The sequence below is a fragment of the Copidosoma floridanum genome, unplaced genomic scaffold (genome assembly GCF_036245765.1).
Source record: "Copidosoma floridanum isolate Cflo_tuat_1 unplaced genomic scaffold, Cflo_Japanese_pri ptg000004l, whole genome shotgun sequence".
Lineage (NCBI taxonomy): Eukaryota > Metazoa > Arthropoda > Insecta > Hymenoptera > Encyrtidae > Copidosoma > Copidosoma floridanum.
Window position 1 is genome coordinate 13297678 of NW_028321881.1, and position 288358 is coordinate 13586035.

The 288358-nt window shown below is 33.4% G+C and overlaps 3 protein-coding genes, 1 long non-coding RNA gene and 1 pseudogene across 9 annotated transcripts in view; 3 read left to right on the forward strand and 2 right to left on the reverse strand.

Annotated features, from left to right (window-relative positions):
* Positions 1 to 3830: 3830 nt before the first annotated feature.
* Positions 3831 to 181007, reverse strand: Tbc1d22 (TBC1 domain family member 22). 2 transcript variants are annotated; one of them, XM_089595840.1, is made up of 10 exons: positions 180776 to 181007; positions 180388 to 180682; positions 116492 to 116994; positions 103085 to 103187; positions 102276 to 102805; positions 100524 to 100654; positions 100203 to 100457; positions 4503 to 4752; positions 4196 to 4419; positions 3831 to 4104 (listed from the first exon to the last, which is right to left on the reverse strand). In XM_089595840.1, exons 4-10 carry the CDS (start codon positions 103165 to 103167, stop codon positions 3964 to 3966), a joined length of 1614 nt encoding a protein of 537 aa, XP_089451966.1. In that variant the 5' UTR covers positions 103168 to 103187; positions 116492 to 116994; positions 180388 to 180682; positions 180776 to 181007; the 3' UTR covers positions 3831 to 3963. The 2 variants fall into 2 exon arrangements, with proteins under 2 accessions (XP_089451966.1, XP_089451972.1); XM_089595846.1 differs by lacking the exon at positions 180388 to 180682 and having other exon boundaries at positions 180683 to 181007.
* Positions 181008 to 200790: 19783 nt separating this feature from the next.
* Positions 200791 to 201525, reverse strand: LOC149375738 (uncharacterized). The gene is made up of 3 exons (XR_016293665.1): positions 201426 to 201525; positions 201204 to 201319; positions 200791 to 200851 (listed from the first exon to the last, which is right to left on the reverse strand). It is a non-coding gene; the product is annotated as an uncharacterized LOC149375738 (long non-coding RNA).
* Positions 201526 to 237756: 36231 nt separating this feature from the next.
* Positions 237757 to 239718, forward strand: LOC149375739 (uncharacterized; annotated as a pseudogene).
* Positions 239719 to 243325: 3607 nt separating this feature from the next.
* On the forward strand, positions 243326 to 246547 carry LOC149375740 (uncharacterized). Its single transcript, XM_089596151.1, has 9 exons — positions 243326 to 243421; positions 243506 to 243761; positions 243838 to 244039; positions 244865 to 245034; positions 245077 to 245392; positions 245480 to 245645; positions 245716 to 245948; positions 246024 to 246377; positions 246454 to 246547. The coding sequence occupies exons 1-9, from the start codon at positions 243326 to 243328 to the stop codon at positions 246545 to 246547; spliced, it is 1887 nt and encodes a 628-aa protein (XP_089452277.1).
* Positions 246548 to 255245: 8698 nt separating this feature from the next.
* LOC106645306 (serine/threonine-protein kinase DCLK1) overlaps positions 255246 to 288358 on the forward strand; it is a 491248-nt gene continuing 458135 nt past the window's right edge. For 2 of the 5 annotated variants that reach the window (XM_089598005.1, XM_089598014.1), the window contains exon 1: positions 255247 to 255333. In XM_089598005.1, coding sequence (XP_089454131.1) covers positions 255316 to 255333 — 18 coding nt within the window. In that variant the 5' untranslated portion in view covers positions 255247 to 255315. Of the gene's footprint in view, positions 256068 to 288358 lie in introns of all 5 variants that reach the window. The other 3 variants (XM_089598004.1, XM_089598008.1, XM_089598017.1) reach the window with 3 other exon arrangements.

Genomic DNA, 288358 nt, shown 5'->3' on the forward strand with positions numbered 1-288358 from the left:
CTGTGGGACGTCTTATCGGCCACAACTGTGCGACCACGGCCAAGTGTCATCTGCTCAGACAGTAGTTCTTATCTTTATAATTAGCCACATGTACATACAAAAATATATGTATAACGACATCAGTTAATCATGATGCCTAGATGTCGTATTTTTACTCGAAGTCTTGGGTGAGGTTAAATTATATTTAGTCAACGCATTATTGGCTCCGTGCATACCCCGTGCTTCCCTCCTTGCATACCCCTAACCCATGTCATGTGTTATCGAAGCAAATAGTACCCGTGGCAGCCACTATCGACACCATACCCCCGATTCCATAAAAATTCGTGTTAAAGTGACAGCCAGCGCCAGTCCTCCCCTCCAACTTTATACATGAAGACGATAAGATTGAATTGCAGCATAGCTAAATGGATTTTTTATTTAGCATACCACAGTGATGAATTACTGCAATCGCCAATGTCAAGTTCTTGTGCCAAGTACGTGATCACAAATTACTACATCAAGCCTGCAGTAAAGATAAAATTGTATTTGTATGGCTTATAACTGTCATTGTGCATGCAAAACTTTAGTTGTAAATATTTAACAAGAGACGGTCACCCGTATTTATTCAGTGTGTCACTAACAAAGATTGCTCGGTAAGATGGTAATTCCATGGTACAAATGAAAATGCAACATATATTAACTTGAATGAATGCTTCGATTACATATGAGATGGTGGCACACTATGCAGGTGACGATCCCGAAAGTTGAGGCTTGCTGTCACAAATACATTTTTTCATCAACTAGATACGCGCTACTCAACAGCTCACGATAAGGGAACTTAGGAATACTTTATGTTCTTCAGATAAGGCGAATAGGAAAGACTATTTTAACTACACCAAGGTCTTTCTAGTGTTGTTCTCGACGGTGTTATCGACTGCATGGGTGCTCTTGTGTTCGTATAGCATGGAGGCTCGACCTCAGCAACCCTCAGTATTCCGTCACTCGAGAGTCTGCCAATACCATGCTATGCTGCTTCAGTATCGAGCTCGCAACGAGCTCAAGTGTCTGTATGTGCCCTGGCGCGAAGGCGCACTGTCTTCTTTACGTAGTGTTAGTTTTACGATGGCAAAAAGGGTTTTCCCACCTCTCTGCTATATCTTAAAAGAGTGATAGGGAGACGTCTTGTCAACGGCAACTGCGCAACCGTGGCCAAGTGTCGTCTACTCAGACAGTACTCCTTATCTTTATAATAAGCCGTATGTACGTTCAAAAATATATGTATACTGACATCAGCTCATTATGCTTATCCGTATTTTTTTATTTAAATGTATTATTTACTCAGGAAACCACAGTAATGAGTTCCATTAATTGCCAATGTCAATTTCTTGTGCCAAGCACGTAGTCACGCATCTTTAGATCAAGCCTGTAGAAAGGATGAAATTTTATGTGAATAGTTTATAACTGTTATTGTGCATGCAAAACCTTATTTGCAAGGCTCACCTGCAGTTATTCAGTGTGTCACTAACAAAGTTTGCAGAATTATTAGGTACTTTAATAGTTCTTTTGTATATCTCAAGGCTATGTATTAAGGCTAGCGCTCCGTTCATGTCATTTTACTTCTCTGACAATACAAATACAGACAACAAGTATTTATTTTATTACAAGGAATATTATTAAAGAAAAACAAAGATATTCAAACTGAGGACAGCCATTAAGCAAAAAAATTTGTGTTTGACGAACGTACGAATAAGGGCCTAGAATTTCAACAGCAGTGGCTTTAAATCTCGGTAAAATTGTATATCTTTATTTTTACTTTAACACAACTTTGGTTCGGAGTACGAAGCTTTTTCCAGAATATTTAGCAAATTATCACTAAGAATATTGAGAAATTTTCTCTTGAACTGAGAGTTGTTGATGCGATTGTACCGAGACGTAAAGCCACTGCTGTTGATAGCCACTGCTGCTCATAAAACAAGAAAAATCGTAATATCTCGACGGAGAAGCAAGATAGGCCAAAAATACCGATTTTTTACGGGCATCCTAAAGGGGAAATAACATATCGAGACGCACAAATAGAGGTGTCATTTGTTGTGATTACATAACCTCAAATTCGTATTTGAGGTCTATCTTTATGAAATTGGAGTTATCAATTACGAAAAAAATTGCAGTATACTTTAAACATTAATGCAGATGTGCGCGAAGAAATTTAAAGTGTTTTCATGACAATATAACCTCAGAAAATTAGAAAAAATACCGTATCTCGAAAGAGAAGCAACATAAGTCGGAAATACCAATTTTCATCGGTTTACTAAAGGGGAAAAAACAATAGAAGCGTACAATTTGGTTTGATGAAAACATGATTTTCAGCCATTTAAAATACGAAATTTTTTTAACTTGTTTAATGTTATTGAAAGAAATTTATTTATTCAACTCGTAGCCATAACACATATGATTGCTTCTCATATAATTTTCTGTATAAAATGAGTTCAATATTTGATACTTGAAGTTTCACTTCTATCGTGGGTCCCACGACCCATTTTTTTTTTTTTTATTTCATGCCGTCAATTACAAATAATTTTTCCTTATCAATAAGTTAAAAAGTTACAGTACGCGTCCTCAGATTGTGTCATAATGGCTGAAATATCAAAAAAATAAGATTTTGACCAACAAGTCAAAATGTATTTTTTTGTCAAAGCCACTGAGAGAACTGTTATTAGCCTGATTAAAAGTGTTCAAGAAAACTTTATAAAAATAGTCGTTTTTTGCGCTCGTAAAATTACATAAAATACAATAACGTGTTCAAGTGGACGTTTCTCATGTCTATTTTTTAACAGCACAAGATTAATTATAAGTAGAGCCATTTTTTTGCTATTAATTAAAAAATTTATATATTATCTTATCTTCATTATTTAACCCGACAAATTTTTAGTAAGCAAGGGAAATGAAAATAACACATGTGCATGCAGGATAACCGAACAAAAAATAATTTTGTCTGAAAAAAATCAAAAACTGCTAACCATACTAGAAAGTAGACAGACTGCAAATCTAAAGAAATATCTAAATAAGACGAAAAAAGAGATATTATCAGTAAATGCATTTTGATAAATCTACGTTTGTCTATATTTGATTTTTTTAATGCACGTTTGCATCATACATGCGACAAGAGACTGACTTAACTGTTACTAGTATCAAAATATGAAATGCAGATGCACTCTTCACGTATTTCACACAAACATCTAGCGCTTTTGATCACTTTACAAATAGTTACAGATTTACAACTATTTTTAATTAAAGCTTTAATAAGTTAATTTTATTAACATATTATGTGGATTGTTGGCTCATGATTGTTATACTGTTTAGTACTTAGTTACAATAATCCTTAATGTTTAAAACTAGTAATGTACTTGAAAATGGACAGTCTTGTTCATTTCTTATTGCCTGACTATTTTTGTACAGGATCCAAAATCGTTCTCAATAGTATTGCTAAAGTGAACTTTTTTTTCTACTTACAATATTCAAAAAACATGAGAAAGATGGAGCTTCGCAGGAATAACGACGTAAAAGTTTTTTTTTCCTATTGTATACCTCCTCTTTTTATCTACTATCATTACTCTTGTCATATATTCATGTCGGACGCAAACGGTGTTACACCGTCACAGCGATGAGTCGTATGAGTTATGAGATTTCTTTCTGTTTTTTATTAGTTGTTTTTCGAAGTATTTCTTAATATCTTACACGTATCAAATTTTAAATAATAGAATAAACAGTTCTTCGAAATGTTAATCATTTCTTTTTTTTTTTTTTTGTTTTTTTTTTTTCTAAACAGAATCTGAAACAGTTTATAATTAAGTTATTTAAACAGAGTTTTATTCTTGTCATCTTTCATTTTAAAATGGTTTCATAACTATGTTATATATTTGGCAACTTTAAAAAAAGACACATAGAGAGTTTTTAACAATATAGTCAGTCGTTAAATAATCACGGTCACCTAGCATCATGTGCCTGTAAATGGTTTGGTGCATCGGCATACGTAAACTTCAGCTTATAAGCTTCAGCAACTAAAATATTGATATCTGAGTCCGACCAGTTTTGGGTAGGAAGGTTTTGCAGCATCAACATCAAACCCTAATAGAAGGTTTTTTGTTAATTAGAAATTTTTTAATATTATACGATGGATAGATTTCTATCTTATAAATAAACAATTTTGTAAATTTACTTGAAAATCAGGTTGAAGAATTAAATGTCTTCGCCATCGCAGGAGAAAGGCTGCACAAACGTACAATTGAAAGGATGCAAAATGATCTGATTCCGCTAAATATGTATCCCATAGTCGTATAGTACAGTGTAATGGAATTTCTCTCGTAAGTAAATTATTCATCCAACGAAATGAAAATTGCAGGTAGTCAATACCGTGTTGTTGTAAGTGTTGGTGAAGAGGTGCTATCAGGTAAAAAATTAATATTTTTATTTGGTACAATAAACGTTTTTGTAGTAATTGCTTGGCCTTTTATTAACAATCCTACCATCGATTCGTTGAATGAGTTCTTTTAACTGGTTCACTTTGTGCTGAATACCTAGTTGAGCAAAAATATAATTATCTTGAATTCCGTCAAGAAATTTTGATAAACACCAAAAACTATCCGCTTCTATAATATTACGCTGTCGTTTTGACAAAGACGCAACATCATAATTTTCGATATCCTGCCATTCTGAAACTGGAATTGCTTCTTGGAGAAATACCAAAAAAAATGGTGTAACCAAATCATTCATGCCCTGAAACAGTTAGAAATTATTTAATTATATAGTATTATTAATTATAGAGGTTCTAGCGTGATTTCTAAAGCAATAAAGACGACCTCAAAAAGGGTTCTTAACAAATAGCATTAACTATGTGTTTAGTAGTTTAGAAAATGTATAAAAGTAAACAATTTATTTTATCTGCTAATCTGGCAGATAACTATTACAAAAAAGCGTATGAAAATAAATTTTGATATAACGTATTAGGGTAAGTTTTTTAAAGCTTAGTGAAATAGTTAACGAATTAATCATATCACATCTACTATTAGGAAGTTCAGGTTCTGTAAGGACCTACATTAGAAGCTTATCAAGCCTCATTTTTTTAAAAATTGTTCTTTCTAACCTTATCTTAACAGCTGTACAAATCAATATTGTTAACAGCTCTTAAAAGGCTTGTGAAATTCGTAAATATTTGGATTGGTACAAGGGTCTCCTTAATTTATGTGAAACTTTTAGTAAAGACTCAAAAATAAAGAAAAAATTTCATGTACGTTTTTTACGCAACAGTAGTCATCAGGAAGAAAGTAGCATCATCAAGCTCTGATTTGGGCTGCACTATGTCTATGTTATAACAAAAGGTAACGATTTAATTGCAATTACCATTATTATTCTAATTTTTAAGCATGGTTCTTAATTGTTGAATTACTTTGTTTCTAAACAGTTTATAAGACTAAAATGTACATACTTATGAAACATTTTATCTTTTGTAACATAATTATGTTCTTATTTATGAAACTTTTCTAAAAACATAAATATAGCATAATATTTTACAATCTAAGTTTTTCGACGTTTGTACAACACTATTGTGCTCAATAGAAATAATTTTAAAGTTCATTTGTTCATTATAATATTATAAATTACTCATTAAAGTTTGGCACCATAACATGTACAGTTCTCAAGATAGGTTATGTTCAACTTTGTCTCTATTTACGGAATTATCATTAAAATTGGTTATTCATCGTACGTATACTGAGACTTTTCTTGTGAATTCATAAAAATAAATGAAATATACAACTACCACAATTTATTTATCAAATATGTTGTATAAAAAATACATGAATTTTCATGTTCCATAAACAGGAACACGCTCCACGATTACAGGTTTTACGGATAAATTTGCATGTGATTGTCCATGCATGCACGCATTTGACGACACATCAGGATATTTTATTTCGATATTTACCTAATTTTGCTATGCATTATTCTCTGTGTAGATATAGAGTTGTTACCAGTAATGATAAGCTGCAGTAACTATTACTGTATTCATATGCATACATGCATGAATGCGTCGGCTGAATAATGAGTTACTGTATTATATGTATTGTATAAAGGCCAGCTTGGCGAGCTGCTCACCAGCTAGCCAGCAGCCGCACTGTACTGTACATGTATGAGCATAATTTACAGCCACTGAAGGTGGGAGAAAGAGAGTACGTGAGAATGTCACAGAATCATATTACTTTTCAGAAAGTCACTCCCTAAGCCGAGATCCCAAACTTCCCATAAAGCTTCGCTTTAATGATAAGAAATGGTGGAATTACTGTTTTGTTTTGTGCCAATTGCCAATTAAATTCATAAAGTCACATTTAAATAAGAAATAAAATTTATTTTATATGTAAAAGTTTTCATTAATTTATTTGTTCATTTACTCCCATACTAAAAGTGTATTGTGAAAAGTTTGAATAAGTCACTCGATTTGCGTCATTTCGTAGTATTATTCAAAATCGGAGTTTTTTTTGTTATGATCTAAGTTTACTTAAGTGATGTTTATTGAATAATATACTACAATTGTTGGTATAAAATAGCTGTTGCTTATCAGAGTAATGGTGATAGCCACTTAAAAAAGACTGCTTGGTTATGTAGTAATTTATTTTTTTGTAAAAATTATTTATTTGATATATATTTACAGTACTTTCATACATTTCTAAATCGATAATTGCTTTAAAGAAGTTGATTCAGACATCACCATCTGTGGAGTAGACTATGTGGGATACCACTTGTCTAACTATCCACTTGGATAAATTGTAGTAATAATTAATGTTTATCAATTAGTCCAGTTTATTCAATGTATTTAATTTTTTTCGTATAATCAGTTTATTAAAAAAAAAAGGGCTTATTAATTAACAAATCTGCCTTAGCAATAATAATATAATAACTCTTAAGTTATTCAATGTTTTCAACGTATTTTGGTCATAGTCGTAGCTTAATCACTTCTTCCTTATTATTTAAATTATTTATTGAATTTTTCTTTAAAAAAAGAAACAACGCGCTCTGACACTTACCGCAAGGTGGTGAGAAAAGAGTATCTTCTTTTTTTTAGTATTTTTATTGTACAGTTCATTACATTTTCGACGATTCATCTTGATACTGATAAAAAAAAAGAAAAAAAGTGCTGTGGACAGGAATCGAAGAGTACCCGGCTGTGAGTTATGCACTAGCAAGTAAGTCCACTGAACCATCGCTGATACGACCAGTATTAGTCATAAGCTGTATTTAAGTTGTCAAAAATGGGTAGAGCTTAAATTCAAGACTAGGTAGGAGGCTTTTTTCGGAATTATAGAAAAAAATGAGGCAATCGTGAATATTTATTAATGTGTAGAAAAGCAGCTACTGAAAATATTTTTTTCTGAGTTTTAGAAAAGTAATTTAATCATGTAAAAAACAAAGTTACCAAATAAAAAATTTATAATTAATAATGTATTATCGAACCTAAGTATTTAACAAACAGTAAAAAATATCAAAATTATGGATAAGTTACGAATCATACCATAACAAGAAGAAGTTTATCTATATTTAAAATCGCTTGTAGCTGAGTGTATAAAATACGTGGCTAGTGTTCAAAAGATCGCTGGTTCCATTCTTGAAAAACGTGTTTTTTTTTTGTTTTTTCAGGATAATTACGTGTAGAATGAAGAATCAAAAAAAAATAAAAAAAATGGGTCGTGGGACCCACGATAGAAGTGAAACTTCAAGTATCAAATATTGAACTCATTTTATACAGAAAATTATATGAGAAGCAATCATATGTGTTATGGCTACGAGTTGAATAAATAAATTTCTTTTAATAAAATTAAACAAGTTAAAAAAATTTCGTATTTTAAATGGCTGAAAATCATGTTTTCATCAAACCAAATTGTACGCTTCTATTGTTTTTTCCCCTTTAGTAAACCGATGAAAATTGGTATTTCCGACTTATGTTGCTTCTCTTTCGAGATACGGTATTTTTTCTAATTTTCTGAGGTTATATTGTCATGAAAACACTTTAAATTTCTTCGCGCACATCTGCATTAATGTTTAAAGTATACTGCAATTTTTTTCGTAATTGATAACTCCAATTTCATAAAGATAGACCTCAAATACGAATTTGAGGTTATGTAATCACAACAAATGACACCTCTATTTGTGCGTCTCGATATGTTATTTCCCCTTTAGGATGCCCGTAAAAAATCGGTATTTTTGGCCTATCTTGCTTCTCCGTCGAGATATCACGATTTTTCTTGTTTTATGAGCAGCAGTGGCTATCAACAGCAGTGGCTTTACGTCTCGGTACAATCGCATCAACAACTCTCAGTTCAAGAGAAAATTTCTCAATATTCTTAGTGATAATTTGCTAAATATTCTGGAAAAAGCTTCGTACTCCGAACCAAAGTTGTGTTAAAGTAAAAATAAAGATATACAATTGTACCGAGATTTAAAGCCACTGCTGTTGAAATTCTAGGCCCTTATTCGTACGTTCGTCAAACACAAAATTGCTTCTCCGTCAAGATATGACGACTTTTTTTATTTCATGAGGTTATATTGTTATAAAAACACTTTAAATTAATTTGTGGACATTTCTATTAATTTTCAAGGTATACGATAAGTTTTTTGCAATTTATAACTCATGTGTCAGAAAAGTACAACTAAAATACGAATTTAAGGTTATTTAATAACAAATAATACCTCATTACACACACACACACACACACACACACACATATATATATATATATATATATATACGTAAAAATTTGAGCATGTAGTAGCAAGGGGAGCGAGGCAGAGAGAAAGGCCGTCCCACGTCCCACTCTACGCGTATATGCACTGCTCTGGTGGCAAAGGGGACGAGGCAGAGAGAGAGAGAGCGGCTGGAGTGGTGGGGGGCTCAGAAATTTCGTGTCGCTCGAAAAAATTCACAACGTGCCATAAGAAGTTTTACTTAAAAATGTTATTTCTTTGTTTATGCACTTTGGTGGTGTGGTTTATTGCGGTAGGGTTGGCAAGGTAAAATAAAAAATAAACTTTCGTAACACATTTTCTTAAGGTCTCTTATCTGAAATCTTCAGTTTTAAGAATCTCAAACTAAAATTTTACGTATGTTTTTACAATATTAATATAAAAGACTCTTCTTTTAAGTAAGAGTAAGGGGAGTTGGTGCACGGATCGCGCAGGGGGCGAAGCTCCACTAGTGTTTATACATATCAATATACGCTAATGTATATATACCCTCAATAACAAGAGAAAAATCATGTACATGAACTTTAGGCTTTGTGACACGGTTTTTCATGGTACAGAAGATTATAGTATTCATTTTTTGGAAAATTCTGTGCGAGCAAGAACTTTTACTGCCTTTTTAAACCAGCTTCTCGTTTTAATTATGTACAGCATTAAGTGTCTTTTTTGTAAGAAATCTGTCTTGATAATTAAACTAGACTTTATTCAACAACAAAATCCAATTATAAAAAAGTGACGCTAATAATGTAGTTTTCCACTGAAAAATATGTAAATAGATTCCCTTGTATTCGAGTTAAAATAAAACATAACTATGAAATTTTATGGTCATAGTTTTTCATCTTGTATTAAATATTATACATAACATTAAAAATATAATACATCACTATACATTATAAATAATCCATTAATCAGACATCAGTCATTTTTTTATAGTCCGGTAGTGAAAATTAATCGAACTTTTTAAATATTTTAGCTCATAACTTCTTTTCTGTTGGTCTGATTGAAACAAACATTACAGCAAAATTGTGTGTGATAAAATTTTTTATCGATTAAGATTTTTTCGATTATTTAAAAATTTGTTTTTTGTACTGTCTGGTTGCAAAAAAGCGTGAAATTTTCTGTTTTGAAAATTAATTTTAATGAATTTATAGTCTTTTTATTTATTGATAAAAATGATTGAAAATTTGGTATTAGGTACCTATTATAACCATATTTAACCATGCACAAGATTTTTGTTTATTTTAAAATATGACATCACAACTAAATTCTTAATTTAAAAATTCATTAGCTCGCTCAAAGTGTAAAAATAAGTTAGACCCAAAATTTCTACGGCATTTTATTAAGAATATAAAAAACATCAGTGCTATAGAAATTTTTTTTTTTTAACTTTAACTTCTTTTTCTAACAATAATTTTTGCAATTAAATAAATGCTTACAACTTCGTTAATTTTAGGTACAGTAAAACGCAATTAATTTCTTACAAAAATAAATAGTTTTCTACGTTTAAAAAAAAAAATGATTTCAATACCATGCTCTTGGAAAATGTTATAAACAAATAAGCGTTTTTTACGACTGTTCAATAATTTTTGAATTTATCAATTAGAAAAAGTTTTCATAAAAAAATGATTTGTAAATCAATATTGTATTAAATATATCATAAAATCGATATTTTTTCATTTTACTCTTTCCAGGCATGACCGTTGGTGCATTAATGCATGTCATTTATTACTTACCTACCACTCACAGACGTTAAAGTTTAAGTACTTATTGATTATTGAATTATATATTCAGCCGTATGTGTAAAAACAATTTGTAAATAATAGCAGTAGACTACCTGTAAAACAAAAGAAGATATTTTCTTGTCTTAAAATTTAATAATTATTGAACAATCGTAAAAAACGCTAATTTGATTATAACATTTGTTGAATCACAATTAAAGCCAACGCTTTTGTTAGATAAAAATATTTTTTCCAATAATTAGACTATATTTGTAAGCGATTAAAACGATTTCCTTCCAGGTGGCAGAAATTTTCTTATTCACCATTTTTTTCGTGCTTTAACTACCGCGCTACAAGGAAATGACTGTGATGTCTGATGAACAAATTATTTATGATATTCTTAATGTTATGTATAATATTAATCGTAAGATGATAAACTATCAACATAAAATTTCATACTAACGTTTTTTTTAACTCGAATACAATAGAAGCTTTTTGCATATTTTTCAGTTGAAAACTACATTATTAGCGTCACTTTCTGAATAATTGAGTTATGTTGTGGAATAAAGTCTAGTTTAATTATCAAGACCAATTTCTTACAAAAAAGACACTTCCATCCAGAGGATTTCGTTTATTTTTAATTCGTTTCGGTTTAGTTAAATTAAAACATTTACATGATTTATTCTTCAATTAAAAATTCGTTTATAAAAGAGCTTAATCATCTTTATTGTAAAAAAATATTTTGCAGTATTTTTTAATAGTTATTTTGTATCTTATTACCTTGAATATTTATCGTGATTGAAAAACCACGCAAAAAATTGTCTACATCAACTAAAAACCTAAAAGTAGTTGCTTCTTTAAAAGTATTATAGATTTGAGAATCAAGATTGATTTCACCCTTTGCGGTTGCAGTATCTTTAAACGTTTGGTATTGAGTTTTTTTTTTTTTTTCAATCACTTCAGCTAATCAACAAATTACAAAGTATGACAAACATCAGCTGTTATTTTGAGTTAAATGAAAATGAAGCCACACATCCCACCAGCAATTGGTGCCTTCCTCGCTCCTGTACTATCACTGTATACAACAAAAATTGGGAAACAGCCTTTCTTGCTTCTTTTCTTCCATTGTCAATAATTATAACAGTACGTTAAAAACGTGATTATTTATAAATATAAATAAGCAAATAGATGTAATATGAAATTAATCGTTGGTAACATTTATTTATATTGAGATAATAAAGTCAGTTACTATCTAAAAGGAGGTAATAACTAATATGAAGGTAAATAACAACATAATTTTTATAGTTTTCATTTTTTTTTTTTTTTTTTTTTTTTTTTTTTTTTTTTTTTTTTTTTTTTTCACTTTAATCACAAATTTCCTAATATTATTAACAAAGATCACATATTGCTTATTACTACAATTCATGTATTAATGTACCTGATTTTGAAACGAACTCTGTATCATTATTATAAAGATTGCTGCATTTATAATTATGTTGCTACCACCACTATTACTGTTACAGCTATTATTATTACTTCTAAAACTATTATCATTACATATTTTTGCTACTAAAGCTGCTACTACTACTACTACTACTAAAAAAAAGAAAAAAAAAAAAAAAAAAAAACTACTACTACTACTGCTACTGCTACTGCTACTGCTACTGCTACTGTTACTGCTACTGCTACTGTTACTGCTACTGCTACTGCTACTGCTACTGCTACTGCTACTGCTACTGCTACTGCTACTATTACTACTACTGCTAATACTACTACTACTACTACTACTACTACTACTACTACTACTACTACTACTACTACTACTACTACTACTACTACTACGATTACTACTACTACTACTACTACTACTACTACTACTTCTACTACTACTACTACTACTAATACTACTACTACTACAACTACTACTACTACTACTACTACTACTACTACTACTACTACTACTACTACTACTACTACTACTACTACTACTACTACTACTCCCGGGTGGGGTTTTCGCTAGTTTCTCCATACCAGGCGCTTCCCCGGGTGGCGGATAGGGGCATCCTCTTGAAATAAGAGGTGACGATGGGCAGCTGGGGTGGCTCTCTGTGGTGTTCTTTCCGAATACTTATTTCTAGAAAAAAGGGTAGTGCTGGCCTTCGCGGGTCAGTACGACACTAAAAAGATGCCACAATGAAAAACGTCAATGCAAAACAAGTACCCCAGGCGGTAACCTCTCTGAGGGAATCCGCCGGCAGTTCCGATCCGGTGAAAGCCCGGGTGACTGACGCAGGCCCCACGGATTCTGGGGGGGGGGGGCACAAAGACTTGTCTCATGGCCAACAGGGACTGCTAAATGTTCTATGGCCTTTTCTTACAGACAAAAGACGAAGAGGAAGCCTGTTGAGCATAGGCACTAACGACATCGAAGACAGCAACGTGTCGTTATTTAGCCACCAGACCCAGGAAGAGCTTGCCTATCTAGAAGAAGATGGTGCTAAGCTCAGAGTTAAGCGACAGCAATTGGCTGATAAAGTCCAATCAGCAACATAAGATATTACGGAGACGCTACAATTAATCAACGATAAGTACGGCAACACAGCGAACGCTGTTAAGAATGGGCTAAAAGCCGCGCTTAAACACCTTTAAGAGGCAGAGGTGCTAAGAAAAGGCTTTTTTTATGAAGAAGAAGTGTATGCAAACGCTTGGAAGTCGTCATTTAAATCCATGCAGTGTAGGGAACAAGGGCGAGATAAGTTCCAACGGCAGGTACAGAAAAGAACCCTGAACACTGCCCTAAAGGAAATAAAACGAAGGAAAAGAAACAGGAGCCCATGGGACAGCCCTGAAAAACGCCAGCAAACCATGCTTCCAAAGAAGAAGAAAACAGGCAGTGGCAAACAAGAAGAAATTCTCCCGAACTAAAAAATAAGCCAAAAGAAAAAAGTGGATGCGACAACAACAGTAGTAGTTAAGATGGCCAAAGGGCAGACCTTTGCAAAGGTGCTGAGGACGATGAAGGCAAACTTTGACCCTGATAAGGCTTAAGTGGCAGTCCAAAGTGTTGTCACTACAAAAAAAGGAGACATACTTAATAAGGCCAAAGGTGTAGAGAATGCTTCTGCATTCTCACAGCAAATTTAAAAGTCGGTAGCCGGACAGGGTAATGTCAAAATGAGTAACAAAAAAGTGACATTAGAGGTCCGAGACCTGGATGCCATTGTAGAGAAAGATGAGGTCAAAGAGGCTTTCGTTAGGACTTTTGGACTTAAGAGCCAGGAGCCAGAAGTAGCTTTCTTGAAGCCAAATGCCAGAGGACAGAGGCTGGTGTTAATAAAGGTGGACAAAGCAACTGCCAGACAAGTAGAAAAGGAAGGCAGGTTACGAGTTGGCTTTGTAAGCTGCCGAATTCGAAGAAGAATCGAAGTAACAAGATGTTACAAATGCCTGGGATATGGACACGTCTCAGGCAACTGTAGAGAAGAAAACAGATCCAAGCTTTGCTTCCGGTGTGGAAGCTCAAACCACCGAAAGAAAGAGTGTCCAGGCCCAGCACGGTGCTTTCTTTGCCCAACAACGGACAACACGCACGAAGCAGGCAGCGAGAGCTGCCCTTTATTTAGAAGAGCCTCAAAAGAGACCAGGGATAAGGCCAAAGCAGGATCAAAATGAGGCAAAAAAGCCTTGAGTTGAAAGACAGGCTTGTGTAGACCTACGCTGTGCTGGGTACTTTTTACCTATCAGCAAGGGAAAGCATTAAGCTTACAGTGGTACTGGCTAGGTAGGCGGCCTACTATGAAGTGCTAGACAAAGTGCTGGTCCTCAGGGACACCGAGTCCTTTTCAGGACTCGAGAGCATCAGCACCTCTAGCAAACGGTGGCGAGTTAACTCGTTAATGCTGTGAGACGCGATGGTCTCTCTGGTGGCTCCACACTGAAGTAATGCCAACGCGGTTCCGGGATGGATCAAAAGCCATGTTGCAGGGGGGGGTCTTAGTGGGTATGGGTGGTCTAATAAAAAAAAATCCATTGAGTCCCACACTACCACTGTCCCTGCGGTGTACCTCAATGCATTTCCCCTCCCTCCACAGAAAGAAAAAAAAAAAAAAAAAAAAAAAAAAAAAAAAAACTATTACCACGGCTATTGTTATTTTTATAATTATTTTTGTTGTTATTATCATCATTATTATTAATAATTTGATTATTATTATGATTATTGTTATTATTATTATTAGTATTATTACTATCATTAGTGTTACTTTTATTATTATTTTTGTTATCACTGTTATTATAACTACCACTACCACCACTACTAGATGATTGTTACCTTCAATATTATTAATATTTTTTTTTTACTACAACTACCGGTATGGCTATTAATACAACAATCATAATTTATTTATTTCTACATTTAAATTATTTTTACTATAATGATTATTGTTATTATTATTATTATTATTATCATAATTATTTTTGTTATTATTATTATTATCACCATCTTCATTGCTACAGTTATTATCATTATTGCTGTCGTTACTGGTAATATACTGCTCGCTCTTTTTCAACCTCATCCTTTATCCCCTCAGTCAAGGCCCTCTTACTTTTTTTGCCTTTCATACGTTACCCAACTTCCAATAACACGTTAATTTAGGTACTTATTGTACTAAGTAACGAATAAAAAGAAAGTGAAATCTGTATCGAAATCTTTGATATTTTCTGCTGTCGTACTCAAGACCAGTATTTTCGAAATACTTGAGCTGCTTGTCTTTGTGAAAAGGAGGGAGTGATTTTATCTGCTTACATGTTTTTTTCCACTGTCTGGCGAGAGTGAGTGGCGTTGGGTTCTATTACCCTCACGTACCTCACCGACTCGCATCGCGGCCTAGTTGCATCCATCCAAACACTACCCGAGAGAAATAAGTAAAGATTTTGAGCAATAAGCAAAAGCTTAGTCAAAACCTTACGGATTACGCTGACGTAACACTTCGTTTTATCTACCCATTGCAATATTTTTCTTCGCCCTTTTTTTCCAAAATTTTTTAGTTTGTTATTGGAAATGTAATATACTCTGGAATAATTACATACTTAGTTATTTTTTCAAAATAATCATATTAGTTAAGTTTCAACCAAGCTACTAGTTGCAGATGATAGTCTCACAAATTTTTCGAAAATTTTTTTGTTGTACATAAGTTTCTTTTATTTTCCAAGGTCGGCAGCTCAATGAGCAACTGTACGACTTCTAGCCCAAACTGAAAATTCTTGTATTTCCTAAGCTAATTTTATTAAACTCATGTATCAAGCATCAATATAACTTCTTATTTTATTAGATATTTCTGTTCCTTCGTCTTTCAATGTTTCAATTTTAATGTATGCTATGTCACTACGTCTATAAATGGAGTCGTAAATATATTTGATGCATTGAATTAATGCACAAAGTTCAACATTAATATACAGATATAATATTTATATTTCATGATTTAAATTTAATCATGGAGTCTAACCATTTAGTTCTCTACTTAAATTTTATTTTTTGTCAAAATTTTGTAAATATGTTCATCAGATATGTTGTTCTTTCTTTTATATTGCGGGTGATCGTTTGTTCGGAAAGTAGTTTGCAATGAAGTATGTTTGTAAAAGATTTTGGAAAATTTTTGGTACACTTCCGATTGAAATAAAACATGAGAAGACTGCGTTGTGTAGAGGACCGTGAAGCATGTATTTAATAACTAATTTTGTAAGTTTCGCATTACTCAACAAAATTTTCGCAGAAATAAGTGTATCAATTTGTTCAGGTGTAATTTTTTTTTTCAACAAGATATAGAGTTACTTAATAGTGTGTATGAGGTAGACCACGTTTCTGTCACTCAATTGTATAAACGTACGCCAATGCTTTACAAAAAAAATGAGTTTTAACATCATCTATAAAAGATAGTAATTTAAAATAAAATAATCTAAATGTAATTTTTGGAATATTATTCGGTGTCGTGTTTTTTGGGAATGCGGATTAAACTTTCTTTAATTTTTTTTATGCATGATAATATGTTACTACTATAAATAATTCTGGTCCACCACATTTTCTCACAACAGCTATTGTATCCTGTTAGCGCTTCGGCAGATATCTTGGACTTTCGATACATTTAGATGGCAACTGAAAGGGATTTCTAATTTTTTCTTTTGTTTCACAATTTTTAGAAATATAAGATGCTTTATTAGTGGTTGCATCTAAAACCCTTAATAAATTTTTTTTAAACTTGGCCGATTATAATTTAAATGATTAAATTGAATGTATTCATACAAGATATAAAAGGTATAAAAAGTTGTTGAGTCAATTTCTCTACATATCATAATGGACTAAAATCTTCGTTATCTGATCTGTAAGATAGTCTGTATCTATAATATTAAAACTGAATTAAGTTATCACTTTTTGTCAAGTAACTTTTAGTGCAACCAGTACTTTAGTTTAAATCTTCTAGAGCAACAAAAAATGAACTTACCATGCGATTAATAAAATAATATTGTTTACTTGAAAATGTTTTTTTAGGATAGGTATCTTAGGGTGTACACGAAAATCAAAGTTTCTCGGAAGTCCCGAGTTTGAAACTGTATCAGCAACACATCCTGCTGTTAATGGCTTAGTGTACGTATGTTTTTGTTACCTTTGCTTCGTAAAAAAAATCATTTTATATTTTGGTAAATTTGTCTACGTATAGAATTGGATGTCAATGTTAGTACTTTTTGGATATTGGATTTTTCTTGATAATTATTGTTAAAGTTTCGATATGTTCTTTGATAACATTGCTACAACTCCACACTGCCCCCCCCCCTCTACCGAAATCTCCCACAAACCCTCGTTGGCCCCTAATGCCTGACCACAAAATAAGGTAAAATTCCGTTGTTTTTCTCTGAAAGACCATTTTAATTTTATGATATTCTACGTAACATACATACATCTAACAGCACAATAAATATTAATCGAATAACTCGACTGGCTCTGTAATGTTAAATCATAAAAATGGCCCTTCCTAATGGGGCAGTACGTCCACGGTTTGCATTATTGTATAATTCAGTGTTATTTATTTCATGCATGCACTAGTATTATACAATACAAAAACAAATAAAAAATTGAAATTTCTTACATAGTTCATTACCAATGTTATCAAAAAAAAGCTTAGCGCACCAAAATCTATGTTCTTGTATGAATTAAAATCAAATCATTATAAATCAATGTATGATTTTACTCCTAGTTATATAAATAAATACATTATAAATTACCAGTAGGGTATCTGGGTAAAAACAATACAAGTAATAAAAAGAAAAACGGTATATGCATACACTCACAAGGTTATTAGTATACACACATATGTTACCAGTAAATTGTATTCACTAACACTTATAAATGCATTATTTAGTTTATTTTTTAAGTTAACATCTGATTGTAGTTGTTAATAAAATAATATGCGCACAAGTATGTGTATGACTAGGTGTCAGAGTCTACGAAAGTTAGTAGAGTATCAGTATGATTTCACAAAAAATGGTGTGGTGGAATGTAGAAGTTACCGTTGAGGGTTTATAAGAAATTTTGCATGAGGCAAGAAGGAGCATGTGGGAGGTACTGAAGGGCTGTGAAATTGATGGCGTAGTAGAGGATCTGAACATAAAGTAAGCTAAGTATAAAGAAGGAGGAAATGACAGAATTTTACGTTTCTTGTACGGGGGGGGGGGCGTTGGGCGCCAATAGGGATATGTTGAAAGGGTTACAAAGGATTTGTGGAAGGCTTTGTCGAGTTTTGAGGGGTTTGTGTAGATAGTGCCTTACACAAACAACTATGTAATATAGGTGAGTATGTATATATACATAAATGTATGCACTATACGTTACTTTTTGAAGTATAACATCATACAGAGCTGTATAATATGGTTCCCAAGAGTGAGTTATATTTATAAGGTGGAATTTCAACAGTTTCAGCCATTTTTTAACCATGAAAAATTAAAGCACTTCGTTATATGATGTTATTAACAAAAAAAAAAAAAAAAAAAATTGACGCACCAAGACCTTAATACTTACCAATAAAAATTTTTAACATTGTTTCATAAGACGTTTTCATTTAATTAAATTTTAAAGGTTATTAATTATGTAATGTTACATATATTATTGGTAAGTATAAAGTTTATGTATTTGCAGCCTGGGTGATACAGACAATAGATAAACCAATTTTCAATTCTAAAAGAACTTTCCCTCCATAATAAAAAATTTATTTTGAAGAGCAAATTTTTATTTAAAAAATACGAACAAATGTTTCCAAAATAAAGTAGTATTTTTGAATATTAACATAGCAAGTCTTGTAAAAAATTTTGGCAAAGTAAAAGACAACAATTAAATTGTGGCAAGCGTGAAAAAATTTTTTGTACCCGATCTAAGTCTGGATAATGATAAATTAAAGCAACTATTAGAAGGATAATGATTTTAGATATCAAATTCAATATTAGAATAATCTTTTCTTTCTTGCATTATTTGGTGTCAATGTCGTAAGTAAAAAAAAAAGGCTATTTATAATTTTAAAATTCAAGGTCAAGCTTGTCCCATGTTACCTCAATTTTTTATAACAATTCTTATAATCTTTTTTACAGTATTTTATATTCATATACAGTAACTTTACTTTATAGAGCAAAACGTTCGCCAAAATAGCTTGTTTTTATAAATTTTTGTGTTTTGTGTATAACATTTTTATTAGGATCTGTTTTATTTGTAGACACTTTTTTTTCTTGAACTATCATGTTTTACTCTCATTTTACTATTTGTGACACTGCAAACTTTTTGTTTTTTATTAAAAATGTATGTATTATCTTTCAACTTTTTTTAAGATTATAATAATTTTTTCCCATAATTTTCTTTGGTTTTTTCTTAATTCTGACATTATAACGTTGTAATAAAACATAATGCCCACTGTTATTATTCACAAAAAAAAGTGTTAAATCCAAATTATTTGAAATATTCCTAGTACAATAAGTGAAATTTACATTTTCATATTTTGTTGTTACAAAATTATCATAAATTTTAACAAAACTTTTTAATTTAACTTCTGTTTCAAAAATTCTATTTCTAGTTGTAAAAATATTTTTTTGCAATATACGTTGCTATTTGAAGTATGAAATCACTTGTTGAAGCACCCCTACTGACCTCTCACTTCCTTTCCACTGCCCCTCTACGATTTATCTTGTCCCAAACTGCCACCCACCACATGTTATTTTTGTGTGTCAGTCCACTTCCATTGTCAGTCTGGATTTTTTTTTTTTATCAATTTACTATACAATACGACCTTAAGTCCTTCTTCTTGGTTTAGAAAACATTTGTTCATACTTTTTTAAATAAAAATCATCACCATAACATCACTAATAATCCAAAACTCAGCAGAGCCTTCCACAAATCCTTTGTAACCCTTTCTACATACCCCTGATGCCACCCAACGCCCCCCCCCCTACAAGAAACGTAAAATTCTGATGTCTCCTCCTTTTTTTTATTTAGCTTACTTTTCGTTCAGATCCCCTACTACACCATCAATTTTACAGCCCTTCAGTGCCTCCCACATACTTCTTAGCGCCTCATTCAAAATCTTTCTTAACCCTCAACAGTCACTTCTACATCCCACTACACCATTTTTGTGAAATCATACTGATACTCTACTTACTTTCGTGGACTTTGACACCTACTCATACACATACATGTATGCATGTACGAAGACCATGCTGGAGTGAGGTACGCGCTGACCAGAAAATATATCGTCTTCGGGTCATTCCCCGGATAATCAACCGCTCATTGTTAGTCGAGAATGTGGGCCTAAAGAATACCTTCTCTGTGGGTATGCCGTTAGGACGACCATTGAGAAGAAGGCTGTTGTGGCTGCCCGTACTCCTCAGGACTGCAGCACCAGGCCAGATGGTTGAATGGCCAAAAAACTTTAAAGTGTTGGAGCAGGTTGTGCTTTGGCTAGACATGTTTCCTAATTCTCTACCAGAGACGTTATCTATTAGAACATTTTTTTCTTGGTGGCACTCGTCAATCCTGGTGGTTCAAGGTTGAATTGGACGTAGGTCGCTTGCCCACTGAAGAAGAGTGTCGTCGGTAACCGGGATACCCAGCTGCACGACTAACAACTCTATTTTTGATGTACTGCCAGTGAACGACTATAGAAATCATTGAGTCGCTCGGGTCTATTATAATCATACTTATTTTATTCTATTGAAGTTGGCTTCGATGTTACGCCTACGACACCTAGCAGATCCTGCTGAGCTAACGTGCAAAGGTTGCGTATTTTTGTAGAACTTTGAGCTTGTTTATTACTATTGTTATTAATTTTTTTTAGATAAAAACTATACTAAAACTATTTAGGAAGTGTCGATAATCAGTATGCAAAATTTCAGACAGATCGGTTGAGTAGTTTTCGCGGTTATCGATTACAACGGTTTTAGCAACTTTGCTTTATATATTAAAAAGAGAACTTCCTACTGCCTACGCTAACTACAATTCTAACGTTACACTAACACACTAATTTATAGTCTATATTGAATATTAAAAATATATTGTACCTAAAAAATTAAGAAAAACCATCCTGCAGTACTGCTTTTTTCCATAGCATAGTAGTACATACCAGTATGTCCTTTCAGGAGTATAAGGTCCCCACACATAAGTTTTTTTGGACAGGTATTACTTACATCAAATATTTATTCGAAATAGCATGAAAAATATTGGCAAAAAAATTGCTGATCTTTTAAATGCACCCTTTTTTCTATGTTTAATTTAAAAAAATTGCAATTAACATGTAACCTTATACAAAAATCTCGTAAAAATACATTTATACGATCTGTAGAAATCTTCCAATTTTTTTTGTATAAAAGATTACTTTTAGATAAATCTATCCAGTTTTCAAATACATCTACAAGTTGGGAATAAATTTAGAAAGAGGGGATAAAGGATGCGTAAAAGCATGTATCTGAGTACATCCACATAACACGACGACACTGCGAGCCAAGACGACAGCGACACCGATGAATACAGCAAAGGCCGTAAATGCAAAGAAAATAACCAATGGACTAGAAGGGTAACAAAAAATACAGATAGGCACCCAAAATCCAAAAGCAACATAAGCCATACATTCTATAGCAAAAGTAGGATGGTTAAATGTAAAATAATGTTGGAGTTAGAGTTAAAAACGAGCTAAAAAGAGAAAAACTATGAAAAGATTAGTCCGAGAAAGTACAAATCTAAAAATGAAATTTAACAAATAGACAGACAGCTAGAGATGATAGATAGTCACAGGAAAGAGTTATTAAAAAAAGTAAGAAATCAGATGAATGTCCAACAAAATTTTACAAGGAAAATAACATTTATTCAAGGAATTGTGTAAATACCATGGCAGAGGCAGGGCTAGGGCCAGCAACTAGAGTTATTAACAGCACGTCGCAACCTGAAATAGTTATTGTAACAACGAGCAAAAAAAACCAAAGCGAAGGGAAAAATTGTTATCATACAAAAGAATCTGGAGGGAGCAAAAATGTTGTAAATAGTGTGAATGCGCCTTGACAGCTGGAAAATATGAATAAACGGAAACTAAAATTTAAGGAAAGAGAAATAAGGAAAAGTTCTATTGGAATTTTTGTGAGGAAGTAAACACGAAGAGAAAGAGAAGGAATAAGGTGCGGAAGGAATATCTTAAAACGAAAACTAATGAGAAATAGTGGGCATGGGACGAATTATAGGGATTTCCTCCAGAAAAAAGAAAGAACAAAAGATAGGCAATTTTAAAAGTTGGAGGACAAATTTCAATAAGGAAGAAGAGATCGTATGAATCATTTCATGGAATATAGCAGGTATCAAAAATACTAAAAAAGCCAAAAATGACCTAAATAAATTTGATGTGATAATATTACAGGAAACATGGGTGGATAAGTGTAACGTGAGTGATTGAAAGAATGAACTGGATAACAATTAAAATTGGTACTCGAAAGCGGCTTAAGGAGGGAGAACTAAAAGAAGAGTTTTGATAAGCATTACAAATTATATTACAAAATACAAGGTAGACGAATGGGATTACGAGTCAACCAGAAGAGGTCCGAAAATGTAAAAGGAAAAAGCTAGCATAATAAGGGTGTACAATAACACAAAAATAGAATTCATGCTTAAGTAACTACAGGATAAAGTATATTACTGTATTAATAAAGGAGAGTTAGACTTGATAATTTAAGATTTCAACGCGAGAATAGAGTAGTGACAGGATTGTAGCAAAGGTTAATGAGAAACGAGCAGAAATTCCGCAGACAAAACTGTAAGTAGAGAGCAGGAAAAACCTCTGGACTTCTATGTCATCCTCTGATCGGAAAAATACATATTGCGCATAGAAAAAATTGGAGATAAGAGATCGACAAAAATTTGCTTAAAGGAGGAAATAGGATGTGCAATGAATAAGTTTCAAGTAAGTGATTTAGATTAGTTCCAAGTGAGTGGACGCCACCTTTGAGAGGCTTGGAGATGAAATGAGGATCGAAGGCCTGTTTGGTAATGAGGGAGCAAGTAAGCTTGCAGAGAAGCTAAAAAAGATACTATGAATAAAAGGAGACTATGAAACTTCAAAGTATTAGATAAAAATTAAAAAATTTAGCTACTGCGATTACAATAGGGGAATAAAAAAGTAACACGAGATTAAAAAATGCTGGAAAGATAGACAGACAAAGGGAGAGATTAAATAACAATGGGCAAAGTTGAAAAGTGGAAATGTCGGAAGGGCAGAAAATAAGGAGACCCTCACTGCCCCCATAGATCACCCCGAAAAATTGAATAGCCAAAAAGTACCAACATTTTCATTTAATTACATACGTTGACGAAACTAGCGAGTCATGAAATAAATTTTTTACCCAAAAATGGTCACAAAAACATACATACAACAAACTGTTAACAGTGGAATGTGCTGTTACTACAGTATCAGACTCGGGACTTTCAGAAAATATCAATTTATGTGTATACCGTAAGAAATTACCAGATAACTATCCTAAGGAAATATTTTTAAGTTAATTTTTTCATGTTATTGATGAAATGGTAAGTTTATTATCTTTTTCTCTAGGAGAACTAACTAAAGTAATGGTTACGTTAAAAATTACTTAGCAAAAAATAAATAACTTACTAGGTTTTAATACTATGGATACAGACTATCTGACAGACCAGATTAGGAGAATGTTAGTCCATAATGATGAGGGAGGAGATTGGGTCAACAATTTTTTATAATTTCTTAAATCGCAATTAAATACATCCGTTTGAATTATTTGAGATGTAATCGGAAAAATTTTAAGACTGAATTTTGTTAAGGGTTATTAGATGCAATTACTAATGAAGCATCTGATATTTCTAAAGACCTAAGGAAAACAATGGGAAAATAATGCTATCTGAATCCATCATAAGTCCAAAATACATGCAGAAGTGCTATCAGGATGCAATAGCTACAGTGAGACAGAAGCAGAACGTCCTCTGTCCTCGCACGGTTGGATAGAGTACTAATGTTACGTATGCTTACCGACCCAGGCAGTGGGACAACTGGCGATTTATCTTGAACGCAAGGCAACACACCGTAGTACAGCAGCAGTACTATATATACAGTGCATAGTCCGTTTTTGGTTGTGGTACACTATATGTCCACGATATACGTTATGCATAATATCTATTAGATAACTTGCTAGTGTTGAAAGTATTATTTTTTTTTTCTGGTGAATGTTATTCTCAATGTATACAAAGCGGTGATGTATGAGTGTAATCCGCGTATGAGTCATTACAGATATGTGTTGCTCCTTGCTACAGCTCACGAACTATCTATTTGAGTTGATTGTTGAGCTTTTGTCTCTTGATTCACGAGCCGAGAGCATATATGTTGCGTATCTCACGAAGCCCAATGTATTTACCAATCGAAAACTGTATCAATAATCTTTTCTGTGTTAAATAAACTTTTTATCAAAATAAGTACAAAAAAAAGTCTTGATTTCAGTTAATAATAATAACACACGCGCACGCACACATACACACATACATATTTATAATTGTGTTAGTGACTTTTCGTTAACATTTCAAAAGTGGGATACCAAAAATTTTAAAATTGTGACTAAAATGAGTTTAAGTAAATATTGTGAACTGTGAAACTAAGTTTTTGTGTAATTAAGAACTTGTAAACTGTGAAAATACATAAAATTGAATGGTACCATTAGGAGTTTAAACGGTACTGATTCAGGACTGGCATCTAACTTTGATCCACTAAGCGAAGTACAGTTTGATCGCTTTCAGCGGAAAATAGAAAGATTACCTGGTAATTCACATTCGGCACAAAATCACATGACAAATATCCCTATAGGAAGCTATAGTTCCACTGGTTGTGGTTATAAACTTTTAAACAAAGTAGATCAAACAGGAAGACCAGGTATTTTAAACGAAGATTTCGATCGCAATAGGAGTGAAATGAGCCTTGAGGAGACGGGGGCTAAATAAATTTTTAACAAAGATACTAAGAAAATATACCGAGAAAACGCCAAGAAATATATCTATTCAAAATTAAAATAACGGTATGCCTGCAGGTACCGTAAACAACGACTCGAGCGGATTAAGTGTAATATCGAATATGATGATGTTAATGATCGAAGAAGATAGAAGGCGAGATGCGACTATAGAACGATTTATAAATAGACTCGAAATCAACGCAAGAGAGAATTTACGTGTGAATAATAATAACACTAACAATATCGCCTGAGTATCACACGATTTTAACATATTGCTTGATTTGAGCAAAAGAATCGAAAATTACAACTAAAAAAGTACTTTCTTGGTAAAGTAAAATTATGTAGAGAACTAAATTTAGACTGTACAAATATCAAGGAACAAATTCTAGTCGGCTTGTGGTCAAGAGATTTGTTTAATGCGATGTCTGCTCGAATTCATAAAAATCTCGATAGTTTGCTACATGATATGTTAGATTACGAATTGATTGCAAAGTAAAAAGTAGAACATTTACGTTCCAGTGATACTAAAAATTTGAGCGTTTCCACACGTTGGTTGCAACCATCAACTGTACAGCAAATACCCCTTGCTGTTTCTACAACGCCTTACAAGCCCAAGATGCCGACAAATGCTGATTTGGTACCGCATCAAGTAAATTATAAACAGCGTTTCAACGTGGGTCAAGAGGTACGCTGTTTCAACTGCCAGTTTTTGGGTCACTATTCGCGTAATTGTCCTCTTCCACGACGAGAGCCATACTGTACTTTATACAAGACCTCGGGTCATATACGCAGCAAGTGTAACAATATTTCTGTATCAGCGAATGTAAATCTTGTCACGCATTCACAAGCCTCGACAGCTGCAAAGTATTGAAAACCAGTTTATGTGAATAATATTAAGTTGAACGGTTTTGTTGATACGGGAAGTTCCGATTGTTTGATAAAAGCAAGTGGTGTCTTGCTAAATTAATTTTCCATAATCCATCAACCATATGAATTACGCAGTTTTGGCCCCGAAAATTACAAAACGCTATCACCAGGTTTACGTATTGGCTAAAATAAGTGTTGATGACGCTACTGTACACAGCATCTCAGTACGCGTGGTGCCAGATGATGCACAGTAAACATATATTATTATCGGACGCACGTTTACCGATGCATCGCACGTTTATTTTCGTAAAAAAGGTTCTATGTTGATCTTCACGAAAACAGAGATCGAGGACTTGTCATCACAAGAAAATAATTTCATTTTATAAATTGCCGATTCAACTTTGATTCCATCAAGAAGCGTAAACTAACAAGATCCCGTTTCCTTTACCTGATATAGACGAGCATTTAATGGAAATTAAGGATAATAAATTGTTTGTCACGCTTGATCTTGCACATAGTTACTTGCAAGTACCGATAACGGAGGACTCGCGTAAATATACTGAATTTATAACACTGGATGAAATGGTGGAATAAAATGCGTTTATGTTTTGGTTAATGAATGCGCCAACGTGTTTTTAAAAAATCTTTGTACCAACTCCTGCAGGCGGAACAGGCTTTCATGTGGGGGGATAAAGAGAGAGCTGCACTCGAAAAATTAAAATCAACGCTGATAAATAAACCGATTCTCCAACCTTTTGCTTGTGATCGGCATACAGAACTACATATGGATGCAAGCTCTCGGGTACTCGAGGGAATCATGCTTCAACTTTATCTTGATGGTAATATGCATTCAATTTATGCTGTAAGTATTCGTGCTAGTCACGTTGAGGCGAGATACCATTCGAACAAACTCAAGTTATTAGTCATTGTCTGGAGTGTGACAAGATTACGCAAAATAAAAATCAACATACCTTTTGTTATTGTCACCGATTGCCAGACACTTGTTTACATAAATACACAGAAAACACGCAATGCGCAGATAGTTCGTTGGCATTACGCTCTGTCCAAAATTTAAATTCAGATCACGTAAGGACTCATTGCTTGTGCCTGTGACCAGGGCACCTCCACGTGGTGACGGTAAGCAACGGGTCCATGCGGCAGAGTCCCTGGGTTAACAGCGTTCATGCCGTCATAGAGTGTAATGCCGCAAGAAATGTCTCACACGTGTGTGACAAAAGTTTTGATGTGTTTTGCTACGTAAGTGGCGAGTTTGAAGTTTCCAAATACCGGAGGCCTCTTTCTGATAAATTTAAGTTGCTCTACAAAGAGTGCTACGATTTGGAAATTTTTTTATCAGAATGAGAACTGGATGCCACATGCAGTTTGCGGTTCATGTTATACAATGTTAACACGATGGGGAAAGACTAGAAGAAAAGAGATTTTGAGATTCACGAAGCCAATGTTATGGTCTGCCCCATTATACCGTGAAAACTGTTATTCCTGTATGACAAATACTACAGGTCTTACCACAGATACAAAGACTTAAGTTTCGTATGCTAATGTTTCTTCAATTGTGAGATCCGAAAAAATAGTAGCCTCAAACAAAACAACAGCTCCAGAAACCATGGATGTCGACCAATTTTGCGAAGAGAAAGTAATGAAAACTGATGAGTTTTTCGAAGAAGAACGTGAGGAAGATGACGAGGAAGACGATTACTCACCAGTCTCTAAGAGGAGTGCTCCTCAAACATTCACCTAAGAAGAATTGAATGATTTGATATGAGATCTTGGTTTACCCAAAGATGGAGCTGAATACCTGGCAGCAGCACTGAAGAAGAAGAATTTGCTATCAAAAGGAACTAGTGCTTACGTTTATTGTGATAGAGATAAGAAGTTTCGAAAATTCTTTACCAAAGATGGGGAAAACTCACTGGTATTCTGCTCTGACGTGAAAGGAATAATTGATAAGTTAAAACCAAATATTAACAAGGACAAAGAGTGGAGACTTTTTATTGATTCATCAAAACGAAATCTCAAAGCATTTCTGCTTTGCAAAGGAAATTCGTACGCTCCTATTCCAGTAGCTCATTCCACGAAACTAAAAGATACCAATGAGAATTTACAGATAATATTGGAGGAAATAGACTACGCGAAACATCAATGGAAAGTTTGCAGTGATCTCAAAGTTTTAACTCTAATACTACGTCAACAATCCGGATTCACAAAAAATGCCTGCTTCTTATGTTTATGGGACAGCAGAGACAAGAAAAATCATTATATTCAGAAAGACTGGCCAAAGAGAACTGAATTTTATCCAGGATTGAGGAACATCGTACGTGAACCATTGACTGAACCTTTCAAATTTTTGCCACCACCTCTTCATATCAAGCTGGGTCTCATGAAGCAATTCGTCAAAGCTCTGAACAAAGATGGTGATTGCTTTCAATATTAAGGTGAGAAGTTTCCCGCGATAAGTGATGCAAAATTGAAGGAGGGTATTTTCGATGGTCCTCAAATTCGGGCTCTATTTCATGATGACAATTTTATTACAAAGATGAATAATATAGAAAAAGCAGCATGGCAAAGTTCTAAGAGCATATCTCAGAACTTTGTAGGCAATGAGAAGAGTGAGAATTACCAGAATATAGTTAAAGAGTTGTTAGACAATTTTAAACAACTGGATTGTTTGATAAGTTTCAAATTACATTTTTTACATTCTCACCTTAACTATTTACCAGAAAACCTTGGAGATTACAGCGAAGAGCAAAGAGAAAGATTCCATCAAAATATAAGTGAAATGGAAAATCGATATCAAGAAAGATGGGATTTCAACATGATGGCTGATTTATGTTGGACATTGAAGAGAGAAGCAACTCAAGAGAGGAATAAGGGAAAGAGAAACCCGCTTTATAAGTCGTTCGAAGAGAAAAAAGTTCGCTACAAGAGGAAGAAAGTGTGAGAGCAATATAAACGAACATATGATTCATATGTGTAGATCTATTTTGCCTTATTTTATACCCATGACATTCATACTTGACACTTGTTACTCCTTATATTGGCCGTTTTTTCACATCATTTTCCGACGTACAAGAAGAACATATTTCGAAAAGATTGGAAAAAACTTTTTTAGTTTTTTAACGCTCACAAACGCAATTTTCTAATGTTTATACGATTTCCTCGGAATTTTTAAAGTTTTGGAGCTAAACGAATCTCTAATCTCAACTCAGTGAAAAATGAAACATGAGTATTGGACAAAATCTGCACGATTTTTTGTTTTATACTCAGCTAGAGTATAGAAATTTGATTTTTTACGATTTACTGTGATTATCTGCTACTTTTTGTGGTTTTTCTGCTGTTTTTTGCAAATTTATTGAAATTTTTAGTAGTAGTAGTACTGGAAAGTTTGCCGGGAGACACTTATCGTGTAGTATTTTTAAATGCTAACAAAAATAAAAGTCGATTTATAACCACGGCACATATTACTCAATTGCATTCACGGCGACCGTCGAGGGACCATTTTGAGGAGTCTCAATGTATGCAAGGTGGTAATGTGATGTATGGGTGTAATCCGCGCATGAGTCATTATAGATGTGTGTTGCTCCTTGCCACAGCTCACGAACTATCTGTTTAAGTTGATTTTTGAGCTTTTGTGTCTTGATTCGTGACTTGTGAGCACATACGAAGCCCAATGCATTTACCGATTAATAACTGTATCAATAATCTACTGTGTGTTAAATAAACCTTCTGTCAAAATAAGTACAAAAAAAATAGTCTTAATTTCAGTTAATAATAACACACACACTCACACACACACATAAAATTGTGCGAGTGACTTTTCATTAACACTTGTATTTTATAGACAATAATATATGTATATAATATATAGTACGTCAGCACTAGAAATATCTATAAATACTTTTTTTTTTATTAAAAAACTTACTAAATATATTGTAACGCGTTGTGCACTATGATACTTTCAGTAATTACGTATTTATAACAATTCTGAATAGTTCATCTTTTTTCTAATACGTTTTTTTTGTACTAAATTTTTTAGTTTCAGAAATCGAAATCGTTATTGAAAAAAAGCTTAAACGGTGTCAATTATAAAAAACAAATTTTAAAAACTTATTTAATATTTTTTCTTAGAACTTTTATACACATTAATTTGATAACTATATTTTTTGAAAAAAATCATTTTTTTAGTCTGCGAAATAAAAATTTTTATTCAAATTATTTATTGTGTAAAAAAAATTATACATTTATTTTCAATCATATTCAGTTTATGTAAGACTAGATTGTAAATAATTATGATGTATAAGTTACCCATGCCATTTACAATAATGTAATGAGCGGCAAATTATAATATAGAATATGTATGTACCCCCCGAATAAATTGATCAACCCTAAAAAACCCCGTATAATTATAAATATATTTCAAAGTGACACAATACATAAGCATTAACACATACAAATGCATACAATAGTGTACATGTATACATTTATATACGTATGCACATATTTGCGTTATATATGCACATGCTCATAGAGTATGCGTTATAATATATTTTATTCGGCACTTGGCACACGAGCTACTATGGGTACGTCAAATTTGCTTGTCAATAGCACGTAAATAGCACCATTTTTGTCAAACTTCGCTTGTGTTGCAAGAAAGAAGCGTCTGGTATCCTACTCTGGGTCGTCTATCGTCCTAATGTAAGTGGTAGCTCAGCCGCACTAGCTTAAGGACAGGGGGCGTCCAACTTTACTCTTAGAGTATAATGAGAAAATGTGGTGGACCAGAATTATTTATAATAGTAACACGTTATCGAAGGAGAAAAAAAAATGAGAGTAAGTTTTACTCAAATTTCTAAAAATAGAACACCAAATGATATTCTAAATGTTACAAATATATTATTTTATCTAAAATCAGCATCGAGTTTGAATGATATTAAATAATATATTTTTGGTAAAGTGTTGGCAAACGTCTATTAAAAGAAGTTTTAGAAAAATATTTTAGCTTAAGCACAAATTTCAATAACTTTACATTCTGTTAGAAAAATATTAGGCTCGAACAAATTGATACACTTATTTTTGTTAAAATTTATTCGGATGATGCGGAACTTGAAAAATCAGTCATTAACTACATGCTTCATGGTCCTCGCAAAAAAATACAGTCCTTGTTTGTTTTCTTCCTATCAAAAAAATACGAGAAATTTTCTAAAACTTTTAACAAATGTACAACAATTCAAAATATTTTACAAACAAAGGGTTACTCACAATATAAAAAAAAAACAAATAACAAATGTGATAATTATATTTACAAAACGTAGACAAAAATTAAAGTTTTAGTAGATACTTGAATAGTTGTATCTTATAATGAACATTTATTAACAAAATGTAGCTGTTATATTAACGTAGAATGATGTGCATGAATCCAAAGCATAAACTACATTTATGACAACATTCATAGAGCTAGTGACACAGCATACATTAAAATTCAAAAATCAAAAGACGATCGAACAAAAAAACTTAATTGTATAAGTAGTTATATTGCTGCTGAATACGTAAATCGAAAGAAAGCAGCTTGTGGACTGCAAAAGTTTTTAATTTGTGCTAGAAGTCATACAATTGTCAATTTAGCGGTGCCCCTTGGAAACAAGCAAAAACTTATATTCGATAAAAATAATTTAAAAAATAGTATAAACCCATCAAACGCAACTAACAGCTTGAACGTAATTAAACAAACATGGTTATTTTACTAGATTAATAAAGTATGTTAACTTTTTAGGATATCACATTTTCAAAATCAAACTAACTACATGGAAAAAATAGAAAATGTAATGAAAATTATTGAAATAGGTGTATTATACAAAATGTCCCCAAAAAATCATGAACAGTTTTCAAAAACTTATATTAAATGAGAAATTGCTACCACAAGCTCCTTTTTATTAGAAACTTGCTCTACTACTTTAGCTACCGAGGAGCCGCAAATTCACTTGCACCGCAGGTTTAAATTTCTCATTTTTTATTTTTGACCTGTTTTTTACTCAAGCTTAATTTATAGGTGTATTGGAAATTCACTGTAGTACTTGCAGATAAATTAGAAAAAAATATGTTTGTATGTCGAAGATTAGTTTTCTTCTATAAATTTTTTCTTCTCTAATCTCTAATAATATATTAGAAAGTTTTATATCCATCGAATAGTTACAGTTAATTACAAAAATTAATAAAAAATGTCCTTACAACGATTATTTAATAGTCGCAGTTATTATCACACTTCTATAACTGTTTTATAACAGGTACATTTTGACTGAATTTCCCTCCCAATACAATAAATTGGTTTTTAAATTGTACATTCGGATTACATAAATTACGCAAAGTCTTGTCTACTATTATTAAGGCTTCTTTTGAAATCATGGACACCTTATCCTAAATTATTAAATCAACCTTTCGTAATTTTGTTTTTTGAATTCCAACTTGAAAAGTACGATTTCTATATAGTCTCTGTTCAAACGTCAATAAAAGGTATTATAACTGGTTATTCCTTTCAGGAGCGACACCGATGCAATGCCAGTCCAAGACATTGATAAAATTTTTGTACCTTGACAAATTAAGTAATAAGTTAGTGTTTTGTACAAAAAGGTTGTTCCCGATCGTCCAGAATCACGAATAAAGAAATTTATATCAACTTTGCTCATATATAATTTTAAAAATATTTTTTCAATTATCATTCATCTGAAGATACATTGAATTAATCTTTTGTTTACGAAGTGCAATTTCTTCAGTGCTTTCCTGCAATCTCCATGTTGCTTTTATTGGACTTAAATACCTACCATCAATATAGTTTTTAATTTCGTCTAGATTTTTATTTTCAGATTTATTTACTTCATAAATTTCTACAAAGTTCTGCTGGTAAATATGTGTATGCTGCCTCAGGCTAGTCGACTGGTGTGTCTAGGAGCGACTGAGTTTAGCATCGTTGGCCGTAATAATCAAATGTTCAATGCCAAACTCTACCTTTAGGCCGTATGTTGGTGAAATCTAGTAGAGCTCAGTGTAACTACCTAACTTTCTATATAATAGTGGGGCTTTGCCCTCTTCACTATGCCCACCCCCTAAAAAATATTTAATACTTAACATTTCAATAACTTTATATAATTTAAATTTAATATCTACAAAATAATGGACTTGTTAGATGAATAATCAATTGTTACTCAGTTTGTTTACTTTTCTCAATGATGTTTTTAATATTCCAATATACTTAAAATATACATACAACTTTAAGTTTCGTATCGGATACTTAATTATATGATAAATACAACTTATATTTAGAATTGAAGTATTCAGAGACGGAAATTTTATTATAAAGGTTTTTTTGTATAAGAAAATGTACATATCTGTATTTTTTTATACCGGGTTACCACGACAGCCTACTGGCCTAGTCGCGGGAGCTACCGACTTACCACCTATGTATGAGGGTGTATTGCCACACCCATTTCCAAATCTTTTTCCTCATATCCTACCTTAATCCATGGGCACAGTGCGAGTATCCCTGGTGGAACACGCATTGCCAGTTAAGCTGGCACTCTCTGCGACAATGGTGCATCGGGTCCACTCGCCACTGTGTAGCCTATCCCAGGAGAAGACTTCATTATTCCAGGACCTCCACTCCTCACCAGTAGAGACAGCGCTCTCTGCCAAAGTATCGGATCCAGGCTAATTAGCATCCCCGGAGAAGCCCCGAGTTTCAGGGACCACTCCTCGCCGGTAAGGCCGGCGATCCCTGCTTGGCGCATCGGGTCTGCTATTCCCTACCTCCTAACACTGTTTCGCATTTACCAAGGCCCAAAAACCTGTGGGGCAAGGAAAAAATCCTGGAACTACTCTGAGGGAAAATTTCACGGAAAAACCGGCCCCAAAACAGCCGGGGTTACATAGAAACTTTTCCCGATGAAAACAGTTTTTGAAAAAATGGCATTCACGGGGAATCGAACCCCCGACCCCTAGAACTGCGTTGTATCAGTAACAAGCACGCTCATTACTAAGCCAACGCCACTTCGTACATATCTGTATTATCGTATAAATTTAAATGTTAAGTAATTAATATGTAATATTATTATCACATAGCAGCGATATGGTTTTTGGCACAAAAATGAAAGTATGAAATTTTTACGATTATGAAACGGGCGTTTGACTTATACAACGATTTCTGTAATTATATGATTTTTAGTACGAAATTAAAGGTGGTCCTGTTCTTCAATTATGCAAAATTAATTTTTTACCAAAATTGAAAATTCTTAAGATGAATGTCAAAGTTAAAATATGTATACTAGTTAGGCTTCACCCTACTGCGTACGCCAACCCCCTAAGAAATATTTAAAACTTAACAATTTCATAATTTCATATGAATTACATTTAATATCTACAAAATAATGGACTTGTCAGATGAATAATCAACTGTTACTCAGTTCGTTTACTTTTCTCAATAAAGTCCCTAATATTCCAATAAACTTAAAATATACATACAACATATAGTTTCGTATCAAAATATTCTATTATATGATAAATACAACTTATATTTCAAACTCAAGTATTCAGAGATGGAAATTTTATTACAAAAGCTTTTTCTTTAAAAAAAAGTTGACATATCTGTATCATCGTATAAATGGAAATATTTATTTATCAATATTTAATATTATTATTGCATAGCAGCGATATGGTGTTGGGCACAAAAAATAAAAGTATGAAATTTTTAGAACCATGAAATTGGCGTTTCAAAATATACGACGAGTTTTGTAATTATAAAATTTTTTAGTACGAAATTAAAGGCTGTCCTGTTCTTTAATTTTATAAAATTAGTTCTTTACCAAAATTCAAGATTTTCAAGATGAATGTCAAAGTTATAATATGCATGAATAATTTTGTAATGCGAGCATTTCTATTCTTTTTAATGCAAGAATTGGGAAATACAATGTCTTGAAACATAAGTCTTTATTGTTTTCACTAGTTAAAAGTCTAATTTTCAAGATCCATTCAATATATTTGAAACACTAAATTTCTTAGAGAAAAATAAAAATTATAAGGAATACGCTGTGACAAATAAATAATAAAATTGTCAAACAATCAAAAATTTCTTGCTATTCAATGTTTTTAGAGTTTACTTGGTTCTTCAAATCATTTTGTACAAATACATTCTCAGGATTTTCACATCTTGATACCAATACGTATAGTTGACCATGAGAAAACAAAGGTCTTATGTAGTAAAATCCTAATTCATTAGAACTTCAATCTTGCAAATTATTGACTGTCATAAAAAAGCTAAAACTATTAGAAACTGTTTTCTGTATGTTATAAACGCTAAAGATGAATTATTACTGGTATTTAACGTGATTCTTGAAATAAAAACTTTCTTACCAGATTTCTCACTAGCTATTATTTTTGCTTCTAAATTAAATTTAAATAATTTTGTTATACGTTGTCTAGTGCCATTGCACAATTCATCGAATATACTTAAGATTCCTAATCACGTAACAATAGCATCTACTTTTAAATTTATAACATGTGTCAGTAACCCTTCATGTATATTTTTTAGAGTTTCTGTATACAAATTTATGTTTATATTTTCATCAGTGCGATCACTACTTTTATATTTTGCATAATCTATGCTGTATTAAACATGTTCTTTACCTTCAATATAATTCCAAATTTTATAATTTAAAATGTACGAAAGTTCGTTATGAGTTGTTAGAATTACTTCGTTTAGGTAGTGATGTATACCATCTCCATAGATTTGTTTATAAACATCATTAGTTTTCCATCCCTGTGGAATTTCGAAAGACTTTGTTGTTCTATTTCTAATGTCCATTAACAATAATAAAAATTTCGAATCTGTACACTGCATATTACTTTTCAATTTCATAATTTTAAGGTGTTTCCATAGAAATAATAATTTTATAGTTTCACTAATTATAGAACTTTTACACTCATGTCTTATCACTGAAGGTATTTGTCTAAAATCGCCTTCTAGAATAAATTATTTTTTACCAAATGGAATACTATTATCAGAGACATCTTTTAAAGTTTTATCCGTTATTTCCAAATCTTTTTTAGAGATCATTGAAGCTTCATCCTAAATAATTACGTTTACTTTTAGTATTTTTTTTTTATTATCTTCGTATTCTTAAAAAAAACGTTTAATGTTATTTAGGTCTAATAATCATCAAATGTTCTATGACTTGTCATTCCTGTAGGTAATAAAATTGAAGCAATTTTGGTCCAAGCCATAGGTATGATCTTTTTCTTTTCAAACAAAAAAATGAATAATTATTAACAATATAAGACGTCCAATGACGGTTGATTATTAATTAAAATAACGTCCAATCGTGGTACTGTCAAATTTTGTATTTATTAAAAAACAAAATGACGTTTCGGCCGTTTGGACAATGTCCCGGCCCTCATTAGGTAATTTATTAGTAATAAAAAATTCTTTACAAAACAATTTTTGATAAATACAATAACCGCAAATTAAGTAAAATGTATAATATACCTCTGACTCTTACGAAGGGGATGTAAAATCATAATGTAGTCAGAGTTTCAAGTTTTGTTGCTTTTATACCCTGCACATATACAAATGACACAAAATACGCACACAATACAGTCAAATAAGAACCGCAAGCAGTTCCTTGTGAGACATACGTAAACAGATCATGTTTTCCTAATACCATAAATGAAAGGGGCCCTCAAATTATGTACATAGAGTTAGCTTTCTTTCTTGATTGACTTAACGAGAGACTTGTAACAATCTTTAAATTTTTCTGTATCTTATTGTCTATTATTATTATTATTGAAATAATGTATATTTAACATTTCGGAAAACAGGCGCTATTTATAATTTTTTTTCGTGTCTGAAATTTTTATTTTATCAAAATTAAAGTTGTGTGTAAATTCAATGCTATGTTGTGATAGTACAGATGTATCCTTATTTTCCACTATGTCTCTTCTATGTTCTGCCATTCTTAATTTTAAAGCTCTCGATGTTTGACCGACATAATAGCAGTTGAAATTTGCACATGGTATGTGGTAAACGACATTACTTTTATCGAGTGGCTCTGTTACATCTTTTTCTAGTAAAGAGATCGAATTTAATTTATTGTTTAACTTGTATACAAGACCAATGTGAAGCTTCTTACAAAAACATTTAATAGGAAAATATGATCTGTTTACGTATGTATTACAAGGAACTGCTTGCGATTCTTATTTGATTGTATTGTGTGCGTATTTTGTGTCATTTGTATATGTGCAGGGTATAAAAGCAACAAAACTTGAAACTCTGACTACATTACGGTTTTACATCCCCTTAGTAAGAGTCAGAGGTATATTATACACTTTACTTAATTTGCGTTTATTGTATTTATCAAAATTTGTATTGTAAAGAATTTTTTTTTTTTTTATTACTCACAGATTTTTGTACCTGATGAGGGCCGGGACATTGTCCAAACGGCCGAAACGTCATTTTGTTTTTCAATAAATACAAAATTTGACAGTACCACCATTGGACGTTATTTAAATTAATAAATAATTAATGTTTTGTATAAAAATGTTTTTACATAGCCTTCTGGACCATCAATAAAATATAATTTTGTATTACAGTTAATAATTTTTATAAAAATTATACTTTTTTAAACTGTTTAAGTTAACAAATAAATCCTTAAAATTTGTTTCTAAATTTATTACAGTTTCATTCTTCTTCATATATTTAGATTTTACTGTTTTATTCGGTTTTGGTATTCCATAATCTTTACATGATTTTTCTTCAAATTTAAATATTTTACTAAAATGTAATAAAGCAGTGTTTTGTTTATCGTCTTTTCAATCTCCAATAACAATTTTTCGGAGTGATTCCCAAATGGACTTATCACGAACAACTTAAGATATTAAAAACCATGCCAAAAATTTTCGGTTGATATGGCAGCACAACGTTACAAGATTTTTTTAATATTTTATATATTTGAGAGTCGTGTTTAACTTTACCTAAAACAGGAGCAGAATCTTTAAACATACTGTTAAATATATAAGCAAATTTTTTTAAGCTTACGAAAGATTTAGCTTGACTCACCCGATTTAAAATTAATTTAAAAAAAAAAAAAAAAACGCTCAGAGCTCTTAGGTGACACTATATTAGGTCGCCTTATTGTTAAATCACGTCTAACTCTTCTTCTTCTAACCCAAGTTCTTACCGTCGAATTGAAACAGTCATATTCTAAAATATTTACGTAGCTAATTTTTTTGCAAAACTATCTATTTTATTTAATTCAAACCAAGCCGTTGATGCTGTTTCGGAGTTTTCTATAGCTATCAACATATTATATTCTTGAAAAACTATTTTTTTCAATAATATTACGGGTATATTAAATACAGAATGACTTCGTCTACACAGAAGGAACTTGCAATAGCCATGGGGCTTAAAAAGTGGTCATCTACATACTCTGATATTTCATCCAAAATTTCTACATCGTTTTTTGTATCACTCGTATCTATTTTCGTTTTTTTACATGATGCTTAATCTCCTCCTATATAAATACAATTAAAAATATACTTTGTACTTTAAATAGATGCACAATACTCAACATTTCAGTGGCAATTGAATTTGGTTAACAAAAATGGATTGTGTAGTACTACCATAAAATTTTCAACTAAAATTTTTTCATTAATATTTTTTATCATACGTGATTATCACATCTATTGGCACTTTTTTTGTAATTTAGGTATCCATTTTTATAGAAACAGTATCATTAGTAAACTTTTTTGTACAAATTTGTTGATGATTGGTAAGACATGGACTATCTTCACCATGAGGTCCATGAAGCATGTGTTTAGTAACTAATTTTTGTATTTGTGAATTAAGTGGAATTTCCGCTGAAATATAATTATCTATGTCTGTAGTAGTAAATAGTTTTTTGTTCATATGCAATGTTACAATAATATGAGAATGAGATAATCTTTTTTTTTTAATTTAATGGTATAAACGTAAGCAAAAAATTTTCTGGAAATGATGTGTTTAGTTGTATCGTCTAAAATTAATTTCAATTTTGTATGAAATAATCTAACAGTTATATTCAGTATATTATTCGGAATGGTACCTTTAGGAAAGTTTTTTAAAATTTGCTTTATTCCTAACCATTTAGGGGTATATGTAACAGTAATAAAAACATCAGGTCCTCCAAACCTTCAAATTATTACCGTTGCATCTTGATGATGTTATTCTACTGCTTGCTATCGCAATTTATGCATGCAAAAAGAATTTTTGTGTTCATCTTCTAGTATAGCTTATGGGACTAAAAATGTTACTATTTGGTCGATAGGAAGTTGGATATCAGTAATATTGAAGCAACGTAAGATTTTCTGCTATTGTTAAAATTTTTTGTCCATCACATGTACTCCATCCTATATCTCATACTAGAAAAATTACGGGGGGGGGGGGGGGCTGTGAAGGTTTTTGGAAAAAACTGCAATGTGTTAAAATAACGGAGAAAATTACGGGTTTTTACCTTATTTCTAATAGGGAGGGGGTGAATGGAGGTCTGTGGGGGGAATGTGTGGAATGCCCCACTGAGATAACTATATAGTATAGGAATATATATATATATATATACACATATATATGTGTGTGTCAGTTTACAGCTTGATCATTGGCTGCACTGAGCTCCACTGGAGTTAAATTGTTAAGAACAAGGGGCGCTGCTGGTAGATAAACGTACACTGCTTTGAGGACGTCGACTGACCTGTCCAGAAGTAATCCAATTCAGAAACAGGGCAATACTGATAAAGGGGGAAATAACTTTGAATCCGTTGGCAAAAATATTTATACTCAGTTTTTTGCATTAACATATGCAAAATGATCCCTAAAAATCGAGTTTGCATGTTGCAAAGCTTAAAAGTTGGTCAATAATTTTTTAAATTATTTTTTTAAAACAAATTAGAAAAATTGTTTACATACTTCAATTAATTTTTAGAACGAAGTTCTTTATGTCACGTGCTTAGGGGGCTGGAATTTTAAAAACGACAGATATACATGAAACGGAAGCAGCTTACAGGAAGTCTCCTCCTCCTAATTTTTTATTTCCTCCCCCCCCTTACCTCGCCGCTCTTACCAACAGTCCCCTACACACGTCCCCTCACCATGTCTCTTCCAACCGTGCTGCGCTTTTCTCCTGCACACACTTCTCATCACTCCCCGTTTTGCCTGGCCCCCCATTCCCCTTCACACTACACCATCAACACACACACCAAGCTATTAATGTTTCGTTGCGTTGTAATTTTTTTTCCCTGCAATAATTTTTATTAACTTTAAATTTTTTTCTTCTACAATTCTTAAAAAAAAAACAAAAACAGTTTTCAAAAACATTCGAACCCCCGCTCTTCTGCACAGTGGTCATGGCCCTTAACCACTCTGCTATGAACGAACCCGACTTCAGAAAATCTGATTACTTCATTTTGTCGTACATCTCGTTGCTTATTTTTAATGCAAATTTTTATTTACTGTGTATTTATTCGTTTGGTTTGATTGTACATTACACAAATAGATAATTTATTTAATGAAATTTATTTTTTTGGTAGATGTTTCGGAAATTTCGAAATTAGTATATATTAGCAGAGAAGCTTTGATATTATATTATAATAAACATTAATTTGTTACTTTTAAAATAAAAAAATAATTGTTTACACAATTTTTCATCAAAATTTTCAAAAATTAAAAAACAATTTTTTTGTACTATACAAATACAATAATTAATTTTGATTGTGTTTTATTCTTTTACAATTTTTCCATTCGTGATTAATGTAATTATATGATTTAAAGACGTTCTTCACATAGTTACCGGGGGAAAAGTTCAGAGAAGTGAGAGGAACGCTAATGTGTGTAGTAAAGGTAGCAATTGTTTTTCTCATGTGAATGTACTCACATACATGCTTTTACGCACACTTCATCCCCTCTTTCTAAATTCATTTGAAAAGCAACTTGTGGGTCTATTTAAAAATTCGATAGGTTTATGTGAAAGACAAATCAGTCAAACGAGCTGCAATTATTGTAGGTATTCTTTATGTTTTTGCAATATACGTTTGCCGTTTGAATAATATCTGTCAAAAAAACTAATGTGTGATAAACGTCCTGAAGGGACATTCACTGGTATGTATTACTACTCCATTTAAGAAAGCTATACTACAGGATGATTTTTCTTAATTTTCTGTAGACAATTATTTTTTGGGTAATAAATATAGTCGAGGAATAAGTGTTGGATCGTATGTGATACATGTGAGCGTGACTTTACAGATGTAATCAGCGTAGACGGTAGGAAGTTGTTCTGAAATTCCTGGAAGATTTAAAGAAAGCGCACAGTCTTGTACTGGCCAGCCTTTATATAATTTTTATTGCATTGTTCCGTAGTATATTGTTTGTAATCGTTAACTCATTAAATATTAAAATATTTATTGAAACCACACTTAACTGACGTAGGTATACTCTTCCCAAAGGTAATTGCACCATTTTCGTACGCAATATTGTTTTACAGAAGGTAAATTTATATTTATAATAATATTATCTGCCATACAATTTTACGGAAGTATATCTTCTTACTTGTTTTTATATGGATATACCTATGTATGCGCTTTTCCGAATACTTGACCCATTCTTTCTTATTGTATTAAAAAAATTAAATGAAAAAATTTTTAACAAAATGCAATGATAAACAATTAAAAATAAAATAAAAAGTAAGGTACAAAATCGAAATAAAAAAATTAAATGAAAGAAAAAAAGAAATAAATAGATGTGAAATGATAAGAAAAATAAAATGGAAAATAATATGAAAAATAATAAAAAAATTAAATTAAAAAAATAGAAATGAATTTAAAAAAGACATTAAAAAAATGAAATGATATCATGAAAAAAAATAAATAAAAAAGAAATGAAAAAAAAAAGAAAATTAAAAAAAAAAAAAATGTCAAAACGGAAATGAATTTTTTAAAAATTAAAGCAAAAAAAGTAATGAAATGGAAAAAAAAGAAAAAAAAAATTAAATTAAATCAGAAAAGACATGGAACAGATATGAAAAATACAATGGAATGAAAAAAATGAAAAGAAACAAACCAGGGGGTATAATAAATGGGTCATGGAACCCAGGGTAAGAACGAAGTTCTTTAATTATGAGATAAGTATAAAGAAACACAATTTCTCAGGTAACAAGGGGGTTGCGAGACCTATAGGAAGAACGAAGGTCTATAAGAATAAGTACTGCATTCTTGTAGTTCATTAATACAAAAATTCGAAAAACGAACAAAAAAAATAAATAAAAAAATTAGTTTAGTACGTATGATGGTTAAACTTCGTGAGACAGTACTCATGAATAATAAATAAATGCAGTTATTTATGCACGAAATGTTAGCGTTGCCAAAGTTTTTAAATTTTCCTTGAACATTCATTAACAAAATCCAAAAAGATTTTAGGCTTGTATTTTACAGCAATCTTTTGTTTTTACTGATAATTCAGTGTAGACATAATTATGATCGGCTGCTGCAGGCCACGGCTTCTGTGCTCCGTCTCTTTCATACATGCACAGTACACGTACTGTGCTGGCGCTCATATTTTAAATGGAATGTATCTTATTGTCAGATGGTGATTTTATAAATGATATGAATTATGTGATTTTTTTTATTGCTGTAAATGTGAGGCTTACCTCATTATTGCTAAATCAATTAATGTACATATCTTTTTTATGCATTGCTTGAAGTTAATATAATTTTTTTTTTAACTGTAGCAAGTAAGTGAAGGATCGAGGTAGGTTTGAAAATAATCCGTAAGTCAAGGATGTTTTTTCATCAATCACATAATAATTTATTTTAAAAAACTACAAATTGATAATAAAAATAATAAATTTTAAGAATAAGAATCTTCTTTTGCTATGTTAAATACGTATTTTCGCAGACATCTAAATCCGAACCACCCAGAGCGATACAATTTACATGATTTTTTTTGCATTGGCATGCTTTAGTTTTACACGTTTTCTTATAGTTACATGGAAGTATAATATTGTCGGGCAAAGAATTTTTTGACATAAATTTCGGCAATAATTTATTCTCCTTTGACTTGTCAGATCCCCATTGCGTGAAGTCAAGGGGGGTTTGAAAGAATTTAAAGAATTTTTCTAAGCATATGATTCAGATTTGGGAAGCTCTTCAAGTATGTTGAAAAAGTGCGTCGGAGGTACAAATTGTATAAGCCATATGTATACCCATACCACAGCCATGATTCAATATTGTTCTTCGTGCATCATCTGCCATTTCACTGATTTTTCCTAATAACTTTAGGTAAAAAATTTTCTAGTATTCGAAATTGTTTATTATCTAATTTATGGGTTCCTAAGGTAGATAATGCATCAACGTATTTCCGATCTACAGTAACAAGATTTAATGCTTTTTTTCTTTGTTCCTTTTCTTGTTGCATGTCGTGTCACACCTTGTGTAAGCGTGTAATGCTGGTAAAATATTACAAATGTCTGTTGAAAGATTCTCAGCTGCTAAGTGACATGCTAGGGTTTTAAATTTTTGACTATGTATTCTAGAAAATATTCCATTACAATCAATAGACTTAAAAAAGTGCCAGAAATGTATACCTAAAATAAAAATATCTGTATCTGTACTACAAATAATTATCTGAAAATCTGGATTAAAATCGTATTCATCATGACAACAACTTCGCGTGTCAGCTTCCAAATGATTACTTTGCAGTTCGGGTACTTCAAACATCGTCGAACCATGGATTTTGTAATATTTTTTGATTACCGAAATCATTTCATAAAACGTAATGATAAGCTCCCTGACGTAAAAATTTAACCAGCTCGAGTTTATTTTTTGCATTTGCTAAAAAAACTGTTAACCTTTGATGGTATTATAGTGTCAGCATTTTTAATTTTTATCTCTACAGTTTTCACATCTTAGTTTTCAGTAAATATTCAGAATTTTTTATACTGAGATTATCATACCTATTAAAAATGACATGTAACCGTGAAATATTTTTATCATCAAAAAAAGTAGCAACGTATTTCTAGAATTCTGAAGCAGGTTAAGCATTTTTGCAATTGCAGTAAATGAACGATCGCCAAACGATTAAATAAATGCACTTTTGGAGATAATAGTTGTAATATCTTCAAAGGATCTACACTACAATTACTACAATTTTCAATTTCATCTATCAAGCTGGATTTTACTGATTTCTTAAAAAATCCGTTAGAATCGGCAAGAAAATTTAGACAGTATAGGAATTTAAAATGAGAAAAAGTTTTAACGGTAAAACCTTTCTGAATCAGTAACTTGATTTTTTGTTGAATATTGAGGACTTCTTAGACATTTTCCAAATCCTTATCTTTTTTTTCATCGATTTTGGTGCGTAATCAAAATTATTTACCACGATTCGAGGAATGGGATCAAAGATACTTTTTTATCTTCCTTAAACGCTCTTCTATCAAATTATGTAAAAGTTGTTCACCGTGTTCTTGTACATTCAACAAATAAGAAGCTACTCCATCAGTTGCACATTTTCCATTAGAAATATTGCGTAAGTCTGTAGATCCGTTGTTACACTCAAAAATATTTTTGGATAATAATTAATTAATAATGTTTTCTACGTTCTCGTTATTTTTGTTCATTCTACTTTGACTCCATTCTTTGTGACACAATGCAATTGTGTCTGAATCAAACTGATCATCGTCTAATTTACAGAAATATAGTAATGATTCGTGAATAGAACTTTTTACCGGATACAGTAACATCCATTTTTGCAAGGTAATTTTATTTTGCGAAAAACCTTGCCAGCCACCATAAATTTCTGACGACCTGGGCTGTGTTGGCTCTAAACCTAAATCACCACCAACTGCATTAAACGTACCAGGTTTTCTTTTTACTGACACCATTTCTCGTTTCCAATCTCTTTTCACAGTTTCGGTCAAGTTCACCATATCTTCTTCGTATAATAAGAGACCACGTACGTACAGAGAATGATTAAAATAAAATGTATAAGACAACATTTGCACAGTCGAAGATAGGTGTAAATCATTATTACCAGTTCTCTTAGCTCTGATGGAATTTAAAAGTATTTTAACTATCTCACAGTATATATTAAAATACAAACAAACTTGGTTATCTTTACATTGTACTTTTAAAAAATTATGAAAACTGTTTGAAAATTCATTGATTTCTTTGCTTTTGTAGATTTCTTGAATGATTGCACGAATTTTGCCTCTATCACGGGAATCAATTGTTGATACAGAGAAGAATCGCATAAAAACAAATTTATCACTGGAATGAATGTACTCAAAAATTTGAGTTATTCTTATGATTCTATGTATAAGTTTGTGCAGCCTTACACCTCTGTTATGCTGTATATCATTCAAAATTGACTTTAAAGTACTTTTGCCATAAAGTTCTAGATCAAATAACATATCTTCTATACCACAGCCATCTATAAACTTTTCCAAAATACTAATCCATACTTTTTGTAATAGGAACGACCCGATTCTTATTATTAGCTTGGAAAAAGGGTCAAAAAATTGCATCTGTATAACTTTACTCATTAAATAAATAGCTATATCAGCTGTCAAAATACTATACTGCTTTTCACATAACTCAGATAACGCAAAGAAATTTTTCATTGCAGAACAAACAGTATCGTATTATGCAGGAGGATAAGGTATAATGAAACAGTGACCAACAGTAGACAGTGGTAAACTGTTCACACTAATGATTTCATTAAATCGAGACCAATTTGGAATTACAACTTCTCTATCGTGGCATATTATATCATTATTATCAGCATTACTTACCTTAAATTTACTGAGAATCCAAATTAATTCAAGATAATGATTACAATCATGCTTCAATTGGTTTATACCATGAAATAAGTTTTCAAATTTTTATTCAATATTTGTAATAACAAAATGATCAAGAGACGAAAAAGATAAAGAATCAAATGTTACACTTTTTACACTTTCTTTTGTAGCAATATTTAAATCGTTCCACATAGTAGAGCAGTATTCTTAATGGAGAACTATTAAGGTAACATAGGTGACATTTTTACCACTCAAAGTCTTCCAAATTCGTTGTTATCAACTGCTCCATGCAAGAATAAATTCCGGTTTTTAAGACAATATTAGTAGAACATCTTAGTTTATTACAGTCCTGATCTGATAATTGTTTTTTTTTTTTTTTTTATGAAACTGTCTCATTCAAGTAACTTGTAATAACTTATGCTATGCCCAAGTTTACACAAATAATTTATTAAATGCTTCGATCAAAACAAATGATGTACAGTTTAAGCTAAATCAATGTGCTTGGACGACTGTCGTCGCTGCGCTGTATAACATAGATCCATAAAAATCGATTTGGCTTTAATTTATTTATTTTTATCCAAAGACTTTTTATTAAAAAAAAAAAAAAAAATTGTAAAAAACACGCTAAAGTTGGAGGTAACCCATGTGCCCAAATATTTCTAAATCACGGCATCATCACTGACGTACGAATCGATAGCTTTTATATCAACGTGAAGTATTTTTTTCTTCAAAATGTCGGTCAAATATTCGATTTTATTTTTTATATTATCTAGCTGCCTGACACGCTCAGCCAGTTGCGTCAAAGATAGATGAATGACAAATACAATACTCAACTTATTTTTACGGTGTGGTTCAATAAATAAAATTTTCTCTCCATACTCTTAAATTAGAAATTCTTTTGTTTGTTTGTTATCGACATCGGCATCATCATTAACTTCGATAAACTTATTAATTTCTTTTTTAAAGTAGACTCATTGAAATATTTGGTTTTTAAAATCAATTATTTGTAGCACCTTTATAAAAGCTTTTTTAATGTCTTCGTGAGAGAGTTTATAAAAAAAATCTTCCTTCCTTTCTCATGCGATTTTGATCCGATGCAACATAAGTTAACATCATTCCATATTTTATGGTTTGACTACAAATTACAAACTGACTTTCTCCGTCGTTATTAATATATAATGACTTTTCTTAAAGATCGCAGAAAAAGATATGTCAAAGTACTATCTGAACTTTATCTCTCAAGAGGAACTGTAGTATAAGACATTCTGACCAGGAATACAACACATTTGGCAAACAAAAAACGCACTGTCAAAAAAAAACTAAGTATGAAAAGCAACTGAGTGCACAAGAGTTCCTAGCACCACAAGTTGAACAAACGTAATAGGTAGAATCTTGCACGAGATCTTGCACATACGTGCGTAAGTTGTTACTGTCAATCGTCTTGTCGTTATATTAAAGCGTCAATCAATTTTTCTAACAAAGAATGATGGAATAATAACAAAAAAGTTATCATACGTTAACAAAACGGTCGAAATAAAGGTAAGGCTTTTTTTAAAAATTTGAAACACAGTATATTAATGAACACGCATAAAAAGGTACGTGAATTAATTGATTTATCGATAATGAGGCAAGCCTCACACTTCCAGTAATATGAAAAATCACATAATTTATATTATCCCATATTACCTCACTTTTGAAATTAGGCATCAATTCAACCTGTAAAATGTGTAAAAATTGTAGATAAAGATATAAAAAAACCATATAACTGTAGTTGATATAGATATTTGCAATGATAATAATCTTATAAGTTATATCAATATATATGGGGCATTCTTTTTAATATTTACCCCCTTGCTGTCCAAAAATGGAAGCAGCTAAAAAATTATAATAAATCACTATTTTGTAGCTTGAAGCCTGTAGTTTACGATAACGAGTGGCTCTTTCCAAAAATAAAAAATGGTGGCTGATGGCATGACTCTGACTATCAATGAAGACTGCAAAAATTGTTAAAATAAGCCAATATCTTGAAATCTTATCATATTGCAAGCCAAAAAAATGTGTAAATATGTTTCTTTATGTTTCTTTCCAGCTTTTCACTTTAGTTCAGTAGGATTCGCTGGGTGGCATCGACATAAAATCGAAGCTACCTGCAATAGAATGAAATAAGTGTGGTTATAATAGGCCGGAGCGTCGCACATTTTTCTGCCATCGTTGTCTGGCAGTTCATCGAGCTGCATTGACAATATAGCTGGAGTCGTGCAGCTTCATATCCCGGTTACCAATGACGCTCTTCTCCAAAGGGGAAGTGATCTAGGTCTTCACTTTAACCTGGAACCTTCAGAATTGATGAGTGCCACTAATGAAAAAGTAATTTTAACCGATAACGTCTGCGGCGGAATACCAGGTGACATGTCTAGCCAGATCACATCCTGCTCCGACACTTTAGAGTTATGTGGCCGTACCACAATCTGGCCTGGTGCCGTCAGAGAATTTTAACTACAAATGTAAGCCAGGGAAGACAGCCCTAAAGAGTACAGGCAGTCACAACTGCCAACTTCTTAGTGGTCGTTCCAACGGCATACCTACAGAGAGGTATTCTCCAGACCCACTTTCCCGACTAACGACGAGCAGTGGTTATCCGGGCAACGACCTGAAGACGAGATATATTTTGATCAGTGGCGTATATATCTCCCTCATGTACGGTCTCCGTACACAGAGACTCCGAGGGTAAGAGTCAAGCTACCCACAGCTGGCTCTCCATCATCAGGCATAATAATAAGGAATAAGTAGAAATTTCACCACTGGCCTTTTTCAGGGCCAATATAAGTATTAACGTTCATTACTAAACCTTTAACCTCATCGGTTGTTTTAAGGGCCCCCTAAGTGTCAACTACCGTGCCAACAAATACATTCTTACTACCATTTCCGGAAACATTATTCATCGACTAAAAGACTACGTAAAGCCGGCCACTATGAAACCAAGTTAGTCATTCACTGGAAGTTGTCACAAGGGGAGTTATTCGTCGCAAGGCTGGGAACCCCGGTGACCGACGACCCTATATTACCGTCTCGACTCTAAGTATTCAACCAGGTATCACCGATCCTCTCCAAGGTCTGCGCTGGGCGTACCTAACAGCTATGAAGGAAAAAAGAACTTGAGCCAACGAGAGTCTCCAACGGGCAAGCATCACGAACCAATCTCTACTAATCTCTCCACCTTAGACCATCAAAACAACTGAGTCTGCCAACAAAAGGTGCTTTAGACACCAACGTCTTCAACGTTATGCCAGGAGACGTTGGGAAAGAGCACTGCAACTAGCCCCAATGCTTCGGACTTTGTAATTTTTCTTTCGATCAGTCTAGGGTTTTAGTAGCAGGCCAGAGAGAATCACCCTGAAGTATCCAGACAGTCACAATTGATGTAAACTTTAGTCAAGAAAGAGTTTACTTAAAAAACTCACCGGTCTTTTTTAGGGCAATCGGACGTCGAAATAACTTGCCAACAAATATATTAGAACTTAACAAAGTGGACAGAAAACAGCCTTTAGGGGTCACAAAAATTTTAAGCATGCCAAAAGTCGCAAGAGGGTGATTGGAAGAAAAACTTCAAATGTATCTAATGAATACAATTTTAGGCGTCAAGAAACTGACGCAGAAAATTTATCGAGATTGGAACAGCAGCCTCAAAATCGACAAATAAAGAATCCATTACGTGAGAGATCAGCTTTTCATTTTACCCTCACAGTAATCTCTTAAATCTTTAAAGATCTAAATTCAGGTTTTTAAATAAGAAGAAAATATATTTGTATTTTTGTGACAATAAAAAATGTAGAGATTAAGCTCTAGGACTTTGTTGCTGTGGTAATAAAGTTGTGAGATAAGAGAAAAAAAATTTTTTTTTCAATATATATTCTTGGGAGTTTAAAATCTTAACATCTTTAAAAAATAGCCCATTTCGAAAATTACACAGGAGAAACTGATAATCAACCGCTCCTTATGTCCAACGATTATTTTATGGCATAAGGAACGCACGATACTTTTTAGCATAATTATATTTTTTTTAATTTTTACAGCTTATTATTTGACCAAGTAAACTGTATGAATTGCGAACAAATATGTTTTCAAAAAAAGATTTTTATTCTGAAAAGTGTCAGGAATAAATGTAAAATTTCAACTGAAAACGTTTCACATTACATGTCAACACACTACGGTGTTCCATTTAGTAAGTCTCGGGCGAAGCCGAGACGGGGGGCTGCTAGTATATATGTATTTTAATAATGTTACAACACATATGTTAATAAGTTATTTAATATGTACATATATATTTATAGTAAAACGGGTGAAATAACACGTTGTATTCTCTTTGTCATCTGCTACGCTAGCGGAGTGCGTGTCAGGGTAAAGTCCTGCAGACACTTACATAGTTATGTAAATTATTAAAGAGTCCAGGTGAGAGTCAAAGTAATGTAGCTTCAGATTCATGAGACATCCTAATTCTCGGTAACTCTTTAGCATATTCTTCACAATTTTTTCGTATTCTTCATTCTTATCGTTGCCAAGAAAATTTTCAATTACATCTTACACGGACTAGAAATAAATAAAAATAATTCCAACACAAAAAAAGTCTCTGATGGCACTAGCCTTTTTAAAAATATTATTAAACCACGAAATCGTTTAACTGAAACCCACAGTGATAGCATTAAAGAAAAAAAATTTATTAAGAGCATAGCAATTTTTAACGTAAGCTTTAGCGACATTATTTGAAATAAGCAGTCTATTATTCATACCTCCCAAAAAGCATTTTCGTAAATTTCACCAAGCCCTCGTCGCAGAAAACTTTTGAACTGAAAACTTCTTTAGGCGCGTTGGACGATTTTAGATAGGGAAAAACTCTTGGTTTCGCGTCAGATCGCTTTCATTTAAAAGCAAGGCGATCCCTGCAAAGAGTCGTGTGTGAGCGCGAGAGAATGAAGTATAGGCTAGGGGGCAGGAGGAGAGGGAAAGTCCGCTCTGTATTGGCTGGCGGTACAGAAGGTGAGAGTAGCTTGGTGGCGCGGCGAAGTGCAGTGGGGTACGGTAATATGGGTATGTATAAGGCTTAAGTACTCTTTCCTTGTCTAACGGCAGCCACTGCGCAGTGCGCATAGTGCGCAAAGTCTGCATTTTAATTTCGAATTACACCGCATATGTGTGGGCTAATGGTGTACGTAACTATCAAGTCAGGTACTCAGGTACCGAGCTACCGAGGTAACTTTAAACTATGTGTAACTATGTACTATATTGGTACATAGCTTTTTGCCATGTGTCAATGTGTGTACTGTAAACTGTATACAGTACATGTTACTATAGTATCACTGTATAAGTGTATGGTATTTATCCAATAGTATCAATTACCCATGCAAGTTCAAATGCGTTTTGTTACGAACGTGCGGGGCGATTTGTGATGTATATACGTGACTAGTGAGTCACTATGAGCTGTATTACGGTACACATACGTACACACATATATATTTGCAATTAACTGTCGTCACGTCGTCACTCTTTGTTATTAATTAAATTATGCTTTATAATATCTTACATTGTACTAAAATTATTTTAACTTATAAGGGTATAATTTAATATTTAATTGCGAGTATTACCTTACTCTCTTCATTAAGCAAATTTATTAGTAGTGATTAACAATTATTCTATAAGGTCCTCAATAGCCTTCTCAGAAAAGTCGATTATCCTATCTGTAAAAAATGATGGGTCACGTGATGAAGCCTGTTTATTCGTCGTGTGATTGGCTAAGATTAATTAAGTACCGGTAAATTTGAAAATGAAATTTTGAAAAATCAGTAAAAAGTCACTTAAATTTGTAAGTTTATAAAGATTACAATATTGCGTGTTACAACGAAGATTTAACTATGGTATTTTTTGTTCAAAATATGGACAGTAAATATTTGATTAAATTTCAGGGGTTAGCGCGTGGAGCACGCAGGGAGTGCAGCTCCCTAGTTTAAAAAAAAAAATTGAAATAACATCTTCTTTTACGTAAGTATTTAGGGCTCTTGCTGTAAAATTAATTTGATTATTTACAAATCGCATGTCGAGAACTTCAAATGAATTAGTTACTAAAAAATGATAATAAGCCCACATCAGACGTAAATTGTCTAAGTTTCTTAATGAATTATTACTTAATTCTCAGTATCTGTTGTAGTAAAATTTAAAACGAATACTTTCATGATGAATCACATAGTTTTCAGAATTTTCATTTTTTATGTATATTTTTAATACCTGTATTATCGTGTAATAAACTTTATAATTTATTATCCAAAATATGTACAATGAAGATATATGCATGTTAATAAATATATTATCACGACCCACATAATTTATATAAATTCCATAACTTTAGATTACTTATTTCAAAAACAGTTAATAATTTGGATAGCTGCTAATTCATTTCAGAACTTAGTAAAAATATAATTCGTTGCTTTAAGTTTTCACTTCTGTCGGCAGTCTCATGACTGCTCACTAGTTTTTCAAGTATTTCCAAAAAATGTCATAATATTTAAAATCTAAGAAAATACAATGTAACATTGTTTGATCATTTATCATATCACAAAGAATAGACTAAATCGTTTTTTAAGGCTTAGTAAAACAAAAATGCAAGACATTTTCAAAAAAATTATACTGATAGCAAAGTCTGTTAGTGGGAGATTTATGCACAGAGCACACAGGGGAGAGAAGCCTTACTAATTTGTACGCTCGTGCGTGTGTGTTAGTGCGTGTGTGTGCACGCGCAAGTGTGTGCGTGTGTACAAGTAAGGCTTTATCTTCTTGTGTGCTCTACGAGCCAACCCCTTAACATGAGGTAAGCGTCAATTGTATGCAAATGGTAATTTTAATTTTATTTTATTAAATGTTGTTTAATATACAAAATTACGTGTATTTTCACGTAGAAAAGTCGAATTAATGATTTTCAACGTTGTCTTGGGTAAGAAGATCTCAATTGCCTTGTTCTTTATTTAAACCGTCTATTAACTTTATGCCTGTCATTTTTATCAGCGTTTTGATTATAAGACTCCGTCTTTTCATTCTGCACCACACACACGCACTGTCCTCAGGTTAGAGGTGCCAGCACAGTGAATTATTGTCTGAGTGATTAATTTTGTCTGTCTCACGTCGTGATTGTGTACCGGGATGGAGACAAAGAATATCAATTCGAAATCTTTATCTATTAACAAAGAAGAACAGTAGCCTGGAAACGCCGGATGGTCCAATACCGGAGAGCTCGACAGCGTCATTCACGGAGTTTTTTATTGCAGCAACGTCAGAGGCTGCATTTGGCATTGGCAGTATGGTAAATACCATGTTGACACCGGAGAAGTCAACTGAGGTTTTCAAGGAAAGCAACGGTAAGTCGATCATGTTTTTTTTCGTAGGACCCTAGAGTCGGCATAAGTGGTGATGAGCTACATAGCAAAACTTGCCGATGGTTTTCGATAGGAGCATCAGCAGGGGCGCGCAAATGCCCGTATGCTGCTCTCCCACATGGTGCCAAGAGGTGAGAGAAAGAAACGGTAGTCGACGGTAAGATGGAGAGAGTTCAGCTTTCTCTATCTTTTTTTTGTTTTTTTCATAATGGGATTGTGTTGCGGGTCGAGAATTCATCAATAATCTTTTTCTGTTTTGCATCTGTGTTGTTTCTATATTATATTTTTATCAAGATGAACGAAAAATACATTGTTGCATGCATTAGGTATAATAAAATAAATGTCACAGGTGCGTAGACGAAATTTTTTTCAGCCACTGTGGTTCACGCAGTTACACAGTGCTGGTGTTCAGTCCCGTGTGGCTACGCTGGTGTCCAACATACAATCGTGCTGTGTGTTTAAGTACGAGTGTATGCTTCAGACCACGTCAACAGGACTCAGCTTGTGTTCGATTGGTCTTACATCGATTCCCTGATAAATGTTAATGATTTCTCGATTTCCTAATAGGAAGCAATGCACTCTATTTTTTCAAATTTCTTAAAATTAGGGGAAGAAGTGTCACATTGCCAGAAAACATGATCATGGAAGGCAGTGAAGTCATAGAATCTGCTCGTCATGAACCCGGGTCAAATGAAAAGTTGGTTAACAAGAATAAATATGTTGATGAGGAAAAAATAGTTTCAAAAAAGTAAGAAATATTCAGTCAGCAAAAAAAAAAATAAAAAAAATAAAAGTTATGTCGGAACAAATAATTTTGACAGAGGATCAGATGACGAAAACAAGTCAGAAAATGAAGCAGATCCCGATCTTCCATTGTGCATATCAAAAACTCTCTAATCAAAACTAGAAATGTTGAATCTTTATAAACAAATATAAATACTTAAAATCTAAGAAAGTAAGAGCATTACTTCAGTTGAAGACAAAAACTTTAATGTTTTAGTAAAACGTAAAGTAACGGCAATTAAGAAAATAATAAAAAAGCAGGTCAAAGAAAATAAAAATATAGCAGAGAAAAGACGGAAGACAGACGTAGAAAGACAGAAGGCAGAAAGGAAAAGAAAGGGTATGCTCATCATGCTGAGAAATTTTAATCAAAGGCTGAGTAAAGTACAAGACAGGCTCAGCAAACTAAAAGCTTCTGAGATTCAGTCATCTCAGTCCGGAATCAGTGGTTACTCCACTTGTTGAGATGCAATTTAAGGTGATAAATTGAAAGTCAGAGACATTTTACTAAACTAGTTACGTTCAGCAGGCTTTGTGCGTTCTCTGTCATTGACCTTTGTAATCACAAATAAATATTTAAAAGAATTATAAAAATAAAAACAAATCATGTGACACGAGCAAGTCAACCACATTCAACTTACCTTACTTACGTGTAGTACTGGTGGTGGGCTGAGACACGTTTTTCAACTTATGTGAAAAAAACATTGAAATTGATCTCGTCCACGAGGGTGATCCTAGACTTACGTCATAGGCAAACCAGTCTGCACATATATCTATCGATAGCCAACACATTCGTCTATATGTACTAAACAGACACTTTTTTGACACTTGCGTGTGCTAACCCTTAAAGTAGTTCATGCAAAAACACGTTGTCTTAGGATCCTTTTGAAAATTTGTATGTGCATTATATTTATTGTCATGAATATGTACACAAAATTTCAGATTATACTCACGTACCGATTTTGAGATATTAGATTTTACAAATGCAGTATTTAAAATGTAATTACTATGCAACTTCCTAATAAAATGTATTTACCAATCGAATGCAATAAGACGGCTCTTAAGATTTGGCTAAAATATAGATATATTTTACAAAAAAGCACACAGAATTTTAATACATGAAAATATAATCGAATTTGCGTGTCGTTGACAAGAAATCTTATTTTAAAGATTGATAATTTTACATTGAATGACTGCAGAAACGATGCAAGCGAAGAAGCAAAACAAATAACTGGCAACGGTGCACTGATTTCGACAAGAATAGTATCTACTTTAACGACCAATGATAATCCATTTTTAAAAAATTTGTCTGGAACATAGTCGACGGCTCTTATGAAAAACAGTACAACTCATATTTTTCTATTTAAAATAACATTGGAATTTCTGAGTTGTACTATTATTCGTAAGAGCCGTCGTTACATAGTAAGTTAGTAATTTTTTTTTTTAACAACTGTTATAAAATTGCTATTATTACTTATACTACGTCATATTTTACATGATCAAATAAAATTTTTTAAATAAAAAACGCCAGTCTACTTAATATTTCTTTATTTTTTGAAAATATGTACACTTTAAATTAAATTATGTATTCATGGTACGAAACAACATAAACTTTCTTTTACATTAAAACTTGAAATTTGTGTCATAAAGAAATTCTTGAGACAAGCAAATTCATTTTTGTTCAACATTGTTTTTTAAAAAATTAATAATACTTTCGAGTATTCTCTTATTGTTAGTAAAACGCGGTTTTCCCTTTTCCGTTACTTCACTTAACATCTTTTTTACAGCATAATCACCTCCTATAAGAAAAGCTTTTGAAATCTTCTCAAAGTTTGGATTCATTTTTGCCAATCTTTTTATCATTTCTTTTGAAATAATATTTTTTAATAAAAACAGATTTATAATATTTAAATTTATATTGTGAGACTTAATTTCTTCGCTCAAATAATCTTTATAGCTTTTTTTATACTTCATCAGTTTATTTTCTTGCCCTAGTTTAATTATTAGTTCTTGTAAAATATATACATCAAAATCAGCATTGTTAAAATTATCTTTTTTTTGAGGCCCTAAAATATCTTGAGCTAAATTGCAAATTTTTAACGCACCAGAATCTTTTCTTTCAGGTGAATGTTTTTTAAATAATTTCGATGTATCTGAAAAGCCAGTTACAATATCAAAATTATTTTGTAACTCACATTTGACGACTTTTTCAACTAATCGGGGAGCGTCAAATGTCACATTTTGAGCAACAAGTAAGATGGATTTTTTTTCCAGGTGTAAAAATTCTTGAAAAGCAAGTAAAGCTTCTGATAACTCTACAGTTAGTAACTCTGTTTTGTTAATGAAACAAATTGCTGTTTTTTACACTCAAACCCTAGTTGCCTTAAACTGTACTAAGTGTACAAGTTACTTATTTTTCCTTAAAAATGAAAAGTAGAGAATAAGGAATGTTTTATAAAAACTTGGTGTCATGTATATCAAAGGAGCAATCTAAAGGTTTGGCAGGTCATTATTCAAGGGCAGTATTTTTGACGTCTCGATGTCAGCTACTTGGCTGTTGTAAGTGCGATGACTGGTATTACATGGCTGAAAACTGTTTAACGGCTGATAGAGGTCTTCGGAAATACTAAACCTGTGACATCTTTGCCAGAAATAAAGACCAGCATACAAGAGAAACAGTCCAAGATGCGGTAAGGAAAATAAGTCTGATACATGGGATTTTAAGAGGTGGGATCGTAGAAATCGAGGAAACCGGGGCGGTCGTGGTCATGGCTGTGGCCATGGCCATAATCACTTAGATTTTTAAGACTTAAAGTAGGAAAGAGACTCCAGCAGAGTCAGAGATGACAAAGTTTTGAAAAGGCAGAAATTATTTGACCAAGATGGAAATACTAAGAAAAGACAAAATACGTTGGGGCCTTACAAAGGTGAGTCTCTGACGTTGATGGAGTCTCTCAAAACTTTGTTCTCGAAATCTGAAGACGGGAAAAATTCTTTTTAAATGAATAACTTGATGCAATCAAATTTATTTTTGACTCGGGGGCAACTGATCATTTTACAAAGTCAGTAAACCTTGTCAAAAATCGTGATGGGAGGTAAAATTAGAAAAATCAAATGTGTAAATTCTGTCATATCTGCAGATTCGAGAAGAGAGTAAGTAGAGAGTCTGAAACTTCGAAGTAGTACCAATAAAACTGGGTTAAACAAAGTGGTTTGTGCTTTTAATTGGGTCAGAGCTCGACATGAGCCTGTTTATGTACTTAGACGATGTAGTTTTCCCGAAGCAGTGTGTGCACATTAACCAGCAGCGCCGCAGTGTCGCCCTATTACTGAACTTGGTTACGCCTACAATGGTCAGTCAACGTCCTCAGAGCAGTGTACTTTCATTTACCAGCAGCGCTCCTTGTGATGCTTAACAACTTAACTCCAGTAAAGCTCAGCGCAGCCAGAGATCAAGCTGTGAACTGACATATATATATATATATATATATATGCAGAAGACCATAGAAGTTCGAAATGCAGGATCGCCAATGTAGATCGGAAGGTCATCTACAAGAGAGAGAAAAAGGTGTTTCATCCCGAGAGCATGCCAGGACTCATCAATAAGGCTGATGACGTGCTCCCTGCCTTAGACGCAAGAGAGGTGTGGGCTTAGACCGACTCGATCGCGCTTATATAGTAATCGTGCGAATATTTCGCCGCTTGACGAGAGAGAATTATGAGGGGTTTGGCCACTTAGCGAGTAGAGCCTCAAGCGCGAGAGATGTGAGACACCATATATATATATACATACTAGCGGTCCTCCGTTTTGGCTTCGCCTGAGACTTACTAATTTGAACACCGTCGTGTATTGACATGTAATGTGAAACGTTTTCAGATAGAAATTTTACATCTATTCCTGACTTCTTATTAAAAACATATTTGTTCGGAATCCATACAGTTTGTTTGGTCAAATAATAAGCTGTAAAAATTAAAAAAAAAATAAGTTTCCTGGTATTCCATCAGAGACGTTCTCGGTTTAAATAATGTTTTATTGGTGGCACTCGTCAATCCTGGAGGTTCAGGGTGCAAATAGATCTAGGTCACTTGCCCATTAGAGAAGAGCGTCGTCGGTAACCGGGATACCCAGCTGCACGACCATTATCTCATTCTTGACGCAGCTCGATAAACTGCCGGTGGACGACTGCACAAATTTTCGAGACGCTTCGGCCTATTATAACCACACTAATTTTTTTTTATTATAGGTAGCTTCGATCTTATGTGGATGCCACCTACCGGATCCTCCTGAACTAAAGTAAAAAGCTGAAGTACTTTTGCAAAACTTAGATCTTATTCAATACTATTGTTATTAAATTTTTAAGATAAAAACTGTAATAAGACCATCTAGGAAGTTTAAAAAATTGATTTGCAAAATTTCAGGAAAATCGGTTCAGTAGTTTTCGGGGTTAGCGATTACAACGGTCTTAGCGACTTTGCTTTATATATTAGTAAGATAAGATATATATATATATATAGTTATACTGAGCTCTACTGGATTTCACCATTATACGGTCTAAAGGTAGAGTTTGGCATTGAACTTCTGATCATCACAGCCAACGATGCTAAACTCAGTTGCTCCTACATGCACCAGTCAACTTTCCTGAGGCAGCGTACGAATATTTACCAGCAGCGCTTCGTAGCAACTGACGGAGTAAATAAATCTAAAAATAAAATTCTAGACGAAACTAAAAACTATGTTGAAGGTAGAAATTTAAGTCTAATGAAAACAACACGGAAATTGCATAAAAGTACTTAAGAAATAGCACTTTGTAAACACAAAATGAACTTCATGTACTTTCAGTCGAATAAAAATTGAAAAAAAAATTTTTTTCAATTACATATCAGCAAAGATCATAGAAGTTTCTTTTATTGGTGGTCCTAGAGGATCAGGAACAATTGTTTCGTACAAAACACTGGTGTATTTCTTAATTTCTTAAGGTAAAAAATTTTTATCAATGGCTTGGACTGGCATCGCATCGGTGTTGCTCCCAAAAGGAATAATTAGTCACAGAACCTTTCATTTACCTTTGGACATGGACAATATCCACTATGTGTAACCATCTGTGCTGCCGCCCTTGCGGCCACCTGTGGAAATAACCTAATGTATGTAAACAGCCAATTCATATTGCAGAGGTAGAAAAAAAATCATTTTAATCAAATTAATTACTGTTTATCAATATTAGAACGATGAAATTTGATATTTCTATAAAGGAAAATGTATGTTAAATGAAATAAAAGTATAATTTTGCTCAATCGTGTCTTATCATTAAGATAAAAATAAAATTATCTCTCTTTTTTTGAGCTTGTGTGCATGCACATGCAGGGTGTCATTTCTTGATATTTCTTACTTCATTAAGGTAATCTACATCTTATTCGGCTTAGCTCTGAAAGCATACAAGCTCAAAAAAAGAGAGATAATTTTATTTTTATCTTAATGATAAGACACGATGGAGCAAAATTATACTTCTTTTTCATTTAACATACATTTTTCTTCATAGAAATATCAATTTCATCGTTCTAATATTGATAAATAATAATTAATTTGATTTAAATGATTTTGCTCCTACCTCTGCAAAACAAATTGGCTATGTTTACATACATTAGGTCATTTCCACAGGTGGCCGCGAGGGCGGCAGCACAGGTGGTCACACATAGCGGATAGGAAACGTATTTTTAGAGCTGGAATCTGATTAAAAAAAAATTACAAGAAGTTGATTCAATAATTTGGTGTAAGATCTCCGTGATTTAAAAACCACTTAGTAATACTAGACAAGACTTTGCGTCATTTATGTAATAGAAACATACAATTTAATAATAAATTAATTGGGTTAGGAGGGAAATTCCGTAAAAATCTTTCTGTTGTTAAACAGTAACAGAAGTATGGTAATAGCTAAGACTATTAAATAATCGCTTTTACAGACATTTTTTCTTATTTTAAGACTAACTATCAACATTTGTTCAATAGATATAAAACTTTCCAAATTATTGTTAGAGATAAGAGAAAAAAAAATTAAATTCTTAAAAATTTCCAGACATTGGAAAAGTAATTGTATACGTTTAAATATATTTGATGACCGTAATAAATATTCGATTAATAAAATCAAACTGACTTCTCATAAGGAATACATTCATTTCCTGAATGAAAAATTTTTTAATTAACTGAAAGTGAATATACACACTTAAAAATTACGAAATTATTCACGTATAATATTAAAACAGAAATAATAAGTTTTAAAAAATTGGGAAATACAATTTTTATTTGCTGTGAGAGGGAAGACAGCCAGTGCTCTAATCGGCGATTTTTTGCAACGCTGGCTGGATAACGGACGACTACTGCGATGCCAAATCTAGAGAAGATAATTATTACAATTCATATAATTGCTGTACGGTTAAGGAAGTGTTATCAAATATGTTGTAAGGTCATTTTGCTCGCAACCTCCCCCCACCCCAACATACTATTTAGCAATAGTTTCTATTTTCATTTCATTTATGTTTTCTCACTTCCAAAGAGACAAACCTTATACATATTATTAAAATATAAAATTAATATCTATGAAAATAAAAATATTGATAAATAACATGATTAAAATCGTTATTTTCTGATTCTCCAATTGTTTTAGTTCCTTAATAAGTATAAAATTCTCAATGCATTCAATTTTTTTTATTAACCGTGAAAATATCGCCTAATTCAAGGAGGTTCAGTAGCGGACCTGTTAAATCTAGCTACATCATAACCCGAAAGAGACAGAGCTCCCCATTCCCAATTTTCAATAATAATAAATGTATATACTTCTCTTATATTTAATGATTCATAAACACACACACACACACACACACACACACACACACGACCTCAGTTTATTGTACTATAAAATTATAATAATATTGAACGTACAAATTAACGCAAAAGCATAGGTAGCCAAGGCTATTATATAAATTCGATAAAGTAGCTTTTTGTAACTTTGATTAAACAACAATAAGTTTTTCTCCTACTTTTAAGTTAAAATTAATTTATTCGTCAAAGATGACACAGATATTTTTGATACTAGATGATCAAACAAAAATTATCATAACGTATCATGAAATTAATATTTCTTCATATTTTTCTAACTTTAAAAAAAAAATTGGTGAATAAATTACATTATTTACTACCCTAATTTTACAAGCCCATCTGTCTCTTACTTATTCTCTCAACATATAATATATTATGTGGTGTAAAGAAATTATTGATGGATGTTAATTTTATAAATCAATAAATATAAATTTGATTCTACGACTGCAATTGAAAATATTATTGATAATAAATCAATGGCTTACAACATGTACACTAAGCTGCTGTATTACAATAAATTTTGTTGAATAAATTAAAAATTTCTTATACTAAAAGATTTAAGATCTAACTTTTTTAACAAAAAAAGTAATACAAACAAAACCAATAAACAGTGGGTACTTAAGTATCCAAGTATGAAGTTATACTTCTATGAAATTTCATATAATTTTACGGCAGACAATATAATTATCATAATAAATGTACCTTCTATAAAATGATATTGCGTACAAAGGTAGTGCAAATATCGTTGGAATAAGCATATTTATGTCATTTGGGTGTAGTTTCAATCAATATTTTTATATTTAATAAATGAATTAATCATAAGCAATTGTTACAGCACAATAAAATATCAACAATACGTAGGCTGACCTACATCTCTAACGTCACGTGTACATCTGTCAAATGTACTCAATTTCTACTTCACACGTTTTCTTAGTCCATATTTAATACCCGAAATATATTGAAATTAGGGTAGTATTACATGCCAGCGAATAACCATATTTGGGCAAAGTCGTATTTATTATTTCAAAAAAAGATATTATTTTGTTTGGAAAAAATTACTGTTTGGTTAAATAAATTTTTTTTTAAATACAGTAAAAATTAATTGAAATTTCCATTTCAATATTTGAAATGATTTTAACGAATATTGTTGGTGTTTTAATTAAAATATTTTATATACATTTAACAAAATTTTTAAAATCTAAATACTTTATTTTAAGTACAACATTTCTAATAAAATGTTTTAAATACAAAAAACTAGAAATACAATTATAGTTGGTCAATGGATTTGAAATAATGTATTTGAAATAAAAATGTATTTGATAAAAGTATTTTAATTTATTTGTTAAAATATATATGTATTTTGAATAATTCACTACAAATACCATCGTGTTTAAAATTTTTTATTTAAAGCACTCCACCAATGAAAGGTTTTTTAAATATTTAAATTAAATACTTGACTAAATACTTTTGATAAAGTAGTTGAAATAACTGAGTCAAATACAAGTATAATTTTTGAACGTGTTTGAATTAAAAACAAAATTTTCCACGACAAAGTGCGTTACTATAAAATTCAGAATTTAAATTTTCCATCTTATTCTATGGCCATACCTAACCGTTATAAATAATGTTTCGAAGCAAAATCAGCATTATCATATCATAGGTATCTTTTAGTATTACCCAAACTCTACTGTATGAAATTTTTGTAAAAGAACTTAAGGTGAATTCCTCGATCAGGAAGCAGCTGTAACAAGATGTATGTTGTATGTGGGTGTCGTGTGTGATTTTTCTGTACTCGTCATACTTACAATCCTTGCATCTAAGATTAGCTCTTGTAAAATATTAAAACACTTACATGCAAATATCTACACATTAATTATGTGCCTAAAGTCATGAGGATGAATATTTAGAATTTTTATTTTTACATTTAATTTTAGTATTGACACCATTTGAGGTCGTTTTAAAGCCCAAATCGCTGGGGAACAACAAATAATGAAGCGATCCTAAAATGCTTTAATTGTATGTATTTGTATTTGAAATACAATATTAAAATACATTTTGTAATACGATCGTATTTCATTAAGGTATTTTAAATGATAAGGTAAAATACAACTGTATTTTCGTTAATTATTTTAAATACTTCATCAAATACAATTGTATCTGAAACAATGTATTTTAAATAAAAATGTATTTCGTACAATTTATTTGAAATAAAGTATTTAAAATACTGTCTATTCAAATGTTGTATTTAATGTTAATCATGTTTAAATGCAAATGCATTAAAATGTAAGCGTATTTGACGTTTTTGTTTAAAATAAAATACCTTATATACTGTATTTTAAATAAAATAATAAATTCATTTTTTAATTAATTTATAATAATTTAATGTTTTATTTTAAACGAAATATTTCTCTAAGTATTTGCTTGAACTACTATTTTAAATATAATGATAAATACAGTTTTGAGTTCAGATATTTAATTTAAGTAAAGCAATGAAGTATTCGAGTAATATCAATTAAATCTGAAATAAAGTAGTTCAGAGTATTCCAACTCTGTCAAATACTGCCCATCTCTGAGAACAACTCTTCATGACGTTCATCACACATAGGTTCTTTTGACAGATATTATTCAAACGTTAAACGTATACTTGAAATTGCATGAAAAATACACACAAAATGTGGCATTGTTTAACTGTACCCCTGTTTTATATGTTTAGTATAAAAAAATCGCAATTATAAATGTAACCTTATGGAAAAATCCTATTCAACTAAATGTATATGATCTGTAGAAATCATGTAATTTCTGTTGGTATAAAAGATTGCTCTTGGATAAACCTATGAAGTTTTCATACAGATCCACAATTTTTTTTTATAATACAAGAGGTCAAGAACATTATTATAATACAAGTGGTCAAGAACAAGAGGAATATTAATATAAAAAAGGGTTAAAGTATGTGGACAAGCGTGTATGTCAGGAAACGCAAATGAAAAAAATAATTGCCAGAAAGTAAAATACCAATACAACCGAACCAAATTAATTAATAATCAGTAAATGAAAATTTACATTAAAAGAAAGTTGTGAACCGCACCATAACAAGAAGTAATCGAATTTATAAAATCAGGACCAATATTAGGTAAGTAGGTAAGAGTTTTAGCTAGTTACAGGAGATCATAGGTTCAATTCCATCAAGAAACGAATTTTTTCTTCTTTTTTGTAAGATTCAAAATCTGTACTGTGGCAGAGTGGCGTGGCGTCGTGTGGTGTGAAGGAGAAAAAAGTGCAGGGCGACACAGCAAGGGGAATGGGGCGAAGGGAAAGTAAAATGCAAGATCCACTTCCGTTACATTTTTTCTTAAGGTCACTAATCTGAAATAGTTAATTTACTCTCACGCATAATGCGCCTATATTAATAGAAAAAATCAAGTCAAGTTAAACTATTGTGGAAAATCTTTCCAAACAATAACTTTATGTCTGTATTTTCTTTTTTTTTTAATTGAATAAATAAATTATTTATATTTTTGTATCTTGATAAAGCCACATACAACTGACCATGAGAGACTAACAGTTTCAAAAATAAACGACATTACTGGTTTTCTGAAATATAAACCTACGTTATCGAAACTTTAATGTTGAGATTTGTTTATTGTCATAGCAAATACCACAACAATCGGAAATCGCTTACGATATAAAATGAAAGGTGATGTTGAGGTGTTTTCTGTATGAAAGTTTATTCTTTGAATGAAGACTCTTTTTACAATTTTTTCTCCAATTATTGTTTCTTCTTTTATATTATGTTTCAATAGTTTCTCGAGTCTTAGTCGTTTTTTTTTACATCTGCTATCTGATAAACACTAACTCTTAAGTAACATTTCAATTGTACTCATTTTAAGGTTTAGTTTATGAGGTGGGAATCCTTCACGAGTATTCTTTAACAGTTCTACCAAAAAATTTACATAAAAATTACTGTCCGATTTACTAACTCCTTCATAGGTTGCGTTATCTATACTATAATAAGTTTTATTTTTTCCAGTTAATTTTTTAAGAATTTTATCATTTAAATAACAGGAGTTCTCGTTATGCGATGTTGGTATAATACTATTCATCGAACAATTAGTGGTGTTAGAAAATATTTGAGAATATAAATCATTTTACACTCAATTTTCAGAAATATTCAAAGATTCTATTTTCCTTTACCTAATTTTCAATAATATATTTGAAAATCCTTTATCGTTAGAAAAATTATAGACTCCTAATTTTATTATTTAGAATGAGTTCCTAAAAAAAAAAAAGAAATTAGTATTTTGTTCGATCATAATTCTTCTGTTACTGTTTTTATCACTAGAAAAATTTAACGAAAATCACGTCCTAAAATAATTAGTTTATTTCCAAAATATTTTTTGATATCACATCAATCTCTTAATGTTTTGTTTACTGTTTTTCATGTTTTTAAAGTTATACTTCTATAGGGGCGTTCTGCTTTACCGAGTAAATTAACGATTTCAGAAAGGTGACCTTGAGAAAAAGTGTAACTGAAATGGATTTTGCTTGATTCTCTTCCCTTTGCCCCACTCCCCTTGACGTACCTCCGGTACCCTATACACCATACAATGCCACACGCAAAATAATTTCGAGCATAAGGAGATCAAGTACATGTGCTTATAGAGTTCAAATCACTTTGAATTCCTACTACACAAGTATTTGGATTACCTAAGATCAAAGATCGTGTCACACTAGTTCAAATGTGCATTGAACTTGAGAAGCACAAGCATGAGAGCCACTCTGCCTGTTGTTCGTGCGCGCACAGTACGGCGCAGCATTGAACTGTAGAAGCTTGTAGAGGGGAGCCCCTGGAGCTCAGCGATCGTGCTCTCACAGCACAAAGTCTGGGCTCCGTGCGTTCAAAGCTTCTTTAAGATCTGTAAGGCCGTATTTTGGGCTGAGAAAGCCTATTCGTACGCACCTCCTCGGCCCTTATTGTCGTCAAACTGCATGAGCCTAATAATTGGGCTTAACTATATACTCAAGGCTTATGGCTAATGACCTTAGTGAGTATATGTATATGTAAAACTGAAATAATTTTTTAACGAAGATATAAAAACTGTTTTATTTCAAAAAAATAATTATTCATTTAAATAACATCTAGTAAGATTGTACAATATTTGAACATACTTGAGTGCAGCAATAATAGATTTTAGATATATTTTATTAAAATCATCAAAAGATTGACTACATTTAGATTTTAAAGCGCTCTTTCAATTTAAACCATTTGAACTATAATTTTAATAAATTTTATCAAAAAACTTTCGTGGAATTCCGTTTTACAAACGGAATTTGTAGATAAAAAGATAAAAATTAATATACAACATAAGAAGTATTCGAAATTTAAGTACTTTTGTATGTACAAACGGTTTTACAATTCTATTTGATAAACTTTTTCAAAAAACTACTGAAATAAATTTTAATTCTGTTGTATTCATTTATACAAAATAAACCCTAAGCCACAATTCATGTAAGTTGAGAGAGCTGTTTTAGGCAAAACAAGATCTAAGGAGTTTAACCAAAGTTGCTCGAATCACACAACTACCATTATGAATTTTGTAACACAATACATTAGTATAGTAAATGAATCTAATAGATATTATTAGCTTTACAGTTTTTGATCCTTTTAATCATCTAGTTACTTAAATAATTTATAAACATAATATTTTATTAAATTGTGATGCGAACAAAAAAGAGGGAGGGAGAACTAATGTTTTATTGTGAAATTAATAATTTATTTGAAACATACAGTTTTAATCGCTATTTTTCAAATTCAAACATCATATCTGGTCGTACAAAAAATAAAGATTGTGTAAGAAAAAAAAAATAATTGTGATGGGGAAAAAAACGTATTACAAGAGTGAAAAACAATATATACTTCTTTGAAAGTGTTAATACTACGGATTACTGCACATAAAATGTCAGCAGTCACATTGGTTTACTCAGTAAAAATAACTGTCAATAAATTTTTGTCAAATAAGTTTCGTTATCCAAGAACAAAAGCGATACAATGGTTTTCTACCTCTTAAATATGAGCAGTCATCTAAAGATATTTTCATCATACAAATATGTATACACGAAATATTTACGAGCATAAAACTTATGAATTCTTTACAGTTATTTATTTATAATATAAAATTAAATTGTAACGTCGCGTTGCTGCTGACATGAATGTAAAGTCGTCGTTATAAATGTGAGGTTAAGCCAATGTAAATAAAAATGTCAAAACCTCAACTTGCATGGTAATGATGATACCACTAATTTTATAGACAACCTAACAATAATTATGACAAATTACTTACACTTTTTATCATGAACCGTAGTGGAATGTATTACTACATTACATATTAATGCAGATGCACAAAAGTGGCAAAAGGCTTGCACTGCAAAGATTGTAAACACGTACTTTAGTATACCTATACTGTCCACATATGATGAGCTCAGACTTCGTGCTGTGAGAGCACGATCGCTGAGCTCCAGGGGCTCCCCTCTACAAGCTTCTACAGTTCAATGCTGCGCCGTACTGTGCGCGCACGAACAACAGGCAGAGTGGCTCTCATGCTTGTGCTTCTCAAGTTCAATGCACATTTGAACTAGTGTGACACGATCTTTGATCTTAAGTAGTCAAATACTTGTGTAGTAGGAATTCAAAGTGATTTGAACTCTATAAGCACATGTAATAGATCTCCTTATGCTCGAAATTATTTTGCGTGCACCACACCACACAACTTCATGATACTACACTGCAGCACTCATTTAAAACTTTATTTTTTTTCTTTTGGAAAATTTATATATATATATATATATATATATATATATATATATATATATTCACAGCTTAAACAATATAGCAGCTGTATAGAAAATAGAAGGTTGCGTGTTAAATCCACACCTGAGGAAAGATTTCTTCAAGTATTGCGAATAGTTTAAAATTCTTTTAACTTATAGTTTTTGATTTTTGGAAATTGAATTGGAAAATTATTTGTCATTGTGAAAAAACATGAATGGACTAATATGAGAGTAAAACTTTAATAATACGTATGTATTGCAAATATTGCTTGTTATACCAGTGATGAAGTCACACATAAACTTTAATTTATCTATAAACGATGAATCATTTTCCAATCAAAAGCTCATAAAGATATACATTTAAATGTTCCTTCGGAAGGTTTAAATAATATGAATAAAGGCTTTTTATCACATAAACTACATTTAGAAACCAATTTAATTGTAATACTAATAAGAAATTTTAAAATTGAAGCAGAAACTATTGAAGGTAAAAATGTCGAAAACTAAGTATTGATTCCACGAATTACTTGAAATACAAGAAATTCCTTATTATTATTTTTTATTCTCTGTAAAAACAATTTTTATTCGAACCAGTCTTTGCAATTACAATAAAGAAAATTTTAAGGACTAAGTTTTAATAAGGTTGGACCGTACTTTAAAATGAAATTCTTTTTTCATGACCGATTGTACGTTTTCCTTTTAAGAAGTAAAAATACAAAAAAAGTATGGATACAAAATAAGTCAAACATTGAAGACAAAGACTGCTGTTTAGTGGAAATATTTGATCAATAATCATTTGAATAAAATAAATAAAATAAAACTCCTATGTTCAAGATATCAAAAATATAGGAGGGCTAGAGGCGAATAAGGGTCTTAGCTACCATTTAAATCCTTTCAACCATATGTATTAGAAAGAAATTATTAGTTAACAAAGAAACTTTTTTTGGGTGATTCTAAGAACTTCATTATTATAAAAATATCTGGTTTTTAAATTAATGATGTTTACATTACTCTATGGATAATTTTTCAATTTTTTATTGTAATACTATACTTTAATTACATTGCGATGAGTTCCATAATTTTATTATAATTTCTTAAAAAGCCAATGCATTATGGCAGTACCTCAAAAGTAAATAGAATTAAGAAAGTTTAATTGTAATAAAGCATTTTGCAAGGGGGCACTTCTATCACCTAGAATGTATAATGCACGCTTCACATTAATATTTATATTCTTCTATTTATTATATTTTCTTGTAATAAAAAATCCATCTCATAGACAATTAAACAGTACACATTTTTTTTATACATATATTTCATTTCTATTTGAAACACGAAAATTCAAATTTGAACGCCGCGCGCGGGGAATGTGCGTCTAGTACGTTAAGAAAACGCTAGAGCGCGGGAAAACCTACTACTCAAAAGGAAATAACGTTAGCATAAAAGGCACCAGTGCGCAATGCAAAGGAGTTCCTTTTCCAGCGAGCCTGGGACGCGGTATATCCGTTGCTCACCCAGACCTGGAACTTTCCCGTGCACCGGTACAATACCGCGACGAGCACGAAGGGAGAGAAAGAGACGAAGTACGAAGGCCGATAGCTGAAAAGTAAGTGCGTACACCACCAACAAGGTAACACTTCCACTAACCGGTACCTACTTGGACTTTCGGTGCTCGACCACTTTAAGCGTGGAGACGACGCATCCCCAAGTAGTCGAGGCACTAGGGTTAGTGATCACGTTCTTAGGCGAAGTTCCTGGGTTGACGACTTAAGCAGTGCTCAAGACACCCAAGGGCCCTGAGAACGACCTAACCTTACGTGACTTGGTCGGACAGGTAGTTACCTAACACCAACTTTCCGCGGTTGTAATAAAAATTCACATTAGTCTAACCTAACGTGTTTAAGCAGAGATTTTAAGGAGGGAAAATTCAAATTGTCATTTATGTAAAATTCTCTATTAAAAGGGCGGATACATTTTAAGTAAATTATCGAGTATATTATATATTTTTTTTATTATTAACGTTAATAATTGGGATTACTCAAATACAATTAATACATGTAAAAATTGAAGATGTAAATTCCTTAGAATCATATGATTGAATAAATATAAGATAATTAAAAATAAATTGATTGTACTTATTTAAGCAAACCTTTCCCTCCACGTAAGATTGCGAGTTCCTTTTTATAGTTTAAGATAAAAACTAGAAAAATAGCTGTTAAGATTTGAAATCGTTTATATAAACTGAGAATACTATCTGGACCCCAAAAAAGGGACAGGAATAAAATAAAAAAAGATATTAGATAAGAAAAATATTGAGTAAGTTAAAAAAAAAATTAAATTATTAAATTAATGAAATTAAGGGAATATTCAGGAGAATTCAATAAAGTAGTAATCAATAAACAATTGCTGTATATGGTGCAGGAATTAATTGATTATTCAACAGATAAATTTTGAAACTTATTAATAATTATTTTTTAAGTATTGTATATAATCGGCAATCTGAGCAATTTCGCTCTTTTACACAGGGCAACGAACCCGCCCTCCGACATATAAACACAATCATTTTTTGTGTGTTGGTTCCTAATCTTAGAGTTTCCTCGGTACAGATAATATTCTTAGCCGATTGTTACCACCACCAATTAACCGGGGTTATACTTAAAGAAAGGGAAGTCGTAATTTTTATAATGTTCTTGATTCTATTTTACTATAAGGTGAGAAGGAAATTTATCAGTTTGATAAAGAGACAGCAATGAGACAGCAAGGGATGAAAAAGGAGCGGCAAAAGGTGACTAGGGGCAGATAGTGGCATCAACGGGTGGTTTATAAATACTTATTTTTTAAGGTTAATCAGACCTTATAAGACAATAATGCTAGGGGTGATAATGGGCAAATGGGGGTGGATAGAGGTGACAAGGAGTAAATGGGGGGCTTAAGTAACAATGTAATCCTCACAACTTTATAATAATGAAAGAAATAGAAAGAAAAAGTGAGGCTTTTCCCGCTAACTCCCCACCATTTTAACTTAAAATGAGAGTCGTGTTATTTCATAAATGAAATAGTTACGTTAAAACTTATACATTTTTCTTACACTACAACTTACGTTAAAACTTATACATTTTTAATTACACACTTTGTAAATCCTAATAAATCTATAATAATAGACGGAATTTAATTGCTTTATAAATGATAAATACAATGCTTCGGTATCATCAATCTATTCCTTAAGTGTCTATAGTTTTAAAATAAAAAACAAAACTTTTTGTTTATTAAAGATATAAATAACTTACATACATTATATATTTTCAATTGAAAATATCAATGTAATTAAATTTTCGTTACTTACTTCATTCTTTATTTACAAAAAAATTTTTGACTTATGCCGAATAAAAATGTTGTTTAGATTTTTGTATTCACAAAAAAAGCAACATAAACTTGTTTTCGTATGAATTAAGGTTTTTTAGTGGGGAAGAGAAAGGAATAGTAAATACAACCATTTTTATTTTAATACGGATATAGTGTGAAATTTATAATATATTTATTTTTTTCATTAGTTTTTGTTTTTGCTTAAATATTATGACTTAATAATTCAATTCATCATGTACTTTCCTAATTAACATTTCTACTGCTTTAATTTTTAAATGTAACTGTTGACGAGCAAGACTCTATGAACAATATTTAAGACTTATGGTGAAAAATATGTGTTGATATAAACATCGATTTAATTAAGGTTTTTCTGTGTTACTTTATCCACACTGTAAGTGACAGTTTCACTTTTAATACAGTATACAATTTAATTACCCTAAAAATTTGAGTATTTATGCTAGATGCTGTTAATTTTACTCCACTGGAATTTCAATCTGACTTACAATAAAATAGTTTTAACCAAACATTATTTGCTTATAATTTTTTTTGGGACAATAAATCATGTTACACTTTTATTCTTTATTTATATAGTAAATTGTGAAATTGAAAGTTTTTTGAATGAGAATCGTTTCTTAATTTTTATATTTTAATTGATTAATACTGACCATTAATGTAAAAACGTTGATGTTTCTGATATTATTCTGCTTCTGTTACCTTCTTTAATGGAAGGAAAAATTGTTTGTAAATCACCACCTTAGACAATTAGTAATTTTAAATGGTTTATTATTATTGCATCAATTTCGTACAATTTAAATTACCATTTTCAAGGCTTTATTTAGGATTATTTAAATTTCACCCCAAATAATTAAATCAACTTTTTTAAGCTTTTCATTTTCCAATTGTAATTCAAACGATCGATGTTCAATATTGTCTAACTCTAATGGTAAATTAAATGTTTAATGACATCATTTCTATAAGAAGTTAGATTGAGGCAATACTAGTACATGCAACAAACTATTATTTTTCAGTTTAAACAATATTATAAATTTTTTTTACAAAACGTCTACGAGATGATACTTTTGTACATAAGAATTTAAATTATACTAAGTAATAAAATAAAAAGTACTGGCTCATAGAAGCAGGTTATTTCTGTAAGTTATCTTACAGAGCCTTATACAAACTCAAAGCACTAAAACAATCCTGTCATTTCTTTTAATATACCTTGAAATTTTTAATTTATGTTAAAATTACTGCAATAAACTTTAACATACATATCTTATACTAAATATCCAATTGAAGGAGGCCACCTGTCTCTTATTTAACACTTGACGTAGACTATTGTAGAATAACATTTTTAATATTTTTTTTTCTATAACGAATAAATCTCAATGGATATTTTATAAGTAAAAAATACATGTAAGTTATACTATTTTTACGTGTATTTTGAGGGGGTTCGGTCGTTTTTCCCGAAGGGGGTAAGCGGGTGTGCTAGGGCTCCCATAAGAACCCGTGTTAAAGTGAGTTGTATTAACCGTGCATCAAAACGTCCGCTATTTGCATTTCGGTTACTTTAACTGTGTTCAACTCGTCAGTGCTCAAAAGTTGACCAGTTGAATGTTGTCAAAAAATTACGGTACATACTTTAAAGCAGCTTGTTTCCGATAGTACGAGTAAAAAAACCTGAAACCATGTTAAAGTACAACATTAATTTTTTTCAGCGAATAAATAAATCTCCCCAAAAACGACCCAACCTCCTTAAAAATTTCCCATCAAAATTTTATCTTGTTAGGAAAGCATAAATAACTATCTGTTAATGTTTTAGCTTTAGTAAGAATATTTGTTTAATTCCAGGAAACATAATTTATATCAAGAATATTCGTATAATTTTAATTTGTAAACAAAACTGAAACATTAATAAATAAGAATGCATCATATTATGTACTATTATCAAAAAGTGAATACACAATTGATATGGTTTTGTGAATTATATTGTTGGGTTAATAAATCACTGAATAATTATTTATTGGAGTAATCAATTTTAACTTCAAATTTATTTCTTAAAAACCGCATAGGGGCCGTGGTGGTTGCAGAGGGGATGCGGGAGGGGAGGGATATGGTGACTTGACCCAAGTTTTACTAGGTTGAAATAATACACAAATGACTCTCATTTTCACATAATTGGAAAAAGGAAAGTGAGTGTACTCGGGTAATGGGGTTAGTGTCGAATGATCCATTCATTCAACTACATAATATAAGAATATATATCTTACTAACATATAAAGCAAAGGCGGTAAAACCGTTGTAATCGCTAACCGTAAAAACTACCCAACCAATCTTGCTGAAATTTTTCTTACCGATTCTTGACTCTTTCCAGGTGTTAGCAATAAATAAGCTTAAAAATTTGTAAAAATACGCTAGCTTTTTAATTCAGTTTAGTAAAATCCGCTAAGTGGCGTACATGTAAAATTGAAGCTACCTGCAATAAAATTAAGTAAGTCTGGTTATTACATCCTTAAGCAAGGTACCAAATAACACAGTTGATAACCGGCAGTGCAGGAAGCATAGAGCTGGTAGTCGTGCAGGTAGGTATCTCAGCTACCGACAACACTTTTTTTCAAAAGACAAGCCACTTACGTCGAACTCTATCCTGAACCACCAAGACTGACAAGAGCCGCCAATGAAAAGGTATTTTAAATGCTAACGTCTCCAGTGAAATACAAGAAGACGTGTCTAGCTAAAGCACGATCTCCTCTAGCATTTTGGGATATTATGGCCATTCGTCCAACTGTTCTGAGGCTACAAGAGCAGATGTTGCTACAACAGCAAGCCAGGGTAAGTAATCCTGGGAAGTTTGGGCAGTCACAACGGCCTCCTTCTCGGTGTTTTTTCTAACGGCATATACCTACAGAAAAGGTATTCTCTAGGACCACTTCCCAACTAACGATGAGCAGTTGGAAATCCGGAAAACGATCCTAAGACGAGATATTCTTCAGCCAGCGGCGTACCTTCCTTTAGCACAGTATTTGTACACAACGACTCCGAGTAAGAGTCAAGCTATCCTCAGCTAGCTACCTATCATCAAGAATAATAATAAGTAACAGCTGTAAGTGCCACCACTGACCCTTTTCAGGGCCATCATTCATATTTACGCTTCTTAATTAACCATCAATCTCATCAGATTAATCGACTATAAGACTATATAAAGCCGGCCACTATTACACCAAGTCAGTCATCCACTGAAAGACGTCACGACCGGAGTTGCTCTTCGCAAGGCAGAGAATCCCGGCGACTGACGACCCTATACTGTCATCTAGACTCTAAGCATTCAACTAGAAATCACCGATCCTTTCCAATATCTGCACTAGGCGAACCCAATAGTGAAGCTCTAAAGAAAAAATAAACTTGAGCAAACGAGACAGTCCCCAACATCACGAACCAATTTCCCTTTCTAAAATTACCAAAACAACTGAGCTCTGAAAAAAAGGTGCTTTCTGCACCAAAGTCTCAAGCGCAATACCACAAGATGTTGGGAAAGAGCTCTGTAACTAGCTCCATCGCTTTAGACGTTGTAGTTTTCCTCCTAATCAGTCTGGTGCTACAACAAAAGGCCAGAAAAAATCACCCTGAGGTATAAAGGCAGTCAAGTTTGTTGGAAACTTAAGTGAGAAAGAGTTAAGCTCATTGCTCCTTTTCAGAACCATGGGACGTCGAACTACATGGCCAATATATATATTAAAACTTAACAAAAAAGAGCGGCGTCGGCTTAGTGGTAAACGTGATTGTTACTAATACAACACTGTTTTACGGGTCGTAGATTTGATTCCCGGTGAATGCAGATTTTTTCGAAAACTGTTTTCATCGGATAAGTTCCTATGTAACCCCAGCTGTTTCCAGGCGGGTTTTTCCGTGGAATTTTCCTTCAGAGTAATTCCAGGATTTTTTCCTTGCCCCACAGGTTTTCGGGCCTGAGTGAATGCGAAACAGTGTTAGGGCTAGAGGTAGGGATTAGCGAATTCGATGCCAGGCATCGGGCAGGGATCGCCGGCTTTACCGGCAAGGAGTGTTTCCTGAAACATAGGGCTTCTCCGGGAATGCTAATTAACCTGGATCCGATGCTTTGGCAGAGAGAATCGGCTTAACCAGCGAGGAGTAGACGTCCTGAAATATGGAGCCCTCTCCGGGGAAAGGCTACACAGTGGAGAGTGGACCCGATGCACCATTGGTGCAGAGAGTGTCAGCTTAACTGACAAGGTTTTTCACTGGAGATACTCGCACTGTTCCCATGGATTAGGTATAACATCAGTAATAAAGGTTGGAAAATGGGTGCGGTAATACACTCCCATACATAGGTGGTGAGTGGGTGGCCCCGGCGACTTTGCCTAAGAGCTGTCGCGGTAAGCAGAAAAAAAAAAATTTTGGACTGAAAGAACTGAGAAAATTTTTTTTTCAATGGAAATATTATGAAATTTTCAGCTTAGAGCCATCGCGGTAACCCGGAAAAAAAAGAAAAAAAAAGAAAAAAGAAAAAAAAAAAAAAAAAAAAAATAGGGGTAAAGAGTACAGTTGTTGACCCCCCGATAGTGATTGACCGCCACATGCATTTTTAAATGGAGCCTTTATTTATAGATATAAAAAATTATACATGGATCAATCACTACCTTAAGGTGTCAATAACTGTACCGTTTACCCCTATAAGGACTTAACAAAGTTGACAAAAAACAGCCATCAGGGCTCACAAAAGTCTCAACCATGCTTCAAGTCTTAAGAGGGTGAATTGGAAGGAAAACTTGAAAAGCATCTAATGTATACAATTTTAGGTGTCAAGAAACTGAGGCAGAACATTTATTGAGATTCAGGCAACAACATAAGAATCGACAAATAAAGAATTTATTATGTGAGTGATCAGTTTTTATTATAACCCTCACAGTCATCTCTTCAATCTTTCAGATTTTTAAATAGGTAGAATATGTTTTCATAATTTTGTGGCAACCTACCTTACCTAGAGTAGGGTGCCATAAGGGCCTCTAAAAAATCAACAATTTCCGACGGTAAATTTTTCAAACAAGTATAGTAATTTCGATAAAACTTAAGTATAAAATCAAGCAATTGCCAGAAAAGTACCATGAAATTATAATTGTAAAAATTGGGAAATGTTGCGAGGCAAGCCAGATAAATATTTCATACTTTTCTTCTGATTTTCTCTTAAGTTAAGTCGTTGACCCTATATTTTCGAAAATTTAATAGATTCTTTGTAAAAAAATACACAAGAACTATTTTAAATTTTTGAGATTAATCAAGTACTTCTAGAGTTGTAGCCGTTTCAGTGACAATTTCCACAAGACTGGATGTGAAATTGGTGAATTTCCGGTAGCGATTTGCGAAAAAATTAAGTCGTTGACCCTAGTACTTTTTTATTGCAAATGAATTTGGCATACTATATTAACATAATTACAGAATTTCAGAGGTTTTGATCAAGCCGATAAAAATCGCACAAGCCACCTTAAGCTCGAGGACTTGGTTGCTCTGTAAATAAAGTTGTGAAAAAAGAGAAAGATATTTTTTTATTAGATATTTTTCGTGAGTTTTAAATTTTTTACAGTTTAGAAAAATAGCCCTTTTTATTTATTGTAACACCCTATACGGTTAAAATATCATATAATAGCATGCAGTGTATCAATATCAATTAAAGTTAAAATATTATTAGAATTTAAAAACAATTTTTTTTGTTTTGTAAAAAATGAAACTAACAATAAAAACTAAACTTAATTTGTTTTCAATCAGCGAATTTCTTTTAACGTAACATTTTTGAATTGTATTTTATTTGCATTTTCATTTGGCACAAAAACACTATTTTTAGGTTTGTATTTTGATAAGGCAACATATAATTGACAATATAAAAACATGGTTTCTTACAGCAGTATTAGCTCAGTGATGAGCGTGCTTGGTACACTTAAAGAAGTGCACAGCTCATAGCAGCATGCCACGCCATCTATCTTAAGGTAATATCACGTCACAGACACGCAAACTGCTTAACCAACTCTAGAAGTATGACATGCACTCTTACAGCTAATGGGAAAAAAGCAGCTTTGAGAAGAGTGACGATCATTGCTATTGTCCATTCTATATGCTATAGCAGTCGTGCTTCCGCGCTTGCTGACCGTATTATTGTATCTGTGGTAAGGTTTTATTGTAACGTGCGTGTACTTCCTTTTTCTCGTACTACTTAATTGAAAGTATTGACGAAATATTAAATTACTTTAAACTTACTATCCAAAGTTGATCAAATAAAATTTTTTTTATTTATTTTTTTTTATTTCACTGAGGTATAACATAAAAATCTTTTATACGATAGAAAAAACGTCGTATCAAACTATATACAGTGCTCACATTGTAAAACGTTGCTTGAAACTTGTTTTTTAGGTTATCTTTTGATTGTTTTTAAATGTAATAATTGTACATGTGTTTTATAAAATAAATAAATACATTAATTATCTGCTGAATGTCACTTCTTTAGTATCTCAAATTGTACTACGATTCGCACCTCAGTTTCAAGATCTGTTGATTCGTACCTTTTTCCATTTTAACTCTAAACAATAAATTCTCAAAACTAGCATTTACTTGTGTTTACTCTAAACTTATATTAGCCATAAACATATTCCTCACCTTCGTAAAATTAAAATAAAAAAAAAAAAAAACCAATATGAAACCGACTTTGGATAGTAAGTTTAAAGTAATTTAATATTTAGTGAATACTTTCAATTAAGTAATTTAAGAAAAACAAAGTAGAAGCGCGTTACGAAACAACCTTACCACAGATACAATAATACGATCAGCAAGCGCGGAAGCACGACTGCTATATCATATAGAATGGACAATAGCAATGATCGTCACTCTTCTCAAAGCTGCTTTTTTCCCATTAGCTGTAAGAGTGCATGTCATACTCTTAGAGTCTGCTGAGCAGTTTGCGTGGCTGTGACGTGATATCACCTTAAGATAGATGGCGTGGCATGCTGCTATGAGCTGTGCACTTCTTTCAGTGTACTGATACAACTCGTTCTAGGTAACGTGAGTTTAATTTCCGGTGAATGCAGATTTTCCAAAAACTGTTTCTATCGAAAAAAGCTCCTATAAAACCCCGGCTGTTTAGAGGCACGGTTTTTGTGGAATTTTTTTTAGCGTGATTCCAAGATTTTTTTCTTGCCCCACAGGACTTTGGGCCTGAGGAAATGCAAAACAATGCTAGGACTGTAGGTAGCGGTTAGCAAATCTGATGGCAGGCATCGGGAACGCTAATTAATCAGAAAAAAAAATCCTACAAAAAAAGATTTTTACTAAAAATAATAAAATATATCTTGTTAAAAGCTGCAGAGGTCAATAAATTGTGTAGTGATATAGACTCTACACTAATCGTTAGAATGTGTAACTTGATTACAAATTATAGGAGTTAACTTTTTTAAGCGTATTTATTAAAATAACCAAAAGATAAAAAATAAATGTTGCATATCTTATAAGTAATCTATTTCATGAAAAGAAGGTTATGAGAGTTACATGGTCTATCTATCATTTAGTTGCACATATAGAAACGTCTTCGTATGGATTACGAGCACATCTCAAGGCAAGGTTAGTCCGCTCATCAGATGTTACACACGCACGCGCGCGCACACACACACGCAGGCATTCCACATATCCCTCCATAAATAAGCTGAAATTCGACTGTTTTCACCGTTAAATTGATATATTCCACTTTTACGAGAAACCTTCCACACCATTTTTCTTGTCCCCTTACAACTTTTTTTATTAAGTTTTAAGTATCCCTATTTGCAATGTATTTAATTATACTTAGATTCAGAAATAATTATTTTTATCTGTTTCTCCACCCCGCCAAGGTGGCAAATAGATAGACTTTAAACATATCGATGAAAAATATAATTTATGTTCAACAATGTAATAATATTAATAATGAATTAGTTAAAAATCATAGTATAATGATCATCGGATTGTTTCAATTTACTCATAAGTGTAAAGGTCTTGGTGCATTTAACCTTTTCTGTGTTACTATTACTTTAAAACAATTTAACATTTGTTATTTCTTTCATGTATATACATGACATGATATAACTACACATACAAATTCGAACGTTATATAATTATTAAATGATAATAACTTCAAAAGTATCGCCTAATTTAAAAAGGTTAAGTAAATAACCTATTAAATTCAGTTATATAATAACCACGAAAAGACAGAACTCCCCGTACCCAATATTAAATCAGGATATTATTTATAACATTATTTATACATATGAGGCATTTCACGTCAACTGTCCTAGCGCGATTAGCAAGCTCTACAGCATGTACTTTTTAACTCGCGATTGTGGTATTATAAATAACTGAGAAAAAATAATAAAAACATAGGATCAATGTGTTTTTTTCTCAGCTTTTCGGTGATGCAATCGGTTTTTTGAAAAAATGACGATTTAGTCTAAAAGAAACACGAAATGTGACATATCTTAAAAACGGTATTGTTAATATTTTTTTTTTTATTTGATTTTTACCGTCGGTATGGCGATTTTCAGAGAGTACTTTTCTCATTTTAGCGATATCTTAAATGACAAAGTTGGGCGCAACAACACAGCGGCAGCGGCGGCTTAACTCGCGCGATGGTATGCTATATATATCGCCATAGTTAGGTTGCGCTGTTTTGATTTGACGTTTCGAAGGACGGTTGGATTGCATACTTTTCTTGTTAAGTGTATTTGTAAATAAAGTTAGTTTTATTGACACATAAGTTAAGAGGAATCGACAGATTGATAGTTTATCTTGGATGGAGCAGTATTTGAGCTGTGTATTATATTTATTGCTCGTTTTCAGCGTTCCATTAACTGAAAACCAAATACGTTTTTATGCACGCAGAAGATAAAATGTGAGCTAATGATTTTACTTGCCGAGCGTTACTTCGCTGCAACGCTTATGGAAGATATTCTTTAGATAGTTTGTAATATTTTCATTCGATTTTTTTTTGCGTAGGTAAGGCCTTACTTGGGGTGAAATTAAAGTACGTCGTCGTGTCTACTGAATTGAAAAATCGTATGCTTCTTGCTTGCTGGCTTCCTTGTCTCGGTGCTGTAATCTCTTGGGGTTGTCCAATCACAGCAGTATATTTAAGAATTTGTTAAACTTTCCAACTGATTTTCGAGAGACATACCCTGCTGTTTGAGATGGATCAAAGATTTGTACAAAGTGCAGATTTTAAATTTACAAATTAAAATCTCAAAATTCTGATTACCGTCCTAAGAACGAAAAAGCAAAAATTGAAGCAACTTGCGATGAAAGCTATCATAAAGCTGATGTCGCCGTCCTTGATCAAATCAAAGAAAAGTTTGCTCTTTCAAGTAGTAGAAATGAAAGAATTTTGTTACTCTGTCTCCGGAATTCTGGAGCCGTAATGACATGATAAGAGAATTTAACTGTACAGAACGAGAAGCGAGGCAAGCTACATTTTTATTGTCTGAAAACGGCATATTAACAGCTCCCAAAAAAAAACGAGGCAAAGTCCTTCCTCTCGAAACGGAAGTATTAGTTAAAAATTTTTAGGTACGTGATGATGTAAGACGACTTATGCCTGGTTTCAAGGATTTTATTTCGGTGTAACAAGAGGATGGTAAAAGGATTCACGTACAAAAAAGATTATTACTTGGCGATTTAAATGATTTATTTCTACAGTTTAAAAAAGAACATGAAAATATCGAGATCGGTTTTACTAAATTTACTTTGCTTCGATTCGTCGACTGCATTCTAGCTGGAAGCAATGGAACGCATACAGTTTGTGTTCGCGTACACTATGAAAATGTTAAATTGATGTTGGAAGGGGCTGACGGATCCGACTTAACAAAACTTAGCAAATTACAATTAAACAACTACCATAATTGCATTGCAGCCCTAGTATGCGATAATTTGTCAGATGAATGCTACACGGGAGACTGTCTTGATTGCCTGAATACAGCTCAATAAAAAAATCACTTAATTCGAGTATTTAATGACAACGATATTTGTGAAGTAAAGTTCCAGAACTGGTTTCAAACTGATCGGTGTAATATAGCATCGCAAACGATAAATGTTCACGAATTCACTGCTTTACTCTGTGAAAAGTTAATAAAGTTAAAAACACATGATCATTTCTCGAAAAAACAATCACAGTATTTTAAAAACCTCAAAAGTAACTTGGAAGATGGCCAATTTCTCATGTGTTGTGATTTAACGAAGAACTACGCGTTCGTTGTGCAAAACTCGACCCAATCGTTTTAGTGGAACAACAATCAGGCAACTCTATTTACGATAGTTACTTATTGTAAAGAAGAAGATGAAGTAAAACATAAAAGTATTGCCATTATTTCCGATAATTTAGCACATGATACCATAGCCGTGTATGAGTATAAAAAATTGTTGTTAATTATTTAAAAAAAAACTTTAATCCAAAAAAAATTGTTTACTTCACCGTTGGAGCTGGCCAACATTTTAAAAACAAAAGTAATTCCCAAAATCTTTTATACCACAAAACAGATTTTGGTATAGCAGCTGAATGGCATTTCTTTGCCACTGCAAATGGCAAAGGTGCTTGTAATGGCGTTGGAGCAAACTTAAAACGAGGCGCGAGAAGAGCAAGTTTGCAATTGACGTCGAAAAAGCACATTACCTCTGCTGAAGCTTTATACAATTGGGCAAAAAGTCACTGCAAAGAAACTGAAATTTTTTTAGTGCGAAATCAGATAATGAAGCAACTTCATTATTTTTAAAAAGTGGGTTTGAAAAATGCAAAGCTATCCGAGGGACATTAAATTATCACGCAATCATTCCCAATAATAACAAATATTTGATGCTTAAACATACATCTTTAGCCACAAAATACCAAAGCTTCCTAAAGTGAAGAAAGAAAATCTTAAAGCGACGAGTATTGAGAAGAAAAAATGTATATTATTAAAGAAAAAAACCAAGTGACTATTGTAAACATTATGTGAAAAAAATAATTACAGAGTTATCGAACGGTGTAAATAATTTATTGCAATGTAATTATGAGCGATGAAAATAGTTTACTTTATCTCTCTGTCAGTTTTGGATTAATGAATACATTTTCAATACTTTTGTTTTGGTAAATTCGATTTTGGTTTATTATTTTTTAATGGCAAATCATTAAAATAACATAATTATTTATCAAATTATTTATTTTGCTGTGTATTAAAAATCGAATCAAAACAGCGCAACCTAATCATGTTTGCTTGGCAAAATATATAGCATACCATCGCGCGAGTCGAGCAGCCGCTGCCGCTGTGTCGTTGCGCCTAACTTAGTCATTTAATATATCGCTAAAATAAAAAAAGTACTCTTTGAAAATCGCCATACCGGCGTCAAAAATCTTGCTCTTTTGATTAGCGATGGTTAAAAAAATATTAAAAATACCGTTTTTGAGATACGACACATTTCGTGTTTCTTCTAGATTAAATCGTCATTTTTTTAAAAAACCGATTGCATCATTAAAAAGCTGAGGAAAAAACACGTCGATTCTATGTTTTTATTATTTTTTCTCAGTTATTTCTAATACCACAATCGCGAGTTAAAAAATACATGTTTTAGAGCTCGCTAATCGCGCTAGGACAGTTGACGTGAAATGCCTCATATGTATAAATAATGTTATAAATAATATCCTGATTTAATATTGGGTACGGGGAGTTCTGTCTTTTCGTGGTTATTATATAACTGAATTTAATAGGTTATTTACTTAACCTTTTTAAATTAGGCGATACTTTTGAAGTTATAATCATTTAATAATTATATAACGTTCAAATTTGTATGTGTAGTTATATCATGTCATGTATATACATGAAAGAAATAACAAATGTTAAATTGTTTTAAAGTAATAGTAACACAGAAAAGGTTAAATGCACCAAGACCTTTACACTTATGAGTAAATTGAAACAATCCGATGATCATTATACTATGATTTTTAACTAATTCATTATTAATATTATTACATTGTTGAACATAAATTATATTTTTCATCGATATGTTTAAAGTCTATCTATTTGCCACCTTGGCGGGGTGGAGAAACAGATAAAAATAATTATTTCTGAATCTAAGTATAATTAAATACATTGCAAATAGGGATACTTAAAACTTAATAAAAAAAGTTGTAAGGGGACAAGAAAAATGGTGTGGAAGGTTTCTCGTAAAAGTGGAATATATCAATTTAACGGTGAAAACAGTCGAATTTCAGCTTATTTATGGAGGGATATGTGGAATGCCTGCGTGTGTGTGTGCGCGCGCGTGCGTGTGTAACATCTGATGAGCGGACTAACCTTGCCTTGAGATGTGCTCGTAATCCATACGAAGACGTTTCTATATGTGCAACTAAATGATAGATAGACCATGTAACTCTCATAACCTTCTTTTCATGAAATAGATTACTTATAAGATATGCAACATTTATTTTTTATCTTTTGGTTATTTTAATAAATACGCTTAAAAAAGTTAACTCCTATAATTTGTAATCAAGTTACACATTCTAACGATTAGTGTAGAGTCTATATCACTACACAATTTATTGACCTCTGCAGCTTTTAACAAGATATATTTTATTATTTTTAGTAAAAATCTTTTTTTGTAGGATTTTTTTTTCTGATTAATTAGCGTTCCCGATGCCTGCCATCAGATTTGCTAACCGCTACCTACAGTCCTAGCATTGTTTTGCATTTCCTCAGGCCCAAAGTCCTGTGGGGCAAGAAAAAAATCTTGGAATCACGCTAAAAAAAATTCCACAAAAACCGTGCCTCTAAACAGCCGGGGTTTTATAGGAGCTTTTTTCGATAGAAACAGTTTTTGGAAAATCTGCATTCACCGGAAATTAAACTCACGTTACCTAGAACGAGTTGTATCAGTACACTGAAAGAAGTGCACAGCTCATAGCAGCATGCCACGCCATCTATCTTAAGGTGATATCACGTCACAGCCACGCAAACTGCTCAGCAGACTCTAAGAGTATGACATGCACTCTTACAGCTAATGGGAAAAAAGCAGCTTTGAGAAGAGTGACGATCATTGCTATTGTCCATTCTATATGATATAGCAGTCGTGCTTCCGCGCTTGCTGATCGTATTATTGTATCTGTGGTAAGGTTGTTTCGTAACGCGCTTCTACTTTGTTTTTCTTAAATTACTTAATTGAAAGTATTCACTAAATATTAAATTACTTTAAACTTACTATCCAAAGTCGGTTTCATATTGGTTTTTTTTTTTTTTTATTTTAATTTTACGAAGGTGAGGAATATGTTTATGGCTAATATAAGTTTAGAGTAAACACAAGTAAATGCTAGTTTTGAGAATTTATTGTTTAGAGTTAAAATGGAAAAAGGTACGAATCAACAGATCTTGAAACTGAGGTGCGAATCGTAGTACAATTTGAGATACTAAAGAAGTGACATTCAGCAGATAATTAATGTATTTATTTATTTTATAAAACACATGTACAATTATTACATTTAAAAACAATTAAAAGATAACCTAAAAAACAAGTTTTAAGCAACGTTTTACAATGTGAGCACTGTATATAGTTCGATACGACGTTTTTTCTATTGTATAAAAGATTTTTATGTTATACCTCAGTGAAATAAAAAAAAATAAATAAAAAAAATTTTATTTGATCAACTTTGGATAGTAAGTTTAAAGTAATTTAATATTTCGTCAATACTTTCAATTAAGTAGTACGAGAAAAAGGAAGTAGACGCACGAAACTTTTACTTTCAGAATTATTTATTGTCATAGCAAAAGCTACAGAGGTTGGAAATCGTTTACAATACAAAATAAAAGGTAATGTTGAGGTGTTTCCTATTACTTAAGTTGTTCTTGGAATGAAGACTCTATTTCCAATTTTTTCTCCAGTTATTACTTCTCCTTCTGTATTATACTGCAATAATTTCGTATTTCGTAAGCATGTTCCTTTCAAAGTCTACCTAATATCCTTTTATTTTTGATCAACATCACTATTGTATTTATTTTTAAAGTTATGTCATGAGGTGATAGTCCTTAACCAATATTGTTCAATATTTTTACCAAAAAATTTAAATAAATATTATTATCTGATTTATTAACTACCTTGTAAGATGCGTTATCTACACCATAGTAAGTTTTAATTCCTCCAGGTAATTTAAAAAAATTTTATTATTTAAATAACAGGTGTACTTGTTATGTGATGTTAGTATGACACTATTTATTGAGAAATTATAGATATCAGAAAATATTCAAAAACGCATCATTTAATATCCAATTTTGAAGAATATTCAGTGTTTTTATTTCCCTTTGCCGAATTTATAATAATAATAATTTTGAAAATCCCGTATCGTTAGAACAAACATTGTTTTCTAGTTATAAAATTTAAAATGAGTTCCATATAATTAAAGATTCAATAGTTTGTTTCATTATTATTTTTCTATTACCGTTTTCTATTACTTAAAAAATCTGACAAAAATCAGCTCCTAAAATAAATAATTTATTTGCAAAATATTTTCCAGTATTATTTAAATCTTCTAACGTTCTGTCAACTATTTTCCATACTTTTAAAAGAACAATAATTAATTTGTTTTTTGCGAAAAACACTTTTTTTTAATTCTTTTTTTAAATATTTTTTTCTCCATACTATAACTGTTTTAACAATTTGGTCTTGACTTGTTTAACATGCAGCTCTGGGATTACTAATTTCTCACATGCTTATTTCCAACTGTGATACAATGGTTTGGAAGCCACGTAAAGTATCTGTCCCCATTGCTGTGAAAGTAACTGATTGACTTTAAATCCAAACCAATTTTTCACTATAACAATCACAATAGAATGACGTAGTTAATACAGCAATGCTAGGCCAAATAGGAGCTTCAATGGGTATAAAAGAAAGAAGAAAAAAAAAAAAAAGTAAATAAAAAAAAATTTATCCATTTTTTTTTTAACAGTAAGGCATGTTCAGAAAAAAAAAAAATGTAGTGATTTGCCTTTTGAAACTAAATATATATTATTTCTTAACTATTTTTGCTTACAATATGATGAGTTATGATTTGGCCTGTTTGCAAAGATTTTTGATTTTTTATCGATAGTGATTTACAAACTCAAAAACGGTGATATTTGTAAAATGTAGTTACAATAGAAAACATCTAAGACGGTTTAAACGTTGGTCTCATCTTTTAATAAAAAGTTATGTAAATTGTCGATACCTTATCAAAAACAAATCAATGAATTTTTTTAAGTGTTTATATTTATATTTTGAACACGAAGCACTTAGTAGAATAAAAATTTTAATACGAAACCTTGTAGTATTTTAAGTAACAATAGCAATAATTTCTAATGTTAATGACCTTTAAGAAAGTTTTCAAAGATAAAAAGAAAGGAAGTAATTTCATGGTTTAAATAATTAGGATCAATACATAAACAGTTGCATAAATTGATGATGTGCCAGTCTATGCCCTTAAGATAATTTTTTTATTTTGAAAAATAAGAAAATAATTTAACGTTCTGTATAAATAAGGTGTTTCTAACACTCCTGGATTATCTATGAAAAAAACATTTTTTTTTTCGCGAAAAATGTGTCACTTGATGTATAAAAGTTTAAACGATGACCAAAAAAAATATTTTGAATTAAAAATTTTTTTTTTTTGGTCATCATTCAAACTTTTATACATCACGTAACACATTTTTTTACTGAAACATATTTCCTTATCTATAGATTTTCTTTTATTTTCTAATTTTTTTTTGGTAAAGGTAAATTAGAGCATTTACATGATTAACCGTCTGATTTTTAAATTTGTTGAATATGTAAAAGAGCTAAATTATCTTTTTTATCAGGCAAATCCTCCATAAAAAAATCTTTGTATTAATTCCATGTTTTATCATTTGAAATTAAAATTATCACGTTTTCTGAAATTAAAAATCAGGCAAAAAAGTGATATGGAAATGTATCTGCAAAAGGATTAACCAGTTACTTTATTTTGTACAAGTTTAAAAAAAAATCTTCAATGATCTTTTGGAGTTACAATGTTTAATCTACCTATTCAAATATTTTTTACTACATTTTTTCTTTTTTGCCAAATTTTTAATTTATTATTAAAAATGTATTCTGAAATGTTTACATACTTTATTGATTTTGCGAGGTCATTATGTATATTTTAATTAAATGAAGCTGTTAACTGTGTTTCGTAGTGTTCTGTAATAGTTTTAATATTACTTTTTTTAAATACAAGTTTTTGTTTGTTTTTAAGGTGAACAGCTCAATTTACAATTGTATGATTTTTACCACAAATTGGAATTTTTCACAATCTCCAAGCTGTTATTATTAGACCTACATGTCTAGCATAAACGTAACTATTAATTTTATAAAATATTTCTTTATCTCAGTCTTTTCATTTTTGAATTTGGATGTATGCTGTGTTACTACCGTTATGCATGTAGTCATAAATGTATTATATGCTTTGAATAGATGCACAGAATTGGACGTTAATATAACATTTATACTTCATCAACAAAAATTTATTATACGGTAGAACCATTAAATTATCTACTAAAATTTTATCTTTTCTCCGAAGTTTGTAAACATGTTGTTCAAAAGTATTATTTTTACTTTTATATTCAGGGTTACCATTCGTTTAAAATGAAGTTAAGTTTGTAAAAGATTTTGAAAAGTTTTTTGTACATTTTTTATCAATTTTGCTAGGACTTTGTTCGTGTAAGGTCTATAAAGCATGTGCATTATCACTATTTATTTAAGTTTTGTATGACCAGAAGGAATTTTAGCTAATAATTGCATCAATTTGTTTAGGTGTTAATTTTTTTGTCAGGATGCAAGGTTATTAAAATGTGTGTATGAGGTAGATGATGTTTAGAAATCGATGGTATAAACGTATGCTAATACTTTACTGAATACATTGTTTTTAATCATTTTATCCAAAACTGACAGCAATTTCAAGTGAAATAGTCTAACAGTTATGTTTGGAATATTATTTGGTGTCGTATTTTTAGGAGATTGAGATAAAATTAAGTTCAATTCTTTTCATTCAGGATGACATGTTACTGTTTTAAATAAATCTGGTCTACTACATTGTCTCTTCAGAGACATAGCTTTTTAATAAATTTTCTGCATATATCTTGGATTTCCAATGTAATATGTACATGGAAGTAAAAAAAAAACCAATTTTTTCCTATGTCTCAAAATATTTAGAAATGTTGGATGCACTATGAACATTTGCGTCTAATAAACCTTAATAATTTTTAATTTTTAATTTTTTTTAATCATATTTTAAATAATTTAAACGCTTATAAAAAAATCTTACTATTAATCATAGATTTTAACCTTGTATAAACAGCAAATTCTTTATCACTATATATATCTGATATACAGTTGACTATTTTTTGGTTTTTATTAGGATCAGAATTAAATGTGTTTTGCGCAACATGAAATATTTATCCTTGAATTTTAATATTTTATACACCTTTTCTTATTTGCTCTATTTATCTACTTATCAAGGATGCAAAACTGAACACATTATTGTCGTACCGGATAGGTATTTTGAAATTTTTATCATAAAGTAAAAGTTCATTAAATTTTAAATTGTATTTACTCAACGGACTAAGACGAACTTTTCCCTTATGACAACACGTTGACTTTTTTTATTCTTCTAGGCAAACTACTGCTAAATGATACATATACTTATAACTTATTTTACCATAAAACAAAGGATTTACTAATAAATCGTTATTTTTATTTAGAATACCACTCAAAATTTGATTTAAGTTTCCATTATTGAATGGATGATTCATTTATTCATAAACAGATTTTTTCCTTATTTTAGATTTAATATATATAAGATTTCGTAGTTTTCTTTTAATACCACTATTTTGACAACACAATAACTTAAATAAACCTGAATCCACAGTTCTTGAGAATTGAATATTCAATTTTGAATCATTCATACAGTCACGAAAATATAACACGTTAATGGAATTTTGAACAACAATTGCGATGTGTAGATTTATCATATCCACAAAACTTGGTATTTCAATTGACGTACCATAAGTTTTTGAGTTAATCAATATTTCAAAATAATTTTTAGAATTTTTACTTTCTTAAAATATTGATTCCCAAAAATGAAGTTGACATGAAAGTTTCATTTTTTTTAAAGATATTTTAAACTATCATTAATCTTGTTTCAGAATAAAAATAGTATTTATCATACGAAAAAAAAAAATTTGAATAATTCATTCCCATCTCTTTGATGTAAACTATTATCTAATGAGTTTTTGAATTATTTAGGTTTAGTAGGATTAACTATTGAGTTATCATAAGATTTTCTTTTTTGTTTAATGATTAACGTATTACTTATTGATTTTTAACTTTTGTTCGAACTTTACATTTATTTTAAGGATTTGAATTTTTTTATTTTTGAAAGATTTTTTTCTGAATAATTATAATTTATTACATTATATGATTTATCATAAGTTTTTTTTATTAAATTCGTGTCTTTGAGTAGTAACATTGTTGAGCAATTAGTTAAAAATTTTTTTTTTATCAATACTTTTATTATTATTACGACGGATTTTTTTTGTTTTCCAAATGACTTTCGAACGATGTTATTAGTTAAATTTTTGGTTAGATTTTCAAAATCTTATATAACCAGACTATATTTATAATGACTAGAATTAATAATTCGATGAAAAAATTGATTTAGTCTAAAATTACTATTGAATTTTGAATTATTAAAATATTGTTGTTAAAGAAATAAACTATAACATGAACACTAAATAAATCTGAGAAGGTTTTGATTTCAATACTTGTTCCATTTGTCCTCCCATTTTTTGACATTATTTTAATATAATTTATTTAAGAATGTTGATTAAAGTATATTTTAAAGAAAAATAGTTTTATTAGTAGATTTTAAAATATTTTATTAAATATGTCGATACAAATATAGTATGTACATGAAAATTTTAAATATTAATTTTTATACTTAATAAGAAATACTGAAACAAATTAATTCTTACATTTGTGGTTTTTTAATACTTTCAAAGAATGCAATAAAAGAAATGTTTATGAATTTGAAGTAATTCAAGATTTATGAAAATAATCATTCAACTTTTTACGCTGCGGGTCCGCGCGCGAAGTGCACATGGGGGCAAAGCCATACTCATATATATGTAGGGGGGCAAAGCTCTACTCATATATCGATGGTTGAGAGGAAGAAAATTTCAGCGTGACGTCACCTCATTTGAAATAACACGGAGTGACGTCACGCTGGAATTGTCTTCCTCTCAACCATCGATATATGGGGTGTTCCACCTGAAATAGGGCAAAAAAATTGTTTTTCTTCAAATTCTGGCGATCGAAAGTACTCCATGAGAAATCGTTACTGTAATTTTTTTAGATTCTTTGACTATTACCTCTGCCGTCAGTGGCTGTCACGAATTTTAAGTTTTTCACTAGAAGGAAAGATTCTTTATTTTGTAGATAAATCAATGTGTATAAAAAAAAACAGCGTGTTTTTGAGCATTGTTTACGTAGAATACGATAAAAATATTTAAAAAATTTCTTAGGTTGAGATTTCTTCTGTTTTTAAGATTTTAATTTTTAAAATCAATTTTTCAGAAAGTATGACAGTTGTTTTTTTAATTTATTTTTTCCTAAAGTTACCTTAGAATGTGTATCTTTAAAAAATTTTTGTCTTACGATGGAAGTAGAAACATTGTAAGCGCTTGAGGGCGCTGAATGTTGAAAAACAGTTTTTTCATCATATCTTATTCCATAAGATGAAAAATTATGTGTAAGGAACGAATTTTTGCTCAACTACAGGATTTGCATACGACCTTTCTGTCAAATTTGTTGAATTCAAAATGGCAGATCCAATATGGTGGCCAATATTTTTAAAGTGGTGGAATTTTTCAAATTAAAATATACTACTATATTCTACGTAAAATTCTAAGTAGCAAACGTCTTCTGTAAAATTTTTTGAAATGGCGTTGATTTCGAGAAAAAAATTAATAAAAATTCGAAAATTTTTTTCGCCGGATCAACTGAAATAAAATTCATAAAATCTTGCTATTGTATAACTCTGAGGTATTTCAAAGTTACTATGGTGGCCAATCACGGATCAAGTTACAGATTGAGTAAATTTAAAATGGTGGATCCGAAGTGGCGGTCAACACTTATAATATTTGATAATTTTTATAGAAGTAAATTTGTTTTAACTGTTGTAATCATAAATTTTTTGTACATTTTATGTCAAGAATGATGAAAAACTCATACTTATATTACAATTGTTGAAAATCTTCATAAGTAGAAGATAGCGAATATGTCTTCGCTCTAATCTTTCCGTTTTTTAAAGGAATTAAGCAATGTTTTGTCTGAATGTTTTGTATCTTAGAGCTAATATTAAATATTTATTGCAGTTTTTTCCGATTAAGATCAAATGATATTTATCCTACATTAACGAGCCATTGTTTTGAATATTAGTAAAAGCAGTATAGTAACTTTCTTTAGAGCACAGTTCCACGTTACGCAATAGAGCTCCGCAATAGACTGAGCCAACGAAAAGAGCCAATCGCAGCTTTTGCGGAGTCTTACATATTTCGTATGTTATTATGTTTTTAGTATAGGTCCATTAATCACAGCTATGGTAAATTACAGTAACAAAATAAAATACTTTCAAAACTTTATACAAAATACAACTTACTACCCTAGCATTACATCATAAGAAAAAAATCATTTATAGATGAACAACAACAAACAAAATATAATGCTAGACCATAAATTTCGGACAACTTTAATTTGCTATGGTCACATATACAGAAAAAATCGATGCGCAACTAATTTGACAATGAGTACGAGTAAACGATACGTGGTACTTCCTTCTCTCTTGCTCCTACGAGCTCTAATATGTTGCGCAGCGGTCTATCCTGCACATATGAACATAGCAAACTTGCCCATCCGAAATAAAGGAATCTGCAATACCCCTGATTGGAATGTTATTCCAGTTAATCCGGCGAAAAAATTTTTCGAATGTTTATTAATTTTTTTTCGAAATCAACGCCATTTCTAAACATTTTGCAAAAGACGTTTGCAACTTTAAATTCTACGTATAATATGGTAGTATTTTTTAATTTGCAAAAATCCACTATTTTAAGAATATTGGCCACCATATTGGATCGGCGATTTTGAATTCAACAAATTTGACAGAAAGATCGTATGCAAATCCTTTAGTTGAGTAAAAATTTGTTCCTTACACATATTTTTTTGTCTTATGGAATAAGATATAGTAAAAAACTGTGTTTTTCAACATTTATCGTCCTCTAGCTCTTACACCGTTTCTACTTCCATTGTAAGACAAAATTTTTTTTAAACTACACATTCCAAGCTAACGTTAGGAAAAAAAGTTTAAAAAAAATCGTCATACTTTCTGAAAAATTGATTTTAAAAATTAAAACCTTAAAAACGGAAGGAATCCTACCCTAAAAATTTTTAAAAATATTTTCATCGTACTCTACGAGAAAAATGCTAACAAAAAGCTATTTTTTTCTATCCGTAAAGATTTGTCTAAAAAATAAAGAATTTTTTCTTTTAATGAAAAACTGCAAATTTGTGACAGTCACTGACGGCAGAGGTAATGGTCAAAGTATCTGAAAAAATTGCAGTAACGTTTTCTCATGGAGTACTTTCGATCGCCAGAGTTTGAAGAAAAAAAATTTTTTTGTCTTATTTAACGTGGAATGCCCCATGTATATGTATCGATACGTGCTGTTTACCTGAAGAGCTCTACGACCCTTGTTTTCTTGTTCTGCTGCTGATTTTTTTATCTTTAATATTTTTTGTTTCTATCCAACCATTCGAATATCATGTAATAAGTAATGGTTTTATCAACTACCACATGAAAATAGAATCGTTGTTAATAAAAATAAATCTGTTTCCATAAGATCCAATACTTTCAGGCTGGAAAATTTGGTACTGAGCTCCAGTACTGGCAGCGACACCTCAAACGTGCTCTTAGTGAATACTATAATCACTAAAGCATTGAAAAAATTATGTTACTTGGAAAATCCATTGCAGGACTGACTGTGTCATATTTTAGATGTACTGATGGACTCTGTATAAGTAAAGAGGTTGTACTAAAATACTATTTGTATTGAAAATCAACACTGGACGTTCAGTTATCTTTAGTGGTGCAGGTGACTTACCACTGATCTAGTCTTCGAGTGAAGAGTTCTTCGATAAATTTATACGAGAGCTGCACATGCAAAACATCAAATTCTTTAGTTTTTTTTCAGTATAGATGAACATGAGAAAACCGCTGACAATTTACTGGAACAACAAGTACACTAACCACTCATGACTTACTGGCCTCATTCTTAATTACTACTTAATACTAACTGTAATGAGAACTTGCCTTTTAAATGCGGTTACAAAAGAAAGTGATAATTATTCTTAAAGCAAAGTTTTTTTTCTCCAATGAATTATCAGCAATAATCCCCTGAGTCTAGTGCGAAGTGAGCCTTGTAGCATCACTTTTAAGCCCACAGACTGAAAGTACAGAAGCGAATAATGGTTTGGGCTGCAGTCTCGGCAACTGCGCTTTACACTATTGTCAGATGATAACCTTCATCTAGACAATTTAAGCAGAAGTATTCCATTTAAAAAATCTAGAACACGATGCTATATTTAATGATCGAAACTGATACGTAAACAACTTATGAATTCCTTGACGAAATATATACGGTCAATTGATTGTCGGCTCAAGATTGTAATTTGTCGGTATTTTAATGTTTTTTATTTGACTGATTACACACACAACATTTACTCTGGAATAGTACCAAGTTTGATAGATGGTGTGAACTTGCCAGCCACTTATAAGTTATGGTCAGGTACTTAGCAAGTACTCGTATAGCCTACGTCGAGGCACCTGCGACAGTGACTCCGATTCTTGAAAAGAGGGACCACACAAGGCTAGGCTGGGTAAACTGTAAGATACGGCCAAAGTCCAGATCTGAGCGCTGCTTCAGGTGCCTGCACTGAGAAAAGTAGTGTTAAAAAAAGTATTATAACTATACTAAAAATTACGATATTTTTAGGAAAGTTCAGACATACGTTTAAAATAACTTTTATTATATTATAAATAAATTGTATTATGCAGTAGCCCTACAAAAATTATTGCACGGCATGATAAAAATTACTATGTCTAACATAGTCAAAATTATGATAGTATAATGTTTACTACACAACACAGTATATTTTATTGTAATCGTTCAAAATGTCCCACATTCTAAAGTAGAATTTGCTATGTGAAATAGTAAAATTATTTATTCCACGGCATTGCTATTCAGTATGGTAAAAATTACTATGTTCGAAAGTAGTTTTGTACGATGTCTATAGGTATATATGCCTATTGAATTCCAAATTTTAGGTTATACTAATGTAATCATTACGAGAAACATATTTTTTGATTTATTAGGGTTAAAAATTGATACATGCCGACAATTAATTTTGAATCGACTAATTATCCGTTGTTAACACCGTGGTCCACAGGAAACCCTTTGATTTTTACCTGTATTCTGTGTATATATATTTACGCCTATATATGTAAATAATAAATAATAATCTTTATTACACGAAGATTATTAATATGTAAATAATAATCTTTTGTTCATACATACAACATACATATTCTATGGGCTTTATATATGTAAAATGTATGTATATAATATACTTTTCTTCTTTAACTTTAACGTAACAACTCTTTCTGAGTAGAGTAACAATTACTACGTCGAGTAGCAAATTTGAATATAATCTGGTTTTACTATGTAGCATAGTAATTTTTATGATATGGCGAGTATGTCTCAGCTTTCCTATAAAATATGGTAATTTTTATTATAGTTCTAACACTTTTTCTAACACCACTTTTCTCAGTGTTGGCTTTGACTACATTGCGAGTCAGTATGGCGGACCTGACGGGACCGGGGCGTGCTGAAGACGTGGTGAAAGCGGCCACGTGGCACGAAACTCCAAAAAAGTAAGCTATTTCCTGTGCGAGAGCGTGACCTGGAAGCCAGAAATCAGACCCGTTGCTGGGACTGCTGGGTGTCATGCGCCTCAGGGGTCTGCAGAAGCAGCTCAGCGGAAATGGCAGTGATCAAGCAGGTAAACCTTGATAGGACCGTACTTGCGCACGATCTGCTAAACCAGTTTTTCTGTACCTAGAGTGTGGACTTGCTTTTTATAAATAAGTCGTCCCACACGTTACCGGGTCGCGGCTTTTACTACGACAGGACTAGATGCACGGCCATTCTGAACCACAACGACAAGTTTTTTGTATCTGGCACCAGAAGTGGAGATGGGTTCACGTGGATCAGGTGTGAGCGTGTATTTTATGTAAGTTACTACGTATCCCCTTACATTTCGATTGGCATCTTTAAGTGGCGGCTTGCCGCACTCGAGGATGCTGTTCGCGTATGAGGGGAGATTGGCAACGTAGTCCTGGCTGGCAACTTCAACTCCAAGGCCATCGCTTTGACGGAGCCAAGAACCAACATTAGAAGGCGGGAGGTGCTAAAGATAGCAACAAAGATAAATATCACCGTTATGAACTCTGGTAGTTTAGCAACTTTTAAAACAAACCCGGAAACAGAGGCACGATCATCGACCTTACACTGGCGTCGTTATAAATGGCGGCGTGGGTGTCTGACTAGCAGGTTTCGGAGGACTACACGGCTAGTTACTACCAGTACGTTAGCTTTATGGTAAACGAGGGCCATAATTCAAGCTTGCGAGAAGCACCTTGAAGGCACGCCACCGGGTGGAACGTGGCGAAGTTTAATCAAGATTCGTTGCGGAAGGCCATGATGAGCGCACCCCCTGTTGCCGATTTAAACAAGAACACTAATCAAGCAGAGGTAAGAGCTCTCATAAGCAGCACCATGAGATTTTTCAAAGAGTGGCGTGACGCGTGTATGCCCAAAAGAACCACCAGGCGGGACCAGCGTTCGTGTTATTGGTAGACCAAAGGAATTTCCAACCTGCCCGGGGAGGCGCAGCGCCTACACCATCTTGCGCAGCGACACAGAAATCGTGAAGACGTGCAGGTGGCTGTCACCACTTACAGGGAAGCAAAAAGTGTCTTGGTACGGGCGATCAAAGTAAGCAAGAACCAATGCTGGCACGAGCTTATCGCTGAGGTGGATGGAGATACATGGGACCTGGGTTACCGGATCGCGCTAAAAAGACAACGCTGATCGGACCAGGTGGCGCCAATGAAGCCTTTCTTCTTGGAGAGGGTGGTTTCTTATCTTTTTCCAGAGTATCTTGAGAGGAGGTGGAAGGACATAAGTAAAGACAAGGTGCCTCTCTTCACTTTCAACGAATTGAGGTTGGTTGCTTCGAAGACGCCAGGCCGCAATGCCTCGGATCCAGACGGGGTACCATCTAAAGTCTTCAAGATCATAACTGCAGAAAAGCCACACGTGTTGCTTTACATGTTTAATGCGTCGCTGCGCGTCAGACTGTTCAACAAACAGCAGAATATTTAAAGGCTAGTCTTTTTGGACAAGGGTAAACCGTTCCGTTTGGTTTCATCGTTGACTAACCTTTAGACACGCTGTATGATTCCGAAAAACTGCTTAAGGGGCTGATACGAACTCGTTTAAGAAAGATAGTCAGTTTTTCGGAAAGTCAGTAACGGTTTCGAAGGGGACGTTTGACGGTCATGACTGTGGCCAAGGTTCTTGAGTCAGTGAGGTAAGCCTGGAAGCTCTCACGTAAAACGAGGAGTGCTTGTGTCCTGGTGACTCTCGACGAAAGAAATGCCTGTTACTCAGCTAAATGGCCCGATATAATAAGGGCCTCAAGGCGCCAGAATGTACCAGACTACTTTAGAAAGATACTAGACAGCTATCTCCACGATCGAGTATTCCGGTACAACACAGAGGACAGACCAAAAGAGAGGCGTCTGACGTCCGGAGTCACACAGGGATCTACCCTTGGCCCCGACCTATGGTATCTGGTCTATGATGACCTCCTGTGCCTTGAAATACTTCTGCCTTGCTGATGGCATAGCACTGCACGTCACAGCGAGATCCCGAAAGGAGGTTGAGCACAAAATTCGGTGGGTAGTCGTGATAGTGTCAGGGTGGCTTCAGGATCATGGTTTCGAACTAGCGATCGACAAGATAGAGATGGTCGTCCTTACCAGGCAAAGATGGTTCTGAGAGAACGTTGCAGGTGAGGCAATGTGCGCAAGTCCAATTGTGCGCTACCTGGAAGTATGGATCGACCCACGGCTCACCATCAGGCAGCACATCAAGAGAGCAGCTATTAAAGCTGTTAAGATTGCGGGAGCGCTTATACGGTTAATGCCGAAAGTTGGAGGCTAGAAAGAGGCCAAAATACGGTTTTTGGCCTCAGTCTTCAACTGAATACTGCTCTACGACACGGAGGTGTGGGCGTATGCACTGGCAAGACAGGACGTGTAAGAGCGCCTTACTTCGGTGCAGCGCATCACTTCTCTGAGAATCGCTTGCACCTACCGCTCGGTCTCCTCCGCTGCCGTTATGATGATAGTAAGAACGATTGCCGTCGTGTTACTTACGCTGGAGTGGCGAAGAAAATTGCTCAGCTCCAGCGGCGAAAGTGATGGCGACACGTGGGAGAAAACGTTGACGACGTGGCAACAGGAGTGAGATGGGTAGATAGACGTACCGTCTGATATCAAACCTGTGACCGTGGGTGGAGAGAGTACACGGAGAGGTGAGCTATTACCCTACCCAATTTCTCTCCAGGCAGGGTCAGTTCAACGCCTATCTCCATTGCGTGGTGGTGATAGCGTTTCCTAGATGCCCTTACTGCTCCGTGTTGAATGATACAGTCGAACACACGTTTTTCATGTGCGAGAGATGGCACCGTGAGCCTCAGCAGCTGGTGGATAGGCTCAGCGCAGCACCCTATCTCTGAGACTTGATACCAAAGGGAGGTAGAGCCTAACAGAGAATCTATCAAAAATTTATATGGATAATCTATGTGTACATACGCTTAAAAAGTTGTAAGAAGTCGAGTGCCTATATCATACATTTTTTTTATAAGGATGAGCACGCATCCTATTTTTGTGGCACTTGACACTTTAGAAAGGGACAGTAAAAAGGATATTTGAGATAAAGAAAGTAGAAATTGGTGTATTGTCTAAGTCCTGACAAGACATCTACAATCTATGTGGATGTCTGTATGGATTTTGTTTCAAAACGCCATATGGAAATCCACTTGGATTTTTCGTATGAAATTTCATACAGATCTTTTTAAGAGGGAAGGCTGTGGATTGCTTCATTGAGTCTGTTGTCCGTCGAAAAAAAAAAAAAAAGAGAGAGCCATCACGCAGGATGCGAGGACCGCTAAGTAGGTCTTGTAAGGCAAAAAGGCTCTGACAGTAGGTGAAGTTTAACGTGAACACAGGCTGTGCTGAGTACATTTACTTAACAGCAAGGGAAAGTACAAGCATATAGTGGCGACTGTAAAAAGTGCAGCCTACTAAGGAGCTCTAGACACGGATCCCAATCTTCAGGGACCCTGAGTCCTTTTTAGGACTCGAGGGGACTGGTACCCTTAGCAACTGGTAGCGAGCTTAATTGCTAATGTTGTGAGATACAATGATCTTCCTGGTGGCTCCACCCTGAAGTGATGCTAACGCGGCGGTGGAGGGAAACTAAAGCCACGCGTCATGGGGGGAAGAGTTTAGTGGGTATAAGTGGGCTAATAGAAGAATTTCTACTAAGTCCCATACTACTACTATCCCTGTGGTAACCCTCAATAACCCTGCCAGTATCTAAAAATTTCTGATAAGTACCGTTTGGGTGGCTGTTTATAACCAGTTTAGTACCTGGAAAGTGCCACCTAAGTATTCACCAGATACTTATTGAGTGCCTATTTACCTAGTTACTTATGTGCCAAGTACCTACCAAGTATCTGCCTAGCATCTTAGAAGTACCATGCCTTACGCTTACTACTCGTTGGTTTAACATTTAATTTTACGTAAGTGAATTCTTTTCAAGCATTCGTCAGATATTTTGTTAGCTATCAAAAAGTGCTATTAATTTTTTACCAAGTGCCTATGAATTTCCTGATAAGTTTTTCTTGTACCAATGAAGTGCCCACTTAGGTCTCGCAATGTCGTGGGTTTGTGGTTACATACAATTTCTGTTGAAATGTCACTTAACTTTCTCTTAATATAAGTACTGATAAAGTGTAGCTAGATACTTTTCAAAGTTTCTGTAATCTACTACCTCTAAAACTAACCAACACTTGTCAAATTAAGTTAAGTTGGCCTGTACGTTAGCACTTGTTAAATTCATAAGTCACTATGATTGCTTACTTACACGAGGAAGACGACTTTTATCTTGTGGCTAAGTGGATAACGTTACAAAGTATTAAGCACACATTTAGAACTTAAAATTTAAATGTACCTTTAATCACTTCCAACTTTTTGTATATTTGACGAAATAAAAATTTTTCGTTGTCAAAGGTACCAATGCTTACTCATTATAAGATCAGTAGAATGAAACACAGTTTATGAGCTAGTGAAATTCTACTGACAAGAGTGTCACTACCCATTCTGAGAAAGCAACACGTATCAGTAACTTTATGTGTATGACAAACACATATCAGCATTTATCCATTAATGTTGTGCTTTGCGGAATCAGCAACCAGAAAAAGATTTCTAAATGAACCAAAATTGTGCAATCTTAAAATGAAAGGCTTTTTTAAAAATATTTTTTGATTCAAGATTTCTTGCTTTACACGCTGTGGATCACTATTATAGTACTTTTAAATGACTTGGTTTTTGTTTAAATTAAGATTAGTTAATATAATCAAACAGTATTTATTAAAAAATTGACTTGTGATGCTTATTTATCTATAACCGAGAACAGTTACACTACTTGAAAAAGTAATATATTGTAAAAATTAAAATTTTGTTAATGTTTGTAAAACTGTTTATAATGATTTGGCCATGTTATATATAACATGGAGGTGAGTGAAAAATAGTTAATAAATACACCACCGAAGTTATTAAACAACATAAAAAAATTCTTGTATAACAAAAAAAAAATAATTTCATACAAAAAAAATTTAAGGTACATCAGTAAACTTCTACCTGAACATATCCTGAAGCAGGATGTCTAATGGCCCATATATACAGTATTCTTTCAAAAATTGTTTGAACTGTTGATTGTTGAAAAATAGAAATAAGGGGTGACATTCGTGGTATATCTATATGAATTTGTCTATATGTATCTTGAAATCCTTCGTCTCTTTCTGTTTCGTAGTACTGTTTTACTAAGTTCCAATAGTCTAAGCGTTTTCGTTCCAGTACATGTTGCCTACGTTTAAAACTTGCTGGTAGGTACTCCTAAAATATTTTTAAATATAACTAGTGATTACCTACCTTATAATGTCAGAAGTTTATTTAACTTACAGATAACAGCCTCCATGTAATTGAACGTAACTTTGCAGGTACACCAGACCATGATAACTGTCTTAAATCATCAAGATTGAGTAATGACGTTTCTACGAGTGCTTTAAATCTATCAATTTTACTTTCTCCATCTAAAGAAAAAAAAAATTGTTGACAGTGCTTATACGTAAAAAGTTCGATAAAATCAATGATGAATAATTGAAATATTGATAAAATAGATTTTTTAACAAAATAGTCAATCTTCACTTTATTTTTGAAAACGTTACGGCCATTTCGATATTTCAGTACCTTTTCCAGACGTATATGTAGTAAGACGTACACAGCGCTTGTATTCTAAATATACACACTTATAATCACAGTTTAACAAAAATTAAGAAATTACGTACAAAAACGTACGTAGTCACCACAAGTATATTCAGTACAGTACGTGTTAAGTAAAGGTAAACTATTAAGATTAAATACATCATTTAATAAAATGTCTGCATTTTTTGATTTTTTAATCTTTAATATAATATAATAATTAAGTGATTTAATAACCAGCGTAGATAGACAATTGGATATAATAATTAGAACAAGAAAACAATCAAAAAATTAATTCGTTGATTAAACACTACACAGAATGAACGATAAACTAGAATACAGTGTTTTTCATAAATCTACCCACTCAGACACAACTATACATGATTATTATATCCATGCATATCCACATAAAATGTCTGCTTGCTACAATTACATCTATAGACTTCCTTCCATACCTTTGAACACTGAAAATTATAGTAAAGAATTGAACGTTATCGAACAAATAGCATACAATAATGGCTACAATTCTACCGTTATTGATAATATAGTTAAAATTTTTCTTGCCCCTAAGCAAAGAAAATTATTTTGTCATCACGTATAATGGAGAACTAATTCAAAAAATAAAAAAGCTTTCAAAAAAAAATTTTTTTTCATCAGCTATTCTGACGAGCGCAAGCGGTGCGTTTAACGTTGCTCTACATATATAGAATATTGTCATTGGCATACTAAAAATACCACCTCAGATTTTATTGTAATATTCATCACTTACCCAGCAATGAGGATACCCTTATTTTACATGGCTTCCGAACTATCAGACCACAATTAGAAAAACACACTAAAGAAATTAGTTTCTCAGAGGTACGAGCTAAGTGAGTAAAAGCCAAATCTCGAATTCGGGAGCATGAGCTACCAAGCCCTGAGCTACAATAATTGTAGCTTAAGTCACTGTTCTACCGTGGCTGCTATGCGAACTATTTAATTGAGTGTGAACGTATTTACATTAAAAATTTAAAAATTCTACACACAAGTAATAAAACTAATAAATTGAACTTATTAACAGCATTAGAGATTGACGAATTGAAAAATTCAGATATTTTATTGAATGATATAATAAACCTTGATTGTTTACTTTTACTTAATATGTATTGTATTAAAACTACTTGTTCTGGCTATGTACGTTTTCATATGTAATTTTTCCGTTGCTATTGAGCTGTATGTATATTTATAATATTAGCACTGTGCATTACTTAGGTTAGCCGTACACACATGTCTAAAGATACTGTGATACCGAAACGGCCGTAACGTTTTCAAAAACGATTAAAGTGAAGATCAATTATTTTATTAAAAAGTCCATTTATTCAATCAACCTGGTATGGATCTTTATCAAGAGACGACCAATACTATTATTTAACGGAAAAATTGTTTTAAAGAGGTAACAAAAGTATTATTCACCTTGCCCCTTTGACGGTATGAAAAATTTTCCACTTGTGTTGGGTTGCCGTAAAGGTTGAGGCCTTCCAGGATATTGCACGTAACGATGGTGACATAAGTTTGGTAATGTTATAGTTTTATTCACTTTATCGATACTCAAATTTTGTTTCGGAATATTCGTACTCAAGTTTGTACTATTTGTGTAATGAGGTTGAGCAGCTGGTTTTTGTAGCACTTCTGTTTTCTTTTCTTTATAAGCTGTTCCATAATGATTATTTTCTCTGTTAGTAGTTTGGGGTGATGCAAGTATTGTGCTTGAACGATGGTGATTAATCACATTCAAGGCTGCTGACTCACTAACTTTCTTAGATATTTTAATGTCTGAAACCAAACAAAACTCATCATCTCCTAAGTCCCAGGCATCATTAATACTTTCTTGAAAATCTTGAAAAGATGCTGGACCACCACTAACTATTCTAGTGCATCCTGGATTTGCATATGTATTTCCAATGAAATTTTTTTCATCTTCATAATCTTGCTTCAAACTAAGCCTAAAACATATAATTAAGAAATTGATGGAGAGTTTAAGCTGTTAAAATGGAAAACTGGCTGAGTGAGAGAAAACTGGAAAGTAAAGTGCCAGTTACATTACATTAAATGGTTATTCTACTGATCTACTTCAGAGAAGTTTGACAATTTAAGGTTATTAAAATACGATTGATGTTCAACTATGCTTTTATTTCTTTCCAGAACATTAAAGGACGTAATGGTATTTATAATGATTCAACACTAGAATAATAATCACAAATTTTTATGTATGTCAAATTTACCTGCCTGGAACAGCTTGAGAACTTTTTTTCCAAAATGATTGATGACTTTGAAGCATTTGATGTAGATGACTTTGATTATCCATACTATAAACTTTTCCTTAAGCTTAAAAAATTTAAGAGTATGATATTATTTCAGTCAATAAAAGAATTATTCAATTCTAAGTAAAGTGTTACAAATAAAATATAAAATTACGGTAAAATACATCGTCTTATTATAAAACAAAAAAAAAATGATCGTATAAAGTGAGCGTAAAAAAAATTATTTTTATTACAAGTAGAGAACTGATGTGTAATGTTAGCAATTGTGATAAAACCAAAGATCATACAAATTTTGCCATAACAAGAGTCATTTGAATCGTTAGTATGAATAAACTTATGATAATTTAGAAAAAACTACTAAAAATACAAAAGCGTACGTGGACGGAATCCTTAATGAATACGTCTCCTATTCTGTTGAATATTAAAAAGAAAACTATTTTGGACGTAAATTAACAAAAAAATAAGAGTAATTAAACACAACAAAATAGTTATTCTTGCGAGTTCAAGTGACCAAATATGAGCATACTTTCAAAAAGTGTGCGTTATCAAAAGCTGAACCTCATTTTACCTGATAACTCAGTCACTAAATGTAAGGACTCACACACATACCGATTGATTAAGCAAGGTTGCACAAACATTGAAGCTACATTGTGTTGTCATAATAAATGTATAAACTCTTCATTTATACATATGTACGTACGTGTGTGTGTATATCCTAAAATGAGAAAAACTTGCCAAAAAAAAGAAAGAAATGAAAATTCTTCTAATTAGTACTTTCATCATAGCTCTCATGGAATGTGTTCATTTTTCAGCGGAAGAAATATCACTTTTTGATATTAAAAAGGTTCGGTCGTTTTTCCCAAGGGAGTGAGCGGGGGCTCCCATTAGACACCGTGTTAAAGTGAATTGTACTAACCGTGAATGAAAACGTCCGCCTACTACATCACGGTTAATTTAACTGTGTTCAACTCATCAGTGCTCAAAAGTTAAACCATTAAATGTTATGAACAAATTACGGTACATACTTTAAAGCAGCTTGTTTCCGATAGTTCGAGTAAAAAAACTTGAAAACATGTTGTTCGCATGATAAAAAATGACGTAAAAAAGTAGGAGCATACTTAACTTTTGTAAACAAAAGTATGTTATAAATTTTCAAAAAACCAACTTTTTAGCACAGCATTGTAGTTTGAAGTCTTAAGAAAGGCTGGGCCAAGTTTTAGATCATGATTTCCAGTTTAACAAATTCTAAAAGTAATTTTGTGAAGACTTCTTGCTCCGTATGACAAAACCAGCTAACAGCAGACGATGCTCGGTTCTCTCTCATACACTTAGCATAAGACCTGCTCGCGGCTTTCTTTACATTTGAACAGATATTTTTTTCAAATGCCTGATAAGGTGCACATTTTTTGATACGAGAGTCTTCTTTAGAAATTAAGCTATCTATTTGAACTTTTTTCTCATTATGAATAAATCTCTAGCCTCGAAATTTGTGCAACAAAGGCTGAATAATGGCTCTCGCCCATAAGAGCTATGTTAAATCATACAATTCTGGGAATTATTTTCTTGAAAATTCGGCTGATAAAAAATATTCAAAAAATTGATATATACTTCCAGCATGTTAAAGTACAACATTTATTTTTTTCAGCGAATTAATAAATCTCATGAAAAACGACCGAACCTTCTTAACAACTTGTTGAACATATTAAACAACTCAAGGGAAAAATTAATGGTCAGTAGATTAAATACCATCATTTTTAGTTTAATTACACGAAGGAAAAGTCAACAAGACGTTTAGAAAAACACACATTTGAAAACTAATATTGTTCGTTGGATATCTGATCTCCCATAAGTATGCAAGATAATTAAATTAACCATTTGATTTAATTATATTATTTTTATTCTTTAACAATCACGTTAGGCTTAAAAAAAATGTCAATGCCTTTTTTCTTGTCTTTGTATTACACCTTACAGGTCATGTTTTATAGTAAAACAAATTTTTTTTTAATATTTGCAACATAATAATCTAAAAACTTTTGATTCAGTGTGTCGAGAAAAGACGAGCTGTCTGAGAAAACTAGAGACAGTTGATGGAGGATGGTAAAAATCAGCTTATTAATTCACATGAAGTTCCTTGAAAATAATTGATAAACAGTTCTCTCTGTTTCTTTCACTTTTTTTCTGGCACACTGTAGCCAACTGTTGCGTCGTATGTACTGCTCTTCTCCACGCCTTCAAATAAAATAGTCTATGTTTAAAAAGCCACCCGCATCTAGCATTTAATTCACTGCTAAAAACCACAAATTTTCTGCCCTGCTAGTTTTTTTTTAATGCACAGCATTATACACACCTTAATAAGGCTTATTTCATTTGTTTATCATAAATGTGTGAGTTGCTATGCAAAATACGTTAAGTCCAAGCAATTGATTGATAAAAAGACGAGGTAAATAGACGCAGTGTTGACGATTGTCACTATTGTACGTCACCGTTGTGCCTGAAACACCTTAGGTTTATTCTCCTGAAACGTGCGGTTTGCACAGGAGTTTTTCCATTCTACAGGGAGAACTATAAGCACAACATCAGCAAAAACCTTCAATCAAGTATTTATTTAATTACTCTACACCAAATACATAGTATCTCTGTACGCTATGCGCTCTGTACTACATTACACTTCACGTCGTCATTTGAATTGCGCTGTAGTGACTGGGCCTCACACCACGCAAGACACAAGCGCACGTCTTTTTTCTCCAGAACCAAGAAGCACTTTGGCTTGTCCTAATCCCACACTAATATACACACATTCGCACTATGTCCACAATTCGACGCTACTTTACTCTTATATATATATATATATCAACATAACCTACAAATCTCTTCTCTCTGTCCTCACACATACATACACGGAACACGCGAACTTTAATAACAGAACTCGCAAAGTGCAAACCCGAGCATGCACTTTGCGGTCTTTCCTACACCTCCTCGTATCGCAGACGCGATGACGTCCAGGATCCTTAAACTGGTCATTCGTCCTACGGTTTCGTTTTTTTTACTCTCTTCCCCTTATCCTAACCACTTCCATCGTCCTCGACCTGAAAATCTCATCTTGGAAGAACACAGTAGTTGCGGGACTCACGCACACACTTCCTTTTCTCATGCTCTCTCTTAATCTTTCCTAACACTCTACGCACATTTTTTATCATTCTTTTAACTCTCTCTCTCTCTCTCTCTCTCAATCGCTTCACTTACACGTGCCCTGGACTAACTCTAGAAAATGCCGGAACTTCCACTGCTCGCACTTGAGCGCTTAGCTTGAATCTGACTCTAAAAGCAAGCTCTCGTTTTCAGCCATGGCCAATATTGCTGCTGCTACCACGTATTTTCTCTCGCAGTTACTCTTGACACAACAGCTACTGTGTATGTGCAGGTATGCCAAGTATATCTTATCATTTTCTTGTCTCCTCTCGCTGGCGCTACCATATAGCTGCGGCCTCATTGGTTTGCCGTTTTTGTCCTCTTTTTCTCCTTTCAGAATGTATAGCTGCATTTGAAAAATAAACAAAGTCGGAGAAGCATGTAAGTTACACTTTCTGTATTTACGTTATATTAGCGAGAGCGTTTTGGGCAGAGAAGCTATTTTTGCATGGTTACAAGCATTTCACCATGAAATAAACGCACGTTTATTTCTCTTATTGTCAGGGCACTGCAGCCAAGCGCAACTACGAGGGAGTCTTTCTTCTTGGTTCACGCTTATCGCATGACAAACATACACTCACTAGGTGATTGTCCACTAAAGGGGTCAAAAGAGTTCGAAAACAGTTCTACTAACAATAAAAGATTCTTATTGGATTATATTAAATTTTAACTGAATTAAAAATTTTTTTGCAAACTTATTTGTCGAAATAAGGACATAATTAACTTAAGACTCCTCAATTGTGCATTCGCATACATATACTCACTCCATATACTGCAAGACAATACTTCATATCCATACAACCATCTCTATTAAAAAACATATATTCAGTTATGAAATATTAAATAAAAACAATTTGATACTCATCATCTAGTACCTTCATGAGTTTTATTTCAAATTTTGTAACAGTTTTATTACTTAACGTACTCTTAGTTTACGAAAAACGTACTAATTTTTTTTTCACCTTTCCATTCTATTCACATCCTGTAGTCATTCTACAACTATTTATGAAGTATTCTATAATTTTTATATCTCATTTTTAAGAATAACTAAAATTTCGCCTGTTTTTTAAAATAATAAAAGAGAAAATGTATCGAAAAATACTCTGGCAGATTTTTTGTCACAATACTTTCATTCATTTGTATATCTCGCTATGTTTTAAGATATGCTTGAAACTTAGACTTTGAATCGATTATAATATTTTTCGCACCTCAATTCCACATTAAAAACTAAAATGCCCAAATTTAATAAATCAAAGATTTTTTCATTTTTGTACGCTGTATCAATGGATTTTGCCTAATTTGTCTCAATTTATTAAACGAATTTTAACTAGCCTGTCATCAGTTATACTTGTTTTTTTTTTTTTTTTTTTTTTAACTTTGTCGCATTTGAAAACTTTACGTTACTTATCTCTTATTGTTCTTTTTGTGCAGCAATATATTTATTAGATATATATGATATATATCTACCTATATTATATAGTTGTATTGACGAAAGTGAGTCTCAGCGGAGACCACGGCGTTAAGAGTAGCTGTAGAGCTCGGTCTAACTACTCTCCCGTGCTTCCTAGCTTCCTACCTGTAGTGGGGGGTTGGCGCGCGGAGAGCGCAGGGGGGATTAGCCCCACTAATATTCATACATATTTCGCCCCCCTGCACGCTCCGCGCGCTAACCCCTTACTGTTTTAACTTATAAGGAGAGTCTTTAAATTTCATTTGTAAGTGGGGAGAGGTTGATGCTCAGAATTTTGTGAGGAAGATGAGTTTCTGATCTATATCGTTACGCATTAGTTAATTATTCATCAGTAAATTTCCACACCACCCAGAAGGTACTATTGTGGTACGTTGAGAGTTTTTTTAGAATTTTTCGTTATGTTTAGAGAAAAAAGGTATACATTATTTTTTTTAAAATTAAATTCTAAACAACGAAAAGTTTTGATCACTTTGATCACATATAAATTATTTAAATTTTATATAACATATACTTTATATAATTTTTGTTATTATTATGCATTTTATATTTTATCAGTTGATATAAGTGGTAAGAAAAATTTTCTCATTTTTAGATTCAATGATAAATATGAAAATAATTTCTTCACAGTGTTCCACACTGTAAATTGGAAAAATCGTTTGTACTTTATACTTTTAAAATTTAATTTACAATCAAACCAAATATTTTTAAAATTTTTTTAGATAAACAATATAAAAGTTAGCATAAAAAGGGAAGAAAATTGTTTATTTAGAACTTTTTCTTTTTTTCTGTATAGTGACATAGATTTCAACATGAGAGCTCGTTCATTACCAATCAATAATGTTGTACATGAATGGATGGATATTATTTTGGATTTATAGTAGGAAACAATTATTAACAAAATGTAAAAAGTAGTAATTAACATATGAACAAAATGTCAAAAAATAGGACTTATGGTACAAGTATTGAAACTAATAGCTTCTCAGATTTATTTCATGTTTACGTTATAGTTAACTTCTCAAACAACGATATTCAAACATATGGAAATTCAAATAGTAATCTTAAACTGAAAATTCTAAAGGAAAAATATAATAAAAAATATTGCAATTGGTCGAATAAACATTGTATCTCCAAAATATCATAAAAAATTTTTTTTAAACTTGTATTAAATAAAGTAACTGGTTCGACATCATTCACAGAGATTAGAACATGTAAAGAAATAACTTATGGAACTTTTAAAGATACTGCAATTGCAATGGGTTTAAGAGACAATGACGAAAAAATCGATGATATTGTTGAAGAAGCAATTGCTGTTATGTTTTCATATCAATTAAGACAATTTTTTGCTTGGTTTTTGATCTCAGAAAACGTTTAAGGTGAAAAAATACAAAGAATTTTTTACGAAGGGTTTCCCTAATAATAAAGATAATTTATCTCTTTTACTTATTAACCACATTTCAGAATCAGAAGATAAATCATGTAGATGCTTTAATTTACCTAAACCAAAAAAAAATAGAGAGTAAAAAAAAAGATATAGATGATGAAATACGTTTCAGTAAAGAATTGTTTAACTCGATGTATAAAAGTTTGAATAATGACCAGAAAAATATGTTTTATATTATTTGTGATCAACAAAATAATATTTTCTTTATAGATGGTCCTGGAGGGTCAGAAAAAACTTATTTACACAAAACGTTATTTAATTTTTTTATTTCTCAAAATACAAAAACAATGTCAGTGGTATTGACTGTCATAGCATCAATTTGGCTTCCAAAGGGGATAATCAGTCATAGAACTTTTAAACTTCCTTTAGATCTTAATAATGTAGAGAGTGCGTTTTTAAAATTCAAATCAGATAAAAAAAAATTAAGAGAAATTGATTTAATAATTTAAAATGAGGCTTCAATAATTTCAAAAAAAGCATTGAAAATGGTAGACAGAACGTTAAGAGATTCATGTTATACTGAAAAATATTTTGGGAGTAAATTAATTATTTTAGGAGGTGATTTTTGTCAGATTCTTCCAGTAATAAAAAACGGTAATACAAAAATTATACTTGAACAAACTATTAAATCTTCATATTTATGGAACTCATTCCAAATTTTAAAATTAGAAATCAGTATTCGGTCTAACGATAAAAAATTTTCAAAATTATTATTAATCATTGGGGAAGGGGAAATAAAAACTTTCAACATCCCTAAAACTTGAGTCTCAAATGATGAATGTTCTCAAATATTTTCTAATATCTACAGTTGTTCGATGAATAGTGTTGTACTTACATTAAATTAAAACTTACTATAGTATAGATAACGCAACTTATGAAGGAGTTGATAAATCAGACGATAATATTTATTTAAACTTTCCAGTGGAAATGTTGAACAATATTCGTGAAGGATTACCACCTTTTGAACTAAATCTAAAAATTGGTACAATTGGGATGTTACAGAGAAAATTAAGTATATCAGATGGACTCTGTAATGGAACACGTTTACGAATCACAAAATTATTACAGTATAATATAGAAGAAGAAATAATAACTGGAGAAAAAATTGGAAATGAAGTCTTCATTCCAAGAATAACTTTAGACACAGGAAACTCCTTAACATTACCATTTATTTTGTATCTCAAGCAGTTTCCAATTGTTGTGGCATTTGCTGTGACAATAAACAAATTCCAAGGTTCAAGTTGTGATAATGTAGGTTTGTATTTTTAAAAAACCCTTACTTTCTCATGGTTAATTATTTCTGGCTTTATCAAGATGCAAAGATAAGAATAATTTATTTATTCAAGTAGAGAGGCAAAAAAAACAAAAATAGAAAATGTTGTTTGGAAAGTGATTTTTACATAATTTATTGACTTTACTTGATGATTTTTATGAATAAATTAGCAATATTTATGAAAGTCACTTATGAATGTTTCATTATTCAACAAGTATACATGACATGATGTATGAAAAATGGTGTGGGGGGCCTGTGGGGGGTCTGTGGAGGGACAGGCAAAATTGTGTGGGGGGGCTGTAAGGGGTCTAAGGAAAAAGTTAGAAAATGTCAAATTAGCGATGAAAACTGTCGAATTTCAGCTCATTTGTGGGGGGGCTGTGGAGGGTCAGTGGGGGGGGATATGTGGAATGATTCACATAAATAACTATATAATATGGGGGCATATACATACACATAAAGGAACATGACATACCTCTGCTTGATTTCTTTAGAACTTCAGAAACAGTGGCATAAATAGGCAGTTTAGATATCAGAGCAAACAAAATTGGGCCTATTCTAGGAATACAATTATCCAGTAGTAATCAATAATTAATATTATTTCTACAAAGTATAACAACACAAATTCAAAGTATAAATTATAAGACATAGATAATAGGTAGTTTGTTTTATTAAAAAATGTATAAGGGTATGCCTACGTATCAACTTCTATAGAGTTACTTACCTACTTATAGTAACAAAATTAACTTTATTATCAGTGATAAATGTTTTTATCGTCACATCCTATATTTTTTCAACCAATTTTTGTTATTTTTAATGTACATAATAATCTTTAACCGGATAAAATAACATTGCTGTTAACACTTTTGCGAAGTTTTACTTTATCATTTTGTATTTTAAAGTTAATAATTTATTGAATTCTTACATAATTGACAGTAAAGATTTAAGTTAATTCAGTTAGAACCAAGTTGTAAATGTTAAAATTAAAAAAATATTAGATCCCGTTTTACTAGAATACTTACTTTGAAATAAATCACACTTTTAGTAAAAAGTTGCTTCATCTATGGCTGGTAAAAAAGTTTTAGCTAAAAATTCGAGTATTTAACATTCTTTTCTATGCAATGCCTAGAACTATTTTTTTATTTTTAGGGTCCTGTAAATTACATCATTTTTAATGAAATAGTATTATATAATCAATTATAAAACCGTAGCATAGAATGAATTAATTTCATTTTCACTGACAACTAGAATTTATAGGAATAAACAACTGGTTAAAGACCCAGTCATTTTTTTGAATAACAGTACACTGTTCATAAATCAAATGCAATGGCATTCTACCTCTTTGTGTTGGACAAACAAAAGTTATGTGTGAAAATAAAAGAACATTGAATAATTATTAGAAACGATGACAATGGATGTGTTTTTGCTGTTTACTCTTATTATTCAAACTACAAATTTAACTTAACAACAGTTCACACTTCCTAGAAAGCCCCTGGATCCACTTTGTATATACAAACAATAAATGGTAATTGCATTTATATTACCGAGAGTAAAATAAAAAATTAATTTATATTATTTAAATTTTCTTCAATATTTAAGTATGAAGTTCTTGATGGGCTAAGCCTTTTTCGTTAATGATAGTAATAAACCATCTAAAGAATTTGAATTGTTCATACGTCTTTGTATGACATGATACTTGTTCAAACATTAACTTAAATTATATTCAGTTATGCAACAATACAACCCCTAGAAGTATCATCTTATAACGCAGCTTATTATTATTATGTTTTTTTTTTTATTTATTTTTTTTTTTTTTTCATACCGGGTTACCACGACAGCCTACTTGGCCTAGTCGCGGGGGCCACCTACTCACCACCTATGTGTGAGGGTGTATTGCCACATCCATCTGTGAACCTTTTTCCTCGTATCCTACCTGAATCCATGGGCACAGTGTAAGTATCTTCGGTGGAACACCTTGCCAGTTAAGCTGACACTCTCTGCACCGATGGTGCATCGGGTCCACTCACCACTGTGTAGTCTTTCCCCGGAGAAGACCCCATTATTCCAGGACGTCCACTCCTCACCGGTTAAGCTGACGCTCTCTGCCGAAGCATCGGATCCAGGCTAATTAGCATCCCCAGAGAAGCCCCGTGTTTTAGGGGCCACTTCTCGCCGGTAATGCCGGCGATCCCTGCCCAATGCCTGGCATCGGGTCCGCTAATTCCTACCTATAGCCCTAATACTGTTTCACATTAACCCAGGCCCGAAAATCTGTGGGGCAAGGAAAAAATCCTGGAATTACTCTGAAGGAAAATTCCACGGAAAAACCCGCTCCGAAACAGCCAGGGTTACATAGGAACTTTTCCCGATGAAAACAGTTTTTGAAAAAATCTGCATTCACCGGGAATCGAACCCACGACCCCTAGAACTGCGTTGTATCAGTAACAAGCACGCTCACGACTGAACCAACACCGCTCTCAACGCAGTTTATTATTGTAAGTTAACTTACAGAGCCAGTCAAGGAATTTAATAATTATTTATTGTTTTGTTAAATGTATACATGTTATAACACATTAGCCGGATAGTACAACTAATGTATACTAGGACTATTCCCTAGTTTATAATAGGTATAGGGTGTTATGTATTACTGCTAATGCGTAGCGCTAACAGCAGCAATCCGTAGCACTGTCAAGCATTTATATATTGGCAGGCTTACCACCTTGATATTACAGAGTTTAAATAGTCTCTTCCACTATAAAGCCAAAGCTTCCTGATAGCTGCGGTAAGCGCTACAAAAGGCAATTATAATAAACAACACAAAAATTAAGTAGCACAGTAGTGTATATTAACTTGAATTAATACCTACACTTGATATTGATGCACACCACTCCAATGACGATCTCTCGCGTCGTGGCTCGCTTCCATACATATAAACTCACGTTATTGCGAGGCTTAATATTATTAAAACCACGTGTAGTCTCTATCTTTGGGTAGGACATGGGACAACTGTTTTTATTCAACACACTTCCAATTAAAAGCACTAATACACTATATTAACACCAATTGGAATCTCTCTAGTGCTGATAATGAAAGGTGACTTATGCGGATATTATTAGGGAAAAACAAAAAAATTTAACGATTATTGTGAAGACAAAATTATACTTAGGCAAACAATCCACATAACTTCCTAATGTTTTTAGTATATATCTTAAAAGCTTGCGGAGTCTGCAAAAGTCACCTATCAGCACCTATAAATTTGTATTTATACAAGTAAAGCTCCACCCCCTGCAAGCTTCGCAAAATAGCCTCCACAATTATTTGTTATTCCCTGCTTTTCTGAGTGATATTTACAAAAAAAAATGTGGTATGAGATAATTCTGGCGTAAAGAACGTGCAATAATACGAAATTGTTTGCATATATCTCTAATTTTCATAACTTTTTAAAGTCCTGATATTTCTTTTATAATAATGTAAGGAGCATTTTTTAATCTTTTTTATTTGTGAATATAATATTTTCACACAATACATTGCCATCAAAAAAAATCTGCGGTGGGTCAGAGGTTTATTGAGGACTGTTGGGGGCTGTGCGGTTGGTAGAATGATTGGATAAAAATGTGCTATGGGAGAATAATGGCGAAAAAGACAAAATTTCACTTTTTTTCTTGGAGAGCCTATGAGAGCCATGGGGGGTGAGAGCGGGCCAGTAGGGATCTGTGGAGAGTTGAGGTGAAATGCCCTATACAAACTGCTATACATAGGAATATATTAATTAGGGCGTTCTTTATTCACTAATATATTTTTTGTCTGTACCACCCCCTAAAAAATTTATTTTACAAAAAAAAAAAAAAAAAAAATTTCTCACAAAATTTAACGTAAAACATTTTTTTTCATCATGCCAACCAAATACAACGGGCTTTCAGCATATGAATAGGAGAAAATCACATTCAAACATAAGTTTTTTCATTTTTCTATCCTTTCAAGCTTGCGGACCTCGTTTTTCTTATTGATAATTCAGTGTAGAATCCACATTTTAATCCAATTTATTTTATACTTTATGTATGACGAGTCAAAAATCAAGTCTTGTGCCACTTTTGGCTGAATTATGCCAATGTAGTGTTCTGCCTGACCTCTACGTTTTTAGCAAGGTCAAATACAACATTCTCTACGATAAATACAACGTAAAATTAAAAATTTAGTTGATAGTCTACGTGTTAAGTGTAAAAGATCCAGTTATATGCCATTTTTTTGTAATTTGTCTGACTCAACCGTTTTTTTACCCTCTACAGATGGTTAATACGATGAGTTACACCATGTCTTGCGCAATATTTAACACAAAATGTAAATTGCAAGACTATTTTAACTTTATTTCACATTAATTGAAATACAATTTAGTCAACAGCATTACAATTTGATCCAAACAAAATTATGTTTTTTATCATTATTTTAGTACAAAAATATTAGTAAAAAAAAAAATTGAACAATTTTTTGTTTAGTAAGATTTTTCAGCATAGTTTGTTTTTTTACAATCATAAATTGTTTTTTTTTTTTCAGTAACTTACGTTGCGAATCAAACGTTATTTTTTTTTTCTTCGTCTCTTGTTTTATTTATATATTTTTTGCAAGTATTCCTGCTCTTTCAACAGTATCGTTAGTATCTTGTAAATGTTCTACATTAGTCTTGCCTTTCAAAAAAATCATCATTGCTTGACTAACTTTTACAAAGAGTCTACAAGAAGTCTTCATTTATATTGAAACTATAAAAAAACCAAGGTATTTTCGGAACAAAGTTAAATTTTTTGTCTGTCAAGTGGCTCAAATATGTTTGGTTGGTAAATCAATATTTTTTTGTAGGCATAGTAACATTATTAATGTTCTAATAACTTTTTCATATTCTTATTAAAAACGTATATTATTATTGAAAAAAGACACTGCACTTGTTTTAGAACTTATCTACTAATGATGGTTTTTTAATTTTTTTCAAGCTATACTTCATACTTTAATAAAACCGAAGTCATTTTAGGGGGCTCCTGTAGCATTTATTTTGTTTTTTAAAAAAGCCACAAACCACACTTCAACATATAAAAAAAAAAAAAAATAAATCAACAAGTCTCATAAAGTCTTTTCCTCTGCAGCTGCTAGATGAAAAAAAAACATGGGATTACAAAAAATAGCTTAAGCCATCCATCTGGCGGGATGAAAAACAGCTAATCTGTGGAATATGACGTTATCAAGAGGTACCGGTCTTAGAGAAATTAAGGTCAGCTAAATGAGTTCTTTGTAGTTATCAAGTGGTTGGTATTTTTTTTAAAATATTTCAACAAAATTATTAATTTCTTTTTTACGTACTAATGATGTACGTAAATTTTCTGGTAAATTATACTTAAATTTTGATTTTTTAAGGTTGCCCATTGATACCAAAATATTTTAAATAAGAATCCATAAGGTATTCTGGTTCCAAGCATTTTTTTATTCAAAAATTCCAGCTAAAACAAGTTTGTAAATGTGATGACTACAGGGTAAACATAATAAACCTTTTTCAAGCCTTTGTTCAAGAACTGCAGCACTATTTATACTTCCTAAATTAGTATAAGTAATGTCACAGCATAATGCTTTAATTTTTTTAGTCCAGCCCCAATCAGCCCAAATGAGAGAGAAATTTAAAAAGTTATTATTGAAACGCAAATAATTACTTTATTTTTGTGAGATTAGTTAATAAATCATTTACATTATTTTTTATGTATGAATGTTTTGCATGATTTGAAAAAAAATTTTATGTAGTTTTGATTGATAAAAAAGGAAAAAAAACACTAAAACCCGAGGATTGAATCTGCCAACCTGAGAGTAAAGTCTTAGTTCAACAGATTTTTGAGAATTTTTAATTGCATTTAAATTACACGAAAGGCCGAGTATAATTTTACTATATTATTATTCTTATTGTTGTTATACTTGTCAATGTTGTAAACGAACATAAATTCTTATAATTCCTAAATTTACCTTATGGATGGTTTAATTCGATTTCATGTTCAATTCCTGTTATGTATGCCGTTGGATTGTGAGACATCTGATCTAAAAGGAAAGTCTTCTTTTCTTCATTAATAAGATTAAAAGTATTTCCATACACAATATTAAATAACAGTTTTAATTTTCAAGTAAATTTCTTTCATGAGCTATTTGACGGATGCTTTTATTATCCTATTGGATGTTCCTACATTTTGCATACAGATTTTGTATTTCATCATAAAATCCATCAAATTTCTGAGTTGAAATATCAGCTTTTTTCCAGAGTTGGAAAGCTTCTTTTACTACTAATTTAAAACTATTTTTTATAGACAGATTGAAATTTCTTATGTGAAAAAAAGCCCTTTGAACACTTTCTCATAACTAGGCAGTCGATTTCTAATAATCTGTGACATTATATTACCAATCAAACATATATCTTCTGATTTACTTTCAACTGAAATTTTAGTCAGTCAAATTTTATTGACTAAAAATAAAACCTGTAAAAAAAGTAAATATAATAATTTTTTGATAATCATAAAACATTTGGTTTATTTTGAAATACTAATATTATAATTAAATAACCTGATACTCATTAATAAAGTAACGATAAAAGTGTATATTTAATTTTTTTTTCACGTTGTAAGCAATGAAAAAATCTAAAGATTGTGATCACATTTCGGATGATAATTTTATAGCGGATTTTTTCGCTACCTTTAAGCGTCAACATGACTGTAGTGGCAGTTTAGGTACATGGTTATAAAAAAAAATTTATCTCTATAAATTTTATTCATGCATATTCATGTGTCTTGATCGCTGTGTATGAAAAGTAACAAAAAATTATAATCTTAAGTATGTTACGCTGAAATTTTAAGGTTTGATGTTGGAACTAATAAGTGCTTTTTTAGTATTCAGGCGAAATTAGCATATCTTACTAATATATAGAGCAAAGTCGCTAAAATCGTTGTAATCGCTAACCACGAAAACTACTGAACCGATTTTGCTGAAATTTTGCATACTGATTCTTGATGATTCGGAAATAGATTTCGCATAGTTTTTTTTCTTGAAGAAGTTAATAACAATAGAGATAAATAAGCTCAAAAATTTGCTAAAATAAGCTGGCTTTGCGCTTTAGTTCAATAGGATCCACTAGATGGGGTCAAGGTAAACTTGAGGCCACCTGCAATCAAAGATGGTGAAGAGTGATCATAAGATGCCCCATGAAGTTGTCGATTATCGCAGTCGTTTATCGGCAGTACATTAAGAACAGAGCTGTTGGTCATGCAGCTGGGCATCCCGGCTACCGATGACACTTTTCTTTCATAGGCAAGCAAAATAACTCGGTTTTTATTCTGGATCGCCAAGATAACCGAGTGCAACAGAAAAATAGGCGTTCGGAACGTCAACTTCTCCGGGGGAATACCAGGAGAGGTGTCTAGCCAGATCATATCCTGCTCCAACACTTTAGAGTTTTGTGGCTGTTCAACCATCTGTCCTGGAGCCGTCAGAGAATTTTCTACTTTAAATGCAAGCCAGAGAAGACAGCCCTGAAAAGTACGGGCAACTACAACGGCCTTCTCTTAGTGGTCGTCCCAACGGCATACCTACAGAGAAGGTATTCTCCAGGCCCACTTTCCCGACAAACAGTGAGTGGCAGGTTATTCGGGGAACGACCCAAAGACGAGATACTCTTTGGTCAGCGGCGGCGGCGTGTCTCCCTTCTGTGCGGTCTCCGTACACATAGACTCCGAGGGTAAGAGTCAAGCTACCCACAGCCAGTTCTTCATCATCAAGAATAATAAGGAATAGCTGGAAGTTTCACCACTGGCCCTTTTAGGACCATTATGAGTATTTACGTTCACTACTTAACCATCAATCGCATCGGTTTTTTTTAGGGCTACCTACTGTTGAACAACCTTGCCGACAAATACATTTTTACTACCCGATTTGTCGACTACAAAATTATATAAATATAAACCAAGCCACTATTAAACCAAGTCAGTCATTCACTGGCAGACGTCACGAGCGGAGTTATTCGCCGCAAGGCTGGGAATCCTGTAACCGGTGATCCTACATTAGCCTCTCGACTCTAAGTATTCAACCAGAAATCACCGATCCTCTCAAGGTCTGCGCTAGAAGAACCTAACAGCTATAAAGGAAAAATAAACTTGAGCAAACTGGACAGTCTCCAACGGGCAAGCATCACGAACCAATCTCTCCACATTAGAATACCAGAACAACTGAGTCTGCAAAAAAAGAAGGTGCTTTAGACACCAACGTCTTTGATTTATGCCAGGAGACGTTGGGAAAGAGCTCTACAACTAGCTCCAAAGCTTCAAACGTTGTAGTTTTCCTCCTAATCAGTGTGGCGCTACAATAACAGGCCAGAAAAGATTATCCTGAGGTACAGAGGCAATAACGTTTGCTGGAAACTTCAATCAAATAAGAGTTTACTTATAAAGCTTACCGGTCCTTTTCAGGGTCATCAGTCGTCGAACTACCTTGCCAACAAATACATCTTACAACTCAATAAAATTGAAAAAAATAGCTTTTAGGGATCACAAAAATCCTAACTATGCCAAAAATCGCAAGAAGTCAAATTGGAAGGAAAACTTCAAATGCATCTAATGAAATACAATTTCAGGCGTCTAGAAAATGACGCGGAATCTTTATTAAGAATAAAGCAGCATAAAAATCGATAAATAAAGAATGTATTAAGGGAGTATCCCCCTTAAGTATAATACCGTCAAGATTTTGATAACATTTGAAATGTAGGTAAATAATTGCAAAATGAAGCTCCAGTTAAAATTTCAAGACGGTTCACAGCTTTGGAAGCGAGTTATTAATGAAAATGTATCTTTTAATTTAACATGGCATCTAATGAGGGTACGCATTTTTTGCCCCTTTATCTCTTAATATCTCACTAAATAACATTAAGATTGAGGTAATATTGTTTTAATAACAGAAGAATATATTCAAGGATCACATTGGTGTTGTTGAAATAACCATTAAGTGAATGTAAAATTACTAATAAATGAAAAAACAAGCAAAAAACTAGGTTAAAACTCATTCATATATGTTTACAACGCATTAAAAATTATGCCTTTACTATAGTTTTCTACAGTGAATCTAGTCAATAAAGGGGATACTCCCTTTAGTGAGAGATAAGCTTTTCACTATAACCCTTACAGTAATATCTTGAATCTTACAGATTTTTAAATAGGCAGAATATGTATTTGTGTTTTTGTGGCGATAAAAAATGTAGAGATTGAGCTCCAGGACTTAGTTGCTGTGGTAAAAAAGTTGTGAGATAAGAGAAAAGAATTTTTTTTAATTACAAATTTTTTGTGAGTTTTAAATCTTTACATCTTCAAAATTTAGCCCTGTTCATAGATTATACGGGAGAAACTGCAAATCAACGGCTTTTTAGGGCCAACGATTAGTTTGTGGCATAAGGAATGCACGGTACTTTTCAGCATAATTATATTTCTTTCACTTTTTAGAGCTTTTTTCTTGACCGAATAAACTGTATTTATCCTGTACAAGTATGTTTTTAATAAGAAGATTTTTGTTTTGAGAAGTGTCAAAAATAGATGTAAAATTTTTAACTGAAAAATTTCACATTACATGTCAACACACTACGGTATTCCATTTAGTGAGTCTCGGGCGAAGCCGAGACGAGGGGCCGCTGGTCTAAACATGTGTTAGAATATTAGTAAATTGATATATTTTTTGGTCGTAAATGTAGCATTCCTTTCAAAAACTAAATATTGTTCATCAAAATGTATCAACTGATATGTTATAATATTTTACATACAAAGAATAGGATGAAGAGACGTTCTTAAAAATAATTAGGGCTCTACAATAGTTTTGTCAAGATTTGCGGGAGGGTAGTAATACGGTAGTAGATAAAAAATTTGGTTTAAATAATTGATTACGGAAAATTATATATGTATAATAAGCCGAACATATACTTTGCAGTAATAAAGTTAATTATGTATTCTTAAAAAACATTTTAACAACTAAAATAGTGAGTAATATTTTATTTTTAATAACAGTCGTCGTACTCTCTTTCAGTTTCAGTTTCTGAATCAGTCGTATCATCACTATATCATAAGCTGAAGATATATTAGTGAAATTTAATATTCCTTATATTGACGACAAAGCTTAATTAATACTACTTGATTTACCTTTCACCCTAAAAGTATCCATTTCACTTTATTTAGATAAGTTGTATTGCAAGCATACACGGAAGATTGTTGTTACCAGAATAAGCTATACCAAAAGTGATGAGCATAGAAAAATAACGTACAGGTCTTGAGATTTCTGCAACCAGTCTCACATTTTTACATACTTATCTGGATTGGTACAGGATTTTTCTGTACCATGGATAGTCTATTAAATTTGTATACTGCGCATGGTTTTCTACTGTACTGTCTACCGCGCATAGTACGTGCGCTTTTATATAGTGGAGATATGTATGTATATACATGCATACTTGCATACATGTATGGGATTGTCATTGTTATTTTGGCTCAATATGTAAATTGTTCTTTGCGAGTGAAAACCAATTATTATACGCAACAGGAAAGTGACTACAAGTGCCTAGTGCACTTATCATTATATCTTAATAGATTCGTATCAATGTATTGAACTTTATATTGTGTTGTGGTGGATATACTGAAATCCTAACCCCCTTAACTTTTACAGCTACATATGTATGTATGTATGTATATATATATATATATATATATATATATATATATATATACTGATATTCTGAATGCTCCCACTGGCCGACTAACTTTCTGTACTGGTACAGGAAAAACCCGTACCACGTATCGGATTTTGACGTACTAAGCATAAGGTTTAGCTATACTCAATAAGGTACTTTAAAGTATACTACCGTACCAAACATATCTGTACCAGTACACATTTTTCTTGTACAGAGTATCGAAAATACTTGTACTAACATATAGTACCTGTTTTTCTGGTAACAACAATCTTTTGTGTATGCTGACTTATAAATTCAGCATTCAACAAAATTCTACAAGCGTGGTGGCAGTTTTAGTACATAGTTGTTAGAATAATTGTTTCTTTTTGTATCAATTTGTTTTATGCGCTTTGATGAAGTTATACAAATTCTTTTTTTTATACTTTCTTAGGCACATTGATCAGGAGGTTCCAACTTACATGAACAAAATCTATGGAGATACATTTTCTATTTCTTACAACCATATATTTGAACTGCGACCACGCTAGTAGAATCGTATTGTTACGTAAACCCCAGCTCAGACCATACGTATGTACTAGTATTGAAGATATGTGGAAATAACTGATTACGTACTCTTTTCAATGAAAAAAACTAATTTATTCTGTAACATGGAAATTTCATGAATTACGAGTCTTACCTTAAATTTGTTATAAAAAACTTGGAAAATTACAGCTAAGTACAACAATTATTATCGAGTTGTTTTTAAATTCTAGATTTTTCGTCAAGCATAAATGAATTGGCTATTTTAAATTCACAAAAAATAACCTCGTATTCGTAATCAGCGACCCTAAAATTTCTCTTTGATTAGTATCAACAAAATTGTGTTGACAACTTTTAAAAATTGTATTCTTTTCTAGAAATTTTTTCAATGTCTATAACAAATTTTAATTGTTTATAACATTACCCATTGCCTATAGTTTTCTTGTGTTTCAAGCTCAAGCCTCTGTAAGATGACAATAATCATAGTGATATCTCTGTCCTGTCTCAAGCATTGTTATTTTGAAAAAAAAATTTTAAAAAAAAAAAAAAAAAAAAAAAAAATTTGCCAACTGTACAGTAGCGGATGGTGCAAGAGCCATTTTGCTAGAACAGCAATGTTTACGGGGAAGAAAAAGCATCACCCGCGGTGCTGCGGCAGCATGAACATTTTTCAGCCAACTAGCTATGTAAAATAACAACTGGCAATAGGTCTGAGCCTACGAGTCATTTAATACTAAAATGAAAACAATTAAAAACTTACATTTGCATTTTTAGTCCTTTAGGGGCAAAATAACGTTTTTGTTTGATATATCATCAGGTCAATATCATCATTAAGAGTTAAAAGAATTTTTTTCAGGTTATATTGACACTCAATGATTTCCAAAAAAATTCCACTCAAATTTAGTCATTTAAAGTGTAGTAATAAACTTTTTTAGATTTGTTCGTTGATTAAAATACGAGGAACAAAATAAAGGACGAAAAACGGTGTGCTAGGCATTCATGTAAGAGCCTGTGATCCACTTTTACTTTTATCATCAATTAGTTTTATTTCTAATGCGTATCACGATTTCACAAAATCTCTTCTACCAGGCAAATGCTGCTCACATAACATAGGCAAAAACCCGTTGTAATTTGGAGGCCTGCTTCCTTGATCTTTTGAGTTTGTAGTTGTTACCGTCAATACGCGAACCTGCAGAGATAAGTTATATTAACAGGATTAGCAGAGACACGGAACAAATAAAAATATGAGAGTATGCGTGTAATTGTGGATATATTGTGCTTGAAACAAACAACATACAGAGTATGTGAATGCGTATGCTACAACAGCAATGAGAAACGTTACCCTTGCCAGGGTTGGATGGTGAACAAAACAAATCCCAAGACTTAGAGAGTGCTCCGAAAGCTAATTTTCGTAAACACAAAAGTGACTTTTTACCTGGCTTCTTGGGAGCTCCGGGAGCAAGATTTTATGGGTTGGAGGAGCGCCAGACGTTGGGGCTCGGGTCTTTTATCGGCCAAGTAGTTCACGGTGGTTTCTGAAGGTCTCTGAAGCAGGAAAACGTAAGTCACTGAAAAAAGAATAGCGTAGTTGTGGACAAGCACTACTTCTCAGAAACTTTCACTTATATAAAGCGCTCGCTGTTGCAGTTGCTGGAATTCTCGGCCCTACCACATTCTCTCCTTCTCTGTATCAAATCAAATAAAAAATCTCTTGGGGACAGCATAAATACATTTATTCCTCTAACTTATTTAAAAGAAAAAAAATTGAAGTTAATAATTTAAAAAGGAGTTTCAAAATACGCTCTTATTGAGTTAATAAGAAATAAAAAGTATTTTAAAAAAAAAGAAGAATTGCAAATGCAAAATACTGTTGATAAAAATTAAATAAAACCTTTTGCAATTCATATTTTTTCCGAATTTAATGCCCTCTGTTTTTAATTTTTGAGTTCACTTCACAAAATACAATCTCTACAAAACGTTCTCACAACTTTATGCTGGCAGAAAAAGCAAGCGTCTGTTGCGTTGTACATGAAAAACAATACATGTAATTAACATTGATTGGCCAATAAACTTCTTTTCACGCACTCAAAATTCTGCTACTTTTAATTAGTTAAAACTAAAAATGAAAAAAAAAAAATTTGCATAATGTTTTTGTGGAATAATTTATTATTATCAAAGACAAGTACTTCTGTAAAAAAAGTAAATTTGTTTGTCAGAAAGTGCGTTAAAATGATCGGAAAATTCTACTTATTCTCACACAGGCAGACATAGATAGATAAATAGACAGACACAACAAGTTAAATAGAAGTATTTACAAAAATTCTGAAGTACAATTGTATATTTGACTTTATTCAAATTCTGTAGAGGTCAGACAGAACGCTAAATTTGCATAAACCAATCAAAAATGGCACAAGACTTGATTTTTGATCCGTTATACATTAAGTATAAGCCAAACTGAATTGAAATGCGGATACTACACTGAATATTTAATAAGAAGAACTAGATCCGGAAGCTCAAAAGGATAGAGAAATTCAGAGAAACATATTTAAATGTAATTTCATCCTATTCATATTTTAAAAATCTGTTGTATTTGTTTGGCACGGTTTAAAAAAATTTTTTCACGGTAAATCTGTTTCCCTTTAACATATAATATATCATAATCATCGTAAATTTATACGGACATCGTTCCCATTATTTTAAGTTACATTACTTTTTAGCAAGATTTTCTATCACCCTTCATCGACCTCAGGAATACTTGAGTATTTACTTTGAAATACAAATAATGAATAATCAATTTGTTTGTATAAGTAATAGTAAGATCAAAATAAATGTATATTAATTCTATTTTAATTTGTATGAAACTATAAAGTTTTTGGTGAACTAAGCTGTTTTTTAATAATATTGGTGATGAACTACGTGAAGAACTTTAATTTTTTATTTTTCTTTTTATGATATAATACTAATATACACATAAATCAAACGAACACTTTATTATTCAATAATACAAACGGTGAAAGTATTGCTCTATTCAGAAGGTTCATTGTTATGGCTTAACTTACAGAACTAGTCAAGTGATTTGATCAATATTTATTGTGCTGTTAGATGTGTACATGTTTTTTAGGAAATTTTGTATTATTTGTATTTTAAGTAGACTAAAAGGAAATGACAATGATCTTTTTATTTAAAGGTGAAAAAATAAAAAATAAAAATATCAGGATTTGAAAATGTTCTAAATATAGAAGCTACATGCAAACAGTTTCGTATTATTCCACATACTTTAAGCAAGAACTGTCTTATATTGCCTTAATACGTTTTTCATGTAAATATGATGTGATAAAAAAATGTATTTGTTATCACCCGAAGAAGCATAGAAAAACAAATGACACTAAAGGCTGGCGCACGAAGTGCGCAGGGAGGCAGAGCTCTACTAGCATAATATATATATTTGTGTTGAGTGGAAGTGACTTACCCAGAGTTAACGTACTTTAAAAAAATTTATTTATTACATGGTCGAATTATGCGGAACTCCTAATACTCCACACACACACATACACACACGCGCGCACGCGCACGTTTAAGTGTTTGTGGTTAAACCCAGATATACCAAGGAAAATATTGAGAGACGTATCATTGTATCTACAAACTATGAGTTTATTCAACTATGTGTCATGTTTAATATTGCTTGGCTTCTCTAAATCAGGAATCCAAATTTGTCGGTATGTCATATTTTTATACTATTATTGAGCTGCATTTAGTTAGCTTTAATTTATATTTTTTAAGTGAAACTTCTATATCTACGTATTGGAAATTTAGTGGTGAGTAGAACAAACTGATGCAACGCAATAGTGTCCATCTGGTTCTTGGCAGCCAGGGGAGAGCGGGGAGCGGGGGCATGGGAGTATCGCGCATGTGCATCAGAGTAAATATGTGGCGGGGAGAGAGAAAGAAAAAAAGAGATAGAGAGAGAAAGAGCAAGCGCATGCGTCTACAGAAATAAGTATATACTAATTTAGAAGCCAATATATTATATAGCAGAAAGTCGGAGAGTGTGTATGTATGCATGCATGCACGTAGAAACTCTCTCTGTTTGGGAGACGTGTAAAGCTGGCGACTGTAAATATTAAATATTCATATTTTGCAATCGTTCGTGACTTTACCTATTCTTTCTAACTTGCGTATTACTTCTCCACTTAAATTTTCATTTGCAGATCAATAGTTTGCGAGATATTTGCAAACTAAAAAGTCGAAAAAGAAAGTCGCGGCGCAAAAAAGGTTTAAAAAAATAACTCAAAAGATTTTTGATGGTAAATTTTTGATGAAATTGTTTTTAGTATTCCAGAAACAAATAATATCTCCTACATAATACGTGTTAAGCTTAGCGTCAACGAAGAAGCTTGTACTCTTCAAGCTTTAGTACAGCTATTCAAACAACAAAATCAAGGAGCTTGTAAAAATAAACAAGTAATTTATGACTGATACGAACATTACATCACTCTGCGCTGCTGCACAGTCGAAAAGTAGAAAGTTTTTCTCTTTGAGTGCTAGTATCGTCTTTTTATTAATTCTTTTGATAAATTAAGATAACGGATGCAAATTTTCCTGGTTGCTTAATTATCCAACCAAGCGGTGGTTTTTAATCAGCGACCGGTAGAAAAGAAGTGCTATTTTTCGATTCTTAAGTCTTTTTCTGGTGCGTGGTGGTTTAGCTTGGAGGAAGTTCTCCGGCGTTTTCTGGTGTCTTTTTTCTTTTGGGTTCGCATTTTCTACTTGATTTCAATTTGGTTCTGTCGTAGCTGTTACGTTTCTTATTTAAAGGTTAGTGACAAGGGTTGATTTCACCACGTGTGAAATTATTTAGTTGGAGGATAGAAATCCCCAACAACAAAAAAGTGGATAAACATCCTTTGATTTAATCAACCGAGAGCTGATCCACCGACCGCTTTTCTTGTCGTGCCCGGGATTTTCATTCTTATAGATTTTTTTGACGGATGAATTTTCGATCTCCAGCACGACATTTTCGTGTCGTGGTCCACGCAATGGTATTACCTGCATTGCATGTGCATGATACATCTATACTTTTTTATTTCTTATTTTTAAATTTTGATTTATGAAGACAAAAGTAGGGAATTGAGCCCAAGTGCATTCTAAGTTTGCATATCATTATTTTGTTTTAATCTATAGCCATCTTGACTTCATAGTTATAATTTACTATTTCCTATTGTGAATATAAATTCCAAGTATTATAATGTGAATAGCGTAACATTGTTAATTTTCATTTTAGAGTAGTTTGTAAGCTTAGTCAGTAAGGAAAACAACTTCGTCCAGCGAAGGCTACCGAGTTGGGTTGGCGATAAATGGGGGGATTCAACGAAAGTTCCTATGTGTCAAATATTACTTTCTTAAAATTGATTTTTTTTATTCAAGGTAATTCAATTATTTAAGATCATTTGGTTCAATCTAATTTTTTATTTCTTTTTTATTTACGTAAGATTCTATTTCATAAGTTAACAATAATTTCAAAAAATCATTGTTTTTACAACTTTTTCTTTATTGACTAGAATACACAAAGTTTTTTATAGCGTTTATTTATTATTTAAATCATAAAAAAATATTTTTTAGTTAGTGGAATAGAAAGATCTAGTGATTAAAGTTTGACATTGAATTTGATAAAACAATTGAATTTTTTTTTTTTTTGTTTGTTGCAAAAAGGTGGACCATAGCAATAAATGCTTGCATATGATACGATAAAAATAAACTAGACATAGCATAAGTTATTTTAATTGTTTCAAATAAAAAAACAATATTAGTGAACCAGGGTTTGCTAGTATCAAGAGAGGAATCAAGTTAAACAGTACTCTTAATGATTTTATGAATGGATTTTCGTAACGTTATGCTGGAATTTTTATACCAAACAAATTTCGACACAAAGTGCTTTCAAATTACTTCTTTTGTATTATCATTATCATATGTCTATAAATGTTTTTAAAATAAATATTGAATACAATAACTTGTAGATGAAATGTGGTTACACCAGTATTTGTAGAAGTATCACACTGTCTTATAAGTGTTGTGATTTCTAAAGTAGCAAATTTTTTTGTAGGCACATATTTGCTGAGTAAGAACTTTGCAAATTACTGTTACTTGACTCAGAGCTGTATACAACAAGGTAGACAAAACCCATAACCAAACTTTTCAACAAGTTCTTAAATCTGCCATACCAGTAAAACTTAAACAATCGTTTAGCTTACAATTTACAATGCACTGCATTTCTTTTCTTAAAGAATAACTGATTGTAACCGATTAAAAAAAATAAGAGAGATATTTTATACAATTTCTACGTGTGTCAGTAAAAAAACTACAAAAAATACATATTCAAAGGTTAAAAATTTAAAAAAAATTAATATTGACATAGTTGCATAATACAAATGTTACCATTTCCGTTTCTCACAACCTTGCACCTGCTACTTTTAAATATGGCGCAAACGTTAGTATTACTGATAATATAATCAAAATCAAATTCAAGATACGCTAGAAGGAAAACATCCAAAAAACCTTAAGCTGTGCACTATTCGTCTGAAAAAAGGACAGTGTACCGAAACAGCTGTAACGTATTACTTCGGAATGAATATATATATATATTACGCATCAAATAATTTCCTGTAAGAATCATCTTTAGTTAGGAGCGTTGTTTCTTTAAGGTTCTTGAATGATGTTACATAATCGTATGAAAATACACTCTTCTTCTAAAGCATTTTGATTTTTTTTAAAGAGTGCAAGGGGGCACTTCTATCACCTAGAATTTATAATACACACTTTACATTAATATTTATATTCTTCTATTTATTGTATTTTCTTGTAATAAAAAATCCGTCTAATAGACAATTCAACAGTACACATTTTTTTTATACATATATTTCATTTCTATTTGAAACACGAAAATTCAAATTTAAACGCCGCGCGCGGGAAATGTGCGTCTAGTACGTTAAGAAAACGCTAGAGCGCGTTCACCCAAAGAAGGGAAAACCTACTACTCAAAAGGAAAAAACGTTAGCATAAAAGGCACCAGCGCGCAATGTAAAAGGAAGTCCTCTTCCAGCGAGCCTGGGACGCTGAAAATCCGTCGCTCACCCAGACCTGGAACTTTCCCGTACACCGGTACATTACCGTGACAAGCACAAAGGGAGAGAAAGAGACAAAGTTCGAAGGCCGATAGCTGAAAAGTAAGTTAGTACATCACCAACAGGTAACACTTCCACTAACCGGTTTCTACTTGGACTTTCGGTGCTCCACCGCTTTAAGCGTGGAGACGACGCATCCCCAAGTAGTCAAGGCACTAGGGTTAGCGACCACGTTCTTAGGCGAAGTTCCTGGGTCGACGACTTGAGCAGTGCTCAAGACACCCGAGGGCCCTGAGAATGACCTAACCTTACGTGACTTGGAAGGATAGGTAGTTATTTAACATTAACCTTCTGTGGTTGTAATAAAATTTCGTATTAGTCTAACCTAACGTGTTTAAGCAGAGACATTAAGGAGGGAAAATTCAAATTGTCATTTATGTAAAATTCTCTATTAAAAAGGCGGATAAATTTTAAGTTAATTATCGAGTGTGTTATATATTTCCTTTTTTTTTATTATTAACGTAAAGAATCGCGATTACTCAAATATAATTAATGCATGTAACAATTAAAGATACAATTTCCTTAGAATTATATAATTGAATAAATATAAGATAATTAAAAATAAGTTGATTGTACTTATTTAAGCAAACCTTCCCCTCCACGTAAGATTGCGAGTTCCTTTTATAGTTTAAGATAAAAACTAGACAAATAGCTGTTAAGATTTGAAATCGTTTATATAAACTGAGAATATTATCTGGACCCCAAAAAGGGACAGGAATAAAATAAAAAAGATATTAGATTAGAAAAATATTGAATAAGTTGGAAAAGATATTAAATTATTAAATTAATGAAATTAAGGGAATATTCAGGAGAATTCAATAAAGTAATAATCAATAAACAATTGCTGTATATGGTGCAGGAAATAATTGATTATTCAACAGATAAATTTTGAAACTTGATAATAATTATTTTTAAATATTGTATATAATTGGCAATCTGAGCGATTTCGCTCTTTTACACAGGGCAACGAACCCGCCCTCCGACATATAAACACTAAAATTGTTTGTGTGTTGGTTCTTAATCTTAGAGTTTCCTCGGTACAGATAATATTCTTAGCCGATTGTTACTATCACCAATTAACCGGGGTTATACTCAAAGATAGGGAAGTCGTAAGATTATGTATCGTCTTAATTGAAAACATTTTGTAGAGTATCATGCTGCTCCAAAAGAGATTCCAACTTATTAAGCGATGATGGTAAAAATTAAATAAATCAATGAAGTGCAAGTTTATACTTGTACCTTTAACGTGTTTCATAAAAGAAATGTATTTTTGTTTATTTGAGGGATAGCTTGTTCTCCTTTGGATAAGCAAATTACAAATTTATGCATAAGTAAGTGGGCAACATAATTACTAACGATATGCAAAATCACAATCACTGCTCGCATGTTTTGATACATAAGATTACATACATTGTAAGCTGGGCTTGAGTTTCTGAGTAAAAAGGCGACTTTTAGTTTAAAAGAAAAATTTTCTGGATTGAAAAAAAATGTAACATGCACTTTTTACTACAATAAGAATGATCTTGAACTTTTTTATCACTTTTAATAGACTTCTTACAAACGTGACACATATCAGCATCAAAAAATCTAAGTCCTTTTCTTCAGTTAATAACCTTATTAGAACTGAACTGTTCTACATACTTCATAAATCTAAGGCAAGATCTCACATTTTTTCACCAACCAGGTAACTGTATTTTTAGTGCTTTCATTTTTTTTTTTACCGTAGAAAAAGTATTTTGATTTTGTGATATCAAAACTACACTTTAAATGATGTCAGACACTTAATTATTCATGGTGTATTGCTTGTTCCCTATTGAGTACAGATTTTAATACAATCTTCAAGCCTGAATTTGTGGTACACAATTTTAATTCATCTAATTTTGAAATTTCAGAATTGTATTTCATGTAAGAATGCGTGACAAGCTTTTAAGTCTAAAAATTATTGCGTATGCGAAAAGCTACTCTTTAGCTAAACGTCTTATTATGTACGTTTGTCATGATCGTTATGACATAACTTTGAAAAAATTATCATTTCTCAAAAGGAAAACTAGAAAGACCAAAAATGATAATTACAAAAACATTTAAGTGAACGAATGTTAAGAGGCTGCTCAACATAGAAACGGAACGATAACTTTTTTTTGTTATTTCTATGGGGAGAACAGAACAAAACGTATCAAAAAATTTATAATATTTGTAAAACTAATTATCACAGCAAAAAGAATACTTATAAATGCTTTGACATAACCGGTAAAAGACGGAGTAAATAATGTATCATGGAAGAACAAAAATGTGGTAAAATTTAAAATTCTAGGAAACTTTTTTCAGAGCAAGAAAAACATTGTGACAAATAAAAAAAAAAATATCTGTTCATATAACTATAATTTTTTACCTACTGTAATACTATTTTTATAAATTGCGGTGTCAATCTTTCAAACATTACAGCATATTTAGAAAACGTTAACCCATGTTTCTAAATGATTTTTTATTGTTAATAATGGGGTTGTATATCTAAATTTCAGAGATAAATATCCATATGTAAAACCATCTTTTATGAAAAACTAATCATTAAAAAATTCTGAAAACTTTATTTAACTGAATAACACAGTCTATTCTTTAATTTGATATCAAAATCTTCACATTACCAAACTTTTAAGAGCTTAGAACTAAAAAGTTACTAGTTAATTATTTCTATCCTCGGCATTTGAAATGTAAGAAATAATAATTTCCTTACTTTTTCACATACATTGCATATAGTTACATATACATGATAAAATAATATAATACACTAGAAAATTAAAAAATTTTTGCATACCTCTTTTAAAGAAAAGTAGTGCCTTTCAACGAGATCTATAAATAAATCATCACTAGACATACGAATGTGTAAAACATGTTTCCTTATGCATAGATAGGTTTGATATAAATCTCGATGTCAGTTGTTTGGAGTTCTTTGACAACTGTAATGCTGGCAACCCCTAATACTTGATCATGTTTACTTTAATTATGACTTTGTTTCATGAGTATAGTAACTATCTAGACCATGAAGTAAAGAAAGTCTCAGATTCGTTGTAGTGTTTTTACATTTTTTCTGACCACACAGGCATGTTCAATGCAATTCGAAAACTGGACTATACATAGAAAACATTAAAATGTTAAAATAACTTATAAATAAATATAATAAAATGTTATTTACAGCTATATTAGTAGTAGTAGTAGTAGTTTTTTTTTTTTTTTTTTGGGAGGGAGGAAAAATGCATTGAGGCACACCACAGGGACAGCGGTAGTGTGGGACTCGGTGGATTTTTTTAATAGACCACCCATACCCACCAAACTCCCCCCCCCCCCCATGCCACGTGGCTTTTGATCCACCCCGAAACCGCGTTAGCATTACTTTAGGCTAACTCGCCACCATTTGCTAAAGGTGCTGATGCTCTTGAGTCCTGAAAAGGACTCAGGGTTCCTGAGAACCAGCACCCTTTCAAGCGCTCCATACTAGGCTGCTGACCTAGCAAGCACCACTATAAGCTTAATGCTTTCCCTTGCTGATAGGTAAAAAGTACCCAGCGCAGCGTGGGTCCACATTAGCCTGCCTTTCAACTCAAGGCCTTTTTGCCTTATTTTCGTCCTGCTTGGGCCTTACTCCTGGCCTCTTCTAGCGCTTTTTTGAATGAAGGGCAGCTCCCACTGCCTGCTTCGTGCTTGTTCTCCATTGTTGGGCAAAGGAAGCACCGTGCTGGGCCTGGATACTATTTTTTTCGGTGGTTTGAGCTTCCACACCAGAAGCAAAGCTTTGATCTGTTTTTTTCTCTACAGTTGCCTGAGACGTGTCCATATCTCAGGCATTTGTAACATCTTGTTACTTGAATTCTTCTTCGTATTCGGCAGCTTACGAAGCCAACTCGTAACCTGCCTTCCTCTTCTACTTGTCTGGCAGTTGTTTCGTCCACCTTGATTAAAGCCAGCCTCTAATACTAATTTCTAGAAAAAAGGGTAGTTCTGGCCTTCGCGGGTCAGTACGACACTAAAAAGATGCCAAAATGAAAAACGTCGATGTAAAACAGGTACCCCAGGCGGTAACCTCTCTGAGGGAATCCGCCGTCAGTTCCGATCCGGTGAAAGCCCGGGTGACTGACGCAGGCCCCACGGATTCTGGGGGGGGGGGGGGGGCACAAAGACGTGTCTCATGGCCAACAGGGACTGCTAAATGTTCCATGGCCTTTTCTAACGGACAAAGGACGAAGAGGAAGCCTGTCGAGTATAGGCACTAACGACACCGAGGACAGCAACGTGTCAGTATTCAGCAACCAGACAAGGAAGGAGCTTGCCTCTTTTGAAGAAGATGGTGCTAAGCCTAGAGTTAAGCGACAGCAATTGGCTGAGTAGTAGTAGTAGTAGTAGTAGTAGTAGTAGTAGTAGTAGTAGTAGTAGTAGTAGTAATAGTAGTAGTAGTAGTAGTAGTAGTAGTAGTAGTAGTAGTAGTAGTAGTAGTAGTAGTAGTAGTAGTAGTAGTAGTAGTAGTTGTAGTAGTAGTAGTAGCATTAGTCGTGAGGATCCATAAAAAATTTACTTTTTAACAAAAATAAATGTTTAGGTAAGTTTAATGCACTTAACTTTGTTTTGAAGGAATTTGTGGTACCTTCATAAAATGGCAATGAATTGTATTCGTTAATCTTAAACGTAGCAAAAGTTCTAAAATCAAAAAATAGTCAACTTTTGATTGTTTTTTTTTCAGCTTACTTTTGGCATGAAACTAGTAGTATTTAATTACGTTGTACTCGTATACTAACAAAAGCATTACATTCAATTAAAAATATTGTCCTTTTACGTTATTATAAACTTACGACATAGCAATGCATTAATGTAATTGATGTTAGGCTTGCATTTGTACCGGTCAAATGTCAATGTTACTTAGTTTGACTATGTTTCTATACAAGTTTTAGAAAATACAGTACTACAAGTGTCATACAAAAAGTAACTGCACCAAAAAACGAAAAAAAAACTTGACCGCTTTTAGATTTTCACTTGAGAACTTTGTAAGGCTAACGACTCACGAGTACAATTTATTGCGACTTTATAAAGGTTTTAGAAATTGCTGAAAAAATACTAGTTGAATAAATCAAGCTTATCTGGCTTTTTTTTTGTTGAAGAATAAATTTCATGACGAATTTTTTTTTTAGAAGAATACAATTTTTTGATATGTATTTAAAATAAGTAAAACAATGTTTATATTATTAAGAACGTACGGAATGTAGTCAAAGTCTATACGAGGCAGCTACGGTGTACTATGGTAGTCTCACTAATATTGTACTACAAGCTGCTTTCTAATGTTTACAGTACTAAAGAAGATGTTAATTGACACAAATTATTTATAATTCTGTCAAAAATGAATTTTTTTCTAAAAAATATAGGTACTTAAAAATTATTCATGTAGGATGCTATTCTTTCTTCATTGACTATTAAATAATTTGCAGCGCTTTCTTTCTTAAATTAATTACACAATTCGAATGACTCCCTTTTTTTAAGATCATTTTACTAGTATGTTTTTTTAAACACTATCGAATTACAAATATTATTTCAAATGAGTTAGAAAATAACTACGTCATTTCAACCATTAACAATTATCTGATACGTATGAAAATATTAAAGGCGACGTGCAAGTTACTTACACATTTATCAAAATTTGAGTTTGCTTAACTTTACAGCTCATTATCAAGGGCATTTCAGAAATAATGAAGCACTTACGCATTACGCAAAGTAAGAAATATGGAAACAGAAATAGCCATACACTTTTTGTGATAAAATAGGTAATTATTTTATAGATTTAGTTAACTAGCTAGAAGTCTTTTTTTGTATAAACTCTATGTACGAGGCGTATGCGTTAGCACACACTAGGCTCGGATAGGGTGATAGGGAAGACACAATAAAACACAATAAAATTAAACAGCATAAAAATAACAACTTTTAACGTCACTCAAAGGCCAAGAAAACACAGTTAATATTCACAAAAATTGTAAAGGTCAAACTTATACCGGAGAAAATAAATACTGTCTATAGTCTTAAAGCAACGAACTATTGAAATATATAAAGGTGAAGAATGTAGAAAGAAAAGAGTCAAGTTGAATAACACAATATGTAAACACGCACTGGCCTTAAGCTCGCAAGAGAGTTTGAAAGTTACACGAAATAAATGTGAAAATGAAAGCACTGATAGAGTATAGCTGATTGAAATATTGATTAACTATAAACCACTGTCTGTTAAAAAATGCACAATTACTGTCTGTGGAAATACACAAGAGTTTCACTGAGTCTTGCTGTTGATAATCACTGGTAGTTCGATGAGATTAACTACTTGAGCTGGTCTGCAAATTATGCAATGAGCAACTTAAACAAAGCACTAAGTGCACTGCACTGCACAACTGAGTTTTGTCCACTGTATAGCGAGAGTTAATCAGAAGATTTACACTAGCATTTAAGGTGATGTATGCACTTTTGAATGCTAGAGTTTGGCAACGTAAATTAAGAGAGTCTTTCTTCGGCGAGAGCTGAGTATAATCTGGCGCTTACAGTATACAAAGCTTGCCGCGTAAATCCGCACGCACACCTGCAGCGCGCCAAGTCGACCAAGCGCACACGCACAGAGCGTTGAGCCGACAGAGACTACAAGTGTACACAATGTACACAAAAGCCGGGCCTACTGTCGGTCGCTCTCATTTCCAACACTCTAATATGCCACATTTTAAAATTTATAGTATTCAAAATTTTACCAAGCAATTTTACTTTAAGAGAGTTGCGCATACAGCTCCGTCAGGATACCGTTCATTTTTACTGTTCCGACTTTCGATGCATGGTGTAAAAAATACATAAGGTGGGCTCTTCAGCCCCCGAACTCATCAGCCAATCAGGAATCTTGGAACAAGCGACCTTCCATATTGGATTATCCGCCAATGAGCGTAGAGAGCGCGTTATTCAACTACTTACACTTTATTGCTGAAAATAAATACAACTCACCTCGAGAAGCAGTATTAAATTAAAAGCTTTGTACGTACGATAACGTAAAATAGATTGCCAGAGATAAACAAAAAAACTGACTTCTGATGTTGAAATTCTTATGAAAAGAAAAAAAAATTGTTAAATTTGTTTATTAAAATATTAAATAAACTTTATGAATGGTTTATTTTACAAATAATTAGATCATCATATAGAATTATATTTATACATAAAACAGTGCACTTAACAAATTTGAAACATATTATTTATCGAGGAAATTTTTTACCCTGTACTCTTGATTATGTGTAGCAGTAGTTGAACAACGCGCTCTCTACGCTCATTGGTGGAAAATCCAATATGAAAGGTTGCTTGTTTCAAGCCTCCTGATTGGCTGATCAGTTGGCTGGCTGCAGAGCCCACCTTATGTATTTTTGTACACCATGTTTTGATGGCACGTGCGCATAACGATTCGGACCCTAAGCCCAGGGACCAGAGTTTTTTTTAAACCTCATTCTAGTAGAGTTTTTCGCCAACATAGGATAAAAATAGTGCCATTGCAATGTACAAATTTTGGAAAAGAATTTAGTAGGAACATTTTTTTTTTTAATTCAAAAAGGTACCAAGGAAGATTAAAAACAACGTCCAATGGTGGTACTGTCATATTTTGAATTTATTAAAAAACAAAACGACGTTTCGGCCGTTTGGACAACGTCCCGGCCCTCATCAGGTACAAAAATCTATGAGTAACAAAATTCTTTGCAATACAAAATTTAAGTAAAATATAATAAATGCAAATTAAGTTACATGTATAACATACCTCTGACTCTTACGAAAGGGATGTAAAATCGTAATGTAGTCAGAGTTTCAAGCTAAGTTGCTTTTATACCCTGCACATATACAAATGACATAGTACACGCACGTAATACAATCGAAAAAGAATCGCAAGCAGTTCCTTGAGACGCTCATAAACAGTTCATGTTTTCCTAATACTATGAATGAAAGGGGTCCTCGAATACCTTTTTGTACCTGATGAGGGCCGGGACGTTGTCCAAACGGCCGAAACGTCGTTTTGTTTTTTAATAAATTCAAAATATGACAGTACCACCATTGGACGTTGTTTTTAATTATTTACCAACTGTCATTGGACGTTTTATTTGAATATTTTTGGACGCTGGTGGAAGCTGTACGTCCTTTCAATCTACATCTGCATCTGCACTACGCTACTATGGAGAACACCAGACTGCAACAACTACTAACCATCCTTACGAGTAGAAAGTTCGAATCTCTTTCAAGGGTGCTGGACTCCATAAGTACACGCTTTGGTAGAAATGTAAGTTTTATTTTTTATAAGCTTAGTTGTGTTCAGAGGGAATTGAAGAGCAGTGAGTTGAAGTGCAAATTTTTAATTAAATGTAGGGCTTATGGCGTTTTCCCAAAACATATTACACAAAGTACTAACAAGCTTAAATATATTACCTTCTTTAACTTCCGATCGAACATAAAACATAAATCAACCATATCTAAATTACATAAATCAATTTTGAATAATGAAATTTCGGACTCTTGCACAAAAACTAATTATTTAAGAAATAAAATTCAACTTATACGAAATAAGGTTTTAAGTAATGGCTGTGAATCTGTTATAATAAATTTATTTATTGATTATTACGAATTAAAGTTGAATAGTATTTTTCGCAAATATCGTTGTAAGTTGGATAGAAAGTTTGATGCCCTTTTGTCACACGAAGAATCCGAGCGCGAAGGGGTATACGATACACTTCCAGCTACAAGTGTCAGTGACCCTGGCCCGGTTCGGTGCCCTGAAATTGTCAACAATGAAGGCACAAGTGAAATAAAAGAAAATTGGCTATGTAACCTTTCTAATACACCGCTGCCAGATTGTGTATCAAGCATATTAGAATTAGGCTATAAATTTAATTTTGTTTCTAATATTAAAAAATCTGATTATTTTCATCTTTTTAAGAATGTTGAACATTCACTTAAATATTCTGGAGAATTTGAGACTGTTAGAAAGGAACTTCTTAACATTATCAATAACAATAAACATAATGTATCTACTCGTCTTTCTTTAAATGATGGAGTTCTCCAAGACAATTTAAAGCGAACACGAGCCTTCCTTAAAAATAATGAACACATTTTAATTACTAAAGCAGACAAAGGTAATGCCACTGTTGTCATTAAAAAAGAAACTTACATTAATAAAGTAGAAGAATTGTTAAGTGATGATAAATATTATTTACAAATAGAAAAAAATCCTTTATACCAATTAATAAAAGATACTAAGAATTTTGTAAGCAAGTGGGATAAATACGGTGTTTTTGATGAATTTGATGAATTAAGTAAATTTGATAAAGATATTCATAAAAAAGACTTATCTAAATGCTATGGACTGATAAAAATACACAAAAAAGACTTTCCTATCCGTATCATCGTCTCAACATTGAATTCACCCACATATAGTTTTTCTAAATTTCTTTCTGATTTTTTGATTAAGAATATTCCGCTGGCAAAATCACACATAAAAAATAGCTATGAATTAAAAAATAAATTAAAAGAAGTTATCATTCCACCTGGTTACACTCTTATTAGTCTAGATGTAGTTAGTTTATTCACTAATACTAGTGAAACCTTAATCACAAGTGCAATAAAACATTTTTGGAAATTCTTGAATAATAAGATCAATGTTTCTTTGAATGAGTTTTGCGCAGGAGTGTCATTGGTTTTGAATTCAACTTTTTTTCAATTTAACAAAAAATTTCACAAACAAGTTTTCGGCTCTCCAATGGGCAGTCCCTGTAGTCCAGTAATGTGTGATCTCGTAATGCGTTTACTCGAAATTTCATGTTTAGATAAGTTATGTTTTGATGTTCCATTGTACGTACGGTATGTGGATGATATCCTCATATGCGTGCCTACTAAATATATCAACTATACCAAAAACATTTTTAATAGCTATTGTCCTGAATTACAATTCACTGTTGAGACATGTAACAATAACAACAGCATCAGTTTCTTAGATTTGGAGATTATTATTCAAAAAAATAACACAGTACTAACTAATTGGTACCAAAAACCCACACACTCAGGCCGATACTTGAATTTTCTTTCCCACCATCCAATACAACATAAAATAGGTATCATTTACACACTAGTAGACTTTTCTATTAAATTAGCAGACACACAATTTCATAATTATAATTTAAAATTGATTAATAAATTTTTGTTAGCTAACAACTATCCTCAAAGATTTATTGACAAATTTGTGAATAAAAGATTAAATACCTTGAAAAACATGAATATGATCGACAATAGCAACAAAAATAAAAATAATTATAAATTAATCTTATCAATACTGTATATTCCCCACTTGCATAGTCATATTAAATATTATTGTAAGAAGCTTCACATTGGTCTTATATACAGTTTAAACAATAAATTAAAATCGATCTTTTCACTTGGAAAAGATGTTACTGAGCCACTCGATAAAAAAAATGTTGTTTACCACATACCATGTGCGAATTGCAACTGCTGTTATGTTGGTCAAACATCGAGAGCTGTAAAGTTAAGAATGACAGAACACAAAAGAGACATCGAGAAAAAAAAGAATACATCGGTACTATCACAACATAGCATTGAATTTACACATAATTTTAACTTTGATAATATTAAAATTTTAGACATGGAACAAAATTACAAAAAGCGCCTTTTTTCCGAAATGTTAAATATACATTACTTTAATCATAGTATTAATAGACAACAAGATACAGAAAAATTGAAAGATTGTTATAGGTCTCTTGTTATGTCAATTAAGAAAGGTGACTAACTTTATATACATGATTCGAGGACCCCTTTCATTCATAGTATTAGGAAAACATGAACTGTTTATGTGCGTCTCAAGGAACTGCTTGCGATTTTTATTCGATTGTATTACGTGCGTGTACTATGTCATTTGTATATGTGCAGGGTATAAAAGCAACTTAGCTTGAAACTCTGACTACATTACGATTTTACATCCCTTTCGTAAGAGTCAGAGGTATGTTATACATGTAACTTAATTTGCGTTTATTATATTTTACTTAAATTTGTATTGCAAAGAATTTTGTTACTTATAGATTTTTGTACCTGATGAGGGCCGGGACGTTGTCCAAACGGCCGAAACGTCGTTTTGTTTTTTAATAAATTCAAAATATGACAGTACCACCATTGGACGTTGTTTTTAATTATTTACCAACTGTCATTGGACGTTTTATTTGAGTACCAAGGAAGAGCTTAAACGAAATCATTATAAAAAAAAATGACAGTCACTTCTAGTGCTTGAAAAACCTGAAAATTTGAGTTTCAAGCAATAGTTTTAGAACAATTTTTTTTTTGTGTGAATAAATTAAACCTCTAAATAATCACGATTCTTTGATAACATTAATTTCTCGAATTTTATAAATCGTCGAAGTATCTTTCACGGCTCGAATTGGATGATTTTATGTTTATTTACAGTTTTCTTTTTTTTGCTCACAACAACTTGAAACTTTTTGAGATGATTACAAAAGTGTAAAAAAGGTGCTTTGGAGCAATGTCTGCCACTTGACAAAAATCGATGCTACAGTGAATATTCGCTTATGAATATGTTCAGTAGGGTTTACTCTACCAACTTTAAAAAAAAATTTTCAGAATAATTCATTCAACCCCTAAAAAAATCATCTCAAATATCCCTTATTTCAGCATCCAAGGCCGTTTGCCAAGCAAGTGGTAGAGAGGGTCTACTGCATTGATCTATAACTTTTTTCATAAATTCATCCAAGACGTATTATGTGCTGGTTACTTTCTCCGTAAACACATGCTGGTACTCGTTCTTAATCTATAAAGTGTATATATACATCTATGTTAAACGTAATAGGAAAATAACATAATTTGACACCTTAGAAGAAAATATTATCAGCCTATAGGCTCGCACTTAATCAATGCCAGCTCGACGTGTTCAAATAAAAACAAGACCAGCTTACGCGATCAGACAACATACATGCCAGCAAACCGAAGATTAGAAGCCTAACTGTTTTTTTGTATGATTAGTTAGCAAAATATATCCTCAATAAGCAAGCAACAGTGATAAGCAACGTCACTGTTTTTCTTGCATCATTTATACTTAACGTAAACTTAGGCGAGCAAGCATTAGCAATTAGCAAACTAGCTGTTTTTTACTATAGTTAATTAGCAAAACAGATCCTTAGGTGAACAAGCATTGGTGATTAACAACCCAAGGTTTATTAGCATTATGTATTCCTTAAAGACGCCCTTAAGCGAGCAAGCATAGGTGATTAGCAACCCAACTAATTGTGAATATGGATAGTTGAGAAAATATATCCTTAAATAAGCAAACATCAGCGATGTGCAACAATACTGTTTTTTTTTTATATAAGTAACAAATAAAATATGCCCTTATGTGAGCAAGCATCAACCATTGCCAACCCAACTGTTTATTAATACAGTTAATCAACAAAATATATCTTGGGGCGACCGAGCATCGACGATCAGCAGTCAAATTGTTTTTGAGTACAGCTAATAAACAAACTATACCATTGGGCGAGCAAGCTTCAGTGACTAGTTACTAAACTGTTTTTTAGTATTATTTATTATTAATATGTGCTCTTAGGTAAGCAAGCATCAACGAAAAAATAACCTAACCGTTTTTAAATATAGTTTATAAACAAAATATATTCTGAGGTGAGCAAGCATCGGTGATAAGAAACCCAACTGCTTTGTAGTATTATTTAATAATAACTTGTGCCCTCAGGCAATCACACATTAGTGATCAGTAATCGAACTTATTTTTGGTATGGAAACTTAAAATAATATATCCTTGGGTGAGCGAGCGTTTGAGACTGGCAACACAACTGTTTTTTAGGATTATTGATGAATAAAACGTACTTTTATGCGAGCAAGCATCGGCGATAAACATACCAACTGTTTTTTCGTATAGATAGTTGCCAATATATACATATTCGGGCAAGCAAGCATCAGTGATAAGCAACCCAACTCTAATTTAGTATAGTGGTTTAACAAAATATTCTTGGGCGTGTAAGTATCTGCGATAAGAAAAAAAAAAAAAATTTTTGAAAAAAATTTTTATTAACCAAGTATATCTTGAGGTGAGCAAGCCTTATCAACTGTTTTTTGGTAAAGTAAGTTAGCAAAATTTATCCTTGGATGAGCAAGCATTGGCAGTTAGCAACCCAAAAGTTATTTTCTTAAAAAAAACAATGCTAAATAAGTATTAAGTTACTTAACATAGATGCTTGCTATTGTAATGGTCAATTTACGCATTAAAGATGCTTATAAACTTGAGCTGCTATTTGCCAACGTTAATTCACTTAAGGGTGTATGTTATTAATTAAAAATATTAGTAAGCAGTTGAGCTGCTGTTGAATGTTACTTAATCACCCAAATGTATGATTTGATAACTAAGTACACTAAAACACAATGGCGTTGCTTACCACTGATGCTTAAAATTAATTGGATTGCTAATCGCCAATAGTTACTTGCCTTAGGGCACGAATTAATAATAAATAATACTATTAAGTAGTTTGGTTGGTAATCACCAATAATTACTCACCAAGCACGGTGGTCTGGGATCCTTTTCGTCTAAATTACGATGGTCTGGCATCATTACTGTCCGAACGCGATGTGATGGTATAGTTTTAATCGAAACACGAAGGGCTGACATTATTTTCATCCAAAGTCAAGAAGATGGCATCGTTTTCGTGCGATGCTCTAGACTGACTTTTTTTCTGTTTTTTCTTTTGTTTGATGGAGCGAGGAGGGAAAAATCTTCATAGACACCTCAGCTAATCCGGTGGTAGTATCGGATTCATCCAGTGTGCCTACCAACTAAAAACTAACCTACCTGCATGGGACAGGTTCGTTAGGACCACTCTCCTAGAAGACAAAAAGGGCATAAGAGAAGACGGAAGAAGGAAAATAACGGAGAATTTCGGAGGCCAGCTCACTCTTACAGGGATGAGAGAAGGGGCACTCATGCATCTGGGCGAAGCAACTTTTTTTTTGTCGGAACCTGAACTGACATATTTTTTTCGAGGCATCGATAGACGTTCAAATATTATAATTCTATCAATATTATGACACCCCAATACAAAGTTTGAAACATTCGCGTTAGAATGATAATGATTATACTGTTTCTTTTTGTATATACTACTGAGTGTGGGCAGGTACATGTTTAACATTGTTTTAAATACAAGATTAACCTGAACGTGATTTACGCGATTTAGTAATAACAATTACCTAGTTGGCAATTCATGGCATTTTGCTATCTTTATCGAACTAACTAATCAGAATTATTCAGTCAAAATCATAAATTTTTAAACATATTATGTATACATTTACATACATGAATATAATTGTAGTATTAACATGATATTTACAAATAACCTATTGTAGCTTAACACATAAGGTAATCATTCAATTATTAATGCGGGGATCAGTTTCTCTGTTTTTATAACATCTCTTCATAGATTCACTGTTTTCAGCATAAGTTTTACTATCTTATTTCCGTTGTTATTGGTAGCTTTTACTAATTTGAATGTTTGCTCCTGAAATAATAAAAAATATGTGAATCCTTCGTATTCATGGTCAACTTTCTAATAATACTATGATACAATTTATAATCAAGACTTTTGTTACAGTCGTGGACGAGGAATTTTTTTAATATTAACGTACAATTCTGGTATACTTTAGGCTATTTAAAAAATTTAAATTGATAAACAACTCCATTTGATTTTAACGAAAAAAATGCAAAGTATGCTTCGTATATGAGCTTGTCCACTGAGAGTGGGCCACCTTACGCGCGCGGGACTTTTTCACCCGAACATGCTGTGTTCAGCTCGCTCATGATTGCTAGGAGATAGTAAAAAAAATAATTAAAAAATACAAATCGACAGATTTTGATCTGCTCTTTTTGATAGTGCTATTTATTCATTCTTAAAACCTCTTTTTCGTGGAGAAAAATAAGTCAGAAGTTCAGGACGTTTCTCTGAAATTCACCACGGTCACATATAATGTAATTTGCAGGAATCGAAAGAGCAATGCCAAAACATTAACTCCACAAATTTTTAGAGTGGGAGAGCGAAAAATACTTGAATTACAAACAAATGAAGACGATGGCATGAACAAGTTATACGGCGACTAGGCGTCGGTATACAACAAAATCGTTAGTAACAGCGTGCCACCGCGTGGCAGCGTGGCACAGGCGACAACTGCACACCTCGATGCAGTGCGACTTGCTCATGCCATCGTCTTTATTTGTTTGTAATTAACGCATTTGTTGCTCTCCCATTTTAAAAATTTGTGGAGTTAATGTCTTAGCATTGCTCTTTCAATTCCTACAAATTTTATTTTTTCAGACCATGGCAAATTTAATAGAAAAGTCCTGAGCTTCTGACTCATTTTTCTTCACAAAAAGAAAGGTTTAAAAAAAAAAAATATCACTATTAGAAAAAGCAGATCAAAATATCTTGATTTGTATTTTTTCATTATTTTTTAGCCATCTTCCAGCCATTATGAGCTAGCTGAACACAGCGTGTTGGGGCAAAAAAAAATTCGTAGCGCGCAAGGTGGCCCGCTCTCAGTGGACAAGCCCATATATTTGTATACAAATACACACACATACATTTATGCATGTATTTGTTTACGGTAAATACATATGTTTTTTATTTGTTACTTAAGCACAAACCAACAATAATAATGAAGGAGATTCTAGAGTCACTAAACATACTAAAAATGCAGTGATATTTAAATAGACATTTAAAATTAAAAATAAATAATCTACATAAACAGTCTCACATAAGATTTATTTAAAAAATTACTAAACATAGTCTTCAAATATCCAGTTTAAACGAAGAGCTTTTGTAAAGAATGCTACTCAATTTCGAAAATTGTTAGCAATGTTCTTTTTTTACTAAATACAAACTTCTTATCTCTTAGGCACGGCTTTTTTCCTTACAACAAACTTTGCGCCACTGATGGGAAGGAATATTATGGATCTTAAAGCCCAAAGTTAATTCGTTACACAAGGAGCAAAGTATTTTGTAAACGCAAAGCTCTTTGCACACTTTAAACAAAAAATATTATCAACACGCACACAATTGTAAGTCCTTTAACTTTTATATTGATTGCTTATACTACCATAAAATATGAAGTAATTTTGTCAATAAAAATTATTATTATTATATGTTACAATATTTTTTGATTGTATGGATAACTCTTATAATGTAATAAACGTTTGATTAATTAGATAATTTTTACAATAACTTTCTGTTGGTGAGAAAAAAATTGTCAGAGAATGTAATTTTTTCTCTAACATAGGCATTTAAGGCTTTTCAATTGGACCAGTTCATAAATTTAACTAAAAAATCGGTATTTAAAGAATATAACGGTTTAATGCGATTTACATTTACAGTATGGGCTAAATTTACGATAATTTGTTAATAAACTAAATATTTTTTTCCAAACTACATTTTAAAATTCAAATTTGTTGTTTGATTTATTCTATATGAAAACATTATTCGGATTTTAAACTATTTATAAAGCTACATACGCTTGACTATATGTTAAAAATGATTTTTTTTAAAATACATCCGAACATTATTAGGATTTTGACCCTGAGCCTTATCAAGTGTCATGGAAAATGCGGGTACCAAAAGAAATTGTTTTCGGTGAATTATAAATGGTAGTGAAAAAGAATTTTCTGTATTCAGTTATTCTTGGTATGAAAATTAAGTCTCTTATTTCCTCTCCTGTCATTATTCCTGCTTCAATGTTATATTTAAAAAGTTTATTGATACGTAGTTTTTAGTTCATGAGGTGAAAGCCTTTTATTTATACGTAGTGTCTATTCGCACCGTATATCCACGTAATTACGTGGATAAAGTGGATACGCATGCGCAGTAGGCAACTCTACTGTCTGGTACTTATAGGATCCAAGTTTTTTTTTTCCGAGTGAGCGAAACGAGCAAGGCGCATGCGTATACGTGGATATAAGTGGACATAAGGTGCTAATAGACACAGCGTAATTTATATTATTCAAAATTTCTACTGGGAAATTTAAATGTATGTTTTCATCTGTTTGATCCATACCTTAATAAGTAGCATAATCCATAATATAATATGTTACAGAAATACTAGGCATTTTACTTAAAACTTCACTATTTAAATATAAAATATACTCATTATGAGTTGTCAAAATGACACTATCAACAAAATAATTGTCAGAAGGTTGTATGTTTCATCCACACCCGAGTACCAGAGTATTTTTATTTTTTCTGTATATCAAACCGTTTAAAGATATAAGCAAAACGAACTTTAAAACACAATTTTCCATAATTTTGATATTATTCGACCACTCAAAAATAATCATTACTATTTCTTTTGAAATCGGCAGGCTCAATTATATATAGTGTAAAAAAACGCCCTATTATAGATTAATTTTCTAATTCAGAAGTTTTTCGGTTGGTATCCATAAGTATTAAGAACAGAAATCAGATCGGCTTACTGCGTAGCACAATCAATAAGGTATCTGACTACCAATCCATACGTTTTGGGTTCGATTCTCGGAGTCCGGAAAATTTGAAATTTTTTTGTACACATATATAATATATAATATATGTGTGTGCGTATGTATATACTATACGTATAATATTCATACGATATTTACATATTATATACTCTTCTATATAGCTATATATACGGGTAGTACACGTGACAAACGGGAGAGGGGCGGCAGTAAGTGCGTGGAGAAAGAGACAAAGAGCCGAGCTAAACCGAGCCGAATTAAACCGGAGATCGTGCTATCGCATGGGGGTCGGTTTATCGCGTAGGTCAAACCCCCAAGCGCGCCAATAGATGTTTCACATCAATATTGCTTGTTATACTAGTAATAAAGTCACATAAGATCTTAAAATATCTAATTTATCTACAAGCGGGAAAATCATTTTTTAATCATACCTTATTAAGAAACCAAATAGTTCTGTTTTAACTCATGTTTGGTGCAGCCATTAAAATAGTCTTACACATTCATATTAGTATTGCTGTTGTGCAGTAGTTATTGTTAATAATGTTATTATTATTACTAATACAGTGGTTGTCATCACTGCCACAATTGTTACCATAACCATCACCAACACAGAACCACTGACCACTCATATTATGTCTTGGGGCTAAAGCTTCTCCCCTCAGTGAAGAAAAAAAATCCTACAAAAATTATATTGTCATATATATTTTTGAGATTATAAATTTAATGATACATACTTATCACAAATATTGCTTGCTATACCAATGATATAGTCATATAAAAAACTTTTAATATCTTATTTATCTACGAGCGGGAAAATCATTTTTCAATCATACCTTGTTAAGATAGAAATAAAAATGTTTCATTTGGTGCAACTATTGTGTACATTAGTAACGATTAAATTGAAGGGGAGAAAAGATAAAATGGCAATTTAAAAGAAAATCAAAATGACAGTATGAAACATTTTATTTTTATTAATAAGTTTACGAATCATCAGAATAAAGTAATTTGTGAATGAGTATTACACAATACATTTTTAAATGGTAATAAATTACGTATAAGGTATTTTCACTTTTGACGTCATCAATTTTATTGAGATATTCCAGTTACCCGATTTGATTACAAAAACTTCTCCTTTTCTGTTTCAGCTCACGTCAATCGCATCAGCTGCTCACTGAGACTGTATATATAGGTGTAGGAGTAACTCGCAATCTAACCAATTAATCCACACTTTTTAGTTGGGCTGAGTTTTAAGCTATTTACGTGATGTTACGTCATGCAGTAAAAATTTTTAATGAATAATCAAATATCGATTGTTGCTATATTTGAAAGCAGGTGCAATCACATGCTTGTAATGGGTTTAAAAAAATGTTTTCCAGCTTCACTTTTTGCCCACGAAAACTTTATTTATCGATTTCACTTATTTATACAGAAAAAATGCCGTGTATCTGGCACTCATTCGATAGCTCGTGAAAAGGAGAAGTTTTTTTAATCAAATTGAGTAACTGGAATATCTCAATAAATTTTATAGTTGCGATTAAACTTATTGTGTGGATTAAAACTTTGTCCTCCAGCCCTCGTCATTTTGCATGATGACGTCAGAAGTGAAAATACCTTGTAAGTAGAGAAAGTGAAAAAAACTTTAACTTTATTGTTCATTGTTGTTCGTTTTCAGTAGAATGCCTTTTATTATTATTCATGTAAGTACTTTATTACAATGAGAAATGAACAGTGTAATACTCATTTATTAAATATTTTATCTCAATCATTCATGTCCTTATTTAATGAAATGAAATGATAAAAGATATAAAAAAGGACATTATATATCCGCATACGGTATACAGCCTATATGCAGGCAGTATTAGTCTGCTTGAGATACGCACGATGTGCATGGCGAATATACCCGCCTAAGCTCATGCCATTGTTGGTCCGTAGTCCGTATATGGTTGCGTAGACGGACCGTGCAGAGCATCTCTGACAGCGTACATGGATCGTATAGCTGCCGGATATATTTTCGAATTAACTGATGTTTGTTTACGTAAACATACAAAAGTGGAGTACTAACAGAAACCGTTTGTTACCATGCAGAAATCACTTCCGCATCCCTCCTTTTTTTTATTATAAAGTATAAAATACGATTATACATACAATATTGTATACTTCTGTAATAATAATCCTACTTTGAAATATTTAAGATTTTTTTTCATTGGTAGCTCACTGTATTTTTTAAAACAGGATTTCCCAAAGTCTAAAAGTTAACGGTCAAAACAAATTTATTAATGTTAACACGATGTTTGCTTTATTTACAGGATTGTGACTAATCATATAGTTATTATAATATTTTTTGTTTATCAAATGGTTTACTTTTTTTTGCAGATTATACTTTGGTAATAGGATTTACCTACAATGACATTCATATTTTATTCACAAAATGTGAAAGCAATTAGGTATGCACGAATAACTTTTCGAAATAATACATAGAAGATTTTCTAACTGTGTAATTATTTTTTTTATGGAGCAAACATTGTTATAAAAAAAAGGTGCGCTAGTAAATGTATGAACATGAAAAAGAAAAATAATGAAAGCTCAGACAACCAGTGCAAATAATTACAACGCATAGTAATTTAGTTCACAATTTAATATGCCAGTGGGCATAAAAGAAGCCTATTAAAACGTGCTTGTGCTGCAGTGGCTGTACATGATATTGATATACTGCAATAACTTACTTAAGTACACAAAACAAATCGTAAGATCAGAAGTAAGAAGTCGTACATAAATATTGCTTACATAACTTTTACGATACTCTGCACATGCTAAGGCTGGGTATTCTTTTATTATTAGTTTTGCGCCCTTAATTTTGAAGTAGTGGGCTGGATATCTATATCATCATTTATTAGAAGTATATTATACTAATCATTTGACAATACATAGAGGTTTATCTTGCGGAAACCCCCATAAGTCAATCATCATTTTGTGGGGATACTACGTCCTATTCCATCATCATATTTCTTTTAAAAACTCCAATAACACAAGATTTTCCGTAAAACATTTTGACACTAGCATACAAAGAATTTCTTAAAATTATTTATTACTTAATACAACAAAATGTTAGTACAGCGACTGCAATTGCTGCGTGCCACCAAAGTACAGTGTTGTTGGTTTATTTCAAGAGCCTACATAAATGGTAGGCGTACGTATTATACAAGAAGGTAATAATTTACGATATTTAACCGAGTAAATAAATATATTTCAAACTTATGTATTGTTACGTGGCAAAACGGTGGCTTAGAGTGCACACAAGAGAACAAGGACGATTATGTTCAACTATGCTTTATTACTAATATTGGCAAGCGAATAGTGCTATTACTCCTTTTACCGTTGACTCCTAACTCCTCGTTAGCTACCGACCGATTGCCCTCAACTCTACTCCCTATCTTCTTATCTTTCCTGTTTATCTATCTTTTAGGGTTTAAACTAGGAAGGGCGCACGAAACTTCTAGATCGTTTATTATTTACATACTATTTTTTCTGTGGGGATTGCAATAAATGATAATTTTAAATAATTATTTGATAAAAACGATTTAAAAATTACGCTACGCAGAAATTTAATTCTATAGTCAAAATATAAAAGAATAATCTGCGACGAAAATTTTTGTATTCGATGCTGGATTAATTTAAACTCACCCAGATTTTGTAAAGAAAAAAATTAGATTTTGAAAAATTATTTTTAAAATTTGAACTTTTAGTTGGAACAAACATTATGGAATGTGTATTAAAAAAAATTATATGGTTTAAGTAATTTTTAAATAATCGAGATAATAATAAGTTGATTGAATGTTGAGTTAAACACGCAAATTAGGCTGTGGACTGCAAATTGAAATTGAAATAAACAAATTTCAACATTTAAGTGGTTCTTACTTTAAGAAGAGAGGGAGAGTTATTCTTACAATACAGGGAGAAAGTCAAAATAAAAAATGCGATACTTCAATCTCTATTTGAATTTCGGCATATTAAAACATTCAAAACAGTAAGACTCAAGATCTATTAAAGTATCCGAGACAACATTTTTATTTTTTATTTAACAGTTGCAAGAACGAAATGTACGTGAATTGAATATTTATAACAACAATACTTTTACAATACGTACAAGCAATCAGGTTAAATCTTACCTTTGTATAATTATCACATCGAAAAAATGTTTGTATTTTCTTTATTACCTTTATTTTTTTATTTTCTTGTCGAATGTTCGTTAAAAACCACAACCTAGACTGTAGTAAAAATTATATATTGTAAAAGAATTATATTAAAAGAATTTTCGGTAATTAATGTTGCGTTACACGGTATATTACTCCTATTTAGTACAAAAATTTTCCAAAAGAAATAATAATGAAATTTACCAACGGTTTAGTCGAATGTCAATACGAAATTTTTGCCAATTTATCGAGTTACAAATAATAGTATGAAACCAATCACTATGTTACGTAGAATCTATATAAGACCAAATGAAGTAGTTTTAAAGAAAATAATTATTATGACTCTGTATACCAATAAAGTATATTAGTTTAAACTTTAATGAATTTAATAATATGTTTCACAGAAATTGTGAATGTAGCTAATCAGAATTGTGTTTGGGATTACGTTATACTTAGATATACAAGATATTACATAATAAATTACACATGATTCGATTTTACGAAAAACTATGAACTGTAGCAGTTTTATTAACAGACCTCTTGGACATTTGCCCATGTCTTTCATGTCATTTTCCTTCATAGAACACAATGATGCTTTACCAATTTGGTTCTCTCAAAATAAGAGTGTCCAAAAAAATTGTGCACACCCTTAATTGATCCAAAAACTGTTTATTAGATTATATTTCGTACCTACGGCGTAAATTAGAGCTATAGGTATCAAAAACGTATATCAACTTAGAACATCCAATCGCGAGCCCTATAACGAACTTATAGGGGATTTGTAGCCAATTTGGAATAAATTTGTGGTGCTAGAATTCATTTCGTCGGGTCTTAACATCGCCCGATGCGCTCAGACGTAATAACTTGATATCAAGATAGCACATTTTTCTACGATGCGGGGCATACAGAAGGGATGGAAAAAAAAAGATTCATTTGGTAGCTAATTTTCAGCTTCCAGATGAATATCACAGATCCAGTATAAAAAGCACTCCAGTGAAAATAGAAGTGCCATTTAAATCATAGATCGGCAAAATTTTTCCAGTGTACTATTGAGCGATCTAGATCTGAGAATAAATTTAAATCAAGTTGATTCGACTAAGAAATATTAGTTATCTTATTTATATTTGTGTCAAGCGTATCGAAACAAACAACAAGAATTGACAGGACTATGGTCAAATCGCAGCAATTAGAAAAATATTAAAATATTAAATTTACAGCTCATTAGATTGGACTATGCACAAAATTGTTACTTATTAGAAGAAGAAAAAAACCTTTTTACTACTTTGGACGTATACTGAGCTCTTAGTGGGAAAAACAATGTGTTCCTACCTGATGCGTATCAAACCCTGTACAAGGAGTAAGTAAGGTCCAATTTTTTCCAAGCCAATTTAATACACCATACGTGTGTCTACTCTTATATATTATTTTGCCCTATGATATTTTCCTTATTTGTGATAACTTATGTTCAATATTGAGGTCCTAAGATTTAAGTTGTTACCATCCGGGGCATTATTTTATTAATTATCATATATTAAAATAATCATTTTTCTTAAATTAGATCGTTTCTACATAAATTTGAATTTTGAAATTTCGCGCGCAGCACCGACTTCCAACTAGTACTTGATAGTACCACCTATCGCTCGCCAGGTGGCGACCAAAATCGTAAGTAAGAAAGCGAAGTAAAGTATATAAGAAGGACTGTGCGACGACTGATTGTATCGATCCGAGTTATGCAAATATGTGTAATGCATACCTCTTAAGCCACTCAATTATTTAAAGTACATATTCAATAAATATCACTGTACCAGTACAAAGCACTTGTCTACACCCTTTTTTTTTCTTTCCTCTCAAAAAAAAAAAATAACAACAACAAACACCCACCGGTCAACCTGGCGACCAACCCATCGAGGCCTCTACGCATCACTGCTCAAACGCCACATCTCTACGATGAGTTGGATTCCGAGGAATGAAACGAAACCACTACGCCAACAACATCGGACATAGTACCACCATCGTTGTTTAACCTAAAGGGAAGGCTTGTGACACTTGAGAGTGACTCCAATCTCTTTCAACTACACCCCCCTTGTTCAAAGTCGCCCACCCCCAAAGGCCACTTTTAACAAAGTTTACGCGCTTGATTAAATCTACCAATCAGTCACTAGTACGCCGAGTTTCAAGACAACAAATCGCAGTGCACCGCGTCTCTTTAGTTAGTCAATAGCTGTGTAAAGTAAGCAGCGGCTTGCTCTTTAGATGTAGCTGCGCGATGTTATAGCCAGTTCGTACTCGGTCGTTGAGCAAGGTGCACGCACCTTTGCATGAGCACACACATACGCCTCTTTTTCAAAGTTTTACACGCGCACTTTAACGATAAATTTACTGCCGTTCTTTATAACTCGATTACTTCTATTACTTCTCGTTTCGATTATTCCGAATCTTTACCTCAGAATAGTAAAGTGTTTGTATCAATATTATTAATTTGGTGTTTCTATTCAATAAATACGTTTAAGAGTGTTAAATATAAATCAGTCTTATTTACTTAACATAGAAACATACTCCCGCTCCGATACTCAACAACTTATCAACACTATAAATTTGAAGCAAATTAACTAGATTATATTTTGCCTGACTAAATCTAACAGCATATTCAAGCAACTTGTTCAGAGTGCTCCAAAAGTACTACTCTCGCTTTTAACTACATAAGTCTAGAAAAAGAGAAAAGTAATCTCGGAGTTTCCAGAAAACAGGTGCTCAAAAACGCTCTTACACATCTGGAGAGAGTATGTTGTGGTAAAAAAGGCGGTTAGGAGCAGCCAGTAGAAGTGAATTCTATCTCCCTCTAGCCAAGCCGTGATTGGTTGAGCCAACGGTACAGTATTTAAGGAGGACGTGCTATTGGCCATATGCAAGTGATGGGAGGGGATAGATGAGTTAACACCAGCGTGCGTAGTGGCGAAAACAGGAAACCTTGGGTACCAAATTACTGTCATTTTTGCTTATTTAAGGAAAGAATAACAGTATTTCGTCAAATTTACAGATGTTATCATCACGTATGCATAAATAGTATCAATATTATGAACTTGCAGTTACACAAATGTAAAAAAATGAACTATATGGTGCCAAGAACGGTTGTAAAATGTTTGAATATAACAATATATTAATGAAGCCTCGTTAGTTTTCGATCCAGAGCACACTCTCAGAAGCAGACGGCAAAAAGAAAGATAAATACGCGAAATAAGACATGATCATTGTGATTTCTATTATTTAAACGTTTATGAAATATGGGTGTGAGAAAGTGCTGTGTTATTCAGTGTTACAGTAGCGCAAAGACAGATGGAGTAAAATTACATAAATTCCGATGATTATCCAACTGTAAATAAAGGTAATTTTTAAGTGCATGCAACATTGTAGGTTAACTTTGTAGGGAGCTGAAGTAACCAAAGTCTACCTTATTACGACGGCACTTGTCAAATTGCTAACTACATCACTTTGAAATTCTGTAACATTGCACACATGACTACTTTCAACCAACTGCTTACCTTTTTTTAAGGCTTCAGAGTTAAAACAAATCGAGTGTGTGATCTTCTTAAAGCCTGTTTTTGTGATAACATCCATTATCAGATGAATAAATATACTAATTTTTTGCTAATTAATTGATTATTACTAAAAGTGTGTATCGGTGTATGCTATTGACGTATAATGTGGGTACCCACGGTTGCATGATTTTGACACCAAGAGTGGCGCTACGTGACATGCACCTGGTCAATACATCGTTAAATTAGAACAGTAAATTTTTTTCTGAATTAATAAATAAACAAACAATTAAATTTTTAATTCAAAACAAAATCCAATCATTAATAAAAAAACTTATGAAGAAAGGACAAGGGTAAGCTAATGAATACATCCAACTGTTCAACTTGTTTGATAATGTATTTATTTATCGAATGCAGTATGTAATATTCACGATTTTTCATTTAGCGATCCTGGGATCAGCGTAGCGCGTACATTGATTTTTTTTTTTCTTTTAGTAATAAATGGAAATGGTTTACGAATTTTTAAGAATCTTTCAAATTGCAATTTAAATCCGACATTTCTATTTGTAATAGAATTTTTGCCTTTTTTTATAGATCAATACTTTAACTAGTATATTTATGATAACATTAAATTAGTTCGAAATTTTTTAGGCCAAAGTTTACAATCTACTATTCATTTAAAATAGATAAAAGGAAATCACATCACGGAAAATCTAAAGTGATCATTATATAATATTAGAATCCGTTTTCAACAGAAGCATACTGTATAATACGCTTAATTCACACGGCAATGAAACATATGCGTTTTAGTAAACTGGTAATCTTTATAAAGAAGGGTGATGAGGATGCTCGAGAAAAACATAACGATGCTTGACAATTCATCAAATAACGACGACTAAATCAGCTTCGAAAATTTACATTTATATTCAGTATTAGTTGCTATGTCAATATCTGAATCAAGTGTTACTGATTTACTTTGGTATATAGAAGATTGACTATTATACATGACAATAAAGAGAATCTAACAATTTAACATATTAATTATATTTTTGTTAGCCACTCAGAAATCAATATTTTAGTTGAAACACATTGGGTCTTAATTTGAAGGTTGTACAATTTTGCAACTTGTGCTTTTTTCGCATTCAGGGTCAAAGAAAATTTTAATACATTTCACTTTAATCGAAAGAGCTCATTTTTTTATGTTTAATAAAACTATGAAATCGTTATTACCAATTAGTTGAAAAAAAAAGTTATTTTACCCATACTATAGGGACTGAATGAACTTGAACATGTCCACGCACGCACACGCATGTTGCGATACATACTAGCGGCCCCCTCTGTCTAAGCTTCACCTGAGCCTCACTGTATGGAACACCGCAGTCTGTTTACACGTAATATAAAACGTTTTTAGTTAAAAAAGTTTACATCTTTTTTTGATACTTCTCAGAACACAATACTTTTTTTTGAAAACATCTTTGTTCGGCATCTATGGAATTTATTTGATCAAATAATAAGCTGTATGGAGTAAGAAAATATCATAATGCTAAAAAATACCATGCGTTCTTTAAACCATAAAATAGTTGTTGGCCCTAAAGGGGCGTTGATTTGTACTTTCTCACGTTACAATAAATGGGAAGGACTATTTATTAAAACTGTACATATTTAAACCTAATAAAAAATATAAAATTATTAATTGTTTTCTAATCTCGAAACTTTGTTACCAGAGCCACTAAGTCCTAGAGTCTAATCTCTCCATTTTTTAACGCCACAGTGAATAGAAATACATACTATTTTACCTATTTAAAAAGCTGAAAGATTTGAGTTATTACTGTTAGGATTATAATGGAAAGCTGATCTCTTACTTTTTAACAGGTTTTTTATTTGTCGATTTTCACACTGCTGTTTTAATCTCGACGGATGTTCTAAGCCAGTTCTTTAACGCCTAAAATTGGATATATAACAAACTTTTGAAGTTTTCCCTCCAATTTACCCTCTTGTGACTATAGGCATGGTTGAAACTTTTGTAAGCCCTAAAGGCTGTTTTTTGTCGTTACATACGTTTGTTGACAAAATAGTTTCACGTTCGATAAGCCAAAAAAGGACCAGCCAGCTGAACTCTTTTTTGACTCAAGTTTCCAGCAAACGTGACTGCCTAGATACCTTGAGGTGATCTTCTCTGGCTTGCTGTTGTAGCACCAGACTGACCGGGAGAAAAACTACAACGATTTAAGTCTTAGAGCTGTTTGTAGAGCTATTTACCAACGTCTCCTGGTATTATGCTGGAAACGTTGGTGTCTAAAGCACTTTTTTGCAGAGCTCAGTCAGTTTGGTGATCTAAGGTAGGGAGATTGGTTCGTGATACTTGTCTGTTGGAGACTGTCCCGGTTGCTAAAATTTGTTTTTCTTTCATAGCTTCACTGTTAAGTTCGCCCAGCGCAGACCTTGGAGAGGATCGGTGATTTCTGGTTGAATGCTTAGAGTCGAGAAGGTAATTCAGAGTTGTCAGTAGTCGGGATCTTTAGCCTCGCGGTGAAAAACTCCGCTCGAAGATCCTAAAAAGAACCGATGTTATTGATGGTTAATTAGAGAATGGAAATACTTATGATGGCCCTGAAACAGGCCAGTGATGATACATCCAGTCATTCCTTATTATTATTCTCGATGATGTGGATTAGCTTTACTCTTACTCTCAGGGTCTTTGCATACAGAGACCATGTTGGAGGGAGGTGCGCCACTGGCCGAAAAATATCTCATCTTCAGGTCGTTTCCCGGATAACCAACCGTTCAGTGTTGGTCAGGGAAGTAGGCCTGGAGAATACCACCTCTAAGGGTATATGCCGTTGTTCCGAATCACTGAGAAAGAGGCTAATAAAATTTTCAGCTAATGTGGCTGCTCAAACTCCTCGAGTTTGTATTCTCTAACTTGCTGTTGTAGCAAAATCTGCTCTGGTAGCACCAGGTTGGTTGGAAGAACGGCCACGAAACCTTGAATTGTTAGAGCAGATTGTGCTCAGGCTAGACATCTTCTGGTATTAAGCCGGAGACGTTAGCGTTTAGAACGCCTTTCATGCACTGTACTCGTTAATCTTGGTTCAGGATGAAATTCGACGTAAGCTGCTTGTCTATTGAAAGCAAGTGTCCTCAGTAGCCGGGAATCCAGCTGCACGAATCACAAATCTATTTTTGATGCACTGGCGGTTAATAACTATGGTATTCGGCAATTTTCTCGGGGATATTACAACGAGACCCACTTACTTCTATTGCAGGTAGCTTCAATTTTACTTATATGCCACTTAGCAGATACTACTGAACTTAAGTGAAAAACTAGTGTATTTTTTCAAAACTTAGAGGTCATTTATGACTGTTGTTTTTAATTTTTTTAAAGACAAAAACTAGACAAAAACCATATAGGAAGTGTCATGAATCAGTATGCAAAATTCAAGCAATATCGGTTCAGAAGTTTTTGTAGTAAGCGATAACAACGGTTTTTGGATTTTTGCTTTATATATTAGTGAAATTTAATGTAGTGCAGCCACCTCCTAGAAGTAAGGAGAGTTCTTGCTTTGTTATTCGTGCTTCTCTCACTTTATCGAGTACTCGAAAATCCACTGTGTTAATTTTCTTAGCAGTTTTTATGACACGTAGCAATGTCCGTGTAAGTGATGCATTGATTAGTTCAAATCACGTTTCTAAACGGCTGATTCTGTTTTCATTTGCAATTAAAATACTTATAAAAATATGTTCGTGTTGTAACAACAGTTCGTGGAAGCTTTAGAATAATATCTGGGACTGGAATAACCGTTCTTGAAATGAACCCACTTGAATTTCTCTACATAAATACACGCGGTGGTTCAGGGATTTAAAAAACACCATCATCTAATTATATTTACCACTTAACAAGACTTTTTTGGTTCAGCAATCGTCAGTAGTTTTATTGACAGGTATATTTTTTTTATTTTACACTTTCATTCAGGATTCTCTTCTCACTTAACTTGTAGCTTTTCTACTGGAATTAAATCACCCCTGGTTACATTAGGTATTATGGCACTTCAAACACACTAAGTTTCGTGTACTACTTATACACACAAGTCTTCGAAGCATATTTATATTAATTTTTGATTTAGCTGTATACTTTAACTATATATATATATATATATATATATATATATATATATATTGAATATGAGGGTACACATAACACACATATTACCCTCCAATACCAGTTCTTATGGAAGTCACGTACCTGACCGTTGAAAGCTGGCTTATTTTATGCTATCAAGGTATGTAAAGCGATGGCGGATGGAAAAGGGAGGTTTGTTTCATATATATCTCTATTTTAGACTCTTCCACAAAATTCAGATATCTACAATTTTTGCCTGCATTTGACCAATCCAAATATTTTTCTTTTTGATACGAACATTTTCTTTATTTCTCTTTAAAGATAGCTACAGTTCTCGTCATTAAAATGTCGGTCCTAGACTCAAAAAAAGTTCGACGTGCCGCTCACCTCACCTGAGGTACGAGTGTCCCCCACTACTTCGGGTGGTCTGCTAGCCAATTGAGGATGGTAAAATTGTCAGCTCTTCGACAACTATGTGCATCCAGCAGGACACTCAACCTGATCATAAAATTAAAAAATGATGACCGATCTCCAAGTTACAAGGTTAAAAAGTAGATGCACTGTAAAATTTGTGACAAGCAGAGATACCCAATTCCTCGCAGCAACAATGAAGAATTTAAGGTCATTATGGTGTAAAGCTCAGCACAAAGGGCGCCAAGGCCAACGGGCTCTGATTTATATATGTATTAGGATATCTGTGAATAAAAAAGTAAGTATATGTGTGTCAACACTGCCGATGAACTTGATGACAGATGTTACCGCTGTATAGTATACACAATACATGTATAAATCAGGCCCTAGCGCCCTCTCTGCTAAGCCTTACATTATACATGCCTCATTGTAAGGTTGCTAACAGTAAATTTGAGCAATTAAAAATTAATAATTTAAATCACCTGAAGATGAGTCATGGATTATCATACTTATTTTATTTTCTTGCATAATTGTGTTATTTAAAATTACTGCATACAAAGCAAGTGTAACATTTTTTGAAATCACCACTTACTTCTGGAATCTCGGTACTAAAGAAAAAAACTAGTAGATTAATTTCGATGCTAACTTTAACTCATTAGTGTAGCGCGTTAGTGAACTAAGCCACAGGCGATTACGATCGACTATGACTAATAATAGCACTTATACACTTAACTTTTTTAAATGTGACTACGAACTAAATTTATTCCAGACTCCTTCAACTGCGAACTTACTACGAACTTACTACGTAGTCATAATAAAAGAATTTCAACGCAAGTGCTTTTATTAGTCAATCTTGAACGTAGGCTTCTGTTACTTACTTCACTAGTGCACCATTGATGAGTTTGAATTAGGGTTAACGCCAAAATAAAATCACTTCTTCTCTGCGATTCTTCTTTTTTTCTTCGGCACCAAACTACTGCAAGTAAGTGTTAAACTCAAAAAATGTTAAACTTGCTTAGTATGAAGTAAAAGTAATTTTAATTAACACACAAGTACGCGCGCACACACACACACACACACACACACACACACACACACACACACACACAACGATGATAATCCAGAAATGATTGTAAGGTGATTAAATTCATATTTGAATAAATGCCTGAGCAAGAGTAGCAGTAGTTTTCGAGTAGCTAAAAAAGAAGCTGATATTCAAGAAACGCTTGAATTAAGGACCATTTTTTTTCAAACTAAGCGCATTTGACATGCAATAAATAGTCCAGGGATATCGTCAAACTACCGGGAAAAATTGAATGGATTACAATTTTTGAGCTATTTCATAAAAAATTTACTCCTATATAAGTAGGTACAGTTTGCTAGGTGCCAATATGGTCAGATATTGTTTAAGCAAAATTTTTTTTAAAGAAATTCGTCAAAGTTGTTTTTATGTTAGAAAATATATATATTCATATTTTTTAGTAAATTTGAAAAAAACTACAGTTTTCGAATAAAGAATTTATAAAGTTTAAAAAAAAGCGTTTTTTTGGACTATCAGAGATCTACGAGAGTACTTAACAAATACATTTTTATGTTACAGCACAAGAACATAAATTGTGAACTTTCCTCTACAAGTTTAAGAAAAAATTTCAAGGTAACATTGTTTTTTCTGTAAACGTTCAGGTCGTTTCAGTGTGCGCACCTGTATTAGTGTGTATCTGTATATGTTTGCGACACTGTGAGGCACAAATTGTAAGTATATATAGGTATGTCCTAAAACGGGTACGCATGCTGAAATACCCTGAACGTTTATTGCAAAAACCTAAAGATTGTAAAGGAAGGTTGATAGCTAATGTTTACGTGAAGCACCTTGCGAAAACGTTGTTACATCCCGAGTTGATACGAATTATATTATATCTAAAAGCTATTCGTCCATCAAATTCAGATAAGACGTATTGTGAATATGAAGCAAGCTCATATGACAAGAGGAGCTCATACGTCATTTATATGCGTGTGTGTAATAGCTTCAAGGTGAATGTTAAATAATATGCTGACATATGGTACAGTCAGCCTCTTTGTAAGAATGCAGGTATGTATTGAAATCGTATTATATGTATGAATGAATAAATCGGATTATGTGTATGAATGAATAAATCCTATTGTATGTATGAATAAATAATTTACTTGCGCATTCATTGTCCACTTCTAATAACATCGATTTTAAAATTTGTAATCAACACACTATTTCATTATATTCAAAATTAATTGTAAAATCCCCAGAAGGATTTATTTCGAAATTTTTAACCTTACTGTCACACTTAAGCTTGTATTTGGCGTTCTTATATTGTTGATGCGAGCTTTCATCATCACTGACCCAAAAAACTCAATCGCACTTGTAAAAAAATGCGATTAATACTGTTGTATTGTTATTTCCTAATATGTGAAATCATAACATATAACATCATCGTGCAAGCCTACTGTTTTGCTGTCAACGCAATCTGCAAGAACATCGCTCATTGGTTGACCTAATTCAACCAAAGGCCTTTTTTACTCGCTTTGACGCTTTAAAAACTCACCATAAAGAGAAAAAATCGCTCTTTTTACGTCTGTCACCTGTCCTCTAAAGTTTTAGTCTACTTTTGACTCCCGCGACTTGCGAGTACTTTATACATGTAAGGCATAACGTGTTGGCTGAGGCACGTCGGGTAAAAATCGAGAGTATCAATAACATCAGACTATGCTAAGGAGCGAAATACAACGAAAGAGGCCCACTGAAAGTAGTTCCGGTGATAGCAGAGAAGGCAGAAACCGCAACCCTTGACAAGCCACGAACTCATTCGTGTAGTATAAGGAATCACTGGGAATTACTGCACAAAGAATTGCAGCAGTAATAACAGTCAGTGATAGATGTAAGTATTTCATCAGTAATATAATTAATATCAAAATCTGTGAAGTGATCTAAATAGACTGTATATAAGAGAATACTTGTTTTGAAGTCCGGTCATAACAATGTCTTATTTCCATATTTTACCAAGACTCTGAACATAGGAAAAACTGCATTTTTCCGAACTTTGAAAATTAGTTACTTGAAATCTGTGGGATTTAAGTACATAAATTTCAAACGATTTTCTGTTTTAAATGTGCCAAAGATTATACAAATATTTTTTTTTTTAATAAAATAACAACTTTAACTGATTTATTTATATGAAAAAAATTGTTAAAACAATTTCTGACCTCATTGACAAGCAGAAAAACGTACTTCCTCATACCAGAGCTTATTTTTTATGAAGTGGCACAAAAAATTATAATTCCAATAATTTTTCCTGGTTAATTGACGGTTTCTCACGGACTGTAAGAAATTTTAATAAATAAAAGTTTTGGTTGACCTGTTACAGATAATTCCTTTTTTGAGTACCAAATTTTCATATTGAAATTTAATAGTAGGAGAATGTGCTCCAAACTCTTTCTCTAGTAATTTGGATAGTTTTCACTAGTTAAAAAAATACATCCATGTCAGGTGAAATGGAAACATAAAAATCTTGTGTTCATGTACAGAACCTCACAAAGTTTAATCGTACCTATTTAAATTTTTCAGATTTATTATTTTGTGCATGTTAGAAAATTTTACTGTCACGAAATGCTACGTGGATGACCACCGTTTTTCCTTAAGAAAAAGTTAAAAACGTTTTATTAAAATATAGCAATAAGATTTTCATAAAAGGCAACAGTTATATTGTGTCTATAAATCAAGTGACACGTTGAAGCGATCTTACATGAGACGAAATTAACAAAAATGGATTCGATGATAACTTCAAAAGTAAATCTTTACACATTATGATGACAGGTAATATGAATAATTTGTTGAAGAAAATGCAACTTCAGGAAGTAGGTCTACAAAACAACGAAAATAAATTTTCAGAAAATTTGCAGTTGTCAGAAACTGTTATTAAATCGGAGGACCCATCAACATCATTTGACGGATCTTTACTTTACAAAAAATCGATATATTTCGATTTTCACAATGCAAATCAACAGTTTAAAAGTTTAACACTTCAAACTACCTACTGTGACAACTCACGAGCAAATAAAAAAAAACCTAATTAAAGTTTCAAAAATTTATGGGAATTTTTTTTTGAACAAAATTATTTAGAAAAATACAAAGTTACCATATAAATTTCGATATAAAAGACACGACCTAACATTGGATAGAACTTCTGACTACTTTGAAGATAAGCTGTATTAAAACATAATGTATTAAGAGAAAGTTGATACAAATTTAAAAATAAAACTAAGGCTAGCCGATGTACTGTATGGAGCACTTTACAAAGTAAAGGAATTTTTGCATTGATAAAAAAAGGCTCAATAGCCATTTTTTTTATTTTTTTTTGCTTGTGCTCAAGTTCTACACAATACATGTACACAGTTTCAGGTTTTATCTATAAGATTTAGTACATGTATACTTATACATAAACAAAAATACTTGTAAAATCTATCTCCAACTTCTTTAACAAAAATAAGATTACCTCCAAATGTAGTATGGTTCATCCCTGTGCAGTGCACAACAACAACAACAAATTACTTTTATGTTAACAGAAAATTTGTAATGAACAATATTAAATAAAAGTTATAGAAAGTCTTTCACAAAAATTTTTAACTTTTTTATATAATGAAATAAATAGTTATAAATAAATTTTTGTTGAAGTATGAAATTTTACGACCATTTTTTCTGTTTGTTTATATAATACATATATTGCTTTCAAATTCCAACATGTCACTCTGATTCAACATGACCTCTCTGCAAGACTATGGCGAAGGTCTGAACTTATTCCGCATACACTACGTAGTATCTTAGAAAAAGGAAAATGGATTCTGGGTCTTTGTATCGATCACCAAATTCCTCTACTTCTTGGAGCACTTTATATATTGGCTAGTTATAGCTTTAAACTATATTAGTGGTAAATGCTATTCTTTCTGCAATGCATCAAGCGCTCATAGGCTTCTTAGAAAAAAATATTTTCTTAACTCTTTTGCGGCATTTTGACGCTTACTGTACTCTTGGTAGGAGAAACTTGAAATTCACTACACAAGTTCCATCCAGCTGGGCCTAGCCCAAGCAGTGATAGCGCTCTTGTCACGAAAACTACTACACATTGCAATTCTAATTAGTATTTATAAGACGTAAGTGTAAGGAGTCAAGAAAATGGAATAAATAAATTTGTCTTTTTTTTCCTTTAATAATAGGTAATATATATTTTTACATCAGAAATAAAACATTACCTTAATCTATTTCTAATTACATACATGAGAAGAAATTAATGAAAATTTATACATTCGTTAAGTTGAAAATATTAATTTTGTGTTTAGAATTGCAATTATTCTATGCAGAATACGGTTTCCAGTCATACAAATTATCAGTATTTACAATAATCGACGTAGATCTTTCTGCAATACTGCAAGTGTTTAGGATTTCGTCTAAATTATCGGTTATGTAAATTTTATAGAACAGATAAACTGGATTGTTGATGATAAAAGTATTTGACATTTTTCCTAAATCAGGCATATTCTTTATAGTGCTTACATCACTTTTAAGTGTAACATATAAATATTCATTATATTATGTACCATAAACTTGCTCTGAATGTACGGATTTCGCTTCACCTTCGTTTTTGAAACCAAGATTACTGACAAAGTGTTCAAAGCCATTACTTTTATAAGAATTTCATCAGCTTGTGCAAATGTTTATTTTTGTCTGATTAGTTTTTTGCCAGTTTCCCAGATACAAATTTAAGTCATTTGACTGATATTCATCAAAGATATAGTTACATCAAGTTTGTTCAGTTCTCCATAGTGATGCTTGAGTAATTCATACAAGTAAGATGTTATCGCGATACACAGCGTGTATTGTAAAATAACAGGCATGCGGTAAGGGATATTAAATAAAAGAACACAACGTTATTTAACTAAGCAAATATATTGCTTACAAGTACATGTGAGTCAGGCAAGTGATGGCAGAGTATTAAGCCGTTTAACTACATAAAACTAGAAGTCACCATACAGTTACTACACTTGCATATATGAATATTGTATTGTAATTTGCTATACCAACATCTCCTTTCAAATAAAATGCAATGAAAAGAAAGATGTGCAATTAAGTACCATTAAGTTCTTTGATTATTTTTTTAAACCAATAAGCCTAACAAAGTCATTTATCTTGACACTTGACGCTGCCTTTGAGGATCAGCCAGAACCTCACCGCAGGATATGTACTCTACTTGAATGTCCTTGGATTCGACTTTCTCCTTGATTATAGAATCTTTGACACTATGTGCTTGGTGGCCTAGCTGTAGTTTGCATTAACTCCAAGGCTAATTGCGCCTTTGTTTTCACAGTATGTAGCTGTTGGATCAGATCCTTGAAGTCGTATAGTTTGTGTCAGTCTTCTCAATCAGCATGCCTCAAGAACAGCTGTGTTTCCGAGCTCTCATATTCGCGACCTTTGTCGTTTTGTAGAATCTTGACTCTAGTGTCTCCCTAATTTTCTACATACTTTAAAAAATGTAAAAAAACATTTTGCAACTTAATATTAACGTGATAAAAAATATACAAAAAATTTTCGACTAAAATCGTCTAGAAACGTTAGGAAATACTTAGCCTTGCCCATGGATGACGTATCCATTTAGCACACATCTGAGTGTATGAGTTCTAATTTTTGAGAAGTTCTAATACTAGTCGACTTGAAAGGAATTTTGGTTAACTTGCCACAAATTTCACATGGTCCTAAATTTAACATGCCTGTAATTTTTAAGCCACTGGTAGTCCGGGCTTAGATGAGCCAAACGACGATGCCAAATGACTGCACTGGCTTCTGCTGCCAGGCTTACGTTCTCACAAACAGAGGAAACCTTTTGTGGTTGTGCATCCACACTTGCATTTTCAATCTTGTAGGTTTAATTTGCTAGTGATGGTGCTGTTAAAATCAGTTGACGATTAGGGTTAAACACCTTATAAGAAATGTTGTTAAAAAATACTGTGCAGCCAGACTTAGTGATGCAATTTACTAAAACCAAGTTTGCTACTAAATCAGGAATGTATAACACATTCTTCAGCACAATATTTGTAGTAGGTTTTGTATCTGAGATTTTTAGGAATACTTCCCTTTCTCGCTGAACTATCATTTTTTCTTTGTTGGCTACTGTGATGGTTTTTGTATTACTAGGTCTAAAGTTGTTTAAGCCATCCTTACTGTGGCACATGTGTGTAGATGCACCTGAATCGATTATCCACTTATCTACATATGGTGCTTCAGTTGCTATTAAGCCATAAAAAGCACATACCACATCCTCGGGATCTGATGAGTCTTCCTCCTCCGAAGTTGTGTTCTGTGTCTGTGCATTCGAGGCCTTGGTGTTTTTCCTTTTGCAATTAGGGCAACACTGAGCCATGTGGCCACGTTGATTGCAAGAAAAACACTAAATTTATTTTTGCTTTGGGTAGGAGATTTTTAGCCGTTTCTTAAAACGATCATTAGGAAATAATGCGTTTGATCCGTGCATTGTGTCAAAAATGTAGTTTTTAGTACAGTAGAAGTAACGTATTTCATTTAAAATACTATGTAATTCAACGCATGTTTTTGTTGTTGCCGATGTGTTCAGTTTGATTTATTTAATATGCTTTTCATGTAATTGTTGAGTTCTTAATAGTGCAAGTATGAGGGGGCCAGCTTTTCTCTCATCATTGGTAATAGTACACAATCTACAAAAATATCGCGCAGAGGGAGCGAGAAATTCGATCACTTCGTGCGTAACTAGTGTGTCGGCAATATTATTAGAATAACATTACAATAATACAAAAAAAAAAGCTCGAAATGTAAAATTAGTACCTTTTACTTTAATTTGAACTCTGAAATCACTCTCCAAGTGTCGCATATCATTTCCTGCGTTTAATACAAATTATTAAACTTCCTTAATAATTTGCGGCATAGAAACTTCATTACGATTCTCATTCTCAAAGGTTATTGAGATTTTTTTTCAATGAAATACTACGGTATTTAAAAATGTTTTTGCCTTAACCTTGCCGAATGATTTTTATTACTTATTGATCGAACAGTTTCATTTATTATTATTCTTCCAGAAGTCTAAACCTAAAAAGTAGTAGCAGACCTTATTAAAGATTTGGGAACAATTTTAAAACTTTAACAAAACTGTTTTCTATTTGGAATCAATTAATCTAATCACATTAATTAATATATTTGTTTGACGTATCCGAAAAAAATGTTTACGACACATATAAATTTGACACGAAACATAAATAAAAGAAATTTAAAATAAAAAAAAAAATATTAGATTGCATTAGTTAAAAAAAAATTCTGCCAAGATATGGAATCAAACCCCAAGAATGCAAACCGATCCACAGAGCGGCAAAGCCTTAACCATCTTAGCTATCCGATGGACATGGGGTATGGCTTTTGAAGTCACATACGTTAATAGATATCCTCTGGAGCTTGTCCTACAGTTCACAGCAGTTATGATAAGTATAAGTAATAAATTGGTGATTATAACTGTACTGACTACCTTAGAAAATAGTTAAAGCTGAACATTATTAAAATATATGACAGGATTTTGAAATATTAAAAACACGAGAGAATTAAAAAAAATGTCTTGAAACCAAAAGCCTGTGCATATAATTTTAAGTATTAAATTTCACGACTTATTTTCGGAAGATCATGTGGCTAGTCTATCTCAAACTGTCATATGTTCTATAGAGTTTTGAAAGAAAAGAATATGATTTTTTTTATAAACATCTGTCGAAACTTTTTATTCACTATTTATGCCCTTTTAATTTTTAAAATATTGGATCATAAGATTAAAGCCAATTAGTCGAATAGCATGGTATACTTATATAGTAAAAGTATAAGTAGCGAGAAATACTCGTCGCAGTCGTAGACGCTTGTTTTGTCATGCGCTCAGCTATATAGCTATATCCGACATTTTCAATTCCCTCCTCGTCGGCACACATTCCGTATACCCCTTCCACGTATCTTCAAAATGTGCGCCTATATGCACGTTTCTACGCAAATCCACTCTCTTCCACTTCTTAAAAGGCGTATACCCTACAAAACAAACCGTGCACCTGATTCGGCCGCTTTGCCGCGGCGGGGCGCTCAAACCAGTGGAAAAAAGGGCACACTCCATAGCATTGCAGACAGCAATCTCCCTACTAATCTTTGCTACGGAGTACGGGATACCAATGTCAATAAATATTGTAAAGATACATCAAAAATGATAAAGACAACTATGCTATGAGCACATGCAACTACATGCATCATGAAATATTCAGCATCTTGAAAAACAGGTTAACAAGCTTGATAATCATGTTAATAAGCATTGTAATGGTAAATTTTTTAATTTATTTTAAAAATGTATGTACATCCATACAGAAAGGACTCTTTTCCTGCAGAAGCTTGGTGTTGATGTTCAGACACTTGAGGTTTTGAAAGGCATGCAATATATATTTTTTCTTATTGTATTGCAAATATTGCTTTACTCAGTTAATAATATAATTTATAGCTGTAATTATACCTGTAAATAACAGCTAAAATTACAGTCTCTTTCTTTCTAGTACTTACTCCCTACCCATGAGTACAGAATTCGACAGAATAATTATACTATTTGAGCCTATTCGAGCCACCAAGGATAGTTAAAACGTAGCCATAACTTGTTATACTTTTAATATTGTAAAATTACATACGATTTCATAATACTTTGGCACATGAATATAATTTAATTACAATTGAATTCGTACGTAGAAGACTTGTAATTGATTTTATAGGTAATGCCCATCATCAGATAATCTACAAACTCTAGTACGAGAAAAAATTTTTTTTGGAACAAGAAATATGTGCACAGAATACAAATCAGTACATAATGGAGTATAAGTGAAACTTAAGAACTAAAAGCACTACAATAAATTACAGCCTCCAAAATTATGTAACTAAGACAGTTCTACCATCATAACGGGAGACACCAAATTTAAAAGTGTAAGTACTAAGGAGTGGAAAATTTAAATTTTAAAAAAATTCATATTTTTAAATTGTAGTTACGTTTGTTGTAAACGAAAAACAACAAACACACAAGTTATCAACTGAAAAAAAGTTTATAAATATAATCAGTAATGGCTCCCTTGCGAGCCTTGCTTGCTCGCTCGCATTGTAAAAAATAACTAACTCCTATGGAGTACCGACAGTAGAGTAGACAACCACAGATGTGTAGAGTTAATAAAAAAAAGTTTATAAATATAATCAGTAGTGGTTTCCTTGCGAGCCTTGTTGCTTGCGTTGGTAATAATATTCGAATTCTATGAAGTACCGACAGTAAAGTAGTCTACCGTACATGGGTGGTTCTATATTAAAATAAATCAAAAATATTATTTTAGAAAATAAAGTTTGGAAAACCCGCCACTTTTCCAGCCATGGTATTTAAGTTGTCAAGCTGACGTTCATTAATTTAAAAAAATTTGGGTCAATGGCTCGTCTGATATTTTTGGCGCTGCTCTGCACGGTCAATCTCGTTTTGCGGTTTCTGAACTCCCGAATAACACCCCACGATATGTATTTGTCTCAAACCATGAATTCACGATTTCTGAAGGTGTTTCTCAGGAATTTAATCAGGTGTGGCACATCAAAATTAAAAAAAACTTACGCTGAAAACGCTAGATGTAAGACTTGTCTTTTGAAATATTTAAAATTTCTACAGCCTTTCGATTGGAGAACCGAGATCACTTATTATTGATTTTAGAATACAGCCCGCCTCAAAAACGTAATTAATAACGTCTAATATTATTTTACTCAACATCATCCCATCAAACAGCATTATGTGACATGCAATAAGAAATGGATTGCCTCCACTGAAATTTTCCAACTCTCAATAAAAAAAAAAAACAAAACGTGATTTCTACGGCGTGACGAACGACCGACTACGCCTAGGTCGGCAAAATATTCCATCAAGTCCCTTCGGAATCGCATTGCAACCAAGTTTTTTTAGACATTTAATTCCATATAAGTGTACATTCACGTACTCTTACAGTCGTATTACTAGTTTCATCTTGGAATGGATGTAATAATGAAATGTTTTGCCCAAGAGACAAATCCAACTCATTAACTCACTTACGAATCAAGCTAACACAGGGCAAAGCAAATTTTTTCATATCACATAGGTAATAATAGTCTTTTGGTGATTTGTAAAATAAATTTATGGCTAATTATTTTTTATTACTCGCCCACTTCTTTTACTTCACGTAATAAATTTCAATTTTAAAATATTTTAAGACATTTTTTTTCAACTTGTTAATACTTTAAAATACTTTTCTTTATTTTAATTATTATGAAATTTGAATCATTTTATTTTTTTTTTGCATAAAATTTTTTGCATGTTAGCTCTCATTCTTCAGTAAAACATTGTTTGTGGTCATCTTATTTACAGAATAATGTACTTTTTTTAGCATCTTTTTTATTTGTCAATTGATTGTTCAAAGCGCGTATTTGATTTTTTTAATGATCTCTGCTTTTTCAGGTAGGAGCATATCTTTTAAAGGACATAATAGTGATTTGTTGATACTAGAATACATGGTAAGTAATTGAGACACGGATGTTTTCTTTTCCGGATTTTCCATAATAAGTAAATGTGTGTGTAAAAGATTTAAATGAACAAACTAGGATTCATCCGTAGGAAAACTGTGAAACGCTTATGAGGGTGTTATTTGCTTACAATTAGAACAGTCTGTAAAGAAACACAGACCCGTGGAAATGGCAATAATCGATTTTACACACGTAAAAACAACTGTTAAATTATTTGTAACTCGTCGAAATTGTCCACAATAATTTGTTAAAGTTAAGAATATGACAGCATTCATCAGCCAACTTAGAAAACTCTTTATTGCGTCCGTCCTCATAGTGACAAACGAGTAGGTAAACTGTGCCAGTTCTGGCACCCTTCCAGCTCCCAGCTAGGGTGGTAGTGAGGAAGAGACCGATCGGACAGTGGGTGGTCAGCACTGGTGGGGAGAGAGATTCAAGCTACAGCACGATCGGATCATGGGTGGGAAGAGGCGGTGGATGGAGCAGGATTGGGCCACTTATAGGTAGGGGAGCCATGGGGCGGTGGGTGGTAAGGATTACTCGGGTGCTAACATTGGGGGGGCCATGTGATCCAGATGATACCGACAACTCCCTTCGTTTCCAGCTGCGAATCGAGCTCTGGATTAAGTATGGCTCGAGAGATATAGGCTACTAACAAGCTCAGCATATAGCGAGAGGAAGATGATTAAGCATGAATGAGCATGTTGATTGGCTAACTCATACCTCGAATAGTCAGTTAATGCGATAAAGTAATTTAAATCGAAGCAACAACAAGGGGGAATAAAGTCAAGAAATAGATATATATATATATATATATATATATATATATTTATATATATATATATATATTAGAAGAACTAACTTATTATATAAGTATGGCATGTCAGGTGTACATTAAGTAAAAAATATCATATTTTAGTTGCTGCTCTTTCAAAATATGTTTTTTCAAGCAGTAGCATTATTTACAGCACAATGAGCTAAATAAAATATACAACGTATAAATCATACCGTGAGTAATGTATATATTAGACAGCACACAGTGCAACCATTTAATTTTTTTAAGACCTTTTACGTAAATAATATCATCTGTTTTATTAATTGCTTGAAAGGTTGTAGCCAGATCGTCGTAGGGAACTTTTTTGGATCTCCAAGGAAGACCGTGGTAATTAAACTCCAACCATCAGTTTTCACATTTATTCTTAGGCAAGAGCTGAGCCTAAGAATATGGAGACTTTTTTAAAAGCATTTTACAAAACGCTAGAAGTGCGAGGTTCAGGACTCGATGAAAAGTTAGATACACAAGATGATGATGAGTCAGTGGCATAGGAAGATGTTGATAGTGCTTTTAAAAACCGCATAAGAACGGCTGTTACAGTAAATAATAGGCATTTAGATACTGTAAAATTCCTATAGTCTGCGGAAAAAATACTCATTTTAAAAATACAAGAAATTTTAGACGAGCAGAATGCTTTGAAAATTGATGTAGTATTAACAGCAAAGTTTTTGATGGTGAAAAATGATACATGGATTGTTAAAGTGAAATAGTTAAATACTAAGTCTGATTCCATATTTTATATGAAAGACCTACATAAATGGTTTGAAAAAAAATATCCAAAAGCCCATTTCTACAGACAGAAGAATCTTAGGATCACGATTCTGAGTGGACTCTATGCTCAATTTTAAATTTAGTAATAAATGTAAATAAGTACCATGAAATGAGTGGTGGTTCTTACATAGAACTCCCTCCCACTATCGAGAGAAAAAAGCTTGCGTGAAGGTACAAAATGCAGATCAGCAATGCTTAATATGGATTATTTTTTCAGCTTTACATCCATTGAATGAAAATGCACAACGAGTATCAAATTATACACAATACAAAAAAAGTAACGATTTCAAAGGGATTACCTTTCCAGTGCAGCTTAAACAAGTTACAAAATTCGAAAAACAGATTGATGTCTCTATTAAGGTGGTTCTTCACGATGGTGCCGTATCAAAGCGACACGGGACCCTGTGGTTTTCTAATTTTCGATTAGCTTATTATTTGCAACATAAAATATGTTTTACTGGCACTTGACTATAATATCATTGCATTTACGTACAAATAAACAAGCTAATAAAGTCAGAGTAAGAGTTATAAAAAAATTTTTTTTTGATGCAAGGTTCTGAAAATGGCATGTACGCTCCTGCTCAAGCAGACGTTGCCGCAGTTTACACGGCAGACATTTCGTTTACGATTAAATATCGTATACTAATTCCCTGATCAGCCCAAACTTTTGTTATATTATTAGAAAGCTGAAAAGTTCTTCTTTCACTACAAACTTTTTCTATTACGATCTTAAGTCTACTTTACGAGATATTACATGATATCGTAGTATGGAAAAGTAACCTACATAAGAATACATGTTAAAAGTGCATTTTTTGACTGACTTGTTTTCAAAAATTTGCCTGATAAAGGGACTTAAAATTTTAAGAGAAGATGCCTTATAACTTTAATAACAATCTCTTCAAGTTTCCCTGTAAGTTTAAGTAAATGGGTTAGGTGAAGAACCACCTTAACGTATATTTTTTAGAAAAAAGTAAGAATACTTTTAGTTACACAAATGGTGATAGTTGTACTAATGATTACAATAATATAAAATATCACTGCGTATGGATTAAAGGATTGTCTACGTTGGTAAACAGTTCTACAAAACCGTAAAGCATTAAGTGTTGGATATTATGTAAAGTGCAGTTTTGATAACGCGAAATCACGCTACATTTGCTACAGAAAGAAAACTAAAAGCAGTGACAATCCAGCAAGCTGGTTTGTGAAAGAAATGCAAGATCTCACCTTGGATTTACAAACCATGCACAAGATACGAGTACTAATGAGACCATTATCTAAAAAAGAGAAATTTGATTTTTTCGATGCTGATGTATCTTACTAATATATAAAGCAAAGTTACTAAGACTCTTGCAATCACTAACCGCAAAAACTACTCGATCAATCTTCCTGAAATGTTGCATACTAGTTCTTGAGACTTCCTAGATGGTTTTAGTATAGTTTTTATCTTGAAAACATTTATAACAATAGCAATAACCAAGCTCAAAGTTTTGTAAAATACGCTAGCTTTTTATTTCAGTACAGTGGGTTCTGCTAGGTGGCATAAAAGTAAAATAGAAGCAACCGAAAATAGAATTAAGTAAGTTTGGTTATTATACCCCCAACCAAAGTACCGAATAACACAGTCGATCATCGGCAGATCGTGAAGCATAGAGCTAGGAGTCATGCAGCTGGTTATCCCAACTACCGACAACACTGTTCTCTAATGAACAAGCGACTTACGTTGAACGCCATCCCGAACCACCTAGATTGACGAGTGCCACAAATAAAAAAGTGTTCTAAATGCTAACGTCTCTGACAAAATACTAGGAGAGGTGTCTAGCCAGAGCACAATCTGGTCTAGCATTAGAAGGTCTATGGTCATTCTTTTAACCGTCCTAGGGCTACCAGAGCATATTTTGCTACAACAGCGAGCCAGGAAAAATAACCCTGATGAGTTCGGGCAGCTACAACAGCCTCCTTCTCAGTAGTCGTCCCGAAGAAATACCCACAGAAAAGGTACTCTCCAGACCTACTTTTCTGACAAACGATGAGCGGTTGGTTATCCGGGGAACGACAAGATATTCTTTAGTCAGTGGTCCTCCCTCCAACACGGTCTCCGTGCACAGAAACTCCGAGGGTAAGAGTCAAGCTACCCACAGCCAGCTTTCCATCACCAAGAATAATAATAAGAAGTAGCTTGTTAGAAGTTTCACTGCCACTGCCCCTTAGGGCCAGTATAAGAATTGACATTTCCTACTTAACCATTAATCTCATCGGTTCTTTCAAGGACCACCTAAGGTTCAACTACCTTGCCTACAAATACATTTTTACTACCATTTCTGGCAACGATTTTTCAACTAAAAGACGATATAAAGCCGGCCACTATTAAACCAAGTCAGTCATTCACTGGCAGACGTCATGAACGGAGTTATTCGTCGCAAGGCTGAGAACCTCAGCGACCGACGCCCCAATATTACCTTCTCAACTCTAAGCATTTAACCAGGAATCACCAACCCTCTCTAAAGTCTGCGCTGAGAGAACCTAACAGCTACAAAAGAAAAATAAATTTTAGCAAACGGGACAGTCTCTAACGGGCAAGCATCACGAACCAATCTTCCCACTTTAGATCACTAAGTCTGCAAAAAAAGAAGGTGCTTTACACACCAAAGTCTTCGGCGTAATACTAAGAGATGTTGGGAAAAAGATTTACAACTAGCTCCAACGCTTCAGACATTGTAGTTTTCCTCCTGATCAGTCTGATGCTACAATAACAGGCTAGAGATCACCCTGAGGTATAGAGGCAGTCACGTTTACTGGAAACTTCAGTTAAAAAAAAGCAAACTTGAAAAGCTTTCATGGCGATGAAAAATGTAGAGATTCAGATCCAGGACTTTGTTGCTCTGGTAATAAAGTTGTGAGATAAAAGAAAAAAATTTTTTAATCATACACTTTTTGTGAGTTTTAAATCTTAACAGCTTTAAATAATAGCTTTTTTTCGTAGATTATATGGGAAAAACTGAAAATAAACGGCTCTTTAGGGCCAACGATTATTTTGTGGCATAAGAAACGCACGGTAGTTTTGAGCATAATTATATTTTTTCAAATTTTTACAGTTTATTATTTGACCAAATAAACTGTATGGATTCTAAACAACTATGGGGGCGCTTTTGTCTAAGCTTTGGACTCTCCAAGTCCGAACTCTGAACTGTAAGGTTGCAAACAGTTAAGGTACGAGTCTTCAACAATACATCGAATTGCGCAGCTACAAATGTCATACAGTTCCTTGTTTATTGCCCAATCCTAGGGATCCGGTTATCTCTTCAACTGTTAGAACTCTCTAGTAGAACTTTTAACTTTCAATTTAATTACAAATATCGATGAAGGTAACAATAAATTTTGTTGACTACCTCCCCAAAAATTCGAATTTCGGTGGCAGCATATAGGGACGAATGCCAATGCTCCTTTACTATCGACGCGACATCTATATCACGTAGAGGGGGCGGGAGAAAAAACTTCCTGATCCCTACTTCTTACTTGAGAGAGAGAGATAGAGAGAGCGAACAGCAGTGCAAAAGTGAATAAGTATAAGGTACGTATTTACCTACGCTGCGTTTATTTATTTTTTTTGAGCTGTGAGAAAACTTTTGCACAGAGTACGCGTTCAACTCGGGTATGACTATAAATTTGTCGTGTAGTGCAAGTAATGTCTTTCGGTAATATGCTACGTAGTAAATTAATAACCTTAATCTCAATATCGAATAAATGATAAAATAATTGTTGAAAAATCTTACAAGAAATCAAACATGAGACTTTTGCAGAAACCGATGCCCAGGAGTCTAATAAATAATTATATAAGCTTATAAATGTTTAAATGTTCTTGATATGCAAAAATTTTTATCAAATAACCAAATTTATAAGATATCATTTGGTAATTTAATAAAATCTAGAGGGTTTTTAATAAAATTAAGTTGTTCTGACCGACTTCTGTTGCTTTTCGGGCCTGTTAACATCCAATAACCAACAAAATGACGTAAGTGTTAACGGATGAGACAGGCCCTTCAATTTTGTCCCAAACAAAACCAATCACCATACTCACCACTAAAGCTAATTGTTATCTGATGGCTAATGAACCACAAATTTTTGGCTGAAGTAGTAAGAAAAGTAGTATACATCACACGGGACGTCACTCGATAATCCGCTTCGATGGTTTGCCCCCTCGGCTTCGCTTCGGGGGGCAATTTCACCGCCGGGAGCGAATCATCGAATTTCGTCCCTTTTAATGTAATGTACTAAGTGCAGCTACAAAATTTAAGATATTGGGTCATTTTTGATTGACGTATTACAACCCGACAATACAGCTATTAGCATCTCACTAAAAAATAATACCCTTTACAGTGTAGCAACGTGTAGTCATACTATTGACTCCAGACCAAACATTCTATAGATCGTCGTTTAGGCTTTACTCAACAAATTCTTAGAGATACCAGTACTCACAACTTGGATTTATCTGTTGCTATTCTCAAGGTCAACACATTGAGAGTTGAGTGTAATATCACTAGTGGGGCCTATATAAATGGAAAAAAATGCACACCATTCACAAATTTTTCCCTGGTAGTGTAATAAAGGGGGTAGCTCGAAAAATCATTCATCTGCAAAAATGAATGGTTGAAATTGGGTGAAAGGTTAAAACTATTGCCCTGCTAAATTTATCGCAGTTAACACTTATATATTTTATATATATAGCTGTTGCTTATTGCAGGTGTAACATGTGTATGTTTTTTTTTGTACCTTAACTATATTTTCCTCTTATCTTGGTATGTACGTTTTAATTCTAAATTATTCTAGCGTTGAATCTTGTTTCTTAGTGTGGCTATTATAAGCTAAACTTTTGCCTCCATTGGCCTCTAAAATTTATTTTCTTTAATTGTATATTAGATAGTATTAGTTTTTCATTTCTGGTCAGCATAAGCCAGCGTACACATTTCATCGCGTGTGCGAGCTCTACCATAAGAATACATATTAGAAAGCGCTACATTAAATGAATAGTATCTTAAAATTTCGCAGAGTAAGCGATATAAATAATTATATCATTGGATTCAGTAGATTTTCAACTATTATATTCATCTGGTCTTGGTTTGGGAACTGTCACGAGGGAGCCTGCTTAAATAAAAATTTCTATTAAAAATAAATTACAAACTGTAAGATAACATGAAGTAATCGATTTTTCTATGTTGGGCCTGCTCATAGAAGAGTAGGTAAGGGCCGTGGCCAAAAAGTAAGAGGTCGGGGATTCCAATCTTTTTTTTTTTTTTAGAACTGGTTAACAGAAAAAGAAATAAAATTTATAAAATTAAAAATGTGTGGCATGGTAATGTAATGTGGCATCATGTGGTGTAGAGGAAACTGGAAGTATGTCACAAGGGGTGGGCTGAAGGAAGAAAATCAAGCAAAATTCACTTCCGTCACACTTTTTTTTAAGGTCAAAATCTGAAATCGTTGATTTACCCCCACGCATAACGCGCCTATAGAAGTATAACTTCAATAAAAACCATCAATTTGTCTTACGTGGTTTCCAAGATATCGTTATTTTTGATGCGCGTTTTCATTTTAAACGCGGCCGCTCGGAAATCCCGGAGTCATGATGGGAAGAGTTAGTGTGGCCTACGTCGGCGGCTCGCCGCGACGCCTCACCCAAGGAAAATAGCTGCTTTTGATTTTTGAACATCGATTTTTCACGTACTTCCGGGATGTCGATTGGAACGACGTTTTGATAGGTTGTAAAATAACTCTTGACGAGTACAATGCCACTTGAAAAATGGCAATATGTTGAAAAATCAGCCATGTCCCATTTTTTGCGGTGGGACCATTTTTTGCTTCTTGCAGTGATTTGCAAAAAGTTTACAACCGATCTTCTTGAAATTTAGTGTGAATGTGAAGAGATTATTGTTAATGTTAAGAAATACCTTGTATTTCTTGTTCAAGTCTTACAATTCAAATGAACGTGCGTTATGGATTTAAAAAAAAAAAACGGTCCAAAAGAGCACTCTTTGGCCAATTGCGAAAAAACGGCTGGGCCAATTTTATTTCCCTGGAGCTCATTTTCTTCGTCTTGATATTGCGCATCTTTTTTAACGGTAAAACTCTTTTGTCCGACTCTCCAGTTTTTTTCTAGACGCGAAAAACCGCTTTCGATCACATTTAGCATTTTGTTTGGGCCGTTAGCTGACACAATTTGGAGTCTAAAAGTATTTAGATTTGTTCAGAAACCGAATAACTACCACCATGATTTTTTTCGCGCTAATAGCAATTTCCCAAAATTAACCATGCTTTTTTGCTACTAATTCTATCCTACTATATGTTTTTTATTATTTATTAAAGAACAGACTCATGACCAATAACCCAAGATCATATGTCCTACAAGCCATCATTTTTTATTCCATACTGAGTTTACAGTTAACTTATCAACAGCACACTAAAAAATGTTTGCACCTTAGCAAAAAAAATAGTGCAAAAATTTTTCAAGTTGTCATTCACGAGTTCCCTCTAAATTTGGTGTAGTAATAAACAATGATAGTATTTAGGGCACATGATAATGGGTTTTGCTCATAAAGCATCTGTTTTTTGATAAACAATAAAAAAGTGTATACTTACCGACACAACAATAACGCGAGATTTTTATGCAGAATTATCTTTGCCATTCCCTTCAATTACTTTATTTTTCTAATTGCATCTTTGGGAAATCAGAAAAAACTAGTATTCAATACTTTCTTACTGTAATTTTGACAATGTACATACACTCGCAGTGGTAGACACCTTCTTTTCTTTCTATCTTATTTTATGTTTAGACTATTTTTGCTTGCATGCATACCATTTTAATAGTATAATGCAATCACTCACAAATTATACACGAACTCTTAAATTCAAAACAGCTGCAACGGCTGCGTGCGCCGAGCAACTATCTTTCAAGTCACGCAAACCACGTCATGCGTAGTAAAATTTCTTGGATGATTTTTTAAAATTGAATGACACAACTAAAAACTGTGGCCAGGTAATGGTGACCAGAGAAAAAAATCATTGACTTTTAAAAATCTCATTCCCGTAGAGTTTTTCGCCGCGAAAAATAGGAAAAAATAAAACAAAACTGCAATGTATGAGTATTAAAATAAAAAATTTGGTAGAAACATTGTTACAAAAGTTTTATAAGTGCCAAAAAACAGTTTTTAGCCATGTAACGGCTAAAACGAAAATAAAATAAAAAAAAAGGATTAGCCACTTGTAACATTAAAAAAAAAAAAAAAATTTAAGCTTTGAACAATAATTTTCGAAATATAGCTTTTTGCCTCAATGCTTACAAACTCCGGAAAATCGCGATTTTTTAATAATTAATTATTCGACTTTTTACAACCATACATCTGATTTCACGTCTTTCTCATCCAATTCTCAATGAATCTCGCTGAGTATAGACTTGAGTTATTCTTAGAAAGGTTAAAAACGTGCGTCAACTCCTTTTCTTCTTAGAAAATTTCTAGGTATTTAATAAATAATGTTATAAGGCTAAACAATTACATCAACCTAATCGATAAGGAAGTAGACGTTAATTTTCTCCGCACTGGCCTTAATGGAAAATAATCTCACAACTATTGGCGTTCGAATTTGAACGTTTTACATTCTAGGAAGGTCTAGGATGTTACAGAAATTTTTTCCGATTTTTCCATTTCAATAAGCCAGTGTCATAGATTTGCAAATGTATAAATCCTATCTCCACAAAATAAAAACCAACAGCCAAAAGCTAAAGAATGTCGTTTATCTTTTCAAAGCGTTTGATTCCCCACTCGGATGCTGAAAGATTTAAAAAATAAAGCAGTTTTATTTATAATTAAAGAGCGGTGGCAAAGTTTAATTTGTATCCGGTGCGTTACAGTCTTCACTTTTTAACGAGTTTTATAGAGCTGGTAACACTCCTTTTTTTTACTAAGAGCCCGTGACGTTTTGCATTTAATTAGATTGTCGATTTGGGTAGTGATTTGTACAGATTTTAATGGTTAGTGCATTGTATAAATGTGAGAATATAGCAAAATTTTCTCGGTATGCGCTTTGATCTCGGTTATAATAAGGTTTTAATAGTACCCTTAACACTTTTTTTATGAAAAAGTAAAAACGTCAAAATTTTTCTCATGCAGTTAAAGCAGGGCCCAAAAGTTTTTAGCTTATTGTGATCACTGACAGTAGAAAAAAAATTTTCGACGATTAAAAATTCATTTGAAGTATTTAATAATTTCGACCCATAAAATAAGCCAATTTTCATAGATTGACCCATGTACACACATAAGTATACTACAGATGATAATCAGATAGAGTTATTAGTTTGTTTGCTATTGATACTAGGTACAATGTAAAGTAATAACGAACCCTATGGCTTCTTCTTCCTTTTTTACAAGATTTGTTACTTATTGTAAACAATTCCAATCAACTAACATTCTGCTTTTAAAGGTATCCCATAGAGCTGTTGCAACGGTTGGTTAAGAAATGTTGGGCATAGCAATTAAGCTATATTGTAGCAGATTCTATAAGAACATTTTCAAAACATACCATTGGTGTGTTATTTTACAACAATCAGAATGAATGAAAGTCAAAGAATAAGCTCTATCTGGATTAGTTAGTAGCAGCATGTTGCAACTTCATCGAATTAAAATACCGGCCATACCTGCAATAATATTCAGCAACTTTTTTATTTATATCCTACAGGTGAAGGGACTTTTACAGCGTAATGCTATTATTTAAAAAATAAATAACCAACTTTCTGGGTGACTGAAAAGTTGTTGAGGTGCAACATAAGCTTCTAGCATTCTCTTTAAATGATAAGATTCAACAGCTGTCTCAAACTAGTTTACTTCCTGTCAATATTCACTGCATTACGTAGGCTTGAACTATGATTTTCGTTTTCCTTATAACATATCTGCAAATGTCTCCCTTATCTGCAAACGTTAGATATTCGTATTTAAATAGAGCTTGAAGTCTTAGATTTTTATTTCTGCCTAATGAAGACTACTACACATTCTATGCTCGGGAAATCGATTTCAAGCGGTACAGGCGGTAGTCTGAACCGACCGAACCAAGTAGTTCGGACTCAACCAAGCCCAAAGCACCCGTCCCGTCCGAAACCACAGCGCCACATGTAAGATGTGAAAATTTTGTGTCATTCTAAATTTTTCACATCAGGTGTCGCATGTGAGTCGAGGACCAGACAGATTAGCACCTGGAGCCAGGAAATACTTTAAAAGGGAAAAATAAAAACAATGAATGTAATTCTAAAGTTATACAGAAGTTTGAGTCGATTAATGTCAATACAGTTAGATGAAAATGGGCAAAAAAAAATTGTGTGGAAGATTGTAAAAGTAACTCAACATTATTAAGTGCACCAAAAAACGACGAAAATCTGTTCAAATTATAGAGCAAGATCAGAGAACATAGAATGTATTATCCTCTTTATGTTAAAAAGATATATAAAATATGTTTTCCTCTTTATGTTAAAAAGACATATTCTATATTCTCTGGCAGGATTATTTAAGTGGCTTGGTAAGTCATTCTTAAAAAAGTTATGCTTGTGATATTCCACTAAAAACGACACTCATTATAAAAATTTCTTTAAAGACGTATCTGGCAAAATTATTTTTCATATAAAGTATGTAACCGTTCAATTCTTCATTCAATCTTGTAAATTAAATTTTGTTTATGAAAAATTTTCTTACTGCGACATTTACAAAATTGTCTACTGCCCATGAAAGAACTAGTAAACATGAAAAACTGTGGATGAATTATTTATGTGAATAGCGATTTATACGATTAACCGCAAAATACAGAAAAGTATTTTGTTAAACACATGAAAAATGATACATATGAAGGAACTATTGAAAGCATATTGCTGTTAATCTCACCTAAGATCTCATGCCGAATTCTCAGCTGAAATCTCACCTGAGAATTGTCACAAAAAATTTTTTTTTGAAAAAAATCTTTAATTCGTATTTTAAAGCATCGTAATGTGCCAATATAGTTGTGTCATCCGTATGATACCTCGAGAAACACATTAAAAGTTGATTTTTGGATATTTAAAGAAAAATTAAGTAGTTTTTCCTAAATTTTAGGTTAGGGCGCGGTTGAGATTTCACCTGAGATTTTGAAAACACAAACTTTTTTGTTAAAATAACTAGAAAACAACTTCTGTGTGTTTTTGACGGTATCATACGAATGATACAACCAACTTGGCACACTACTATGCTGTCCCGGACAAAAACTTACAGCTGTAAATATAGCTATTACAAACAGTTGTTTTTACAGTTGTAAATTTGTCACATACACATTTGCTACACAGAAAAAATTAAAGCCTACGTTGATGATTACATCCAATACGAAATCTGTATCATCTGACGACCAGTAAAATATTATGAGGGGAAAAACGCAAAATTCTCAAACAATGGATTTGCACAAGACGTTTGATAGACACTAGTTCTTCTTCGGTGTCAGACAGCAGCAGTGAAGGGGCACTGCCAAAGACGGTACCCACAACGCGCCAAAATTAAAAATTGTAATATTAATAACACAAGTGCCTATAACCCAACGACCTGAGGCGCTTACTGCCCACTCTATTAAATAATAAAATATTAATTATGAACACAAGTGCCTACCACTCAATGACTCGGGACGCTTACTGGCCACTTTGTTAAATAATGAAGTATTAATTATTAACACAAGCGCCTATCACCTAATAGCCTGGGGCGCTTACTAATCGCTTAATTATACAATATATTATTAATTAATAGCTCAAGCGCCTATTACCCAATGACCCATCAGGGCGCTTATTTACTGGCTGATGTATGAAATAATAAAATATTATTCAAATAAAATTTCCAATGACAGTTTGTAAATAATTAAAAACAACGTCCAATGGTGGTACTGTCATATTTTGAATTTATTAAAAAACAAAACTTTTTGTTTTTTAATAAATTCAAAATATGACATTACCACCATTGGACGTTGTTTTTAATTAATAAAATATTAGTTATTAACACAAGCACTTATTACCTTATGACCCGGGGCGCTTACTGGCCATACTATTAAAAGATAAAATATTAATTAAACACAAGCAGCATCCTGAATTACCAGGCGATCGGCGCTTGCGTTATTATTTAACTTTTTGTTACTTAATAGAGTGGCCAGTAAGCACCCCAAATCATCATGCGATAGGGACTTGAGCTATTAATTAATAATATATTGTTTATTAAAGAGATTAGAAATCACCCCGGGCCATCGGGTGATAGGCACTTGTGCTATTAATTAATATTTCATTATTTAATAGTGTGGCCAGTAAGCGCCCCGGGTCATTAGGTAATAGGCGCTTGTATTAATAACTAATATTTTATTATTTCATACATCAGCCAGTAAGCGCCCTGAGTCATTGGGTAATAGGCGCTTGAGCTATTAATTGATAATATATTGTATAATTAAGCGATTAGTAAGCTCCCCGGGTCAGTGGGTGATAGGCAGTTGTGTTAACAATTAATGGCTTATTATTTAATAGAGTGGCCAGTGAGTGCCCCGGGTAAATTAAGTCTTCAAAAGGTTCTGCAAATTAGCACAAGTCAGGTATCACATGGCGCCAATTTACTCGCACACAAAAAATACTGGAGTTTTTTAACTTCACAAAACATTTTTTCTTACTCATTGTTTATAGTTAAGTTACGTTATTAATTTGTCGATAAATAGAGCAGGTTACTCAATAAACATATTTTTTAAATAGATAGGTCAATCAGTGAAAAATTTTTCTACACAGGCAACAACGATCTTCTTACTTGGAAAGCATCTTCTATACGATCAGCAAGTCTGTGCTCTGATCATTTTGCGGAGAATGATGTAATAGTGAATAAAGGCGGCCCTATTGTTGCGGTCCAATAAAAACCAATAAAAAATTCATTGATTTTACCATAGGATTTTTCTATTGGTTTGTTATCGGTATTTGCACCCGTAAATCCAAATAAAATCCGAAATGGTCAAAAATAGATTTTCTATGTCATTTATTATAACTAGGACATGATTGAACCAAAATAAATTGACAAATTTATGTCATACCATCCGGATGGTAACACCAAAACGGGGGGACTAAAGTATTTTTTACAAAATTCTAATAAAAATTAATAAATAACTTTTCTTTCAATTTACATATAAAATACTCTAATCCCCCCGTTTTGATGTTACCACCCGGATGGTATGACATAAATTTGTCAATTTATTTTTGTTCAATCGTGTCCTAGTTATAATAAATGATATAGAAAATCTATTTTTAACCATTTCGGATTTTATTTTTTACGGGTGCAAATACCGATAAGAAACTATAGAAAAATCCCATTGTAAAATTTTATTGGTTTTTATTGGACCGCAACAACAGGGGGTACTCTACACTTGGGGGCCAAAGCTGCAGTGCCCATTAACGGCTCAGTCAAAAATTTATAGCTATTAATATGCCTATGATTTATAGCTATAATTATAGCTACAACTACCTATAAAACAGCTTTAATAATGTATAAAATTCAGCTACAAATATGGCTATAAACTACAGCTGTAAATTTTTCACAAATAATGAATAAAAATTAGTTTAAAATCAGATTTTTTCAACATGTATCGATCAGTACAAATGGTATCATCCGTATGATAACAGTAAAACTGGGGGCCTGAAGTATTTTTGAATAAGTAGAAAAAAAACAAGAAATCATATACAATTTCAAGTATTTTAAAAATTGTTTGAAGTATTTTTGAATAAGTAGAAAAAAAACAAGAAATCATATACATTTTCAAGTATTTTAAAAATTGTTTAAAAATACTTTAGGCCCTCAGTTTTACTATTATCACACGGATGATACTGTCTATAATGATCGACATATGTTGAAAAAATCTGATTTCAAACTAATTTTTATTCAAAATTTGTGAAAAGATTACAGCTGTAATTTATAGCTATATTTATAACTGAATTTTATACACTATTATAGCTGTTTTATAGGTAGTTATAGCTATAATTATAGCTATAATTTATAGGTATAATTACAGCTATAAATTTTTAACTGAGTTGCAAGTAGATAAAGGTCAGATTATGGAGGGATAATCTGAGCCAGAATCTGCTGAATCTGAACAAATAGCGCAACTGTGTTGTATGGACCATAGCGTAAGTGACGTACAAAAGATACAAATGGACATTGCGATGACAAATCAGCAAGAAAGTGCAGATAATAGTAAAGCGTTTTGAATCCCTGCATGCCAAGATAGCATAAACAGTTGCAGCGTCGAAAATGGTGGTGAGTCGTTTGTCGTAACAAAACACATGAATGATTTATCATGTCCTTCGAAAAAAAACATTTTTTCAAACGTTGTTGAAAGTGAATTTAACGAAGTTAATTTGAATTATAAAGTTGATCATAATAGTAATAATATCACGAAGAATATGATAATTAATAAAGTGGAAACTCAGAAGCATGTAAATCAGCGTATTCAGAGTTATACATTTTTGAAGAAAAAATAAGCCACTATCCGAAAAGTTTGTTTGGTCAAGTGTTTACAGAAATCACGGTTTACTACGCGTCGGATAAAGTTTCTTGAACAAAAAGTAAAGCATTTAACTACGGTATACAGAAATGTCAAAAAAAAAAGAATTCTCGATTAAAACAATGAGTGGACTTTGAAAAGGTTAAACAAATGACTCATTTAAATGACTTTATGACCAACTTTGAGTGTAGTGAGTCTCGTAAAACCGTAGTAGCGGTGCAATTCAAACCGAAAAACAGACAAAAGTGCACACTTGCTAGACAAAATTTGTGTAAAATAATGTATTATCGTTCTGCAGCTGGCTATAATCAGTTAATTAAATTGTTGATAAGGTTATCCGCGGAGTCAATTGAATAGCGCAGTTAGATGTAAAGCTAGGATTAAACAAGAAAGTTTAGAGAAAAATCCAACAGAAATTAAGTTTTTTATCTACTGAGGAGCGTGTATGTACTTAAAATTTGTGGAGGTTATAGCCTTAAAAGAATGGAAAAATATTTTCCAAAATACGATGAGATAGAAGGTTTGAAGGATATGGGTGGCAATATGAGGAATGAAAAAGTTCGCGTTCAAATGACCATATAGGGGCACATTTTGGAGACACGTGGAAGGTGTACACCGAATGGCTTTATATCCAAAAATGGCATAAGTTTTCAATAATTATTAGAAATGTTTATTTAAATGTAATAATAAAGAAAAACTACAATATAAAACAGTGAGACTTACTGTGTTGTGCATAAATTATTTTAAAAAAATCCAAATTGCTTGCGTGTGTATAATTTTACTTTGAAAAAATGCTTATAAAAGTTGGAAATCCTTAAAATTATTCATGTTATTCCAACTTTTCAAAGCTTATTATTCTCCGTAAATGATTACAGATTAGGTAATCACTGGAAATTTGTTGACACAATTCATGTGTAATAAAAACCTACAGTTTCGTATAAACAATTGCACCTAACTCATTACACATGTATTGTATCAAAAAATGTACAGTAATTACTCTATCTGAAATTCTTCAAGGAGTATAACAAGTTTAAAAAGTTGGAATAACATGAATAGCTTTAAGGATTTCCAATTTTTATAAGTATTTTTTTAAAATAAGACAATATACACGCAAACAATTTGGATTTTTTAAAAATAATTTATTCACAACACATCAAGTCCCCCTGTTTAAAATTGTAGTTTTTCTTTTTTATAACATTCAAATAAACATTTATAACAATTATTAAAAACTTATGCCTTACTTGGATATAAAGCCCCCTTGAGAGTAACTTAAAGAGAAAAAATATTGTTTGCAAGGAAAATAATGTTCCTGAATATTATCTAGTTGGTTTACTATCAGAATTAAGATTGGGAAAAATTATATCTATTAATAATTGTATGATTCAGTTGTGAATAAGAAAAACAATAACACATGGTACTTACACTTTATATAGACGTTAATTATCGGCCCAGTATCTCATCCACTCTGGCCAAGCGGTGAGATCCTTGCGTGATAATCGGGGGGCTCGAGTTCAAGTTCCATATGAGTCGAATTTTTTTTTTTTCCTATAATTGTTGATATTTTTTAGGTAATCATTTTATTAATGTATAAATTGTAATCGTTGCACAAAATTTTTTTATTTATTTTTCTCTTAAAAATCTCAACTGAGATCTCAGATGAGAATTTGACATGAGATCTCACCTGAGATCTCAGGTGAAAAATAACATGAGATATCAGATGAGATCTTGGGTGAGATTTATCAGGAGGGTTGATCTTCTAATTTCAATAAAAGCTCTATCACCATCTTTATGAATGTAGTCGTATGTGTATTTCATGCTTTGAATGGATGCACAATATTTAACGTTTATGTGGCATTGTTAAGTATGTTGTACTTTAATTTCAACGAATATATATATATATATATATATATATATATATATATATATATATATATAAGAAACAGACTCGTAGCGCCATCCCTGGCCAACTACAAACGACAGTTGTAAGATATTTGCGGACGCTTGGCGCTCGAACGTGGGCGCAAGGCAGATCTCGTCTGTCCGTCGAAGCATGCGGTCATGCATGCAAGCAGCCGTTTGTCGTTGGCTGTGATCTGTATCGTTCTTATAATATAATAAGAATTAATTCCTATTAGTAACTAATACAGGGTGTAATATTATTAACTATTATAAGGTGTGTTTGCTCATTTCTTAATTCACGAAATAAATCCCTTAATAGATTAACAGGCATTTATATTTCATTAACAAAGTTTTTTTATACGGTAAAACCATTGCTTGAATTTTCAACTGTAATTGTTTTTTTTTTTTTTTTTTAACGATGTCAGCAAATGTTTTAAAAAAATTTTGGGCTTTTTTTTATGTAAGGACCATGAAACATGTGTTTGAAAACCAATTTTGCAACTTTCTTATTGTTTAAAGATATTTTAGCTGACATAATTTTACTTATATGTTCAGGTAAATTTATTTTCTTGTTAGAGTGTAGTGTTAAGAGAAGATTTGCATGTGAAAAACCATCTTTTTGGGATTATGTAGTATAACTATATGCTTTTACTTGACCAAAGGGAATACTTATTTTAAATCCCAGATAATTATTTTAATAAATAAATCGATATATTTAGCTCTTAACATTCACCTATTGCTCTAAAATTTTACTTGGTATAAAGTTAGCGCATTAAAAACAATGTTTTTAAACTCAACTATGATCTGGTAATGAAGAGTCAGCGCAGTAAGCGCTCAGAAAGGTGAAAAAAGTATAGTTATATGATTTTAAATTTGCTAAGCTCATCCTAAGTAATTTTTTCTTATTTTACCAGTTAAATTTAATCAAATGAAAATAAGATTTATTAACTTCTAAATAAATAGGTGACAACACAAGCACCTTTAACAAAGAAATTTACTGCTGACAGTGTATTATGACTCTCTTTAGGGGAAGGGGGGTCAACGCACAGAGCATGCAGGGGGGCGAAGCCCCACTCTTACATATATATACGTATACTAGTAGGGCTCCGCCCCCCTTCGCGCTCTGCGCGCTAACCCTCCTTTTATTGTGGTATAAGTGTAATTTGTTCAAAATAACGTTTGTATTAATATTTTTTAAGCCTTAAAAAATGATAAAATTAATTGTAAGTATGAACATAATATGTTAAAGTATATTTTACAGAATTCGGAAGACTATGGCATTTTTTGAAAATACTCGGGAATAAATTTTCTACGCTGGAGGATGATTACTGATCTGCTATTAAGGAAATGTGAAGAACAAGCTGCTAATTGCAAATAGAAGTGGTAAAGTTTATATAGACTGAGAGATGTGCTCTTGACTTTTCGTTGGTAAGCTTTATTATTTCTTTTAGTGGCTCCCTTTTTTGAGTGAGCTGTCTATCCTGTATGTGTCAATAGATATTTCTAAGCTCTTACAACTATATATGCCCCCTGCGCGCTCTGCGCACCAACCTTCGTAATTCCAAATTAGATTTACAAAGTATGGAAAAAAACTCGAATTATATTAATTGTTTCTTAAAATTTAAATATGTAATAAATTTATATTAGTCATAATTAATTACATGGATTTTTAACAATCACTTTTTTTCCCTGACTAATGCCTAATTTTTATATATTTAAAAGAACAACGTATTAAAAGATTTCAAATATCGTAAAAATTACAAAATTACGATATTGTTAGAATCACAAATCGATATTGCTTTAACAGTATCATTAGTTAATTGTTTTTTTTCTTTTAATTTTATATAACCAAAATTTTTGCCCATTGGTAAATTTTTACTACCAAAATTTTGGCCTATTGGTATTTTTTTCCTCGTTTACTTTTACTTCGTAAATGAGTTTTAAAAAGTTACAAAATGTCTAAACGAAAATTTGACAGCGAATTAGACTCTCAAATTGCAACGAAAAAAAAATTCTTCCTTTTACATCCACAGAGAACTTGAAGTCTAAATTTAAAAATGGAGATAGATCTGTGTAAGAAAATTATAAATTACTACTACTACTACTTTCTACTATTATTACTTTAATTACTACTATTAATACTATTACTATTACTATTACTACTACTACTATCTTGCTTTTATCATTAACATTTTTTTTTAAATGTTATTTTTTTTACCACTTCTGTCGTTAGTTCATAAAATATATTTACATTTTTATCCAAACTCAAAAACATCAAAACAACAATTTAGAAAATAAATAATATGTATTTTGTAATAATATAACATTTTATCACAGTTTTTTATTCGCATTGCATTTATGTATATGACAATTATAATTGCTCTTGTTTGGAAAACTCTTATTCCATGTAAAACATACGTACACTTTCGGATTATCATGAGAGTAGGAATGACTTTTTAAATAATCTTTACTTTTAAAAGATTTTTGACATACATTACATACAAATTTGTATTCATCGAGATGAGTTAATTTATGATTGTCTAAATGACTTCCTCTAGTAAAGACTTTGTCACATATTTCACATATATTGTTCCTCTTCTCTGTATGCACCTTCGAATGAGATTTGAGTTGAGAATTTGTGAAAAAATGTCTTGTAAAGATTTCAGTTTACCAGAACCAACAGAAACGATAAAAACAAATATCGATACTGACAATGATGAAAGAATATTTTGTGAACATAAATTCCATTAAATAATTTTACAACTCAGTCATAATCAACGTCGAATTTTTCAACAAATAATAAGATTTGAAAAAAAAATTTTTTTCATCGATGGTCCTGGTTGATCTGAAAAAACTTTTCTGTACAAAACATTAGTTCATTATTTCGTATCAATTAAAAAAAAAATTCTTACAATGGCTTAGACCGGTATTGCTTCTGTTCTGCCTCCAAAGGGAATGACAACTCACAGAACTTTCAGTCTTCATTTAGACTTAAGCACTATAGAAAGTGCATTCTTCCAGTTTGAGCCAGATAAACAAAAATTATGTAATGTAGAAGTAATTATTTGGGATGAAACTTCTATGATACCGAAAAAAGCGTCAGAAATCGTTGATAGGACTTTAAAAAATTTATCTTGTAGTAATAAACCTTTTGAAAATAAAATAATAATTTTAGGTGGAGACTTTCGTCAAATTCTCCCAGTAGTAAAAAACGAAAGCAAAATTACTATTGTTCAAGAAATCATAAAATTTTCCAATTTTTGGCCTTTATTTAATATTTTTTATTTAAAAAATAGTATACGTTTAATTGATAAAAAATTTTCTTTATTGCGACTGGATATAGAAGAAGGCAAAATTAAGACTTTTTTAATTCCTCAGACATGCAAAACAAATGATGTATGTTCTAAAATTCCTAATAATGATGATGATTCTTTTATAAGCAAAGCTATATTAACATCTCACAATGAATACACTCAATTTTTGAACGAAAAAATTTTAAATAATATGGTAGGAACATTAGTAACGTACTATAGTATTGATAAAGCAACTTACAAAAGAGTAGATAAATCAGACAATAATATTTATATTAATTTTCTTACAGAATATTTAAATAGTACTAAAGAAGGTCTTCCTCCACATGAATTAAGTTTGAGAATTGATGCTATTGTTACTTTGATACGAAACTTAAACATATCTGAAGGACTTTGCAATGGTACAAGATTACGAATTACAAAATTATTTAAATACAACATCGAAGCTGAAATAATTACAGGTGAAAAAAAGGAAATAAAGTCTTTATTCCAAAAATAACACAACAAACAAACAATTCTTCTTCCCCAAATGAAAATATTTTGCATGTTCTTACGCTTGTGCTTACGTAAGACTAAACGTAAGTTCTTACGTATGAACTTACGTAAGAACTTACGTTTGATAATCAACCATATTCTTACGCAAGAACTTACGTAAGAACTTACGTGAGAACTTGTAAGAAATTAAAAATTTAATGGAAGTATGATTTTCTATTCTATTTTATTCGTGTTACATGGCATTAACTTTTTTTTTATTTTTTATTTTTTTTTAATAATGACTCAAAGAATATGTTATTTAAACAAACTAATAAATCATTAAAGTTTTGTTTAAAAACTTGACATTTATAACTGCATAACTCACAAAATTAAAAAAACAGACCGCTATTTTCTGTATCCATTATAGTTAAATTAAACTAGGTGAAATTCTGTCATCTCAATCCAATGGCTGCAAAAGAAATAAATAATAATTTTACCTTTATAACTATGCTTTTAAAATTATTGGTATGTATATAAAAAAAAACTTTTTTCATAAATAAGTGTGTGTAATAGGCATAACCAATTTATTTTTTTATATTTACATTATTTTTTCTAGCTTTTTTACAAGCATTCGATTTTATAGTTATGTGACATGCAATAATTCCACTTTGATAATCTGTATAAAAAAATTTTTATTTTCACTTATGATTAAGAAATAAGTCTTTTTCTTATAACTGTTATAAAAAAAAGTTACATTTATTCAATAATACTCATTAATTTGTAATTGGTAGGAAATATTTAAAAATAACATTTTCTTGATTGCCAACTAAGCTCTATCAACAAGTTATTCATAAAATTTCTTAGTACATTTATACATCTAGAATTATACTCTAACTATAATAGAGTGATAAAATTAAGTTTTTGGTGTTTCAATGTAAAGTTTGATGAGAAATTTCTTTAAAGCAGATAATTACAATAAAAAATAAAAAAAATAAAATTGAACACTTTACAGTTCCTGGTAATGGTAAAAATATTTTTTTAATATTTATACTATCGCACTCTAAAAACAAACATAATTAATTAGTTTTTTCTTAACACAAATCTATCTTAATTTTGATCAGTTTCTGTGTACTTCTTAATTATCCTTTTATCTAGTAGCCACTCAGGATCAGCATCTTTTAAGTTCTCCCGTTGTTTGATAAAGTGACTTCTAAGGTCTTGAATTTTTTGTCGCAAAACATCATTGATAGTGTTTAGGAATACCCTCCTTTTTTCAGGGTGGTCGACTCCAGATTTATCGAACCCAATTCTTTTGTTGATTAAATATTCATCATACAATTCTGAAAGTAAGCAATTGATTTTTTATAATAGTTATTAAGATAAGAGGTCAATTCTAATAAGAACTCATGTCGTTTGAAGTTCGTAAAAAATTTCTAATCGAGTCTTTGGGCAATAAAATAAATGCTCGGAAAAGTAAATATTAAACCAAATTTATGAAAGGAAATTCTACTAATATAATTTTTATATGCTGTTGCCTTATAGTTAGCATAGCCGGCTGATTAAAATTAGTTTCTGACTAGAAATATTGTGAACAAAGCACTAATTTCTATCAATATGAGAGAAAAAAAGTTAACTAAAAAGAAGCAGATTTCCTGTGGAAGAGTAGCTATATTGAAACAATTTCTTTTCCATAAATTTTGTCACAGCAATAATGTACTTTTAATTTTTCTACCATGAGCGGTTAATACAGAATCCCTTTTGCGCTCTTTACTTGAACTTTGCACTCATAAATCATTTCGCACCCACGAATAAAAAGTAAATTCTGGCCCTCTGAGCCGAAAGTACTTTTCCCCTTAGAGCGTAAGGAGATTTGCATGCACAAAATGGACCCATGACCCTTATATAGCACTTTGCGCCCGCAGAAGGAAAAGTTTGCTCGCAACTTGGCATAAGCCATTCAGGCGCGTTCGTACTACTTTACGTCCATGGTACGAAATTTACTATTTTCTACGATGGGCATACAGTACCACTGTCGCTTTTTTACCTCGGAAGTGCCACGTTCCGTCCGTGGGCACACTGCGGATAACGATCTACGCGACTCTGGCACAATTATACAACAACCGCACACATCAGGTGCTCATATTTATGCTTTGTGCCCTAGTGGCGTAATGTACCATTATTTACGAAAAAAAGTTTAATCCAAGGGAATAAACTTTTTTCATGATGAAAGTGCATCTTCAAAAAAGTGCAAGTATCGCGTTATTATAAAATACAATATAAGTATGCATGTTCATTTACAACTTAATTGTTTCACAAATGAAATAGGAATACCATTACTTCAAAATTTAGGGGAGTTTTACCGCTTGTAGAAGCAACGATGAGAATCAGACGATAACTTTTTTAACGCGTTAATAAAACTTTTTTAAAAATACTGTCAAAATTCGAAGTCATAAAGATTTCTGAGAGCCAATCAATTATTAGTATATTCGGAATGAGTGAGGTGTCAGTGGCACGCTAACTTTAATCGAACGTAGAAATTAGATGATAAAAGATTCCAATATTTTGGTTGCCGGTCACTTTCACGAATCGAGTTTCACGACAAAAAAATGTCATAAAAAGATAATTTGTTGAATACCATTCGACGAAAGCCTATTTTACGGATTTAATACGTGGTGTAAATAACGAATGCAAATTTCAGAGTACATGCAACGAATCGACGTTCCACGAAAAATAATGAACGTTCAATTATATTTATTACTTTTTACAAATTTTTACGGAGTTATGTGACATACAAAAGAATGAAAATATTTGGAGATTTTGTCCGTTTCATTAAAAGTTTCATAAGTTTTAAACATATTTTTGATATTAGTTTTCGTTAAGAGCCATTTTTTATTGGGAGCTGCTTTTACTCTCCGTCCAAGATTTAGTTCGGAAATCATAATATACGTATCGGACTGTTCTTATTATTTCGATTAGTGCCAAATAAATGTCCGGGTGATGCTTCCCGACAACAATACGGAACCGATTATGCCAGCCCTCGCTTTTATTGTAAGCACTGAGCACTTTTTGTCGACAACAATAGTGTGTATACGAAAGGCAGCGCAACGCCTGGGTCTTCAAAGCCACGTTCTGTTTTTACCAAACCTAAGATCGCAAATAGTTTAGTAAATATAGTTAAAAACAGAAGGGATATGATATAGTCATAAAAAAGCGAAATATTCGTCCGTGGCATTGCATAACAGGCCTTAAATGTGCCATCGAGAAACCACGATTGCAACATGTAGCTAATACGAGAACTCTGTCATTTGACTTGGTGGTGTGAACGTTTCAATCGTAAATGAGAAACTGTTCAGAAGAGATGTCAAGCATTCTTTGATATTTATCAGGAAGAACAACATTAAGTTCAGCTTGAGATCTTGGGTGCGGAGGAAGATGTTTACGATGCTGCCTGCGGAAAGATTTTTTCAGCTGCTCTTGCTCTGGCAGTTGACTTATTCCCATATCAGATAAATCAACCAATTCCGTACGAAGAATCTGTGACGGAGCTTGTTCAAGATGTTCCTGAGCTTTGCATTTTACCCTACCCAGCGTACAAAATTTTAAAGTTAGGCTACGTATACATAATCCTACGTACACGCAACATTTTTTTAACTAAACGTGGGATTTCGAATAATAGTAACCTTGCTTCAATCACTTCAGCCTCGTACTGCTCCAAATTAGGAGGATGCTCATGCGCTTCAGCAGGAGGGCATTTCTATACTACAAGGTCTTCTCCTGGCAATGTGTCTGTGATAACCAATCTAACGGTGCACTCTTTGCGATGTAACCTTTCGCAATCTCAATAGGTTCTGTCAGCGCAGCTTCTCGATGCATGATACGAAAAACCATTTAAAATCAATTTACTTCTAAGATTTACAATACGGTTTTACATTATACTATAGCAAAAAAAGGAAAACGACAATATTGTAAGTAACAGAGATAATTATAAGACTATGCCAACTTTGAAGGTAAACAACGGAAAGCTAGAACTACATAAAAAGATATTGTACATCGTAGAATTAGCTTATCGTGAAGTTGGTTTTTCGTAAAAATTGATTCGTGAAAATAGTCGTCATCAAATAGAATTCATTGAAATTAAATTTTGTGAAATTCGCAAGTCGTGAAATGTGCTTTTGTGAAAGTATTTACGTGAAAATGGGTGGACACACAATATTTTAGAATAAGAAATAAATAGATACATTAATCTAGAATCGCAATCCACAACCAAAAAATTTTGTTTTTAACATTTTGAGCTAGTGAACTAAAAAGAATGTCCTTCAAAATTGGATAGCCTGGAAAATTATATCCTTTTTACGCTAACATTTAGTTTTATCGGTTTTCTGATTATAATTTCTAACAATCAGTTTATTTATAATACCCAAGCGAAAGTTATATAAATGAAACACTGATAAAAAAAGATAATAACTAATAATAAAAAATAATAAAGTCCAGATTTAAGACTAAGATTAAAATTTAATACTTGTTGTAATTATTTATTATTAGTTATTATTTTTTTTTCGCTGTAAACAAAATCTTGGCGAACGAAAAGCAATAATAACTATTAATAGCTAATAATAAATTTTATAAATTTTATCAAACCGTCATTAACACTCATAATTATTTATTAATCTATAACTAGTTATAAAAATAATTGAAAAATGTTATTCTTATAAGTGGCAGTCAATTGTATATAAAGAATTACTAATGCTTTTTCAAGAGAAAACAAAACCATATTTTATAAAAAAACCAGAGAAATAAAAAAAAATAACTGTTTTACATTTTTTTTAAATTGTATATAATGAATAATAATAAATGGTAAATGTTATTATAGTCTCAAATCTGGACTATATTATATTTTATTATCAGTTATTATTTGTTTTTTTCTATCATCAATAATTATTAGTAAATAAATGAGATTATTTCCGTTTGGGTAGGAACTAAGTAACACTAACTAAAACTACGTTTTAACTACTACTTATTGCACTCCTAGACACTAAAGGTACATAGCTACTGTTTACATACGGAATAGGTTAGGTAAGATTAATTTATAATATGTGCAGAGAACACCGCAGCTGCTGGCCGTGCTTCACCTGCCCCATTTAGATACTATTTCATACTATTTATTATATTATTTAGATGAACAAAAAAACAAAATTGCGTTTTGAAGCTGAAGACTTCAGCTATTAAATGAATCTATTTTCGTTGCCAAAATCTACTATTATCAAGTTGTTTTAAGCTTATTAAAAATAAAGCCAACCGTTTTTTAGAACTTAAAATTTTTCAATTATATAATAAAGAAATAATGTCATTTCTTGACATCGAAAAAGTAGACGATTACAATATAAGTATTTTTTATTGCACTCATACTACAATTTCATTTTTTGAGTTTTAACTTATTAATATAGTTAGGGGGCCACACTGTGCCGCGGTACTCCACCTTCCCCATCCTCTTCTATCATGGATTTAAAGACGTGATGTTATGATAAGTCATACTTTTTGACACACTTGCACTTCATGAATCACACTATTAAACGATTTACCGTACTTTCAATGAAAATGTTACCGATGATTAACAACATGTAATGATTTTAATGAATTGTATTAAACATCTGCCGGGCGGTACTTGCAGAAGAAGACATTAATTTATAATGAACATGGTAAAAACCTTTAGGTTACGTTTTCACATAAGAGTGGTGCTTTTTTAACGGCAATTGTCTCAAGTTACCGTTTTTTAGTTCCAAAATAAATAATATAACTTATTAGAGCAAAATTTTTAGTTAATGAATTTTTAAATATCGTGAGCATACCTCTTAACAACTGTTTCTTATCACCCTCGAGTGCTTTTCTTGGAGAATTAGGGTTAATATTAGTAACGGTACATCCTTTTTCTCTTATGCATCTATTGACTAGTTTTATTGGAGTCCACAACAAGTCGGCCAGATCTCTTAAATATATGTCTGGTTTTTTTTGCAATTGCAGTGTCGTCCAAACTTCATCATCGACCAATACATCGAGACCGAGGTAGTGCTAAAAGTATTTATATACAAGTTTAATTATATACAACATATACCATAAAGGATAATCGTTGAACAAAACACTACGATCATCCGTAATATTCAGTGCTAACTACTTTATTTAACACACACGTTAGTCTATTCTATTTGTTTTATTTGGTTTTAAGCAATTGCTATTTTTATGCACAGCAGGATGTAGAGTAGGTTAGGAATAATCACAGGAAGTATGTGTGAACATATATATATGAGCGATGCAGCAGACAATACAAGTTTCCAATCTGCATCGTGCACATGACGTCAGTCACCACTTTAGATCCATGCATATAGCTCTTAAATTTTATTTTAGTAACATTATTAACAAGAGTTACAGTTTTGCTTACCAGACCATCAATAATGTCATGCCTTTTTCCTAGCGTGTCAAGTTTGTATGTTGGCTCTGTTTTGAATCATATAACACAAATATTAAAAGAAAAAAAAATAATACGGCAAGAAAACAGTGAAATTACAACAGAACCAACCTGTTTATTAAATAATGCAATAAAATATCATTTGAAAATAAAAAGAATCGACGACCTTAACAATTACAACAATTAACTGCTATCTTGTATTGGGAAAACGCTACGTAATAAAAGGGTATTGTACGTCGAAAGGGTACAAATTTTAAATAAATTTATCCATTTCAATTTATATAATTTTAATTTTTCTATTCAACACTCGTCACGACTTTATACATTAATATTTAAATTTGATTGCCGTGTGAAGGTAATGTGTGCATAAGGTAAAACGCCCAATACTTGGACAGATTTTTCGAAACTAATTTTAACGCTCATATTCCGAAGTTAATGTGCAATACTTCCATATTTTTTAAATAATTACTTGTAATTAGGATGCCTTAGGATTATATAACACACAAAAAATGTTTTAAAATAGCTCTTAAATAATAGTTATCGTACATTTTAAAACATGTCAACTTATCGGAGTAGTTGGACAATCATTCTCGACTGTCGTAGTAGTTGGACAACCTTGAAAACCAAAAGTTGGACAATGCTGCAGTACTTGGACAAGTTGGAAAGCAGTACTTGGACAATACTAACTTAAACGATTTTACAGTTGTATAAATTACGATAAGGCACAAGTACTTATTAAAACTAAAGTATGTATTTAGATAAATACCTTATAACGAAAAAATGTTAACGAAGGGGATAAATAATAACAAATTTATTACGTAAAATTCGTAAGTAAAATTATTAATCTTTTTTCCAAAAATAATTTATTAAATGCAAGATAAATCCCTCAGGGTGCATTTTGATTTTCAACATTTTCAATTGTGAGGAATCGCACTTCTCCTTCTTGATTTGAATTTTCTTTAGAAGGAACTGCATCTCTTCAATAGCAAACGAATTATCCAACTCAATTAAGCTCTCACCTCGGTACTCAGTTTTTTCAATTATTCTATCAGTGAGATAGTGTAAAACCAATTTTACTGTTTTTTTTTTAATTTTGTTATTTAAGATTTATTTTTAATAAGACTATAATTTTTCTTACTTTTCTTTTTTGTTTTTGTTGTATGACCTCCACTTTTGTTCTTTTTCATTATTTTATATTTTTTTAAAAACATTTTTCCTCTTTTCAGAACCCATACTTCATCTGTATTTACAGTGAATTGGAGGTTAACTTTTAAAAATGTTGAAAAAACAATTTTCTTAAAGCGGTGCACCCCTTAACAACAAAACTGATTAGTAAAGTGTTTTTTTTCTACAAAGTACTTCACTTTTTATACACTTTTGTTTAAAAAATTCGCATAAAAGATTAACTACGTTAAAAGGTAAACAACTTTGATTGTATGTCCATGTACTGGCTACGACGTTTTTGTGCCTATGACCTGAAGTTGGACAAGAGCTCCACGTCTGTCCAACTACTACGAAATCGTGAGGTGTACTTGGACAGCTAATTTTACATTATAAAAATTTTTTTTGTCCACGATTACATTAGAAATATTGTTAATTAATGTAAAAGTTGTAAAATAATACCATACAGCATTTATACAAATGCATTGGATTAATTTTAACGAGCATTACCTATTATCAAAATCATAGAAAACGGAGAAAAATTATCGCAGTCTTATGGCGCCTACGGTGAAATTTAGAATCATTCGCATGTATTAAATGTTGCTGAAATTTTTTTAAAAATTCAAGTATATCATCAATAATAATCATAGCAATATTAATCTATTACGTTTTTTAAAATATCTCTTTTTTATTTGCTACAATGACTGATTTTCCACTGTCCAAGTATCGGTCTGAATTTCAGTTTTGTCCAAGTATTGGGCGTTTTACCTTAGTACGCTAAGCGAACGCTAGAGCACGTTTACCAAAAAAATGGAAAACTTACACGAAATTTTTTATATTCGTAGAAAAGTAGTGACTATCAATTAAAATTTGTTTAATAACATTGATTAGTTCAATTATATAACCCACTGGAATATAATTATAAGAAACTGATAAAAAAACAATCCCTTATATGGTGCTCGGTTCCGGCATTAAAAATTAAAAAAATTTTAATGCAGGAAGTTAAGTAATTTTTAAAAATTATTTATAAAAGAAATTACATGATATTAAAAATCTAAATAAAGAGATGAGCCGTTGAGAAATCGTTCTACGATAATTTCTCGAATAAGAGGGAAGTTGTTGCAAGTGATTTTATTTGAAGAACGCGATACTTCCAAAAAAAAGTTTTTCTGCTACAATAATTACCAAATATTTGTCAACATTTAACTCATGTTTTACTTGAAGCATGGGCGGACAGGAAATTTTAAATACATTTTCCACTACACTCGAGGTTCACCTAACATAGTATGACTCAAAATGCTAGTACCAAGGAAACCATAATATTGGTCCATTATTATTTCCCTAAAGGAGATCCGCATACAAATTTCGACAAAAGCCTTGCATATGTAACATTTCATAGAAATGTAAGGATGAATAATTATTTTGATAATTAAAAAGCAGTAAGTTGCACATTGAAAACAAGTAGATTAAGTTGAATGTTTCACTGCAATCTACAATATATTAATTAATTTTCAATACCAGCTTTTTTTCTGTATCTATTTTTAATCGATCGGACCGGTTTTTTTCTTGTCAAATCATGCCTATGCTCAATGGTGTCTTCGGCTTGATTACTAGCAGCCTCAGTACTACTTGGAAGTGGTCTTCCAGTATCATTATCAAAATTATCATCAAGCTCATGTCGTGAGCTTGGCCCGTGAAATGACATATCACTTGGCATATTGATACGGTCCTCGACTTGAAGCTGTAACCTTGCTCTGGTATCCGTTATACTATTCGGATCATTTGAAGTAACGTCATCAAAATTGTTGACTGCACGATTGTTGATAGAAAAAACAGGCAGGCTCGATATATTGTTGTGGATTTGTTCTTCTTCAGATACATCTGAGTCTTCAATTCTAGGCCTCTTATTCAAACAATTTTTTCGCTTGTACTGTTTTAAGATTTCCTGTGCTACTTTATTGGTAGTTGTCTGCATTTCATTCTAAATTTAAATTAATTTTTATAACTTCAAACATATAGAAATTATTTTTTTATAATAAAAGTATATATCAGACTAAATGGTCAAGACTTTTATGATCCATATTGGAAATCCAAGTAGATATATTCAAGTACCCATAAATATAACATATACTAATGTTTAACCCTGCACTCATCCTATAGTATTGCTTAGTAAGCCTTTTCATTACACTTTTTATATTTTGTTGGCATTGAGAGGCATCTTTGAATTTTCAATAATTCATAGTTATCTCTGACAACCAAGGTTTGGTATACAGGCACATGGATGGACATAAGAACAGAAAACTAAGTTAAAATATAAAAGCAAAAGTACTTACAGAATCAGAATTAGAATCATCATCGGATGATACTGGACTTGTCGACGTTTCTTGGCTCCTTTTTTGAAATTTTGAACGTTTCATTCCATCTTTTAGTTTGATCTCATCTTTAGTTGCTACAAAAATATATTTCAAGTAATATTTAATTTAATTCACATATGTATATCCATGAAGCATAGTATAAATTCGTAAAAAAGTTTTCTGATTAATATTAATACTTACCCCCCAAATGCAAAATATGAGCCTTGTAATTGTGGGTATGTTTTTTAGCATTTTTTGTACATTCATCATCGCTACAAGGCCATCTAGCATAGTACCATTTATTTGCATCAAAATCGTTTACATCTTTAGGTTTGAACACAATAAATTTGAACACGCCTGGTCGATTGGAATCCTCACATTTTTCATATATATGTGAGATTTCGTATATTCTTTTACAGTTTTCGTCTTTGAAACGAATTAAAGCGAAGAAAACTTCCATTGTTACAAATAATACTGATCCTTTTTAATAACACCACTCTAATTGAAAGATTTTCTTTGGCTTCTCTGGCAAAGTAACAAAACGGGCTTAACCACAAAATACATGAAAATATTAGGGTGCAGTTACATTCAATTGAAAGTGATCATCGACCGATAGTGGCGCTGGCCATGGCGCTGACACAAGCTACCACAATGGGTACATTTTTTTTCGTTTATTCGGTCGCCCAACGCCTGGTCAGTTGCTCCAGATCCCAGGGGCCGTACCATGCAAGTATTTTTCTGTACATCGGGCTGTGTTATAACATAGATTCGCGAAGAGAAAAAAAGTTATATGGTACGGCCCCAGACTGCGAATTGCATCAAAGAAAGATCCTCCACTATATACCATCACCACTATATTCGTATTTCGCAAGAGCATCGAGTGCATCATTCACACGTACACGACTAAAGATAATGCGTAAACGAAGCAGCCAATAAGAAAAACGGAATTTAGTAACAAAAAATAAAAATTTTTTGTATAGTTAATATTTTTTTAATGAAAACGATGAGGTTGTTTGAAACGTACTATTTAGAGTAACAAATAACTAAAGCAATAATATAAAAACACGCTTGGCTCTCAAAAAATATGACTTGCCGGTGTTTTTGTTAGCTGAGTGCGTAATAGAATCTTTACTCTCAGCACTTATGCGCAGTACGTTTTATTTCTTGACGCAGTCCAAAAAGCCTATTCTGTACTGAGAAAGGTTACGGGAATTTATTTAATAGAGTGGCCAGTAAGCTCCCTGGGTTATCGGGTGATTGGCGCTTGTGTTATTACTGATTAGGTTATTTGGTCAAATAGCTAGGGGTTTAGTTATCTGGTTCTTTGCGTTTTGCACCATATAACCAATTTGAATTTTGCGCGATTTTGGATGCCACTTTCGGGAGCACTGTAGAAAACCTATAAAAGTGGATAATCTTACACTCACTCACATTAGGCTAAATTTAGGTACGTGCATTTACTTGAAATTAAGATTATGTTATACGTCGAAAACTTCATGTCAAATACTATGTAGACAAGCCTGAAAGTTCTCTACAGTATCTTACGTGTATTCTACGTGTAGAAAACTTACTTTTTCTACAACCGCTTTTCTACCTTGCCATACCTGGCTTCTACTAATCTACTGTCGCTTCAAACATCAATGCCGTAAAGAGACCTTGAGATTCCTATGTTGTTGCCATAGAGGTATAAGAATAGTGGGGAAAAGCGCTATACTAGCCCATTAGCGGCAGTGACAGCATAATTAAGTGTAACGAGGCATATGTTCTTGTTGCTAAAGCCAAGTTATTGACTACTTCTTCGTCCATCATATGACTCGACCAATAACATAACTGCCAGACAAAGACAGATGTCCCGTTACGTAGCGAATTCTGCTGTCGCATATCACGGCCCCTTTTCTCCTCTATTCTTATACCTCTATGGTTGTTGCTCGTCACCTTGTCAGTCTCGTAACCCTTATAGCTCAACACGTACTCATCTTTATTAATTGTTAGTTGTGATTCAAAACATGCAGGCTTACAGATACATGTACAGTTAGCAAAATACGCATATTTTTCATCTTAACTTTATAATATCGACGTACCCCTATTAAACTGAAGGACCAAGGAGCGCACCCATTACATCCACACCCAAGAATTTAAGGATTATTAGAGGTATAAATTGTTGACACTAAAAACAATTGTTTATGCTTCGGGAGGTTAAACATTATTATTAGTACAAAGGCATTTGAACTTAATGTAAGTGTGACCTCTTAAAGTTTTATAAAATTTTTGATTCATTCCAATATTTTCAATATATTATTCTTCGTGAATAACTTATTTATTCGTTCACAAAATTCCATCGAAAAGTAATGTTTGCATAAAATTTATTTTTTTTAAAACTTTGTAGATCTTAATTGTTCTTTACTACAAGTTATACAATTATATTTTGATTGAGTTTCCCTCCTGTAATAATGGACCAGAATATTACAAGGGGTGCAAAAAAGTTGTACAGTAAAAGTAGGAATAAAAAAGATATTACCGAGTATGTTGTTAAAAAAGCAAGAAAGGAAGCCCGGATGAAATTAGATGAGAGAAAAATAATCTCAGAGGTAAGAAATACTTGAATACATAATGATCTTACAGAGCAGATGTAATTTATTGCGACAGTAACTGTATTACAACATATATATAAATAAATGTGTTATCTTAGCAAGTCCATGAGTCACAATACTCCTTATTCGCCGAAGCAAGCAACCACAACGTACATGATACTGAGAGAGTTAATCGACAAAAACACATCAACTCTTCAGTAGACAGTAAAATAACCGATTTCTCCACTGAGTTTTCCCTGCATGATAATATTTTTTGCGACAACAGTGGTAATTATTGCAACGATTCAGATTCGTTTGAAAATGAATATAATTTGGAAATAGAAGATGAAACAAAATTCGCACCAAAAGTAAGTCACTGTTATAGGTATGCTTTATAAACATTATCTTTATTTGAACTTGTAGTCACAGTTATGCTTCCTATATATAATGTAGAAGATTTGTTTTCACTGATACTTGTAGGACATTCAGAATATGTATAACTTAGCCTATTTTTCTTTACAAAATATTTAGGTACTTAAAAAAAATTATAGTGACATTATTACTTCGGATAAGAAATTTTATTGACAACCGTGTTTAGCAATCAATTAAAGTTATAAGCGTATGTATATACTACAGTCAGTAAAAATTGTGTATAAATATTCTCCTTCAATTTTATCAAGCATGATCAAACATTAATCTTATTTTGAATATTATTAATACATTGGATTCTGGTTTAGTATCCTGTGGCACTAAAATTTTTTTTTTATTTTTAAAAATTTTAAGTAATTGTTTGAAATTTCATTGACTCAAGAAAATTCTTATTAATAAAAATAATATTTGATTAAGTCCTGATCAACAACATATTTCCTGGTATGACAACTCTCGTCACTTGTATGACTATTTTATTATTCGTTCAGTTAATAAACCTCTAAATAAAAAACCAAGTAAGAAGTTATGGTTCTATAAAATTATATGGCAGATAATATAATTATAAATATAAATATACCTCCTATGAAACGATATTGTGTACAAAGGTTATGCAATTATCGTTGCAATTATCGTATAACTACGTTAGTTGGGTGTGGTTTCAATAAATATTTTAATATTTAATAACTGAACAATATATTACGACACAATACAATATAAATAATATAGAGGCTGGCAAGTAAAAACTGCACTTTCCTCGAATCTTCTGATGGTTTCAAAACATTCATTAAAATTGCATTTATAAGATCTTTATAAACTTCCCTTTTTTGTTTGTATGAAAGATTACTATTAAATGAATCTGTTACATTTTCAAATAGATTTATAATTTTTTTTTGCTTTTTTTTTATTATACAAAAAGAAGGGGTCAAGTATGCTTAAAAGTGTGTACGTAAGCTCATCCATATAAAAAAAAAAAAATTTCCAGCTTTGCCGCATATATTTGCGCTCCTCTTACCTCTCTGAATTTTGTTAAAGAAAAAAACGAAATAATAATCAATTGTTGTATGTATGCAGTACGAAATTTTTTTTTTTAATTATGAAAATTATAAAAAAAAGTGAAAAAACGTATAAACATTTATTTGTTTATTTAAAAAATTATAAATTATGATGAGTAAATAAATGTTTATTAATACGTATATAAGCTGTTATACAAATATATTCAGGAACCCTTTTTTTTTTTTTTTTTTTTTTAAATTGGTTGAAAAAAATTAAATTCAAAATGTGGGCTGCGGTGTGGTGTTATGAGATTGTTTGGTGTAGGGGGACCAAAAGTACGTCAAGGGGAGAGGAGTGCAGGAGGAGAATCAAGCAAAGTCTACTTCCGTTACACTTTTTTTCAAGGTCACCAATCTAAAACCGTTAATTTACTCGGTAGGGCAGAACGTGCTTATAAAAGTATAACTTCTAAAACCATACACAGTGGTGCTTTTTTGCTATCTGGTAAATTAGTTGAAAAGAAGTCGATAGGAATTAAAATTAGCATTCTAAACAAGAGGTATCACAACAAATAAGTCGTGTAAAAGTTTATTTCGGCGCTCTCCTTCGAGCTATGACGTTATTTATGACGTAATTGGCAATATGCTTTTTGCGACGTCTCAATGTGCCTACATGTTGTTCTTTTTTTATGTATGACTGTCGACGAGTTGCTGGTGAAATAAGCTATTTGTTAATTTCATTTTATATCGACTTTTATGCGTTAATTTACTAGATGGCAAAAAACATCACTGGTTATGAACTCCCTCATTGAAAGGTTTATTAACTGGACTATTCTTGCAAGAGGCAGATAGGGGTAGGATGAAAAGGACAGATTGATCCTCCAATTTTCAAATCAATGATTTAATTGGAACTATTTCCTACTAATAGTAAAGATGTTTTTTATGACGTTATTGGTGATGTCACAAGAGACGTCATAAAGTACGTCTCAGAGACGATGTCTCAGATCACGTCACCAAAGACGTAGCTAATGACGTGCACTGAGAGAAGGACTTGTTAGTAACAAACTTTATATGTTAACTATTAACTTACGTATAATATGTATCCCGCGTGGCGCCATCTGACGTGGCGCAGGTTCAACGAAAATATGGCATGTCAACTATAAACATGCCGTCTGTCAGTTGAAATTTAAAAAGTTATAAAAAACAAGTAAACTTCTTTTCTGTTAACATACTTGTACGTTGATAGGAAAAAAATCCTTCTCTTAGTGTAGCTGTCGAAGCCTCTCGGAGGTTGTTGTCTTATAATTATTCAAAACTATTTGTTAATAATGAAAAAAGGTTTATAAATAGTTGTAAATCATCTTCTGTAAGATAATAATCTATCAGATACGTCGATAGCTACATCTTTGGAAACGTTATCCGAGACATATTTAAAGACGTCTATGAGTCTTTACTTTTAGTAGGGTTTCATTCTGTAGTGTAGTATTGTCTCTATATATGCAATGCACAGTACCGACAAAACTAACCATTCTGCTTCTTAAGTATAAATAAACTGATTTTTTTGGTCCTATTATCAAGTGCACACAAATTTGCACCTTGATGTTTAATAAAAGCTATCATTAAACGTTCCGGTTTATTAATCATTTCACAAGTCGTGTATTTTTATAATTACGTGGAGCATAGTAAAAATCATTGTGCGCATAGTTACGGGACCAACATAATGGATTGTGCAACAATTACCAACTAGCACAGTAAATTAACCAGTATTGCAACAGTAAATTTCGAGAAATTTTTTATTCAAAGTAATTGTGATCGCCATTTGTACTATTGGTACTTAAGGTATTGACTTATCTTTTGACAATGCTAGTAAGCATATATACTTGGCATATATTATTTGGCATATATTATATGTGTGGCTTCTCGAACATACTGATTAACTCCCTTATTTTTAAATTAAGTGAGGACTTTAAAGCACGGAGCTGAAACTAGCCCCACGCCGAAAGACAAAACGGGCTTGAGGAACCCCAGGGCTAAAAACTTTAACTTAACCAAATAAAAAACATTTCTATTAGTCTCACATACAATATCTATAAGTTTTCGAAAGGCTGCCAGGCTTGGAAAACACTGAGTTTTTCATCGGTGCGTACATACGCGTAAAAATAAAAAGTCGAAAAAAAATTTCTACTTTTTTAATGCCTGGCGGTCTTTTTAAACGAGTAATACCCTCGAATATTATGAGATCACATATAATAAATGTACTATTATATGAATTTTTATCCTGGCACAAGAGCCCCAAAGAAAGTTATAAATTTCTTTTTTTATTTTTTATGTTTCCGTGTATGTACGTATCGATAAAAAAAAATATAAGTTTTTCAAGCCTGGCGGCCTTTCACGGCTTTGAAAACTTACAGATATTATGTTTGGGACTTATAAAAATGTATTCTATTTAATTTCAAAGTGGCACAAGAGCTTCAAAAAAAATTATAAATTTTTTTCTAATGTTTTTGTTTGCACGTGTATACGTATCGATGGAAAACTCAGTGTTTTCCAAGCATAGTGGCCTTTAACGACTTGAAAGACCCATAGAAGTCGTTCGTGGAAGGATGGCAATAATATGTATTGTTTTTTTGGCATATATAAGCCAATAAAATAAAAATTTTAAGCCTCAGGGCCCCTGAAGCCCGATTCGTCCCTGATGAGGCTACTTCAGCGTGTGGCTAGTTTCAGCTCCATCTTTAAGCATATCCTTTTTTAGTGTACTTTCTTCTTAATAAACTTTTAAAATAATTCGAGTTACCAATTTCCCGTAGTCAGCACAAAATCTAATCCATTAACTGCTATTTTTCCGGTCCAACAGATTAAGTGACTCTTGTTCTGGCCTAATCGAATAAGTGATATAAAAAAATCGTTGCTGCAGCAAAAATTAATAGTTTTGAGGTGCAAAAATCATGGTAAACAGTATATTCAGTAGTTGTCACCCTTTGAGAAGAAATTTTAATATATGGCTTTTGCAAATACTGAATCAAAGTCCTCGTATAGTATGTATACGCATACATACTTATATACTATTCGCTTCACACTTGGGTTGTTCACAAAGAAAGAAACTAGAAGCAGGGCATCATGTTTTCACTGCAATATATTATAAGGATAAATCTAATGTATTATTGGACTCCAGTAGCGAAATAACCACGTATTTATAAAATTTTATCATAAGGATATAAAGTACAGGCCCTAATGTCGGAATTATTCTGTAGAAAATCCTACTCCTTTTGCAGATGTCCAAATTCATAACCAAACGTGAACTTACTGTGATGATTATTGCTTCGAAGAAGCTAAAATTTCTGCAATTGCTGTCCAAGCTTCATTGCTGATGAAAAGTAACACGATTTAGAATTCTTAACGGCATTGCAAGCGGGAACAAGTACGAATCATGTTACTTTTCGTCAGAAAAATTGTTTTATAGCTAGAACTGTACGAAGTACTACAATGTTATGTTTGAGTAATAAAAATATGCTACTCAATAACAACTAATTAGTAAGCAGGCATGACATATATCCTCATGGTTAAATGGGTTTCTTGTTGAATATTCATAAATTTGTATAATAGAATTAGTTTAATGTTCCTGTGCTGTTAAAAAGTGGCTGTTTAATTTTGAAGCCATTTTTCTCAAAAATCACAAAAACTTAGCTAATTGGTTTGACCGGAAAGCCACAAATTTAATGCTCACATATGATTGTGATTTGTTATGTCAATCTTTGTACATCATTGCTCACATACAACCGTTCCACAAAATTTTTTTCCAAACATTAATCATTGTTTTTTAAGTAACAATTTATGGTCAAAAGAATAATTGCTAAATCTAAGTGTATTACGTAGTACTGTTGTTCTTACTTCAATTTGAGTCTTATTATATATTAAAAATTATTATTATATTAGAGAAACGCATAAACAATTTTTGTTAGACAATGCATGATTTATCACCAAGTATGAACAGTTTTTAATACTTCCACAGATAACTATGGATAAATTCGATAATTCGTCAGATCCTGAATCGAATATTTCAACTAATGCTTTGTGGGACAGTGATGATGATAATGACGGAGTATTTTCTCGGAAAAACAAGAAGCCAGCATCTCTTCAGGATTTAATTAACAGTGATGGTTTTTCAGATGTTATTACGACGCCCGTTACTGTCAGCCAACTTCAACTACTGTTTATGGTTTTAAAGTTTAGTGTCAGTAATAAGCTACCTCAAACAACCTTATCCAATTTATTAACTCTTATCAACTCGATTTTCTTAAAACCAATTTTACCCCAATCGCGGTACATGCTGGATAAATTGTTGAATGTAAATGAAAACATTTTCTTCCATGTAACTTGCCCTAGTTGTAATTGTTATGTGGGTATTTTAGATGACCTAAATACAGAAAGTGTATGTCGTTTGTGTAAAACTAATATTGACGCGGTAACTCAGTGTAGCGATAACTTTTGCGTAATGATCGATCCATCATCAGCCATTGCAGATTTATTGCAGTTAAATGAAAACTATTACGATTTCGTTGTCAAAGAAAGAACTCATGAGAAGAATCACTTGCGTGATATTTATGATGGCACCATGTACCGTAAATTTGTATCTTCTTTAGCACCTGAAGATCGATTTCACTACGTAACTGCTACGTTTAATAGTGATGGTGCAGCACCTTTCAAGTCTTCTCCTCTGTCAGTTTGGCCGATTTATCTTATGATTAATGAGATCCCTGTACAAGAAAGGTTCAATAATCTAATTCCCTGTGCTCTATGGTTCAACAAAAAAAAACCGAATATGCAAATTTTTTTGAAAGTTTTTGTTGACAAAATCAATGAATTATGTTCAAATGGAATTAAATGTATTATAAAAAATGAGACACGAAACATAAAATTATTCACGTTGGTTTGCTGTGTAGATTCAGTGGCAAGAGCACCAATGCAAGGGCTAACACAATTTAATGGTAAATTTGGATGTAATTGGTGTTTGCATCCTACAAAGTGGGTAGGGAGTACCAAATACCCAATAACCCATAACATACCAGCCATTAGAACAGAAGAAGAAACAATAAAGGCTATGACACAATTGCATGGCAATAACTCAGTTCGTGGAGTAAAGAGTGTGTCGCCGCTGATTAATTTGCAATCATTTAACATCATAGATGGTTTCGTACCAGATTATATGCATTGTATATTAGCCGGAGTTAGTAGACAAATAACTGACTATCTCATCAAGCCCTCTGAAATTAAATACTATCAGACTTTACTCGATAACATAAAGTTTCCATATCAGACTTGCCGATTGACTCGTTCATTGTCAGATAGCAAGTACTGGAAATGCAAAGAATGGGAAAATTGGATTTTATTTTCAAGCTTACCCATTTTTTCTAAGACTTTGAGTCAAGAAAAACTGATATACTGGAGTCTGCTTGTTGAAAGCTTACATGTCATATTGCAGGAAGATATTACATTTGGAGATTTAGATAAGGCAGATGAAATGCTTCATTTGTTCATGACTGAGACAGAAAAATTTTTTAATAAAAAGTCCATGACATTTAATATTCATCAGCTTAGACACATATGTGCCAGTATAAAACACTGGGGTCCAACTTGGGCTCATTCTGCATTTCCATTCGAAAATGGTAATCATGAATTACTACAAGCTATTCACTGTGGCAGAGGAGTTATTTCTCAAATACTAAGGTACATTAATATTATCCATAGTGTTTCCGTGCTGGAAAAAATTGTCTTCAAAGACTCACCTGAAATAGTGAGAAAATTTTGTAGTAGTACATGCAGTACAGAAGTCAAAAAATGCCTTAAAATAACAGACATAACATACTTTGGAAAGGGTACAACGATCAAGAGTACTTTGCTTAAAAAATTCAATTTACAAGAATCTTGCACGTCATACTTGCGTGCAGTAAAAAATGGTTGTTTGTATATTTCATGCACAAAAGAGAACAAACGATCTGATAATTCAAAAGCACAATTATCTGATGGACGTTTTATAAACATTAAATATTTTTATGTAGACGTTGAAAATAACATTGAATTAACCTTATGTCAAGTTATAAGTACGTTGGAAGAAAACATAGGTTTGTGTACACGATTGAAACAGTTATCAACTGTTCAAGACAATTCTGAAATTGTCATACCTACGAAGATAATAAAATCAGTTTGTGTATATATAGAATTAGAAAATGTAAGATACATATGCCCTGTACCTAATTTGCATCATTATTAGGTTTAAATTGGTATATTTTAAGATACACTATTTTTATTATAATGTTTTACCATAAAACTTTTTGTACCATTTAAATAAAAAATAATTAAGCTATTCTTAAATACTTTTCTCTTTTTTAATCTGAGAACTTAATCTCACGTATCAAGTATTGCTGTCAATTATTATATGTACGGCCTTTTTACATAAAATTTGAAACTCACTTTACATTGTACAAATAGTATAACTAATTAACTTTCTAGTGTAAAACTAAATTATAGCTATTAATTTAAGTTCTGAGCTAGCGAAGTCGTTTTATAACACTTGTTATCACGTTATAACGAAGCGCCATTCTTGTTTACATTTCCAATCAATATTTTCTCATAACTGACTTTTGCGTATTATATAATTAAAACAAGCTTAGAGGTCCTTACATACGTAATTATATTCAGTAATTAGATCTATATTTTTGTATAATCAGCTTAGAAAAAAATTAAATTTATGTTGTGAACAAGACACTAATAAACTAGTAATGTGAGTGTGTCGTAAGTATGTCTGCCCTTTATCACAATTTCGTATTTCGAACATTAAAACGATTGTACGATCAATCTTGTTCATTTACTCCTACCGTGTAGTTGAAAAACTGTGGATAAAAAATAAATTGTTTAATGCTGTTCAAATAAAAGTATATTATTGTGTTGATATTTATGTTTGTAAAACTTTTCCTACCCATAACATCAAAAACATTGTTATAAAGGTAAAATTATTCTTTTATTACTTTCGCGTCCATTGGATTGAGATGACAGAATTTCACCTAGTTTTATTTAACTATAATGGATGAGCGCGCGGTAGCTCAGTCGGCTAGATTGTGGATCGACACTCGGGAGACCAAGGTTCGATTCCCGGCCAGTGCGACTCTTACGGGCAAGTACCTCTGTGATTTTCACATCTGCTTTTACACCACGCAATGCTCCTCAAGGAGGAAATTAGGCAACCTTTTCGTAGCAAAATTGCCTAAATTTCCCCCTACCCCCCACCCAGTAATGGGTGGCCTCCCATCCCTCTTCCCTTCCTTATCCGAAGTGCTGAGTGCCCATAGTAGTGCTCTAAACAGGAGCCAGACGTATAGCACTTAAATATGAAAGCGGTCTTTTTTTTTAATTTTGTGAGTTATGCAGTTATAAATGTCAAGTTTTTAAACAAAACTTTAATGATTTATTAGTTTGTGTAAATAACATATTCTTTGAGTCATTATTAAAAAAAAATAAAAAATAAAAAAAAAGTTAATGCCATGTAACACGAATAAAATAGAATAGAAAATCATACTTCTATTAAATTTTAAATTCCTTACAAGTTCTTACGTAAGTTCTTACGTAAGTTCTTACGTAAGAATATGGTTGATTATCAAACGTAAGTTCTTACGTAAGTTCATACGTAAGAACTTACGTTTAGTCTTACGTAAGCACAAGCGTAAGAACATGCAAAATATTTTCATTTGGGTCGCTACCATTTATATTGTACAAAAAACAATTTCTATTTACCTTAGCTTTTTCTATGACTATCCATAAATCTCAAGGTCAAAGTTTTGATGCCTTAGGATTAAACATTAGAAAACCATTATTTTCTCATGAGCAATTATCTGTTGCATTGTCTAGATGTAGAAACCAAAAAAAAATTTTTATCCAAATTGAATCAGAAAACAAATTTGAAATGTGACAGGAATGTTTCGGCCGGGAAAACAGCCGTCCCGAATTCCCTCACAAAACAAAAAAAAAAACTTGCTCACTTTCTCCTCCTCGTCCCTCTCCACTGGATTCCTCTCCTCCAGGAGGTCTGCCGCTGGTGCTCGGCTCGGGAACGCCGAACACTCCTGAAAAGGAAACTAGAAGGGGACTTTGGGGCACCAACTACACAAAAAAAAATAACTCCCTGGTATCACATTCACAGCGCATGCGCTATTTATTCTCCCTTCTCTACTCTGTACAAGTCCCACCTCTCACTCTCTCTCTCTCTCTGTAAAAAAAAATATATATGGTTCCCATGTCCTCGAGGTAGATGTCCTGGGTTGAGCGACTCCTGGTCGTCCTCCACCGGCCTTAACCTTTATTTGGTTGGCGGTGACCCGTACCTAAATCTCTCACTCACACGCACACGCTTGCACACAATCCCACTCACACATCATCTCTCGACCTTTCTCTAGTGCCCTACACCCTGACACCACCACTACCCACGACGACACCCCCTTTTTACGCCTACACACACTCACCCGCGCCCGCTCGGATCGTACCAACACTATCCCGTATACCACCCGGTGCACTATTTACAGCACACTTACCTCCTGGTTATCCTTGCAGGGTACGACTACCTGGAACTCATCTCACTCGTCATGACGGCTCGGCCGTGCTCTCTGCCTCGGGCGATCTCCGTTGTTCTTGCCCGATGGTCTCTCGCAAATTCTCCTTTTTCCTAGCCTCAGCTGCTCTCTCGTTACACTCGATCTTGACCCTGCTCTCCTCAATCTCTTCCTCTGCCCTATCACTTCCCTATCTCTCACCAATACTTCTATTTAATCTACTCTGCTCTGAAGATTCTTGCGTGGTTGTCTCGCGGATACTCGTCACTATTCTATTTTCTCTCTTTATCGTGGCTGCTATAATTCTCCTTGACTCTGCTCTCTTTGATGGCTCTCACGGTACTGCTGCGTTATGGCAGTGCACTTCGACAGATGCGCGCGCCCCTCCCATGAATATGAAAAATCTCCAACACGCCTAAAAACCGGTAAATTATTGGAGGTTTCCAAAAACTAGGGAATTGACGCGGAGGCTCGGTGCTCACACCTTTCCGACTTGTCACGAGCCCTTGCCTCTCTCTATTTCTCTACCTTACACACATGCTCACCCAATCATACCACACACACTTTCAATCCCTTTTCTGGTCTTCGGTCCTTCTCTCTCCTCTGGCTCGTAGTCCACGGCACCGAGAACACACATTAAGAACGTGTTGTAAAACGATACATATGTAAAATATATATACTGTATCATAGGACTCGGTAGCCGCCAATGACTCGCCCAAAAATATAGGTATATAGTGACGTGATAGCTTCAGCTACTACGTCACAAACCCCCCTTCTAGGCTAAACATTCCTCCGAATGTCTAAAGCCGTCTACTATTGGCGACTACCTGTATAATTAATGGAAGACGCTTACCTGGGATCTCTCCCCTGATGACTCTTCGTTCCTCATCTCCGGGGTCCCCTGGTTACCTGAAATAAGTAATTATTAGTCTGGCCTGGGGTTTTCTCCTATCTAAGGTCTCTCTCCTCTCTGCCTTCACTATTCCTGGTCCTGAAAAATAAAATTATTCTCTCCTTCTCCGTTGGCCTTAATAGCTCTATTTCTTTGGATCTTTCCTTTTTTTCTCCATATCTCCCCTCTCTCTGGCCCTCTGCATCCTCGTATTCCATTTTCTGGTCCCTCCTAACCTCCTCCAACTCTGTGTCCTCGGCGACCCACACCTCTAGGGTGATGAGGACGACTTCCGGAAAGTCCCGTTTAATACCCGCTGTCTAGTGGTGGACGGTAAATCGTCGATGTGCTCGACCAACCGCAAGGCTGCTTTTAGTCGACCGCTACGGGAATGGAGGTCGCGCCTCCTCGAGCGGGATTGGTGACGTCGATGCCCCGGGCACGAGCCCCCCCTTGATTCCGAAGAGTGGGTCCCCTCCTCCTGTCCCGATTGTCTCTGAGACTTCCTAGCGTCGCGTCGATCTTGCCTCTCCTTTTTCCTCCTTTCCTCGTTCGCCTTTTCCTCCTTTTTACGACGAAGCTCTCGATCTTGGCCCTTCCTTCTTTTAATATCTTCCAATCGCTTTTCCTTGATCCTTCGCTTCAGTTCCTTGTGATACATTTCTACCTGTCTTAATTCTTTACGCCTCTTTCTCTTTTCTCTTTCCCTCTTCCTTATCTCTTATCTCTTTGTGAGCTCTCGTCTCGTCCTCTTTTTTTCGTGTTTTTTCTGCCATATACTTATTCCACTGCTCCGTCAATCCCTTTTGGCTTTCCCATTCTCTCTTTCTCTTCTTTTTTTCGGATTCACTCATCATTTTGCCCTGTTCCGCTCTCCTTCTCTCTTGCTCCAATATTTCTCTTTTTTTCCCTTTGCCCTTCCTCTCTCGTCTTCCTCTGGTGTTCCATCTGTCTTCTCTCTTGATCTTCTCTTTCTTTCTTGATCTTCTCTTTCTTTCTTTTCTCTTCTCTGCTCCTCCGTTTTCTTGTCCCTCAACCTATTTGTTTGCCGTTTTTCCTGGCTCCTTCGCTCTTCTCCCCGGTTCTGTTTCTCCCTTTGATTTCGTTCCTCTTGGAGGCGCCACTCATAGGCGTTTATCCTCCCCTTCTTTGCTCGTTGCTCATCCAATTGTTCTCGCAGGTCTGGAAGTTGCGAAGTCTGCTCTCCCCTGGTTTCTTGAGTTTTGGCGTCCTTTCATTCTTTCCTCTTCGCTTCGGCTTCCTTCGCGAGATTTTTCCGGCAGTGGTCTTAGAAGCGGTGGGGGTACTCGCCATAATGTAGAGGTGGACTTGGCTTTCCTTCCCTGGTTAGATCCAGGCGCGCGGCTAGACCAGCGACCTCGCCCGGGTTCATTGTGGCCTCTCCTGCCCTCCTCTTTCGCTTTTGCCGTCGACGCTTCTCCTCGGTCCCACATCGAGGACAATCCTCGATGTCCACCTCCCGACGCCCACAGTTTCGGCAATGCTTCACGGGTGGCCTGGGGCACTTGAGCGCGATGTGGCCAGGCTGCCAACAGTGGAAACATCGGAAAGGTGGTGGGGCTAAAGCGGAGTCAAACAGGATAGGCAGTAGGTTGCCAAAGGTGGTGCCCACCGTCTTGACCTTCGTGGGTCCCCTCGACGGCTTCCCAACCGCTCGATTCGGAGGGGGGAATGCTTGGACCATCTTGATGACGGGTCCCTTCTTCAATGGGGTTTCAATGACGGGTCCCTTCTTCAATGGGGTTTCCTCCGACTATCCCTTTGGTCCGTGATCTCCGGTGGAAGTTCCTCAGTGAGTAGGGTTTGGGATACGTTCCTTCGATCCTCCTGACTTGAGCCCTTCTCCTGAGGTCCATTGAGGGCGACGCCCTCACTCCTTCCCAAGCCCTGAAAGGGGGGCCACCAATATCTTCCGTGGTTTCCTGTGGAGACCCGCACAAAGGCTTCGTCACCGTGGTGGTCGACGTAGTGTGAGTTTTCCACATTCCCATTTGGCTCACCAAATTATCGAGCTCTCTCTCCGGGACCGAAGGACGAGGGAGCCTCTGGTAGGGTCCCGGGGGAACTGGAAAGGGGGGTTGATCTCGGGGTCGGAGTCCCCTTCACCTTCGCCCGAGTCAGGGAGGGGTTTGCCCCAAGCTTCCTTCAAGTCAGACACTTCCTCGACACTCTCCAATGACCTGCCCAATTCCTCTTCTAGTCCTTCATCGAACAACTCTACCAGTCCATAGTCCTCCTCCTTCCAAACATCATTTCCCCTCTTTTCCCTTCTCCGTCCTTCTTCTTCCTCCTCTCCTACCTTTTCCTTCTCTGGCCCTCTTTCCTTTTCCTGCTGGTCTTGTTCCCAGATCCACAACTGTTTCTTTCTAAGTAACTTGACCAAGGGTGGCAAGGGTACCTTGAGCTCTGAATCACCCTCTATGAACCTCGAATACCACCCTACCATTCCCAAAAACCGCCGCAATTGCTTAACATTCTTCGGCTCTGGATAGTTAAGGACAGGCTCTACCTTTTCCTGATTCGGCCTCAACCCCTCATTATCCAAAATAAATCCTAAATACGTTAACCGCGGCATGCAGAACTCACACTTCTCTCTTTTTACTTGTAACTCCACTCCCACTAATCTCTCTAAAACTAATCTCAGATGATATTTGTGTTTCTCGTAGGTATCGGTAGCCACAATTATGTCATCCAGATATCCAAACACCTGGGGTCGCAACTCCTCTTCAAATAATATGTCTATCAGACGTTGAAATGTCATCGGCGCGTTACTTAAGCCAAATGGCATTCTTTTGTATTGCCAGAGTCCTGACCCTTGCACGGCGAAGGCCGTAAACTTTCGACTATTCCTGGCCATTGGTACCTGATGATACGCCTGCTTCAGGTCTACTTTAGACAAATACCTGGCGTCGCGCAGCCTGTCCAAAATAGTATCCATGCTAGGCATAGGATATGCGTCCCGCTTGGTTGCCTTATTCAAATCCCTAAAATCTGTACAAAACCGATATGTTCCATCCGGCTTTTTGTGTAAGACGGGTGCTTGGCAACCGTGACGGGTGCAGATCGCTCTATTATTCCCTCTTGGAATAACCGCTCGACCTCCTTGACGGCCACCTCATGCATCTTCGGAGACATCCTTCGGTATGCACGACGTATGGGGTTGTCGACCGTCACTTCGATCACGTGCTCCTTGAGAGGAGTCTTCCCTAAAGGTTTCTCAGCTGATCCTAAAATATCGTCTACCATTCGCTCAATTTCTTCCCGCTCCTCTGTCGAGATTTCACTTATCCCAGCGCATTCAGCATGGAGGGTACCCTTGGGTGCATCCCCCATACTCTTGAACGAATGCCAATCACCCTCGAACACTCGAAACATTCCTCGGCCCAATCGAAGATCCATATCGAACATGTCCTGGAAATCCCGTCCCAGGATTATGTCCTGGTTGATATCAGTGACTGCCCGGACCTGTACCTCTCTCACGTGACCATCAATCTCGCAGCTTATTTTTAAAGTTCCTAAGACCCGCGACAACGTGGCGTTCACGCTAATGATAGCCGCGTTAATAGGTTCCAACCTATTTCGGAAACGTTCGGCCAATCTGGGTCCTACCAGCGACGATTGTGCCCCAGTGTCCAGGAGAGCGCTGTATTCCTGGCCCCCTAACACCACTGACAGATAAGGTCGATTTTCGTTATTTGTACCCGCCACATCCTCTCGCTGGATTTCTTGGCCGTTATTCCCTCCATCCTGATCCTCTTTCTGCCCACCACTGACGTCGGGAGGTGTAGTCTGATAACGGCCCAACGTTTCGTACTTTTCCTGAAGAACTGCGTCTGAGCTTGATTCTCGAAACTGTTGGTCCTCCGACTCATCTCCAAAAGCCCTATTGAAGAAGTCCTGAAGATCTTCGACTTCGATCTGCTGTGGCTCACCTTCCTTTTGGGCCGACCTAATCCGCTCTACCTTTTCTTGTCGCTTGATTTCCCAAGCTGTCGTCGTCCTGACGTTTTCTGAGTTCGGCTCGATGACTTTCTCCCTATAACGAATTTTCTCCGTTCTCCAGTCTCGTTCCCTCTCGAAATTGTCCACCTGAACATCAAAGTCTTCGTCTGGACCTGACACCTCTTTAGTGAACCAAATTGTCTCATTCTTCTCATTCACTGTTCGCTTCCACTCTCTTTCCCGTGACTGCCCTATAGGATCGTCGTTCTTCCATGTGAACAATGTTCTCTCTTTTTCCCCCACATCACTATTTTTATTCGGAGACCCCACCTCTAACCTCTCACTCATCCTCACATATTTTTCGGTCGGGTTTCCCTTTCTCTTACTTGGTAGCTCTTGGAGAGTCTTCCTAGGGACCAAAACCAATTGGCCATCTGCTCCCAAAATCCACGTTTTTTCGCTATCCATCTTCTGCCCTTCGCTCCCCTCAAATATCCCTGAATTCCTTACTTCATTCTCAACCTCTCCCTTATATCTCGTCTCGGTCCTATTCTCCTCTAAATCTCGCCTCGGACGGAGCGCAGGGGTTGCAGAAGTTAACTCGTTTAATTCTGGCCCCCGCACGCCCCGTTTCCCATTGTTTTTCGCCAAAACACACACTTGTGACAGGACGAGAAGACTTCTCCTGGAGTACCATAAACCTGACACTCGACTGTTGGCTTAGGCTCGGGATTTCCAGGGGGTCTCTTCGACGGGCAATTTCGTGCCAGGTGTCCTTTGTTCCCACACGTGTAGCAAAGCACCTCCGGGCATTGCGCAGAACGATGACCCACGGCCCGGCAGGTATAGCACGTGGTATAGAACCCACTCCCTCCCACGGCTTCGTCTCGGCTGGCCATCTGTTTAGGGACGGCTCCCTGTTGAGTCCCGCTGGCCGTTGGTCCCGTCAGCTGGCCCCCCTCCTTGACGTTAGTCGGGGACTTCACGGTCGCCTGATTGTTCCAGGGTATCGGCTACCAATACTGGAGCCGTACCATATAACTCTTTCCGCTTCGCGGGCCTATGTTATAACATAGGCCGATGTACAGAAAAATAGTTATATGGTACGGCCCCTGGGCCCACGGCGGACGGTTCTGAGCTTGCGCGAAACTCGCGATTAACTCTGGAGGTAGATCAAAGAACGGAGATACGTTTCCCTCTGGGCTCGTTGTCTCGTTCCTAACCTCACTATCTCCACTCACTTGTTTATTTACTCCCTTGCCGTTCTTCCTTCCCTTCTTTCCCGTCTTCTTGGTTGACGTATTCTCCCCCTTTGACTCTTCCCCTTCACTGGCATCAGCCACGCACGCGATCTTAGCCTTGACAACTGGAGCTCCAGAGAACCCTGCACCGGGTACGTGCATTTTGTCCGCTGGTGGGGGCGGGACATAGCGGCTATCCAGCTCTTTCTGTCTTTCTCACCACAAACCATAAGTCTCGATATCATCTAGACTTATGACCAGTCTGCCAGACATCGCCCGGCGATATTCGGGCAACAAGTTCCGTCGTGCCAGTTCTACTACCGATCTCTTAGAGGGTGGCACCGTAAATCGTGAGACAATGTATTTGAATTTTGATAAAAACACCGCAATCTTCTCGGTCTCGGCTTGGGTGCGGCGGCGCAAATCATCCCACAAATCCTCTTCGTCATATTCTCCAATGAACTGTCTCTTAAAAGACACCTTGGACTCCCCCCAGTCTCGTAGCTCTCCTTTAATCGTGCGGAACCAGCGACTCGCCCCCTTTGATAACACGCAAGGCAATGCGTTCAGGAGTTCTCGGTTGCTGAACTCCGCGCTTCCTCGATAGTCCTCTAATTGTTCCAAAAATTCTTCAGCATCCTCACCTCTGTCTTCACCCGAAAACTTCACTCCCCAACCCTTGAGAAGTTTGACCGCTTGAGATCGGGGACCGTTTGTCCTATAACCCTCCGTGGGGCTACTTCGCTCGCTCGGAGTCTTCTCGGCCCAGAGGCTTGGCCTGCGCTGTCCCCGATCTTCAGTACGCCACTCCTTTCCTCTGGATCCGCGTCGATCATCACGCCACCCATCTGGGGAGCTTGCTCGTCTCCTCTGGCGGGACTGTAGTTCTGGCCAGGATTTCGTCCTTTGGTGGTCTGCGTGCCTATGGTTCTCCGGGGAGAGGTAGTTGCCGAGGGTCATGTCTAAACGCCTGCTCTGCAGGCTTGGCTTTTGGTGATTCTTCGGCTGCACCCTCCTATCCTGGAATAGAGGGGGTGGCTTCCTTAAGCTACGCCGATCTCCTCCCGAGCCACCCTGATCCATGTCATCGGTCACTCTCCTTACCGCACTGGCATTGCTGACTCCCCTCGTTGACTTTCTATACCCCGGCCTCCTTTGGGGGAGCGGAAATCTTCTGAACTGAGTTTCCTACTTTCCTCAGTACCCGACTCTTCGCTCGTCGGTTCCTCCCCCTGACCCTCACTCGTCCTAATATACTCCTGCTTATTCGAAAAACCTTTTCTCCCATCTTCTGCTCTGCGTCTCTCCGCCAACTCTCTTTTGATCCTTGCGCACTCGATCCTATATTCTTCCTCGGCACAGTGACTCTGATCGCTAGCCCTCCCATCGCTATCGTAGCCGTCCTCCCCCGAATTTAAATCAATTCCTTTTGCTACCAGTTCGGGGGTAAAATATTCGCTCCGTTCAGTTTGGCTGGGTAAGGTGAAGTCCCGCGCGGATCTCTTCAATATTGACTGTTGAGTGATTGATTTAATCTTCGGGGTTCCCCTACTCTCCTTAGGTGGTGCCCGATTATCTTTTGAAGTTGCCAGATTTATTTCTCCGGTATTCTTATCGATCCTATAGGAGCCTGACTATCCCCTGAAGCTGCCTGGTTGGCCCTCTGGTGTCCCTGTGGAGTTCCCAAAAGTGCTATATTCCCTAGTGTCGACTTAGAAGGATTTTTCGCGAGATGTTTCCACATTTCTTGGGATAGCCCCTGCGAAGCAGGGAAGCACCCACCGAGGGTGTAGGTGGTCGCCCTGAAAGTTTGTTATCCTTGGAGGCCGGCCATCAACAACTTCTGCAGGTTAGGATCAATCGTGATCGTTCGCATCTGTTCCCTCCCTGGTTTCAATCCACTCTCCCCCCCTATTACTGACGTGGTGACAGGCGTCGTATACGTAGTCTCGTACATACGTCGTCGTCGTCACAGTCTGTATCCTAGACTCTGTCAGTGGCCTATATACATTAGCCCCCTTTTCATCCGATCGCCGTAATTCATCCTCTATTTTGGCCTCACTTGCGCTCACCTTTCCGCTCCCCCGTCTCCCTGGCACTGACCTTCGGGTCTCTCTCGTTGAATCCGTAGCCATTGGCTCCAACGGAGACACCGGACTTTCTCTTTTCTCGGAATTTGATCCCTCCCCACGTGATAACTCCCTCTGTATCAACTTGCCGACGGTACTGAGTTGGATCGTCCGCGGAGTACTGTGTTCTAATTTCCCCTCCTCTCCGTCCGCAAGCACGTCCTCTTCGTACCAGGGTACCCTTTCATCATCTGGCTCCATCTCTAACATCAATACTCGGAGAAACCTATCCCTCACAGCGGCCTCTGTCCCCTCGGTACTAAATCCCCTAAAAAACAATTCGCCCTCTAGTGTCTCTAGTGGCATTCTCCTGATGCTACGCCTGAGTGCGCGCAGCTCCTGTGTATTTATAAGTGCCTGCATTGTTTCATCATGCGGCGCCATTTCGTTTCCTACACTACAACCTCAGAAAACACCGAATGTTAAACGACCCTACCTAACGAAGATACACTGTTTGCGTATCGTCGCCTACCCACACTTGTCGCCGACGATCTCTAAACACCACACAACAAATATGGAAAATTTAACATATATATATATATATATAAATAGAGAAAAATATTCTTAAAATTACTTATTGCCTTATTGCTTAATACTTACTCCCCGATCCGAGCAACACTCTTAATTCGTCAACACTTTCACCCACACATTAAAATCTCACCCCAACTTTAGGCCCCGAAAGTCCCTTCCTAATCCTGCAGCATACTTCCCCACTTAAAGGGATGCCATTTGTGACAGGAATGTTTCGGCCGGGAAAACAGCCGTCCCAAATTCCCTCACAAAACAAAAAAAAAACTCGCTTACTTTCTCCTTCTCGTCCCTCTCCACTGAATTCCTCTTCTCCAGAAGGTCTGCCGCTAATGCTCGGCTCGGGAACGCCGAACACTCCTGAAAAGGAAACTAGAAGGGGACTTTGGGGCACCAACTACACAAAAAAAAATAACTCCCTGGTATCACATTCACAGCGCATGCGCTATTTATTCTCCCTTCTCTACTCTGTACAAGTCCCACCTCTCACTCTCTCTCTCTCTCTCTCTGTATAAAAATATATATATGGTTCCCATGTCCTCGAGGTAGATGTCCTGGGTTGAGCGACTCCTGGTCGTCCTCCACCGGTCTTAATTTTTATTCGGTTGGCGGTGACCCGTACCTAAATCTCTCACTCACACGCACACGCTCGCACACAATCCCACTCACACATCATCTCTCGACCTTTCTCTAGTGCCCTACACCCTGACACCACCACTACCCACGACGACACCCCCTTTTTACGCCTACACACACTCACCCGCGCCCGCTCGGATCGTACCAACACTATCCCGTATACCACCCGGTGCACTATTTACAGCACACTTACCTCCTGGTTATCCTTGCAGGGTACGACTACCTGGAACTCATCTCACTCGTCATGACGGCTCGGCCGTGCTCTCTGCCTCGGGCGATCTCCGTTGTTCTTGCCCGATGGTCTCTCGCAAATTCTCCTTTTTCCTAGCCTCAGCTGCTCTCTCGTTACACTCGATCTTGACCCTGCTCTCCTCAATCTCTTCCTCTGCCCTATCACTTCCCTATCTCTCACCAATACTTCTATTTAATCTACTCTGCTCTGAAGATTCTTGCGTGGTTGTCTCGCGGATACTCGTCACTATTCTATTTTCTCTCTTTATCGTGGCTGCTATAATTCTCCTTGACTCTGCTCTCTTTGATGGCTCTCACGGTACTGCTGCGTTATGGCAGTGCACTTCGACAGATGCGCGCGCCCCTCCCATGAATATGAAAAATCTCCAACACGCCTAAAAACCGGTAAATTATTGGAGGTTTCCAAAAACTAGGGAATTGACGCGGAGGCTCGGTGCTCACACCTTTCCGACTTGTCACGAGCCCTTGCCTCTCTCTATTTCTCTACCTTACACACATGCTCACCCAATCATACCACACACACTTTCAATCCCTTTTCTGGTCTTCGGTCCTTCTCTCTCCTCTGGCTCGTAGTCCACGGCACCGAGAACACACATTAAGAACGTGTTGTAAAACGATACATATGTAAAATATATATACTGTATCATAGGACTCGGTAGCCGCCAATGACTCGCCCAAAAATATAGGTATATAGTGACGTGATAGCTTTAGCTACCACGTCACAGAAATTAAAAATATTGTTTGGAATAAAATTTTAGAGTAACAAAAAAACTATTCTATAGTTTATTACTATTTTTATACTTCTTGCAAATTTTCTCTTTAATCAAAAAAACAAATTTTAGTACCGTCTAGTATCCAGATTTATGTAATCATAAACAATCTGTTTTTTGTAATATATTTTCGGATACACCATCATGGATGCAAAATTTTATTAGTGTGACAAACGTAACTCAAAATTTTCAATTCAATAGGGTTTCTAGATGACAAAATCTTTTTCCTTTTTTCCAATTTGTAATTCTATGTGTTTTAAAAAAATGGAATTACATATGGCATTAACAAGCTAAAACCCCTTATGTAATGCCACACGTAAAACCATATGTAATGCCACATGGCTTTCCTGAAGGTATTACAGAAGTACTCACACATGGAATTCTGTCTTTTTTTCCAGGTGGGCAGTGTTAGCTACGTATAATAGACACCCCACAGCCTCTCGGTAAGGAACATTTTCTGCTGATTTTGTCTCCTTTAAATCATCCTGCCTTTCAGATTGTTCTCTTTGTTTTCTTTGTTGATTCAACACATGTCCAGTGACCATGGGAGTTTTCACGGGTCTTAAATTTTCGAATCTAAATTTAGCTAAAATTTGTATGCATTATCAGTCTGAGTCAAGGTCAAGACCTACCTCTTCCTGTTTCTTCTGACTTCGATACCTAGAAATGATTCTACTTCACCGAGATCTGTCATCTCAAATTTGCTTAGCAGACTTTCTTTTATAGACTTTAAGCAATTTGGATCATGACTTGCAATAATCATATCATTAACATATATAACTAAAATAAGAATTTTGTCTGCCTCGGGCTAAGTAAGCAGGCATGGTTCCAAAATGTGTGACTTGAAACCTATTTTAATAGCTGCTTCCAAAAATCTTTCATGCCATTTTGTAGGACTGACCTTTAGCCCATACAAGGCTCTTTGCAGCTTACAGACTTTATTCTGACGTTCTTGGTCTGTGCAGTTCAAACCTTCTGGTATCTCCATACATATATTTCATCATCAAGAGTACCATTCAAGAAAGCTGTTTTTACGTCAAGCTGACATGTATTCAGATTCAATTTATTTACCAGAGCTAGAACCATTCTGATCAAGGTCAGTCTCGACATTGGAGCGTAAGTTTCTGTCAAATCGTATTCATTTTTATCTTGAATCCTCGAATTACCAGCAGTGCCTTATATTTTTTCTGCCCTTGAGAGTCAATCTTTTTTTTAAGTACCCAGTGAGTCAATTATATTTGGGCGTCTGCCGTTTATAAGACCCACAGGTCTGTCTGTAAGAATCCATACATCATTTTTCGCCATTGAATCAAGCTCATCTTGTATCGTTTGAATCGAGCCTTCCCGATCTGCTGCCTTTATTGCTTCTTTGTATGAAGACGGGTCTTCATTTATTTCAGCCAGAAGCAGGTAGTGAATGAGATCTTCTGCAGATGTATCTTTATCTGCCATGTCTGTATCATATTTTTTAAAAGTTAGATTTTTTATGAGGTCGTCAGCAAGAGCCAAATCCGCAAAACTGACATCTATAACTGGATTTTTACACTTTAGGTTCGTATCTGCCATATTTGCTTCTAACTCTGTTAACTTTTTCGGCCTTCCTGGTCTTTTTCGTACGACTGGAGGCTCTCTCTCCGATGTTGTCATCTCCTCCCTCTCTTTCTCGAAGATCAAAAACCACTCATCTAGTTTCATATCTACTGTCACGTTCTCCCAGTTTTTAATCGAACTTTTGCCATATATGTCTCCATATACAAAACGTTGGTTGAATCTGACGTTCCTACTCTGTAGAATTTTCCTTCGTCAGAGCAAAGCAGCCGATACCCTGTGGGTGTGTAACCTACCATAAATGCTCTCTTCCCTTTGGCCTGGAATTTCGTGTCTGTATTTCTATGAAATCTCATATAGGAGACACAACTAAATCTTCTCATCTGACTTACATCTATACTTTTGTTCGGCAGAAGCTTCGCCAAAGGGGTTTCCATATTATTTAAACGATGCGGAGTGCGATTGTACGCAAAAACTGCCGCGTTCAAGGCCAAATCCCACATATTCTCCGAGAGTCCCGAATCATACATGAGAGCTCTGACTTACATTTGAATGGTTTTATTCAGCATTTCTGACGTGCCACTTAACTCGGGGGTATCTGGACAGCTCAACTGGAGTTCCACTCCAAGACTGTCTAATACCTTTCGGGTGGATCCTTCCGTGAATTCTGTACCCTGGTCTGACCTTAGGTAACACACTTTAGTATCATATCTCTTTTGTTTTTCATCGGGTACGCCATGGCAAATCTCGAGAAGTCATCAATAAATACAGAGATAAATCTGCACCTTTTCGGAAAAGAGGATGGACTTATTACTCCCATTGTGTCTGAATGCATGATCTGAAGTGGTCTGGCTGCTTTTTCTCGCACGGAGGGGAAAGGCAATTTTTGAGACTTTGTTCTCAGACACACGTCACACGTCCTTATTGTATCACTAAAGACAGCCTCCTTCAGACTTTTAATATCCGGGTATGCTTTCTGCAATTCCCTGAGATATTCCAGTGACGCATGTCCCAACCTGACATGCCATATCATAGTCCCGTTATTGTCTTTAAATATTTTATATTTTTCAGAGAATGGACTCTGCACCTCGTTTATTAACTTAGTCTCGACTGTCCCGACATCATAAAACTTTCTATCTTGTATCAGAAACACGTTGTCAAAGAAACAATCACCTAGATCTACCCTTCCGATCGAGCTCTTCGAGTTATTTGTTAAGTTCATGTTTTCCAGAGCTGAATTTTCAGGACTAGTCTGTGTTTCTGACTCCGCTGTCAATATTTTCATTCTTTTACCACTTTCAATCTGTCTTTGACCCGGCTTTCTAATGTTATCCAACTTTATGAATTCGACTGTCCAGTACGATTTTTGATATATTCCTGATATCCAGACATTTTCTGTTTCCGGGTTGAAGATGCTAATCTCTAACTACTCCGTTGTTACTATTTTTAAGTACCATCCTTCCCACTCCCTCCGTTTTTAAATCTACAGATGAGTCTGAATTTGCACATTTAATTTTTCTAATTTTTCTTCTGTCATGGTTTTAAAATGATTATTTCGACTTAGTAAAATGATCGGTCGCTCCCGAATCGGCGATGAATTTAATTTTATCAGTCTCATCTGAATCTAAATTATTCACCCAATCTGCAGAGTTCAAAAACAGAGTTTTGAGAGGCTCGATCAACGTCAGAGACTCACCTTTATTTGAAATCGACGCGTTTTGTTTTCCCTTTGTATTTCGGTTCTGGTCAGAAAGTTTCTGTCTTTTGGAGTCTCTTTCATCTCTGACGTTGCTAGAGTCTCTTTTCTGCCTGAAAATCCGGGAATTTGAGCGGCACCGGCCACCGCCACAGCCGCGGCCGCGGCCACCTCGATTCCTTCGGATTCCTCGCCCCTGCCTTTTAAAATCCCATGAATCTGCCTTAAATTGCTTACCACATTTTGGGCTGCACTTCTTGTGGGCTGGTATGTCGTTTACAAAAGTGCCACAGGTGTAGCACTTTTTGAGCCCGGTTTCAGCCTTCGGGCATTGGTCGGCCATATGATCCCAGTCGTCATAGTTAAAACACCGAAGGCGATCCTGGGGCCAAGATGCTGCCAATGCCGCCCTCGTGGGTCGGCTTCCGGTTGCTTCTGCCAGGCCTTCAGACTCAACCTTTAACATGTACGACATAAGATTTTTGTGTGTCATATACCCTTTCCGTCTTTGCTTTGCATTTTAAGGGTGAAATCTGTCACCTGCACGCTAGGTACCACTACAACCACAGTGGTATAAAAAGCATCTCTCTTTTCTTCTTCAGAAAAGGGACCAGATGTACTTATAACCTCATAGTTTCTCACCAATTCTTCAAACCTTCCAATAAATCTAGACACCGATTCTTTCCCTTTATTAAATTTGATTTGGTGCAATTTTCTCCGAATCGCGGCCGTAGTGATAGGTGTTTCTCCCCTTTTAAAATCTTTCAGACTTTCTAAAATTTCAATTGGGTCTTGCAATCGCAATATTTTGAGATAATGTCTCTCAACTACTCTGTTTAATAGTAGATCTCGGACTTTTGTCTTATCATCACGAACCGCGTCTTCACTTATTGACTTTAAGTTTTTAATCGAAGCCCCAACGGAAAAAGTTAGTGTGAAAAAACGTAGCAAACCGTAACTTTCAATGATGTAATGTACAGTTTGGTTGCATTTCGGACCACAGTTACAGTTTGTTAAGTTTTGTTACGTTTAATTATAGTCAACTACAACCAAACACATTGTCTTACGATACGTTACATTTTATTATAATTCTAAAAAGACACTTGAATCTTGTGAAAAAGCAACTGTAGTAAACTCTAATAAACTGTAAGGAAGTGTTGTCATCTGCAATTTTTTATAACAGCTTACAGTTTTTTGCAGTTTAGTACTTTTTTTTATATTTTATCATCATTAATAACTTTTAAACACATTTTCTTACATTTTCGAATAGAATTTGCCTTAAATGAAGAAAACGTGAGTAACTATTATAAAAAAGTATGAGTATAATAGCATGTGGTACATCATATTAAAACGTAAGAAAATGTAAGAAAACGTAACACAACATAATAAAGTGTAAGAAACGTCCAAAATCCATGAGACTATTACAGTTCCTTACATTTTCTTACATTTTCTTGCGGATTACGGCATATTATTACACATGTTCACTTTTTCTAACATTTTGTTACGTTTTCAAATTTCCGCTGGGGAGGATCAATAACATGCAGTAGTCCCTTTGAACGTAGTTCTGACTTTAATTTATCGTAAAAGACTTCAATTTAACCTCTTTAGTTAGGCTATAATGAAAGAAATTTAGAGATTCACGCCCGCGTCTTGTATTTATTAAGTTTGAAATGGTTGTAGCAATGTGTTCCGCGCCACTTTTGGATATGCTATCTGCCTTTGTTTTGTCAAAGAAATTTTTAAGTTTTTCTTTTATGCTCACCTGGTTTCTTCTAGGTCTTGGCGTGGAGTGCGAGGGAGGTCCGGGGGTAGCCAGTGCCTCGAGTCTCACCATGCAGCCTTTCATTCCACCTATTCAGCCTTTGATTAAAATTTTGAAGGACCTAGTAGAACTCCTCCCTTGCCCGCTCTGCTTCCTGCCTTTCCTCTGCAGCCTGTCTCCTTTCCTCTACCGCCTTCCTCCTTTCCTCTGCCACCTTCCTCCTTTCCTCTGCCGCCGTCCTATTGTCTTCTTCTTGCCTTTTCAACATACGGTCGAATTCGGCCATAAGGTTTTCCAGCCTTTGCGTTGGACTGTTTTCTGCAATTTTTGAGAATTTATTTTCATGTGATGTCGACTGCCGTTCAAGTACTGTCTTTGACCATTTATATTTCTTGGCACCATTTATATTTTCTTTATACTTATTCGCGAAGTTTCACCTGTGCTTAGTTTGAAAACGGTTTATGCTCGTTTTTCTGACGTATTCTCAATGCCTCAACGCATCACTATACAATTCACGCGAGAGGGGCCATGTGGTCTCTTGTTAGTAAGACAGAGACTAAACGCTTTAGCTCTGCTCGTTACCTCCCCCTTTCTTCATCCTGCTCATTCAAAAACAACCGAGCACGCGCCCACGGCGCTTGTGTCATCACGTGCGAGTAGACAGTCTTATTTTTCCCGAGTTCTTCTAGGAACTCGCTGATCTTTTCTTGTTTTGACTGCCTCTCGCCGTAGCACTATCTCCAAGACTCGATACAAAACACTTAATGATATAGCTATCACTTACCGACATTTTGCACCTCAAGCCAAGCTGTGCTTGTCACCTCGGGAGATACTGGTGGTAACACCATCGCCGCAGCCTCATCCTCAGTCCCGGTCACCGTGAGCTCCTCCTCGACTGAAAACGCGATCTCCTCGCTCTTCTCCTCCGCCAGAGCTGGTTTCCTGTTCACCATTCTCCTCCCGGGGATACGAAAAAGTAAAACGCACAAAAGAGAAGAAGCGCGGTGAAGCGTGCTGGGGCCCGTAACCTGAAGGGTTTTGGGTGAGGAAAATGAGAAGACGACTTTATGGATTTATTTTCACAAAATGATTTATTAAACTGACTTGACAAAAACTAACTGACGACTGACTATAACAGACTTTATGTGTGCACAGACTTTATAAAATTCAAGGAGAGCTAAATGTTGCGTATGCACTCGATATGGTCAAATCAGAGCTGGACGCACACCTGACTGGCACTGTACGTGCGTCTTCTCTAACACAAACACACATATTAGACCGGGAGCCCGCGACAAAAATTTTTGTCAAATCTTATTCACCAAAATACGTTATACATTGTATAAAGTACGTTATTCTGATGTCGAAAATTCATTTCTTATACTTAAACTATGGGACAACTGCGATAGCTGTTGCGGGGGAGTATACGAAAAAAATAGCTGACATGTCAAATCTTATTCATTATGAAACTGATTTTGTAGTTAATTTTTAGTAATTTAATTATGAAAATACATTTCTTACACCTGACAAGCGAGGAAAAGTTGTTCTTACAGAGTGCAAATCATGTGATATTTTTCGAGGGTGGTGTCAAATTTTATTCATTTAATTATTTATATGAGAGGGAAGTTTGAACGATAAATAATTAGAAAAAAAAGTTCTTACAACTTAAACGCGGACCAAAAGAGTTCTTACACTACTTTCAAAGTGATAATTGAGAATATCCACTGAGCTCTTTTGCTGCAGTGCGCATGCAACAGTTATTATTTAGTTTTACTTCATCAATGGATTTAATCGCATGCAAACATAAAAAAAAAGATAAACTATACGAAATTATTATTTCAATTAAATCCAAATTTTCAATGTAAATTTATATCCATATAATATATACGTACGACTTCTGTTGATTGAAAATATTGCTTTTTTATGCTTAGTGGTGTATATAGTTTTCATTTAAAAACAAATTGGAATGGATAATTTTAAAAACTCCTTTCATGGCATGATTGTAGAAATAATGAAAAATTAAATGTAATTGTAAATTAAAAATTAAAGATCTAAAATTATTTTTTTTAATTTTTCTATTAGGAATATTTACTACAATAGTAATAAATATTTAAAATTGTATTATCTGTAACTCGGTAAAATTGAGAAATGTAATCGCCGATTTTCTCCTCTATCGACACAGAATAAAGAGGATCTGCTGTTTCTTGTTTGCACTAATATATATATAGCTGTATGTTATGTTAAGTTAAGGTTAAGGTTAAAAGAAGTTCTTGAAGTACTGGATGTATACAATATAAAAATAAATCGAAAAAAATGTGAATTTCTTGCTTCAAGAAAATACTACTGTGGTTACGTAACAGATTTAAGCGGATTACACAAAGATACACAAAAATTAGAAGCGATAGAAAAAAAGATGAGACCAACAAGTATTTTAGAATTACTAGCTTTTGTTGGATTTGTGAATTATTACGGCAGATTTTCTAAAGAACGTAATTAAGTTTAATTTTAGAACCTTTGTACTAACTTTTATGTACACAAAATAAATTTTCGTAGTTAAACCGCCAGAAAAAGGCATTTTTCGAAGCAAAGAAAGCTTTTACTTGTGAACAATGTTTAACGTATTAACATCCAAATTTACCTCTCATACTGGCAATGGATGCGAGCCCATATGGTGTCGGGGCAGTGTGTTATCGCATGGATTTTTTGATGGTACCGGAAGGCCAATACAATACATTTTACAAACGTTGAATATAACACAGAGAAAATATAATCAGATAGATACAGAAGCATATGCCATTGTTTATGCTGTAAGAAATTTTCAACAATACCTCTGAGGGAACAAATTTACATTAATTAAGGATCACAGACCACTTATACAAATTTTTGTAAAAAACAAAGAATTGCCACGTTACAGTGGAATGAGAATGCAATATGCCACGATATTTCTACATACGTAGTTTTGAATACGCTATTGAGTACAAGAAATCAGAGTATAATAGCAACGCAGGCGGGCTATCTAGACTAACTGTAATTACCGCGGAAGAAAACATCGACACCATCGATTTATTCTATATAAATACTTTTGAGACTTTATTGGTCGATGGAAATACCATACTAGAAAAGGCGCATAAAGATTGCAAATTACAATATGAACATTACTTTACTTTAGTCATCAATAATGTTGTAAATAAATGGCAAAATTATTATGAATTCATAGTAGGAAGCGATTATTATCAAAATGTAAAAAGTAGTGATAAATACATTAACATAATATCAAAAAATGGGACTTGTGGTACAAGTATTGAAATTAAAAGCTTCTCAGATTCATTACATGTTTACGTTATCGTTAATTTCTCGAACAACGATATGCAAACATATGGAAATTCAAATAGTAATCTTAAACTAAAAATAAATCTTAAAAGAAAAATTTAATAAAAAATATTGCAATTGGTCGATTAAATATTGTATCTCCAAAACAAATAAAAGATTTTTTTTCTAACTTGTATTAAATAAAGTAACTGGTTTGACATCGTTCAAAGACATTAGAACATACAATGAAATAACTTATGGAACTTTTAAAGATTACTTTTAAAGATACTGCAATTGCATTGGGTTTAATAAACAATGATGGAAAAATCGATGATATTTTTAAAGAAGCAATTGCTGTTATGTTTTTGTGACGTACAGTATCTAGAACCTTTGTAAGTTCGCGCCCAAGACTCACCTCTCGCGGCGCATTAGCAGCGGATACAGATATGATGATCACCTTTCCGCGGCGGGCCCGAGCGTTATCAGCTTTCCCGTTCTCTCTCTCTCCGATCAGCCTCCGAACCTAACGCCACGCACGCAACTGCTCTCGCTTTGAGACTCTAATAAACGAACATATACTTTCTTCCACGTGTATTCAATTCCCTTACACCCCGAAACTCCACAATTCCCACGTAACATTTTTATATCAATTAAGACAATTTTTTGCTTGGTTTTTAACTTCAGAAAACGTTCAAGGTGAATAAATATGGAAAAAATACAAAGAATCTTTTACGAAGGGTTTGCCTAATAATAAAGATCATTAGCTCTTTTACATATTTGTTGAAATGCACGACTGTATCGATAGGCTGCATGTAGGCATGCGCGTCTGTGCGAGCATATTGACCGGAAGCCCGCGACAAAATATGTGTCAAATCTTATTCACAGCCATATGAGTAGAATTAGTTATATTAGTAAAGTAAGAAAGGTTCATGATATTACCGAGGTCGTTTAGCGGGACATGGATGTAAAAATTAATAAAAAATATGTAATTTTTCAAAGCACTCTTGTCAAATCTTATTCATCTTGAAACTCAAATGGTAGTAAGTTTTTGATAAATAATTAGTGAAAAAACATTTCTTACACCTGACAAGCGAGGAAAAGTTGTTCTTACAGAGTGCAAATCATGTGATATTTTTCGAGGGTGGTGTCAAATTTTATTCATTTAATTATTTATATGAGAGGGAAGTTTGAACGATAAATAATTAGAAAAAAAAGTTCTTACAACTTAAACGCGGACCAAAAGAGTTCTTACACTACTTTCAAAGTGATAATTGAGAATATCCACTGAGCTCTTTTGCTGCAGTGCGCATGCAACAGTTATTATTTAGTTTTACTTCATCAATGGATTTAATCGCATGCAAACATAAAAAAAAAGATAAACTATACGAAATTATTATTTCAATTAAATCCAAATTTTCAATGTAAATTTATATCCATATAATATATACGTACGACTTCTGTTGATTGAAAATATTGCTTTTTTATGCTTAGTGGTGTATATAGTTTTCATTTAAAAACAAATTGGAATGGATAATTTTAAAAACTCCTTTCATGGCATGATTGTAGAAATAATGAAAAATTAAATGTAATTGTAAATTAAAAATTAAAGATCTAAAATTATTTTTTTTAATTTTTCTATTAGGAATATTTACTACAATAGTAATAAATATTTAAAATTGTATTATCTGTAACTCGGTAAAATTGAGAAATGTAATCGCCGATTTTCTCCTCTATCGACACAGAATAAAGAGGATCTGCTGTTTCTTGTTTGCACTAATATATATATAGCTGTATAAATGGCCGTATTACATAGCACTCCTGGTGCCAACAAACCTCAAAGGAGAAGAAGAAGAAGAAGAAGAAGGAAAAGAAGTATAATAGGATAGCCGTTAAAATTCAAAATCCCCACTCTGCTCCGCGACTGTACCTTTCTTTTGCTTCCTTCTAAATTTCAAACATCTGCTGTGGCCAACGGTGAATCATTCTCCTGGTGCCTCGTGCGAGAGAAACATTCTTTAGAATATCGAATGCAAAATGGTTAAGAAAGTCTGTGTTTTTTGTAGTAAAAGTACTTCAAAAATTTTCAGTTTCACTACAGAAAAACTAAATAAGTGTACATTAGTTTTAAATATTCAGAAAGAGAATAAATTAAAATTTTCAAGTGTAGTTCTACCGCCCATTACTAGTGAACACGAAGGATACCACTCTAGTTGTTATCAAAATTTCACTGCTTTGAATAGCAAATATAAACAACGTGCTGGAACAGAATCTGAGAAATCTACATCGTATGAAATTGACGATGAAGTACCATCAACGTCGAAAGAGTAAGTTTTATTCTTTATGGATTTTTATGAAAAATAATTAACTTAATGTTTTTCTGTTAAATACAATGATTGAGTTTCATTTTGAGTAATTAACTCTGTACATACTAATGTATTTTTTGTTTACATTTGAAGTAAGATTTTCACGCATAAATATAGAAATTTCGTTTTATTGTCAAGTGTACTTATGCTAGTATAGAGAATACATGTAGAACGGGATTTAATGAAAATAACGTTTAAATTTTTATAGCTCACAAAGTATAGACTGCTTGAAAAGTGTACAAGTGCCTAGACATCATGATGCTCAAGCTTTTGAATGCAGGTAAAAATGAGAAAATATTTTCAAGTACCAAATTTCTTTAAGAAATTATTTACTGTGTAATAAATGTGATTATTTTCTTTTTTCAATAATACTGTCGAACGGGTCTGTGATTTGAAATGGCATGTTAGTGCTTCTGAAGAAATTAAAATAATAGAAAAAGAAGCCGAGGCCAGTAATGATGACGCTGCTGATGACAATGGTATCTGTATATTTTGTGACAAACGACGGAAAAAAATAAAAGGTCGGTGTTTCGATGCTACTTTATGTACAAATTCAGACATAATAAGTAACGTAAGGTCGTCGGGAATTGAATTAGACGAACTCGATATTGTTGCACAAATTGGGGAGAATTGTAGATGTATTTTTTATCATCGATTGTGTAAAATATCATTTGAATATAAATTGCGATTAGTTCGATTGGCAAAGAAAGAACGAAATGAATGGCACCAAATTCGCGAAGAAAATAAAGAAGCTTTCACGGCAGTTGCAGAATTTGTACGCGTCAATGTAATTAATAATAAGCAAAGTTTTTTTTAATTTTATTTGAGAAGTTTATATGCCGAAGAATTTAAGCGATTGCACCAAGTGTTTGACGAAAATTCATGTGATACACGACATTTAGAAGAAAGATTATTAACCACATTCAAAGGTAAAATTTCAATACGTTTCATAAACAATATAAAAGTTGTCGTACCATACGGTGCCACACTTTTAGAAGCAGACCTGCCTCGCATATCACATGACAATGACATTCGTAAAGCAGCTCACCGATTAAGAGAGGATATATTTAATATGCCTATAAAAAAATTATCTTACGATTACAGTGCGGAGAATCTGATAAAGAGTGAATGTGAAATTCCATTATTATTATTGACTTTTCTGACCACTGTTTTATGCGGAACAAATGGAAGACGGAAAAATAGCGAGTATACGCAACGTGCAGTGTCATCGATAGCCCAAGATATTATTTTTGCTGTGAAGAAAGGGCAAGTGAAAACATCAAAGCACATTTCACTTGGCCTTGCTGTGAAAAGCGTAACAAAGAGCAAAAAAATTATCAATATTCTTAACAAATTTGGGCACTGTTGTAGCTACAGCGTTCTGGAAGGGATTGAAACGGAAGCTACCTTTACTACCATGAATGCGAATGAATTATGTCCCCAAGAGATTCACCGCGAACCGACTTTATGTACAGGTGTTGCGTTTAATAATTTCAATAGATTTGTAGAGACCAGTTCAGGTAAAGATACCTTACATGACACCGTAGGCATAATTTTTCAAAATATTGACGACAAGGTTATAGATACGACTCAGCATGTTGAATCTGATTTCGATTCTTACAACGATATTTCCAATGACACATGCGAACATGAAACAACTAAAAAAAAGAGACGAACAGTAGATGTTGTGACATTTGACATTGAACCATATATGAAAAAACCAAAACTCCATGAAACTTTACTACCACTTGCAGACCCTCGACGATTAATTTAACCATACTCTGTAACATCTGTGACAGATATCAAATTTGCATGGATGTTATCGCATTATTTACAGTTGCAAAATATTCCGATGTGGATGGGATATAATAGTATCATTAATAAATATCTGAGTCACAAACAAATTATTTCTTATTTAACGACTATTAATGAGTCTCCAACCAGTATCGCTGTTGTTAAATTAACACTCGATCATTGCCTTAAAATAAAAAACGAGTGTCATCAAAAGTACGTTCAAGTTACGTACGATCTTGCTGTTGCCAAAGAAGCTATGCGAATTCAAAGTGAAGAAGCGCCTATATATAATGAAATATTTATTCATTTAGGCGAATTCCATGTAGAAATGGCGTATTTTGAGGCAATAGGAAAGTTTATTGATGCTTGTGGAATTACTAACATTCTCGTAGATTGCGGTTTAATAGCTAATGGATCTGTCAATGGATTCATTTTGGGAAAATTTTTCAGTAGATGCAAAGATTTACATCAGCTTCTCAGTTTAGTTTTCGAAATGTTACATTTTGAACGTTTTCTCAACGATGAAAATATAGAGATTTCTGATGATGTTAAACAATGTATTATTGATTTTGCCAAACATAAAAGTGAAAATCTGAGAATGGACCAACAGAAAGTATTGCATCTTATTAATAAATATGATTTATATAAAAAAGAAACTCTCTTAGGACGTCATGGTAAAACCCCGCAGTTCTATGCACTGTATATACAAGCAATAGACAACTATATGATTATGAATGCTGGTGTAAGAAGAAGTGATTTGCAATTATTTACGAGTGTGCTGCCAAAAATAGCAAATTTTTTTTTTTTCTACAATCAGCAAAACTATGCTCGCTACTTGGTCAAATATTTAGATAATTTAATAAAAATCGATACAACACACCCTGGCTTACGCGAAGAACTTGAAAACGGTTCTTTTGGAATTAAGCGTACAGAGAAACCTTTCTCGAGACAGCCAATCGATTTAACGTTAGAGCAAACGATAAATTTTGATGCAGCCAGTAAACTGACAGGTATTATTAATTCGCAATCACAGTCTCCGTACAAAAATTATTAGTTACATTATGAGTGAATGTGGTCTTCTTCAAAAGCAGGACGTGACGAATGATTTAAAAAAATATAGAATTAAAAATAGTTCATCTCACATTGAAAAACTGTTATCTACTGTAAGGGAAACTATAAATCCATTTTCTTGTGATTTAGATACAGATGAACTATTCAATATTTCTAGAGGAGAATCTGCAGCTGAAAGTATTGCTGACAGTCTTTTAAATGTTCATACTAAGGGTGAAGAAATGCAATTAAAATTTATTGAAGAATGTGCAGTAGATGGGAATAGATTTGAACTAGCTATTTCACGTAATAAATATTTAACTTTTGCCGATTTAAATAAAGTAAAAAAACAAAACCCTAAGGTTAAACAATTACAACTGCAGAGAGACTTATTTGTGCAGTTGTTACGGATTTCTCTTGAAAAAACTCTAAATATTGATAAGGTATTATTTTACCTGTTAACGCCTGTACCACTAGCCTTATGTCATCTTGATGGTTCCATATGTAAAACAGAAAAAGCTAGTTTGATGCATTTGTTTGAAAAAAGATCTTAGAGCGAAAGGCCTGAAACAACGGATGTTATAATTTATGATGGTTTTTTTCTGTTTCACCAAACGAAAGATATTCCGGTAACTTTTGGCAATATAAGTTCAAAAATTTTTCAAAGTTTAATGAGAACTACAGCTAAGACTGTTATTATAGTATTTGACAGATATTTCACACCTTCAATAAAAGATTATGAACACTCTTTAAGAGGTGTTCATAAAAAAACAACCCTTTACTATCCGTAGTAGGGATCAAACGCGAAAAACGGACTTTAGTGTAGAGTTAAAAAATATTTACTTCAAAAAAAGTTTGATAACATTTTTGATGGATGACTGGGCATCAGATGACTTTGGAATTTTCTTAGGGAATAAAGTATTGTATGTTAATTATGACAAGTGTTATCGTTATGAAAATATTGATTGTAAAATGAATGTAACTGAAGTTGACGAGTTATCTTGTTCTCAGCATGAAGAGGCAGATACAAAAATTGTTTTTCATGCTTGTCATTTATCAGACGAAGCAAACGTTACAATTAGATGTTCTGATACTGATGTACTTATAATAATGTTAAGTAATATGATGCACGTTAAAGCAGATATTAAAATTTATATGCACGTTGGCGTTGGAACAAGACAGCGTTTCATCGATGTAAATAAACTACATGAAAGTTTAGGGAATGATTTATGTTTAGCACTACCTACTTTTCACGCTCTAACAGGATGCGACTTCAATCCTGCTTTTTTCAGAAAAGGAAAAAATCGTCCATTTAAAATACTTGAAAAACAGCATAAATTTATAGAAGCTTTTTGTAACGTGACCGATCTTAATAATATTGACAGTTCAATCGAATTACTTGAGGAGTACATTTGTCGAATTTCTAGTTACCGTAAAATAAAATGTATTGATCAAGCGAGCGTTGCGGCATTTTATAAGACATATAAATTCAATGACAAAGATACTATTTTTCAAATGACTAATAAAAACTTCGATGGATCTTCCTTGCCTCTATGTAAAGCAGAGTTAAAACAGCATATCCTAAGGTCCATATATATTTCAAATCTTTGGCGAAAAGCGCATTGTAAATACCTTGATGATCTTTCAATAACAAACTTTGGATGGAAAATAGAGGAAAACATATGCTGTTTTAAATGGTTTGAAGGTGACCAGTTACCGCCACTCATCAAAAAAATCATACTAGACAATACCATTGAAGAAAATGAAGGTACTCTAGTATTTATTAAAAGTTCCTTTAAAATTTTCAGCAAGTACTCAAATATTATTTTATTCCAGATCAATCAGAGGAAATAAATGACTGTGATATTGGCCACCCGATGGAAAATTTAGAACAGAATTTTCGGATGACGATTCCAATTCCTCCCCAGAATATTCAGATGAAGATGAAGAAATTGATGATATATAATTTTTAATGTCAGGTTTTATTAAACAAATGTAATAAACAATGAATAATTTTATTGATTTACATCGTTTCTTTTATTATTTCAAATATTCATATGTTATTAGTCACAGTTACGTACTGTTAATTACTGCATGCGCACTATAGCAATGAATACGTTGGATATTAACTATTTTTACTTTGAAAGTAGTGTAAGAACTCTTTTGGTCCGCGTTCAAGTTGTAAGAACTTTTTTTTCTAATTATTTATGGTTCAAACTTCCCTCTCATATAAATAATTAAGTGAATAAAATTTGACACCACCCTCGAAAAATATCACATGATTTGCACTCTGTAAGAACAACATTTCCTCGCTTGTCAGGTGTAAGAAATGTTTTTTCACTAATTATTTATCAAAAACTTACTACCATTTGAGTTTCAAGATGAATAAGATTTGACAAGAGTGCTTTGAAAAATTACATATTTTTTATTAATTTTTACATCCATGTCCCGCTAAACGACCTCGGTAATATCATGAACCTTTCTTACTTTACTAATATAACTAATTCTACTCATATGGCTGTGAATAAGATTTGACACATATTTTGTCGCGGGCTTCCGGTCAATATGCTCGCACAGACGCGCATGCCTACATGCAGCCTATCGATACAGTCGTGCATTTCAACAAATATGTAAAAGAGCTAATGATCTTTATTATTAGGCAAACCCTTCGTAAAAGATTCTTTGTATTTTTTCCATATTTATTCACCTTGAACGTTTTCTGAAGTTAAAAACCAAGCAAAAAATTGTCTTAATTGATATAAAAATGTTACGTGGGAATTGTGGAGTTTCGGGGTGTAAGGGAATTGAATACACGTGGAAGAAAGTATATGTTCGTTTATTAGAGTCTCAAAGCGAGAGCAGTTGCGTGCGTGGCGTTAGGTTCGGAGGCTGATCGGAGAGAGAGAGAACGGGAAAGCTGATAACGCTCGGGCCCGCCGCGGAAAGGTGATCATCATATCTGTATCCGCTGCTAATGCGCCGCGAGAGGTGAGTCTTGGGCGCGAACTTACAAAGGTTCTAGATACTGTACGTCACAAAAACATAACAGCAATTGCTTCTTTAAAAATATCATCGATTTTTCCATCATTGTTTATTAAACCCAATGCAATTGCAGTATCTTTAAAAGTAATCTTTAAAAGTTCCATAAGTTATTTCATTGTATGTTCTAATGTCTTTGAACGATGTCAAACCAGTTACTTTATTTAATACAAGTTAGAAAAAAAATCTTTTATTTGTTTTGGAGATACAATATTTAATCGACCAATTGCAATATTTTTTATTAAATTTTTCTTTTAAGATTTATTTTTAGTTTAAGATTACTATTTGAATTTCCATATGTTTGCATATCGTTGTTCGAGAAATTAACGATAACGTAAACATGTAATGAATCTGAGAAGCTTTTAATTTCAATACTTGTACCACAAGTCCCATTTTTTGATATTATGTTAATGTATTTATCACTACTTTTTACATTTTGATAATAATCGCTTCCTACTATGAATTCATAATAATTTTGCCATTTATTTACAACATTATTGATGACTAAAGTAAAGTAATGTTCATATTGTAATTTGCAATCTTTATGCGCCTTTTCTAGTATGGTATTTCCATCGACCAATAAAGTCTCAAAAGTATTTATATAGAATAAATCGATGGTGTCGATGTTTTCTTCCGCGGTAATTACAGTTAGTCTAGATAGCCCGCCTGCGTTGCTATTATACTCTGATTTCTTGTACTCAATAGCGTATTCAAAACTACGTATGTAGAAATATCGTGGCATATTGCATTCTCATTCCACTGTAACGTGGCAATTCTTTGTTTTTTACAAAAATTTGTATAAGTGGTCTGTGATCCTTAATTAATGTAAATTTGTTCCCTCAGAGGTATTGTTGAAAATTTCTTACAGCATAAACAATGGCATATGCTTCTGTATCTATCTGATTATATTTTCTCTGTGTTATATTCAACGTTTGTAAAATGTATTGTATTGGCCTTCCGGTACCATCAAAAAATCCATGCGATAACACACTGCCCCGACACCATATGGGCTCGCATCCATTGCCAGTATGAGAGGTAAATTTGGATGTTAATACGTTAAACATTGTTCACAAGTAAAAGCTTTCTTTGCTTCGAAAAATGCCTTTTTCTGGCGGTTTAACTACGAAAATTTATTTTGTGTACATAAAAGTTAGTACAAAGGTTCTAAAATTAAACTTAATTACGTTCTTTAGAAAATCTGCCGTAATAATTCACAAATCCAACAAAAGCTAGTAATTCTAAAATACTTGTTGGTCTCATCTTTTTTTCTATCGCTTCTAATTTTTGTGTATCTTTGTGTAATCCGCTTAAATCTGTTACGTAACCACAGTAGTATTTTCTTGAAGCAAGAAATTCACATTTTTTTCGATTTATTTTTATATTGTATACATCCAGTACTTCAAGAACTTCTTTTAACCTTAACATAAGCTCTGTGAAATCTTAAGCTGCTATTTTAATATCGTCTAGAAAAACTTTAACGTCTTCAACACCGTGAAATATGTTTTTTATTTTCTCTTGCCGAATTGCTGGTGCTGTGGCTACACCATACATTATCCGATAACATTTAAATCGTCCCCGATGTGTAACAATCGTTAATAAGTTAGCACTCTTATCATCGACTTGTAATTGTAAATAAATTAATTTAAAGTTTAATTTTGTAAACGCAGTACAACCTGCCATTTCTGAGAAAAGTTTTTCTACTGTAGGAAGCGGGTGTTTATTTATCTTTAATTGTGGATTTACATGTAACGTTATAATCTCCACAAATTCTTACTTGGTTATTTCTCTTAAGCACAGGTACAATAAAAGTTGCAAAATCCGAGTATCAACTTTTCCTAAAATTCCTTTTTTAATGAGTAAGTCCAACTCTTTATCTACTAAAGGTATTAATTTAAACGGTAAGGCACTGAACTTAAAAAAAAACAGGTTTAACGTCTTCTTTTAGTATAAATCTTCCTGAGAAATCTCACATGAGATCTCATCTGATATCTCATGTGATTTCTCACCTGAGATCTCAGGTGAAGTCTCATGTCAAATTCTAATCTGAGATCTCAGTTGAGATTTTTAAGAGAAAAATAAATAGAAAAATTTTGTGCAACGATTACAATTTATACATTAAGGTGGTTCTTCACGATGGTGCCGTATCAAAGCGACACGGGACCCTGTGGTTTTATAATTTTCGATAAGCGTATTATTTGCAACATAAAATATGTGGTACTGGCAGTTGACTATAATATAATTGCATTTACATACCAATAAACAAGCTAATAAAGTCAGAGTAAGAGTTATAAAAAAATTTTTTTTTGACGCAAGGTTCTGAAAATGGCATGTACGCTCCTACTTAAGCAGACGTTGCCGCCGATTTCTGCATGTACCTATATATACAATCTTCGAACGTCGTCTGCCGCACAAACGTAACCCCTTCACTTTTGTTTTTATTATCCGATGTATCTCTTATCAGTCAGTGAAATAGTTAAATAATTGTAATCGTACAAAATAGTGATGCCACCTGAATATACTGTCCGCTGTACGAGCGGGAAAATGAAAGGAAAATTTGTTAAAAAGAAAGTACAATTAAGGCGAGATAAAATATTGGCATCGGCGGCTAAAAAACGAGCTCTCCAAGCTGCAGCTTGTGTAAGTATTATTAATTCTACAATTACCACGAATGTAAAGGAAGCTTACTTTTAAAACATTTTAACTCATTTTAAATACTCGTAGGATGACACAAATGTGTCTCGTATAATCGGAAAGGCAAGGCATGTTGTTGAAATCAAAACATTGGCCTCTCAGTTGTGGTGTAAAGATTGTTCGATTCCTTTATCATTATTGAATGTGGAGGAAGAGAGAAAAATTGGGTTGGCCAGCCTATTCAGAGTCAGATGTACGAAGTGCAATATTATAAAAACAGTTCACACTAATGAACGTATCAGTGGAAGTTCGTCGACGTATGAAGTTAATGTTAAATTAGCCTTTGGTAAGGAATTGTACATAAAACATATGTACAATAATTTTTAAAATACAAGATCTAAACGAATGTAAAAAATTTGCAGGTATGATCGATGCTGGTGTTGGAGATACGCATGTAAATACAATTTTATCAGCTATAGACGTAACAAGTCCTGCTCCAGCAACCACAAAAATGTGCGAAAGAATAGTTGGTCGTGCAATAGAAGAAGTGGCAGAAGAGTCGTGCATTGAAGCCATTCGATTAGAAAAACAACTTACTTTAGAGAACGAACCAGAGCAGAATTTGTAAGATTTAACAACTACCCAGCAGTTGTGATTCGAATAACTTGTTTTTTTGTTTACAATTTTTGTTAGTGATTTCTGATTAATTTTTTGACAAGATGATTTATACACTATTTTTATTCAATTTCTTATCTACCAATTTTACATTTTTATTTTTACAACTACAAACAATCAATATACACAATTATATGTAAAAAAATAATTTTGTATATTTAAATATAATATTAAAAGGATAATGAACCTCATTTTAATTTTCATGCTCAACTGTTCCAATCTCTTTAATCCTTCATTTTTTGTGTTATGCAGAGTGAATGGGAAACCTCGAAACGATCACGATCCTTTTCCTCCAGTTTTTTTAAAGGCGTCATATGACACCGGGTGGCAAAAACGAGGGACAGGCCGATCTTACAATAGTTTGAGTGGTAAAGGAGTTATAGGAAAACCCAAGCTTTTTTTGAAATTAATTTCCAACTAGTTTTTAAAATACAAAAATAATAATATTCAAGGTCATGGAACAGCCATCGGATTTTTTTCGGGAAAAGTGATTGCTTTTGCAGTAAGGTGCAAGGATTGTCGTCTCTGCAAGATTGGACATCCCAAAGAAGATCATGATTGCAGAAATAATTATGAAGGGTCTGCTAAATCTATGGAAGCAGACATGGCAGTTCAAATATTTACTGACAATAATTTATTTAAACAAGAGAATGTTGAAGTAAGGACATTAATCGGTGATGATGATAGCTGCACAATAGCATCTGTTAGAAGAAAAGCAAATTATGAAGTGGAGAAATGGTCCGATTTTAATCATGTGAAAAAAAATTTCACCAGTCATCTGTATAGTCTAAAATTATCACCAAGCCTCATTAGTTACTTTGGTAAAAGCTTTTCAATAGCCATTAAACAAAATAAGGGGGACGCCAAAAAAATTGCACAGGCTTTGAAAGCAATAGTTCCCCATGCTTATGGTGATCACACTCTCTGTGGAGCTTGGTGCGAGGGTAATATGGATAAACAATATACCCATAAATATCTACCCAAAGGAAAGCCGTTGACAGATGCAGATTTGAAAGTAAAAGTAAGTGAGCTTATAAATCGTTATGCCTCCAACTCGCAGAAAATTTCAGAGGGTGGTTCAACTCAGGCTAACGAATCTATTAATCAAATCATCTCAACGAAATGCCCAAAAGCCAGGCATTATGCAGCATCAGAGTCATTGACTTTTCGTGCGAGCGCTGCTATTTGCCAGAAAAATATGGGCTGTCAATATTCCAGTTCGGTTTTCCAAAAAATAGGCCTTAGACAGAGCACCGGAAGTTCCTTGTCAAGACAAAAAAAAGATGCGTTGCGACAAATAAAGTCAGTGCGTTCAAAAACTACTACGATAAAACGTAGGAGACAAACTCTCAAAAATCTACGAGCTTCTAAAAATGCATCCTATGACAGAAAAGAGGGCATCACTTATGAAAGTGGTTTTGCATCGACAGATGTTTCAAGTCTTATCCCTACTGACACAGTTTTCACGCAAGAAAAAGCCGATTTAACATCTTGCAAGTTAATACTCTACGATTTGGAAACTACTGGCTTATCTCACCTAGATGATATTGTCCAAGTAAGTATACTTATGGTAATTATAGTGTATTCCAATGTACTTGAAATGGAAAACTGATTCTTTATTTCAGATTTCAGCTGCTTCGTTTGCAGAGGACAATGATTTCAACTCGTATATTATACCATCCAGGCCATTTACAAAGGCAGCAACACAGATAACAGGACTTCATATTTCGGAAGGTGAATTACACTTATACGAGCATCGTGTGACTGCTGTGTCTGCCAAGGTCGCTTGTCAAAGATTCGTAGAATACCTGCAGGGTTTCAAGTGTCCTATTATTTTACTCGCTCACAATGGATTCTCGTACGTTATTTTCAGGCTTATAAATTGTTTTTTTTATTTATGTAATTAACTGATAAATTATAATCTTTCACGAAGGTTTGATAACCCAAGAATTATCAGATTCATGCACCAATGTTCGCTGTACACAGAATTTAGCAGTTGCGTGAAAGGGTTTGCGGACTCGTTGCAAATTTTTAAATGTACTCTGCAAGACAGAAAAAAGCAGAAAGGTAAATTTACTCTTGGAGCTTTGTTAGGGGACATTGTACCAGAGTACAAACCACAAGCACTCCACAATGCTCTCGAGGATGTCCAGGCTCTGAAAAAACTTCTTCAAGTTATGTTCAAGACAGAAATTGAAATTAAACATTTTGCAAAAAGCATGTGTCAAATTAACGAGGAAAGACAATTAAAAATAACAATGGATCTCAATAAATCGACTTTATTGAGGTATAAAGATACATTATCATCAAGAATAATAAATAAACTGTCAGAGGTAGGAATCACTCATGAGATTATGCAACAGGCTTTCGACAAAAATAAAAGAGAAGGTTTACGTGTTCTGTTTACTGAAAATGTTGAAGGGAAACCGAGAGTCACAAAAAATCCTGCAGTTATAGAAAAAGTATACAATTTCTTTGAAAATAAATAGTATTACAAATGGCCATATTATTAAATTAAACATTATGTTGCATGATATTTCAATTATTTTATGTATATAAGTACTTACTTTTATTATTTATGAGTTATCAATATATTCAGAACTAAATATTGATATGCTTCTTGTTATGATTACCTTATGTACGTTTTTAACACAAAAATAAACTCTAATTTTCATTTTCAACAAATATTAATCATAAAATAATTTTACTGATTGTCTTATTGCCATATTAGTAAGTGAGTCATTTTAAATTTGCGCGCGCGATCCGAGCGTCTGCTCGTTTACACGGCAGACATTTCGCTCTCGCTGATCAATAACTGATTACGTTTACGATTAAATATCGTTTACTATTTCCCCAATAAGCCCATACTTTTGTTATATTATTAGAAAGCTGAAAAGTTCTTCTTTCACTACAAACTTTTTCTATTCCGATCTTAAGTCTACTTTACGAGATATAACATGATATCGTCGTATGGAAAAGTAACCTACATAAGAATACATGTTAAAAGTGCATTTTTTGACTGACTTGTTTTCAAAAATTTGCCGGATAAAGGGACTTGAAATTTTAAGAGAAGATGCCTTATAACTTTAATAACAATCCCTCCAAGTTTCCCTGAAAGTTTAAGTAAATGGGTTAGGTGAAGAACCACCTTAATAAAATGATTACCTAAAAAATATCAACAATTATAGGAAAAAAAAAAAAAAATTTGACTTATATGGAACTTGAACTCAAGCCCCCCGATTATCACGCAAGGATCTCACCGCTTGGCCAGAGTGGATGAGATACTGGGCCGATAATTAACGTCTATATAAAGTGTAAGTACCATGTGTTATTGTTTTTCTTATTCACAACTGAATCATACAATTATTAATAAATATAATTTTTCCCAATCTTAATTCTGATAGTAAACCAACTAGATAATATTCAGGAACATTATTTTCCTTGCAAACAATATTTTTTTCTCTTAAAGTTACTCTCGAGGGGGCTTTATATCCAAGTAAGGCATAAGTTTTTAATAATTGTTATAAATGTTTATTTGAATGTTATAAAAAAGAAAAACTACAACATTAAACAGGGGGACTTGATGTGTTGTGAATAAATTATTTTTAAAAAATCCAAATTGTTTGCGTGTATATTATCTTATTTTAAAAAAATACTTATAAAAATTGGAAATCCTTAAAGCTATTCATGTTATTCCAACTTTTTAAACTTTTTATACTCCTTGAAAAATTTTAGATAGAGTAATTACTGTAAATTTTCAGATACAATACATGTGCAATGAGTAAGGTGCAATTGTTTATACGAAACTGTAGGTTTTTACTCGTTTTTTGCGTTTTCGGAAAACAATTACATTTAACTCACTAAACATGAATCGTATCAACAAATTTCCAGTGATGACTTCATCTGTAATCATTTACGGAGAATAAGAAGACTTAAAAAGTTAGAATAACATGAATAGCTTTAAGGATTCCCAACTTTTATAAGTGTTTTTTCAAAATAAAATTATATACACGCAAGCAATTTGGATTTTTTCAAAATAATTTATTCACAACACATCAAGTCCCCCTGTTTTATATTGTAGTTTTTCTTTATTATTACATTTAAATAAAAATTTATAATAATTATTAAAAACTCATGCCTTACTTGGATATAAAGCCCCCTCGAGAGAAACTTTAAGAGAGAAAATATTGTTTGCAAGGAAAATAATGTTCCTGAATATTATCTAATTGGTTAACTATCAGAATTAATATTGGGAAAAATTATATCTATTAATATTTGTATGATTCAGTTGTAAAAAAGAAAAACAATAACACATGGTACTTACTCTTTATATAGACGTCAATTAATGGCCCAGTATCTCATCCACTCTGGCCAAGCAGTAAGATGCTTATCTCATAAATTGGGGGCTCGAGTTTGTGTCCCATATTAGCCGAATTTTTTTTTTTTTTCTATAACTGTTGATATTTTAGGTAATTATTGTACTAATGTATAAATTACAATCGTTGCACAAAATTTTTTTATTTATTTTTCTTTCAGAAATCTCACCTGAGAACTCAGATGAAAATTTGTCATGAGATTTTACCTGAGATCTCAGGTGAGAAATCTGAAAATTTAGCATGAGATTTCAGATGAGATCTCGGGTGAGATTTGTCAGGAGGGAATGACGCTTGAATATCGTGTATTGTATTTATATTCTCGTTCGTAATGTTTTTGTGTTTATTTAACAATTTTTCGATTAACATATTCTTCTGCGCTTCTGAAATATCTACTTGTAAAATTGAATCGAATAAGAAATTTGTTCCGTTTGCTCTCATAATTTTTGAATTCATTTACACCCCATCAGTGCAGGCAATCTTTCGATATTCGTAATGTATTATTTCCCTGACTTTGAATCGAATTTAGTTGTGATGTACGTTGCTTGTAGTTACGTGTACTTTTGTTAGTGTAGTTAACTTGTACCGTATTTTCTTTCTTCTCAGGAAGTTCTACTTCTAATGCTATTTGTAAAGCCTTAGTAAAGGTTACCTCTTTTGTTTCTTAAAGTCGGCCTTGAATCCGGCGATTTGAAATACCGTAATCAAACTGGTTTCGTAAAGCAGTTTCTTGAAAGCTTTAGAAATTGCATGTAAGACTCATCTTTATAAGAGTATTTGTGTACCTTTGTGTATCTTCTCCTGGTAACTGCCTTCTGCGTGTGAATTTAAAATTTCCTGCTATTTGAAGTACTAGTTGGTGAGTATAAATCCTCCAACTTTTCTTTCAGAGTGTCGTATGATTTTTCGTAAGGATTTTCCGCTCTAATGTTGTTGCACAAACTATTGAATGCGGTTTCACCTATGGAATGTAATAAGTGCGGAACTTTTTCTTCCGGTGTCAGCTTCATTATTGAGAAAACTCCTTCCAGTCTCTGTAGTTATGTGCACCATTCTGAAGTTCCTGGGACGAAAGGCTCCACGTGTAATGATGGAGACTGCATGTACGTAATAGCAGTTGTAGTCGTATCTTAATTATATTGTCCCGTTGTAGTCATTTTGGCTTACAAGAAAAAAGGGAACTTCAAATTCAATTACACCGAAAGAAAAAATTGAAATGAAAAGATAGACCGTGTTGCCCAAAGGCACCACGGCAGGCCACAGAACGTTGATTGCACTATTTCTGCACTTCGTGCTGCCACGACATTTCACTTGAGATCTCGTGCACTTAACAAAATCCCATACTCGTCGCCATTTGTTGTGTATTTGTATTAGGGATTAAATGAAATGAGTACACTGGGAATGTAACTTATTGATTCATTTATCCAATGCTCCTAACTACATGTGTACGCTAGTTGGCAGTTACATGCAGACTGCTCGATACTCGCTTGCTTTACTTGGTCACACTTTCGACCCGTTCACACTTCTATGCCCTACGTACATATACCTACACACACATACTCTTCGCGTTCGCTCATGTGTGTGTTAGCATCGACTCTCATCTCATCTATCACATAGATTTTCGGACAGTCACTTTGACAGTACAAAACCCTGACAAAATTTTTATTTTTTTCTGTTTCTTAATCTATGTAAAGGGTCAACTGAAACTAATAACTTTATGGTCTTATGGTGAAAAACGGCACCACCCGCGTTGTCGAGAGTGAAAATTTTCTTAAGAAACGCGAGGCTGTCACGCCAGTTGAGCCCTTCTTTTCCCATTAAAACAAAAAGCAATAGTTTTTTTATCTCATTACCTCTTTTAAGTTGAGCACGAAATTACTCTTGACCATCGAGAAAAGCTCTTAAAGCCAAATCTCTGCAAATGGTATTTTGATTTACCGGGAGCAGGAATAACGTAACAACGAGAGACTTTCTTTTCTTTCTCGGCCCGGAGGTGCACCGTGCTGACCTAATCGTACTATTATTTTTTAACTGTCAGCGTTTTGTAATGTAGGATTTTAAGTACGTGCATGGTTTGGTGTTCTCTAGAATAATTTAAAAATCTTTTTCGTACACGATACTGCTGTTCTTAACGCGCAGGTACCTATGATATATGACGGTAGGAAATGGATTAATGGATGGAAACTATGTTGATATTATATTCACACTGTTAGAAAAATATGTATTAAATTTAATATTTATGTATTGGAAGCGAGTTTCATAAATCAGTTTTGAGGTTTAAAAACACAATATTGAAATTTAATAAATAGTTTATGAGTTTAATACCAATAGAATATCGTAATTTTAAGAACTATATCTAAAAAGTTAATAAAAAAGAGTATTAATTATTTAGGTATCAATATGTAAAAGTAATAATCATTTGTATAGTAGTTGAAAAACATATCTTTTAAAATAGAGGTGAAAAAGATGTAGGTGTTTAAAAAAAATTATTAAAATATTAATGTTTATGAAAAAAATTTCCTGACATTTATTAATAATGTTTATTATTAGTGCAACTCTGTTGATAGCTGTAAACGTATGGACTCTTAAGTATTTCTTATGTATTTATGTATTATGCATTTAAACGAGTCATGATTGTCGAGAATTTCTTAATTTTTCAAGTATTGATTATGCATTGTACTATATATATATATATATGTATGTATACGCAACAATTAGTTATAAAATTCGCATTTAATTGTTTATAATAATGTGAAAATACCATTTTCATGACTGCAACAGAAAAAAGGGGTGGATTAATATTTGTCGTAGCGGGGTCTTGAACCCCTGATCTCTCGCGCCGTAGTCCAGTACCTTAGCAGCTCACCTAAACTTGAACATGAGCGAGGAAGAGACAAAAACTTGTACATATGTAATCTAGTTTCATTTTTTTTAAAATTAATAACTGTTTTGCAATCATTCCAAAGAGATATTGACAATGATGTTTTAATAAATTAACTACTTAAACACCAATGTTGCCAAAATTTAATGTGTTCATTCATAAAAATATAAAAATCCGCTTAATGTTTAAATGTTTTTTTTTTTTTTAATTTTTCTGTGTCTTGATATTTTTAAGTCAGTAAAAAATTAAAATTTATTAAATTTTATGTTCGAAGTATAGATATTTTTTATAAATGTCAATAATCGGTAGCCAAATTTCATTTTCAGTTAAGTTTCATCGATTTTAATACATACTTTCATCAAATTTCAATAAGTTCCTCTAAAAAATGTATAATATCCTGTATTAAATTAAAGTAACTAAATTATGAAACTTGTGTTAGAAGTGTCTCTTAAATATCTTTTAAATTTAAGAACTTTTTTAATAATAAACAAAATTTTTTTATGAATGTTGATAATCAGTATCCAAATTTTATTTTCAGTTAAGTTTGATTGATTTAAATACATGCTTTTATCAACTTTCATAAGCTTCTCCAAAAAATTTATAATATCCTATTTTTAAATTATTTCCAGTTACTTAATTATGAAACTTCAGTTACAAGTGTCTTTTAAATATCTCTTAAATTTAAGAACTTTTTTAATAATAAATACAATTTTTTATGAATGTTAATAATCGGTAACCAAATTTTATTTTCAGTTAAGTTTCATTGATTTTAATACATGCTTTTATTAACTTTCATAAGCTTCTCTAAAAAATTTACAATATTGTATATTAAATTATTTTCAGTTACTTAATTATGAAACTTAAGATACAAATGTCTCTTAAATATCTCTTAAATTTAAGAATTTTTTTAACAGATATACACAAGTATATGTCATGCGTGGACAACGACAAGACTTATAAATCAATTATGGAGAAATCCATGGAATGGTCATATGTTTTGCATGATGGGGATAACGTTGTGTTTATCATTAAATCTATAAGGTATAGGAACTATATGCTTAAGGTGGCTCCAGCGCCTAGTGCCGTATCAAAATAGGGAGACTAAAAATTAATCATTATTTTCTTTTAAATATGGTATAAAATTATCGTAGAGACTGTTGTAAGCCATATTCTACATTTTATCTGTTACTTTAGTGAGTAAATATAAAAAACAAAAAAGTTTTATGGTGCCCTAATTGATGAACTGTTACGGTACACTCCTAAGTTCAAGAGTAGTTATACTTATATATATGTACTCTGCAGAATGCAGACAGCTGAGTGCTGACTTGCACTCGCAACTGTATACTTAGTCTCCGATTATTTAAAGATTTTGTTCGATGACAAGACACTTCTCTCATTTCATCGAAAACTACGTAATAATATATACAAGATAGTATATTTTTTTCACCTTACGGGTTATTTATATAAGTGCAGCAGTAGGTTGTATATTGCGTAAGCTTGCATTTCCTATCCAACCCGTCTTAAAACTACGATTTTGTAAGCATGATTTCTTACAATTTTCATCGTCAACCTTAATTTTTTTTTATACGAATAGAAAGATAGGAATTCAAAGAATATAATTCAATTTTATTAACCTCGGTTGGGTTATTTATAATTTTAACATTGAGGCCACTGGAGCCACCTTAAATATTGAAGGTGTAAGTGCGGCAGCGTATAAGCGATGGTTCCAGGACTCGGGCCAAAGACGCGCCGAATCATTTAATTCCATTATAAAATTATCACGTGCATATTTTCTAGGACATGTTGTCACCCCGGCAAAGTTTGGTCGGCGTAAGTTGATGCAGCTCTCCCAAACTGCGAACGCTTCCACTGCTACCGCTCATCCCATCAAAAACTCAGCGACTCTCATCACGCATCTCCCCCTTAAGTGTACACAGGCATAATTATAGATACTTTGGTACGAAAAAGAGGCACACCGCGGCACGAATCCGACCCCCTACACCTGCAGCAATAGCGTGCATTGTCAGACTTCAAAGAGTTCAAAGTAATATCTGTCGCCACTCCTCGGTGCAGCGGGTGTACATCCATACATCACACGATATACATGTAATAGAGATTGAAGTCCACATGTTCTCTACATAAGAAGCTTTACTTTAAAAATAATATGAGCGCCTAATTTGGGAGCTTTGTTGCGACTGGGCACACGAATCAGTAGCGAAAAGCAAATTCGCCATATAGCATTGTATTCAGCAATTTCTCTTCCAATCTCTGGTAGCATGCGGATGTAAGGATGTATGCATGCGAGAGTATCTGGCTTGTCTTTCTGTTTGGATGTAAGTTTTTTTCTTATTATTTAATCTTATTAACTAGTACAAGATGTAATTACTCATATCCCACGAAACACCAAATTATCCTCGCATTTTAACTGCAGATTTAAATAAATATTGGGAAAAAATCTTTTTAGCTTGTATCAGAGAATATAAGAAGCGTTAACTTCAGGACATATGTAATAAAATAATTAAATCTTATTTTTTAATATTTGGTTCAATTTATTGTTTTTCTTATAATTTTAAGAACACCTTTTTTATCTTAGTTGAAGAAACAAATTGTTTAGTATAGTAGAGAAGTAATATTCGGTTAAATTTACATTGTTTTTAATGAAATTAGAGTAAAATAGCAAAGCAAAATAAAATTTTAAATAATTATGCCAAGTTAATTTACTTCTTTACTTTTAAAAGCACAAAACTTTCTTTTACAATAAAAATACTCTAAGGGGGCATTCTTTATCACCTAGAAATGTATAATATACAATTTTTATTTCTATTATTTATTTTACTTTTCATAAAATAATTAATAAAAATACATCAAATTCGCCAAGTTGAAATTTAAAAAGTCGGCGCGAAGCATATTATGTGCGCTGTCAAAAGGGCTCTGTTCGGAAATGATACGTTGGTTAAGTTTTTGGTTGGTACCTACCCCCACCCTGGCTTAACTAACTGACCGTGCGTTTGCACTTGTAAACAATAGTTAATCAGCTGACCACGTTTTGGCGCACTTTACGTGCTTTTAAGGTTAAAAAGAGGACTTGAAAGCGCTCAAAGTGCGCCAAAACGTGATCAGCTGATTAACTATTGTTTACATGTGCGAACGCACGGTCAGTTAGTTAAGCCAGGGTGGGGGTAGGTACCAACTTAATACTTAACCAACGTATGCAAGTTGGCTATAAAGGGCGCTGACGCGTGGGGAAACACGTTTATCCGTTTTAGCAAGACGGATTATATTTAAAAAAAATATTACTTAAATTAAATGTGACATAAAATAATATTTGCAGCGTTGTTCATACAGAGATATTAGAATAGAGTGCGCAAGATATACTGCTGCCAGTAAGTTAGCCCGTCAGACGGTGCGAAAGAGACAGATGCGAGAATCTCCCTCCGTCTCTCTCTAGCCGATCGCTGTGATTCTAATATCTCTATGGTTGTTTACTTGTTTTACCAAGTGTATCTCGCACACAGTCTATGACTGAAGAACTGAAGCGCCGCGCAACGGCAGCGTCGGTGTATACATAATAATTATGGAATTAATTGTTTGAAAAAAAACTTTTTTTATTTTTTATTACATGAACATAATTATTAGGCGATTTAATTCATTAATTTTTTTTTACGTTACCATTACAGTAGTAACTTTTATAAAGTTTTCACGCTAAAACTGACCCGCCGTTGCGTTTTACGTTTCTTGCTAAGAAGGTGTTTTAAACACTCTGTTAATCTTAACTTAAATTAAATCAACGAGTGGTAAAACATGAAACTACCTTGGCTACCCTGGAATAGACTCTCCAGGACATAGTAGACGTCGGATGAGTACAGGTCGGTCAGATGTTAGGTCTGTTTAACATCCCTGCTCCACAACCCAAGGTCTGGCAATGCCCTTTGATAAAGTCATTAGTGTCATTACAATACTGGCCAGTGGCCATGGCTTGCCCAATCAAAGTACGGTTGTCCAATGGTAATTGCTTGTCGAGTTGATAAACTTGAATTAATATGAATCATTAATTATGAAATATAAATTTCTATCCAATAACTATATTCAAATAAATAATTAATAATTTATAATATTGAGCAAATTATTATTTATCTTTTATTGACTTGAGAGCTCTAATGGAATTTTAGTTGAACTGTTTCATTGAATTTAATTTGAAGTCCGAACTAAAGTTACATTCAATTCTTTGTTTGTGTTAACTTAGTAATACAGTGTAAGAGTATAAATACACGGAAGGGTGTACTCATTTTAAGTGTTAAAATGTACGTGTTATAGTAATCCTATTGTACTATAAAAAGATTAAATAATGTAGTTTATAGTAATGTTATGAAGGCTAACATCTTTGGACATGTACTATTTGTAAAGGATGTTATTGAAGTTTAATTAAATTGTTGTTGAAAAGAATTGTTGTTGCGATGTATGTTTGTTAGGTATCTAAATTGAATTCTGAAGAATGTGATAGGTGTATATAGCTTGCCAAACATTACTAAAACTTACGAAGCTTAAGAACTTGTTAACAAGAAATGACGATATTATTGTAACTGTAAGATGGATAACGACTTAATTATATCGTTCCAAAACGGAATTAACATAGATGAGAAATTGCACATAGAAGTCTTATTATAATCGAAAATATTACAATCCTGCAGGGACTAAGTTTTTAATATCATGTTTGGATGCAAAGGTACAATGCACTTGTTTTACTATTTATTTAATTTATATCATCTTTCTATAGATTGATATTGTAATGAAAAATAAAATTTGATTTGTTGAGTAATAGTTTATAACAAATGACATAGTTGGTTTGATGGGGTTTTATTAAAAACCAATTGCATTAAGTTGCAGTAACATTTGTATCACGTAAAAGTGATTTTAAATTCACAACGTTCTGCCATGATGCTTTTTTGTTTGTTCTTGTTGAAAAAATGAGAAAAGACTACAAAATTTTTTTTTCTAATTACAAAAGGGTGTTAGTGTGATTAATTGTAAACATTGCACCATCATTCACATTAAGAGGAGCATCATGATTGTTAAAATTAAAAATTTTAAAATAACATTGGAACATGCTTTGTCCGCTAATATTTGTCAAATATCAATGTGCAAAAACTACTTCAAACAATGGACACTCAGCAAAGTAAAACATTATCCTATTGGTCATCTTATCATGGAGGTAACAATATATTTATTCCTTACTGAGACATGGAACTAGCTAGATGTCCAATAAACTTTATTAAATCATTCTGTACATCACATTACTACATTTACATTTCCATAGTCTCATAAATAAATTTTGTTATTACATCATTAAGCAATTATTCTGAACTTGAAAAAAATATTATTTGCCCGGTAATTTAAAAGGCAGTGACTAGGGGCCTGATACCGTGCACAGTGTACAGTACATTGGTCACGGTACACGGCGTTAATTATACTCCTGGTACTTTGGGTATGCACAGTACCATGCACCGTGCACCGTGTATTCGTGTACTGTACACGAGGCATGGTACACGGATATGTTAATACTGTTAAGGGGGCTCCAGCGGGAGGAGTTAGGAGGTCACAGGTAGCTTAATTGATAGATAAAAACACGCTGATTCCAACGGTGTCCTGATTTACCCCTCTAACCCTGGAAAATTTTGAGATATTTGCTCTCAAAGTTCGTACATTACACATAGCCTCTCATAGAGCAACGTGAAAACATCGGTATTTTCTAACAATAATTGAGGAGTTACATGTCACGACTGTAACTGTTTTATAGAAAAACATCTCAGCTTTCAGATGGTACCTTCACAAATATAGGTAACCCTGGAAATATTTGAGATATTTTGTAAAGTATTGATCAAGTCATTGAATTAGCAGGGTCATGACGGGATGCCATCTTGTTGTTTGTAAGGCGCGCGCTTTTGAATATTTTAGAATTACACTGCAAGTACTTACATAAGTTTCATGTCATTTGTAACTCTTTTTTAATCGTGTTCTCCTATGGATTACTTACACATATTTTTTTTTTAAAATAAAATAGAACATTGAAAAATTTTAACTGCAATTATTTTTTATTTTATCAAAAATTGCGTGAATAATTTTTTTATTTGAAATAACTCTTACTTTATTATTTACACTCATAGATAATAATGAGGTGATGCCATTTGTAGGATCTTTTTTATATGCATCTACTAATACTTCTATTGATATCGATTCTTTGGCCATTTTATAAATTATCTTATCATTAATAATACATTTTAATACAATTAATTTTTGTTTGTTATCATCAATTACTTTTTTATTTCTTTTTTGCTGTTGCAAAATCATTTCAGCATCCTGAAAGTCTTGATGACTCTTACAGTGATGTGTGATTTCTTTCATTTTTTATAACACAAAAAAACTAATTCTAAATAAAACGCTCTGTACGTGACAGAAGCTGCTGTTTGTTTACCATAGGTACGGACACATCATATATATAGATGATGGTGCTCGCTTATATATACACTTATATATAGATATATACTCACAGAAGTGATACCAACTAACCGAATAGTTTTCGGGTTGGTACCAGTGCTCGCTGGAGCCCCCTTAAGTGCAATTACTGCAAATACCTGTGCACGTTACACTGGTTTCACTGGGACCGTAGCATGTAACTATTTTTCTGTACATTGGCCTATGTTATAACACTGGCCCCCGAAGCGAAAAAAAGTTATATGGTACGGCCACTGTAAACGGTATACAGTACATGATGTGCACGGCTCACGGGTTTTAATCCGTAGTAGGTACTGTGCATAGAGCACTGAAAATGCGAACTGGTACTTAAAAATTGTGCGTATTGCACAATAAAAAAGCTTACAGCATGATAGCAACAAACAATAAAACACACACGTTGGCCTGGATGTACTACATACGTAAACGTATGTACGTATGGGCACAGTATGGGTAAAGTGAGAGAGAGAAAGAGCATATGTACCCTATGCGTCGTCTGCTACTTAAATTGTCATGCCGCTCGTTACTTGATGTTATAAATTGATGTATATGCACTTGTGTAAAGGTCGTTAATACTTTTTTGGTCTAAAAATTGTCATATTAATTCTAAAGCTCGCGAATCTAATAATCGCATCCAGCATAATTAATTGGCTCATAAAATTTCTTTTGAAATAACATTGTGATCTTTCCAATTAACTCAGAGAAATTTTTTACAAATTTTATAGTTAATTCCCATAAAAATTACCGTGCGGAACGGTAAACGTGGGACTAGGTCGTCACTCCGGACTTTTTACCTAACCTTAACAATTTTTACTGTTACACCCAATAAAAATCATCGGGCACCTAACAAAAATTTCCCTCACGACTCACGAGCCAAAGTTCACTGTAGGTAACACAGTGACCACAGTGAACGTATTTGTTGTCGGAACAAGATGCGACAAAAAAAGTTGTTTTAATTACTTGATTGTAGTACGCTATCACTGTACTGATTTTTTAATTTTTTTTTTTTTTTTTATTAATGTAACCGGTTGGACATAGTACTATTTTAAATAAATATTTATGTACAATGATTGAAATGTATTAATTAAATTAATTTAAATACTTGTAACGTAGGCTGATTTGACATTGCAAGCGGACTGTCCGATATACATAAGATTTTTAAAGAATGTATATACTATAATAAAGAATGTATAATACTATAATAATTTTATTGCTTCAAATATTATGCAATTCAACTACGGTCTCTGTTTTACCTACAGTAAATATTCGCTCGTAAGTCGTGAGGGGAATTTTTATTGGGTGCCCGATGATTTTAACAGGTTGTAACGGTATAAATTGTTACGGTTAGGTAAAAAGTCTGGAGTGGTGACTTAGTCCCACGTTTACCATTCCGCACGGTAATTTTTTTGGGCATTTACAATGAAATTCATAAGAAAATTCTCTCAGTGGATGGGAACTGATTTACGAAGTTCAGATAAGTCGAATTTACTATTTGATTGGGTTATAACACCTTCAAACTTTTTTAGGGCGATTACTTTGTGGTTTTTTTTTAATTATTTTAGATTTTATTGACACCCAAGCGAAAATAATTTTGTTAGATAACTTGGTAATAATTATTTTTAAAAATTAGTAGGAAATATAAAAAAATAACAGTTTTCAATGTCTAGATTTGAGACAAGTAATGAGACTTATTATTCACGAATGTCTGTCACAAGTTATTATTAAAACTTTTAAATACTTGTTAGTTATTATTTTTTTTTTTTTGTTCTCGTGATCAAACGGTACAACCGTGCCTATAAAGATTATTATTCTTTATTATTTTCCTCTATCTCATATAAAATATAAAACAATAAATACAATCTATTATTAACAATTATTAATAGCTATTAGTTTTTTAAAAATCTTAAAAGTCAAGTATGTAATAGTGATTAATCATAAAAGTTGTTTCTAGTTACTACTTTTTTTGATGTTTCTATAATGACGTTCATGACAAAAAAAAAAGAAATAATTAAAAAATAACAACTGATAATAATTCATAAAATAATAAAACCAATGGCTATTGCTGTTGTATATAATTTTTTATTATATCCCCTGACAACGTTTCTCTCCTCTTTGGGTAGGAGACTTTTCAAGTCCTAATTTTATAACATATACACGAAATAAATTAACTTGAGGTAACAATACATCCACGTTATCACATCTAATAACATTTTAAAAACTAGAACAATTATAAACAATTTTAAATACAGTTACAAATTAGAGACTTACAAAAAGATTATTTTGTTCGAAGATTCAAACAACGTCAGTACCCAACGAGGGAACATAGTTGACTGACCTTACATATTCAAATTATCAAATACAAATTTTACATACATATATAGACGAAACCAACATGTATTACATATATATTCGATCTATACAGTGAAAACGTGCGATAAATTCAAGTTACAATAAAGGATATGAAAACACAAATAATTATTTACTTAAGTAACAAGTGTATATACCGTTTAAAAACTTTATATGTATGTAAAATTTGTATTTGATAATTTGAATATGTAAGGTCAGTCGACCATGTGCCCTCGTTGGGTACTGACGTTGTTTGAATCTTCGAACAAAATAATCTTTTTGTAAGTCTCTAATTTGTAACTGTATTTAAAATTGTTTATAATTGTTCTAGTTTTTAAAATGTTATTAGATGTGATAACGTGGATATATTGTTACCTCAAGTTAATTTATTTCGTGTATATGTTATAAAATTAGGACTTGAAAAGGCTCCTACCCAAGGAGGAAAGAAACGTCGTCAGGAGATATAATAAAAAATTATATATAACAGCAATAGCCATTGGTTTTATTATTTGATGAATTTCGTCTTGCTCGCTGTTGTTGGAGTTATAAACATCATAACTAATAATAATACTTATTAAACTATATTATAGTCTCAAATCTGGACTTTATAAAATATTACTATTAGTTTTTTTTTTTTTTCGTTACTTAATCTAAAAAAAAATTTCCGCTTGAGCATCATTCGAATTAAGGATACATCAACAAGTGGATTGACTATACGTCAACCATTTTCAATATGTACACTAATGTACTCCAATTAGAAAAACAAGACCAAATTCTTACTGTAATCTACAACTGGCAATGTATTGTAAAAATCAGATAGATTTGGAAAACAATTATTAGTATGATGACTTTTAATGGAAAATTTAAATATTTATTCCAAGTAGCAAAAGTAATCAACAGTAATAAAACATTTTTTTCCTAAAATAGTGAGAAATATGAACAAATGTCAGTCGTGAAAAAATGCATTGAATAAATAATTTGTTCTTTGTTATCAAAAGAACTAAGTAGCTAGCGCTAAATGACTTAGCCACTTTCATCGATGCCATTCAATGGGATTATATGCAATTAAGTTAACACACAATTAAGTTAATACAAGACTCATTGGTGAAAGGCTATACGAAGCCATCACAAGTTTGGTGAGTTGGTGTTTATTTAAAAATTTACTCTTATTTTAGAAACTGTTTATAGAAAATAAAAATTTACTTTATTTTCAAATTCACTTTGATGTCAACTTTAGAATGTGATTTGTAATTAAGAAAGATTAACTTTGACTTGCATACTAATAGTAATTTTTTTTTTTACTAAAAATGAATTTGTATTTGGGACAGAACCAGTCATTGCTATCAGCATGACTAACTTTCACACACAAAAAATCATACTAAAGCATACAGCTATAGCACATTATCGAGTTTCCCTTCAATCCTTTTAAGCTAGTACCACAAAGGTATTGCAGCTTTTTAATTGCTTCATTTGCCTTTTTTTATTAAGTAAATTTAGGGCATGTTTTGCAAATAATTTTTTAAAATATCCAAATTAACGAAATTCTTTAAAAAATTCTGAACATTATGGTGCAAATTTTTTAAATGATCAATTGTAATCAGGTATTCTCCATCCAGAGCGTTTTTTTTGCTCCGTTCTTTCATTTCATCCAGCTCAGCATAGAATCAACCTTATCGTAAACTGAACGTTTCAGAAATCCTTTTGGAATTAACTTTTTTTTTTTAAACCTGTGACAGTTTTTTCGCTTCCTTCTGGACTTCTAACTTGTGGTACTTCTTTACGTAGTTTTAATGTCGTTATAATTTTTCTGTCTACAGTTTCAAATTTCGTTTTTAATTACTGAATCGTTTAATTACTAACAGCTACAACGTTTACCGTTAGAAGATTAGCAGACAGCAAAATTTTTCTGAAGTCATGAATCAATACATTGATTTGCTATTTGATTAACAATATGATTAAGTTTCTTAAGCATTCTAATTTGAAAATTCTTTTGATTTGAGTATGTGTATACCTGTTTAATTATTTCGTCTTTGTTATCTTTTTTCAACTGGATATTTTGTGGCTCTTCATGAAGATACTTCTGCATAATAAATTAATTCCAAAAAATAGTATCAAAAAATAATTTTAAAAGCTTACATGCATAGAACGTCTAGTTAAAGAAAGGATTAAAAATAGTTAAAGCAAAAGCTATAGCATTAAAAATGGCATCAAGGAGGCCCACGGTCATTGTGCAGTTAATAAAAAGATACTGATTGTGAACATAATAGACTGATATGACAAACCGATGCATATTGATAAAAAAATATAGAATATATAAATGCATACTAAGAAGCTTTAGCCTAAGCCGCAGTAGTTTGGTTTTAGGACGAAAATTTAAGACTTAATCTATGTATTATTCTGGAATTCGATCATTGAAACAGTTATGCATATTTAGAATTAAAAAATTGGCAAAAACTCGGACAGCTTAGTCCATAAAAGTTTTTCAATGGACATCACGTTAGGAAGAAAAATAACTAAGATGCAGAAGCTGAAGAGCTGAACTAAAGATCTTAGCGCTGAGTTGTGAAGTAGTATACAGGCGACGCTGGAGATCATATATAGCTACAAATAAAAGTACTGTCTGAAAGTTTTTATGGGCATCCACCAGTTTGACTCTTTGTCATACAATTGAGGGCTTTCATGTACGTCGAGTTAAGAAAGTTTGGCTCTGCTGCAGATAAGTGCAAAGGTGTAGTGATTGATTTCGATGGCACCTTGAGTGAAAAGAAATAGGAAATATAATTCATTAGAGAAATTTTCAATTCACCTGTGGTGCGTTTTTGTTGTCTTCTTTGTCCTCCTCCATACTTTTTTCTTTGAAATCATTAACTTCATCAGGCCAGGAGGATTCGTAACGCTTCGACTGCTCCGAGGTGGACAAATGATAGATGTACCTACTTTTCGCGTAAGACGACTATTCGGTTATCCATTGTACGATGAGAGTTTGTGTGATACCAGACAAACAAAAATATGTATCAAAAAGAACCGTCGAAGTTCTAACAGTACAACATTAAAAGGTAAAGAGAAAATGAGATCAAAAACTGTAATGGATAAATCTAAAAAACCAGATGAGTAAAAAACAATGACCGTCTCTCCAATCACTGTATCGAAAAAAGTAAAAAAAACTAAATCAAACTGTACATGACAAGCGTTGCTTTTTAGCTCCAATCGTCAATGAACTGACAACAGTTGCTAGTACAAATTGTGGAAAAAATTTTGAAAGAAAAGTCCAAGTAATAAACAAGCTGTGCAACTACTGGGAAGACAATATCGAAGTAGATATAGTTGAAATTGAAAAAAGCATTCAAAATTTGGATATAAGTTAAGAAAGGGAATTAAAAGATCTTAAAATGCCATCAGGAAACAAAGTTATAGGAAGGCCACCAGAAATTTTAAAGACTACACCTACAAGTAAAAAAGAAAGGAAGTAAAGTTTAATCTTCTATAAATAGTTTTCAAACAGGAGTGATCAATATATTAAACTTTTTAAAAGAGTTCATGGCTTTTAAATCATGTTTTGAATGCATTATATATGAATTGTAAAATAAACACCAACTCACCAAACTTGTGATGGCTTCGTATTGCCTTTCTCCAATGAGTCTTATATTAACTTAATTGTGTGTTGACTAGCTAGGCGTTTCACAATACTGTTGCATAATATTGATTTTGTCGATAGGATTACTATTTTTATGTATCTTTCTAAGCTACTGTTTATGTGACTTTACTCCTATTCATTATAAAACAGTAAAGTCGAAATAATCTTTTTGTCTCTAATGTCAGTTCATACAATTTGTGTAAGTACATGTGTTCAATACGTTATAACTAGTAAAAAATATATTTTGAGTCATCAACTTGTTTGCCTTAATGCCAGGAATGCTTGCTCATTTAAAATCTGAGGCTTGTATATAATCCCATTCAATGGCATCGATGAAAGTAGCTAATTCATTCAGTGCTAGCTACTTAGTTCTTTTGTTAACAAAGAACAAATTATTCATCCAAGGCATTTTGTTGTGTATATAATTGAAGTACATTAATGTACGTATTGGAAATGGTTGACGTATAGTCAATCCACTTGTTGATGTATCCTTAATTCGAATTATGTCAATAAAATCTAAAATTATAAAAAAAAAACAACCACAAAATAATTGCCCTAAAAAAATTGAAGATGTTATAACCCAATCAAATAATAAATTCAACTTATCTGAACTTAGTAAATCATTCCTCATTCACATTTAATTTGAAAGATCACAATATTATTTCAAAAGAAATTTTATTAGCCACTCAATTATGCTGGATGCGATTATTAGATTCGCGAGCTTTAGAATTAATATGACAATTTCTAGATCAAAAAATGTATTTACGACCTTACACACCTGTATATACGTAAATTTACAACATGAAGTAAAGAGCGACATGCCAACTTGAGTAGCAGACGACGCATAGGGTACGTATGTTTTTTTTTTCTCTCACTTTACCCACACGTACATACGTTGTACTGTGCCCATACGTACACACGTTTACGTATGTAGTACATACAGGCCAACGTGTGTGTTTCATTATTTGTTGCTATCATGCTATAAGTTTTTTTGTTGTGCATTACGCACAATTTTTAAGTACCAGTTCCCATTTCCAGTGCTCTATGCACAGTACCTATACACGGATTAAAACCCGTAAGCCGTGCACATCATGTACTGTATACCGTTTACGGTGAAAACAGTGTACCGTGTACGGTACTTGCAGTAATTGCACTTGACGATATTAACATATCCGTGTACGGTACACGAATATACGGTGAACGGTGCATGGTACTGCGCACATCCAAAGTACCAGGAGCATAATTAACACCGTGTACCGTGCACGTTGTACTGTATACAGCGCACGGTATCGGGCCCCTATTCACTGCCAATTTAAAACTGTTTAATTTATTAGTGATTTTATTGGTTTTGATTATTAAAAATATTGTTTTTATCACAATTTAATTTTTTTATTTTATCACAGGGTATCTTTTCAAGCAATTTCACAAAAATAAATATTCTGCCTTCAAAAATTACAGAACCGGATTAATAACACTGCACTTTAATAACATACTCTAATAATTGTTTTTGTAGATAGAAAAAGTAAAGCGCGGTTTATTTGCTTGCTAACACTTGGTTTTTTTTGTAACCATCAAATAAATTTGATTGGATAGTACTTCATGAAGCATACATCACGAAAGGATTTCCTCGGCTTATCTGAGGATTAAGGACGTTCGGTAGTGATTGAATTTTCCAACGAATTTTTCTGAAATTTTGACCAGACGTTTTTATTAATGTTACAATAAACCAGTCAAAATTTAAAGAGGTTCCTCTGTTTCGTTTTCGAGATATTGAATTTCAAAGTTAAGTCATTTTAACACTGTCGCTTATGGGAGAACTGACTAAATCACAGTTTTAAGCAAATTGGGCCAGTGAATTTGGCCAATTTTTTTATATGTTACAGATAATGTTATTAATTTGATGTATACCAAGTTTTGCGACGATCGTCTGATTCGTTTATAAATAAAAAATTAAATAAAAGCTCGACCGAAACGCAACGGCAACGTCGCAAGTGGCGGGAAATTCAAAATGTTCCAGGATGTTGATCAGTAAATATCTCAATATTATTGTAGATATTTATGCATTCACGCATAAAATACAAGCTTACGTGTGTGCGTGAGTTTATGTACAGAACGCCCACCCCTTCCCATAAAAAACAATAAATGTTAGTAACACGCTATTTATTTTTTTTTTTCAATTTCAAATTTATTATTTCTTCTTAAGATACAATTTTTTCGCACATTACAAAATCACATGCTTATAGTTTGAATCACTTATCTTAGAAATCATCCTACTTATCTGACATCCCATGCTGTATGAGACTTGTCAAGTCATTTAAAAATTCAAGTATTTTATTTACACTGGTAGCTCTTTTGATTAAAGGGCTTTGCCCATTTATTAGAAACGATCTTAAACCATCATTACCTTCCATAAATTTATCAACAATAATATTAAAATCTACTTTATAATTACTCATTTATTCATTTTCACTACACTTTTATAATAAATCAGTAACAAATACTTACAGCTTTATCACAAAAACATTGATACACGAACGCTGTCGTAACCGACGCAGCACGCAGCAGACGAGCAGACAGTGTAGAGTGTGCAGAGACACCTGATGCGTGTACATGAACACTCACACATTTAAGACCCGTACGACGTTGCCAAATCTTCATTCATCGCTGGTTTCCCCTCACCGCGCAAATGTTTCCCCCCGCTAACACTACCGAACGTCCTTAAGAAGCTTTGGGAGAAAAGTTCAAAAGGGAAAAACGTGCCAAAAAAATGTACGTTATATTTGAGCATAAATATTAGGAGTGCACATGAATTTTTTCAGATGTTTGAGAAAAAAATTATGAAATATTGACAGTTTAACATAGTCTCTTGTGAGAGAGCAATGTTAGGTTTGCCTTATAGTTGAAATTAAGGTGTATTCTAAATGTGTTGAATAAAAAAAAAACATTTTCATAGATTCCTTAGTACAAAAGGAAGATACTCGATAAAAAAGCCTTGCCAAGCATTTTTCAAAAATATAGTCAATTACAGTCGTACAGTTTCAAGTTTGCTGAGTGCAAGAGGAGGTGCGTGGCAAAGGGAGCCCAGTAGTGCGGGCAGGGGGGACTCCCCGTTCCTCGCCTCTCTGAATGAGGCTGCGTTTAGATGGAGTCTGGGAGTCTGCCAGACTGGCATTGAAGCCTATAAGAGTGAGAGAGAGCTTCATCACGTGACCACATCTTACCTCTCTCTCACTCTTATGAGCTTCAATGCCAGTCTGGCAGACTCCCAGACTCCATCTAAACACAGCCTTATACTCCCAAACCTCCTTAAGATTTAAGCCATTATAAGTTTATTTTTCCGTGTAAGTTACATGTATCTGACATTTTCAGTTCGTTATTACGTGAAGTTGAAAATTCACCATTTTTATGTCAAGAGCGTCAGATTTCAAAAAAAGAATGTCCTAGTTGACTAATGAATGTTGATTCTTGTTCCATTAACGTGGTATTGTTTAGTATGAAACCAATAAATAAATAAATAAAGTATTTTAGATGAAAAAAGAATTAATTTATAACCAACGGGTTTCTAATATTGTTTTGTCAGCTGCAGTATAGCTCTAAACCTTCTATATGCCATCAGTACTTCAAGATTTTTATCATAAAACGACGTTATAACAAGAAATTTAGACATCTTCATGCTTTAGTTTTTCTACAACCTATCTATAGTCATGAAGTGTGAATTAATTAGATAATCAGGTTATCTACTTCGTCAACCAGATTTATACTTTAAGTGACTCTATTTGTGCTCACGCTAGAACGCTAAAAAGCTAGAACGTTTTTTCAATTGAACTTTTCAGCGCATTTTTCTCAACTTTAGAACAAATACTATTAAAGACAGCACTCAGTAGAAAAAAGTGTAGACAATCAGGGGGAATGTCGCTTGAAAATGCTCGTACGTTTACCGTAGATACTTAGCCAGAATGGCAAATGGCGCCTTCAGAAACATGGCCGTAATCGACGTTATGGGAGATTATTTGTCACACAGCTTTTTACCTATTCGCTTCGTGCAGTAATTTGAAAGAGTGCCACCTTCAGGGGAAAATATATCGATACAAACTAACAAGAATACACAACCTCTTATGAATAATAATTTGTTGCAAGCATCAGGGTGTCCACCGATGCGGGAAATAAATGTGAGTTTTATTGACACGGGAAAAATATGTATATGGTAATTTAAGAAATCACACGAAAATTTCGGAACAAACACAAAGTTATCTTTACAGCCATGGATATGCCCGTAAGTATTCTTCAATGAGTATTTCATCCATTCTTGTAAAAGGTTGACTATAGCTATATATCTGAGTGCACAGCCAAAGTAAGCAATTACACGAGTTTTTCTCTTTTGACTGCAACCGAGTATATCGTATTATAACGGAAAATTCCGTTCATGTGATATATAAAATAAAATTTCCCCACTTTATAGAAAAAGGAAAAGCATTGTATCAAGTGGTAGAAAACCGAGACGATGAGTGAATGTGAATTTGCCTAGAGCAGCAGTCTCAGCAAGGAGTCGATAGAGAGTAGTGGGCTCGTACCCTATTCCTCGCTGTCCTGTGGCTCTGCCAAAACCAAGCGAATAGAACCAATATAAACAATATTAGCTCTGCACGTTTTTATATGAGATCAAATGGAAATTAATAAATTTTAATAAATCATAAATTTAATTATACTATTGAAACATTTCTGTCTATTGTTTGCTTTTGGTAAACATATCAATGACGTCAGGATGACTTTAAGCCTCATACCCTGAATTTCAATCTTCCATACATGTACTTAGCACCTTCATTCTCTTCCACAATAAAAATAAGGTAATTCCATGCTACAAGTAGAATTGTCGTTGAGTCATCGAGAAAACGACAACTAGAGTGAAGACTAATTGTGGGATAGGACCACGATAACACATATCAGATAAGTACGCCCATCAAAGATATTCCAAAATCCTTCCGAAATAGTTCGCGCGAAAGCACTAGTATTGCTGACACCAAGAATATTTCTACCCCATCTTGATTTCCTCCAAATCATCTCCTGGTAGATTAGAAAAGATACATCCAATACATAAACACAAACCATACTCCATGCATGAAGGAATTGCTTGTAACGCTTCATTTTATGATTTCGATAATATAATAAAATACTATAGATCTACATTTATCAAATCACCATAATATTTGCCGTAAGTTTTCCGTGTCTTATGTATGCATAGATAAGTATCGATCCATATTTTGGCAAGGTAACAAAAGGGCCCAGGCCGATTGAATTCTCGGGAATCCGTGTATGCGAAGGCCGTTGAACCGGTTCAATAAACTCGTTGAAAAATAAACACTTTAAGTGAGCAGAGACCTTGAACAAGCTATAGAAGCTTATAGTATACACATCATATTGAACTGATTTTTGCTCCCGCTCTTTTTTATCTTCTTCCCCTATTTTTAATACTTATTTTGAATTCAGTATTATTTTGAAAAAAAATTTTAGCTATTTTTTTTTAGGAAAGCAGTTCAGTTATAATCCCTAATTTATTATTTTTCCTCATAATTGTTATGCACTGTAGGACAAGCTCCGGAGGTTCCTAATCAACATAAGTAGCTTTCAGATTCCAAAGGATCGAAGTTTCGGTAGCTAAGTTGATTGATGCTTATACCGCCGCTCGAATTGTTTTTCTATCACGGGATCGATTCCAACTTTCTGCAGATTTTTTTTTTTTAATGCAGTTCATAGTTCTGGTTGAATCTCTTTTATTTATGTTTTATTTAAATTTATAAATAATGTTGCCAACTTTTTTTTTTTTTTTGATACGTTGAAATAAATATATTTTTTATACTAAATCTATTCAATAATTTAGTAAGTTGATACTTCTCGTTGGCAAGGCCATTTCGCAATTTCATGATAATAATATAAATTTCTTAAGATGCAAGTATAATTCGTATATTTTAGAACCCACAAAAAATTATAAACATCTAATATTTCAAGAGAAAAAAAATCCTTAGGCACAAGAAAACTTATACAAAACTGCCTAAACATTTTGATATGCGTCTTTCTTTGAAATATGTAAAAAATCACATCAGCGCCTATCTACTAAAATTACTGCAGGTTGAAATTTTAATCAGTAAAATCATGCAATTAACAAATGAGAGAACCAATCCGAAGGCACAAGAAAACTCACTTTTATTACAACAGCATCAAATATGATTATTACCAGCAAAATTTTTACGTTCCTCACTATTTATACCTTGTGGTAACAACTACTCGATAATTAATTAGTTAATTTATAGTAAGTGTGTGTGTGGTTTTTTTTAAAGGAAATGATTAAGATGTTCTGATCAATAACATTTTATACGATGATTAATTATCCACGAAAATCGTTTAAAATATGTAATGACAAAAAACACCGATCTTAAGTCTTTAATTTAAAAAATAAAATCTTTGTTCTTCTGCATCACCCTGATAAAATATAGCTTCTTTTTTTTATTAACAAATTAATAATAAATTTTGAAAAATTCGTTATGCCTTAGAAACATGCCAAATTTTTTTTTAAATTACTGATTATTAACTCTTACATGAGATGTTTATAATTTCTTGTGAGTTTTAAAATGTACGAATTATACTTACATCTTAAGAAACTTATTCAAATATTATGAAATTGCGAAATGGCCTTGCCAACGAGAACTATCAACTTATTGAATTATTGAATAGATTTAGTATTAAAACTAACGTATCAAAAAAAAAGAAAAGTTGGCAACATTACTTATAAATTTAAATAAAACATAAATGAAAGAAATTTCACCAGAACGATGAACTGCATTAAATAAAAAAAAAATCTGCAGAAAGTTGAAATCGATCCCATGATAGCAAAACAATTCAAGGGGCAATTGTCCTACAGTTCATAACAGTTATGAGAAAAAATAATAAATAAGGGATTATAACTGAACTGCCATCCTTAAAAAAAAAAGCTGAAATTTTTTTCAAAATAATACTGAATTTCAAAATGAGTATTAAAAATAGGAAAAAAAGAAAAAAAAGAGTGGAAGCAAAAATCAGTTCAATATAATATATGTACGATTTACTCGGTTGCAGTTAAAAAAGAAAAACTCGTGTCGTCGCTTGCTTTGGCTGTGCGCTTAGCGATATAGCTGTAGTCAACATTTTGACTCCTCTCCTCGTAGACACACATTCGGTATACCCCGTCCACGACTATCCAAAATGTGCGCCTATACGATCATTTCCACGCGAATTCATTCCTCTTCTCTTAGGCACACACTATTTGATACGAGTAGTAAGATGTGCGCCCGGTTCGACGGCTGGCCGCGGCGGGGCGCTCCGATCAGTGCCAAAAAGTCGTCTTGCATTATAGCATTGGTGTTAGCAATCCCTCTACTCATCTCTGCTGATCGGGGCGACTCGCCGCAGCCAACCGTCGAACCGGGCGTACTATGGCTGCGTTCACAGTGGTAGACACTAGTATAAAACTAGTGTCAGGACTGAGCGTGTAACTTGAGCCATGTCGTAAATATAATTGGCATCGGGTCAAATATTATATTTACGACGTTTCATAAAAAGCAAAATCTTAAATTTGGTGATTTTACGCCACATGTCCCATCGTTGCTGTGAAAAGGGTGTGTAGACGTGCAAAAAATACTTCGACACCGGCAAAAGGATTCGACTGGGGCCATTCGGGTGTAATATTAAACATTTGTTCAAAAGTATCTTACCACTAGGCATGCATTATCTTAAAACTCGGGCTGAATTTAAACTTGATTTGATTGTTAAGACACGTAACAGAAAAAAAAAATGTTAAAGTGTGCGATCTATTTCCTACTAGTTTGAGGGCATTCGGTGTAGGTATGCGTCTTACCTTACGGGCTCCACTAGTTTAGTTAATTGTAGCGCGCTCGCCAGGAATCGATATTAATGGCTTTTTGAGAGTTAATCGCGACCCGTGACCGGTCACAATACACTCAGAAACTCAGTGGTTCAATCGGGGAATCCGATAATCGTCGACTTCGACGAGATAAGTCAAAGTAACGTGGCGTCAACTTAACCTTTTATCCCATATTTAAAAAGTAAATAACGTAACAAGACCAATACACTTTCCGATTTATCGAATTCACCGATTGATCCCCTGTTGGGGGATCTGATCACGATATTTCGATACAGCCTGATACTGTTCTATAAATCTCGAAAATAGCGCTCTAATTGGTTAGTTCCAGTGATATTCGATGGAATACTTAGTTCAGAATAACTGACCAATCAAAGAGCTGCATCGAGTGATATCGGGCTGTACCGAAGTATCGCGATCCAAAGCACAGGGACGTAAGAAAAACATTGGTTGATACGTATGTATGTGGGGAAGTATGAGGCACTACCGGCAGCCCAACTTTATTAATTAATAATGACGAAACTTCTTGGAGTAAAGCTATGAAAAAAATGTCATTTCAAATGCACAGTATTATAATCATGTATACTAAACATTGCCGTGTCAAACTGGTATTTGAAAATTCTCGTACGGCCATTTTTTTCGATTGACAATTGTAACCGCTACTTGTACTAAATTACTGTTATTATTATGTTCGTAATTTAGTTTTTTAGAAGAATCAGCAAAAACCATTCAGGACAATCAATTCAAAATAATTTTTTTTATTAATTCCTTGTTAGTATTAGAGACATACAGGGTGAAGGAGTGACCTAACCTCCGCCGCATGCACCGTTTTCACACTATCTGTGAAAACGTAAGTGCATAGTGCTTGTATATGCACGTGTATATAGATGTACTAAACAGTGCTATTCTTACGTCTTTGCATATCATGTATATGCCAATTTAAATTTGGAATCGTTATGTTGTGGTAGCTCCATAGATGCAGGGTAGAGCTGCAGGACAGAATTTTCTCTATAAGCTGCTATGCTTAGTCTATCCTGGGGCTCTACAATAGTAAACGATGTATCGTCATATTGCAAAATTCCTCTCTAAAATTTCTTTAGTTTTCTCAATTTTCTCAAACCTTTTTTATTCGAAGACTTTCAAGAGAAGTTTGTGATATCGTGATATATTTTTAAGTTGGTAGAGCCTCTTGTGACGAGTTTCGATAGATCGAAAAAAATAGTTTTTTGCGATATCCCATAGACCACGCATGCGGCTTAACATAAAAAAACTAAAACCGCAAGCACGGTCTTAGGGAATATCGCACAATTTTTTAGTTTTTTCGATATATCGAGACGTGTGACAAGGCTCCTTGAGTGGTTTCGGGTATCTTAAATACATGATTTTAGCTCTGGTCTCAACTTCAACATAAAAACCCGACGTTGCGTTAACATTTAGATATCTGTTTGGACGTGACGTCAAGATTCATGGTTGATGCTGCGACCGCAGCAAAACCCAGATACTTAAGGGTGCGTTCGATTCACATCGGGCGATCGCGTATTGATCTCTCATCGGTTAGTTACTCCCAAGTACAGTATATCTACAAATAATACTGGTACTTGTACATGAATATACCAGACTATATCCGATCAGCAATCGATACGTAACTGATACGCAACCGACTGATGTAAATCGAACGCAACCTTAGGTAACGCAATACCACCGTTACTACAGGATAGACCTTTTGCACTGCAGGATAGACTTCACACGGCAGCTTATGGAGAAATTCCATCCTGCATCGCTCTATTGAGCATCATGTGACTGGGTTCGTATTCCGTAACTTGTCCAGCTTACATTTACGCTTACTACAGTAGACTCCAGTTAACGCAAGTGTCAGCAACTAGCTAGCTATTGCATGAAGTTACCCCTGGGGTGGTATTTTGTAACGTGTCTAGCTTACATTTGCCCTAGCTAGACTAGACAAACTAAACTTGACGTCATGTTACAATGCTAAAGTGAATGGTAACGTTCTGTCAAAGCTCTCTAGTCTATAGTCTAGCACTAGGCTAGCTGGTGCACGAAGTTACGGAATGCAGTCTTTGGACTTACACTTTGTGTGAAGTCTATCCTGCAGTGCAAAAGGTCTATCCTGTAGTAACGGTGGTATTGCGTTACCTAAGGTTGCGTTCGATTTACATCAGTCGGTTGCGTATCAGTTACGTATCGATTGCTGATCGGATATAGTCTGGTATATTCATGTACAAGTACCAGTATTATTTGTAGATGTACTGTACTTGGGAGTAACTAACCGATGAGAGATCAATACGCGATCGCCCGATGTGAATCGAACGCACCCTTAAGTATCTGGGTTTTGCTGCGGTCGCAGCATCAACCATGAATCTTGACGTCACGTCCAAACAGATATCTAAATGTTAACGCAACGTCGGGTTTTTATGTTGAAGTTGAGACCAGAGCTAAAATCATGTATTTAAGATACCCGAAACCACTCAAGGAGCCTTGTCACACGTCTCGATATATCGAAAAAACTAAAAAATTGTGCGATATTCCCTAAGACCGTGCTTGCGGTTTTAGTTTTTTTATGTTAAGCCGCATGCGTGGTCTATGGGATATCGCAAAAAACTATTTTTTTCGATCTATCGAAACTCGTCACAAGAGGCTCTACCAACTTAAAAATATATCACGATATCACAAACTTCTCTTGAAAGTCTTCGAATAAAAAAGGTTTGAGAAAATTGAGAAAACTAAAGAAATTTTAGAGAGGAATTTTGCAATATGACGATACATCGTTTACTATTGTAGAGCCCCAGGATAGACTAAGCATAGCAGCTTATAGAGAAAATTCTGTCCTGCAGCTCTACCCTGCATCTATGGAGCTACCACAACATAACGATTCCAAATTTAAATTGGCATATACATGATATGCAAAGACGTAAGAATAGCACTGTTTAGTACATCTATATACACGTGCATATACAAGCACTATGCACTTACGTTTTCACAGATAGTGTGAAAACGGTGCATGCGGCGGAGGTTAGGTCACTCCTTCACCCTGTATGTCTCTAATACTAACAAGGAATTAATAAAAAAAATTATTTTGAATTGATTGTCCTGAATGGTTTTTGCTGATTCTTCTAAAAAACTAAATTACGAACATAATAATAACAGTAATTTAGTACAAGTAGCGGTTACAATTGTCAATCGAAAAAAATGGCCGTACGAGAATTTTCAAATACCAGTTTGACACGGCAATGTTTAGTATACATGATTATAATACTGTGCATTTGAAATGACATTTTTTTCATAGCTTTACTCCAAGAAGTTTCGTCATTATTAATTAATAAAGTTGGGCTGCCGGTAGTGCCTCATACTTCCCCACATACATACGTATCAACCAATGTTTTTCTTACGTCCCTGTGCTTTGGATCGCGATACTTCGGTACAGCCCGATATCACTCGATGCAGCTCTTTGATTGGTCAGTTATTCTGAACTAAGTATTCCATCGAATATCACTGGAACTAACCAATTAGAGCGCTATTTTCGAGATTTATAGAACAGTATCAGGCTGTATCGAAATATCGTGATCAGATCCCCCAACAGGGGATCAATCGGTGAATTCGATAAATCGGAAAGTGTATTGGTCTTGTTACGTTATTTACTTTTTAAATATGGGATAAAAGGTTAAGTTGACGCCACGTTACTTTGACTTATCTCGTCGAAGTCGACGATTATCGGATTCCCCGATTGAACCACTGAGTTTCTGAGTGTATTGTGACCGGTCACGGGTCGCGATTAACTCTCAAAAAGCCATTAATATCGATTCCTGGCGAGCGCGCTACAATTAACTAAACTAGTGGAGCCCGTAAGGTAAGACGCATACCTACACCGAATGCCCTCAAACTAGTAGGAAATAGATCGCACACTTTAACATTTTTTTTTTCTGTTACGTGTCTTAACAATCAAATCAAGTTTAAATTCAGCCCGAGTTTTAAGATAATGCATGCCTAGTGGTAAGATACTTTTGAACAAATGTTTAATATTACACCCGAATGGCCCCAGTCGAATCCTTTTGCCGGTGTCGAAGTATTTTTTGCACGTCTACACACCCTTTTCACAGCAACGATGGGACATGTGGCGTAAAATCACCAAATTTAAGATTTTGCTTTTTATGAAACGTCGTAAATATAATATTTGACCCGATGCCAATTATATTTACGACATGGCTCAAGTTACACGCTCAGTCCTGACACTAGTTTTATACTAGTGTCTACCACTGTGAACGCAGCCATAGTACGCCCGGTTCGACGGTTGGCTGCGGCGAGTCGCCCCGATCAGCAGAGATGAGTAGAGGGATTGCTAACACCAATGCTATAATGCAAGACGACTTTTTGGCACTGATCGGAGCGCCCCGCCGCGGCCAGCCGTCGAACCGGGCGCACATCTTACTACTCGTATCGAACAGTGTGTGCCTAAGAGAAGAGGAATGAATTCGCGTGGAAATGATCGTATAGGCGCACATTTTGGATAGTCGTGGACGGGGTATACCGAATGTGTGTCTACGAGGAGAGGAGTCAAAATGTTGACTACAGATATATCGCTAAGCGCACAGCCAAAGCAAGCGACGACATGAGTTTTTTTCTTTTGACTGCTACTAAGTGTATGTTATGTATACTTAACTGATTCTTGCTCTTGCTCTAGCTTTAATGTTATCTTTAAATGCTCTTTTTTATTAAATCGTGAAACTTAATGCTTGTAACCATGTGTACAAACTTTTGATTTAAAAATTTTTTTTTTTCGTACTTTTCATACTTATTTTAAAATCCAGTATCAGTTTGAAAAAATATTCAGCTATTTTTTAGAGATGGCAATTCAGCTATAACCACTTATTTATTATTTTTCTTGATCATAATTGTTATTATCTGTAGGACAAGCTCTGGAGGTTGTCAATAATGGACTTAAGTGACTTAAAGATCACTCGTGACCGAGGTTCCGATATCTAAGATAGTTAAGGTTTATGCCGCTGTTTTAAATATTTTGCTATCTTGGGATCGCTTCCAACTGTTGGCAGATTTTTCATTCTTTGATTGCTATTCACTATTTTGGTTTGATTTTATTATTTATGTATTATTTTAATTCATAAATAATGTTGCAAAAACTTTTTTTCGATACGTTAAAATAAACATATTTTTTATACATATTCTATTAAATAATTCGGTAAGTTGATACTTTTTCGTTGGCAAGGCCATTTTGCTATCTTATTATAATAAAAAATTTTTTTAGGATATGAGTATGATTATAACATTTTAAAACTCCCAAGAAATTTTAAATATCCATAGAAACACACACACACACGCAAACACACACACTACAAATAGATGTAAATTATGTATAAGCTTAAAACTTTTATTTTTATGAATTTCATACTGTTAATTACAAGTGGTTGTAACCTCTACGTATAATTTATAAGGAACGTCAATATAAGCCAGAAAATATAATATAAGTATGCAGAAAAATGTTCTTGTCTAATTCGATGTATATTCTAGTTTGCTAGTAGTAACCATAGTTAATATTATCGTAATCAAAGTAAGTTTTCTTTTGCCTTTGGATTTTCTCTCTCTTACGCTGAATGTTTATAATTTCTTGGAAGTTTTAAAATGTAAGACTCATACTTATATCTTAAGAAATTTTTTATTATGATGCGATTATGAAATGGTCTTGCCATCGAAGAAAAATCAACTCACCAAATTATTCTATAAAATAAGTATTAAAAATGTATTTATTTTGACGTGTAGGGAAAAGTGCGTTTGTAACCTTATACATTATAAATTTAAATAAATCATCAATAAAAAGATATTAAACCAGAATGATGTATCGCATTTAACAAAAAAAAACAAAAAACAAAAACAAAAACAAAATCTGCAGAAAGTTAGAATCGATTCCGTGATTGCAAAACAATTTGAGCGGTGGCATAAGCATCAAGCAACTAAGCTACCGAAACTTTGGTCCTGAAGAGTCTGAAAGCCACTTATATTCATTATCAACCTTCGGAGCTTGTTCTATAGTTCATATCAGTTATAAGGAAAAATAATAAATTAGGGATTATAACTGAACTGCTATCCTTAAAAAAATAGCTGAACATTTTTTCAAAATAATACTGAATTTTAAAATAAGTATTAAAAATAGGGGAAAAAGAAGAAAAAGAGCGGGAGCAAAAATCAGTTCAATATAATATATATACGATATACTCGGTTGCAGTCAAAAGAGAAAAACTCATGTCGTCGCTTGCTTTGGCTGTGCGCTCAGCTGTATAGCTATGATCGACATTTCCGCTCCTTTTCTCGTAGGCATACATTCGGTATACCCTTTCCACGTGTCTCCAAAATATGCGCCTGTGTGCTCGTTTCCGCGTAAATCCACTCCTCTTCTTGTAGGCGCACGCTGTTTGATATAAGTATCGCACTTTCGAAAAATGTGCGCCTGGTTCGACGGCTGGCTGCAGTGGGTCGCCCCGATCAGTGCCAAAAAGTAATCTCACGTTGTAGCATTGGCGTTATCAATCTCTCTACTCATTTCTGCTTTCGTACGCTCGAATGATGTGAAGCAACCAACTAAACCGTTAAACATCAATTCATTCCGACGCACCTATTAAGATACTTTACGACACCCAAATCAGCCAGCTAAAATTAGCCTAGCCACTGATCCGAGAGCACGAGACAAGAGCCTTGCAGTGGCTTCGAAAAGTGGAGCCAATAAAGCATGAAGTGAAGAGGAGGTCTATAATATAGGAGACTTTACGGAAGACATTACGCGAGCCTTTCTGCTGCAGCTGCCAAAGATCACAGCAAGTGAGTAAGCGCCAAGGCACGGAAGTTTGTGATCACCAGGAGTATATTGACAGAGGGTGTTTGTATCATTGTCGAGCAAAACACAACACGATAGCACAACATAACTTCGTACCCACGGTGGTTGAAAGTTGGTGAGGTTAGAGTGATAGATAAAGAGGGACGCCGTAGCAAATCTATTGCGAGAACAAGTATGCATTGTAAAACACATTATCAAGTGGAGTGGGAGAGATACTTGCCAGTTTTAGCAGCAGACAACGCACGACCCACAGTTTTTGTGATACATAGATCGTGGAAGTTGCGCAAGTAAATATCTACAAATCAGCGTCTTGAACATATCAACTATAGATGCGCTGGTACATCGAAAAAAATGATATATGCGTGTTTATATACTCAGCTTTGCATTTTTTTCAGTCATCGCGATAACACCGTCTTACTCGCAGCTTTCTACTTTCCGTGTACGTCTGATTGTATCTGCCAAAAGTTGTCAGGCCTTCCCGGTACCATAATAATTGAAAAATAAAACTTATTTTGGAGATGCGTAAATCTGTTCTTATATGTCCATGACACTAAGTGAACCACCGTATTAATAAAACAAATTACTCTTTCATTTTTGTACATACACACACACATGAACATATACATATATATATACACAGAGAGAAGGGTGTTCGTTATTTACGTAATAATACCTTTATTGGACTTCCACATTTTCATCTTTGTTTACTTTTTTGTTACTTGAAATTTTAATTTCGTCATTGAAAATGTAACACGTTTATACTGAAGATCAGAAATTCAAGCAAACAACTTTGCGGACGCCTGGTGCTCTGACGGAGCACGCAGGCTGATAGATCTCGTTTGTACGTCGAAGCATGCGGTTATGCATGCAAGCAGCCGTTTGTCGTTGGCTGGATTGTGTATCGTTATTATAATTATATTCTCTCTTCATTAAATCTTGCTAACTATTACAAGATGTATTTACTCGTTTTCCGATCCACGGAATAAGTTCCTCATTATATTAACAGTTATTTTTAAATATTATAATTTTTTTACACATTGTTTGAACTTTTTACGTTTTGTTTTTCATCCAGCTCAAAACAATCAAGTTAAAAATATCATATTTTGAATATTTCTTCCTTTCAAGGCTTCGAAGACCGAAGTTTGTTAATTGCACTGGAAAAAAGTTGGTCACCCTGCGCCACCGAATACAGTCACGCCGTGTACTCACTTTCTTGGTCGCGCCGCATGCCTGTTTTGGGCGCGTGGCGCACGCAAAGTACCTGGCGCGCGGGACAACTAAAATTTAGATGCGCGGCAGCATCAGCTACATGTTTGGCAGTACGCCCAATGTTTAGGACTGCTGTCTGTCTGTTTTGTTTTAAAAGAGGTGATGTGGCTTAAACGCTGTGCAGTTAACTTTTGTTTATAATTTAATGTAGTTGTAAAAATTAGTGGCAGTGTTTTTGTTGTAAGTATATGTGTATATCATCCAGGTAATATACCAGTGTACCTCACGTATACGCGCTTTTTTAATGTACAAAAAAAATAAATATCGAATAATTAAGCAGTCAGAGATACCTTACATATCGCCTTGTACTTAAAATACTAGATCTAACAGAGACTTGTTAGTTGTCGCTCCATATTATTTGTAATTACGTTAGATTATAATTAAATTTATATGATTGTAATGTACATAACTAAAGAATATTACTAATACTCTACTTACCTTACACTTATTATTTAAAGTAAATTTCTCATTTCATCGAAGCATACCTACTCCAGAGAAAACATTTTACTTAACTAACTATACGTTACGTCATTTGTAATAAATAAAACATTAAAAACACATTTCAAATAGCGAGCAAACTGCAATCATTAAACAATTATTATAATACAAAACCGTATTACAGAATTAAAAATAAGTCTTACTAATAAAAAAAAATTGTTTAATAATTTACTGTACGAATTGAAAAAATGCTTAATGCTAGAAATTAATTTTATTAACATTATTACTAATCACGCAAGTGATTTCTTACAATGCTAAACTACACAAGCTAATGGCATTATATATTCATAAAACAGGCAGACAGCAGTCCTAAACATTGGGCGTACTGCCGAACGTGTAGCTAGTGCTGCTGCACATCTAAATTTTAGTTGTCCCGCGCGCCAGGTACTTTGGGTGCGCCACGCGCCCAAAACAGGCATGTGGCGCGACCAAGAAAGTGAGTACACGGCGTGACTGTATTCGGTGGCGCAGGGCGACCAACTTTTTTCCAGTGTGTGTTATCAAAAAGTAGCTACAAGCCTTTATTTTTTAGTTATTCCCCTTAATAGGAGTCGTTCAAGATCTAATCAGATGATCATGACATGAAATTTCTTTAAGAGAAAAAATGCAAAGATCGTAGGTAGTAATTGTATGATACGACCTTATTAGGCTATTTACCTGATTCAAGTCAGTGTTATCACCATGAGTGGTCCACGAGGTGGGTACTGCTTTGGTTTATCTCATGAAACAGAGTTTCTGTGGTCTGAGGCTGTGCCAAAGATCATTTTTGGTTCACGATGCAAGTTATGTGGGAAGATCATCGATATGAGCTCTGTGGGCTGAAGTGCACTAACGAGTCAAGCTGCTGGTCAAAAGCACAAACGTCTTGAGAATGCTTTAACAAACACCCCATCTGGTGCTGCAGTTATATTCGCTGCAATTTCGCATCCCGTAGGTAAGTTAGTACTAATTCTATTCGCTTTTCTGTATTTTTGACCGTGGATAATTAGATAAGTACAAGCAATCGACTTGACAGACACAAAATGTCATCTACGGTCTTGGCGTAGAATCGCAAAGGGGAGAGGATAAACCATGTTTGTATCAGTTTGAGGCTAGTAGCTTGGACTGCTTAGGCGAATCAGCTTGTGATACCTCTGATACCATTTGAGCTTTAGCGTCAGAACTATACCCCACTATTAAAATTCAAAATGCCACGGCTACAAATCTGTAAATCTTAAAATGCTAAAGGAGTTAATAGTATAGCTAAGGGGATATGGGGCCACCTGGCCTCGTATTCCCCAGAGATTCGGATCCACTGTGGCCTCGTATCCCCCTACAAAGCCGGTCAGGCACACGTTCTAGTGCTGGATCGGCCGGTGGATCCACTCTGGCCTCGTATCCCCCTACGGACCCGTCGGATCTGCGCCTGTACACGTGTAGCTTTCACGCTGAGCGCACATATTAGTAGGTCTAATTGTTCGCATAATATTCGCTAGCATTGACGAAAGCTCCCCATAGCACGCGTACGTTACTCGAAAAAGGTAAAAGAATAAACGTGCTCGACTCGATGCGTCTTGCTCCAAAATGCATATATAGATGAGCTGCAAAATAAGGCTCAATTTACGAATGACTCTACTGGAGAAAATATTGAGCTACAAATACAGATATCAAGTGTAATGTAATATCGTACTTTTGATATCATCGGTGTGGACGTGATTCACTCACTTGCTAATTCATACACACTATCGTTGACGAAAGATGTCCATAGCACGCGTACTTATGCTACTCGAAAGAGATGAAAGAATAAACGTGCTTGACTCGATACTGTGATCTCTGATTGTTTTACCATTTGCAACAAGTTGCTGTTGATATTATAAATAACTGTTTACCATATATTCACTAAACAAATTTTCTGCGTATAGTCATAAATAATTTGTAGTTTTTAATCGTAAGGATAGCATGAGAAAAGGTTACTTAAATAATAATAAAAACTTTGAATGTAATACATTTATTTAAAATTTGAATAAATATGGAAAAAAATTGATGGCTCTTGCAAGAGCCAACTATTTTACAAAATTATTCTACGTATTTTTAATTATTTTATATCCTTTTTTTTGGGATATGGCTTTTTTTTTTGACTTTTGGCTGAGATGCCTCAACGTTCTTCTCTAAAAGAGGTTTCTGGATATCTTCATTGTCTTTGGTATGACAACTCTTGCTGCTTTTCTCCGACTTATGCGGTTTATTAAAGTACGGACTCATTTTGATGTTGACTGCTCAATAGATACACTTCAAATGAAGCTTTATGTAGTTTTTTAATTTATTTATGAGAAAGCAAATTTCTATTATGGTTTTAATATTTCACCTCTTTGTCAGAGTCAGTGTCATCTTCCCACTTGATACGAAGGTAGAATTATTACATTTGATTTACATTGTTGACAGCACACATGGATCTATATGCACCATTATGGTGGGAACATACAGTAGCCAATGTTGGAAGCTTAAATAGTGGGTAATCAGTCAAATTAATAAGTTGCAAGTTAAACCTTTCAAGCCACTTTTTCTTCAATTCTCCAATTACAAAAATCTTTTTTGCATCTTTGAGATTTTCACGAAGCACTTGACCAATTTACATGTACTCAACATCACCTGATTTCCAATCTAATCCATGATAGGCCAGCTCAAGCCACAAATTCTTACGTTTGTATTTATCATGTAGTCTGCGCCAAGGAAATGGTGGCTTGAAGAGAAATACTTGTGGTTCATCATCCCCATGGAGTGAAAGAATCACCAACTCTTTAAGCACGTAATCATTGCCAGGTTTCTTAAAGCCCTGAATATCTACCACGCACTCCATTATGTTGGAGACTTCGAATATTTTTCAATTTCATAGACGTGATTAAACAAGTTTTCTTACGTCACCACTGATAGGATTGTACTCTACGATATGATCATGTAGAATAAGACAGTAAGCATATACATTTTCCAAGGAATTCTCTCGTGCATCAAACTCCAAGGGTACGTCCACTGGTGCGCTTTTCAAAGCATCATTTTGCTTAGAACAGTCAATTACAATGAGAGGCATGCGTATGATGAAATCTGTTTTATTTAACATAGGTTCTGGTTTTTTCCCGTAATAAGCTGCTTGAAAATTTTTATACATATCGTATTGTATTAAAAACCAATTTTTATTAATTTCAAGATTAAGGTTTCCACAAGGATAATAGTGTGAGTTTAAGAAAAGTTTCACATTGCTGATATTACAATGATCAAAGAGACTGGCATTAGAAGCAGGCTCATTTTTTCGTTTTTTTTGAAAGCCCAAAATACAAAAGGAGGCTTTTCCAACTGATTAGACGTTTTGACAGTCCAAACATGTCTAGAAGATTTTCGTAATAGAGGATACTCATACAACTCCCAATTGCGGAACTCATAGAAATAGGCTTGTCTTTTGCAATAATATCGAGCAAACGAATTTTTCGTCTATCTGATGCAGTTATGTAAGGCACAAGCCACCCAATCTGAATCAATGTAAGCTTATACTTTACAATTTTGATTGTTAGCTACTTGTACAATGGTGCTAACATCATCTCTTGATCTTGTAAGAATTACTTCATGTTTTGCATTAGCCACAACTTTGCGATAGTCCTCAGCAAAACCAAATATTATACTCAAAGGTATCGACACTTTAAAAAAAGAATGATCATTGATAATACATTTTTTCTCTTAAATGTCAATCCAACCAGCATTTTCAAGCATTAAACTCTGACTGTGAGAGAAAGATATTCATCCTTTCATTAAAGTTGTTAATCCAACATTTTTACACTTGTCGATTTCTATACCATTCAGTTCATATCGTATTTCTTCCAACATATGGCAGATGGCGTTGTTAACTAGTGTTGTTCTTATCAAAGCACCATCTTCTTCATTTGTTATACGTCCAGCAATACGTAGGAAACTTTAAGAATGTAAGAGACGTGAATCTTGATGTTGAATCAAGATTCGAATCTCATCACTGTTATGAAATGCTGATACAATGTGAGGTCGATGTGCATGAATCTCGCAGTGCGCAACCGACTCATCGAATACGGCACCTGACTGAATGCTAAGAATCTCTTCCATCTCGGCGTTTTTTTGTTTGCAGACAGCAAAAGAAAGCACAAGTTATTTGCCACCAGGAGCTCTTACTTTCAGGCCTAAGTTTTTTAAGAAATGCACGTTTTAACGTGTTAACGTTTTGGGCATTTGTCGACAACTGATCCGTCTCATTCATTATGGTTTAGTTTTATAGCTTTGTCTAATTTTGGTGGCTCGTAAATGATGAATTGTTCTTACCCTCGTTAATGTATTTTCATAGCCTTCTCCAACTTTACTTTTGTTGTTGTTGTTGTTGTTGTTGTTGTTGTTGTTGTATACTATGCCCATTTTTAGTTAAGTTGTTTCAAGTGTAGCCGTATATTTATAACATCACCACGAAAATTAATCAAGTCACCACCCTGATCAATAATGCGCACTTGAAGATGATCTATTATTTTCATAGCAACGGGTAAATAAATTATTTGCGATGGAACTTCGACAATCTTGTATCCTGGTGGTATGGCTGGAAAAAATTCGTGGATGGTATGAACTTTTTCTCCGTTTCTATAGGCTCTGGTAGTGATATTGTACTCAACTCTCAATGTATTAATCTTGAGAATAGCAACAGGTAAATCTGAGTTATGAGTAGTGGTATCTCTAAAAAGTCTTTCAGTAAAGTCTCAAAGACGACCTATAGAATCTTTTGGTCTGAAATCAAAAGTATGACTACACGTTATTACGCTGTGAAGATCATTATTGTTTGGTTTAATGCTAATGGCTATGTCAGCGGGTTGTCATACATCGATCATAAATGACTCAATATCTTGAATTTCGTAGCTGCTGGTTGAAAAAATAACCACTTGATCGCCTACGTAAAATTTATTATTACCTTCATCAATATTTGGAATTGAATTCAAAGTTATAGGTTCTACTAGACCAAAAACGTTGTTATGTGCTGATGACAACTCGATAGGTGGAAAATATTGCGCTTCGAGAATAGATGCTGTTCCTGATAAACTTAAGATCAATGATTCTCCCATGGCAGTTTTTCAATGGCTAATGTTACTTGAGTATTGAGATTCGTTTATATAGGCTGAAGATGAATTTTTTTACAAAGAAAGCTTCAGCAAAGATGGACGCAATTGTATGTACCAAAATCTTGGTACCTCTGATAATTATATTTGACATTATTAACACCAAGATATAGCATTACATCAATTGGTGGCTGCAGGTCACCAAAGCTGTCGAAATACGTCACGTTATTGCCTCCCTTTCTATAGGCAACCCAGTGAGTACCAAGACTATATTTATCATCGAGATTGACTACTACTGATTTGGAAAACGTGAGCCATCAGCTGGTAAAGTAATTCTCATAAAAACTCCACAAAAATGTGGGATTTTTAAAATTTTTGCAAATTTGATGAGGTCATAGTCTGTGAGAGCTCAATAAGGCAGTTTTACATAGGAAATTTTTTTTTTATCTTTCAAGCCTTTTTCTGGTTTTAAATGTAGACCTAAGCCGTTATTATATGGTTTTAAAAAGAGCCCCTTTTCGAGTAAGAGATTTTCCAATCCTTTAGTATGCCTTTCACTTTCATTTATCTATTTTTGAGCGACTTTAGCATCATTAATAGCCTTGATAACTCCAGTTACACCATTAGTAATAGCACCTAAAGCACTTAAGCCAGCAAACGCAGGAATAAGATATGGTAAAAAGCCACCAGTTTTTCGTGGTATAGGCAATACTCGAGGCATTACAATATTTTTCTTGCCACCAACTTTTTTCACAGCCTCCCGCGCTTCCTTTAACGCCGAACTAATAACTTTCCGAGCACAACTACTTAGAACCATAGACTTCGAGGCACTTCGAATCAAGCTTTTAAAATGATTTTTTTCTTCTTTATTTTATTATTACTCACTTTACTAGAACTCGTATTACGAAACGATCCCATGCCAAGTTTGGATTTCATTTTCATGGCGTTGGTGATGGTAAAAGCAGCAGTTTTTTCCCTTAGACTAGCGTCTTTGGCTTTGAATCTTTGCCACGCCAGTTCAGCGAGAATCTTGTCAGCAGTGTTTCTTGCCGCGATGTTTTCTCAATTATGAGAATAGACTAGATCGTGTTGTTCACAAGCTTTATCTAATGGTTGATATTAATTTGAAACATATCTAAAAAGATCATGTTAATACCGACATGATGTATAATGAATTCAAAAAATTTCGTGTAAACTGTTGGGGAGTTGGAAAACATGGGTTTATTGTAATATACAAGGAAATAGATGTCGATGATGGTAGATACAGAAGAGGTTTTGACGCTTTTGCAATAAATATTACGCATGCTCATTAAGTGTTTATTAGTCTATTGTTAACCATCAAGTGGACAACATGCTGCTTGTAAGGAAAAACACATTCTTCGTCAAGTTGAAAAAGCAAGAGAAGCTGTTAGACGCAAGCACCGATTATTAAAGTCAGGCAGAAAAAACTTTGAAGAACAGATAGGGGAGACTTTCAAGCCTATTACTGATCCGCTTAATAAAATCATCTATGACAAAAAGAAGAAAAAAAACCTTCTACCAAGCTTTGAATCTTCGCCTGGAGAGCCTTGCAAGCCTTATAAGCCGAAAATTAAAAATATTAACACATTAACGTTCCAGTCAGCAAATAGTAATAGTAATGATGAAGATGATACTTCTTCGGTAAATGATACCATCAAAAATTATGATACCATTGTTCATAAAGTCATTATGATGATTCAGCGCATGATATCGATAAAAATTCATCTACGAACCCATACTTACAAAATCTTGATAGAAATGAGCCAGAATTTAATCGAATTGATAGGATGAAAAAAGAAAGAAACGGACGATATATACTTGGCGATTTACCCATATAATTCAAAAAAAGGAAAATTCACATTAAAGATCTAATATACCCAATGACTGATGGATTAATGGAGTTACTCAAAAAAAAACATCCTTATAAAAATCACATGACACCAGATAATTTAGCTCAATACAAACAAATTTTGGAAACTTCGAGTGCGCATAAAAAAAAATTCGACAAAAAAGAGACGATTTGCCCATACCACAGTCACAAATTTAATAATGTTATTGCCCGTTTATTTAATCTCTCATATGAAGAAGAAAGATGGATCCATACCTTCGTTCATAATTGCTAACCTCAACTCGCAAATGGACTACGTTTATTGGGACGACCCTAACGAACTGGTCAATCGACTTTAATTACTAGTGGCAGAAAAGTCAGCTGAAATAAATAGATTCAATCGTTGAGGAGCTTCGTGAAGCTAACATTATATATTGAGCTTGGTTATCAATTTGACTTCAGTAACAAAATGAACATCGTCGTATTCGGACGTGGATCAGCTAAGTCGAAAAGTGGTAGTCGAGGTCCTCGAGTATTGGGGTATAAGCTATAAGCTCACCACAGATGGTTGATTTGATTTGGAAAATAAAAGATTATGCAATGTTGCATCAGCTGTTCAACCGTAGGATGCTGTAAATCTCACTACTTTACAGAAGAAAAAAAGTTTAATTTTAGATGAACAAGAGAAAATAAGTCTACTATTGAGCAATTTGAGGAATAAATTTTCAGAAACAGTACTAAATTTGCAGCATGAAATACACACAGTTAAGGAGATTGTAGCGCAAATATCTAATAAATCTCAAGAAGACATTCAGGAGAGATGGAAGAAGTAGTAAAAGAACTTCATAAACCTGCAAGACGCAACTATCTCCGTCGAAAGTTTGATGTCCGTGGCTTGGATGAAACATGGCAAGCTGATCTTGTAGAGATGATACCTTATGCTCGAGAAAATGAAGGTTTTAAATGTATGCTTACAGTCATTGACGTATTTTTAAAGTTTGCATGAGTTGCGTCTGTAAAAAATAAATCTGGTCAAGATGTGACTGCAGCTAT

What these genes read in the sequence shown, in the direction of transcription:
- Tbc1d22 (XM_089595840.1), bottom strand. Translation starts at nt 103,167, where the DNA reads ATGGATAATCAAAGTCATCTACATCAAATGCTTCAAAGTCATCAATCA. An exon ending in TCTCAAGCTGTTCCAGGCAG is followed by an intron (nt 102,806 to 103,084) that starts GTAAATTTGACA and finishes TATATGTTTTAG; the next exon opens with GCTTAGTTTGAAGCAAGATT. An exon ending in CTGCTTCAGGATATGTTCAG is followed by an intron (nt 4,753 to 100,202) that starts GTAGAAGTTTAC and finishes TAACTGTTTCAG; the next exon opens with GGCATGAATGATTTGGTTAC.
- LOC149375740 (XM_089596151.1), top strand. Translation starts at nt 243,326, where the DNA reads ATGAAAGGAAAATTTGTTAAAAAGAAAGTACAATTAAGGCGAGATAAA. An exon ending in AACGAACCAGAGCAGAATTT is followed by an intron (nt 244,040 to 244,864) that starts GTAAGATTTAAC and finishes AAATTTCACCAG; the next exon opens with TCATCTGTATAGTCTAAAAT. An exon ending in GATGCGTTGCGACAAATAAA is followed by an intron (nt 245,393 to 245,479) that starts GTCAGTGCGTTC and finishes ATCCTATGACAG; the next exon opens with AAAAGAGGGCATCACTTATG.